The sequence below is a fragment of the Gadus chalcogrammus genome, chromosome 8 (assembly GCF_026213295.1).
Source record: "Gadus chalcogrammus isolate NIFS_2021 chromosome 8, NIFS_Gcha_1.0, whole genome shotgun sequence".
Classification (NCBI taxonomy): Eukaryota; Metazoa; Chordata; class Actinopteri; order Gadiformes; family Gadidae; genus Gadus; species Gadus chalcogrammus.
Window position 1 is genome coordinate 19,767,430 of NC_079419.1, and position 279,097 is coordinate 20,046,526.

The window sequence follows — 279,097 nt, forward strand, 5'->3', positions numbered from 1 at the left end:
TCTCAACCTGTGCTCTGACTGTGGCCTGTGCGTCAGACCATGGAGATTTGTGGGAAAGCGAGAAGAGAAGATTGTCCCTCTACAGTTTTGAGCCTAACCTGTTTGGGTGTAGGACATCTGCTCTGAAAAGAGCAGATGGCCCACAATTTTAGAGTTGTGGTGTGAAAGAGGGAGAGAACCGCTGAGAGCAAGAAGTTGAAACTCAGCGACCAAAGTTAATGTCCCGTCCCTCCCCACGTTCTCCCTCATTGAGTGTGGTTCCGTTTACGCCCCTGTGTTTGACACGCAAGATGGATCCCTTAGCCAATCCTGGTCGAGATGCCCTGATTGGTCTGAAATAGTGAAAGATATATATATATATACATATATACATATAGAGTGCTATAGCATGCCACAGTATTCATAGTGATCTTTTTTGCTTTAAGGTATTTGGGTTAACCTAAATAGTGCAAAGGTAAATGTGACCAGGCCTCCCATGTTAACATAATGACACTTGAACCTTTAGACTGAGGTGAACTTCACAGTTGACATATACTAATCAGCCTGTGGGCTGGACAAGAGGATGTCATAAAAACATCCTACCTAGTATATCATGCAATGGAACTAATTTAACCGATGGATTCGATCCAGGGTGGAAAATTTAATCACCGCACTTCTATCCAGCATTAAGGCCTATTCCTAATGGCCGTTGCACCATCCGGTGGAAACCCATGGAAATACTAGAAGTCTAGACAACATTGTTTCAACCGATAGCTTAATCATTAGAAATGGTTTGCTCTGAAGCTGCTTATTAACTCAGCCCTCTCTCTCTCTCTCTCACACACAATCTCTCTTTCACACTCTCCCTCTCACTCTCTCTTTCAGTCCAAGCTAGGGGAGCAGGCCAACCTCGCTAGCCTGGTCAGTCAAATCCTCTTTGTCGCCGATGGCAACAAGGACGGCAGGGTGTCCCTGCCCGAAGCCCGATCCACTTGGGCTCTCCTCCAGATGGACGAGGTATGAGAAGGCCTTCACCGAATACAAATCCGATTGACATGGAAATCCTTTGTACTTGTTGGCCCCAGGTAAATTATCCATTAAGACATTCACCATTTTATAATGGCCATTATAAAATCGACCCTAAAATGAAATCACATGTGGGAGTGTCCACGATAGGAAGGCTTATCAATCCATCATAATTCATAATTCACTCCCATATGTCACTATGGGGTAGGATAAACATCCTAATGGCTGATCAACATCGCACCCGGTGTTAAAATGGATGCCTTTTAAGCAGGCAACTATAAACTAAAGTGCTGTCTCATCCATCTCCTCTGCTGTGGTGTGTCTGGTGGACGTGGCAGGTGCTGCTGGGCCTGCTGCTCCAGGACCACGGCCACACCCCTCGGCTGCTGGGCTTCTGCGGGGACCTGTACATGACCGAGGTGGTCCCCTACGGGCCCCTGTACGGCCTGGCCCTCCCCTGGCCGCTGGTGTCCTGGGTGCCGGGCGGCGTGCAGAGGAGCATGGACCAGTGGTTCACGCCCTCCTGGCCCCGCAAGGCCAAGATCTCCATGGGGCTCCTGGAGCTGGTGGAGGACCTCTTCCACGGCACTTACGGCAGCTTCCTCATCTGCGACCTGGCCGCCGCCCACTTTGGCTACACCGAGCGCCACGAGCTGCGGCTCACCGACACGCGCGCCGTGGTCGCCGAGGATGAGTTCCGCCGCACCATGCGCTCGCGCCGCTGCGAGACGGACGCCGACTGCGTGTACGGCGTGGACTGCCGCACGTCCTGCGACGCGGCGCTGAGGCGCTGCCGCGAGGAGGCCGAGCGGCCCAACCTGGCCAAGGCGTGCGGCACGCTGAAGGACTACCTGTTGCGGGGGGCGCCGGCGGGGCTGGGCGAGGAGCTGGAGAGGCAGCTGTACGCCTGCATGGCGCTGGGGGGGGACCCGGCCGGCGGCCAGATGAACATGGAGCACTCGCTAATCCTCAACAACCTCAAGGCGCTGCTGTGGAGGCAGATCTCCCACACCAAGGACTCATGATCGGGGCCCGGCCGCGCCTCACGGCCCAGGGGTCCTGGGAGGGCCCCAGCCGGACACGTGTTGTTGGGGCCCTTTTCTCTACAGCGACGGTAAATCGACACGGCTGGAACAACCCTCAATTTAATTCACCCGAGATCTGCTATCAGAATGGCTCCTCATAAAGCGGATCCATGCTGGTGTGTGGGAGCCAATAGGGAGGATGCTGCTGTGACAGGAGCCAATAGGGAGGATGCTGCTGTGACAGAGGAGCCAATAGCGGATAGCCGACAAACTGTCCTATTTTATGTTCCACGACGTCGGATCACTACAATTGCACACATCATAAATGCTGATGGACATTATATATATACATATTTGACAAGAATGTTGTCGCGTAGGCTAGTTTAGCTCATCCGAGAGCAGTTAATGTTATAGGTTAAAAGGCGTCAACTACATGGGGCTTATGTGACTGGCCCTGTTCCATTAAGTGAAGAGGAGACACCCAATGAGCTTCAAAAGAGATCGATAGTGTTCTGTACAGCAGTCGAATACTGTGCAGACACTTCTAGTCCTACATTTTCGATGGCAATCTTTAAATGCCTTAATTTCACCCTAGGTTGAGTTCTACACTTGTGATTTGGGTTTCACTCAATTAGTGCCATAAAACAGAATTCTTAAAACGCTGAATGTTTACCTCGTCAAACTTAAGGAAATGGCAAACTTTGGGAATCTAGTCCATTATCTGAATGCTGACGTGAAAACAAATCCTCTGCTGAAAGAAGCTGTCATGAATTGAAATGTTATCATAAATGTATTGTCATATCACTTTGAGTGAAAGAATGCATTGTCTGTAGTCATTGATGTCGTTGCTGTATGGATATGCAAGTACTTTTTTGAAGTTGAAAACCAGCATGATTTTGCACAATAAAAACATACCACTAAATATATATTTTTCCCCAGATCTTTCTTGCCTTTATATTAGGTCGATTTTATACCCAGACAAGTCTATCCCGATGAAACAAACGGTTTCAAAATCTTTTAAACAGTTGGACGACAGGACCCAGCAGGAGTTTGTAATAAATTTATTTGTGTGCGAGTTAGAGGCCGTGGAGGCAGGGGGCCCAGGTCTAACCGTCCCCTGCCTCTTGTTCTTGCGCTCGAAGGAAGCTGGCCTTTTTCTGGGCGACGCGGTCCTTCCTCTGTGCCAGAGACAACTTGGCGCGGTTCCACCTGCGGGGGGCAAAGAGGCCATTAGCATTCTGCCCGTCAACAGGAGGACCACCGCCACAGTTATTCACTGGTTCAGTATAATATACCACTATGAGCCGGGCCTCAAATAGTGGGGATAAATATCATGGTGATATCAAAGGACACTGACCTCTTCTTCTTGACGTCTTTTTTGGGTTTCTTTACGTGAATTGGACTTGCTCTGATGCCGGCGTGTGCTTTTTTGTACATTTCTTCTACCTAGAAATTAAGAAAAAAATAAATAAAAGACTGGTTAGGCAGTGAAAGAAAACAGCAACCTGAGAAAAGACATCTCTCTCTCTCTCTGCTTCTCTCAGCCCCGTCTTGAAAGGACAGTAAGCATCAGCTAGTGCAAATGAAGGACCAACTACATTTTGCTCAGCATAACGTTAACATCATCAAGAAGCAGAGCGCTTAAAACAATTTACAAGATTATTACAATAGCCGTCAGGCAGATTTAAGATGCCATTTCGATCCAAAACCTAAGTGAAGCATCCATCATAAACGCGTCTTTCATGGCTTACTGTGTCTGGCGCGACTCCGTTCTTGATGAACCTGGAGAACTGCTTCTTGTAGGCGTCTTCGTCCTCCTCCATCAGGTAGGTCATGTAGTTGGACACGTTCATACCCATGATGTGTTTCCGGTGCAAATCTGCGTTGAACTCTTTGCTCTCCACATCATAACCAGGGAACCGTTTTAGACTGAAATACACAAACAAGACCCCCAAAAGTTTAGTTTGAGACACTAAAAATCGATACTCCATAACTAACCCCTTTCCACTAACAATAAAATGTATCCTTGTATTAATTTGTCTAGTATCATCTAATTTTAATTTAGTTTTGAATAATGTTTAGCCCCCTCATTAAATGAGCGAGATTAGTGATAATACATCAACGCTCCTACAGTACTGTTCTTTTAGTTCATCCTGCTTCTCTCAGCCCCGTCTTGAAAGGACAGTAAGCATCAGCTAGTGCAAATGAAGGACCAACTACATTTTGCTCAGCATAACGTTAACATCATCAAGAAGCAGAGAACGACCCGTGACGGGCTATGTTGCTATGTAACGCATGTACGGGCTTAGGAATGCTTTAGAGAACGTCCTAAAACAGGTTGCTTGAGGAGGCACTGCTACCGCACTGAATTGCCAACTTAAGTAACCAACAGATTCTCAGGATTGTTTATAGGAGCAGCATGCATCGGACGTGCAACACCATCCCTCAAATCCGACATGGGTCACTTTTGTGTACGGGTTTTTAGTCCCCCCCCTCCCAACCCTTTGAATTTCTCATTGACAGGCGATTCTGTATTGTGTGCCACATAGCTTGGCTCTTCCAATGTTCACATCGGACACGAGTAGTGAAACGGTGACGCTGGGGCCCTTCTCTTCACGTACCTGTGAGGAATAGCAAGCCCTCCGTCCACCGCCCCCTTCAGTGCTCCGAACACCTTGTTGCCCGTGGTGGTCCTGGCCAGGCCGGCATCCAGGTAGCAGGTGAAGGCCCCCGGCTGTCCGTCCACGCTCTCCACGTTGAACTCGTCGCCCGTCACCTCCACCTGCCCGTCGTACACTTGGTCCAGCCCAAACTTGCTGAGGAGCTAGTGAGGATCAGACAAAAAATAGTAAGGGGTTAAGCTGGCATATAACAAGACCCAACTTCAAACGATATGTCTATGAGTAACAAAATCCACGCCAATATTGGCAATAGCAGCCATTGAAAATACACATAACACTATAACCACTATTCAACCATTAAAAACTGCCTTGATCAGCAACAGTCGACCGATGAGGCATCGACCAGTTTAAATGCATATTGCTGGTGTCAGCACCAAAGCACTCTAAAGCAATTGTGTCTCTTACCCGGCGAGCCAGCAGCAGGCCAGTGCAGTAGGCCGCGGCATAGTTAGTCAGGCCGACGGTGATGCCATATTTGGGCAGCTCATGGGAGTAGGCTGCAGCCACTATGTGGTCTCCCTCGATCTTTGCATAAGCAATCTGCAACAGATGGGAGTGGAGAGAATGAAAGACTTATGAGAACATGTAGATCATACAAAACAGCAACTTGAGAGAAGTCTCTCTCTGCTTCTCTCAGCCCCGTCTTGAAAGGACAGTAAGCATCAGCTAGTGCAAATGAAGGACCAACTACATTTTGCTCAGCATAACGTTAACATCATCAAGAAGCAGAGAACCGTCCTGTGACGGGCCATGTTGTTAGGTATACGCATGGTAAACGTATGCATGTGCTTTGGACTGCGTTTGAGAATGTCCGGAAAAAATGGTTGCTAGAAAGGGCTTGCAATAACTACCGCATTGAATTGCCAAATAAAGTAACCAAATGTTTTTTTTTTTACAAATACGATCACATATTTCAAGCTGGTTATATCTCCAGGCAAAGACAACCAGTTCTACCCTCTCCCTGCTCAATGTTTAGCACAGGCTAGTAGGCCTGAGGGGCAGCTTACCTCTCCTCCTCCTGAATTTGACTTGGTACCTCTTGAAGTAGGCCTTGTTCTTTACCACTTTGACAAAACCCTGTAGTCGTAGAAACAGGACGGCTTAGCATGCATTCTGCACATGTTCTGTCTATAACTCACATTCATACAAGACAAGCATAGTGTGGTCAATTCTAAAATCGCGACAAGAATTACAATTCTATCTAGGATATCAACTGGTTATGAATAGCCCACCGTTATCTAGCCGTAACTAGTTATCACTGTCCTGCATTGTAGGTCACAACAGCTGGGAGAAGGCCACTAGTCGTGCCAGGAGCCGTAGCGCCACGCTGGAAGCTGGAGGACGGCATTTTGCCGAACCGGCTAAAAAATACCATCCCCACATCCAACACCATCTGACCATCTACTAAATATAAGCATTTGTCTAACAGCCATAACTATATTCGAAAATGGTAACAAGTGTTAATCTGGATCATATTTGAATAATAAACATACCATTTTGAGGGTATTTGTTCTCTCCTTCTTCGGGACTCGGTGATGTATACTCGGAAATACGATATGTGTCGTGACGTGTACAACCGCGACGGAAGTGGGTCAGGTAGCGGTACTTATCAACAGCGCCCTCTGTTGGACCGGGTGAGCATAGGACAGGATCACCAATAGGGGGCAGCAATGCATTTAAAACAAAGAACTTCAGAAGTATTTAAATTTGAACAAAAAATGAGTCAGAGGGGCTTATATTATTAATTATGTGCCAACCAATTTTGGGTAGGCAGTAAAACGACTGTAAGGTCTGGCAGTGTGGCGTATCTTATCCAAATTTCGAACATGCAGAAGAATTAAAAAGCATAGGTCACGTGACGCCTGCTCTCACAAAAATAAGTCTACCAGTGAAAGAGAGATTGTAAAAATATAACTAAATGTAGGCTACATAGACAGTTACAATTCAAAGTCATAAAAATATTATTTAATTGTACTTAGGGCAATCCAAATATTAAATTTAATAGCCATGTAACGCCATCAGCATATCGAACCAGTCTTGACATTGAGCACAGAAATGAGTAAGACGCTTAAACCCTTTACCGGAATCTTCTATTCTCATACAACACTGATGCGATAACACTCTAAGAAACACTTTCTACGGTCATTCCTAAATGACGATGACCGTAACTCACAGGGGGCACGGAGGTCAACAGGATGTGTTCAGATTTATTACAACTTGACAAACATCCCAGTCAACTTGTGTGTGTTTAAGTGGTTGGAATCACGGAACGGCCACTGTAGAAAGCAATAAACCACACACAAAATATCAACACATAGGTGGGTAGAGATTACAGTTTCACTTCAGAAGAAGCTGTCCTTATACATCAACGTCAATACATTTGTAACTACTTTATCACCGTGGAAGTGGAAATATTAAAGAAAATATCACTATTGTCTACCTTTGTATCTTGAAGGGAAGGCTTTTATCCCTTGCAACGGACGGTACAGTCCATTGGGAAACATGTGATTGAGGAGCAGGCAGGCGCTCAGCCCCGGGCTAAAGGACCCACAGGGAGACCTCAGACATCAGGGTTCAACCACCAACCCTTCAGCTGGACCTACCTGCTCAGGAGGATGGAGATTCCTTTCTTTTATTTGACCGCATTGATACAGTGCTTTTCTCCCGAGTAGCCACTCAAAGGTCCTTACAATATTGCCTAACATGCACCCACATTCATGCACACATTCACACACCGACGGCGGAGTCAACCAAGCAACGCGACAGCCAGCCCATCAGGACCAGTCAGGGTGCGGTGTCTTGCTCAGGGACAACTCGACACTCAGCTAGGAGGAGCCGGGGATCGAACTAGCAACCCTCCAGTTTCCAGCCAACCTGTTCTTCCTCCTGGCCACATGCCCTCCCAGTTGATCTTATAAACATGTCATGTTAATGAAGAGGCTAGTCGGTAGCACACATCTCTCTAAAGGTTTAATGAAAGTGGAATAGGATCAAATGTAAGTGCAATGAAGAAAGATTATGTTCAAATAGGCCTCAATAAATCCTCTAAAACAAGCAGTCCACTGCCTGTTAAGATATGGTGTGAAAATAACAAACAGATTCCTTGAAATGATAAACCACAGAAGTTGAGCAAATCTTCTCAGCGCACGCAGATCAGATTATATACAAGGGGAAGCAGTGTCTTCTGCTTTTCTGTTAAAAACTGTACAGACACCATTCTCAAGTCATACTATGTATGCGTTGTGGCATCAGATAGGAAATTCAAAGTCACTCGTCTGTACGAAAGCTCTATATGCAGCCTCTGGGTCATTGGGTAGAAGTGATTTCACAATGAGGAAAATCAAGATGTCTTGTCATCCCTCCACAGCCTTCGTTGTACGTTTAAAACCGTCGGACTGGATTCCAAAATTACATCAAACTTCAAATCCTGCTTTTCACACCCAAGAACATTGCCTCACTCAATCCTCTCCTCTGTTATTTTTCTTCGGAAAGACCTGGACATTGGCGGTGGAGTAATATTTTTTCACATATAGAGGACCTTTGGCATCAGGATGGAGAAGGGAGGTTTACTGTGTTTGACTCCGAGCTGTATGATTCAGGGTTGGACCCACAACGTTCGCAGCCCACCTGTGAGCTTCCTACAGCCGACCCTAGATCACATATATCCTGTGGATTCACAAGTTTCTCTGGATAAAGGGGACTCAAAAAGTCAAAGTCTAATAAGACTTCCATGCATTGATAAAGACAATCTGAGGCCCGTTCCGCCAGGGAGTGCATGACGACCATGGTCAAGGTCCGATCTGAGGATAAGAAGACCGCCGAGAAGCAGAAGTGCCAAAGAGGGTGATGAGATGCAGTGGCTTCTTTGTGAAAGCAACCATATATTATTTTCCCATGTGATCAGATGTTTCACACGCGTGTTGCCTTCTCAGACAGATAGAATAACACCACAGATTTCAGCACAAAGGGACTCTGTTTCATCAGGTTGAGGATAGCCTCCCCTTCAGCTGTTTCTTCACATCATTTTAAATGTTTTAGTGTCCAACTGAATTGAAACACATGTAAGTCATGATGTGTGATTTAGGCATGTTCTGCTTTTAATGCTGACAATAGCACACGCACATGCACACAAACACACAAGCGCACACACGCGCACACACACACGCACGCGCACACGCACGCACACACACACACACACACACACACACACACACACACACACACACACACACACACACACACACACACACTTTGCGCTGACTTTTAGATCACTTGTAGCATATACTGAGCAGCAAGTGGGAAAAACCTCATGGTCCTGACCTCTGACCTCTGTAACAGCACTCTCCACAATGACCAGGAAGCAGCGAGCAGGTTTCCCCTCTTCCGCAGACCTCCGTTTCTGGAGGTTCACTCTTAGTATTGGAGAGGGAATTTACAACCACCAATACGCGGATGGCTAAACACAGGGGGCCCCGTTGATCTCAGTGATGGATGAGGCCCTTCAGCTGAGTTGATTTGTGGACTGTTTACAACGCAGTGTTAAAGATCTGTTGCGTGTTGTGTTCACATCTTTGTTGCTGTTTTTTTGTTATGCTTTGTCTTATAACTGATGGTGTTGAAAACATGCTTGACAACGTATTTCTAAAGGGGTTGAGTTGAGTAGCCTACCAGTGAGCAGGCCTTCTAGTGACTCATTCTGGTATACAGCATGAATCAAAAGCAGCGAGCATATTACTTATTACATAACCAGTACACACATCTTTGTGTCGCGATCACATTTCTTATCGGCCGGTCATCAATCAGAAATGTGTCTCAAACGCGTGAAAACATGACGGTAAGGAGAAAAAAAGAAACAAAGAGAAAGAAACTGCCTTGTGGTCAAGAGTGGCAGTTAATCACTCTGTGTGTTCACACACTCAGTCACTATCTGGCGGCTGCAGTCCAGCCGAGGCGTGGAGACGGCTGCAAGCATACAGACGTAGAGGAAGCAGGACTGAATCTGTATGCAGATTCAGAAATATGAGGGAGGGGGCCAGGGGAGGAATCTGAGGAGGAGTCCGACTTTTAAAGTGTGGTCAGAGGACTGGCGGCAGAGGAAACTGTGAAGGAGTGAGATAGCACGATCTGTTGCCTTGTTGTTTTTATTCTGATGTCACAAGGGGTTCAACGGTAGAAGTAATGATGTGGCAAGTTTACCACTGGGCGACATGAACATTACATGACATAGAGGAGATTAAAATCAATATTATCAAACCAAATGTCAGGTTTCTGGAAAGAAAATGAATGCTTATTGTAAACATCAAACATGGTTCTTTGTCATTCCTATAGCTCGCTATTGGGTTAGTACATTATATTTTTGTGTACATTATTGCCAAAAACGTCAGCCTACTAATCTTTGTACAAAAAATGGGATCACAAATAGAGGCTACAGTCAGACCCTTTTGTAAGTGCACTGCAGAGAGGAATTTATAATACTTTGCTTACTTAGTATTTGAAGATCAAGAAAATATATTATGTCGAGTACTAGGTATAACTACCATAGCAACCCTCTTTAATAGCCCAACCATCTTTTTATCCCTGCTTCGAAAATATGGCATCCCAGCTGATAATATGAGGGAGAGTCTCAAAGCAACAAATATTCACAAATAGAATTGCTGTTCTACATCATTCTCAATCACATTAGACTGCTGTAAAGCGATTTACGATGAAGTACAGTCACAGCATTCATGTTGTATTTTCCACTCCGTTGGTTTCCTGTTCTGAGTTTGATTTTGACTTTAACAGTATTTACAGATACGTGTGCTTCTCATTTCTCTGTGGCCATTCTCACACTTCCCTCACAAAAAGCAAGAGACATGATGTGAACACACTTACAACAGAGTGGTGGAAAGGAAGAAAGAGGTACATTTGTTCTGCTTGAATACCTTTAAACACACACACACACACACACACACACACACACACACACACACACACACACACACACACACACACACACACACACACACACACAGACCCTAATTTTAAATTAAGCTGTAATATTACAGCAGGTTACCAAATCACAGATTAAAGCTATTTTTATGACAAACATAAAATAGCTTTATGGAAACATGACACGTTGTGGTGTCATTTAATTTCTTACTCAACAAGCTGCTGTCTGCTTTATTCATCAGGTGGAGGTGAGCCTAGGAGCAATGGAACAAATGAGAGAGAGAGAGAGAGAGAGAGAGAGAGAGAGAGAGAGAGAGAGAGAGAGAGAGAGAGAGAGAGAGAGAGAGAGAGAGAGAGAGAGAGAGAGAAAGAGAGAGAGAGAGAGAGAGAGAGAGAGAGAGAGAGAGAGAGAGAGAGAGAGAGAGAGAGAGGAAGAGGGAGAGAGAGGAGAGAGAGAGAGAGAGAGAGAGAGAGAGAGAGAGAGAGAGAGAGAGAGAGAAAGAAAGAAAGAGAGAGAGGGGGGAGAGAGAGACGAGAGAGAGAAAGAAAGAGAGAGAGGGGGCAGAGAGAGACGAGAGAGAGGTAAGTGTGAAAGAGAGAGAGTCAGTGTGAGAAAGTGAGTGTGTAAGCGAGGGAGAGAGAGAGAGAGAGAGAGAGAGAGAGAGAGAGAGAGAGAGAGAGAGAGAGAGAGAGAGAGAGAGAGAGAGAGAGAGAGAGAGAGAGAGAGAGAGAGAGAGAGTGAAAGAAAGAGAGAGACGGGAGGGATTTAAGTCTTAAAAACTGAATCTCAACCTTCTGCAAATGGGAAGTTAGAGAACTTCTAGTCGCGTGGACACCAGCTGCTGTGAGTATATGAGTATGGAAACCTGTGTCGCTATGTCAACTAACACAGGTTCTCTCGCTGCAGCTGCAATAAACAAATCCTTTCTCAGGCAAAGAAAAATCGATAACACGTCTTTGCTTTCCCAAGGATTTTAATCAATTTGTTCTTTTTTTCAAACTTTTGATTTTAGTGAGTCGTTAAAACAGTGGAGTAGGCCTACGGGTGATTTTAAAGATAATACCCTGCGGGGAATTAATGATGTGAGAGACAATAAGGCTTAAGTTATTGGATAAAGAGTGGCTGTGGTAAGGGATACCTCGGGTCCACGGTCGCAGGCTGTCGTGGAGACTGCTGCCCGGTGACCTGTAGACGCGTGTCATCAACGGGACACCTGCAGCACTCCTACAGGTGTCGCTTTACAGGAACAAACGGGTCATTATCTAAGAGCTGGGATCAGCGCATCCACTAACCATCCAAAAATGTTTTTGATGGACATATCTTGCCAAAGATTTTCAGTGTCGGGAGGTATCGTAAAATTATCAAGAAAAGTGTAGATTATTTAATTTTGAGAGGATGGGCTACAAATCGTGTTAATCTATCAAAATCGAATCAACAAATCAAATGTCGGTTGATTGCTAAATAGCTACAACAAAAACAAACAGTGGCTGTCTATATTTAGCAAGCGTATGAAGTTATTTGGAACAGAATAGCTTTGTTTCCGATCCCATCTTCATACAACCCCTCAGGGATCTCTGTTTTGGCCACCTGCCCGACAACACCTGGTAGACGAGGGGTTGCTTTGCGCATGCGTAATCGAAAGCCAAAAATCCTGATGCCGGATCACCTAACAACCAATGGTGTTTAAATCTCTCCAGTGACAGAGGCAGAGCGGTGTGCAAGTGAGAGCATTGCAAAAGGCCCCTGACCCAGGAGGAAGAGCCCCAGAGACCCCCCCAGAAAACACACAACCCACAACCATGCCTCGGTCCTTCCTTGTGAAGAGTAAGAAAGCCCACAGCTACCACCAGCAGCGGTACCTGGAGGACGACTTCATCCGGCTCGACACCGTGCTGGCCTACGCCTCTGCAGGTAGGTCCCATTAGAACCAGCCTCTAGACATATATCAGAATCTGGATCTGAATTACTTTTATTACATCTAATTGTACAAGTATACCGACACGAGTAAAAGGCTTGGCTCCTCAAAAGCCACATAGCAGCAATAAAACATGATACAGTTAATAAGTAAAATAAATGATGTAAAAATAAGTAGCAGTGGTCTTGGTAGCAGCCACTGTTGAGCTTGCATTGCACGTCATTGTATGATTTTGTATCCATGCAGGCCTCTAACAGTACCCTTTTTATCAGAGCACAAAGCTACGGTGGAGTTTGAGGGAAGTCTGGAGGCGCAGGAGGAGGCCCGCCGGCGCCAGGCCCTGCTGTCCCCGGAGTCCCGGGTGGGGCGCACGGCGCACCCCTCGTCCTGCTCCCCGCGGAGCTACGAGGGCAGCGTGTGTGACCGTTCATCCTCCGACTACGACCTCTGGCGTCCCCCGTCTCCGTCCTCCTCCCCAGGTATATATAGGAATCAGCTTTGTGGCAATAAATACACTTAATAAGGCCTTTTTTTAGTGTGAATTTCAATGAATAAATGATACATTTCTACTTTAAAATAAAGAAAAGGTAATTTAGGTAATTTATTTTCAAACCTTCACATCGAGCCGTCATTCATAAAACACTTTTTTTTTTATCTACTCTTAAGACTCAGAGAGCCGCTCCGTGAGGATCGTGGAGGACGGCCACCACTTCAACAGCCCGTTCGCTCCTTACGCCGCCTGGACGTCGTTCCCCGGCTCGGAGATGAGGCACCTGGTCGAGAGGACCTACCAGCATGTCCAGAGGCCCCGGGAGCCCGACTCACCGGTCAGCCTCTATGGGCCCGACGACCACGGCCCCGCCGACCCCCGTTACGCACCGCAGCAGGGCGCCCTGCACGGTGGATGTTATCCGGACTATGCTTCCACCGTCGCGCGCAAAAAATACCGGATTCAGGACGAGGAGGCTTATCTAAACCTTAAGCAGAAGCCGAAGGAAATTAAATCGGAACATGATCGGAGCTTTCCCAACACCGAGGCCGTGAACGGCTCCTACACATGTATGAAGTGCTGCAAGGTGAGACCCCCTCTTAAAACGTCAGGATTAAAACGTATACACTTTTTGTTGTTGCTGTAGTTGTTGTTGTTCATAATTTTTTGATATCGACCTGTGTCTCCCCCCTGTCCCACAGGTGTTCTCCACGCCGCACGGCCTGGAGGTCCACGTGCGCCGCTCGCACAGCGGGACGCGACCCTTCGAGTGCGAGATCTGCGGGAAGACCTTTGGCCACGCGGTGAGCCTGGATCAGCACCGGGCCGTCCACTCACAGGTGGGGACTGGGAGCCCTTACGAGCTCTGTAGACCGGGCTTTCCCCTGATGCTGGTGTCCACTAACGCGCCCTGTGATCCCCATAGGAGAGGAGCTTCAACTGTAAGATATGCGGGAAAAGCTTCAAGCGCTCTTCCACGCTGTCCACGCATCTGCTCATCCACTCGGACACGCGCCCGTACCCGTGCCAGTACTGCGGAAAGCGCTTCCATCAGAAGTCCGACATGAAGAAGCACACATTCATCCACACAGGTGAGAACCACTCGCCGTGATGTGGTCGATGGGACATCCAAACCGAGCAGGTCTATTTATAATTTTTTGCACAAGAATCAATCAACTACCAGAACAGATTATTTAAATACATATTTCTGTAATTTGCACTGCATTTTTGCACTACAATCAATCGTGGCAATCGTTTTACTCTTGTAGTAAGATGTGATAAAAGTAATTCTGATTGAGATAGTAGAGGCCATGGACTGACGGGTGGATGTTTTTATTTGTGGGTCCTTGCAGGGGAGAAGCCCCACAAGTGCCAGGTGTGCGGCAAGGCCTTCAGCCAGAGCTCCAACCTCATCACGCACAGCCGCAAACACACGGGGTTCAAGCCCTTCGGCTGCGACCAGTGCGGCAAAGGGTTCCAGCGGAAAGTGGATTTGCGGAGACACAAAGAGACGCAACACGGACTGAAGTAAGGATTGACGCACAGATTGCGCACCTGAACCCACGAAAGTCTATACGCGCGGGCCTCTGAGCCAGGGAGCCCGTGAGAGACCATAGGGCCCTCCAGGTCTAAAGTCTTTATTCAGGCCAGTTATTGAGGACCCGTTCTGCTCTGTGGCGAATGCAGGGCTGGAGACTTGCATATTAATTATGATTAATTGTCTATTTATGACTCTAGGCCTGTAGGCCCGGCACACCGACTCTTGGATTAAGAATTGTGTACTTAAAGAAAAGCACATATTTATAGCGGAGAGAATATTTAATTTGCCGTTTTAATTTATTTTATTTTTTCATGTAGGATCCATAGGGTTAGTCGTACTTGTTTATTTTGTAATGTAATGAATTAAACCTTGTTCTTAAATATGACCAAAACGCGTACCATTATTTCCAACAATCACGACCACAATTTACAGGTCAGCTCAAAAGGAAGCAGGATTTATGGACGTTAATGGACATATCCACACACAGGCCTCCTGAACAAATTACCTAATGACCCGAAACATTTCATGTGGAGAGGTTTTCTTAGCACGATATGGAGGAAGGCCTGATTACTATGGCAAGCCACACGCACCGTCAGCTCAAATTATCTTATCACTCCTCATATTACTAAATTCGTTTGCTCACTCCCCCTAAAAAGTAACAGGCTTTTACGGTTGTTTTTTAAATCCTGAATTGCCTGTGCTGTCTATCCCAGAAGGTTTGCTGTACCATGACAACATTTACAGCCTGTTTATATCACTGTAAGGCATATCATCTGCTATGTGAAAAAATTATTTGCACACAAATCAATTCCTAAACAAACAACGGAACTCAGCGACCGTAATGAACGACGTGACATTTATTGGATCACATCAGAGGACCAACATGTTGCCTACTCATTTTTTTATTTCATATTATTGTCAATTTCTCGTTGTCCCCGTCGTTGCAAACCAAAAGGTGTGCAGGTGCGTGTGTCAGTGCGCTAGGGTCCTGAAGAGTTGGAGTAAGGTCAGCAGATCTGGCCGCTGCAGACTCAGCTCCCGCAGCAGCTTGTTGACGTGCTGCACGGACCCTGGGGCCGCCAGGGCCCCTTGCACCGCGGCCGACACCTCCGCCAACCTAACCACACACACACACACACACACACACACACACACACACACACACACACACACACACACACACACACACACACACACACACACACACACACACACACACACACACACACACACACACACACAATTAAAAAGCGTGCAGACAGAGATGAATCCGCAGGTGTCAACGCAAAAAGAGGAAAGCATTGGCACGGCATTGATTTTATCTACATCCTTCCCAATCTCTCTACAGCTGAAAGTATACGTGTTTTAGTTTAGAATTCCTCTGTTAGACCTCACACCTTCACAATGCCTCAACACTTATTGGTTTTACTTGCGCATTACATATTTTAAGTTATTTTTTTATCGGGGCCTATCTGTTGGCGGAGCAGCTCTGGGCCAAAGCCCCGCCCCTTGCCTCTACCTGTCTACAGGTGACTGTTGTCCGTACCCTGCCTCACTCCCCGAGGTCTAGTGTTGCGCCATCCATTATTCAGCCGGCCGTGACAATAGCGGGCCGGAGCCGAGCACAGCTGCCCGGCAGCAGACACAGAGCGCCGGCCAACAAATTATTCATGACGGAGAGACGCGGTGGGAGCCTGATATGTGTGGGGACGTGTGCAGTAGAAGAGTTTGATGTGTGTGGGGAAGTGTGCAGTTTAAGAGTTTAATATGAGTGGGGATGTGTGCAGTATGAATAAATAAAGAGAGAGAGAGAGAGAGAGACAGGGTGCAGACACGGGGGTGACGATAGAAGAGTCGATAATCAATATAGTCCAATGAAGAATATTGACCAAATTGTCAACCTAATATAAAACGATGCCATTATCAATAGCAAAAAAACAAACTTTTCAAGTGCCCTTGCTAATTTTAGTTTCTGAAAGAAGAAAACCAGAGATGTATGTTTAAGAATAAAAAATAAAGTGGAAAGAAATGGGCATTAAATAAATGTAATTCAGGTCTAAAACAACATCGTGGAGCATTTTACCAGAGTCCAATCTGAAACGGGTTATAAATCAGAGTTCTGTTTGGCCCTTCAGTTCCTGCTGGCCGCTTCAGTTGGGCGTCAGGTGAGATTATTCCCATCCGCCTTTTACAAGTGGTGTTTATGGTGTGTGTGTGTGTACAGACTTGTGTTTGGACAGAAAGTGTACAGGATTGCAGTGAGTGTATCATATAGTCCACATCACGGATATAGATTGTGTGTGTGTGTGTGTGGGGGGGGGGTGTTGTTGGACTAGTACAAGATAAGGCACTGAGGCGTCTGTGTGTACACAGACAGGAGCAACAAGGAACTGCTCAGGGATACACGGTCCCAGTCAGACATATGCTACCATACCCACACACACACACACACACACACACACGAAAAGCTCACTTAGGTTGAGAATACAAAGTTAAACAAAACCTTTATTGTTCAACGCTTCCTGAGTCATTAGAGAGGGAATGGTGTGTGTGTGTGTGTGTGTGTGTGTGTGTGTGTGTGTGCGTGCATGGCGGTGTGTGCGTGCAGTGTTTTTATTGAATCAGATTGAATGACTTCATCGTTTTTCTGAACTTGATTTATGATCTGATTAGATGTTCAAATAAGGCGGAGGATCCCAGGAACCAGAGCGGAACTGTTATCCCGGGCATTATACTGGGAGGAACCTCGAGCACCCCACTGGCCCCCCCGTCAGCACCCTGCATACCCTAGTTCCTTTGACCCAGAGCCGTGGCTCTAACCCCCTGGGGGTTAAAGACCCACTGCTTGCGTGTATATGTATACACGCCTCACAATCAGATAGGAATCACCCCCCGAACGTCAACTTAAACCAGTATCATGCAACTGTATCACAACACACACAAACACATGAGGCGTCTTTGTTTAGCGTTGAGAAGAGGTTGATCCTGAAGGCTACCCCCCCCCCCCCTGCTGGAGAGCAGGCTGTCCAGCTGTTAAGGTGTGTCAACATAAGTCAACATTCTCACACACACACACACACACACACACACACACACACACACACACACACACACACACACACACACACACACACACACACACACACACACACACACACACACACACACACACACACACACACACAGCTGAGAAGACTTACAGGTGGAGTAGGACCACAGCTATCAGGGTCCACTCCGGGGGTCTGTGGATGATGTTGGTGTTGGTGAAACTGCAATGGAGAAAGAGAATGATTAACCCGCTTCAGCCAAAACCAAGACATTGATTTGTGAAAAGCAATCTGTTTATCACTTAAAAAACTGATTTTTTTTTTCTCACAGCAGAATGTAATGAGGAAAATGCTTTATGAAACGGGTCAATCATTTTGAATCATACACAATAGCTTTGGGTCTAAATTGAGAAAACTCTTCCACGCATTAAGCACTCCCTCTTGTTTTAGAATTCTGTCACAAATCCATCATATTAGATATTAGATTAATTCCCAGCTGCAAAAATATGAGTCTTTGGATAGTGTTACTCTGAAAGGGTGTAGTTTAAACATTATTCTAGCAAAGGACAGAACTTGAATTGGACCAGTTTCCTGCCATAGACTCCCAGTGGCTGACGGCTGATGCGGGGGTTGGGGGTCAACAGGAAGTGGTCATTGGCAGTGTTCCCGTGCCAGTGATTTAATGGCAGTTGATGCAGCAGTGTGTGAACACTGCCAACGATTTGCCTCCAGGAATTCATTCAACGCTAAAATAACCTTTTACTTCAAAGTAGAAATAGGTCATTTATTTATTGGAATTAACACTCAGAAAAGGCGTAATCAAGTGTATTTATTGCACAAAGCTGATTCCAAGAGGAGATCATATTAAATTGGACCTTAAAATGATCTATGGGCACTTAGGAGAAGCCAGAGCTGTAGTTTCAAATCAAGAGACTACATTTCCCAGAAAGCCAAGTCCCACAGTTTTATCATCAGGTGTCATGTGACTTGGTTGGGAAACGCGAGTGTGGATGCCCCAGAGGCCGTGTGTTTATGGAGTGTGTGTGACGGCCCAGAGACCATGTGTTTATGGAGTGTGTGTGCGGTGAGTGAGTGGGGCTGACCTGAAGGTGCGGACCAGGTCGTTGAGGTGTGTGGACACGTCGGTCATGGTCAGACCAAGAGGGCCCACGATGTTCCTCAGGCTGAACCACACACACACACACACACACACACACACACACACACACACACACACACACACACACACACACACACACACACACACACACACACACACACACACACACACACACACACACACGTTAATGAATTGAATGGACGAGCATGAAAGAGACATCACTGGATCTCATAAATGGCTTTAGACTTAATTCAGGAAGCATGAAGACAAAACGTTAAACTTCTATGACAAACAGTCATATTTGATGGTGTAGAAGCAACTTATTATGAAACCCAGATGTTAAATGGGTACAAAGTCAGAGTCAAAACTCTGTTTGCACCTCCACTTGGATGCGTGTTTCTTCTGATATTAGATTATTAGACAATAATATGAGAAAGTGACTGAGGAAATTCTGGAATCAGTGGTCATAATTAAAACTCTGCGCCTGCAAACATCAGCATAATGGTGGGGGACACACACACACACACACACACACACACACACACACACACACACACACACACACACACACACACACACACACACACACACACACACACACACACACACACACACACACACACACACACACACACACACACCTCCTGGTGAGCTGGTCCACAGTGATGCGTTTCTGGATGAGGGTCTGGGCCTGGGAGTCCACCAGGGGCAGGATGGGGTCCTTGGTGTCCCGGCCCTGGGCTGGAGCCTGCACCATCCAGGGACAGACAACAAGGCACAGGATAGTTAGACCTCATTAGGTAGCTGCAGCTTGTGCCTAGCATATTTCAACTCAATGTTTGGCAGTATAGTGCCCCCTTTTGGTCGTTGCCTCTCATAGCATGTGCCCTGATCTCCTGAATGGCTCAGTTCTATGTCCCCTTCTCCTCCTCTCTCCCCCTCCCCCTCTCTCTCTCTCCCCCTCTCCTGGCCTCTTTCCTCTCTCGGCCCCTCTCTCTCTCTCTCTCTCTCTCTCTCTCTCTCTCTCTCTCTCTCGCTCTCTCGCTCTCTCGCTCTCTCGCTCTCTCGCTCTCTCGCTCTCTCTCTCTCTCTCTCTCTCTCTCTCGCTCTCTCCTCTCTCCCCCTCTCGGCCTCTCTCTCTCCCCCTCTCCCCCTCTCTCCTCTCCCCCTCTCTGACCCCTCTCCCCCTCTCTCTCTCTCACCTGGGGGTGTCCGGCGGGCTGCTCCGCGTCCCCAGGCAGGACGCAGCTCCCCTGGTAGAACTCCTGCACGCGGAGCTCCTGCTCCCGGGTCTCCTGCTGCAGCGTGTCGTAGTCTGGGGCCGGGGCGCTGGGCCTGGCCCGCAGCCCTCGCCCTCCGTCCTCCATCCTGCCCGCCACCACCACCACCACATCCTCCTCAAGGTCATCCTCATCCAGCTCCTCCTCCCCCAGTCCTTCGTCTTTCTCCTCCTCTGAGCCCGTGACGGGGGCGGGGTCCGGGCCGTACAGGAACACACGCGTCCCGTCGGTGCGCCACTCGTTCAGAGTTCTCCTCAGGCTCTCCAGAAGGTTCTCCCGGAGAGAGTTGGGCTGGGCGGGGCCGTGGTGGAGGAGGAGGAGCTCCCGTAGGCCGGCCGCGCCCCTCTTGCTCATGCCCACCTGGGTGACGTCCAGGCCCGGTGTCGGGCAAGGCCGGGCCGGCGGAGACACGTCCCGAGCTGGGCGGGGGTCCAGAGTCTGGGAGGACTCTGTCAGAGGTTTGTTCTCTGTCCCGTCCCCGGGCGCACCCTGCAGCGGGCCGGTGCCGGTGTGTACTGGAGCGGTGTCCTCGACCTGCTGAGCAATACTACAGGCCTTGAGTAGAGCCACTGCCTCCTCCACCTCCACAGACTGTGCTGGCACAGAGCTCTCCTGCCCCGACTCCCCTGGTGTCTGCTGGACGCTGGGCAGGGGCGCATGCGCTGCATCGAGGTTCAATGTCCCTCCGAGGCCCGCTCCGTCCTCTGTTTTACATACGACTGACTCTCCTCCAACTTCTCCTCTCTCCTCCACAATGCTTTCACCTTCTTGATGCCGACCCTCCTCCTCCTCCTCCTCCTCCTCCTCCTCCTTCCCCTGCCTCTGTGTGTGGCCCGGGGGGTCCGTGCGCGGGGGCAGCTCGCCCCAGTGCACCCTGGGTCCGGGGCCCTCGCCGGTGACGATACTGGAAACAAAGCCCTGCTCGTCGTCACTGTCGTCGCTGTGGAGGGAGCCGGGGGCGTGGAGACCCCTGGGGCGCTGGGGGTCCGAGGGCGCGCTGAGGGCCACGGCGGGCCCCTCGATGTCTTCCTCCTGCAGACGCCTCACAGCTATCTTCACCTCCGCACCGGTGCTGCCGCTGAACGCAGAAAGACAGCATGAAAGAAGGCAAACATCAGAGGGTAGTCAGTAGTAGTCGGCTACCCGCCTTCTGTTGGTTGGTGGTTTGGAATTAGCACATGTATTGAACATAAACAAGAATATATTATGAACTATTTCAAATACTTAAGGATCTTCATAAGAAGGAAATTGGGGATGTTTTATTCACAACTCTAAATGATACATTTTACCCACAAAAAGGGTTCCACATACCCATCTCCCTTCCTCAGCAGTGTGATTTGTCGAGGGCTGGCAGCGAGCAGAGGAAGAATAAGAAGAGGAAAGGTAAGCAGGGGTTCAGGTATGATTCAGGACTTTGTTCCAAACGTGTTGAAGCTACTAACTTTACCTCTCATGGTGCCGGAGCCACAGAGGGGTGGTCGAGATCTTTAGCTCAAACTCCTTTGCGGCTTTGTAGCAGAAATTACTGCAAAAGTACTAGACACGGGCAGAGTGACAAGTCAAGAGTGAGTTAATTCACACCGGTTTAACACATAACCTTTCATATCAATAGAACTCACCTTGCGTTCAGTGATGTCGTAGACTTTGTTGTTCCTGGTTGAGATTTTAAACAGTTGAGTTGGAACCTACCGTGACAATAGAAAAATGTTTATCAAAATATATAAGCCTTCCTTATCAGCCTTTCTTTACATCCATAATATGTTACATTATATTTAACTCAATGTACAACCTAGTCTAAAACAATGTAAGGAAACAAGAAAGAAATTTAAATTGCCAATTGTCCTATTCATCATCCAATAGAAGATCCATACATGCCTCTTCAAAACATCTTACCTTGCCCAGTTTATTCTCACATATAGGATATCCACACATTTTAGCAATGAATCTCTCCTCATTGACGTCTTTGAAGTTGGCGGGGGTGATGAACTTAGCCTGTAACAGGAACAGAGATAGTGAGGAAGCTGGTACCACAGAAGAGTTCTGCAGCAATTAGTCGTCATTAGTCCTACATCTGGAGGCTGAGCCTTGGCATCGAATGGAAGACCTCACACACACACACACACACACACACACACACACATACATACACACACACACACACACAGTTGTGTTTCACACCATGGCTTTACATTTAAGACTTGTGTGTACATACACAGTCTATGAGGAAGTCTTCAGGCACACTGTCTTCCAACAGCCGCTCCACCACCTGCAGAGCCCTCTTCTCCAGGTCCAGCTTGTCTCTCAGAGCTTCCTTCAACACTTCTCTCCTAAGACATGCACATGGGTGTTTGTTTGTCAATCTTAGTAAGAACAAAAGTTTGGCTTTCACCACCAAGTTGACCACTTATTGTCACCCAGGTCTATGCGAAACAAGGTTTGCCAGTAACAGGTTTCACGACCATCACCATCACACTTGTTTAAAACCAAACCAATAGTGTTTTGCGGAGTTGAGAGACAGACGAACCTCCTCGCTTCCTCTTCGGCGTGTCTGGCTTTCACTGCCTTGCTACCTGATACTGCAAAATAGTGACATGTTATGGTCAGATGATCCCTTTCTAGGTGTTACTAAACTTTAGTATACACCAACAACGTGCATGGTTGCGAGGATTTATCGCTCCTGATGTTTTTATGAATTATAAGCTTGTATCAGCCATGTTTTCGGAAAGTTTTATAATGAAACTGTATATACCTTTTTTAGCAGACATTTTCGTTCTTGTCACATTTAGATTCTCCCTCCTGTGTTTCTGTTTTGCGAGGGATCAACTTTGACCCCTGACGTCAGTAATCTACGGCAGACCACGGCGGCCAAAACTCTTCTACTTTTCGCGATACCGTAGTAATGTAAGTGTACAGTACGATTTTGCCTATTGTTTACTGTTAACGGATTATACAACGGTGGCGATAATGTGTATACATATTTTAGTTTGATATATTACCTTATTATACGCAATGTCACTGTAAAAGGAAACAGGATTGAAACAGCGTAGCTCAGATATACACTGTCACTGTGTCTCCATGCGTTATGTATTCAGCAACATCTTCTACACTGGTAATAAAACTATAATTTTAAAGACTAAGCAGTGCACATCATTTATATTTTACATCTCCCCTCCCAGGAATACCCTGTAACAGCGGAGCAAAGACGAGAGACGTCTGAGTAGCAATGGCCCTCGAACAACTCAGTGATGTGGTTCAGAAATGTGTGAGTAAAAGATGCGTGATTGACGTGACCTGCTCTGTACAGCCCTTTGCTCCTTCACTCAGCTCATTACTTCATCTACCCGTCTCTTTACTGTACTATAATATCTCTAGCAATTCTAGTGTATCTTCAGTTATTTAGTAAATCAATCTCAGTATCATTTGTCATGGATAGTGTACTTCTATTAGTGCTTGGATTTTGCTATTGCAGGCATATTATTTAATACTATGTCCTTCCCCATATCTGTCCAACTCTCTTCTCTGTCACTCGCAGCAAGCAGTGCAAGACGACAAGTACAGCCCAGAGGACTACGATGTGTTCAACACCGCTGGGCGGACCTGCATCGAGGAGGGACACAGTGCACAGGTCCTCAGTATCCTGGTGGATGAAAAGAATCAGGTGTGTGTGGGGGGGGGGGGGGGGTCATCAATCACTGCCATTTGTATTAACAAATTACTTCCACTTACTAATACTGTATATAGCCTATTTATTTGTACAGTGTATGTTTTGTCAGAGGTGTGCACTCAAGTCCCACTATGGAGTCATTGAGCAGACAGTCATTCATCCTAGCCGCCGCGACACACTGTCCCGCCCCCTGTTATCTCTAGTATTCCTATGGACAGCTGCACTTGACTATCAGTGGTTTGTGAATTTGTTATGATTCAACCAGCGTGTTTTCAGAGTGACACCATAGGCTCATTCAATTCAATTTTATTCAATGTTATTTGTATAGCCCTTAATCACCGGTACAGTCACAAAGGGCTTAACAGGCCATATATTTATTGCACACCCCTGACCCTAATCCCCCAGAGGGCAACAGAAAATTAAGAAAACCTTAATTAGCAAGGAGGATAAGGAGGAGCGCAGTGTGGGGGATCCCTCCTTCCAGGGATGATCAGGAGTGCAATATTCACGAACATACATGCATACATATTTACAGGCAAAACATGGTGATGGGGTGCTGGCCGGTTAAACAATAAGGAGGGTCCAGGCATCCAGTCGCAGTCACCGCAAAAACAGACAGAAAAGACCTGAATGTGTTCCATTAGCATCCATTCTCACCCACGTACACCTGTCTGTCTGTGCCCAGGCCATGGTGAAGTGCATGGGCTGGAACCTGCTGGACCCGCTGGTCCAGGTCATGCTGAAGCAGGAGGTGAAGAACCGGCCTCACTGCCAAGCCATCCTCAAGCACCTGCTCAAGGTCTGCTCCTCTGCTTTACGATGCTCACGTTTGTAATGGTAACATTGAATGTACATGGCTGTTTTTTGCATTGACTGAATCTAAGTGCGGTGGTATGGTCCCTGATGGGTTAGGTGTGCAGCCCCAAGGAGCTGTTGGTGGGCCTGCTGGAGCAGGTGGAGGAGGCGCCCGTGGAGCTGCTAGTGAGCGCCTTCCTGCTCCTTCTCAAGCCTTTGAAAGAGGGTAAAGCATACCTCTCAAACACACGGTTGTATATAGCATGCTCTGACGTACAGCTCACTGATTTACTGAGTGATCGCGAACACTCAATGGACATGCACCTTCTTATATCTGCTGTTAAAGGTCGCAATTTGTCATTGTAATAACTGCTTGCTGTGCGTGTTGCTGCAGCCACAGGGAGAACACGGGGCTTTGGTGACTGTTGTGTTCCCGCCACTCTTCTCCACACCTCTCTTTACCTCTCTCTCCATCTGTTTACCTCTTGGCTGCATGTGGCTCAGGAGGTAGAGCGGGTTGGCTGGTAACCGGAAGGTCGCTAGTTCGATCCCCGGCTCCTCCTAGCTGGGTGTCGAGCTGCCCTTAGCAAGACGCCTCACCCTGACTGCTCCTGACAAGCTGGCTGTCGCCCTGCATGGTTGACGCCGCCGTCGGTGTGTGAATGTGTGCATGAATGGGTGAATGTTAGGCAATATTGTACAGCGCTTTGAGTGGCCATTATACTGGCCCTATATAAATGTAGCCTTGGTGTGTCGCAACGACGTCGTCATCGTCTTGCCGTCCCTCCCCGTTCTGTGATCGGTTCCCTATCAGGCGAAAATCGGATCAATGGAATCCGTGAAATGAAATCTTCTTGATTCCCTCCCCCTCCTTCTCCTCCCAGTGCTGATGCGTCTGGGGGAGCAGAAGGCCTCCTCCCTGGGCATGGTGCTCGCCACCCTGCTGGAGCAGGTGGCCAAGCTGCCCACGCCGCGCAGCAGGGAGCAGGAGGCGGACGACTTCCACCCGCTCTGCCACTGCTGCACCAGCCTCATGGCCTTCGTCAGGCCCTTCGTGGACGAGGCCAGGGCGAGCCTGGCCGGCCCCCGGGAGGAGACGCCCAGCCAGGCGGGGGGAGAGCGAGGGGGAGGGGGAGGGAGAGGGCGGCCCAACAAGGAGGATGAGCTCAGGGTGGAGCTGCTCAAGTTGTGAGTGGTCAGGTTCTCTTTCATGTAGGCGACACCTGTCTAGGCTTCGCCTTATGGGCTGGTCTTATGTCTAGTGTTACGGTTGTGTACTAGAGTTTGAATTACATAACTATCGTTAGCTTTGATGCATTTCTCATAGTCAGGGGGCATTCACTCTCTTTACCCTGATGTATTTACGTGGTTGAGCCAATCCAACCCTGGGTGGTAAAGCCCCGGGTTTGAGGGGCGTAACAGTTGGTTGCACTTCCATTTCGTCCTTCATTGTGAACTTTGTTTCTCCGTACTGTAGTTGTATGAAGAGTCTGAGCGAGCCTCTCCTTCAAGTGCAGCTCCAGGATTCAGACCCGCTGGCCGTCTCTCCGCTCCGGGAGTTCGCCCTGGATGTTTTGGTACGCCGTCTTGTTCCCCATCACCACTTCAACTGGGGAGAAGGGGAATCTAACACAGTTGGTTTAATCACGAGGGCATACATCTTCAACATTACCATTACTGTTTCCTATCGCTTCATTGGGAAAGAAAATGCTTTCCGCAACCTAAGTGACTCACAGTGAAATCAGAATCTGAATCTGAATTACTTAGACAACATCTTTACAAGTATACAAGAGTACAATTCTAAGGCTTGGTTCCTCAACAGTCGCATAGCGGAAACAATGCAAGATAGGGGAAATAAGATAAGTAAAAATATGTACGAATAAGTAGCAGCGTATATCACAATAATAAATAATAATAATAAAATAAAGTCATTAATAAAAACTAAAACAGTGGTCATAAGTAATGAATAATAATTAATGAGGTGGATTAAAGTGTAAAGTGTAGTGAAAAGTGTTCAAATACATGCCCTACATCGGCAGGTGGCGGTTAGGGTGTCTAACCGCTAGACTGTGTCAAAAGTCTCACACTGTGTGTTGTGTGTGTGTGTGTGTGTGTGTGTGTGTGTGTGTGTGTGTGTGTGTGTGTGTGTGTGTGTGTGTGTGTGTGTGTGTGTGTGTGTGTGTGTGTGTGTGTGTGTGTGTGTGTGTTAACAGAGCAGCCTCACCGCCATCGGGGAGAGCCTGCCCAGCCTGGTGAGCCACCCGGTGCTGAGGAAGAGGAGGGCGGAGGGCTTCCTGGAGGAGGAGGTGCGTTACCCCAAAGAGTCCCTGGCCAGCCTGGCCCACCTGCTGTTCGTCCACCACGTCGCCATCGACACCTTTCCCGCCGTCTACAGGTGATCACCCAAGGGTGCTCTGTGTACTTGACCCGTGCATTATGTTAGCATACAGGGAACTTTTAAAACAAGGTCAATACATTCTCTCTCTCTCTCTCTCTCTCTCTCTCTCTCTCTCTCTCTCCTCGTCCTCTCTCTCTCTCTCTCTCTCTCTCTCTCTCTCTCTCTCTCTCTCTCTCTCTCTCTCTCTCTCTCTCTCTCTCTCTCTCTCTCTCTCTCTCTCTCTCTCTCTCTCTCTCTCTCTCTCTCTCTCTCTCTCTCTCTCTCTCTCTCTCCAGTCCGATCTTCATGCTGAGGTGCAATATGGAGCACATCAACCTGCTGCTGTCAAGGTACCTGCTGGGCAGAGTGGATCGATTAGTTTATATTACATTATATATGTAATGTGTATAGGTATATGCAGTGGTCCTGTATACTGAGTCTGACCTCTGTTGATACATGTCAATGCATGAATCCTCCTGGGGAATAGGAGTGCTGTTGGTGTATCTTGACTTGACCATGATATGACACCAGGGAAAGAAACTAATGTAGAAATCCTGGCTTGTCTGACCACAATACTACAGCCAGTGCTCAGAGGGGTCTCAAGATGGAGGCCCCATGAGCTGGTTCATGATTTGCTCAACAATACACACAATGCAAACATTAACATTAGCTGATCAATTTATGATCAGCTAACTCGTCGCTTGTCATTGTTCCAATAAATGAATTATGCAAGTCTGAAAGTAGAACATAGCGCCCGGGATGTCATCCGCTGTTATTGGTTCAGATGAGAGGGGGACCCCTCTCTCCAATGAGTTGAGTTTGGATAGCGGTACCCCTTAAAAACACTGTGTGTCAGTGTTACATTCAACATATTGTTCTACTGTTTTTGTATAGAACTGAGGAGCATTGTATCCACAAAGGCCAGGTAAGTCGACCTTTGGCCTTCCATTGATGCAACACAAATCCCAGTCTTACATTGTACTTTGTGCCCTATTTTTGAGATTCTCTCCCATCACCAGGAGCTGTACGAGAAGAGTTTGGTGACGGTGGTCGATGGCAGCGTCTCTGTGAACGAGCTGGAGATCAAGACCTTCACCAGTGTTCCCCAGGTCAACACTTGATACCTGACACTCTGATCCATACCAGCTCATACTGACCTTTTATATGTAATATCTTGTGTCATCTGTAAAGTCATGATCTCATGGGTTTTTGAGTCACATTTGTCTTGCTCATGGTTTACTCTTCTTCTTGCACACTATTTTGTTTTGTAGAATTTAGTAAAGATCATGACCTTATGTCCAGCTCATCACTTGGTAAGTCACCATTTCCACTTATTATCAAGTGTGTTACCAATTCCTAACATTATCAACTCTGTATTAGATTTGGCGTCGTTTTGGTTATTGTGTGAGTGACCTTCTATAGATAACAATGACCTAGTTGTTTAAAGCCAGTGACGTGTTCTGTGGTGACAGCTGTTAGTACTCACTATTGCTGTTAACCCGATTCCTCCTGACGACAGAGAACTAAAGGCCTCAAACTGCTGCAGCTCAGCATCGATAAGTTTGATGTGGAAGCCAAGTACAAATTCTTTGAGTAAGTCCCTCCCTATGCCGACTCACTTTGACTCATTGCTCCCGTGAAGTGTTTGATCCACGAGGAGGCTAACGTCCCCCCCGCTGGCTGTGGTTTCAGGTGTATGCTGAAGGTAAGCAGCCACTCAGGGGTGGAGGGCTACATCATCAAGAACATCCGCAGCCAGATCGACTTCTCCCTCAAGGTACGGTGGACACACACACACACACACACACACACACACACACACACACACACACACACACACACACACACACACACACACACACACACACACACACACACACACACACACACACACACACACACACACACACACACAACACACACACACACACACACACACACACACACACGCCCTTAACACCTTTGGGGCTCAAGTCGAAAGCTCTGTCAGCTCAAGGTTAGAGTTCAACCCTCTCCAGTTGAACCAAGACAAGCCTTAGCTTGATAAGGCTTACGTTTAGCTTGATATCACTTTCTGGGGTTCCTCATGGCCGAGCTCTTCCACATAGCCCCTTCAGAGACCTCTGGGCGGGGTACCAGTTTCCTGGTCCGTGTCTTAACGCTGTGTGTCCTCAGCCAGGGAATGAGAACGACTGGTTCCTGGGAGCCCACCTCATGCCTCTGCTGCGCCAGGTGCTCGTCCTCCCAGACGGACCCGAGACGGACCTGCTGCAGAACCTGGACCGGTCAGGACCTCACACGCACCTCACCATGGACCTCATGCTCTCGGCGGGCTGTACCTCTTAGATGGACGCCCTGTTTGAGAGACTCATAATCAGAGGTTGTGCTGTGTGCTTCTCCTGCTAGGTTAATGGAGTCTCTGAACCTGCTGCGCTACCTGGTCCTCAGAGACAAGGTGACACAGAACCAGGTACCGGCCCTTTAAATCTGCTCTTCAGTCGTCCCATTCGTTGTTAGGGGTTGTTTCTTGATAGAAATAGTGATCCATAAGAGGGAGTTGAGTTCCAGCGGGGTGTGATTCTGATCCTTCCCCTTGCTCCCTCCCCGGTCCGGTCAGACGGGGGTCTGGACGGAGCTGACCCACCTGGAGGAGCGCTTCATGCGGCCCCTGCGCGTGGGCCTCAACATGTCCAGGGCCCACTACGAGATGGAGCTCCAGAGGACCATGGCCGGCCACAAGGGAAAGGTCAAAGGTGACTCCATGCTCTCTGTTGCCGTTGGAGACGAGCAGCTGCCACACATGACGTCAGAGTCTCAGATACAGGTACGCACGTGCAATCAAACACCAGCAAGTCCTCCTGTTGCATTCCTCGACGTGGTGGACATGATGTTTAACTGACTGTATTTGTGCACCAGGCTCTGCACTCTGCGCTGCACACGTTCGACATGATGGAGAGCGTGTTGGTGCGGGTGGAGGAGGTCGTCCAGGAGAGCTCTTAGAGAGGCCTGCCGTGGCCTCTTCCTGCCTGGGTTCGTCTGCCAACATGGAAGCCCTCCTCATCACTGGTGTCCACTGAGCCCTGGTTACAAGGAGCCACCAGGTTCTCCCCAGTAGTACAAACTGATCCGACAGGCCATTCATCAACATTGTTTAACAATAATCCATCTGTGTAGAATTACACAAAGAAAAAGTGAGAAGAGCTGGGGAACATATTATCTCTGGGCTCTAAGTTTTGGTCAACAGGTTACGATGTGCTTTAGCTCAATGAGCTCTTCTTCAGTATTTAAGTGACGATATATGATTTATGTTATTCAGCCAACCATGTATGAACACTGAAATAGTTAGTCATCTTTTTTTTTTCTCTTAAAAATAACCCTTTTATAAATGTATTTTTTGTCCATAAATTAAATCAGTGGCCTTCTTCTTTCAAACCGTGTGTTTCATATTGCACTGATATGTTTTCCCTCAGAGTCCACTGGAGATAATCCATCTGTCGTAGAATAAGTGAATGAAAACAGAAGACAAGATATAAGCCCATCAGCTCAACTTTTAGTTTAAATTTTTTATTTATAAGAATTATAAAATTAAAACATTTAAATAGTACTCGTTCATCCTTACACGCATAAAGCAAAGGCACCAGGAATTATTTACAACTGAAAACCAAACTCCTCGCCAGCCCGTCCAAACAAAAAACCAATCCAAACTGATCTGGTTTCAAACGCTTTGCTCCTTCTTCGATCACTGAAGTTAGACTGAGGGGCCCTCTAAATAAAAACCGCTCCACAAGAAGAGGCTCCTTCTCTTTAACTCGTCCATTGTGTCGGGTGGAGCAGGACCTTCACTGAGCCTCCGGGGGTCAGTGGAGGTCTGAACAGCGGGTGGAGCAGGGCCTCGGGGGGTCAGTGGAGGACTGTGAACAGCGGGTGGAGCAGGGCCTCGGGGGGTCAGTGGAGGTCCGTGAACAGCGGGTGGAGCAGGGCCTCGGCCGCTGTGATCCTGGTGGCCGGGTTCAGGTCCAGCAGTCTGTCCAAGAGCCCGTAGGCCTCGCCTGGAACTCTGTCCCAGCCCCGCTGCTCCTCCTCCTCCTCCTCCTCTGCCCGGACCCCCTCAGCGCCCTCCAGCCGGGGGGCCTTCGGAGCGGGGACCCCGGCGGTGCACTCGAGGCGGCGGTGCTGCTTCTTGATGGGGAGGTGATGGTCGTTGACGGGCGCCGGGGGCCGCGGCCCCTCGGCGGGCGGAGCTGCTGCCACGCCGCTGGGCCTGGGCCCCTCCTCCTGGTCCTCCTTCCCCTCCCCCAGGCGTGCCTCGTCCCCGTCGGGCGCGGGCCGGCGGCCCCGGAGCCGCTCACAGAGCAGCCGCAGGTCCTGGCGGGGGAGCTCGCGGCTGCAGACCACCGCCTTGCCTGAGAGCAGCGTTCACAACAACATGGTCTGTTAGAGGGACTCCCGATCGATCACAATATACAAATATTAATATCTGGGTTGGTAGGATCAAAATGATATTGATGCAGACGGTGAAACAAGCTGTGGGGCAGAGTGGTGTGGGGACATTAGGGCTCAGCCTTCCTGTCCACCAAAGCATCACATTCAGGCCATCTACAGGTAAAGCCCCACTGCAGATATACTACACTTGTGTATGGGTGCCTTGTTTTTGAGTAGGGCAGGAAAGTGTTGTGGGTGGCAAGGTAAGGGGTGGATGGGCCGCTTTAACTTAAATTCAATGATACCGTGCTCAATCCAGCTCCCTCCTTGTCCTGTAGGCATCCTGAGCATGAAGCCTCATAGCTCCCCCTACCTGCCACTCAGAGAGCCAGGACTCTCATCAGGGCTGTGGATGGAAGCGTGTTGTTGTCGGTTAAGTCTGAGCCCAGGGGGTTATCGCGCTCGCAGAGAACGCAGTAGTAGAGAAGTGCTACCCACAATGTTTACAACTTCTCGGGGGTGCGAATTTGCCGACACACGCACAAAGCCATTGACCAATGGCAACACAGTAGCCGTGCTGACCAATCACAGCAGACTGGGCTACGCGGGAGGGGGGCCTTAAAGCGACATGATACAAAACTACGTTTTTGAAAGACGCTGAAATGGATTTTGCAGAAATGAAGAGTGAGTATAATAAGGGGTGTTTTTAACATACAGGCATGCAACCCTATACTAGTGGTTCCCCAAAATGCAATTATTAACCCTAAAAAAGCATGATACGGTATATTTCCCATTACAAACTAACCCAAAGTGAACACATGCGTGCGTGAATACCCACCAAAGGTCTTGGCGGCCTGGACGGTCTCCCGGGAGCCACGTACGATCATGATCTGCGTGAGGCTCACCAGGTCCTCGCTGCCCTTGAAGAAGGGGTAGCGGTTGCTGAGCAGAGACAGCAGGATCACGCCCGCCGACCACACATCTATGGCTGGGGGGGGGGGGCGGACAGAGCACCGTGTTACAACAAGGGGACCAGAACCGACACAGGGAAAGTCCATCGTGTGATGTAATTCAGGGGTTCCCAACCTTATTTGTACCAAGGACCGAAATATTCATAGAAATATTTGGAGGACCGGTTGTCAATTCGAATGCCTTATTTCTAAGATGCATCACTTTTAAACAGGATGTGGCTGTTTTTCAAGATGGGTTATTTGTCGTTCTCACAACAATTACAGCAACAGCAATGAAATGCCTCAGGCTCCCTTGAACAATGCAATAATATAAAAACTACAATTTATAAGAGAAGCACAAGAAAAGTAACCTTAGACTTAAACACAAAAGTAGTGCAAACACTATTTATTTATTTATTTTGCCCGGTACTAACGGGTTCAATGGCTGATCTAATGGACTCATTCAGCGTGCGCTCATATCCAGTCACACTATGGCTGGGGCAGGGGAGACCCAACAACCATGTGAGAGCAGAGAAGGATGTTTGGGTGTTTCGACTGAACGGCCCAGCGCGGGTTAAAGCGCTGACGTGGATGATGCCATGCGTCTCACTTTACACTTTGAGCAGAGGTTGACCGCGATAGGGATTTACAGGGGAGAGCAATCTAAAGCAAACAACAGAATCCTGGAGTCACTACAAAAAGTTACTGCTGCACAACTCATTTTCTGAAAGAAATAACTGAGCAGTGTAGATCAGCTAAACTAGAAACCAGAAAGAAAAAGTTAGCCGACTTTTGTTATAATTTAAGTTCCTTCCACTGTGGGCAGGACTATGATGAATACCGAGCACATAAAGAATAGAAGGGAACTGAGTCTGGCAGAGGCAGACACAAACATGTCCTCGTTGTACTCACCGGTCCCCTGGGTGGGGCAGCAGGTCAGGACCTCTGGGGCCCTGAAGCCGGGAGTTCCCGCCCTGGGGGCCACCTGCTTCTTCCTGGAGGAACAGAGATGTGGAGCGGGGTTTAGAGCCACACGATACGGGACTGGGGGCTCGGCCCACTCACACCATACATTCTTAAAACCAGGCCTTTTTTACTACAGTCCAATCAAAACTATTATTTTAGTTTTCTTTCTAAAAGTGTTCCAGCAGGGAGCGGTGCAGCGTGGTCCCGAGTCCCACCCTGACCTCACTGCGGTCCTACCTGGACATGCAGATGTTGCAGACCCGCTCCGTCTGGAAGCAGTGGCAGGTGAGGGCGGGGCTGACGGTGGAGGTCCGGGGGAGGCTCCTGGCGGGGAGCGCCCGGCGGCTGGCCGGGGCCGGCTTCCGGGGGGCCGGGGCCACCCGCCTGGTGACCAGGTCCTCCGTCCTCCCCGGCTTCACCAGCTGACCAGAGACAGGGCGGGAGGTGAGGAAACCCTCCCATATGTACTGCCGATACCGTACCTACTATTGACTATTACCACTTGGTCAATTAGCAATCATCCAGCCTTAAATAGAAAAAAAAGGCTGTTGATAAGATTTAAGATAATTTACAATTACAATTAGGGCGTTTAGCAGACGCTTTTATCCAAAGCGACTTACATCAGTTAATACACACATTGACACACCGACGGCAGAGTCGACCATGCAAGGTGACAGCCAGCTCGTCAGGAGCAGTTAGGGTTGAGTGTCTTGCTCAGGGACACATCAACACTCAGCTAGGAGGAGCTGGGGATCGAACTAGCAACCTTTCGGTTACAAGAGAACTGCTCTACCTCCTGAGCTAAGCCGACTATGACCCAACTAATTTGAGTCTAATTATTTTAGAAATGGCAACGCCATCCCTCGTTCTTCCAGAGGGAAACCAGAGGACCAGACTGTAGTAGCTACAGGTGAACAGGTGTGCTGATGTGTTAGGAGGGGAGAGAGTGAGGGTCTCCACCTCTATCCTTGCGGCCGGGGGCTTGGTGGTGGTGGTGGTGGTGGTGATGGTGGTGGTGGCGGTGGGGGCCGAGGGGACGCTGTTGAGGTTCCTCTCTCCAAACACGGGCCGCGGGGTCCGGCTCAGACGCGACAACTCCTACAAACACAACCAAACACGAGGTTACAGCCCAGCAGCACACAGGCTTCACAGTTTCCACTGAATCTGGGGCGAAGAGAATTTGACATTTTTGTTGGGAAGTTGCAAATGTAAAGTGGAGTATTTAGACCAGTCATGAAGGTACCATACATCGGAATAAGTAGAAGGGAAAGCTATCTTTATCGTTGGAAAAATACAACCCTACCGACTCCACTAGTGTTCCCTGTGCCAGTTGAAAGCCTAGGCGGTTACACCCAAAATCAACACGGTGATCCTGTTATAATAAACCTTAAGTGGGTGCATCCATCTTGGGGAAAGAATAGACTGGCGACAGGTAACACTGTAAAGTAAAGCCTTGTGGACAGTGTGCTGGCATGCGCTCCCTCTCCTTCAAAACCGTTAGAAGTGCCTCTTTAGGTTTAAATGAGCCCCATGACACCTTGGTGTGTTTAGAAGTGGTGGTGGTGGTGGTGGTGGTGGTGGTGGCAGGACGAGCCACTTGTTTCCCAGTTGACGGAGATGAGGTAGCAGCAGTGGCAGTGGTGGGGGTGACGGTGGCGGTGGTGGAGGAAGAGGAGGAGGAAGGCGGGGCGGTGGACTGCTGTTGGGGCTGAGGGGGAGAGGGGGGGCCGGTGGTGGTGAGGGGCGTGGGAGTGTCTGGGGCTCTAGGGGCCTTCTTCCCCGGAACCCCAGTGTCTGTCTTCCCTGTGGCCCCCCCAGCCTTCTGAGTGGCCCTCTGCTTCACCACCTTCAGCAGCTCGATCTGGGTGTCGGCCGTGCCCTGCGCAAGGCCAAAGTCCACCAGGGAATACCTGCAGCCAGACAGAAGACCTCGGTCATAGGAGGTCCTTATATGGCCTCGTAGGATTCTGCGCGCGCTCATCCATGATAACTTTTTTCATTACAGTTCGAGTAACTTAAAATAATAACATTTCTAACAAGAATTTAAGCATTAATTAATTAAAGCATTCGTGCATTGTACAGTAACAAATATGCAAAAGCAGAAAAAGATCATATATAAATCACATGATCCCAATATATGTCCTCTCTCTGCTGCCCATTTCTTGGATCAATGAACATGTGTAGTGACAATAGAGATGAATAAACTACTGAGTAGATATAATGTGTAGAATGTATGCCAGTCCTACCACCATCACCCCTCCACCACCCCCATACACTCACATCTTGGCTCTCCGGTTGTAGAGGAAGTTGTTGAACTTAATGTCGCGATGGATGATCCCAAACTGGTGGATGTGTTTAAGGGCTTTCAGCAGGTTGTAGATATACAGACGGACCTCCTCAAAGCTCAGCATCCCGATGATCTCCTGAGAGACAAACGATGGGTCATTAGTATCATTATAACACGGGTTTGGTGGATATTAAGTTAGTGATGTCAGAAAACATTTGTTAAAAAGGGACTAAACAGTAAATCTTGGCATTTAAAAAATAAAGACCAAAGAACACAATGTAACTCAATGTCAAAATCGTGGACACAAAAACATCTCCCCATCCCTGAAACGCCTGACAGATGAAGAGAGCAGTCGGGTAATAGTTAACTCATTTCCAAAGGGACAGGAGTTGTCCGAGGAGGCAGGACGTGGTCCTTCTCACCCCAATGGGTTGGTGCTCCATGTAGGGCATGACGATCACCACCTCTCCCTCCCTCCTGAAGCAGTAGGTGGCGCCCATCACGTTCTCCCTGCCCCTGTGGGAAGGAAAAGGGACTTTCAGAGTATAGAACAGGGAACTGTACCACATGGCTGCACGATATTAGGACAGCATTGGTAGAACTATCTCCACAATATAACCGTTGATTTGATCCTAGTAAGAAAGTTGGTAACTTAAGTTAAAAATATCTATGCCAGCTTTCTAAGGGGCAAAAAGGGTGCATAAAGGACAAATAGATCACACACGTTATCTTATCCTAGCTATCTTTGTTGTATACAGGGAATGGGTTAACCTAGCGATTGTTAATGCTTTGCACTTGGTTCTATGAACACTCCTTAGTGCACTGACAGTTATATCTTTTTTCACGACAAAATGTACTTATTGTAAGTCGCTTTGGATAAAAGCGTCCGCTAAATGCCCTAAATGTAAATTTTAATTCATGGCCCGAACATAGAAACAAATTGAAAAATCTGACAAACATTCATGAATCATTTTAACAATATGAGTCCAACCACGCTAATAAGGACACATTCCTATCACTATAATAACACAAAATGATGCCAGAGTAATAACGCAGCACTCACCCGGCGATGGTGAGACACTGGAGTTCAGCAGCGATTCGAGCAGGGTGGCTGGTGGGAATGAGACGCTTGAGGGCAAACCTCTCCCGGCCCCCATCCAGCATCTTAGCCTCCCCAAGGTATACTGCACTGAAGGTGCCTGAGGACACACACACACACACACACACACACACACACACACACACACACACACACACACACACACACACACACACAGTTGAGTGGCTAGGTATATAACTTTGCTTTTAATGATTGAGCAATGGCATGATTAAGAAACGGAAATTAAAAAGGTATTGTGGGTACCTACCTTCTCCGATTTTGTCTATGACGTTGAAAACTTTGTGAAGCTGAGGGACTGCTTTGTAAAGGTTGTCAATCTCCATCTCCACATTCCCTGAACAAAATAAATAAAAGCGAGTTATGTTGGGGGGCAAATTCTTCGTCTTGTATATTTCTCTTCAACAAAAACAAAGCCGCACAACGCAACGTTAAGCGATGAACAATAGACCCACTTGATCTTTTGGCTCTTCTGTGGCTCCTCTCATCCTTGATGGGACACTCCTCGGTGTGGTTCAGTTCCTTTTCGATAGGAGACACCTCCATCTACACAAGCCATGATGTCAACAGACAAAACTTTACTTTCAAGACAGGAAACATAGTGCATAGATTGTTTCATTGTGTTCGATAGATAAAATTAACCAAGCTTAGTCGAGTATGATACAAATACACTAATGCAGAATGGTACATATACCCTATCGATAGATTCAATCAAGTTCCTCCTTCCGTTGTTGTGGCTAACAGGCAACATAAACTCACCTTTCTTGGATCCTTTTAATTCAATAAAATCTCATTTCAAACGAAAATATTGTTGACGAATGTTTTCGGGTTTCGACGGGGAAATCTTTAACACAACAAAGGATAAAGGAAGCCACTCTGAATCAGACTTGTTTCACAGATATTTTTTTCCGCCAACAAACTCCGCGCTCAAAGTGACGTCAGAAGCAGCTGGGTTGGCTGGGGGCGGGTCAAACGAAGTCTCTGGGCGGAAGCTGGGGGTGGGTCAAACGAAGTCTCTTGGCGGAAGAATGAACTCGGAAACCGGAATCAGGGAGAAGGGATGCACAAATTCAACCCCCAAACATCATTATAAATATAGTTTTAATAAAGAGAATATAATTATCGGTCAATCTGAACATACGAACAACAACGTAAAAAAGGCTACACATACAGTCAATAGGAATACAAATATCCAAATAAAAACAATGTATTCTTATATAAACAGGAACAGTGGGGGAAAATGAATGTAAATGTCAAGTCACTTTTGTTGGATTTCTATATGCATGTCAAAACATGCAGAAAGCACTTGTGACATAGCGTTCTAGTTTGAAAAATCAGGTCATGACTAGAAAATTCCATCAAATATGCCCACGAAAGCCTCTTCCTCCTTGGTATATCTGTTGGGAAAACAACACAGAGGGATAGGGATAAGTAGTGATATCATTTAAAGAGGAGACATGGAGATAACTGATAACCAATAATAGTGCCTGTCTGGACCTGTTGTTGCAGACAGTACTCTCTGGCTCGCTGTTCCTCTCTGAGAAGAAATCAAACTGTCCAGAGCGAGGTCCAACACAAGTCTTCTTCTGCTCCATGAAGACTTCTGGGTTCTGCACAGTCAACGTATCACACAATACATGCTCTCTCTGCAAGGACACAGAGTTTCCGAAAGTCACACAAAGACAAACAGATGAGTATGTTTAAATGATATATCAGCTAACCCAATCCCTCTCCCAACTACAGTCAAGAAAAAATGATCATCATGACGAAGCATAAAAAAATAGAAAATATTAACAATAATAACTTCTTCTCAACTTTAATAAAAACACCCACCTTTTCATTCCATGCAGTTGCACTTCTGTTGGAGGGTCCGGCCATAGCAGAGGAGCCTACTGCTCTGACCACAGGCATGGAGGAGACGGACCTACAGCCATCACAACCACCGTTACCGTCAAACTCGACCAGCCAAAGACACTGCTTCAAAGACCTTTGACGTGAGGTGGGCAATGCGTGGTAACCATACAATCATTCCAGCAGTAATACTACCACCGCCTTCCCTTGCGCGCGTCTTGCCTTAGAGGTGTGTTGGGCCTGGTGAAGACCGAGTCGGGCTGCGTCGGACCAGGGCCCCGGGGGGGGGCTGGTGTCGGGGCAGGTCCTGATCACATGACAAGTCTGGTTGTTATCTAAGGTTGACGTCACCGGGGTGACCCACCCAGAGACACTACAAATAATAACCTCAAACGGATTAGTATCTACCAATATTGTCCTAATTATATTTTAGCATTACTATTTGCTTGTTTTGTCTGGTGCTTTTTCTTTGTTGCATCTGAATGTAAATGACCTAAATAAAAGGACATCTCGATGACTAACTAACCAGAATGGAGTCCAACTCTCAGGGAGTTGTAGCCAATGGGGGGCCGGGGGCTAGCCTGGACCTCTTGTGGACGGCGGGTGGACTGGGAGCTCTCTGGGCCATGCACTAGCAAGTCTGCCTCGCCAACGTCATCCAACTCATCCCAGTCATCCCACTCGTTTCCAAGGTCAAAGTTGACGTTGGTCAGGGCCTGTGGAGCGGATGCGTAGCTGCTATCCGCAGCGGGACGCGGCGCCGGACATGAACCCGGTTCCACCGAGGTGGTGGAGGGAGACGGGTGTGCTGTCTCCGCATATGGCCCCGGGAGGAAACTGGCATCTGCATGGGAAGCTGATTGTCTTGTCACTGATGCACCTGGATTGGCACACACGCGCGCTGACACACAAGCACACACACACCACACGCACACACACACGCACACACACGCACACAAGTAGTCAATGTCTTAGCCAGGCTGTATAACGACTTGGAATACGTGAACGGTGTTCAACACGTAAGTCCTTGGCTGATGATTACTTGGTAGCTGATGACTAAATGGACCAGTGGTTTGGAGAGGAGGACTAGAGGGAGGCATCTCCTCTCCCATCATCTCATAGATGTCCTCCAGGTGGTCAAGGTACTCTTTGTGAGGGAGAGAGGGAGAGGGAATCAATGGATTCAAAGATTTAAGGAGTAAGAGGGGGAAAATTATATCAGAGGAGTATCACGACGTCACACATCTTAATAATTGAAATGTCATAATTAATTCATAATGTCTCGCTTCCGTTTTCCCAGCAGAAGCACCGTCCTGCCAGGCGGCTTCTCCTCTGAGCAGAGTTCTAGTGGAGTGGGTCTGGAGTGTGTAGGAGGGGCCTACCAGGAGATGGTGTTCGATATGGGTTTGGGATCATGCCACACTGCTTTACCATAGTCAGGCTCCTCTAGACCGGTGACATCGCCGTCTCTCGTCAGATCAACAACGTCAGACTGAGCTTCGTAGGGATCCGCCGAGTACCTTCAAATCAAATACAACTCAAATACATCACGTTCCCAATGCTATACGTCGTACATAAACAGGGAGTTAGTTACATCTTGTCATACGTCCAGGGTCTGAGAGGTTGAATAGTTGACGTAGGTAGAGCAGGCATCGTCTCTTTGGGTTTGTAGGAGAACTGCTGCATGCTCGCAGACATGGATTCCCCACTGATCTTCATCTATGGAGAGAAAACTCGTCATCAAAACTCAGCACTCAAAAATCTCAGCAGCATAACAATTTTCCTCAACACCACGAAGATTGAATAAAAACACTGCTTGGCTGACAAGGGTTACGACCATCTGAATCATCATTGATAATGTGTCTTCATGATTCATGTGAGATCTATCGGACGTTCCTGTGTTGGACCACTAGAAGCTGTGTAGGAGATCATGACGCATGGCGTTTTCAACCAAAACACTGAGTGTCTACTAAACATAAAGTACATAAATTAGGCCAACTAAGTTCAACCCTCCTAAAAGGTCTCTTATCTTAATTTATTGACATGGTGCGTGAGTCATCACCACGTTGCTCACATTGAATCGAACGCTTGATGGACTTTAAGGGTTTATGTCAACACATTTAAGGTAATGTGTGAGATTAGAAATTAATATTTACGATTACAGGTCTTAAGTCAGAATAACCAGATGTAATTTCAGATAAATGTCATTCATGAGCCATAAGGGGCAGCATCTCACTTGGAGCTCTGGGAGCAAGGTGGATCAAATCCTGTACCATCCGGCTGGGGGATAAGTGACATCCAGGTTATCAGGATAACAACCAGGTTATCATAATAACACCCAGGTTATCAGGATCACACCAAGTTTTTTAGGGTAGGATAACAGAATGGCTACCAGCCACTAAGTTGTCATATCCTTGATAACTTTTATGCAAAAAATATATATAAGGTTGTGGATGAAAGAGAGGAGTTTTGCGGTCATGAATGAGCCCAGAGAGCAGCCCTCACCCTGAGCCTCTTGACCGGGGTCTCTGTGAGCGTGTCACAGCGGCTCCTCAGGTCTCTGAGGTGGGAGGAGAAGGTAGGATCCTGGTTCGGCTGCCGCTTCTGTGCTACTGGAACGCCTACTTTACCTTCACCATGGAAGGACGCATGCACGCACACGCACACATGCATTCAGAGACACACATTTACACACCCACAAACACACACACATACACAAAATGAATAAATATAATAATACCGAGGAGCTTGAGTAAAACACTAGAGGCCAACTTGTGATGATGTTGGACTGTGGGTTTACTCACAGCATTCATGGCCACAAACGTCCTTGTTCTTACAGAAGTGGTTGCACTGTCTCTTAGGCGGATTTTGTGCAAGATCACATGCATCTGTTCAGAACAAAGGGAGAGAAGAGAATTAAATACGTGAGGTTCACTAGATTAAGACTAGGTTTTACACATTGACTAAATAATACATATGTTCATTTATGGTATTCTATACCCTTGCCCGTATTACATGCGGTATTGTATTGCACCACTGCCTGTGATGAGGATTGTTCTTTCACAGCAGAAGGCTTGCTCTTCTCTTTAATGTTGGGGTTGTAAGGCATCTTCTGGATCTCCCACTGGGTATGGTGAGCAGGGTTGACCGAACCCGCCTCAAACCTCCTGGGCCCAGAGTAGAAGGCATTGAACTTCTGCTGGATGTCCAGCCCCACTGTCGAAAGAAGTCACATATTTAACTTAAACATGTTGGGGATGATGGTTCTATGTGTGGCTCGATGAGACGTGTGTCTGTGGACTTAGGAGTTACGGTTTCACGTAAATAATACTTTTAAATCCAAAATGAGTTTTAATAGAATGACGGTGAATGCGCCACCCTTATGGTAATGACAAGGGTCACCGTGTTGGCAATGGTTTTCTGCCGTACCGTATTGAGAGCTTATCAGATTAACGCTGATCTCCTCTCCCTTGGAGCACCGCACCACCTCCACCTTCTTGGACCAGCTACCAGACTTCAGCAGCACAGAGTCCCTGCCCACACAAAGTACATGCCTGCTGAGACCCCTAGAGGGGGTTGAGTGCAGTCTCTGTTTTCTCTGAGTGCACATGCATTGTGTGTGCGTGTGGTTGTGTAGGTGTGTGTATACATGTGTGTGTGTGTGTATGTGGTGTGGGATATGAAGCGAGAGCAAAGAGAGAGAGAAAGAGAGAGAGGACGGAGTAGGAATAAAGAGTGAGGGGGGCACAAAGAGTCTCCCCATCAGAGGAGAGCCGTAGAGGCGTTGCTCTCACGTGAGTCTCTGCAGGAAGACCACTCTGTTGTCCGAGTCTCCCATGATCAGGGTGAAGTGGTGCTGGCGATCCGGGGCCGTCTTCCTGGACAGAAGCTGCTCCAGGTTCTTCATTTTCACCGTCACCACCATCTCCGCCGTGGCACAGCTGTACCTCGGGAGCTAAGGACATAAGGTTGGCCTTGAAAGAATGGTTGACGGTCCTAAGCAGTGCAATGGGTTTGGTGGGGTCGAGGCGAGTCCATGCTGTGGTACTTTTGCTGCAGTCTTCTCTGTGTCCTAATAAGCAGCCAGAACTTCAATGCTTATGCAATAGATGAATAGAGGTAATCGGATGGGTCGACGCTTTTGACCACACAAAAAGAAAAGGTATTTGTAATGCAATGTATGAAAATTCTGGTCTCATTGATGCGGATGAATCATAATTTACCTGCTCCAAGCTCACTTCATACTTGGGGAGGTTCACCACAGATTCTTTGATTTGGTTTCCGAATGGAGGATGTCTGTTCACAATCTGTGAAGACAAAATGAATCGGGGTGCTCATATTCACATTACAATCAGTCCTACTAGTGAAGTTTTGTAACATGGTAGTAATAATTTAGTGGTTGGATAAAAAGGCAGCCTTACATCCAAAAGTGAGCTCTTTTAAGCTGCACTCATCATTCAATAATTAATCAGTAAGAGATACTCAGTTCAAACAGCTGACGTCATGTAGCAGTGTGTAAGACCCTCTTCCCTGAATACCGGTTAGATTAGGCTTGGACTGTGGTGCAAAACACAAAACGTGTGCCTCTGGTCCAGCCGGGGTCGGCTTAGCTCAGGAGGTAGAGCAGCTGTCTTGTAACCGTAAAGGTTGCTAGTTCAATCCCCAGCTCCTCCTAGCTGAGTGTTGATGTGTCCCTGAGCAAGACACTTAACCCTAACTGCTCCTGACGAGCTGGCTGTCGCCTTGCATGGTTGACTCTGCCGTCGGTGTGTCAATGTGTGTATTAACCGATGTAAGTCGCTTTGGATAAAAGCGTCTGCTAAATGCCCTAATTAGGGGACTGACCAGCTCCAGCTCTCTGGGATGGGTGTGCTCTATTCTGCTGAAGGTGGTCAATCCAGCGTTCACCATGGCAGTGGACAGGGTGAGACCTGGAGGAGCACACTGGATATTAACCATACGTCCTCAATGGGCTGCGTATTCTATCACAACTGGTGTTGATGACAGTGACACAGACATGCACCCACCTATTTTCTCCAGCTGTTTGGAAACGTAGGGGGAGTCCTCCCACAGTTTGGCCCTGAAACACTTGGCCAGCATCAGGGAGCTCAGCTGAGCAGAGAGCCCTAGCTTCGAGCGCTGCATCAGGAACTCTGACAGGCCTGAAAGGGGCAACGCAGGTTGATACAGGGTGTCAAGCATAAAAACAAACCAATACATCTGTACTAGAAATGGTAAACTATCATTAATGGGCAATCCAGAGTCCACATGCGAAGGATTGTATCCCTGTGACCATACGTACATTTGCTGATGCGTGTTCCGTTTCTGAAGATCTTGGCTGTATCTTGTGAAAGTCCAAACTCTTGTATTGGGATTGAGCCCAGCTGGGCCTGAATCAAACTAGAAGAGTAAGTTGAATAAATAATCAATGTTTAGTGAACAGAGGGACCAGCTCCTTGGAATCTAGCTAGTAAGCCAAGGTCTTCATCCTTATTTTACCATCAACAGAAATAAACCCAAAAATAAATATAGAATTATATATTTGCAATTACCAATTCACTTTCATCTCATTGGTTCGTATTTTCCCGTCCAAAGGAAACCTATTGGAAAGATAAAAGTTGCGTCAAATAGTTGCCAGTGTGTTTCTAGTCCCAAATGATACTGCCTCTGAATTAGAAGAAGCCAAACACCAGAGAACCATATCGACCAAGCTGCTGTGTCTGAACACGTTCCCACATCGTGTTCGGTTGCTAGGTCGATCCCCGGCTCCTCCTAGTGTCGAGATGTCCCTGTTCGAGACACCTCAACCTGACTGCTCTTGACGAGCTGGTTGTTGCCTTGTATGGTTGACACCGCCGTGAATGTATGCATGAATGGCTGATGATCAGGCAATCTTGTAAAGCGCTTTGAGGGGCCACTCAAAGCGCTAAATAAATGCAGTCCATTTACCATTTATTCTGCAAGTCAGTTCTAAACCCATGTGGGGAGGGCTCTGACCTGATGGTGACACGGTTCTTATCCTTGTTCAGCGTGTTCAGGGTTCTCTTCTCGCTCACTCTCAGCTGGACGTCGCTGAACTCTCTGCTCTTTGACACCAGCTCCACCTGCAATCAGAGCACGGCGTTCCAGCTGGGGATCTACACAGCCTTCAGATCCTAGAAAATCATCTATTATTAACTGATTTGAATAATAGCCTTAAATATGAGTATTATGTAGATCAATATAATAGTGATTATTATAATCCAGACCCCTCCGCATCGTGTTGGGGTCCTGCATTACCCTGTCTGGGTTTAGTTCGTGATAATGACAATTTTCATGATCTCGGTTATTACACGGCAACTACACAAAAAATATAAGAAATATTTGGATTGATTTAAAAAAAGAAAATGTTGTGTCCTGTTTAATGCTGAGATAATAGGGTCGGAAATAGCATACAAAGCAATGGTCGATCATTCATAGCAGCGATCCACTATATATAAATAACAGAGGGCTGAATAGCGTATTTCAATCAGAATGGGGTAATTCAACATGTAATAATGAGTAACAAATTACCCATTTCCCATGCTCCCTACCATCTCAGCCAGCGTCTCGTGGCCATTCACGCCGTTAAACTGCTTCATGGTGTCAAACGCCAGGCAGTACTTGGCCATCAACCGGCCAGCCTCTGGGGGAAGGACAACCAGCAGTACAAACATCACAGACCATACAAAATACCCCTTCTTCAATACGCCTTTTTGCCTTTTCTAATAGGTGGGTTCAGTAGATCTGTTTGCTTTTTCTCCATATTTAGTGTCTTATGTGTCATGTGTGCACCTCAATCATGTATAATTCCCGTTTTTCATAAGAACAATCAAGAGTTCTGACTCTGATAATGACGTAGTCACAGTCAAAACATATCAGCAACCAGGGGACACTAGGGACCTCAGCTGTACGTTTAGGAACCCACCTGTGGGCTTGATGTTGACGTCCTCGTCCATGCTGATCAGACCAATGGAGGACAGGGACTGGAGGTTTTTCAGACACAGCTCTAAGGCAAGAGAGAAGGCGCATTGGAGCCACCTCACACTACATTGAAGGTACATTCTCATTCTCACATAGGTTTGAACCTCAATGGAGAAGATATTGTTCACAAAGGCCTTTGGCGTTGTGATCCATCATGGAAATCAGTTCTATATGATATAAGGAATAATTCTTTAAACCAATATTAAAGCAACCAACTTAAAGGGATGTATATTTTATTATTATTATTATTTCAAATTCTATGATAATATTTAGCTCACCTTGCAGTTTCGCTTCAATTCCATTCCGATCCAGGTCGGGTGAGAACCCTACAATATGAATTGATAGACTTTAAATCAAAATACAATATTAAAGGATAGAGTGGCTCATTTAGAAAAGTATGAATAAGGTGTATTTTATAGCTGTACTTAAGAGTCAAAAATCTGTAATAAAATACCAGCAATTGTCCTATATGTAATGTCAGATCCAAGCAGTATTAATGTTACAGCATAACTTCTTGGTGGGAGGGCAACGAGCCTGGACAGAAAACCAAGGCCTAGAGTTAACCCATGCAATTTTGTTGACAGTCTAAACAAAACCTTTACAGACAAAGATTTGAAGTTACACCTGCAGGCCCTTGTGTTTGCCAATTATGTGTTTACAGATCCCCTACTCCTGCTACATGATCTGTGAAAAGCATATGAAGCATAAGCAGGTGACCTCAGCTGGTCTGCCATCAGTTAAGATATAAACCTAAAGAGGTATTTGTGAGACTATGGTGTGGGACCCTGAACGTGGCCCCATTGGGTCCTGGGTTCTGGGGCCCGGTGTGGAGGGAGCCGGGCGGACCGTAGTGCTGGGGGTTCCTGAGGGCCCGGATGTACAGGAAGGTGGAGCGGATCCAGTCCAGGGCCATGCTGACGTCACTGATGGTCTGCAGGACGATCTCTGCATTCAGGTGTTCCACCAGGTGGCCGTGAAGGCTGGAGATATGAGAGGTAGGTGGTAAATGGTCTGCATTTATATAGCGCTTTCTAACTAGTGGCTACTCAAAGCGCTTCACAATGTTGCCCGACATTCACCCATTCATCCACATATACACACGCCGACGGCGTTGTCAACCATGCAAACCGACAGCCAGCTCGTTTGGAGCAGTTGGGGTGAGGTGTCTTGCTCAGGGACACCTCGGCTCGACACCCAGCTAGGAGGAGCAAGGGATCGAACTAGCAGGGATCGCACTAGTGTGTGTGTGTGTGTGTTAGAGCTGGGCGATTCATAGATTTTTAATCGAAATTCGAATTAATGGTTAAATATCAACATGGCAGCACGCACTAAAAAAGGTGAATGTGCATGTGAGTCTGTGGCAACCATAAGCAGCAGCACATCACATTTATACCAACATCTTAAACTGAGGCAAGCAGCAGAGTGGGAGATGTGTGTTATTTATTTTGCTTTTGTTAATCATTGTTATTCTTCAAATAAAATCCAAACTTAAAAATGATATATATTCTTTCACTTTAACACCGATAATCGGGTTTGGTCTGAAAAATGTGAGATTTTATTGTGTGTGAGTGTTTCTTTGAGACAGAGGAAAGGAGAAAACAGCAGCCTGAAATCAGGTTAGATTGTTTTGATTCTTATACCTGCTTTCAATGATCTCCACCCCGTTCATCAGCCTCATGTACTTGTCTTTGGTATGGCTCTTGGTCATGATCACTGCAGTCGCTGACGTGTCAAACTAGTCATAAATAAATGTATCCAATTATAACCGCAACAAAACAAATGGTGTAGGATATTTCAACGATAATTGATTTAATTACACAGGTTAATGCAATTGATTGATTGTTTCTAATTTGAGCCAAGTGACATCTCCACTGTTGGAACAAGGTTTGATCTAGCTGTTTGGTTAGAGTAAAGGGGCAGTTTAAGAGTAGCACAGAGATTTCTTGTTCTCGCAGCAGCACTTGGGAGTCAAAGGATATGCAACCCACCAAGACATTACATTGTAATTATTTTTTGTTTTATGTATAATAATACACAGTAGGATCCAGCGTTTTCTTTTAGAATGTTTCCTTTTGACCTTCATGAGTGGAATAATCGGTCGGTTGTTTAATGGTTTTATTAACCCTGAATCTTTGAGCTGCCAAAAGGTGAAATCTTTGGCCACAGGTTGGAAGCAGGTGTTATTTTGCCTCCATAGTCATAGAACTATGCATATCAATATCATAGATGATAGCTTGAAGCTCTTGTGAGGATCTCTGTCTTGTCTCTCTACCTGTGGCCTCCCAGCTCGTCCAATCATCTGCAGCATGTCAGCCTCACTGTACTCCTCACAGGAGCCTGACACATAGTGCATGGTGGACTTGACCACCACCAGGTGGGCCGGCAGGTTCACACCCATGGCCAGCGTGCTGGTTGTGACTGGGAGCCCGGAGAGTGAGGAACCACAGGGAGAATGGCACTTGGTCATTTACAGGACAATGGAGCTGGGAAAGTTATTGATACCAACTTTCTATTTGTCGGCATTTTTTGGTTATAAATTAAATGGGATATCTCTAAATGTAATAGATGCATTAACATTTTTACTTAACATTATCACAGCTTATACGGTTTACTATCAATCATTCTACATTGCTCAGTATTAACATTGTAACAAGAATTAAGTTAATTAGTCACTAGTACGTTTCACATCTAATGTCTGGTTTGAGAACAGGGCAGTGATCCTTCTCACAGAGAACAGGCAGGTCTCCCCGGGTGAAGGCCTCCTCCACCATCTTCCTGTCTGAAACATCCACTCCAGCGTGGTGGTACCCCACACCAAGCATCATCAGGTCTGCAGTAAAACACCCAAGATACGATCTGGATTTAGTAATACTATAGCATCCACTACTAATACGGATCTGGGGTTGTCCTTACGTTCTTGATCTTAGGTGGTTGAGTTTGTATTTGTTTATTTAAGATAACCTTTGTGCTTTTTATTACAGACAGAAAATCCTTGAAATGATTACGAAAGGATGGATTAAACACAAACTGGAGTTCATGTTGACATCATGGTCAAGAATAGCCTACCTCTCAGTTTGGAATCCAAGATGGAGTTTGCATGTTTCATCAGTCTGCCGAAATGTACACAGACACATAATTCATTATGCTGCTGTTTAACCGCAGTAATGACTTGTAAACCAAGTAGTTAAGTGTATACAACCTCTGCTTGTGTTCAATGCTCATTATGAATCTGGCATCCTTGGCTAGCACCGTTGCAGACTGCTGGACTCCTTTCCTGGTGGAGCAGAACTACCAGGAAACATTCAACAGAAAGTATCATTCAAAAAAGTTGAGATTTGAATATTGAATATGAAATATGCATACGTATGAATATTTGATCTCATCTATGCCCAAATAAAAACCGAAACAGAAAAGACCCCACCCACCACTAAAGCAGGCTTCTGGTCCGAGTAGGTCTGTATGATGTTGGCCATCTTGTAGTTGAGTGACAGGTCAAACTTGAAGTCGTTCTGGTTGGGGCTGCAGGGGAAGCCCAGCACCACCTTCCTGAGCTCCACCGGCCGGTAGCTCTCGTCCATGTCCAGGTAGGAGGCCGGGCCGCTCTCGTTACACAGCCACTCAGCCATCTGCACACAGGCACTCCCAACACGCACACACACACACACACACACACACACACACACACACACACACACAGACACAGACACAGACACAGACACAGACACAGACACAGACACAGACAGACAGACAGACAGACAGACAGACAGACAGACAGACAGACAGACAGACAGACAGACACACACACACACACACACACACACACACACACACACAAATGTAGAGGCACCCACACTCAGGACGTTATGTATGAACGAACTACTGCTGTATGATTTTACACTATACATGGATACAACTGCCACCTGATGTCATTCAAGTAAAACAGCAATCTTGTTAAGCTAAGCTATAGTTGATTTTGCATTAATTTGCACAATATTTTTATAACAGTGCATTTAGTCAAGAAACCTTTGTCTTTAAACCGAGGGGCGTCAATATTAAAGAAACGTTATAAGAAAAGGACATCAGGGATTCTTCATTGGCGATGGGGGTTTAAAATTGTTGTTACAATTTAAAACAAGGTTGATTAAATACAATGAAATATCTATCTAACTATTAACTAACTCTAATCTATCCCTGAAGTAATTGAACCGCTTCAATATCCCATCAGGCCTCCACTTACATCAGAGATGTTGGGTATGGTTGCTGACACGGCCACCAGCCTGACGGACAGGTCTGGCTGTGGGCGCCCTCCCGGCCGGTGAGCGTGCACCGCCTTCATCCTGCTCACCACCACCTCCAGCGTGGGCCCGCGGGTCACGTCCTTCACCACGTGCACCTGGGGGGGTCAGACGGAGACTGGCTGTGGGCCTCTGGGAGGCCATGGAGGAGCAGCTAGGGGTTAGGTTTCTAGCTCAAGCAGAGGTCAGGCAGAGGTCGTTGAGCTCCAGGAACCTTTCAAAAAATGAAACCACTTCAAGTTTGAGGTTTCGCAATGAAAATCATCCTAGCCTTCACTGGGCAGTAATTGCTTTCAAAATATGGAGCCTTATGTTGTTCAAAAGACTACAGCCTAATCAGATTGACGCATCTACTCGCTTCACTATTCCTGAGGCTGAATAGCTGTAAAGCAAAAATATATTAGCCTCTGAGAGAAGGCAATCAAGAATTCCGTTAATCTCTTAACACCGTTGGTCAGTACATTCTGGATCAAAAACATTTGGATTGCTCTGTAGATAACTAAAGTCTCCTCGGGAATCACAATCGGTTATTTTTATTCATCAATGGAGGCTGCAGTGTAGGAAGACTCTTCATGAACTGAAATTCCCTCCCCTTAGCGCTGATTGGTCGTATCATGTTTACATTTTGCCCACCAACGGGATTGAGGCCAGACTGATCTGCAGAGAGAAACCCAATGAGAACTTGGATGGTCTCACGAGGACTGGGTTATTATGCATTATAGACAAGAGGATGGTTTGTACTATGCTATTACAGTGAAGAACTTTTACTGTTTAAACATCTTAAGATATGACAATGCATTCAAAGACGTCTTTTATCCAAGGCCAAGGGTCAACGACCAGCGATACCATGTAGACCGACATCGATACAGATTGTCTAGTATGCACTTTGATCAGTAGGCCAAAATGCGGTATTAGATTACATGTAAAGTATTAACCCCTGCCTGACCTCGTCGATGAGGAAGAGTCTGATGAGCTGCAGAAGACAGTTGTCTCTCCATCTCCTGCTCATACTGTCCCACTTCTCCTGAGACACATAGAAACCACATAGAATCGCTCATTTCCAATGAATAAATCTGGCGTGATTCATGGTGGTCCTGGATAACGGACTCACAATCTGTGACATATACTCAGGATGTGAGTTTAATATTTCCCTTGGACTATTACAATACTGTGTATATGTATAAGTAGCTGTATATGCTTAATATTCAATGTAGTTATAGTATTTATTTTACCTTCCCCCTTGTACTGCAATGTCGTTTCTTTATATTTGTTTTTTATTGGTTCTAAGCCTGTTTAGGATTACTGCATTTCACAGGACTGTATGAACATGTAACCAATTAAGACCTTGAATGTCCAAGCTCTGTCACTCACAGGTGTCGTCATGATGATGTGGGCATCTTGGATCTCAAAGAAGTCATCAATCTCTGTGTCTCCGGTCAGCTCCATGCAGGTCAGCCCTAACGGGCCAAACTTCTGCTTCCAGTCCTCAAAGCGCTGGCTGCACAGAGCTTTGATTGGAGCCACTGGACCGGAACAAAGACAGAGCTTTAATACAGAAACAAAGGGTTTCTAGAGTTTGCAAAATTATTACAAATTAGTGTTAATGACATTAACTGATTATCTAGGCCATATATACGATTTAATATTGTATAAAATAAAACCAAAGCTGACTTTAGTGAGTCTGTACTGCTATATCAGTGCTTGTTTTTCTGAGAACAACGCATTTACCAGTAAGACTGAATAAAGAAAATCTTTCCCAGTCTGGGGGGGACCACTATCACAAAATCAGGTTCTCATCATTAATTTCTAAGTAAGAAACAAATGTGTTATTCGAATAATGCAAAAACCAAAACTACAACATCACTTAGGACTGCTGCTGATCCACCAATTGCAAATCATTTTTACCAAATTCATGAACAATAATTCACCACAACGTGTTTCATGCTTATATTAAATGTCCAATATGTGGCCCTTCCCTTACTTGATCTAAGTCAATAAATGCCAAAAGGATTTTTTTTTAAATGTGAAATTAAAAGATCTTTTCAACTTTTATTTATGTAATTTAATTTGGTGGTGTATATTTAAGTGTAATGTGCTAAATCAGTAGGTGTAACCAGTACCAGGAACCAAATGATAAATACAAAGATACAGTCGTTCTATCTCTAAGCATTGATCCAATTCAGAAACATACAATCCATAGTTACTCACTGTAGACAGCCTTGACATCCTTCCAAGGCTCAGAGCTCTCCATCAGAAGATGGATTATTGCGAGCTCAAACAGCACCGTTTTCCCAGATCCAGTAGGGGCACACGCCACAAAGTTCTTACCTGTGTAAAGAACCTGAGAAAAGACTGGTAATGATTAATGCAGCTCCACTTACTCCACTAACATAACTCATTTCTGATAGTATATTGATGAAGGCTTTTTGTAAATTACTTGACAGTGTGAGAGCAATTTGACCACTGTTTGTACTTACATCATCCATAGCTTTCGACTGAACATGGTTGAAATACGGGAACTCCTTGAAAACAGATCTAAACTTTGCTGCTGTTTTAGTACAATTCAGGATAGACCACCTCAAAATGTACAGTTGTTATATATTCACACATGATTCTAAGGTGCTTTTTATCCCCAGATTTCTAAACAAATACAAAAGAAAGGATACAAATTTCGGAGACAGGCCGCAATACACCCTTCGCAGCTGAGCCTGTAAAATCCACACAAAAAGATAAACATTAGTATTACAGACAAAACAACATCAATCCCAGTGGAGGTGGTTGAGTTTGACAAGGTCCACCGCCTAGTGGCCACTCAGAAAAACACAACAAAGCGGTCACTAGGTGGAGCTCACCTTGTTTCCCCTCATCAAAGCCTAACACAATGTGGCAGCTAGCTTGCTGTAGCACTAGTGTTATTAGCTGCACCAGTTCAAACTAGCCTGCTGTGTTTTCAAGGTATGTCATGGTCTGTGTACGTTAGGGAGGGCAGTGTGTGGCACCTTGTATGTAGAGGGGCTGGGGAGTCATGGGGGGGACGTGTGCTCTCTTTGTGCCCATGCTCTGCATCTCCCCCACCGCCGGCTGGGGGGGGGGTCGGCTTGCACGTGCTGCAGACAAGCCCAGACAGGGGCGGGAGAAGAAGGGGGGCTCTGAGCAGAAAGGGGGTGCCAACTGGAGAGCAGTCGCCGGGGGATGAGGCTGATGACAAGGAGGAGGCAGCTCGGTCTCCAAGGCAACCGAAGGGGGGAAAGTTTGAGGCCTAGATGTTGTCTGACTGCTGATGCGGCTGCTCGTACAGCTGCCGGGGTCATCAGTGTTGGAGGGGTCGATTTGGCCGTGCAACACCTGACCCCTGGAGGGTTTAAATAAACTGTTGGGGAGTGGAAGAAGGTGAAATGGAGGGGGAAAATAAGAAGAAAATAGGCTTGCAAGAAGCTTCTTAAAGGATAAATGTCTGACCTTAGTATGCATATAACACATCTACACAAAATGACCATGTTTGTTATAATAATAATATTTTTGTTACAGAGACATTACTAAATCTTGCCTTCTTCGTTGAGGTGTGCTTTCTCCAAATTCTTCATACAAAGCCCTTCGGTTAGCGGCTGCATGGCCATTGTCCAGAGGTGTTTCATCTCCACGTCCCTCAGAGTGGCTGAAGTAACCCTGGCCTCCCCAAAAACAGTCAGCCCCGCCCTTGTTCCCCTGATTATTCCCTGTATCTCCCTGATGGTTTTGTAGGCCGTGAGAACTGATGAATTTGGATGGGAAGGGCCCCAAGACATCTGAATGTTTAAGAAGAGACAAACATTTTTACATTTTTTGAGAAATCTGCAAGGAAACGGATTGGCAGGTGAAATGGCTGTTGCAATAGGGGTGGCAAGTCGTCGCCGTGAATGTAATCATTAAAATTGACAATGTTAATTCCACTGTCTCTTTGATTGTAAATATTATCCTTGGTATGCCAAATATCCATTTATTCACATTTGGTGTATGCAAGCCTATATTCAAGCAACCATAGTTAGCGTGTCACAAATGTAATTTCTTTTACTTTAATTGTACCAGAGCTGAGGTGTTTATTGAGCCTAAGGAAAAGGAAGGTAACAAGAAGTACACACTGCATAAGGACGAGAGAGTCTCTGCCTCTTTCTGGATGTCCTGGGTGCATGGGATCTGAGAGGTGGATGGAGGAGCATCCAACCTCCATGAACTGGCCCCTTGGCACATTGGCTTCCTGTCAGAAAGAACAAACCAATCAAATTAAGAGAGGGGAGAGTGTATCTTTCTGGCAGTGGGGGCTGGGCCGTATTCCCTCTACTCACACTTTGTGGACGACAGGCCCTTCAAAGAAGAGATTGTCCAAGGAAAAGAAGGTGTCATTGGAGTCCAACATTTTAATGGACTACGCAGGCGTAATCACATCTGAAAAAACACGGGACGTTTACATCTTTGTCAGCGCAGTGCTGCTGACAATGCGATTAGTGATTACTTTCTCTTTCCACAAGCGAACACCTGAGGACACTTCCTTATTTTTTGATAGCACTATGAAGAAGCTAGCTTAGTTGAACTGGCTTTTTATTAGCTACATTTATAAGCTGTACTAACAACTGTTGTTTATTTGTGTAAATACATGACGATTGCTGATTAACACCGCTAAGCCTAATTACAGGAATAAACACGTATAAACGCTGTGCATATGTATATTTTAAGTTAATGTATATTTGCCATGTTTGTTTTTACCGGTTTGAGTGTGATGGTCAGTGAGTGTGTGGATGAATACCCCCCGCCTGGAGCACCGCCTGCTGTGGCTGCGCGAGACTTACGCTTTCAGCGCGAAATTAAAAGGACTATAAAAGGTTTAACGGAAACTGAGTTATACTTTTTAATTGTCTACAGTGTGGTCCAACTATACACACAGTCCTAATTTATCCTTGGACAGGATTCCACACGTCGGTTTCAATAGGCTACGGTGGAAATCTAAATTAATGGAGATGTTTAATGCAGAGAACACACAAATTGAATGATCACCTGATATCCAGGCAACAAAGACCTGTAACAAAATGAAACCACAAAGGGGATATGGTAATGTGTCTAGAAGGGTTTTTCAAGGCTGTTTCAAGAGCCGGTTTGATTGACAATGGGAACTTTGTCATTTGGCCCTAATGTGTTCTGTGTGTATTATTAAATGTATGGAAACATGTAACGTCCTCAACCTAAAAAGCAATCTGCTGCCTCTAAAGAGGGGGTCATTAACTCAGGTTTTTTATGCCTCCCATCTGGAATATACCATCTTTTCATTCTGGGGAATTTTCTTTGACAGACAAACCGTTCCTCTTGCCAATTCTCGAAATTAGCAGCATAAAAGCAAACTTTAGCATGGTTGATAATAAACACAACCCATTTGGTTAAATATGCTGACGAATTTATTATTAGAATAAATACGTGTTGTACTGTGACAGCCGTATTTGCGTAAACCCTTTTATAGTAAATGGACTGGTCCACACTAGACCACCACGGAAAATGGCGACTGTGAAATGGATGGAAGACGAAAGTAAGAAATAATTCAATGCAGCGTATAAAGAGCGCCCCGATCAACGACGTCCGGAGGTAATATCCGTTTGTTTCTAAGTAATATAGGGATGTATGGATGGTAAGTGTTGAGGCACCATTCCCATTAGTTGTAGTTTAGTCTAAGGATTTGGCTTTGGTGTGGTACAGAGCCTAAATAGAATGGGCTGCAGATCCTGCAAGCTGCATCCAACAACACAGCATGATAATAACGGGAAGAACATGCAACGGGACACAGGTTGTCTGATTTCTAATTGATAATGTATTTGTTGTGATGTTGCTGCTAAAAAAGAATAGTGACTTTATATTGTGTTGGCATGCAAGTGAACTGTGCTCAAAGTTTTAGCTCGAGAATAAACCCCCTTTTGCTCATGCAAGCCTATTGTTGATGTAGTCTGCAGTTGTGTAGAAGATGGTTCTTTGCCATCATTTCCTCGAGTTAGTTTGACACTTTTATTTGCCCTCGAAGCTCCCTTTTCTTGCGACCTTGCAATCCATTGTTACAATCTACTTAACAGGTGATCTACATTATCTTGGTTTAGTAACACCCGTGCACTTTGAGATTATAACGTAAAATGAGGAAGAGAAATGTTGGCTAAGGTCACAACTCTATATACGTAAGATATATTTGATTGCAGGCTACTTAAAAAAGATGATGCACTAAATACTGCATTTTAGCAAACCGCCTCAAGATGTCGCTGTTCTATTTTGTACGTACCGAAGTACTTGCGTACGTATACATTCATAGACAAATAATTAAATATGATATGAAATCGGATTTTCCAGTGATCGTAAAAGGTTGGCATACCAAATAGGTTCCCCAGCTAAAAATGTAACATTAAAATGTATGTTACCGAATATCAATTGTTGAAATAGCATAATATGCTAGAAATTGTGTTCATTGATAGAATATAATATATATTGATTTTTTTTAAAGTGTAAGTGAACCACCTGTTGCAGCTCAAACCTCGAACACCAACACTATATTAAAGGAAAACTGTTTTAGGCTGAAGTTCTAGGAAAAAGGTGGGGGTGTTTATCCCCCATGGGTGAAGACATTTGGAGAATAGAATAGAATTTAGAATTTCAACAAATTTGACAGAAAAGGCCTTAGACCCTAGGGATTTCAAATTCTGGTCGGTTGGCTGATTGTTTGGTCGATATGCACTTGTCTGACCAAGTTAACATTGGTCGGACAATGGCTGGTGGTAATTTCATCAGGGGAAAAAGCACTTCTCAATCCACTATTTTCGGGGGATTTGAGGATGCAGATTAATGTATTGAGTGAGAGGCTATTTTGCGTTACAAGTAACATTAATAATCAATAACAATTATATTTAAGGCTCCGTAGTTTGTTTTAATAATCATATAGATTAAGAGACTAATAATACTTAATACTTATTATACTTTAAGACAGGAGGTCAAAACACCCCGGTATACACAACTTTGAAATCGCTCAACTTAAGGAAGGCTGCTAGTTTTAACTTACTGAACATTTTCACAGTCGTCTGTGTGGCATTTTATTAAAAAGGCCAAAAACGTATTCAGGCATATCCTCTAAAAGCAAATAAATCAGTTTTTTACATGTTATCTGCGATGCTCCAACTTCAACTGTCAACTTTCATGTTTAATGCTCGATAGGCTTTGAATGTGAACCTATTAAACCTTGGCCCGCATCACAGCATCATCTGCTGGGATCCATTATATTAAACACAGAACAAAATACAGAATCTGAATTCCCGACGTGGTTTGTCTATATACTATGCAATGCTTCCTGAAGTGGCTCTCCGTGGCTATTCCAGAGGGCAATCCGCTTTGTATTGTGGCTCTGCCGTAACTGAGTTGGACTCAGACCAAGAGTGGATCTAAAACCCACTGACGTTCTCAAAACCGAACGTTCATGATATCTAGGCTAGCATAGAGTTCTGCGAAATCCGTATTTTTTCCCTCCAAATTCAATTCGTTAATTTTATTCGGAATTCTGTGATTTACGATTCGTGCTAATTTTATCATGAGAAAGAGGGCCTACTTATGTGAATTAATATAATGTCAACAATTGAATAATATATAACACAACATTGCACTATTTGTAACTACTGAATGCAGTGTTTCCCCCAGAAAATGTCTTAGTCAAGGTGGTCAAGGAGCGGGGGGGGGTCTCCGTTTCAATTCCATTCAAAAAGCTTTATGGCACGACCATTGCTGTGAACAGTATTACTGATGCATTATTGATCTTTATTTTTTACACCTGATGGAAGTATGTTTTCTTTCCCTACGAGAGTTTTCTACTTTGTTAATGCATAATAATTAAAAAATATTTTTTACTATACATTGGTAGTTAAGGCGGGGCCCTATTGTTGTTAAGGCGGCCGCCTTAACAACACAGTACTGGGAGAAACACTGGAATGATAGCATTGCGTTATTTCACCTCGATATCTCGTTGTTTGGAATATCACAATTTGCATGCGGACAGCAAACAAATTACGGACCACAGCCACAAAATCGTGAATAAGAGCTCGGGCTGACACGGTGCTTTTCCTTGTTTTCCACATGGGCTTTAGACTTTAAGACATATTTTTCATACACATATTTTTACGGGTCGGATCAATAGTATGATGTCGACAGAATTTGCAAAACAGTTCATCCCTGGACTCATAATAGTCCCAATATTGCTCTGTTCTGAATTTAGGAGTTGGGGTCGAAATCTTTAGTTTAAGAGGACTTGTGCCGCTTTTCCACCGCACATGTAGCTCGACTCGACACGACTCGACACGACACGACTCGACACGGTAGCAGCACGGGTCCTTTTCCATCGCAAATAGTACCTCCTGGACGTGGGCGGGGTCGGCTGCGCGAAAGGGCCGTGACGTATTTTTGTACGCGACGCAAACAACACCTACGCAACCCACACATGGACAGAACCCACATAACAGCAATGGAGGACAACGATAACATTACTATTATTAGCTGGCATGTTGAAGAAGTTGAAGAAGTGGAATATGTTGGCTGCGGCGCTGCTATGGCTGTTACCAGCATGGTTGCCATGTCGCTCTCGTGACTTCGTCACACTCTCTGGCCAATCAGTGGCCGGCCGTCAGCCGACGTCACCTTTTAGCATCGGCTCAGCCGCTTGGAACCTAGAGTGAGGCGGTACTAGAAAAAGCAACCACTTCAGGTACCAGATACCATGTTTTCGCGGTGGAAACGCAAAAAAGGCGAGCTGAGTCGAGTCGAGTCGTGTCGAGCTGGTACCATGCAGTGGAAAAGCGGCATTGGACATCTTAGTTGGCCTCGTTCTCAAAGACGTGAGGTCATGATGCGACCAAAATCCTCTCCCTCTCTGAAAAGGGGAGGGAATTTAATTCTGAATTATGCATTTATGCTTTATCGTCTGTAGATTAGATTAGATTAAGAAATTGTATCCATTTCAGTCAAATATGGAGAATTTGGCAAATTCTGCAATATTCCACGTTTTACAGATGATTAAATTTTTAGTACCAAATTCCGCGATTACGGCCAAGATTTACCCATTATGGAAATCATATGGCCCTAGATAAAGGATAGGACTATACAACCCTACACAAATTGGTATAATTTTTCATAATGGAATAAGAACATCCAATTTTCTCTTGCAGGTCAAGGTCACAGAAATGTCATGCCTGGCAGCTTGTGATGAAGATGACAAAGATACAGATCCCGAGATGAATGCCCTCACACTCCTTCAAGAACCAGTGAGAATGACACAAGCGGCCTTATCTTACATAGACTCTTTTGGCAAGCCTGCTCTTGCCAAACAAAACGGCGTTCTTGATGTTTTGTCAAACGCTGAAATGTTGTCCCCAGTTGGCTTGGGAAACGGACCATCCTCGCATAGGGCTACACAGGCACATGATCTCAACAGCTTGTGCACAGAGGAGGAGGAGAAAAGCATCACACCCTTGAAAACAGTGCAGGAAATTGATACTGCAGGAATATGGGGATTCGACGTTGATTCACCTGAGGACTCATTGGATGACTTCAGCAGTGCCCGTGATCTTCAGTGGGACCCTCACAAAGAGTTCATGCAGTTCTTGTGGGATGACCATGACGAATCCCCAGGGGAGGAGATGCAAAAGGAAGTTATGGTTTCTAGAACTCAAAAGAGGAGGAAACGTAAGATGGATATGGTAGTTATGGTAGATCCCTCAGAAGATCTTTACCCTAATCTAGGCCATAAATCATCTGAAGACTCGCATGATGGAGAAGACCAAGCACACTCTGTCCCCATGAGCAAGGTACAAAACCTGAGGATGCATTCCAAATCTTCATCAACTGAGAACAAAGAGTATCCAAATGGAACTGTTAAGGCCATCAAGCAAATTTTATACAATGCGCCAACATTAAACTCTTTTGATAATAATATAGGTCACAGGCTTTCACCCTTAAAGGGAAGACTTCCAGTCAATTCTCCCTCGGAGCCTAAGCCATCATCCTACCCATGTTCGAAATGTCACCTCGTGTTCAGAAAAGAGATCAGTTTGCAACAGCACTTGGAATTGCATTCAGATCTTTCCTTTATGTCGCCTAGTCCTTTTATATGCCAAGAATGTGGACATATTTTCAGAGAGAGCAGCTCCCTTTTAGAGCATATGGCTGTTCACACGAAGAGAAGGAAACGACAAGTTGATGAAATCAACGTTATGTCTGATACAAATAAGGCTGGAAACAATGCACTTTGTTGCCCTCAATGCCCATTTCAAACAAACTGCCAGAATACTTTTGTTAAACATGCCCTGACACACAGTAAGAGCAAGCGTTGTTTTAAATGTGAAAAATGTAAATTCCACGCAGTGTCTGAGAGAGGGCTTCGGAGACATAATACTTCGCAGCACAAGGATAGCGGCAGGGATGAGGCCGGTGTTTTCTCTTGCACAATTTGTTCATACCGAGTTTTCAGTAAAAATGTTTTTAGAAATCATCTTCAGTGTCGTCATAAACTGACGATCGAGAAATACGAATCAATACACAGCTTACATGAGATTGAGACAAATGCACAGCTACCTGTTGAGAAGCAAGACTCTTGTAAAATGGAACATTCTGCAACAAAATCTAAAATATTCGTCCCCTCAAAAAAAGCGAATTCGATAAGTAACGTTTCCAATTTATTCAAGCATGAAAAGATGACAAGGAGATTTCTCAAGTCTCAAGAAACCCAGTCCAAGCTGGACAAATCGATCGACGTTCTCCTTTCTCGACAAAGACATGACAAAGAGACTGAAGCAAAACGGAAAAAAGAAAGTGACAATGTCATTACATCTAAACACTCGTCTAACAACGATGATAATGATTTGCAAGATCATTTGCAAGGAATGCATGCAACTAAGCTTCCAGAAACCAGGTCATCCTCAAATGGTGAAAAGCAAACTTGTGTTTCTAAGCCTGATGCAAATCCTTGTGAGTACAGTGTCACAGAGGAAGGCATTGAAAGCAACAGAATACCTAAGTCAACTTCAGATCAGGCCATTAAAAAGACGCCTTCGAAAAGAAAAATGTCAACACCTTTTCGAAACACCACAGAACAGGATTCATGCTTTATTTTACCCAAACATTTGCCAAGTCCAAAGATGTTAAACCGTTCAGAAGAGATCACAAACTGTGAAGAGAAGGACATTTTTAAATTCAAAGAAACTCTTGCCAACACTAACCTTTTCGATGACGATGATGTCAAGCAGGAAGAAAAGCACATTTATACATATAGTAGGAGGATGTCAATGAGAGGGGTTCTGCAGGCATCTAAGAAGTTGTTTGATAAGATAACGACTGACGGGAATGATGATGAAGTAAAGACTGATATCAAGGAAGAGTGCATAGAAACAGAGGTCTTTGGAGACAGCCTTGAGTCCCACTCGATGACAATGGAAGGATCCTACACGGACGATTCGTCAGATTTGGAGCCAAAATCCTGTCCGTACTGCCCTGAAGTCTTTGAGTCTGGTGTTGGGTTATCCAATCATGTGAGAGGCCACCTTCATCGGGTTGGATTGAATTACAACGAGAGGCATGTAGTTCCTGCTGAACATGTGGCTTCTCGAGACAAGAAGCCACGCATGAGACGCAGGATTTCTCCCATTCCACAATTGGAAGAAGGTATTGAGATAGTTTTGTGTATATTTGAGTCTGCACCAATAATACTGTGACTGTTTGACGGTTCTGATCTTGGCTTTCTCTTTTTGCAGCAGTACTGTTGGAACCCCCTGCAGACCCTCTAGAAAACTCTGATGACCTGGAGATGATCCATTCCTGTCCACTTTGTGGGGACAAGTTTGATAACCGGACTGGACAGTCCAACCACATCCGAGGCCACTTGAAACAGCTTGGTAGACCAATCAAATCAAAGAACAAGACCCCATTATGCTTACTTCGAGAACTGATGCGGGACAAGAAAGAGGTCAATAGGGCTATTCAAATACTCAATAAGAAACGAAATAAATTCTCGTTTCGTAAGTCGTCAAAGCTAGCCAGGTCTCATTCTCTAACTGGACTCTTTAAAAATAATTATATTCCAACCATCTCCAATGATGCCGAATCACACGTCTCCAAACCCCAGTTTTCTTTGTTGGGAGTTGCATCTGAAAAGAAGCAGCTTGAGACCAAGTTGGAGGTTAAAGGATCTCTTTCGAGTGCGAGTGCCTTGATAGGGATTCTGAAGAAGAGAAAGTGCCAAGAAGATCCAAGAATAAAGGCTTCTTCTCAAATTTCAAAATCCACGTTATCAGTTTGTTCAGATACTGAACATGGTGCTGGATCAAGACTTGACGCTTCATTACTAAACTCGATAGCAGGTAAGTAATATTTTTTTTTTAAATTGTGAGTCCTCGATGGGATGGGATACAGGCTAGATTGGTATCTCTTAAAAAGATGGCTTCAATTTACGCCATGATGTGCCGTTTGTGAAGATCGCAGACAGTCAAAAAACGTGGCATTTATACTCGCTGTTTCGCACGGAAGCTCTGGAGGGGCTGTTGCACTCTGCTTGCCGAGCTGCTAAAACCCAGGCAAAACCTATTAAAGGTTTTGCCTGCAGGATACATCTCTAGTAGAATGGTTTATCTTGCCTGACTAGCTGAGGAATGGAGACTAAATACTCCCTGTTGACATTTTTGTTTGTTCTAACTTATTTTTCTTGTGTTTCTGTCTAATCAGAGAAAGGCGAGTTCAACCGAAAGGTTTGTATGCACTGCAATGCATCTTTCCACAGTGGAGTTAGCTTGTCTAATCATTTGCGGGCGTATGCAAAGCGAAAAAGGAATGCCTCACTTGATGGAGCAAGTAAGTACATGAAGAGCATTGGCTTCAAACTGGTATAGTGGATGATTGTGTGACTTTTTTCAGCAATACGCTTAGCATGTACCTGTCATCTAACCCTTTAAAGGATTTGGCATATTTGCAAAGACCCCAGGTCAATTGTTGATATTCGCTATGTCTCGATGTAAATCTGCCAGTTGGCCAGCCAACTGGCCCATTTATTGGCCGGCCAACATAGCTTTGTCTTGGTTTTGTAAGACCCAAGTGAATACAAACTAACATGGCTAGGCAGGGTACTCCAATAGTACCCACAAAAAAGTAATCCACTAGTTTGGATTCTTTGTTTTTCGCGCCACTCTGCATGGTCCGAGAGACTGGGCTCCAATAAGTTTAACACTGAACATTTCTAGTGCACAAAATCAAAACTTGTTTTATGAACATGTTTGAGGAAAACTACATAGCCAAGGCAGTTTGTATGCACTTTTGTGAGAGACAGCTATGGGAGCTGCTTAGTCGGAATATAATGGACAACAATCGCTTTCCAGCTTCCCAATTTCAGAATGCATTTACACCGTAAGAAGTGATGAGTTGAACAAAAATCAAGGCTGATTTCCATGCCGACATAGACAATGTCAACAAATACCTTGGGTCTTGGCCAACCAGCCATATCATTAAAAGATGTTGAAGGTAAATAAAGTATATATATATATATATATATATAAAGTATATAAATCCTGGCTGTTATGGCCACTTGAGACGTGAAACACTGGCCTACTGCGATTCTAAAATTGTATTACAAATTTGGGTTAATTTCGCCTCATAAAAGTATTACATTTTGTAAGTATGTTTAGGGCCACTGTGATGGAATGCATTTTAAAATGTAAAAAGTAATTGTGGATGTTGTCGCTCGTATGACTTAACTGATAAGAATTTACCATATTTGCTTTAGTGATTGACTGCAAAGGAAGAAGACCTCGGTCAAGGCCTGGCTCAAAGAAGAAGACACTGCCCTTACCACAGACTCCAGAAGAAATGTACCGACTCACATGCCGGTAAAGAAGTCCAGCTCTTCTTGTCAAATTTGTGTTCTTTCAGGTTGCAGTTTCCCCTCAACTGGACCTCGGTACACCATTATACAATGGCAGAAATATTTGTTTGGATAAGAGATGGTTAAAGGGGCTGTTGGTAAGATATGTGTCTAATTTGGTTTCCAATTATTGGAAATGCCATAGCCATCTGTCAGCAAGTGAAATGCTCTGTGAGAATATCTCTTTTGGTTGATTCGGCCTCTGTATTAGACAATTTTGATTTTAGAACAGTGGGTTAAGGTCTGATGTCTGATTTATCCGGAAAACTCTTAATATATCCTGCCCGTCTCGTGTTATCATAGCTCCACCTCAGGTGTGTGAATGCCACACTCCACAATGGTGCAGGTGAGGAGGAAAGGAGGGAGGGAGGGAGCAGGCGGCCCTCAAATCTTGCCTTGTAGTAAAGTCGGTGAGGTACTAAAGGGGTGATATAATGGCGCGTTTCCACTGCAGGGTGCGGAACGGATCGGATCGCAAAGGTGCGGATCGGGTCGTGTTTCCACCACCAAAAGAAAGAGAGAGAAGAGAGAAAATAAGGGTTGTTAAAACAAATAATACATATACAGTAAAAGAGAAATTAGCAAAAGGCTTTTTTAAAAAGACAAGTCTTAAGGTTTAGTTTAAAAATAGCTGTAGTCTGTGGGGCCTTCAGGTGGTCAGGGAAGGCGTTCCATAGTCTTAGGGCAGCAGTGGAGAATGCCCGATCGCCCATGGTGCGGAGCTTGGTCTTAGGGTGTGTGCTGATGCAGAGCGAAGGGTGCGTGAGGTGGTCTGGGGGGTGAGGAGCTCCTGGAGGTAGGGGGGGCATGTCCGTGGATGCACTGGTGGGTGAGGAGGGAGACCTTGAATTCAGTGAAGGGATTTGAGGATGGGGGTGATGTGTTCATATTTGCGCACCCTCATCAGGATCCTGGCAGCGCTGTTTTGTATGTACTGGAGCTTCTGGAAGCTCTTGTCAGAGATCCCGATGAGGAGTGCATTGCAGTAATCCAACCTGGAGGAGACAAAGGCGTGGACGAGCCTCTCTGCATCTGCCTGGGTGAGTGTAGGCCGGAGTGTGGCAATGTTTTGAGGTGGTACAATGCGGTCTTGCGGAGGTGATTGATGTGGGTGTCATAGTAACACCCAGGTTGGTGACAGATGTGGAAGGGGGAATGTTTTGGCAAGAGAAAGTGACATTGGTGATGTCGGAGGAGCGGAGCTGATGTGGTGTGCCGATGAGGATGGCTTCTGTTTTAGAGCTGTTTAATTTAATGAAGTTGAGCTTCATCCTCGCCTTTATCTCCTCCAGGCTGGTGGTCAGTGGGGATGATGGCAGGGGGCAAGAAGAAGTGGGGGTGGTTCTGAGGTACAGCTGTGCGTCATCAGCATAGCATAAGATAACCCATGCCTGCTGATGACGCTGCCCAGGTGGAGCATGTGGATGGAGAAAAGGGTTGGGCCCAACATCAAGCCCTGGGGGACACCAGGGGTATCCCCCAGGGCTTGGGGTTGGGCCCCACAAACTGGGTGTGTGATTTTGCTTTGCCCAGGGCGACGTGCTCGGTTCTGCCGGTGAGGTAAGAGGTGAACCAGTTGTGTGTATTTCCTGTAAGTCCAATGGTGTATTGCATGCGGTGGAGGAAGATATTGTGGTCGACAGTGTTAAAAGCAGCTGTTAAATCCAAGAGGATGAGGAGTGATGGGGAACCGGTGTCTGCCGCCATCAGGAGGTCGTCATCGTGACCCTGACCAAAGCATTTTCTGTACTATGGCCAGGGCGGAAACCAGACTGAAATTTCTCAAACATATTATTTTATGAGGTGATCCTGAAGTTGTGCTGCAACTGTTTTCTCTAGAGCCTTTGACAGGAGCGGAAGATTGAAGATGGGCCTGTAGTTGGAGAGAACTTCTCGATCCAGGGTGGGTTTTTTCAATAGTGGTCTGATGACAGCAGTTTTTAATGCAGGTGGGATATGGCCAGCCAGGAGGGAGTGGTTTATGATCTTGGTGATGAGTGGAGAGACGGCGGAGATGTTGGTCTCCAGCAGGGCTGAAGGGAAGGGGTCCAGTGCACAGGTGGACGGCTTCAATTTTCTGATGACGGCCTCCACCTCTTCCTGTGTGATGTTGGAGAAGGAGCTGAGGGGCTGGACAGTCTCAGACAGTGGGTCAACAGTTTAGTGGGGTGAGACAGCAGTGATGGAGAGGTGTGAGCGGATGTTATTAACCTTTTGTTTAAAAAAGGTAATGTGCATGTTGCACCTCTCCTCGGTGGCCTCAGAGTGGCAGGGTGAAGGGGGTTTGAGAAGGTGGTTAATTGTTGAAGATCGTTGTTTGGAGTTACCGGGGCTGTTATTTATGATGGTGGAATAGAACCTGGCCCGTGTATCCCTCAGAGCTTCTACATATGCCCTCTTGTGCTCTCTGTATGCCTGTTTGTGAATAGTTTATATCTACAGGGAGCGTGTCCTCTTCCACAGAGCCTGCCATGTTTCTACACTGACTAAATAACTAAATACTAATTATAAATCCATCAAGAAACCAACTCCCCTGACTACTCAATGCTGTCAGTCATTTTGGAATACCTACTGACACGTACAGTAGAGTCCGACCGGTAAAGGTTTTTTAAGGCCGATACGATACAAATATTTGGTGATTTAAAAATCCAATATTCCGATATATATTTAAAAAAGAAATTCCAGAAACGCGTAACAAAACAAACAGATTTCCCTAACATTGGTTATTTGTAGTTAGTTCGATAAATAAGTTCGATAAATAAAATACAAAAAAAAAAATACAAACTTAAGATATGAAACCCAGTCCTTTGAACAAAAACAAAAAAAAATATATTTTTAAATATTAATTAATTGGCCATTATAAATGCCGATACCGATGGTTTGGAAAATGCCTAGTATCAGCCTGCCGATAAATCGGTCGGGCTCTACCGTGTAGGCTACCGTAGGTTCACATACTGGTAGGAAAGGGAAAAGGTATTCAGTTGGTTGTCATCTGCAACCTCACTGCTAGATGCCACTAAATCCTACATACTGCACCCTTAAGTATACCACCTTCCTGTAAAAAGATACACTAAAAGGAAAATGCAGGTTGCTCACCGGGTAGAGCGCGTACCATTAAGGCTCAGTCCTGATCGCAGTGGCCTGGGTTTGATACCCATGGTCCTGTGCTGCATGTCCTCCCCTCTCACTCCCATACCTTCACTCATATCTCTCCATCATAAAAGTATAAAATTAAATGCAACGCTGTATCATTTCCTGTGATTAAGTACCACAAAAAACCCATACGATTCCTTTTTAATGGTGTAATGAACAAAGTAATGCTGAAATGGAGGATCCTTTGCGGTTGTCGTTGCAGGTTTTGTGACCTCGTCTTCCAGGGTCCCTTGTCGGTGCAGGAGGACTGGATCAAACACTTACAGAGACACATTATGAACACTGGTGTTCCCAACACCGGACTGGGCATGGTGGAGGTGTCCATGCAGCCCCGGGACCCCTCCAGCCCCAGGCCGGACCAGGACGGCCCCTCCACAGGCCCCCATCATGCTGCTTCGTGAAGCCCGTGAGGAGTACTTCATGGGAAGTCCATAGAGTATGTGTTTTGTACATGGATGTTCTTTCACTTTTACTTTCATCAAGTCATCTGTATGGCCAAAATGTACAACATTGCTTAAAGGGGACCTATTATGCTTTTTTGACTTTTATGACCTATAAACGTTGTTATAATGATTGATAGTCACGTTTAACCATAATAAATTGTCAAATAATGACGTACATGCATTTCGACGTATTCCCTGCTGACAGTCTGGGGTGGCTGTGCAGAGCGCTAAACACTCGGGACAACGTTTGCGATTCACTTGTTCACATTTCCGGGAAATCATCTACGTAGAGGCACTCCTGCCGCGCCCCCATATGCCTGGTCAAATCTGAGGGGGCGGAGAAGGACGAAACCGAGCGTTGACAGAGAATGCTGAAAGCACCCAGATGAGAGGAAGAGTTTCCCGAAAATCTACATCGTTTTTTGTGTATGGTTAAACATGACTATCAATCATTATAACAACGTTTATAGGTCATAAAAGTCAAAAAAGCATAATAGGTCCCCTTTAACAGATTTTACACGTTGAATATATTATCATGGACTTTCATTTTAGAAATTATTTCCAATAATAGACCTAACAGAAAATTGGAACACAATTCCAAAAAAAAAGTTTTTATGCAGTAATGTAGTGTGGAACCCATTTCTAATGAAGACAACTTTTACCTCAAAGATTTCTAATGATTTAAACATCACTTATGTCCAGTTTGGGAACACCTTTATCATTATTCACATTTAAATATACACAGGTCCATGTAACGGACAGTCTCTTTTGTATTGTGTCATATTTCCAAACATTCAGCCAGTGCTAACGGGCAGTTATTGATTGAAATACTTAAAAGCAATTGCACATTTAAAAAATATCACTGTTTTCAAAACTAAAATGTGAGGAAATGTTTGGAAAAGCAGCAAGGGTGTATGGCAACTCCTGTTATAGAATAGGGTTTATAGTATTACAATCACTGCATTGATTTCTAAAACAAAAAAAATTATGAAGATATGAACAGACAACCAGAGAGCAGATATTTGCTGCCCTTCGTAACTGTCTGTCAACCTATATTTAATGTTTTAGACAACTGTTGGAAAATAAATGCTGTTTTTAAATAATTTAATTTTAAATGTACTATATATATCACAGATACAATGCTTTCAACTTTTTGTGATGTTATAAATAAAAAGTTGAGCAATTAGGTTCATGTAATTTATTTAAAAGAAGATTTATTTTTGCAAAACACCTAGGATACGGATTGGGAAAATAATATAAACACATACAGGAAAGTAAGGTATTGACGTGGAACAGCCTCTGACGCATTCAACTGTTTCCAAATTCACAGTTGAATTTGACACTCCAGGCAAGTTTGAAAAGACGGAATCCGTCAAACCCAAGTCATGAGTATCACCTTGTCTCAAAGCGTCCTTTTTGGCAGTGGACATATCTGGTATCAATGCCATAGATTGTATTCTGAGTTTAAAAGAAAAGCGCTACATATGTATTGTCCTTAGCTGTATGTAGCAAACAGCATTAAGGCTTGAGCTTCCTCCAGGCCATAGGATGATCCAGTCATTCAAACGGATTGCCACCCTAAGAAAGGGATAAATGTGTTATTACAGCACATGCTTCGTCTCTAGATAAATATATGAAAGGATTTGCTTACTATCTGATGTTCAAGTATTCTTTAGATCTAACTAGAGCTAACATTGGGCCTATAGCGTTGGTGGGTGCACTTTCTGAATGTTTTTAGACTTGTTACTGTGGATATTTACCTGACGGTACTGTTCAAACTGGGGTTTTAATAGGGTGATCATAACTGCAGCCTTGTCAAGACATTCCTGTTTCTGCCGGTAGGAAAATGACTGCATCAACAGGAAAAATATGAAATGTTAGTTTCAGATCCGGCAACACAATATTTTGTAGTCCATTAGTAATGCTTGATAAAAACTAAATTAACAATGACAAGTGTATTACATATTCAACCACATTTTAGGTGAAGCTGCTCATTAGAACCGTTGAGCGTACTGAATTCCAGCTGGTCTCTTACATACCTTTTTGTTATGGAGGTGTTCCATAGAGGCGACATGGTTCTTCACGGAGGTCGCCAAGGTGGAGATGTAGACACTACACACAGCACAGTGGAGCACATCCACCCTGCTCATGTGATCAGTCTCCTTCAACGCTGAGCAAACAAAAACGGTTGGCCATCAAGCCATTATCACATATATGCGATAATATGTCAATTTTGGGCGCTCTCCACTTGCCCTACCTTCGATGTCCTGATCCACCATAGCACTGCAACACCGTCTCACTTTGAACATCATGACCTCCTAGGAGTTGTAAAGAGTACCACTGTAAATCACCATGGCCCAATCAAAACCACTTTGCATACTTTTCATTTCTTTCTGAATGTCTGACTTAATGATGTAAAAGGTTTAGGTACGATTCCAGAGCTAAAGGTTGAGTAACTTTCTCAAGAGCTACAGGTTGAGTCCTTTTTTTTTAACAACTGCCATAGCCATCCACCAGCTTTTTAGCTGATTAAAGCAGACCGCAAGTCAACTGCGATCCCGCATTAATTTAACTGTAGATGGAAGCCAGCCTGTGGGTTGGGACGCCCTCTCCCCTCACCGTGCGTCCCCACTCGGTGCTCAGTACCTGTAGGAAGGCCATGGTCAGGTCGTCGTAGTGGTTCAGCTGCTGAATGTGCTCCATGGTGTTCCAGTGGCCCCTGCTCTCCAGGTGCTCTTGCAGCCCCTCCAGTCCGGCACATTCCTCTTCACACAGCTCACAGGTGAAGGCGCTTCTAGGAGATAAACCACACAGAACGATGGAAACGTTGACACCCTACCAGCCAGTGCGCAAAAACAAAGCTAACCTTTAAAAAAGGGTTAGGGTGAGGATCATCTTTGGATCATGTAGCAAACACCAACCTGAATACTTTTCATTAGTGGATCCAATTACTTTTGAGATCAATTAGATTGCAATCAAATCACTCCTAGCTCAACGTTTGCAATACATTTGATGTTTATTATCTTTAAAACCTTTTAAATGAAGTTCAACACCAAGTAAAAATGCCAATTTGTGCCACAAATGCCACATATAAATATGTCAGCAAGTAGCTGTAATAATTTACTTTTCAGAGAAGCCCAGTGTAATGAGGCCTTCTAAGTGGTATGGCTGAAGAAACCCTACCAGCCGAATAAGAGCTTGAAGATGCCCAACTCAGGCCAAGGTAAACAGCCGAAAAATGTCAGACCCGTTTGGATGAGAGTAACTCAACCAAAGAAGTTTGATCCAAATACTATTGCCTTCAAGAAACGAATGGATTGGCAACGTGTATGCTCGTCAGAGTGCAGCACTGAAAGGGAACCGGTCAGCAGTGGAGCGGAGCGAGACACACACCTGGCCACCACAACTTCCTCAAGCGACTTTTTGCAAAACACCCCAACAAAAAACTTTCACTTAATCTCTCAAAACAGATTGCTCATGGCAACCGGCGGGCTGATCATCCCAGTGAATATTGTCTTGGCATGGCAGAAAACAGACCTATATATTCTTCATTACAGCTGGACATTTTTCTTTTTGAAAATGGAGGTGGAAATAATGGCCAGCAGCAGCAACCTATGACGACTAGGTTATAATATTTTTAGTCCAAGGGACCTCCATCTAACCACTATAAAGGACCAAGTGGGCCAAGGAAGTAATGAATAAAGTTAAATGGGTCTGGATTCTATTCTCCATCCACTGAGGCACTATTGTAAGGCTAAACACAAGTTGTCTTGTTCAAATTTCTCTTTAGGTCCCGGCACAGAAGTAGCATTACAAAAACGTGTCCAGCTGTATGGGAGTGGTCTGAAAAAATGTCAACATGAATAACATAAAGATTTGTTACATACTTTAGCCAAATTAAACTAAGCCATGTCATCTACTTTTTAATAATAATGAATTGATCAAATTTATATAGCGCTTTTCTAGACACTCCAAGGTGAAGGGGGGGACCCCACTCACCACTACCAGTGTGTAGCAACCACTTGGGTGATGCACGGCAGCCAATCTGCGCCAGAATACCAGCTCTCACCACACACCAGCTTGAGGTGGAGAGTGAGGGAATTAATGAGTCAGCCAATTATACAGGAGGATGATTAGGGGGCCAGATTGAATGAGATTGACTGGGCTACTCTTTGTGATAAGTGCCCTGGGATCTTTAATGACATCAGTGAGTCAGGACCTCGTTTTTACGTCTCCTCCGACGTTTTTTGTATAAATAAGTCCTGCCTCCTTCAATGCATGCTGCAATTGTTTTTATGATGAACTTGAAAAATGCAAAGAATGTTACATTTTACAGAATTTGCCAGTGAAACCCTGGTTATGCCTCCTTCCCCGCACTTTGAATTACAGAGAATACAGGCGGGAATGTGTCATTTCAATGCTTTTTGTATCTTTTCGGATTTTCTGTTAATGTGCAGCAACAAAGTCATTTGTTAATGTTTTCACCTTGTCATGGTGTCAACACAAACATGGATTCTCAGGACTAACTGTCAAAGGTTCATGTAGAGTTGATGGCACTTCTAAGTGATTAACTAATGAAGTGCATCTGATAAGCTGGCTCAAATGTCTTTCCCTTTGCTTGTCATATGGTAGCAGCAGCAGCAGCAGCAAGGGTATGCATACGTTTCCCCCAACCAAGGACGATGTGCACGTTAGCAACAGTTATATTTGTTCAATAAATGAATGTTACTTGGGAGATAGTTATTAAGTTAGTATTAGGTGTCCTACTGTTGTTCCACGTCCTTCACTGTGATTGCTCTGCTGCTCATGGCAATCTCTCGGGGAGATGCCATGTTCACCGATGACCCTCCTGTAGAGCAACAAATGGTAGGATTAGCAGAAGCAAAGTACCCCAAGCCACGTATGAAAAAACCAACACATAGATCATAAATCCATGAATTAAAACGAATAAATATGACCACAAACTAAGCTACAAGTAACTGCCATTATCCAATGTACCCTAAATGCAGGCGGTGGATGATGGATAATTAGGATATAGGAATACTGTCCCTTAACATGAAGTCAAGGCAGACATGAGAGAATGTCAGGAAATGGACCCAGAATCTGCGTTGTCTGGTGCTTACCGGTTTCACAGTATCCTTTCTGAAGCTGATCGTCTGCGGGGAAGTTTGGCGTGGATAACCCAACATTTGTGGCAAACTGCAGGAGACGAAAAAGTGTTTAATTATTGCCAAATAACAACATTTGACTTTGCTTAGTGTTAACAGCTTTACTATTTGTCCCCTTTACTACATTGAACGCTTAATCTTGAAGTTCACTGAAAGATGCAGATGATTGCATCAACATGATCCATGTTCTAACCAGAGCATGCAGTGGATAGCGAAACACATACTTCTGGGACTCGCTCTTCCCTGAGACTGTGTTCCTCAGGACTGGATCTCTCACAGGGCCTAACAGGGTCGTAACAGATCTGGTCATAGGTCCTGGGAACACCAGTGCTAGAAGCCCGGCGATGTTGGCTACCACTTGGACTGAGACTGCCATGATTTGGCAGTCTGGCATCTGGGTCTCTGTCCCGCCTCTCTGCGCTTCGGTCCCGCCTCTCTGCGCTTCGGTCCCGCCTTTCTGCACCGCACTCCTGCCTCTCTGCACCTCGGTCCCACCTCTGGGCGCCCGTCTCCTTTGGTTGGGCCATCTCCCAGTGACTCCGATGGTCGACGTCTCTCTTGGGACTGTTGCGGTCGCACCGCTTCCTCTGCGCCAACTCAGACTCGGACTCTGACGAGAGCGGGTCGTAAGGGTCGTAGAGGTCCACCCTTGAGGGATGGGGAAGCCTTTCTTAGTATTCCATTAAACCCTGACTTTTTAAAGATGTCAAGAATGTCAATTAAAATTGTCCACTAAATACATATAAAATACCATCTACAATTAATAACTACAAAGACTTACTCCTCTGCATTGCTTGTGCTGTGATCCTGAGACGTGTTCTCCTGAGGACTGGATCCATCGGTGGGTTTGAACGTAGAGGCCCAGGGAGACCTCCACTGTCCTCCAGAAGAGGCTGAGGTTTGAAGATGTAATTCAAGGAGTTGGCATTTTGTGTATTCATGCAGCCTCTACCAAGACAACTTTAATTCCCAACGTTATGTATCATTATTGAGGCATGCCTCAACAATTATTGAGGCATGCCTCAATAAACAACTTTTTTCCTAGAAGGCCACCAAAATACCATTCCCTTGGGGATCATTTTGACTGTAAGCCATCTCTAACAGGTGAACTTGAGTGTGGCCCGATGATTGATCTATATGACTATTACAAGGCGTATTCTGTTGATCTCCCCAAAAAGGTGACAAGCATCGACCCATACCCGGTGAATCTCAACTGTATGTTTAGGGGCTGGCTGTGTTGTAGAAGGCATGTGAATATTACCTGTATGTTTAGGAGCTGGCTGTGTTGTAGATGATATGTGAATATTACTGTATGTTTATGGGATGGCTGCATTGTAGATGGTTTGTGAACATTACCTGTATGTTTAGGGGCTGGCTGTGTTGTAGATGGTATTTTAGGTGCGCTGGTTGGTACACTGATCACGCTTGTTGCAGCAGACCTAAAGCATAGTCTATGGAGATCGAAAGATTTGATTCGATGACAACAAACGAGCATCAGTCAATTGCTAAATAAAACTAAGTTTGTAAGTTATTCAACGCCATCTAGTAGGCTACTTCTATTCACACTTCTCTTCAGTGCAGCATTTATCCACAAAAACAAACCATGTTCATGTTAGCGACTATTTAATATAATAATCGTTGTTCAGAAGCATAATAAAAAAACATACACATTCAGACATAACGTTAGAACCCATACGAAGTCAAACATCAATGTAAAACTCTTCAAATCAAAGATCTTGGTAGCTTTACCCTCCCTGTCGTGGTGGATGTCGTGGGACAGCTCCTCTGGGTGGCTTCACTTCGAAGTATTTAGGATTGCGCCTGTGGTTCATTGTAACGTTAACTTGTATCAATATATATATATGTTTAAATATAGATAATATATTATCCTAACTAAACTACAATTCCTCAAAGACAGCTAACCAGTTAGCGAAGGCGACCGACTAGTACCAAAACCTATCAACAGATGGGAGCATCCCCTTACGTTCAACGTATTGACGTATGCGAGTCTAGGCACACGTCGTGACGTTGAACGTTAGCGAATAGGCGTTAGGGCTAGAGACTGTAGAGACCTAAGAAATTATCTGCGCATATAAGATCACTGCATGTGCTTTGTTCTGATGTGCTCAGTATGGCTTTGTGGTGCAATCATATGTCATTGTATGCTCATTTAAGTATTTCGTGCAATCTCACTATTCATTACATTACATTAATAAAGCTGTCGCTTTTGTCCAAAGTTAATTAGACAATAAAGCTGTAACCCAAATAGTGCAAGAATCATTAAAGTACATCGAATTGATCAAATAAGCAAACTGCTTTACCTGCTACACTATATAAAGAGGAGATAAATAATTACTTTATTTCTTGTGCCCAGATGCAGTCTGAACAGATACGGTGGAGGGTAGGATTTCAGCTTCCAGCTCTCCAAATTACATATGGCCTATCTGAAGCGTAGCATTTATTTTTAAAAAGAATTGCAAGCCAGCTATTTATTCATTTAGATACTACTAAACTATCCTTGACTGCAGACATTGGGGATCGAACCCATGGATCTTTAGGCTAGGTTAATACCCACCAATCTCTCGTTCTAATCTCTGTTCTCTTCCTGACCTAGAACAGGTCATTATGTCAATGAAGCATCATAAGGTTTTCTCAAATGCATTTAAGTTTCCAAAACTACCATTCTCAACAATACTGTAGCAGCTTTAATACTAGTAATATAACCGGATTAAAAGAGCCACCTATGGCAGAACAAACTGGTTGGGAATGACAAAATCCCAATTACATGTTTACATTACATGTAAACATGTGATGCATACACTTTTCCGCAATCATGAAATCAACAAGAAACAATCAACTTTTTGGTTTTATTGTGCCATAACAGACTGACCTTTGAGCATGTGATCATTCAGGAAGTACAGAAGCTGTCAAGATGAGTAAAACAGCTTTGAACATTATACACAAATACATCGGAAGCAAACAAAAAAACAAGTTCTCATTACAATGTTCTGAAATGCACACTTAAGCCATGGACAATCGCAATATTAGTGGGATAAATTAACATGTGTAAAATAATTAACATGTTTTCAAAAACATGAAAAGGTTAGGGAAAATATATCTCCCTTCTGATGACTGTGTTCTTCTGGGTAAAGTCACAAGTGGACAAGATAAAGGTAGGGATGTCCTTTGTAGCTGTAATAGCAAAAGCATTCACTAAACAATCAAATACATATCTCAAGGTACAGATGAATTCCTGTACTTTAGGCCTTAATCAATATACAATCTTTGCCCTGACGAGGCAGAAGTCCAATAGTGGCTCGTACCGGTCACATAAGTTAGACTACTCAAGCTACAGTTCTGACTGTGCCCCCAAAAAGTGCACACTTTTTGGGGGCCTACAAGTCCTGGGGAAATAAATACAAACATGTTATATTTAATAATCTGCATATAAAAACTATTGTACCATTTAGTTTTATTGTTTACACTACATATTTATAGAAAATGCCCAAATGAACAGTGTACAATAGATTAATATAAATCTTGGTAACCTAAAATGCATTTTTTTTGGGCTGTTTGTTTTGACGTCTGACCCCACTGTAAAAGATTTTTTAGCAGCAATTAAGGCAAAAGGCTGTTCCCCACGGTTACAATTATACCTGAGTACCTAGGACAATAAATTAATGTAACATGTACATGAACTTTGGTGTATGGAATATTATAACATGAACATAACATATTTTGCTGTTTTAAAACACAAGCAATGCTAAAAATTAAAAGCTAAGCTGCATTAAGTCACAAGTCATTAAGTCATTTTCTTTGTCTCTGTCCTGTTCCTCTTACCTATTACCAATTGAACAATATCTAATGTGTCTATTGTGCTATAATTATGATCATTGAAATAATCAGAAAATATATATATATTATTAAAGGGTATCATTTTTCGGACCACCTGACGGCGCCGCTAACTTTCAAAGTTGCCAGCCTATCCGTGTGTCCGCTTTTCCTTTTATCGGCTATAAGCCATTCGTGAAGGAAACATTTGTCTCTCGGCTGATACCTTCTTTCACTTCAACTGGCAGTGCATCAAAGAGGTGGTCCTCAACAATTAGGCAGTTCTTGCGCAGCAAACGGCAGTTACCCAACTGGGCAGGAAGTCGGTCGAGACAGTTCCCTCGCAGCTCGAGCTGCGTCAGCTGGACAAGTTGTCCTACTGTCTCTGGCAGAACGGTGAGCCCATTGTTTCCAAGACAGAGTGCCTTGAGTTTGGTGCATCTGAACAGTTGTTTGGGAAGCACCTCCAATTTGTTCGAGTTAATCGCCAGGTGTTGAAGATTGTGTAGGAGTCCTACGTCAGTTGGGAGCACTGTAATGGAATTGTGGCCCACATCTAGATGTCGGAGTTTGGGCAATGAGAACAAGGCTGGAGGCAGGGTCTCCAGTTTGTTGTGTGACAGGTGGAGGGCCTCTAAAGTTTTCACTTGGCCGATGGAAGCTGGAATGGTAATAATTTTGTTGTGCCACAGTTTAAGGCAAGTCAACCTCTTGAGGTGTTGAAAGCTGATGACCTCCTCTATGGTTCGGATGTTGTTGGATTTTAGGTCAAGTTCCTGTAGGTTGGTGAGGCTGAAAATAGCATGGGGAATTCGCTCCAACTCACAGCTATGTAACTCAAGTTCAGCAAGGTTAGTCATCTTTTTAAGACTATTGAGTACCAATAATTTGGTGTCCTCGTTGTGCACCACTAATTTTACAAGATGTGGTGAGAGGTCAGCGATATTGGTTGGCATTTTTGTGAGATTGCTCTTCAGATATAATGTTTTTAGGTGTTTCAAATCGCGCATGGACTCTAGACCTATCATTTTGTTATTTTCCGAGCTCAAATTCCCAACTAGATTCAGCTCCCTCAGGCTTCTCAGCAGATACACCCAATTAGGAATTTCTGCAACATCAGTGAACTTGACATGAAGGCAGCGGAGATGGTCACGAAGGAATGCAAAGGCAGTCTGCTCCACTTTGGCTGGGCAGTGGCAAAGATGCAGCTCCTGCAGGCTTGTCATCTGAGAAACCTTTGCTGAGAACCTCACCTCGGGAATCAGTTCCAGCTTAAGCACGTCTAGGTCAGTGAGATCAAACACTGCATTGGGAAGGCCAGAGAGCATGAAGAGATGCAGCTCCTGCTGATCCTGTGGGTTTCGCGTGACAAGCTGCCTCAATTTTTCAAAAGTCCACTCGTGATTAAGACTGATCTCTCTCAGCTTGTTTTCGCTGACCTCAGACAAGAATACACCGAAACGCTTTGAGTATAGCTGGTCATACTGGTCAACCATGTGTAACAGGAACGCAAAGTCGTTTTTGACATCTGGAATGTCACTGAAGCTGCTCTCCTCTCGGACCTTCTCAAAGGAGTACTCTTTAAGGGACCGCCGGAATAGCCAAAAAAGAGAATAAATGCACACCATTCCGTAGATCATAATCAAAGCCATGTAGCTCAGAAGAAGCTTTCGCAGCATGTAAGCCATATTGTGGGTGCAGTAGAACCGGCTGTACCCGGTCAGATGTTTGATTTCGGGCACACATTCGTGCACAAATTCGATAGAAGCCATAAAAGTGGACGTGTATGACAAAATCACAATGAACTTGACAGTTTTGACAATGGTCTGAGCCACATACAGCTTGTAGATGAAGTCACTGTCCTCCACGTGGGCCCGGAACTTTCTCACCTTCTCAAAAAGGGCTTTGGCCTGCTCGCCGTCTTTCTTGTCCAGGATCGTCATACTACTTGGGACCTCAACGATGGGCTTATCGGCGGAGAACTTGACCCCCGTGTTTCCAAGCATGGGTGTGGACAAGCTTGCATCCGTGCCATCTTCTTTGCCCTCTGATGATGCGTGTTTTGGAGTCGTAGTCTTCCCCGTCAGCCGCTGCTTGTTCTCCTCAGAGTCCTCACATGCGGTCTCAGAGAGAGCCTTGGTGGTCCAGGGAGACTCGAAACATCTACCCAGGATGGAGACAAAGTGCTCAATCTTTGAGCTCGTTTTGGGGTACTTAAACCAGAAATTGCTGCTGACCATCAGTATGAGGGTGTGGATAAGGGTGAGGTATGGAAAGTACTTGGAATACCAAGGCAAGGCAACGTGGTAGCACATTTGGTTGACAAAGATATATTGTTGATAGTCCAGGTTGGTGCTGATCCCGGCTGGCTGAGAATACATTTTTGCCATTGAGGCAGTGTGTGCATGTGAAACGTGGCTCCTGTGGACCTCACTGTCAGGTAAGTCCTTGGGTATGATCAGAGGGGTGGGGGACAGCGTTGCCCCATTGACCCCTTGCGTGGTTGCCTCCTTTGGACTTTGTGTGGAGAAAGGTTTAGGCCCCGCCCCTGACGTCTGCTCCGGCTCCTCTATAAAGGGAAGGCACGCCACCTGGTCCTTGGTGATCTGCATCGTCATGGCAAATATAGCCAGCATGAGCATGATCACACCTAGGTAGTCCATGAAGACGTCCCACCATGGCTTCAGGATGCGGTACGTTGGTTGGATGTCGTTCAGGGATGCAACCTCTGTGAGAGTGAACATCACTGCAATGAAGAAGATAGAAAATTAGGTTATGGAATCAAAAGTGTTCTGTTAAACATACACTTTATGTTTTTTTTACTTTCAAATCGTCAACATGTCTCAGTTTGCCATCCGACTGGTGATGAACTCAAGGAGGTTCTTATTATTGTATGGTATCAGATTTCCTTCAACGTGAAAGTACAAGACTGCAACAACAAGCAACTCGCAGGGGCTTTCAGTTTGGCAATAGTAAAAGGGCAAGGTAAAGAATTGATTCATACACGTTTATCTGGTTCAATACAATTCGGAATCAATGGAAAGATTATTAATGAAACATTTAGGTACTCAAAGAAATTAATTTGTCTTGCATTTTTTTTAATCTGCAGACAATGGGCCTAACATAGATATAAAGAAAGGATAAATAACAGCTACTGTACTGTCTATCATATCCCCACACCAATTCCGCATTTGCAGCCACTCCATATAGCCCTGGATGTGACTCAGACCAGACGTGCATTTTTATTTTCCTAAGAAAAGCCATGTGTGGTTTTATGCCCTCTAGTTATGTGGTGCTTCCTGTGTTTGGGTTAGGTTGGGCAGTTGCTCTAACCTTCACCTGTAAATAAGCTGTAACCTTATAACTTAAGGCCAGGTTGCTTTTCAGTCTGAACATAGTGAACTTGTTCACCATTAATTTTCCCTTCACATATAAAGATCAACTTATCTAAATTATTAACTGTATTCGCCGGCTCCTATGGAACATTAGCTCAACAGTCTCGACCCAAACATCCATAGTGGCCCGTTTGGAGGGAGTTAAAATAGCAGTTAGAGATGTAGAGGTTAACGTTACACTAATACACTACTCGATAATTATTCACCGATTTTTGCTGATCTTTTTTAAAACGGGCTACCGGCTTCCATGCTTTAGGTGGGCGATATCAAGTCAACCGAGTGACGAAATAGAATCAATATCGCATGCAACCGAGATATTTTAAAACAAGATATTATTCCATGTGATCGTATTCGGTGGACATCAGGTGACGGAAAACGGGAACACTGGGAACACTAGGAGCCGAGCCTACTTGGGCTAGCACCCTCACGCTATGATGTACCACACGTTAACTTAACCAGCGTAGCTCGTCTACTACTATTGGATAAATACGTATAAACGGCGATCAACTTACTGTTGGTCGGCTGTGATCAAAAAACTATTCTCTCTTCGATCGACGATCCATGTCTACTCTTAAAAAATAAAAATATCCTACTTCATTGTACTTTTAAGATACCGATGTCACTACACGCATGTACCTAGTCCGTCTCAGCCTTGTACCGTGATGTCGCAAACGTTACACAGGGTTCCTAATGCTGAGGCGAGAGCCATCTCGTCTTCAAGTTGGAGAGTCTGCGCAGATCCTCTCCTGGCCCCCCCGGCTGCGACGGACCGAGCGGTCCCGTGTTGTGATCCGCGGTGCTCATTGGACGGCCGGCTAAGCTCACACAGCCGGGCTCGCTTATCTACACTTCAAATGGGCGGCAGAAGCTCAGGAGGTAGAGGGGTAGAGGGGTAGAGCAGGTTGGTTGGTAACCGGAATGTTGCTAGTTCGATCCCCGGTTCCTCTTAGCTGGCTGTCGAGGGTTCCCTGGGGAAGAAGACGCCTAACCCGGACTGTGCCTGACTCTTGGGGTAAAAACGTCATGGTAAATGTAAACTGTTCAAGGTCCTAATACCACGGACCACCTGCCCGCCACAGGCGTAACTTGCAGAAAAGAAAAGAGAATTCACATAGGCTACTCACCTATGCACCATGCCCACACTTGCCACACCACTGGTTTGTTATAATTAACCGGTCTGTCTGTCTGTCTGGAAGCTGTCTGGCTGTGTGTTTGGAAAGCCACCAAATAAATATAATCCAAGACAGTGTATTTAACTGATTTGTATTCTGTCACGTTATTGTGTAACTGAAGACGCATCCATGGCAGCTATTTTCAGGATAGAGCGGGATATGGTAGATGATACACAGCATAGAGGTGTTGTCTGCTGAGTTTCACCATGATACAGGTTTCAACCGGTCCTGGGCTGCTGGCTGCTGCTGGTACTCTGCTGCGCTCACTCCTCCCATGTGCACTTTGAGAGGAAGTAAAGAGGGAGACATGCTTGGAGCGAACTGTGTGGTGGCTGTACTGTGTTCTCTGCAATTACAGCCCATTGTAGCCCAGCCTCACTGATTTTAGGTACAACATGTTGCTTAAAGGGCGTTACGGAAATTAGGATTAGAGCTCAAAGACATTTGCTTTACTTTTTGGTGGTTATTTTATTACAAATGGTAGCCCAAACGGTACCTCTATTACCATCCCTAAAAATGTAATTTCCATGCTCACTCCATTAATGCCTATAAACAATAATTATTATTTTATTATTATCATACAGTATATATTAGTATTAAATATAATTATATCAGTATTATCATCAATAGTAAATAATAATAAAAAAATCTAACCATAGTGGCCAATGGTAAAAAGTCGGTGGCCATCACAAATAACTAATAACTATATAGTCTATATAAAGTCATGATACAGTAGGGATACTTATATCAAAATCAGGGTGTAAAGATCATGACTGTATTTATCTATTATTGCTATAACTATTATTTGTTGTGTGTTCAGTTCTAGACAATGAACGTTTTCGGTTTTGTGTGTGTGTGTGTGTGTGTGTGTGTGTGTGTGTGTGTGTGTGTGTGTGTGTGTGTGTGTGTGTGTGTGTGTGTGTGTGTGTGTGTGTGTGTGTGTGTGTGTGTGTGTGTGTGTGTGTGTACATTCATGTGTTGGTTTCTTTGTAGGTGTAATTTGGGATATAGGCCTATTTACCAGCTGTAGATCATGTGTTGATGATGATTGTAGACTGCCCTGGCACGAGGGTTACCAATATCATCATCTCAACTTCCCAGAGCTGAAGTTGCTGTGAGAGACATTATAACTTAGCTTGTGCAAGGATATTATACTAAAACAAATTAAACGATGACTTATAAAATGGACACGTAATTTGCTTCTTAACTTTTTATTATGTTCGATGAAGGAACAGTTCATTTGTAATAGGTCAAGTTTGAGGCATGTACTCTTCATTTTGTATCAGTCAACTATTTATTTTATTCAGTGATGTGAATATATTTGTTTATAAAAAGTCCCCAAGAAATATACAAGTATCCCTTATTTAATTATTGACTATCAGCACAAAACTTTGGTCCTGAATCGGTTCCAAAACAAAAATCTGAAAAGTGATTTGCATGCTTACAAAATGTCATGCTTTCTGTTTAATTGTATGGATTAACACCGTAAGCAAATGCAAGTTTATCAGCCCTATGGGTATGCATTTAGACCGTCATACAAAAGTATGCTTTCATGCGTTGTCTGTATTTTGAACCTTCTCTCTGCCCGTTGTTTTGCAGACACGTGGTCATGCAAATCTATAAATAGAGGTAGTAGAATCCATTGTTCGCCTGTGTTGTCTGAAAGCTACTCGGTAACATGGCGTCGACAAGCCGGTGCGTATACGTTGTTTAAAATTGTATATCATTGGTTCATGTGTGATGCTTGAATTATGTGTTGATAAAAAACAGTCGAGTGGTTAAAAATCCACTACTGCCACGACATCGTCGGTTCTAAAACTTGTTCGCTATTTCGTTATCTTTGAGGTCCACCACCGTTGTTATGCTACAACGTTGACCATCCAAAACTTAATCTCTTGGCGGAAGGCATTTATAATTATTTTAACAACACTATTGTGTCTTTGCCCTTTGTGTAAGTGACTTGTGACCTGCCTTTCTGCCCGCTTTTTATTGTATGAATTTGAACCATGTTTGTAGACTGCTAACCGATGTGTCAGCCGTCAACCTCAACAGTCAGACACCACTCACTTTCATCATCATTTTATAATACAAAAAACGCCTTACAATGATTGACATCTGCCGAGTGTGTGTCCTACGCGTCAGATATCCGTGACGTTTGACTCGGGCAGAAGTTTTACATGTTTGTCTCGCAACACCAGCAGCAGCTGCAGTAGTTGGTGGGGTGATGCGTCGTGACCTCGGCGGCGGCCCTCGTGACTTTGGCTGTACATTGTGTGTGTCTGCGTGTATGTTGGTCCTACGTTGTAGGATTGGGAATACTGAGCTCTCTCCTAGAGAATATTGTTCCTAATTGCCCGGAGTTCAAATTCAACAAAATCTCACCACTTGGCAGACTAGAAAGTGGGTTTCCTCTTCGTTCTTTGGGTTTATCCCAGGTTTTTTCTAACGAGGAAGACTATTCATCCGATGTCCGTCTAATAAAAATATGAATTGAATTGGCACTCATTTTGAACTTATGTTTGTAACTTTTGTCATCTGCTTTAAAGGGAAACATCACTTTATAATACCATGAAGGAAACATTACCAATCAAACAGTGTAGATGTTGTGTGTGTATAACTCACTCACTCTGTCACCCCCACACCAACTCACATTCTGTCTATCTGGTACTTTTCTCTGTAGCGGAGAGGCCCTGGCATTACCCAGAGTGACGTGCCCAAACCACCCTGATGCCCTGCTAGTGGAGGACTACAGAGCCGGGGACATGATCTGCCCCGAGTGCGGACTTGTTGTCGGTGAGTATTACAGTACTGCCCGTGAAGCAAGAAAGAAGTGTTACTTCAGTGCTGTCCAGATGTTGCCATCTGTGGTTCGGGCTTAGTGAGCACATGTATCAGCAGGTTGCCTTTTCTTTCACCTGTCCATAAAAAAGTTAGAATATGTTGGAATCAATAGAACCCAAGGAAGAGGAACACAAAGAGGAACACAATTTGTCAGAAAGGAAATTGGTTGTTTATTGAATGGAGACCGAATATTTGATATTATGATATTCCTTCCCTTGGTAGCTATTCGAATTTCAATTGAGATGAATGCTTTTTATTTTATTTTATTGAGCAAATTATCATTCATTAGTTTTGTAGTTAGATTATTCACTTTGACATGATTCGAATATTGTGGTAGAACTTGGACAGCTTCGGTCCAGTGTGAGGAGACACAAGCCATCAACTCCCAGCTATCAGGGCTTTGATCGTTCTAGGAGGGCTTTAATAATGAACGTATTAAGCAGCCATTTCAATGTTCAAACGAGTCCAAAAGACACCAAAAATCCCTACCCATTAATGATAACATGTTGGTTATTCAGTGACCATGAACAGAACAGGTGCCAATGTTTTTCCATTCATGGCGATCCGTTGACCAAAGCGCCTGTGGGATATAGCCCGGGGTAAATAGCACCAGTCCTGCTGGGAAATGTTTTCAAAACGTTGCACAATGTTCAAACCACCTATTTGCTCTGTGATAATTGGTAGTAGGCTGAGTCTCTTACTTTGGAGACCTTGTTCAGAAACCTTAAGGCTGCATTGTAGCTCTGCGGGTCCAACCTCGGACTGAGGTGGGGATCCCAAAGCCACTGATGGGATTTTGTTGTTTTGCGTATAAACAATATAATAATGACAACAAGGTTAAATTAAAAAAGTGCTAAACTATCTTTATGTAGAAGTCCTTGGAAAGGAATGAAAGGGTTGTACCTAAAGAAAAATACCAAAATGTTGTTGTTGCTTTGAATTACATTTATTTATGGTCACGCTGTATCTCTTAGTTGGTTGGCTTGCAGCCAGACTCAAAACTTTTTAAGGATTTTCTGAAAGGTCAGAGTGAAGGAATGGGAAATGTCTGAAATGGAGCCCTTTAAATGGGGGTTGGTCACTGTTCTACTCTATTAACATTAACTACTCCGCCGATGGTGTTCCAAACAGCCTCACAAACTACACACTCAAATGCAAACATTTTATTCCATCTATTTGTTTGGACAACCTTTAAGCACCATTGAAGCTGCTTGCCTTTAAATCAAACAGTGTGAAGTTATATGGTGTATAAAAACAATAAAAGTAAAACACACAATCTCGCCTTCCTGGTGGTTTTGAGGCATTTAGCAACGCTTTGGCAATGCCAAATGCAGTGCTTTTTCATTTGACAATGCAGTGCTTGTAAAATTGATGTTTGAAATACTCATAATGGATTTGTATTGTCTGTAAAGAAGAGAGTTAAAACGATTATTTTATAACACTCTAACCCTGGAGCTCACAATTTGCTGATGCCCTGTTGAAAATATATATCAAAATAATTCCAATAAAATCCAGACAATAGTCCACTATCTGCTTGAAATAAGACAGACTAAGAGAATCTTTTTGAAATGTGCATTGGACATTAAGGCATGATTAGATGATGGTAGGGGTTTCTAAGAATCAGAAGCAAAGGGAAGGGAAAGGGAGTCTTCCAATGGAGATTGTGTCTGGAACGAGAGAGCAGCCATTATCTACACTGGCAGCAATCCAAGCACATATCCATCTCCACAGGCATACAGGGGATACCTGATGGTTCAGATGTAAGGAGGCGTTTACGACTCTGTTTCCCGTTTAGAAAAAATGATGGCTTTGTCTGGTAAACAAAGAATGCTCACATCATGTTGATGAATTAGTTTGCAAGGCTCACCTCCTAGCAGAAATATCCCACTAACAGTGGGTCCTGATTCCTATAGCTACTCTGCACTCTGTCCAGCAGTTTATTAGAAACTAGGTTGTGCAGCACGTGGATTTGTTTCTTTATAACGACTCCTTTCCGTGTATGCTCGCTTAGTCCTCCGCCTCATAAATTGCTGTCTATAAACGCGTCTGCTCGGTGGAACTGTACATTCACCCTGTGCCAGCCTTACTTTCCTATTGGAGCAGTCGGAACAGCTCTCGAGCTTCCGATAAGAAAGCTCCCAGTAAAACGTCAGTCGCCGTGGAACAAAAACATGGCCAACGCCTAATGGCCCCTCTGGGGTCGGGCCCCTGGGGTCATGAAGGACATCTCTCTGATGCAACCTCCTGCTCGCTCTGTTCAGCCCGCCCACCCCCAGCCCGCCGGAGGAGGATGAGAGGCTGGGTGTCGGTGTCGGGAGGGTTCATGGGTCTGAAGGGAGCTAAATGGATTATATTATCACAGATCTCATCCTTCTTGCTTAATGCATATTTCAAGGAATAGAGCAGTCGAAGGATGGGGGTGTGGTTGGTGGAGACGGTCATGTTGTACTGCACTTGGTTTCTCTTTGTACATACTGTGGTGTTGTAATCCTTCCATCAGTGGTTCAACACAGATGGTGTACCTGTGAGGCTGGTGGAAGAGGCAGGAAACGGAGATTGGGGCCTTTATGGCTTTCAGGCTACCTTCTTTATTAGAGCAGGTTTACAGGTGTAATCCGTGACTAAACTTAATGGAGTCCAATCAAATAAAGCTAACCAACCAATTAGTAATAAGTTAAGTAGTTAGTATGCCCCCTGCTAAAGGGAGTACGTTTCAGCTTGTTGAGTACTTGTACTACTAGGTACTTGTAGCATGTCTTCCTGAGAAGGCTTTCCTAGTCTTTTATTTGTCATGCAGATTTTGAACTAGATAGTGTGGTTCCCACCAAAGAAGGACCATTCCCCTGCAGCTCCACCAGAGCAGACGGCCGGGTGGTGTGTGTGTGTGTGTGTGTGTGTGTGTGTGTGTGTGTGTGTGTGTGTGTGAGATCCAGCGTACAGCAGAGCTCTGGGTGCCACGTGGAATACCGTAGCTAGCTACTGGTTTACATCAGTGCGTCGACCCCTCTCCCCTTCCCCCAGGCGACCGTGTGATCGACGTGGGCTCAGAATGGAGGACCTTCACCAATGAGAAAGCCACCAAAGACCCGTCCAGAGTGGGAGACGCCCAGAACCCCCTGCTGAACGGAGGAGACCTCACCACCATGATCAGCAAGGTGAGGGACGCCACGGCCACCACCGGGGGTCCACTGTTCTAGTGTAGACGACTTAGACCCCACCACCATGATCAGCAAGGGGAGGGACGGCACGGCCACCACCGGGGGTCCACTGTTCTAGCGTAGAAGTCTTGGGGAAGAACACCCAAGTTGAGTTATTCTTAGGAATCTGGTGTAAAATGGATCTGGGATATGTTTAGTAGGTTGACGAGTTGGAATGTTTGTTTGGGAGCAAAGAAGCGCATGTAGACGCATTCTTAAGTTCGCTGTTTTTAGCAGATTCTACCAAAACGCTTTAAACTTGGAACGTTGGGGGCATGTCTCATGGTATAAACTAAATCGCTACTTTAAACCACTTACAAGGCTAGAAGTTGCCTGACCCTTCTTTAGTTTTGTTTTGTTTTTAAGACTTGATAAGTAGATTGGCGAACACAGAGCTTGCGTTGTTGAGTTGTAAAAGTTGAAGAGAGATGGAATACCACCGACTTGTAGGACCCCCTGTTTCCCTGTAATGTTTTTGGGCTGAGCGGGTGTGTTGTCCCTGAGGTGACGACCCACAGGGACCGTTGATACCGGTTGCAGTGCAGTCGTTGCGTTTGAGCGCTGTAATGAGCGATGTTATACATGAAAAGCTTCAAGCACCACAGCTTTATTAAAGTGTCTCGGAAGCCAAACTCTGGGTTGAGATGACACTGGGCCGTCTCGACTAACACCCACCACCGCCCCGACGGAGCTCCACACCTCCTCACAGACCCTGCCGTCAGTGGAGCAGAGTGGAACCCTCACAAAGTGTCCCTACCACCGTCACAAGCACAGGCTCGGACTCCTGTTATCCCTTAATGACAGCCTTTCTCAGTAACCCTGATAAAATGGCATAGATTACTAGGTTGGAGATCCTATTAGACATATTTAGACACGTTTAAAACAAACAGAAAACTAAACACTTAAAGGAAAACTTTAGATGGGGTTAGGCAAGGGTTCAAAGTCAAACGATGCAAATCTAGAAGGAAGCGAGAAAACAAATCAAAACGGTTGTCAAGTGTTTTGTTTAAAGCGTGAGGACACCCCAAGTTAATGGAATATTTACCGGTCAAGTCTGGGGGAAGAGGGAGGAACAATAGAACCCATGGAGCAGCGTGCAGACGGCCACGCCAGACCCCAGCCGCCAGGAAGAGACGAAGGGACGTCATTGAACGCCACACAGGAAACGGCAGAAGGATTTCTAGTAGTTTGAGGCCCATCCGAGGCGGAGTTATGAAAGTCCAGCCAGAGATCAGAGCGGGCCTAAGCCGCTCCACAGCGGGCTAGAGAGACGCAGTGAGACAATCATTCCTGACACTAAGAGACAGCCGCGGTAGCATTAGTCCGGGAGCGTCACATTTAAACTCTATCAAAGGAAGGGTTTTCTTTCATGTTATCCCACTCTTTACTATAATCAGGCTACTAATTAGGAAGTGGCGTTACGGAGATGCTGAGGGCGTCACCAGGGCCGCGGGTCACTGAAGGGACTATGAGGGGGGGAGCTGTGACACTGTGTTGCCATGGAAATTGTTCCCATGGTTGCGGCCAGGTGATGGGGCCCTGTGGGGAGAAGATGCCTGAGATGGGGCATTGACCCAGTTAGCTGACTGGTAGCAGCTCAGCCTTAGACAGGCTCTTTATAGTGGTACCAGACACTGAAACACACTGATCACACAGACGAGGCTGTGTCTAATGTTCCTCTAAACCTTTCTCTCATTACAATTAATTCAATTAAGAAAAGTAGAATGGAGTGGAGACCCGTTTGCACTGTAAGAATACTTATTGCTGAACGCTGACGTCTTAAACGATCCGGCTCTGTTGGACAAGCAGCAAAGAAAAATGTAAAAGTATACATTTGTTTAAATATTTGTGATCTATACGTCTACGAGCAGTGTCCCTTCATGATGAATGGACAATAGGATCCAAACAGTGGATCAGATGAAGGGTCCCGGGGCTCTCTGGTACCTGGAGCCTCCTCACAGTACCGCTGCTCCGCCTGTGGTCTCCCCAGGGCACCGGCGCCGCCAGCTTCGACGAGTTTGGCAACTCCAAGTACCAGAACCGCCGCACCATGAGCAGCTCGGACCGCGCCATGCTGAACGCCTTCAAGGAGATCACCACCATGGCGGACCGCATCAACCTGCCCAGGAACATCATCGTAGGTCCCCCTCTCGCACCGCCGCCGCGGGGCCCCTCCTCCACCCGGTACTCTGCCCCTCAGGGGACCGTCCTGAATCCATCTAGAGCTGAGAAAAGTAGTGAAATAGAATAATGAATAAGGGTGATTAATAACATGGAGAAATCAAGTTCTAGATTTAGACTTTGGCATTTCTTCCCGTGTGCCTTATAAAGGACCTTGAGGACATTGTTGGCTGAAAAACCTTCAAGGCTGTCGGCCTGTGTGGGAGGGTTGAATGGGACCGTTCCGGGAACAATACCCATTGTGTCTTGTTTTTTCGCCCCCCAAGGACCGAACAAATAACTTATTCAAGCAAGTTTACGAACAGAAGAGCCTGAAAGGTCGTGCCAATGACGCCATCGCCTCAGCCTGCCTCTACATCGCCTGTAGACAGGAAGGAGTCCCCAGGACATTTAAAGGTCAGTCCGGGTTTACCCCCAGAAGCCTCCCAGCCTGGGGTACTCTGTGATGGTGGTTTAATAATAGACTGAACATCAGGCCCCTGTCCCTGTGTTTACCGGCGGTGGGATTCAGCCTGCTGTCTTCTGAATGGGTTATTCAGCTCCTGGGGGTTAGCTTCAGAGAGCCAGTGAGCCCATTGTTTCAAATGGAATTCAAACTCTATGGGATTTAAGAAATATATGTTTTGGGATGAGAGCTTTGGGAAAGAGGGCGGCCTGTTATCCTCATGGTAACGACCCACCCCCACCTTTTGATACTTCCCTAGTATCGTCGTTGTGCGTTGTCATGAGTGTTGTAATAAGCAATGAATTTGAAATCCGCCACACACCGTAGTCATACTATAGGTGTCTAGGAAGCTTAACCCTCACTCAGACGAGGGTATTAAATAAATCACTGCTCAGACGGAGCTCCACCGTCCACACACACCGTGGCGTTATGCAGTAACATTGCAAAATGTGTCCAAAAACGCCAACTTTCTCCCCGACTCCGCAGTCAGCCGCTGCCGAGACGGAGCTCCACACGTCCACACACACAAAAATAAATGATAAAGGATCCATAAAGAAGGCTTTTAAATAACGTTTTTTAGCAGAAACGTTTTTAAATCAATCATGAACACTAGAGTGGTCTAATGATTACCCTGCCTTAACAATAACTATACAATGAGACAGTGAGCAATCATGCGAGAGATGACAGAGAAGTGCGATAATTATAGCGAAAGAAGTCAGCCTAGCTCTTTAGAGGCCCATCTTCCCCTTCATGAATCTGTGGGGCCTGTTCCATCTAAATCCCAACCCGTCCCTCCTCCTCCCCCAGAGATCTGCGCCGTGTCCCGCATCTCCAAGAAGGAGATCGGCCGCTGCTTCAAGCTGATCCTGAAGGCCCTGGAGACCAGCGTGGACCTCATCACCACCGGGGACTTCATGTCCCGCTTCTGCTCCAACCTGGGCCTGCCCAAGCACGTGCAGATGGCCGCCACCTTCATCGCCCGCAAGGCGGTGGAGCTGGACCTGGTGCCCGGCCGCAGCCCCATCTCCGTGGCCGCCGCCGCCATCTACATGGCCTCCCAGGCCTCGGCCGAAAAGAAGACCCAGAAGGGTGAGCGACGGAGGGGAGGAGCGTCCTGGTTGCTATCCAGACTGGTGACTGCGCTCTGGTCCGACACACCGCTCGCTCACTCAGCGGCGCTCGGCTGATCGTCTCTCTCCTTAAGAGCTTGATCACATGGGTTTATTTGTTTTGGGTGCGACGGCCATTTGAACTTGTATCTTTTCCCTCAGACTGTGCTTTTCAGTCTTATCTCACTACTGCACGTTGATTGCAAATGGGACCTCTTCTGCTCTTCCGCTTTACACCCTGAGCTCGCATATGTTTATAAAGATAAGATATGATGAACCTGTGAACTCAAGGAGATTGTGAGCAATGCGGTGACACTTGGTTTATGTATCGAGCTAACATGAGCCCTGAGGTCCATTTAGCTCCAAGCCAAAGCTAGCGTTGGCCTGTGTGTCCACGTAGAGCTAATGTTTACAAAGGTATCGATCCAGAGCTAAGAGGGTATCTGCCACGATAGAGCCCACATGCGAGCCCTGAGGTCCACATAGAGAGCTAACAATAAAGGCAGTGCAGGGCTAACAGGTTGGCATTGTTTTTGTTTGGCAGAACTAATGATGGCCTTGTGTGCGTGGCAATGACACGTCGGAGGTGGCTAGCGTTCATGCAGGGCTAACCGGGTCTCTGTGTCTCCCCCTGTGTGCTCAGAGATCGGAGACATCGCCGGCGTGGCAGACGTGACGATCCGGCAGTCCTACCGGCTGATCTACCCCCGCGCCCCGGACCTCTTCCCCCCCGACTTCAAGTTCGACACACCCGTGGACAAGCTGCCTCAACTGTGAAGACCGCCGCGCGACACACTCATTGAAGACACTTTCTGCTGTAATCCTAGGGTTATATTATCTCTTTTTTATCATACTTTGTTGGATTTGGAAAGATTATTTCCCTCCTCACTTAAGACTCCAAGCCTTTGTTTAGGCACTCTCGCAGGAATACAAAGGACACACATTCCAGTGCTTAAACATACAGATAGCAGACTGTGCAGACAGTGTTTCATTTGAGTGTATATAGCTTGTATATATGTCCAAGTCAAAACGTGTAATAAGTGCTTTCACAATTTTAGGCTGGTTTCATACTATATACGATTTTCTTTTTTTTGTAGAAAAAATAATCTGGTTCTATTTTGTTAGCTTGCATTGTCCTCAGTAAATTAAGAAATGAAAGTTTTTCCGTAAAGCATAGTTCACCTCATGGTTTGAAAAAAAAGATTAAACTCTGTTTACCAAAAGCACTTGCCTCTGTTTGACGGACAGATGACCCTGGGCTGGTATCTTGCCACGAGGGCTTCTCGTGGGTTATGTTTATGTTTACTCTGCTGTCTAATGACTTGGTGAAGAGCAGCCTGTATAACTTAGGCCATCATCGGTCATGGTCAGGGGAATGGGACCACCTGTGTTCCCAAAGCCTGACCAGTTCATTACCAGTATTTCCCACTTGACAATCCAATCGATATCCTCTTTAAAGTTGAAATGTGGAATCACTGTAGTTCTAAGGGCATACAAAAAATCAACTAAATTGAAAGGTAAAACAAAATATATTTTGGATTCCTAATCAGGTGAGGCAATCTGTTGACCTTCATTAAGACTATTTAAATGGACAATTATTTTACCACCATGATAAAGACCCTGCATTAACGCCTGGTATTAAAATTGGCTTTGATTGGCACCCAAAGGTGTTCTGTTGCAATCACCCCAAATATAACTACAATGAATACTGATACAACTACATTTGAACACTTGAGTCGGGGCTAACAAATAGTTTAATCTACATTCACTGTTTTCAAACAATGACTGAAAAGATATTTAAAGCATCAATGGAGGCGGTTGCCTCCGGAGCCAGCATGTGCAGGCGCGGCTGTACGACAATGCGGAAGGAAAGAAGCAAACCCCATTACTAAATATAGGCCTTCATCCTGAAACCAAGACTGCTTTCATATAATTTCAAATGCAAATCATACACGGTGACAATGACATCTCATTGGCTGGTTTTATCTCTTTCGGCAGAAACTAGTCACAATTCGAACCTTAACATTTATAGGCCCAGTGCGCCCCGCTGTTAAAACGACCATCTAAGGAAACCCAACATTGAATCTATAGTAAAAGGCATTACTATTACAGGTTGATCTCAATAAATTAGAATATTGTGGAAAAGTTCATTCATTCCCATTATTCAATTTAAAAAGTGAAACTCGTAATATAGATCCATGACACCAGAAGTTAAATATTTCAAGCCTTTATTTGTATTAATCTTGATTTTGGCTTACAGCTCATGAAAACCCAGAATACTGTATTTCAGAAAATGAATATTGTGAAAAAATTCAACATTGTAGACTCAAGGTGTCAAACTCTAATGAATTACCTGAAAACCCCTGATTTTTTTTATTTTTAACGGTCTCTCCGTCTGGTTCAGTAGGCGTCACAATCATGGGGAAGACTGCTGACCTGACAGTTGTCAGACAGTCATTGACAGGCTCCACAAGGAAGTTGGCTGTCCAAAGAGAGCTGTATTTTGAGGTAATTAGCTGATTAGAGTGACACCATGAGTCTACAACGATGAACTGTTTCACAATTTTGTGGTTTTCATGAGCTGCAAGCCATAATCAAGATTAATACAAATAAAGGCTTGAATTAATTCACCTTTGGTGGAGTCCATTTATATAATATAAATTGAATAACTGAAATGAAATAGCTTTTCCACAATATTCTAATTAATTGAGATTCACCTGTATATAAGAGGAGGTATATTGGAGAACTGGGTCAGTGCCACCACTGTTTGGGTTATTTCAGAGGGCCCTGTAGGGGGCATGAAGGAATCAACTGCTAAAAAATATTAAGTGTTTCACCTTCCCTCATCTTGTTTTATTAGCATCTTGTTCTTTTCCGTTCTTCCATCTGAAACAATAGGACAACATTTCTTGACAACTTAATGTTTAAGACGACAAAGAGTAGTGTTTTTCTTTTATACGTAACCTAGCTTGTAACACTGGTTGGGCAGACTTAAGTGTTTGGATCAGAATTCAGATCAACTGTAAACAGAATATGAAAAAACGAAAATGCAAAACGTTATTTCAACGAAAACTTAAAATGGGCGCCTAGGGCAGGCTGTTGACAAGGCCGGGACCGGATACAACGTACTTTAGTGTGTGTATCTACTGTGTGTATGCTCCATCTTGGGGTTTCAAGTGAATACGAACAGTAGTAGTCATCATCAGGATGTCCGTTACAGTTGACTGTCAGTTAGTTCAGTGAAGACGATGGCTTAAGCACTTCCAAAAACAAAATCATATTTCACTAATACAACTTTTCAAAAATGTTCATCATAAGTGAGTCAAAGGTGGAGACAACAAAAATATATGGAGGAATATAATCTGTACAGCTCAAAATCAAATAAAAAACACATTAAAAAATAAAAACAAACAGGACAGTGACATGGAATAACATGATGTGATGTCATCCGCCCGGAGTTCATATGAAAACATTCTCAGTGGTCAGACCGTGGGCACCATGGCAACGACAACAGGAGAACGCAACATCCCTCCTGATCGTCCTTCACTCCTGTTATCTGTTTTAATCAGTTTTTCTGTTAAAAAAAGTTCTTCATGTTGATTAAAAAAATAGAGAGAGGTGTGGCGGGGCGGGGGAGGGGGAGGGGCTGACCTGTCTGTTCCCCGGCCGCACTGAGCGCGCCCAGAGGCCCGCCGAGCAATGGTCCCTCTCGGCGCGGTCGTCGGGCGGACCACCTGACGGTCCTATAAAACCGGTCACCACAATAAGAGCGCGAGCTACAGTCTTTGCTCTGCGGGTTGGTTCACAGTGTGTGTGTGTGTGTGTGTGTGTGTGTGGTGTGTGTGCTGAGGGTGGGGGGTCCGGGGGGGGAGCTAGCACCAGTCGGCGATATAGTCAAAGTCGTGGAACATGTTCTGCTCGTCGGCCCCCAGCGGCCGCGGCTCGCGGGGCGGGGTCAGGATGGGCGCCTCCGACGTGAACTCGTTGTCGAAGTTGCTGACGTCGCTGTTGCCCTGGATGGTGGGCACGAACGGGGGCTTCACCTTCTTGGCCAGCAGCCCGTTCCAGTCCAGGTTCTGACGGAAACAAGCAGAGGCAGAGTTACTTAATTGAGGTCGTCTTATTGAGAGTGAAATGGTTAGGCTTTATTCCTCGACCGCCACATAGCGGCAAGAATACAAGAGAAAGAAACTAAGATAGTAAAAAGAAATAATGAAATAAGTCGTAGTGGTACCAGCCACAGTCGGATCTAGAAAAATATGTATTTAAATAATCTGTTTTTGAAAGTTGATTCTTGTGCAAAAATTCTGTGCAAACTACAAAAATATGTTCCATTATCAAAAAGGATCAATTAGGCTTCTGTAAATAGTTCCCCCGGCTGGGAGGCAACAGGCCCTGGTCCACCAGAACCAGGACTCACGAGGATGTGAAACGCGTCCTTACCCTGAAGAACAGGTGCTTCTTCACCTCCTCGGCGTCCTTCTCTCCGGCGCCCAGCCGTCTCTCCGGACTCCGTCTCAGCAGCTGTGGACCGCACACACCAGAGCGTCAGGCCCCTACAGGCTCACCCACCCAGCCCTCAGACAGCACTCTGAGCCGGGCTCCAGTTCACCTCATGATTCAGAAAATATAACAGCCAAACGAGTGTGGACAGTGCACGACAGATATTAAATCATCCCTCCTTTACTCAATCCATGTACCGAGACAAATACCCAAGAGATACAAGAATCACCTCCCTGAAGGGAAGATAAGATAAATGTTGTTTATTCAAGGATTTATTTTTGCATTATGAGATAAGACAGGAAAGAGATAGAGGGGAGGAAAGGCAGAAAATAACCACAGGCGGGAATCAAACACGGTTCGGGTTCGCTGCGTTCAGGACTGAGCCTTAATGGTTCACGCTCTACCAGGTGAGCCGAGACATACGTTATTGATCCCAGAACGGAAGCATGGGCTGGTGGTCAGCTTTCAACCGGAGTCATCCATGTTTTACCCCCCGGGTTCCAGCATGTCATGGCAAGAAACCCCAGAAAAGCATCGCTATGGAAACTGGACTTTTCCATGGAGCTACTTGTTAGAGGCGGGCGCTCAGTGAAACGTTATTAATGGAGAGTGTTTATCAGAGGGCCGGTTCTGTGTGGCTGCGAGTGAGGAGTACTCACCCTCCTCATGATGGAGATGGCCTCGGTGGAGAGGAAGCGCGGGTAGCGCACCTCGTCGTTGACGATGCTGTCGAACACCTCCTCCTCATCGTCACCAGGGAACGGGGACTGGGAGGGAGAGACACACGGATTCAGAACACAACGCCTCACAGAGCGGCAGAGAGAAGGCTCCCGGGTTGGTCCGCTAATGTGTGAACAACGCTGCACGTGTGTGGTTTCCTCTGATGTGTGAGCGACCCTCTGGAGAACGGGTGTGTTCGTACCCCCCACATCTAGTCCACACAAATGACATTCGTTCATCAGTCCTTTGGCTGATGCTACTACCACAGCTAAACCAACGCAGAGCCCACGGTCACGCAGAGGAGTCAGACGCACTGAGTGGGGCTCAGAGGACGTTGAACCCAGGACCGTACAGCAGCTGGGGTTCAGACCCCCGACCCCTCAGGGAAGAGAGGCCCTGGCTGATCGTAGACGGGCCTCGGATGGGCGATAGGCACCGTCCACTCCGTCTGATGAGGGGCGGTCTCGGCGGCTCACCTCCCCGACCAGCATCTCGAAGATGAGGACCCCCAGGCCCCACCAGTCCACGGCCCGCGTGTACGACGTCTCCGTCAGGACCTCGGGCGCCAGGAACTCGGGCGTGCCGCAGAACGTACTGGTGCGGTCCCGGAAACCCATCCCTGGAGGGAGGGGGACAGCGTGAGGGGGGCGGCTCACAGCTCAATGTTATACTGGAGGGGGAGGAGGATTCAGCCCCTCCCAGCAGGCAGAGGGCGACCCTTAAATCATGACACGGACTGTGTTTATCTTCAAGTGGCAACAGTTTTGTTGCCAAATAAAGGTCAGAGGAAATACTTCTCACTGTAACATTTTATAATTCAACAACAATCCAATATCATACTTTAATATTGCTTTATTCTATCCGTATTGTATGCAACAGGATGTGGGGCCTCTTGACAACAGGGGCCTCACCTTCAGACCAATACAGACGGATTACCTTCTTTGCAAAGCCCAAAGTCCGCAATCTTCACATAACCCTCCGTGTCCAGCAGCAGATTATCCAGCTTTAGATCTCTGAATGCACCATAAAGATAAAGAGAGGTATTAGTACAATGGTATCTTATCCCACAACCACAGAGGAAGAAACACCAAGCGCCATCAACAACCAATGAGACTAGCTTCGGCTCTTTGGAATATTTGACGTTTAAGCCATAGTATTTTAGATTGACTTCCAGCCAATCGTAATCAAGGAACAGAAGCATCCGTTTTATAAAAGTAAATCCTCACCTGTACACAATCTTGTGGTCGTGTAAGAACTGTAATCCTAATACAACACATGCGGCGTAGAATCTGAAACACAAAACGTCAACGGATCAAAACCAAGACAGACGGAGCCGGAAACCATGATTGTGTTGTCGTCTTCAGGACGACAACACAACACAACACACCAGACAGACAGAGAGCATCTTTACACAGTTAGACAATACAAACCAACTGTTCCCTAACAGAGTGGAACCATTCTCAATCTGATCTAAAGTGAGGGCACAGCAGTGTTGAGATTGCATTGGCTCGAACACTGACTCTCAGTCAGCAGCCACCGAGTGTTCAGTGCTCAGCCCAACGGAACGACAACAGGTTCCTTTGACAGACAGAAAACAGTCACGCTGCTGTCGCCATAACAACCAAAACAGAGGCGACAAGCGACCAAACAGACTCATGCGTCTCAGGGCCGAGGCGTGTCCGTTTGGCAGTGGTCCAGCGCCGCCGTGTGTGTGTGTGTGTGTGTGGGGGGGCTCCCGGGGGGCTCCGGGCCGCCTCAGAGACTCACATGGCGCGGGGCTCGGAGAAGACGTCGGCGTGGATGTGCATCATCAGGTCTCCCCCGGCCGCGTACTCCATGACGAAGCACACGTGCTCCTGGGTCTGGAAGCACGCGAACAGGTTGACCAGGAAGGGGTGGCGCACGCTGTTCACCGTCTCGAAGATACGCTTCTCACACATCAGGCTGGAGGGGGGGGAGAGAGACGTCACACACTCAGACCTGGTTCTACACCCTGTACGTCAGGTAGGTGGAACGTGGGGATAGTGATAATAATGCGGGACGGTGGTTGCAGACGCGTTGGGGTTATTTCACAATACCGGAGGAAAAAAGGAGAAGGAAATGATTTGTATGCGTGTGCTAAAAATAGCCAGTTATGGTTGGAACAGCTTCCATAGCGGATGGGATGTTGTTCATGGCAGGCCTGACGTACAGAAGTAACACTGCTTGACCACTCAGAAACAAGTATTTAACAAAGCTGTGTAATACAAACGCATATATTTAAAGCTTCACAGAATCTGTGGAGTTTAATCTCCTAAAATGACATTTAGAAATGAATACATGAATAAAATCTAACTTATCGCCATTTTTCCGATGTCAAACGCGACGCACTTTGGGCCTTGCCTCACAGACCCAGTGCAGAACCAGGTTGTACTAGTAGTTTGTACCATCCTCCTCCTGATGCTCAGTACCTGTCCACCTCGTCCCGGGCCACGATGTCTCCCTTCTTCAGGGCCTTGATGGCGAACATCTCCCCGGTGCTCTTGTACTCCGCCAGCAGCACCTGGTGGGGGAACAGACAGCTCAGAGAGGGCCGCTTTGAGGCCCCCGGCAGGGCCCCCGGCCCCCCACTCTACGGTCCCCATGCGTACCTTTCCAAAGTGACCTCGACCAAGCACCGCCACGCACTTGAAGTCCTTCAGGCTGAAGTGGAAATGCTCTTCTTCCCTGAATGCACAAGTGGTGGAAGAGGAGCGGTTTATTCTACATGTGAAACTCTTAACCCTGCTCATTAATCATTTGGGGTCTCTCTTTAAATAATCAGGCAACCCTTCTTTTTTTACAGCATCAGTCTAAAACACACGTTGCATAACGACAAACAAAGATAAACAACATATCTTTCTATTGAAGGTATCTTGAGGATTTGTTTCTCTTCGATATCTTACTGCATCCCCCAATTCATTAATAGACCCTACAGTTCTCTTCTTCTCTAAACATCTTTGGAACTTCGTAATCTAATGGTCAAAGCATTTCATCTTTATTAACCTAAGAGCTTTATTGGTTTATAAATCTAAAGCTTTACATCTGTGTAAATATTAAAAACTTTACATCATTTTGAATGATTCAGCTTTACATCTTTGAAGTCCGAAGTCTGTGATAATGGTACAGCTTTACCTCTGTGATAATGTTACAGCTTTACCTCTGTGATAATGGTACAGCTTTACCTCTGTGATAATGTTACAGCTTTACCTCTGTGATAATGGTACAGCTTTACCTCTGTGATAATGGTACAGCCTTACCTCTGTGATAATGGTACAGCTTTACCTCTGTGATAATGTGACAGCTTTACCTCTGTGATAATGTTACAGCTTTACCTCTGTGATAATGTGACAGCTTTACCTCTGTGATAATGTGACAGCTTTACCTCTTTGATAATGTGACAGCTTTACCTCTGTGATAATGTGACAGCTTTACCTCTTTGATAATGTGACAGCTTTACCTCTTTGATAATGTGACAGCTTTACCTCTGTGATAATGTGACAGCTTTACCTCTTTGATAATGTGACAGCTTTACCTCTGTGATAATGTGACAGCTTTACCTCTTTGATAATGTGACAGCGTTACCTCTGTGATAACATAAAGCCTTAGATGGACATAATGGCCCGGCTGTCCGGGGAGGAGTAGCCCTACCGTAGCTGGTTGTCCTGCTGCAGGGCGCTGAGCTCCAGCTCCGGCTGCTGGAGCTCCTGGTCCACCAGGTGGTCCAGCTCCGTCTTCACCGCCATGCTGTTCCTCCTGTTCAGGAAGTCAAACGACGCCAGGGCGTCCTGGACAAAGGACAGACACTCAACCATCAGCCATACTTTCAGGTCATGCGTCCAACTCAGTTCCTTAAAGAGGTTAGGGTTAGCGAGCCAAAACATCCCGTCGGACATGTACAGGAAGTGAGTGAAGTCTCTCCATCCTTATTCCACCGCCGTCGCCACCGTACCTGTACCTCTTCCTTGTCGGCCATCTTGTCCTGTGTCAGGGGTTCGCTGATGTCATCTGGCTCAGGGTAGTGCTTGGGTACTGGGATTGGTTCCTTGTCAAAGTCCAGCTTGGTCACCAGCGTGTCACTGGGGGGGAACATTACACACTTATTATCCCCATTCATCATCAAGTAATCCGTCCCTCAAAAACTTGAGGCAGCTCAGCTCTCCTGATCCGGGCTGTGTGTAGCGCAGCAGAGTCAGCAGCCAGCCAGTATCCAGCGGGCCTAGTGGCCCCGAGGAAGGGCCCTGAACTCCTCCTGGGTTCAGTGGGCCCCAGAGGGCCTCACTGCCTCTAGGACCTAAGAAGTCCCCACTCACTGTTCACAGGCTGCTCAGTCATTTAGCAATTCACACACTTTGATCCAAGCGACCGAATGAAGAATGGAGGATGTAATGAAAGCTAGGATAGGCAATTAATTACAAGCCTTTTTTTTTCTTTCATATATGTAATATATGAAATAATATGATATACAAATTTTTGGCCTGTTAAGCCCTTTGAGACTGTAATGGTGATTAAGGGCTATACAAATAAAATTGAATTGAATTGAATGTAGAAGTTCTCTTTGGGCCTTAATTTATTGACAGCAATCAATAAATAAAATGCTTTGATAAAAAAAAAAAACTGAAAATGAAGTGGTATCTGTGGCTGTCTAGGGCTTTAATTAGCCCGGCCAATCGTTTGGACATCTTGGAGGCCGTGGCCCTTGGACATCGTTTAGTGCCCAGTGAGTGTGTACTGGACCCCGTGTGGGTCTGGGCGTGTTGCCGACCCCTCCTGACGACCTGCTGGCGGGGACATGAGAGGGACTGGGTAGTGACCGGTGGTGCCGTGGGTACCTGGAGGGTGTGGGGGAGCCCGGCTGACTGCTGGGCCCAGAGTCCGCGGCCTGGGGGCTGAAGGAGTTGGTGCTGACCGTGGGGATGGCCCGCCTCACCAGCCGGCCCCACGTGGCGATGTTGATGTTCATCTGAGGGGCCCGCAGGAAGGTCTTCCCTGGGGGAGGAGAGAGAGGGGGGTTATGATGGGCTCAAACCATGGAGCGGAACAGCAGGAACCAGAGAAATAGAGTCGTTTTTATTTGTAACCAGAGAAAAAGAGACCGGGACAATACAAATATATGACCGCCAACATCCAGACGGAATGTTTCATTCCTCTGTGTGTTCAAATTGGATGATTATTCTTGTAGCAGTAGACGTTGTGAAACAGGACGTCGTAAAACAAACACAGGATGGTAAAACCCACGATCTGAAGATATCCTCATCTTCTAATACACAGTCTGAACACTAGAGGGGGACGGACTTGCATCCAAGTTTTCCATCAGAACTCAAACATGAAAACTAACGTGTTAAGGGTTAGGTTCAGGTCTTCCCTTCTCAAAAGTAGCCTTTTGTATTGGTGCCCCTGAATGACCAGACTAACAGTTCCTGAGGGTGAAGTGGAACAAGACTTCCAGCATCCCGGTGCCCATGAGGCCAGCAGAAGGAGACGCTGCGAGGGGGCACGGCTCACCTTGCTGCTTGGAGAAGATCTTCTTCTGTCTCTGGAGCCTGGGCCGCCTCTCGATGACGGGGTTGAAGAAGGTCACCTGAACAAGAGCAGGTTCATCAGCCATGCAGGCACAAGCACACGCTCAGAGGCACCACCGAGACACAGCTCATGGCTTTTTACAAGGCATTGATTATGGAACCGTCTGCAAAACAGGCCAAGACACAGACCAATAGATTTATACATTTCCATTTTCGTTTTCAAAGAAATGTCAACCCTCTCAGATTAACCCGTGGCATTTTCAAATCTGGTTTGTGTTTAACCCTGGTAAACGGTCAGCCCTTTATATAGCTCTTTTCTAAGCAGTGGCCACTCAGTGCTCTGCACTAGCGGCTTACATTCACCCATCCATCCGCACATTCACCCGTCCATCTGCACATTCATCCGTCCATCCGCACATTCAACCATCCATCCGCACATTCAACCATCCATCCGCACATTCACCCGTCCATCCGCACATTCACCCAACAGTCCTCCCTGGAGCAGTTGGGTTGGGGAGCTTGCTAAAGAACACATTGACACCTAGCTAGGGGGAGCCAGGAATGGCTCTAGCAACCTGTCGGATGGCTGACAACCTACTTCACCTCCTGAGCGACTGCTGCCCAAGGTGATGTAAGGTCCTTCTCCGTTCCAATACACCTTTTTGTGTGACGGCTTTCTGAGTATTACATCATTTAAATTTGTTTGAAATAAATGGGATGGCTTCAGGAAAAAGGTAAAAAGAAAAGAGGAAGGAAATGAAATTCTGATTAAACTGAGAACTGCGCCCCATTGAGTCCACAGCAGACACTGGTGTGTGTGGGTTATATTTCATTTTGAATTGTACCCTTTTTTAATACCAGGCTACTCAGGAGAGACCTGTGGTCTTTTTCCATTTGCACTGTAGGCCGAGTCAAACCATGCCGCCGCAGCGATGTGCGCTTTCATCCCCAGTTACAGTGATGGGTTTCACCGAGTGGCGCCCGAGGCGGAGCGTCTCCGAGGGGGGGGGGGGCCGCGACGCCCCGCCCCCCAGCGGGCGTCCCCCCAGCGGGCGTCCCCCCCTCGGCCCTGGCTGCTGTTCAGAGCGCCACGGCCTCTCTCAGATTGTAAAACTACCATCGCTGGTAACGACTCGCGCCATGCTAGCCGAGAACGGCGCGAGGTTGGGAGCAGCTTGGTCGTTAGTATTCATTTGTTCCTATATCCATAAAGCCTGATTAAAAAGGGTCCGGCAGGTTGGATAGAAGTGCAATGCAGTGATGTTAGTTTGACGATATTCGCTTTCAAAAGCAAATAGTCTGTTGGAGGACAGATTTGGACTGGACGTTGGACAGTATTACCTACTATGAGATGACAATATTCAACATGTTGTTGTTTTTCCTAATGTCACGGGCGTCGGGTGGCACTCGGGGGAAATATGTGTGATGCATCGTCTGTAGTGTCAACAGGACTTGGCTCTCATTGAGCTGTTGAGATGAGGAGGCTAAAGGGGACTATTGAGCCTCAGACTGAAGCCCTCATCACCATATTATCGCGTGTGGTCCGTCCTTCTGAAACAACCATGATATATTAAATGGGTCTTCGACGAGTCGATCAGATTTAGCGGGAGGCTATAATATAAAACTAAATAGGCTTCAGTAAGTGCGTGTGTTGTTGAGTCATTGACTCAAGATATCAGTTAAAGACACACCTTCAGGCAACCCTGTTGTAAAGGAGATGCAAATCCCAGCTGTGCTGGGCTGCCAAGCCGAGTCCCACCAAGCCAGTCCAGTATAGTATAATGGAAAACTGCCACTGGCCAAAACAGGCTGCAGCACATTATGTAACAACATGGTGTGTCTGGTGTGCACCTCAGGGAACAACATGTCCTCACACAGAGAGAGAGTGAGTGTGAGTGTGAGTTTGTACGTGTGTACGTACGAGTGTGCGTACGCGTGTGTGTACGTGTGTGTGTGTGTGTGTGTGTGTGTGTGTGTACCTCAGCAAACAGCATGCCCTGGGGCTCCAGGTAGAGACACATGCCGTGGCGCTGGTTGTCCAGGAAGTCCTCCAGACGCAGGAACTTGACGGCGCACAGCGAGCGCCAGTCCCTCCAGTACACCGAGATCTCCAGCTCACGGGACTGGTGGGTACACACAGTAGACGGGTCAGGGTTCACTGCCCCACACACACACACACACACACACACACACACACACACACACACACACACACACACACACACACACACACACACACACACACACACACACACACACACACACACACACACACACACACACACACACACACACACGGGTATTCACAACGGCTGCCTTTCAGAGGTCATACTCCCCAAAAAGGGGTCCACTACTGGACTACTAAAGGAGTCCACTACTCAGTAGTGGACTCCTTAAGTACTGCTAGTGAATGATCGAGTAGTGACAACTCGATCAATCACTAGTATACTAATCACGACATAATCCGTCTCACCCACTCCTCACCCATCTGTAACGTCTTTCTGGTCCGACACCTCGAGTACATTGCTCATATAACTAGACTTCCAAACTCAAATTCTGCAAAGAAAGACTCATCCCACATACTAAAAGGCAAATGCAAAACAAGTCACGGTTCGTGACTCTGATGAGGCGGATCCTCGGCACGCAACCCGCTGAAGCAGTGAAAGGGGAAAATTTATGATATATCATATAAATTTAATGATCCATCCTCGTCAAAAAAGGTCTCAAACACAACCAGTGTTGGTGCGCTCCCCTGGGCCATGTTAAGAGGGGAGCCGCCTCCAAGTTGAAAGTATTTAGACTCCGAGACAGTGCGCCGCATTGATGCATCGTGCCAAGTTGCCAACCAATATATCAGCAGTGCCGTCCAAAACTGAATGATTAGAGCTGTGGCTGATTGTGCATGCATCTCCTAAACTCGCCACACACACGGTTTCTTCACACAGCAGAGCCCTCCATTGGCTTTGGTTGGGTTTGGCCACAGGCCTTTTACATAGGAGCCCCGGTATGATTGGACTAAACCCCCAGCATGCTTGTCATAGCCTGAGATACCGTTTGACTGAATTAACAAGGAGACTGCTGCGTAGGTTGGTCATTTGAAGGCAGGTTGTTTATGCAGTGCCACTGCTTTATCACTGCACCCTGTATCCGCAGAGCTGAAGCATTGGTCTACCACATGCTCCACTAGTGGTTCCGATGGTCAACTCGTCCCCCATCCCGTTAACCCCCTCACAGACAAAAACAGAAAGTGCGTGTTACCCGGTCGAGCTCCAATGTAAACTTCTGGTCCCAGGACTGGTTGCTGCCGGGCCTCCAGCCGGTCTGCCCCACCACCGTGTTGTCCAGCTTCAGCACCGCGCTGATCTCATCTGGGGGGAACAGGACTCCGTAAATCAATCGACAGGGCTGATGAATAGAGTGATACAGTTACAGAGTTTATTAAAGAATCGGGGTGATGGCTAGAGAGTAATACGTTTACAGAGTTTGTGAAGGAATAGGGGTGATGGCTAGAGTGATACATTAGATGGGGCGATTGGATAGAGCTCAAAAAGGATTGAGAGTGGACAGAGAGACATAAATAGACGGCGAGACAGTGGATGGAGTGCGTGGCGTACTGGAGAGGTCTTCGCTCTTGGTGAGGTTGCGTGCGCTGGCGCCCCGGTTGCGGTTGGCCCTGCTGATGAAGGAGGAGCGCGTCTCGCTGGGGCTCCAGCCCGGCAGCGCCACCGACGCCGCCTTGGAGCGGCCCGGCACACTCTCCAGCAGGTCCTGGCAGCCCATCAGCCTGACGTCCAGCGTGCCTGGAAGGGGGGGCGCCACACCGGTCAGGACAGGCCCCCCCGGGGTCCCCCAAGGAAACACTCAATACGCAAACGCTAAGACTAATGTTTACTACTGGTGGCACACGTGGCCCTTTCCTGTTTGGTGGCACCCCTACTTGAGCCGCTTTGCCATGGTACTGGCCCATCCTGTCCCGTATCATCCAGCTGTGTACGTACGTATTTGAAAAGACTCGCTTGTACATTGCAGGTACATTGTAAAATGATTTCCTTGCCTCATCGTCCCTTACCTCATGAGCCAACTCTTCATGCTCCTCCTCCTCCTATGTCAACGTCCTATGACTAAAAATAATAACAGGGAATACCCTCCAGTTACAATTACATTTGCACTCTCGTGGTGATCCATCATCCAGAATCGTGCGCGTGGGCTGTTTGTTCGCAGGCTCTTATCTCGACAAGCACTAGTGCTGCCGTGGAACTCCTTTGAGACTTTGCAGTGCACATAACATTTTTTTTAGCAGTGTGTCTTAACTGGAACCAAAGTGGTTTGTGTTTCCAATGAGAGACCTCACACCAGCGCTGCATACAGCTACTCTGTAAACCCCAGCACTGCTTCAACCTTCAATACCAGCCCTTATTTTTCAGACAGAACGAGACCTAAGAGGGAGACTTCAACGTTGTCTAACTACTGCCCCGCGCTGCCTGGTTTCCCGCACGCTTCCCAGTGGAGCTCTGCCCGATGGGTAAGGCGCCTTGTATGATCGACCCAAAGGGGATGCCAATGCCACTTGGTCCACACAGCACTCAGTCATGATATTGTAGTTTATTTCATAAATCCAATACAACATGTGTTCCAACCTGTTGAATCATTTCAGAATTCAAATCAGCTTACAAGGAGTTGGAAGAAGCAACGCGGCATCATCAATTGTTTTGGGAGAACAAGGATACACAACCATTTATTTCTTACTGGCGTGGATGTCACCCAGTCGACATGCCCTTCACCCACATTATAAATACTTGCCATGTTGAGTCCTTGTTGCAGTGAACCAACAGAAAATACTAAACTTTTCTATACCAGGTCAGGTCATACCAGGTCAGGTCATACCAGGTCACATACCGTCACCGATGTTAGCATGGGGCTAGTGGATCAATACCGAACACATTTTGAATAAAAAATGCCAAAGAATTTATATGCATGCATAGATGCCTCCTCCATTTATTTGATCAGTATCATGTTTGAACACTGTAAAGCCCCAAAGACACAGAGCGCAGCAAAATAGGATTCATATTGCTACTCCATAACAATATAATCCTATTGATGCAAGAGAGCAAGCCGACAGAGACGCATGAAGCGGGCTGCATCTCTCTGCTCGTTCTTATAGTATCAGGTCTCTATATGATCTCTGCTTGTTCTTATTGAACCAGGTCTCTATATGATCTCTGCTTGTTCTTATAGTACCAGGTCTCTATATGATCTCTGCTTGTTCTTATAGAACCAGGTCTCTATATGATCTCTGCTTGTTCTTATAGTACCAGGTCTCTATATGATCTCTGCTTGTTCTTATAGTACCAGGTCTCTATATGATCTCTGCTTGTTCTTATAGTACCAGGTCTCTATAGGATCTCTGCTTGTTCTTATAGGACCAAGTCTCTATACAATCTGTTTTTTTTGGGATGCGATAACTTAAAACACTACTTTGCATCCTTCCTGAAACCGTCCTGTGCATTGCAGGACATGTAACAACAAATGTTACATGTCTGCTTTTTGACACGTTATGGAACGTTATCTCACTGAACACACTATTTTGATGAGTCCTTGTGCCAAAAGATGCTCCACAGATTGAAATTAAAGCATCAGGGAATTCTTTCAATACTGGCAGTGGACAGATAATGCTGTAGAACCAGAGCCCTCCCCACAGCCCGGTACCTGTGAGGGCGGCGGGCTTGGCCACGGTGCTGTACTGGTTCTGGGTGGACAGCATGCTGGCCCTGGGGCTGAGGGCCGGGGACGACAGCAGCGCCAGCTCCTCCACGATGCTGCTGCTGCGCGGGTGGTTCTTGGGCAGCTCGCTGAGCCGCTGCTCCAGGGAGTAGCGCAGCAGGTCGAGCTTCTGGTTGGACTCGTTGAACCGCGCCTGGGCCTGGGGGAGCAGAGAGACGAGGGGGACGAGGGTCGAGTGGGAGGAAGATAGAGGGTGGGAGGGGGAATGATACGTTGGTGAGACAGATGGAGAGGGAGCCATACAGAGAGATGAGAGGGAGGGAGGGAGAGGGAGAGGGAGATTACACAGTCCATTTAATTTAATGGTACAAGCTGTAATGGCGGTCTCATTTTTTAATCCCATAAAATTCGGCTTCAGCCTACTGGCACTACGCTGTTCCTCATGAAGTAGAGGCTCTTTGTTTGTAGAAGAATCTCAGTCTGCCACAGTGCACTGGGCTCTACCTGCTAGCCCTTATACCCCGTTCGTGCCCTTTGGAGGTCAGTGGGGTTCAGATGCCCTCTTGGTATCAACGGAGATTCAATGTAACGCGGCTCAGGCCAGGCGGGCCACGGAATGCCGCGCCGTGCCGGGCAGCGCAGCAGAAAGACCACTCATCGCAACTGGATGCTAGGTTTGGTTCTGTGTTTAGAGGGGTGGTATCATGCTTTTTCGACTTTTCCCTTTGCTTTGGACTGTTGTACTATTTAGGCTGTTAGTTACATAATATGACAACTATGTTGTCAAACTATGACATACTTATACATGTTTTACATCCGCTAAGCTAGAAAAATCTAAGTCTGAGCCAGGGGGGGGATTCACACCCACCAAGAACGACCCAGAATTAGGTGTGTGAAACAGCTTGTTTGCCCTCAAACATTACTTCTGTAACAGTGTGACGTCAGACGTGTAGTGGGCGGTGCTACGGTGCAAAAGTCCCGGCTGGCCGCAATGTTTACAACTTCTCAGGGGTGTAAATTGGCCGACTTGCTGCCACACCAACAACTTATTTGACATGGTGTCAATAAGGTTGTAGCCGAGCAAATTAAAGTAGGTCAAGGCTAGAAGCCTTACTTAAGTTGGGCGAGTTCAAAGGTGTGAAAAACTGTTTTCTGATCTCCCGTCTTACAAGCCCTAGTCTATTAAACCACACTATTATTAGAACAGAAACGTAGGCTTGAATTTGAATAGTATTCATAATTAATGTTATTCTTAACACAATATGATGTGTTACCGATGTGTTAAAAGATTTAACACATCGGTCTGCATATATCCCTCCTGCCTGTAAATAATGGATCAAGATGCGTTCTTCCCCCTGTGAAAGAATACCAGCCATTGTCCGTCCAATGAGAATTTGGTCGAGCAAGTGCATATCGACAATCAAATCTGCTGACCGACCAAAACCTGACCGCCACACACACACACAAACACACAAAAACGTATAAACACACACAGTACCTCCGAGTGCGCCCTCTTCTCTGTGACCTTCCCGGTTCCTAGGAGCTTCATGACGTTCTTGGCGCCCTCTGCGACGGCGGACTCTATCCTGGCGTGGTGACACAGCTCCTCCACCCGCAGGTCCAGGGGGCTGATGATGGGCTTGGCTGCAGAACAACCCATCAAACCCAGAGAGAGAGGCGGGTTAGAGGGAGGGAGCTACACAGGACCTCATCAGGGAGAGAGCCGAGTGCCCAAGCAACAGCTGTGCTGTTTGCTTGGGGATGACAGCAGGAAAGCCTATCAATCCCAGAGAGAGAGAGAAGAGGTGAGCTCTGAGCTGTAAGCAACTTAGCGTCCTGCAGGTAACAGTGTCAGTGGTAAGCAATGCATGTGCATGTTGCTGGTGAACCACAGCGGGAAAACAATCAAAGCCAGCAGTGAGGGAGTGAGCGTTGAGCAACGTTGTGCTCCCGCGGAGACGCCATAATTCAAAAGCAACAGGTAAGCATGTTGTGAATTATGCGTTCCCTTCAACAGGACCACCACTGAATACTAGTGAGAGAGAGCAACAGAGAGGGATTTGAGCTGCACACATGTCAACGCAGGCAGAGTGGAGAAATGCGTCTCTACTTTGCATGCTCACCCATAACGTCGTTGTTATCGAAGCTCAACTCGTTGGCCTGGCTGGCCTTCAGGATCTGCATGCGGATGAACTCGATCTTCATCTTGCTGTCCTGGAGCATCTGTTGAGCGGCCGCGAGCAACTTGCGATCCTGCCAGAGAAACACGAGGAAACGAAGAGACACTTTGACATTGCGTCGGCAGAAACATTTCACTCACATCGGTGGTATCCCATGGCAACGGTATCCGGCGGCCTATAACGTATCTAAGCTGTCAAAATAGCTTTGCTGGACGCGAGCAGGAATAAGTAAGTATTTGGTAAACATGTCCCACCTCCACTTCTATTTAACGTACAGCACGTTACAGTAGCCCAGACGCGAGTATAGGTTGACCTCCGATACAAAACACGGGGCCAAGACACAAAGCGTTGCTGGGAGACTGCTGCACAAACAGCCAAGGGCCATTCATTCATGCCCTTAATGGGAGCCAAGTAAGTCAATGACCACATGGAAACTCTTATTCCCCACAAATACCCCTGGAATGTCATGGTGTGCTGCCCGGGGTCTGAGAGTACACACACACACACACACACACACACACACACACTGGAGTAAGCAAACTCCACCCAGAATTCTTTGGATGTTTCAGTCATGGCGGTGACGGCGGAGTCCACAGGAAAGACCTCCGTCTGCAGGCATTTCCTCTATGACATCATGGGGACGCCGCTCTCAGGCCCCCCTCCCCCCCTCCCCAGCGCCGCTGCCAGGTCCCGCCTCCCCTCTCTACACTGCTCAGCCTCACACTGCCCTCTGTCCAGCGGGCGGGGGCTGGTGGTCCACGAGGGGAGCCCCACTTGACTCATCCAAGCTGCTTTTACATGTTATGTTTGTATTTTTTTACTACCACCATTTAGTAGACGCTTCTATCCAAGGTGACCGGCGGTGATTTGAATAGCAGACACACCATCTCACTAGCCGCCATAGAGCACTTGAGCAGTTACAGTGTTAAGGTAAAGGTTCCCTTAAGGTTCTGTGGACCAGAGTTGCAGGTGCCTCTTCCTCAGTTACTTTCCCACGAACGACAAGCTCTCTGAATGTTAGGAACACCGAATTAAAGCAGATGTCCACTCCTGGTCTAATGTCCTCCAACATCACCCTACCACGGCGCGACGATGTGATTTAACGCTGACGTCGAGGCCAGACCTCGGAGCTCTCTAGGGCCCTCCATAGCCGTTATTACTGCAGGTGACTTACAGGACACCTCAGGGCCAAAGTATAGCTGTGGTGCTCTGTCATCAGAGGCACCAGACGACAGATTAGCATACAGCTGTATGTGTCCGTACTTTGTGCTTTCTACTTCCATACAGTCAAGCTGTGGGAAAATAAAAAGGGAGAAATGTATCTGTGAATAATCACACAACATCGGCGATCACACACGACAGACAAGGGTAAACAACAGTTTGCACGCGGAGAGTTGGGACCGAGACAAGGAGAAGGAGAAAGTGGCTCTGTTGCTACTCTTGACTACTGAGCCATCCAGCAGACATTCATCTAGACTAAAGAATACTCAAGAGCATTGAGGGCTGCGACCCGGAGCCTCTTGAGCTGGAATTCCCCCCCCTAACCACTCGAAGGTCCCCGCTCTGCTGCTGGATCCTCTTGTCCCAGTAGCACGAGGACCCAGTCCTAGTACAGTAGTAGTACAACCAGTATGACGCGCACCATCTCCCAGGGCTACTGATCCATTTCTGAAGACCTCTGGTACAAGATGCTCCCGCTTTGGGACACTTTGATGCGTGGACAAAGCCCTTGTTGTTGCGTTTCTACTTTTAATTGGCTCTCCACGCTGCGTTAGTCAGGGCTGGAGTCCCGGGCGATAAGACAGGGCTTTACTCCAGCTGGTTATGACCGGGCGTGCCGATACAAGCTTCTTCTATCATCTCCATTACCATGGATCACTTTGTACGGGAACACAAGGCGATGGAGGAGTTGGTAGTAGTTGTTGTTCAATTCAAATGATCCAATAAGGAGATGCTAACAGTGAAGGCTAGCAGCAGGCTCAAAGCAGGGTAGGCCATACTACCAAACAATTCTATTAATTTTCTACAAAGGAGTAGCCATGAAACAAGCTTGAATCTGTGTGCTAACTGCAGGAGCCAGGATGACTAACCCTTTTTTCATGATAGGGTTAAGATAAGATAAGATATAACTTTATTAATCCCCCGTAGGAGAAATTTGTTTGTTGCAGCAGCAGTGGAAGGACACAGGACAAAATAACAATGTAATAAATACAATAAATAAATACAAAGTGCTAATGCATAAGTAGACGCTTATAGTTAATAGGGACAAAAACAAGACAAACAGAACCAACATCAAGATGGGTGATGCATATATACGCATACCTAAACACACACACATGCATATGCAAACACATAGACATACACAAACACAATCATCATCAGGCACTGTTGAACAGCCTAATGGCCTTAAACTTGGCCTCCTACTTTCCTGAACTCTCCGTAAAGTGAATTGCATTGACCGAGGAGCCCATGAGAGCCGACCCCGTGGTGTCAGAGACCTCATTACACATCCAGTCCCCGCAGCCATATAGCGTCCAGAACCGAGACGGGACAGAGGCCACCGCTAGGTCAATATGGCCCGCTGTACAAAGCAGGGCTGCAGAGCTGCCTCTACTCATATGTTTCATTTAAAATTCAAGTGAAACTCCTACTTTGATTAGACTGTGTTTAACGTTGGCTAGTCCCTGGTGGCCTCGCGGCCCGTTACCTTGGAGGAGACGTTGGAGTACATCTGGATCATGTTCTCCGCCCCCTGTTTGACCTTCAGCTCGATGTCGTTCTGCTTCTTCAGGGCAGCGAGGCGACTGCTGCTAGTGAACATCCGGGCCTCGCTGTTGGGCGTGTCCGGCGTCAGGGGGCATTCTGGGGGAAAAAACGCGACCCAGATTAGATGAGTTAAAAACAAGAAACCGGTTCACTCAGAATATATTTTTGTGTTTTAGGTTCATGGTCCATGTTGTTGTTGTATGTTGAAGTTAACTAGAAAAGTATAAACGAATATAGCAAACATAAATGTACTATTATATGCATTAAAAAATAAAGAACAAATCACAGGACAGTGAACTTTCTATTTAATGTTGAAAACCAACAGCACCAAGACGACAACACCGTGGCGGCCATTGCTCATAGAATAGTAGAGCTCTACTCAACATCAGATCTCAGGGAGACACAGAGGTAAATGGCTCATTGACAGAGGTTTATGGATGCTGTAAATGCTGCCCGGTGCTCCTCAGAGCAGCAGAGATAAATCTATAAAGACTATAGATCAGAAGGAGAACACAGAGGAGTCTTCTCTGACAGAGACAAGTGTAAACTTGCCGGCGTGCAGCGATGACATTATTGACGTTCATGCAAACGAGGCTGAACTATTGTTGTTATGGCTGTTATCGATCAACACCCCCCCCCCCCCCCCGCCCTCCTCCACCCCACGCGCTCTCTTCCCGAAAGGGTTTCCATTGGATCAATTGATGCAGGGCTCCACTCCATCTGTCTGATCTAATAGAGGCCACACACACACACACACACACACACACACACACACACACACACACACACACACACACACACACACACACACACACACACACACACACACACACACACACACACACACACACACACACACACACACTATCTTGTAAGAGCTCAGCTGGACTACGGCACTCTCTGAGGTGAGCTCATCGCTGTTTTCTTTTTTCATGCCTGGACTCGAAAGATTCCCAGCAAACATCTCTTCCCCTCTAGCTTACTGTAGGAGGGTGGGTGCAAGCAGAGATTTCACACACACACACACACACACACACGGTGGGCTAAGGGAAAACCTGACCGACTTCTCCAGACCTGTAGTGCAAGTTTCGTTTTTAACCGCCTTTGAGAGTCCTCTCTGTGATGAGATCCCACACAAACCAGAACGCTCTGGATTCAAACTCTGCATTCCCCCACAGGTTCTGTGAGCCACGCATCTCATTAAACAACCGCAACAGGTAAATGGGCTGATTTCTATAACGCCTATAACCTGACATTCCCCCATTCAAAAACCCATTGACACACCAACGGCGGTGTGAACCATGCAAGGCGTCAGCCAGCTCTTCAGGAGCAGTTAGGGGTGTTCAGGGACACCTCCACACCCAGCTAGGAGGCGCCGCGGATCCAACTCGCAACCTTCCGGTATCCAAACAAACTGCTCTGCCTCCTGAGCCACATGCACCCCCCCCCCCCCCCCCCCCCCCCCCCGGCAAGGTGGAACCTGACCCACAGAACCGGACCAACAGAACCGGCCTCAGGCGTACCATCGCTGTGCTACAGCTTCTGAGTGGCTCCGTGGGAGGTTTTCCTACGATTCTATCACAAGGTTGAACCTGCACATTATGTAGCTTTGTCTTTGCCCTACATCCCCCGGTTTCTGCTCAAACCCATTTGTAGCTGTTCTCTCACTGTGGCTCATCACCTTTGTGGTATGAAATTATGAGGGATTCAGCGATGAGATCCTAGCCCTCCCACGGCTCGTTCCATAGAGATTGGTTTCACCTCAAAGTCAAATCCATTGGGTCAAAACAAAAGCACATTTCATGCAAAAAGACATGTCTCCTGCGCAAGTAACCGACATCCACGTATATTAGCCCACAAGTCCTATTAATATTGATCCACGCTTAAATAAATCAAAAACAAAAAGGAAAGAAATCAAATGAGGAACCTTCCAAGCAGTAGTTCTTTGAAGATGAGGGACCGGCTCGTTGAGAAACCACAAACACCACAGCCTGCGACAGGGTGCCTGTGTCATAATAATGTCAGCAGGAAATAGAGGGAAAAAAATAAATAACAAGAGTGATTCAGGGCCAGTGATTCATCTAACCTAAGTCGCAATAAGAAGAGAGGGAGCATGAAACAAAGAGAGTCAGACAATCCAGGTTGTAGTTTCTGTTGATGGACACACACACACACACACACACACACACACACACACACACACACACACACACACACACACACACACACACACACACACACACACACACACACACACACACACACACACACACACACGCGCGCATAACTAGAAAAACCCGCTAGGATGTTCGACTGTTGCATGATTGACTCACATGAAAGCCACCAGAGCTTCTGTAGGAGAAACCTTGTGTCAAAGTGTCAGGTATACCCTCAGTCTCATCCTTGTCCAGTTGTAAGCATATTTCATTTAATTGCATATTTGGTGATTTGGCTGCAGTCAACCGTCCCCGACAGTCCAAGTTAGTTTGTTCAGGAAAGAAAAAAACGTTTAGCACACAAACTGGGGTTAGACCGAGACAGCAGTGTGTCTGTTGTGCTGTACCATTAAAGAGAACGGGTGACATGAGTGGCACCTACATTTCTGGCACCGATTTTAAATTAACCGAACCACCCACCACCAGCTTACGGAAAGCAGGCAAACAGTTCCCCTCAGAAGCTGGCATAACTGACATACATAATACATCACGTCAAAAGAGAAAGTTGGGACTGACAGAATGCAAGACACGGCTGCAAAGTGTTACACCAGGCATTCAGTGCCACTGCCCTTTCAGGGACAGAGGCCGGTGTTCAAACGGCGCCCTATCAGACAAATTAATTAACAGGCTCAATTATGCAAAGGTTGGAATGTTTTCTGATCTACTTCTGCTCCCCCTCTTTGGTTGTCTACCCGTACACACTACAGTCTGTAGCAGGCAATATGTGTGAATGACAGGTGTGTTGATGGCACACTGCACACACATGTATGCAGTGCACATAACCAGACGGCAAGCCAGCCAGGACACACTCCCCCGACTAGGTAGCAGGCGGGTGATGTGGTTGGTGGATGCAATGGAGGAGTCATCCCCTCCTCTCAGAGCTCTTTGTATACATTAGCACCCATAGCGTATCTCCAGACTGAACAGCTCATAGACAGCCGACAAAGTATACTCTCCCCCTCGCCCCCCACACCTCATTCCTTCCTTCAGCCAATCTAAACTGAATCCAATGGTGGGCCGCTGGAAAGAAGGAAAAAAACCTGCTGACAATGACCGCCATATAACAATGGCCGACCAAGGGAAAAAGATTTGTTGTCATTACAAATCACTTAGAACGTGTTTATGATGACCGCAGGAAAGCAGGGCTGAAATCGGACAGAGGGCGGCGATGACTTCAGCGCCAGGGTCCCAAGCATCTGCTGTTGTGGATGAGGTCACGGCAGAGGGAAGCGGGGAAACCTGATGGGTGAGCACACACTCCCAGGGCTTCCACGACCAGACGCAGCATCTGAACACAGCTCAGACCATGTGTGGCGTGGGGATAGGAGGGCTGACAGAAAGCAGAACACAACACCTGGACCTGGGCTCCACAAGCAGAATAAAAATAGACTCTTAAACACTGCATGTGGGGCTCAACAAGAGGGGAACGCCAAGATCCATACAAACAATGAATATGTTGTCCTTTGAGTCAAAGTCTTTCAGCCAAAGTGACTCAGTGCTTCCTCCCAGGTGACTCACATGTCGTTAGAGAGCAGGTAGGGGTTACACGTCTTGCTCAATGAGGAGTACAGGTAGACCGCAGACATGGGGGTTCAAACCAGGAGCCATTTAATTAACTAACAGAGAACCTACCAAACCACTATCCCACTAACTTATCCTAGAGGCAAGAACCTGTGTTTCTAGTATGAACGCGCCAGGTTTAAAACAGAAGTAATGTGTTGACTTAGATAAGGTCTATCGCTGTAGTCTCCAAAGCTCCAGTGCATTCTCCTGACAACCAGTCACTGAACAAAAGCACTTACTCCCTCCAAGAGGTCACGTAGTCATGTTAAACTTGGTTGTGCTCAACCCTGCTGTTGACCATAGATGAACATGACCTTCACAACAGGCACAACACACACAAACAAACAACCTTGTTGAATAACTTCTTAAACCGCTACAATATCAGCACATTCTATCAGTGTGTGTGCGTTTGTTACCACCTGTGAAACGTGGAATGCAACTATGTCGGCTACAAGGCTTGAGTGTGTCACTTTCAAAGATTGGAGGACCGTGTGTGTGTGTGTGTGTGTGTGTGTGTGTGTGTGTGTGTGTGTGTGTGTGTGTGTGTGTGTGTGTGTGTGTGTGTGTGTGTGTGTGTGTGTGTGTGTGTGTGTGTGTGTGTGTGTGTGTGCGTGCGCGTGTGTGTCTTATGGTGGCAACACATGCTCATTATTCTTTTGTCCTCGGTTCGACTGAAGTTATGACATGCCTCCTATATAATAAGAGCTAAAACAACTGTAGCATTAGTGTGCTCTGGAAGAAACACACCCACAATTAATAAAAGCACTACCTAGCTGTGGCCCGCTCACACAGAAACAGATTGTCAGCAGCACTGTGTAAGTGATTAAGCATTACCATAGCTTATCTGACCCTAAGCTTATCTCACTATTAATAGTTTACCGATTACTCAAATGCAACCGTGACCAAGTGTTTCATGTGCATAGTCACCGAGCAGCTCCTCCGGGTCTTTGACCACGAGGTGGGCGTTGAGCTCCTGCAGCTCCAGATGCAGCTCCTCCACCTTCTTGCTGGACTTCTTCAGCATGTTGTCCACGTAGGCCAGGCTCTTCTTGTCCGTGGTCACCTTGAAGCACGCCAGGAGAGAGGCGTTAATGTGTCATGAGAACAGAGCCAGAGGAGCCTTGTAGCAGTGCAGGGTGATGCAATGCATGATCATGAACATTGTTATTTAACACAATAATCCTTCACCACGAGGTAAGGATATGGGCCTCATTCACTTAGCGGCTAACTTGGATCCATCTTGGTTCTAGACGCAAGCTTGATGGTGGAAATTCATTTGTGATTCTACATTTCCAAGTTGATGTACAATTTAAACATGGTGAAGTTGGGAAGAACAATGGTATGCATTTCAAATTATAACGATTTCAACCTCACGTTGAAATCATTTAGGTAAGTATCTTTAAAAATGTTTACAAAACATAAGGATCCCATGATGACTGGTGAGAATCTATAGAGTCTACATCTCGTTACATGTTACCTTGGGTCCACTAGACTGAGTCCAAGTCTCGTTACATGGGTCCAATAGACTGAATCTACTTCTCATTACATGGGTCCACTAGACGGAGTCTAAGTTTCGTTACATGGGTCCACTAGACTGAGTCTACGTCTCGTTACATGGGTCCACTAGACTGAGTCTACTTCTCGTTACATGGGTCCACTAGACTGAGTCTACGTCTCGTTACATGGGTCCACTAGACTGAGGCTACATCTTGTTGGGTACCTTGCGCAGGTTCTCTGCTCCCTCCTTGATCTTGAGCTCTTTGCGGATCTCGCGGCGGATCTGGTCCTTGATCTCGTCCAGTTTCTGCTGGACCATGGTGTCCGACAGATCCAGGTTCTGGCCAAGTCCCAGCTGTTCCGACACCAGCTGGCCCCTGGCATCCCCCTGGACACCCAGGTGAAGAGGAGGAGAAGCAGGATGAGGAAGAAGAATAGAGGAGGAGGAGGAGGAGGAGGAGGAGGAGGAAGGGGAGGGCAGAAGGGGAGGATGGCATGAAAAAAAAGGAGGAGAGAAAAGAGAGGCAAGTAATTAAAAACAAACATGGCTCTTGCCGACGCCGTTTTAGAAGGACCTCTTCAGTCCGAGTGGATTTCAGTATGAGAGAATACACCTCAGTAATTACTGGGGCTATTTTTTGTACAACTTTCTAGCACACTTCTGTCCGCTTCCCGTTGCCATGAGGGCGATCTCATGATAATCTTGTCATACAATAATAAACAACTGTAATTTCCTTCTTTCTATAACCCCATTTTAAACATGAAACTTTACCAAGAGAATATTTTATTCAGCGAGTATTGCCCTGGTAACTGTGTTTTTAAATTGTTTTCTGATGATCTTCATCTTTTAGTCACCTAAATCTCAGACATACAGCCTCTTTGCAGGAAATTGAAATCAAATTCTAAACAAATACCATTGTGACACAGAACCACTTTCATCACCACAGATGTTCCCACTTTCTGGTCTGGAAAGAAGAAAATGAACTGAACGTTTGCTTTTCTGAAGGAATACACCGCAAATCTGTGACATTTAAAGTATGGATTCTCCCAATTATAGTGTTTCTTTTTCTGTATACCGTATTTTCCGGACTATACGTCGCTCCCGAGTATTAGTCGCATCAGTCAAAAAATGCTCCATGACGAGGAAAAAAACATATATACGTCGCATCGGTGTATAAGTCGCATTTATTTTTAAACATTTAAACAAGAACGTTTAGTCTGGAGAGACTGAATAAAATTGCAATAGCAATATAGGTGTGTCGGTCCCACTCGTAGTTGAGAGTATACCGAATTCAGTGACACCGGGATTCCACCGGACGGGTATGCGCCGCGGTCCTAAACCTGAGCGCACGATCGGGAGGTGGAAGTTGCGCTCACAAGTCCAGCGGAGGGCTCCAGTTTTCGCCGGCCAAGTCATGCGCTGTGATATGTGTGACAGCTATGTTGTACAACATTGCAGCTAAGGCTGGGGTAGCTTTGGTTGAACCGGAGGACATTGAGGACGATGACGACGAGAATATAATTTATTCGGTGGTGCAGTAGGCTTGCAGCGTTCAGTTGTAGGCCTAATGAATGACGGTGCCATCTTGCGGCCGAAGATTATGTACGCACAATTTTGGCATATAAGTCGCTTCGAAATATAAGTCGCAGGGCAAGCCAAACTACAAAAAAACCGCGACTTATAGTCCGGAAAATACGGTAGGTGCTGTATCATTTCAGCACTAGATCATACCAAATCAAGGTGCTCGATTTAACACCATCCTAAACAATATGCTCTGTTGAGGATGCCGTATTTCTTGATTACTAAGGCCATGTCCACCAATTTCTCCGTATTGGTGGACTGATTGCAAAGACGCATCTAGTTGTAGTAACACTGTAGTACATAATACAGGCCTATATGTGGCGCTGTTTCTGCTACAGAACTCTACCATAAGAAGAAGAGGAGGGCTGAGCATTTGCATCAAGCCTGCTAGCTGTATACAAACAGAGTCAAAGAAGAAGAAACCAAGAAACCTTGTAGATTGAGCAGAAAATATATAAGTACAGTTAGTAATTATATTTATCCAACGTTGCCCACCAGGTGGGTGGAGTGATGACGTCATCGATTGCGTATCTGGGGTTCTCAAGAATCCTAAAAACCCGGGAGCTGGTTTCAAAAGGGTGCGCAGGCACAGAAAACTGGGTCCTTCTGGACGCTCGGCCCAAACATGCAAGACTTCCGTGTTTTTACACAAAACTCGTAGCCGTGTGGACAGGGCCTGAGACACATCATTTTGGTCAGCCATAAAAGCAGCAGCTGGAACTACAGTTTTATTTATTATTTCATTTAGCAAAGGGACTGATAGTGAATGCCTCCAGGCAGGCTGTGGAAATTGGGGTTTGAACCAGGAACCTTTTCGGCTGGGACTCGGCCTTCCTACCTACCACGCTATCCTGCCTCAACAACAACTCCTAGACATCCACCGAAAACCAACTTTGAGGTTTCCGCAATAACGAGTCAATCATTACCAATGACGACACCTATGCTGATCAGGTCGTTATACCGATAGAGATCACATCAAAGTGGAAGTGGTGGATAGGTTTGATGAATGGAGGATCCTAGGCTGGACTTCAAAAAGCCTACGCCCCTATACCCTGTATCTGGGAATCTGAACTAACAAGGGATTAGGAGGTTACATCATAAACAGGTCTGGGTTTAAAAGGTGACAGGTGAGGTGCTGCAGGCAAGATGTGAGATTAAACGTCGCCGGCCCAGACGCAACAATGCTAATGAGGACTGCAAAGAATTGATCAGCAAGTTGGTGTTCCAAGATCTTGGCAATAAGTCAAACTTTGACAAACTCAATAACCGACCACCGGCAAATCAATGAAAACACTATCCCTCCGTGTGTGGAAACAGATACAAAAATGCTCAGGCTTTTTGTATCTGTATATTGAAAATGATAACCTTTTCCATGGATTTTAATATGTCAATCAACTTGACTTAAATCTAACAATTTGTTCCGTTTAATGTTTTAGAGATTCACTTTGCAGGCTAAAATTCTGACTGTAAAACACTTTTATATATACAAAGTAATATTTATAATAAAATGATGAATCGTACCAGTAATTAAATGTCTCCATTTTACATAGACAATTCTCCCATTCGAATGACACTATTCAAAAGCTCTCCTCGCAGTGGCCGTGTGCACGCTGTACTGTACACATTTACCCTTCACATTCCCATACACATTAACAGCTCCAGCACAGGGAACCTTTCACAAGGCTACGCTCCGCCAGACGGTGGTCCTGATAAGAGCTACACTGAAACCACACAGCGCGTCCATGTAGATCTATGGCTCGGGTGGCTGTAGAAAACCTCACATTCTGAACCCTTAACCTCCTTTAAAGAAGTCCAGATGGGAACCCTCCATCAACTCAGAAAGTGGATGTACCTCGTTTGCTAAATCATCTCAAATCAATTATTTCAATTAATGCGAATGGCTTGCCTGGCAGGCAAAACCCAAGACAAACACTGGTGCCATACTGTAGCTCCATATTTTTAATTAATACACAGGTGACATAAGCCTCCAGAGGCCATAAAAAAACATCCTGAGTCATTGGTTTCTCTCCGTCTCCCTCTCTCCTGCTTTTAATCAATACAGCGTTAAGGGGCGACACGGCACCTTACCAGGACATCCTCCCCGTCCGACGGCTCCGGCTCGGCCATGGTGTCGTCTGAGCGGACCAGCTCACGCATGCTCCACAGACAGACTAGGGTCCCTTATGGGCCATCTAACAACACAGGCCGCGGTCCTGGCGTGTCCACCGAGGGTTCCTCCTGTTTACTGCTGCAGTGGCATCCTTAAAGCCCAACACTAGTCAAGGCCCCACGGCTGGCACGCGCCCCAGCCAAAGAGACACAGACCAGAGCCATACATTCAAAGTCACTGTGTTACCCTGTGTATGTGTCTCTCTCTCTTTCTCTTTCGCTCACACTGGCCCTTTCTTTCTCTCTCACAGACATACACACACACATACACACACCGGGAGTGTGAGCTAGACAGTGAAAGCTAAAAATGCACACACACGCACACACACACACACACACACACACACACACACACACACACACATAAACCGTCTGAGGGACAGCCAAATCCCTCTTAGCTGGTCGCTGTGTGAGGTCACAACAGCCTAGAATGGCACCTAATCTCACTCTGGGCAGCGAACTGCATGTAAATGAACCACTGTTTGAAATCATCATGCCACCAGGCCATGGAGAGGGCCGTTCCTGGGAAAGCAGTGGGTATATGGTGTGGCGGTTCAGAGACCAGTGACAGCTGCCTGGTATAAAAAGTAGAGGTGGGCTGGCCTACACTGAAATATAGTTCAAGAACACCACCAGACATGTGTTGATGAACTCTTTGTTTGAAGCCTGGGGACCGTTAGTTTGATTTATTAAACCCGCAACATAGCTGAGTTTTACTCGTGATGTTGCTAAATATGCCAGAGCAGGTTATGGATGCGTGTATCCTTGTAACGCATTAAGGATGAGTGGCAACCAACGCATGGCTTCTGTACACATTGCACAGATCATGATGACCATCTTTGTCCTCAAACCTTAACTGCAGACTCAAGAACACCACCAGGCCAGAGGACTAGCAAGTGGAAATAAACAACACTGTTCATGGTTTCGCACAGACTTTACAGCTTAGGCGGCCACCTAAGAAACACGCCTGTCGCCTTTCCTAAGATGTCTAAAAAAAATAAAATATAATAATAATGTTATATATTTTTTTGGGATTGCAAAATTACACAAAAGTATAAAATAATCTAAACTTCATACACTCTCTGTGTATAGATCAGCCTGCAGGGCAACAGTCTGACAGCCTGCATGAAAATAAGCTTAAAGGGTCCACCGGTAAAAGAGTTCACCCCCACGGTCTCATGGCAAACCCCGCCACCTTAAAGTGGGTCCCCCCTCACTGAAAGCGTCTTCGAGTGTCTAGAAAAGCGCTATATAAATTCAATCCATTATTTTTATTAACTAACAAATGCTCTTGTGAAACCCTGCTGTTTCTGGATGGACTGCTGTTTAATGGAGCTAGCTTTAGGGGCGTCCTTCAGGTATAATTGTAACTTGTGCAGCCAAGTATGACCCCAGTCGTCATACAGAATAAATTCTCAAATAGATGGAGTGGGCAGTGTTTAAAGCACACTGCCCATACACCCCCAGACCCACGCACTGTGGGGTGCCGTGCCGCATCTGTGCAGCGTTTCATAGTACAGCTCAAATAGATCTAGTGTTGCGACACATGCGAGTAAGAGTCCAAAACAATAAGGCGAGCGTCAGTTGGGCAATGGAACAGGTACGCGTGGTTCCTTGAGTTGCATTAACCCCACCTCTCTACCTACCTACCCTGCCTCATAGAGGGTACACCTTGTCTCGTGCACACAGCTCCGGCCTCGGCAGGCTATACCTTCCACATGAGTCATGGGTAAGATGGAGGTCAGAACTCCTGGAAGTACGTAGGCTTCAAAGGGTAATGCGCTGGTGAGTGGGGAGAGGGAATTAGGGGGGAGGGGTAGTCAAGAAGACCACCAGAAAAAAGGGACCTATTTTACAAGAAACAATGCAAGGAAATCCCCAATAGGCCAATCTGATAAGGTGGAAAGAAAAAGAAAAGAAAATAACAAGAACGCCATATTGCCTCGAGACGTCTGCTGGTCTTATTTGAGATAAAACAAAGGGAGAGTTAGAATGACAGCCCACAGCAGGGGAGTTGGCTAATAAGAAACATGGGCTTTTTCCATACAGGGATGTTTCGTTTTTCTCCTGTAACAATTTTTGTTGCTGTGGTTACCATTGCTGATGGGTTGGAGTTGCAGGCATTGCACAATATATTTTACCTCACGAGGCCGATGCTTCATCTAATCTATAGGAACTGGCCTACTCTCGATGGAAGGTGGAGACAGATTAGAGTGAGGCCTCTGCACAATGTCCAGTTGTTGTGGAAAACTTGCTCATGTAGCACTTACTTAAAAGGTGTAAAACTTGCTTTGATTGTTCTGAACCTAGGCTCCAAGTAGCTTTTGTTTAAACCGTCTGCAGAGTGTAAACGTAACCTTTATAAGCGACGGACAGTCTTAGGCATACACCTTATCTTAACTTGCTCTGTTTGTTCTTCTGTTCAGCCTGCAGAGACAACAGTGGCCTACAAAACTCACAATCCCGATACTGACAGAACCGATTGTCATGGGGGGGCTTAGACGCACCAAACAACAAAATAACTTTGTCTTTCAGAAACTGCAAGGGTAAAGCCTTTCCTTAACATATTGCAAGCTCTCCAAAAAATAATGTTGGTACAAACCTGAAACTTATCAAAGATCTACAAAAATATGAAACAAAACACCAGCCTCTGAACCCCAAGCATAAGCAGGTTAACTCAGCTCTTTAAGCCCTGGAAGCTCCAACAAACAAGCACTCCATTCAGACAATTGTCCACCACAAGAGGCTAAGGCCACCACTCTATATCCAGGCTCTATGCGTGAAGGCCAAGTCTGTGCCATTTCAACACAGGGCCTACTAGGCCATGCCTGACAACCTGACACCCTGCCCTCTTACCCCCACAGCTGGTCCCATACTTCTGGACCACGCTTGCCCGCTTGACCCAGGAATAGAAACACTAGGGCCAAACTTGAGTCCCAGCCTGGACAAACGCAGGCTGTACCCAGGCTCCCACTGTAGTCCATGGTCGTCTGAGATCCAGGCAGTAGACGCTTTTGAGTGTGTTTTACTGATGTTATGCATGTTTTTACAGACACACAGAGGGCCAGGAGGTAGTTTTCTTAGAAGATCAAGTGTAGTCACAATACCAATGTGGCTGACTAACAACTATTCATTGCACACCAAAATCCTTTAATCAACTACTTTAAGTGTGTTGTATTTATTCTTCTCAGTGTAGCAATTTGGGAGGTACAGTGTTGTGTAAAGAACTTGGCTACATTCTTGATGCACTATAAAAGACCAGTAAACTACCTCAATAAATCCCTAATTGGAACAGGGTTAATCATAGGTTATTAAAAATACTTGGACCAGGGTGACCAGCATCACTGACTAAAGGACCAGGATTGGTTTAATTGTATGTAACATTAAAGAAGAGTCGAGAATAGTCTACGGTTACAAAAAGTATTTCAAAACAACAACTATTGCTGGATTTACGTTTTCATTTCAATGCATGTGACGGTTCGGTGTAAATAACAATAAAAAAACAACGTGGTCTTCCTAGATGCTGCGGAGGTAGAGACCCGATACTGAATCCCCGTGCAACGGATTGGTCTCTAAGTTGCGGATGACCAACGCTGATACTTTGATAGATGTCAGAAAGTCATATTTGAGCAGTGACGTCATTACAGTGAAACCACACGATTGTCTGAGTCATGACGTTTAAAGAGAATAATAAAAGAAACTTTATCGGATTATGTTTTCGTTTACTGAATCCCAGAATGTATTTTCCACATACAGCTTTGGGGTATGCTTCTGTAAAACGTGTTGTTTGATGGGAATGCGTCTATTGACTATTGACCGATCAGTCCATAATATCTGACGAATTAAAACGCGTAACTCAAAATGAATCTCTCCATCTCAAAATCAATGAGCTCTGTTTACAAAAGATTAAGTTGGAGAAACTCACTATATTCAAATTCACCACAACGTTACCCAGGAGAGAAGACGATCTCCAGGAGTAACATTGAGAATTCTGTAGCGATGAAGTACATCTATTTCACTTTCACTACAGAATAGAAGCCCGTTAAACGTGTATCATAAGCACGCTTTGAGTCCACATGGTTTCCGATCACGTTTTGCAACAGATTACAATGTGCAAACTGGGATAATTGTCTCCCAGGCCTCGATCCATAGTTAATTCCCAGACAACCCCTTTAGGATAAGGCAGAGTTAACCTGAAAAGTGTACAACAGTCACCTTCCTCCTGGCGATATGGCTTTGAACAAATTATACGTTACAAAGTCACTTACTGGCTTGATAATTTACTCTTTTTTAAACAAGTTTGCGCACTTTTCGGAAGAGTTGTCAACTTTTCCTACCTGCACGGAATCGGCGGCCATCTTGGTTTTCAACTTTGAATCAAGTCCTCCGGAGAGAGGGGAGGTGGTGCTCAACTTTCCCTCTCTTGTGACCAAAATAAGTTATTCTTTGACCAAACCATCGGTCATCTCTGCAAAACCGGAAATTCCATGTCGTCTTTACACTTCGTTTACGTTCTTACAGTGTCCAAACACTCCCCCCCACCCCCAAGAGGAGCCTATTCATAAATACACAGGAGGAATACGTCTGTCCCAGCAGTCCTGGTGGAGCGCGAGGCGGCGGTGAGTGGGACCGCCCGCCGGAGCCGCGCGCTGTGTGCACCCGCTCGACCCAGCGGCATAACCGGCGCTCACTCTCGCGACCAGACTCTATTCACACATCCCCACGTGATCAGAAACTTTATAACCATATCTATTCTCACTGTCAACACGCCGACATTATCTTGGTGGAAGAATACTATCAAGGTACTATTAGGCTCTTTCTTTTCTACTGGGTTACTACTAGGCTATAAATAAATACATATATAGGCCTATATAGATATATATATATAGATATATAGATATCTATATAGGCCTATATATACACACACACACACAGTATATAGGCCTACATAGATATCTATAAAGATATATTATAGGTCTTTATATATATGTGTGTGTCTGTGTGTGTGTGGTGTGTGTGTGTGTGTGTGTGTGTGTGTGTGTGTGTGTGTGTGTGTGTGTGTGTGTGTGTGTGTGTGTGTGTGTGTGTGTGTGTGTGTGTGTGTGTTTGTGTATGTGTATGTGTCCTTACTAATAGTTTTGCTCACTGTATGAATTCAATTCACATCTTGATTGAAATAAGAATGTCAATATAATTGTGTGTCCAATATGAACTTATACACCAAAAAATCTATATTAAACAAAACACCATGGCCATTGAGTTATTATTCAACAGTGCACACCGTACTGTAGCAACCTAAACCACAGCGCCCATGCGCAGACATTCATGTATCAGCATAAACGTCCTAGTTTTCCATTAAGGCCTATGCATGACATGCCACACCTAGGTGCGGGGAGCTGGATGTACACACACCGCAGGGAGGTGGCCGTAAGCAAGCGGAGCTCTCTGTGATTTGGCAATTTTACATAAAAAGACCACAAGACAACGAGACACGACCACAAGCCACGAGACAATCTCCCGGACCCATTACTGATTCATACATTCATACATAACGCTTTTTTCCCGAACGAGAAAGATTGCCTTCAAGTACAAGCGTCTCTTCTGAACCCCGCAGCGGTTCCTCCGTTGCCATGGTGACGCAGGGGCGCGCCGTCTGTTAACAGGTGCGCCTGACAAGCAAGTGTTGCCAGATTGGGCCAGATTCCCGGCCCAATCTGGCAACACTGCTGACAAGAGGTTCCCAACGTCGTTTTGATAACACTGGAAACCATACTTCACTTTCTATAATCTTGTACCGTATTTTTTAATGATGGTTGATATAAACGCCTATTGCGCAAACTTCCGGTCCTGTCTCCATGCACAAGGTAGTATGATTACCTGAGGCAGAGCCCCGGTTCTCCTGGAGTCCAGAGACGGGTCCCCGGTTCTCCTCCAAGGACAGAGGCCGTGTTGAATGTTAGCTACTGAAGCCATGCGTAAAACACTATCATGGTGTGCAGCATCCATCCCCACCTTGGAATAGAAGCCTACTTACTGTAGACCGAGAAATAAGGCAGACTTTTGAGACACTATCCATCACAGTTGCCTTTTATATATTTTTTAAATGGTGTAAAATTAACGACAAATCAATATCCCAAAGACTTATTTGTATATATTCATAGTAGCCTACTGACCGATTTCAAACTACACAAACATAACATACAACTGATTAAAATATATTGGTTGGCACAAAATACACAAGATGAATGGGAAACCTGTTTTGAAGACTAATTTAAACCGTTCTAAATTTACATTTTAGATTTTAGCCTAACCTTTAGGTATCCCCAGAATAAGAATTTCAACTCATTATCTCCCTCTGTAGGAGACCATGGTCTAACATGTTGCAGCTCTCTTTCCCCACACTAGCCACTCCAAATAATTTCCTTTACTTCCCAAGAGGTTCAAACAATTATTGAAACACAAACAACCAGTTGGACTGACACAAAACACTGAAATTGTGTTCACTGAATTGATATATATTTTTGGCAATCAAAACAATGACTTTTTTTATTAACAAATCTGCAACAGAAATAACAGTTGGGCAAAGAGAAGGCACATTCAGCCTAACTAGTAAACCCTTATATAATTTTATTTTTCTTATTTTGATTTCATTCAGTAAGATGATCCTCTGTACTATCTCTGGACAGATCCGATGTATCTCAGTCTTGTTAAATGGACCTTTGTGGATTATGCCTAGGATTGGATTAGTTTTGTGGGACATTTATTGTCGAAAGGCTCTCAAAGGAGCACTGTGAATAGGGTTCTAGTATTACGGCTGTCATATAAGCTGTCAGCAAAGATTACACGGGGTGGATTTTTCCTTTACATTTTGCAAATTTTCTTCTTCTGTGGAAGGCTTAGCTTCCCGGCCAATCAGAATACATCTGATCCGTTATCGAAAGCGAGTGATTTAATTCAAGGACCTATGGTCAGGGCTCACAGCCTTGACAGAATACTCTATCCTGATTGGTTGGACATCTATCCCTATTCAATGTATTTATTTATCATTCCAACTCAGAATACAGAACATTTGTCTGTTGAAGGCCTAAAAAACAATAACAATTTCGAAACAAGCCAACAGTTTGTGTACATTTAGTGTTATAACCATCTTTCACAGCTCCCCATTAAGAGAGATTATGTTAGGAATTTAACAGGGCAGAAATCTACAATCTTTACCTAGCCGTAAATGAGCAAAACCACCTAAAACATACTACATAAAAGCAAATCTTACAGAGAAAAGTTTTTTCATGTTATGTATACAAATGTAAGAAAAAGGGCTACAATCTTAGCAGCAGAGAATAAGCATGTTTCTGGGCATCCATTTTTTACAATGACTAATCAAAAATAAATCTTAAAAACAAACATGGTCAAGCAAGACCCACAAACAATGAATTGAACAGACAGTTAATTTGTTTGTAGGTGTTAGCACAATGTAAATAAGTTAATCATAAAAAAAATCATCGGAAATTAATCCATTGGAAATAATATGTACAACAGCAGTATTGTTCAACTAGTTGAATTACTTAATGTACTCAACCTTTCAGTATCCATACAAACCCCCCCCCCCCCCCCCAACAAGGATGCACATTTACAAGAATCATAAAACAAATACATTTATAAAACACAAAGATTTGTCCCAGGAAATAGTCTATAGACACAGGATTCTGACTTGGAAAAAAGCTGAGCTGTTTCTTATTCAAGTCCAATGCAGTAGTTTTACATTTTTCACGGTTTCCTTTCTTTAGCTGTGGTCTCTAAGCACGTCAACGTCTTTTCACCCAGGAGGGGAAAAGATAGAATCCTGGTCTCTTTGCGTGAGAAAAAAAGACCATGATAGTTGTAGAAATAAAAAATACATCACAGCACAATCAGAAAATAACACAGGCTCCAGTGTTTGGGCTGAGGGTGGGAGGAGAGAACCAAGGAGATCCGGTGACCAATCCATAGTGACGGTCCTAACAGCTGCCGGCCACGCCGTGTCCCAGACGCGTGCGAGTAAAAGAGCGACCAATGGCCTTCTTCCTCACTTGGAAGAGAGGAGTTTCTCAGCAAGGAATACGATCGGCAAATAGCGGCTGCCACGCTGGTCTCCGCCATTTGGCCAGCTGGTGGGGAAGAGGGGTCATCAAGCACACAGCGACACAAATCTCTCCGACCAGAACCCATCCACCACCTCCGCTAGATGGTTTGGTAGCACCTCCTTTGTTGTTGTTTACAAGTACGACGGTTGGTCCACCATTGAGCCTTCTCTCTCAGCCCATCGCCCCCTCAGGATCAGTTCATCTCCCCAGTGCGAGGGCAGGCGGGTATGGACCAGCAGGTGCCCTAGTTCTTGGGGTAGATCTTCTCGTAGAAGAAGTTCTGGGCCAGCAGGTAGAGCTCGCCGTCCTTCTCGCGGACAGCGTGAGCGCGGACGAACTGGAACTGCTCCAGGGCGAACTCGTAGAACTCGTTCTCCATCTTCCAGATGGCCGACTGCTGCAGCTTTGCCGTGGACTCCCTGGTGGGCGGCTTCTTCTCCGTTGTCCTCCTCAGATGGGACTTCTTGCCTGAAGAAGAGAAGAAGAGAACGAGTTGAGAGATGACACGCTGCCTTACGTATTCACCGAATATTTGAAACATCTAGTGATCTAGTGCTTCTTGGAAACATTACAGATGAAATTTAATCAAGTCCAAGTATAAATAGTGAGGTGGCCTGGCTTGATTCCATGAAGGTTTTAGGCTTGCAAGTGCTGATGCTACTAGCTGAGCTCAGAAATAGGCAGACAAGTTTGTTTCTAAGTGTGCTACCACACATCATGTATAGTAAATATGGCATTAATGCTGAGTAAATGCTGTTTTTATTGGCTAATCTAAAAGACAAAGCAAAGTTATTTGAGACACTTTATCAACCTTGATGGGCTTTTCTAAACTACTCTAGTTGCAGCCCTTGTGAAGTGACTGATCTGATACTGGATATAACACTGTGTGAAGCATGCCGTTAGCACCAGCTTTGTGGTCTTTATAATAGCCTCCTATTCCTACTTCCTTTATGTATTGGTACTAAAAGCTCAGCTTGCATATATCAATTCTACTTCTCTTAAAAAGGTCATCAGGAAAGGGTCTATTTGGTTAAAAGAAATGTGAAATGAAAGTGATGAGCATACCCGAGCATACAAAATACCGGTTCAGCTTGTAAATATTGCCAAGTTAATCTTTATGCAAATATAGTGTTGCTTGAAAAGGTCACTGGAATGTCTCCCCAACAAAAAAATATGAAGTCAAACAGATTGTTCTGGATGGCAGAGAATTGCAGTGACAATGATGTTGACGCACACCGGGTTCAATCCCCACGTCAGGATGCCTCCTTACTCCACTTACGTCATGAGACTATATGTTATAAGGTCTGTATGTTATAAGACACCCATATTATAAGACGCCTATGTTATAAGACGCCCATGTTTTAAGACGCCTATGTTATAAGACGCCCATGTTTTAAGACGCCTATGTTATAAGGTCTTTATGTTATAAGACGCCTATGTTATTAGATCTGTATGTTATAAGATGTGTATGTTATAAGATCTTTATGTTATAAGATCTGTATGTTATAAGATGCGTATGTTATAAGACTCCTATGTTATAAGATGCGTATGTTATAAGACTCCTATGTTATAAAACTCCTATGTTATAAGACGCCTATGTTATAAGACGCCTATGTTATAAGACGCCTATGCTATAAGACGCCTATGCTATTAGACGCCTATGTTATAAGACGCCTATGTTCCAAGATGTGCATGTTATAAGATGTGTATGTTATAAGTCAAACTAGACACGGACGCTGTTGTGTTCCTTGTCACACCTTCTGGACCTACACCCGCCTTGCGTGGTTCTGTGATAAAAAAGATTAGCCGGCATAAGGACAGATCTTCTTTATGGCAATATTGGAGGATCTCGGTATGGAAGGGGCTCATGATCCCTGAACCAGCCGGGCCCGTGTCAGAAGGGGCGGAGGGCCGAGCGAGGCGGTGGTGGAGCGGGATGGAGGTGGAGGTCGGGGGCGGGCGGGGTACCTGTCTTGTAGAGGTCGGTAGCCCCCCTGAAGAAGCGAGGCAGCGCGGCCTCCAGCATCATCACAAAGTCCTCCAGCTCCTCCGTCACCCCCACCAGCAGGTACTCGTTCACCAGGTTGTACTTGGCCTGCTCCAGGGCCCAGGGGCTGCCCACGTTCCTGAGAGGTCACAGGGAGGAGCGAGCGGATGTAGTCTGTTAGTACTGCAGTTGGTTTGGTCCGCAGGGCTGTGGTCTGGAGTTCTGCCTTCATGTCTGGATCATTATGAGGAGATTGGGCATGTTGTTGTTGTGCTGAATGTTTTGGGGGCCGTGAGAACAGGGTAAGTAGACTGGACGGGGACCGAAGGATCTCAGGAGAGGATGGGACATATGAGAGAGAGAGGGAGAAAGAAGCAGAGAGAGATGGGGGGGGGGGGAGCTGATGGAAAGGGAAGGTTATGATTAAAGAAAGAAGAGGGAGCTGGAACATCAGGTGAGAGAGAACGAGGGGGGAGAGAGAGAGGACAAGCAACAAGCCAGAGGGAGACACCAGATGGAACTGTGGGGAAAATAAAACCTGAGGATAAGGAGGAGGGAAAAAAATATGAATGTGGGTGGCAGGAAATGTGTCATGCTCAGGAAATTAAATGTTATGGAAGTCAGAGATAAGCATGTGGAATTCACATAATGGCAGTTGAAAGAGTGAGATAGTGCTAACTGGAAACTCGCTGACTCATCTTCCAATAATCTATCTAATGAACAGACAATGTTGTTGAGACTGGAGGATTGGCATAACAATAACAACAATGTGTTTACTATGGGGGATGTGTATACATCACCCATGGCAACCAATAGGTTCCCAAAAACAAAGGAAACATAAATTAGAAATTGGGAGATTAGGAGACCAGAGACAGAGGGACAGCAGAGAGCCGGAGAGACAGGGAGACAGAGAGACAGGGAGACAGAGAGACAGGGAGACAGAGAGACAGAGAGACAGAGAGACAGGGAGACAGAGAGACAGGGAGACAGAGACAGGGAGACAGAGAGACAGAGAGACAGAGAGCCATAGAGACAGGGAGACAGAGAGCCAGAGAGCCAGAGAGCCAGACAGAGACAGACAGAGACAGACAGAGACAGACAGAGACAGACAGAGACAGCAGAGGGCCAGGGAGACAGCAGAGACAGGATGGGGCCAGATAGACAGGAGGGGGGCAGAGAGACAGGAGGGGGCCAGAGAGACGGGAGGGAGCAAGAGAGAGAGCAGAGGGAAGGAGACAGCAAGAGGGAGACTGGGACAGCCCAGACAAACAGACCACCATTGCGACAGGGAAGACATCAAGGCTAAGGCGCTACGATGGGAGACGGTGCGAGACCTCCGGGAGATGACTAGGGAACAGGGGACAGCTGAGCCCTATTAAAGCCACCGTGGCGTGTCATGGAGCAGTCTGGGGCCGCATGGCTTCACGGCCATCACCTGGCCCTTGCCTGGCGCCGTCTCCCCAACCCGGTTCACTTTAACATTAAATGAAGCCACCTACCGCAGACACTCACTGTTCAGACACAGGATGCTAATCATGCCCTTGTGCAACGATTCTTATGCAGGAAGCAGAACAAAGCTGTAGTTGTGTCAAACAACGGAAACTCAATTTCACATAGACGAGTGTGCCGGCAAGGAGATTACAGTGCATGTGAGAACCCATACCCACCTGCAGGGCAGCGACATACAGCCACATAAACTCATCAACCCATAGGGTAACACATGGCGTATAGATATGGTATACAGCAGGTACATAACAGCGGTGTGCGTCTGGAACACGTACCAGCACTCGGAGTAATGGCCGCAGAAGAACGGGATCTGCAGCCACAGCTTCTCAGGGGCGCAGTCTGAGCCCCCCGCAGACACACACTCGTCAAATGTCTGGAGCACACACACACACACACACACACACACACACACACACACACACACACACACACACACACACACACACACACACACACACACACACACACACACACACACACACACACACACACACACACACACACACACACAGACACAGTATAACAATACAATTTAGCAGCTGTTTGTTGCATTATTGTAATACCACAGGACGTACAAGATGTATTTAACATTTAAAATGATCTCATGCAAGAGTGATTATCAATATTGCAAATCAACACCACCACAAAGAACACGATGGAGGCAGTTAAGAGTCAGAGAACCCAAACCCTTTTATTTTTTTGCAATATGCATTATGGTCGTCAAGTTGGTCAACATTGCCATTTTAATACTGTTGCTGAACTAAGACCCCAATTAAAAAAATAAAGGGGTAAAATCCTATGTTGGTCCATTCTCCCTGAAACACTATGTCTATGTTCTAATCTGCTCGGAACAGGCGGCGTTCGGTTCCTGACGTCTGAGGTCTGTCTGGACGGTGTGTGTGGAGCGCTGTACGGGTGGTGTGTGTGGACGTGTGGAGCGCTTTTCGGAACACCAGTGTGTGAGTGGATGGTGCAGCTCTACCAGAGCAGTGGTTTATTTAATATCCCACAACCACGTAGTTAAAGAGTATCCATTGGGATGAAGTCTCCCTCTACCGTAAAAGTCTCAACCCAAAACTCGTTTTTTTAAAACTCAGTGTTGGAATTCCAGCTTCCATTTCTTGTCACCAATAATAATACCAACACTACTACCTTCTTGTCACCAATAATAATTACACAACTACCTTCTTGTCACCAATAATAATAACACAACTACCTTCTTGTCACCAATAATAATAACACAACTACCCTCTTGTCACCAATAATAATAATAACCCAACTACCTTCTTGTCACCAATAATAATAACACAACTACCTTCTGGTCACCAATAATAACAACACAACTACCTTCTTGTCACCAATAATAATAATAACACATCTACCTTCTTGTCCCGATAATAACAACACAACTACCTTCTGGTCCCCAATAATAACAACACAACTACCTTCTTGTCACGAATAATAACAACACAACTACCTTCTTGTCACGAATAATAACAACACAACTACCTTCTTGTCACGAATAATAATAAAAACACATCTACCTTCTTGTCCCCTTGTTTCCTGCGCCTGAGTCCGGGTCTGTAGTCGTCCCCAAAGCGCAGGAAGTAGTAGTAGGACACCAGCCTCTCGATGGGGTCCCGGACCACGTTGATGTAGATGGGCTTCTTCTTCACACCAAACCTGGAGACCACAGTCAAAATGAAATACATGAGGGAGGAAGACAGCAACTTACAACAAAGACCAAGATATTGAGATGACTCTTTCTGGGTAAAAAAGAGAGAAACACGTATTACATACATAAATAATCTTCCATAAATAATGACACTATTGAACAAGAAGCTTTCATTATGGCTGTAATAAGTTACATTATGACATACATTATGCATTCAACATAAACACATTCATATTTGTGTTAGGAGATTGTGAATGGTGAAAGGAAACCTAAAACGCGATCCACTGCTTTGTGCAACTTCTACACATGACCACAAGGTGGCGACAACATCACAGCAACAGCAACGAGTATCTTGGTGTTTTCTTACTTGGTGAAGTCGAGGAAGGAGACGTGCCCATGGTAGAAGGCCGGCTTCATTTCCCGCCATTCTGTCACGTTCTTAACAAACCTCACCTGAATAAAAAAAAAACATCATGACCATGATCAACTGTGTGTTAAAGATCCAACATGCAAAACAGCAGTACTTTGGTTATGAATGTGTAATGAAATCCGATTCAGGATTTCCGTTACAACTTTGGATGAATGATTATCGATATGACTTCCAAGAAGGCCCCTCTGAAGACATCCACGGGGGCTCTTATATCTAGTCTCACACCTTTCTTTATGTCAAAGTAACCACTGTCTTTGAAACCATTCATGCTAAACAACGATGCACCAAGACTTGACTCAACGTCAGCGCGTGTGTCTGTTTTCTTACTAAATATCACACTTTGTTGCGATTCACCTAATCAGACTAATGGATGTGAATAATGCTTTCTCAAGGTAGTGATGTGGTGTGGTGCTGCCATCAAGCCCCCCCCCCCCCCCCCCTCCCCACCAACCTGGTCCTGTATGGACATGACTGGGTTGTTCTTGGTGGTGTTGATGTGGAGCACGTGGTAGTGGTTCTTGCCGCACAGGTCGTAGGCGATGTTGGTGAAGGAGGTGCTGGCCGTCTTGGGCACTCGGTTGTAGATGATGACCACATCTTCTGCGTCCGGCAGCCCCGCCCCCAGCACAGGCCCCGCCCCCACAAGCCCCTCCCCCCGCTCACGCTGCCCGTCCTGCGTGTGGCGCTGCTCGATCTCCCGCACCTCGTGCCTGGCGATGGCTCGCTCTGCACGGAGACACACACACACACACACACACACACACACACACACACACACACACACACACACACACACACACACACACACACACACACACACACACACACACACACACACACACACAGTTTGTTAATTGTTGAATGAATGCATTACAATGTTCAAATGCTTTTACGAGACATATTGAAGGTACATGTAGTGCGAATGAAGCCTATTGAACTGAGAGCGATGGTGAGAGGGGGGGATAACAAAGAAACCATGGAAATTCTTTAGTCTTGTCAATAACTCCTTCGACGACCCCCCCCCCCAAAAAAAACCTAACCATAATTTTCAGACATAACTTTATTTTAAAAGGGACACATATCCCATCATCCAATCACAACCGAAGCATATTTGTGAACTGCCACGCCATTATTTTCCCTTCGTGCTGGAAACACAATAAAGATCTATTAATGAACACAATGTAAGACACACGAAGGGTCAAAGCTTGCTTTAGAACCCAGTGAATCAGGGTTTACAGAGAGATCCTCTCTAAAGAACCAGCAGTATTGAACATGGTGTCTGAGTGACGGAGGCGGTGGGGTCCCTCGTCTCCACCCCCCTGACGTTGCGGACCGCTGACACACTTCAGAGGGGCTGGAGTGACGGCGACCCCTGACCCCGGTTTTGCAAAAGCTAGCGTTTCAACGACCAATGGAGAGCACTCGAACCTCGCTTGTGTCAAACGCCACACAACAGACGCAGGAGGCGGGCCTCCTGTCCTCGTCTCAGCCCCACCCCAGGCAGACGGCCAGGCAGTGTTAGCCACCATAAAGTCGGAAAGCCCACCATAAAAAGCAACGGCATTGGTTTACGCTTTGGGATCAGAACATGGTGAAGCTCACTTTAGTGCAGTAGAAAGTCATGAATATCCCTCCTGCTGAACATAGATGATTTACTAAATCCAGGTTTATTTTAGGAAGCATTTTCCAGATGCTTTGAACAAATTAAGTCTCAAATCTATAAATGATTGAGTCTCGTAAGTATGATTGAGTTCACCGTATTAATGATGCGCGAGTATCATAAATTATATCCAGTATAAACGATTGCCTTTTGCACAACAAACACATTCATTTTAGGGAAAACCGATCACAGATACAGTACTCCCTTAATAAACCAATAACCAAAAGGTTTGAGCAAAATGTGACCCCCTCGCGGGGTGAAAGGTCAACGCCCAAGTGTATGAGCTGACAGGGCACGGGGTCGGTGGTAAGGGGTCAATTGAGTCAAGAGTTGAGTGGGGGTCATTCGCAGCAAGTGAGACGTCACATGGATGCTTGGCTGTGACCGGTCAACACAACAGGTGTATCCGTCGGTCTCTAGCTCCTCTTAATACACACATACACGACTACGCTATACACAAAACATAAAGCAATCACCCAACAACTCAAAACACAGGACACCAATAGCCTCGCTCTTCTCTCCTTCCTCAAACTGCCGTTTGACAGTTCTTCCCGATAAGCCCTGAAAGCGATTGGGATCGACTGCTGTTAAGGATGACGTCTGGGCCCCTCCCACAGAGAGAGAGAGAGAACCAAAGAGATACAAACAGAGACAGATGGAAGAGACACAGAGAGACAGACAACAGAGGGACAGACACAAAGAGAGACAGCCACAAGGAGAGACCGACGACAGAGAGGGAGAGACACACAGAGGGACAGCTGACCAAGACAGTGAGCGAGAGAGAGGCAGACTGGGGGAGACAGTGGCCCCTGGAGCCCCTAACACTTGTGGGAGGTGCCAGGAGCTGCGGGGCCGTAGTCAGCTGCCCGGCCTGCAGGCGGATGTCTGGGCTGCCGCTCTGTCCAGGTAGCATCTGGCAGCTGGTGCTGAGCGGCAATTAAGATATCATCTGTGATGTCCTGCAGCCCACTCTCCCAGCCGTGCGCCCACTCTCCCAGCCGCACGCACGCACGCCTAGAATGAATGTGCATGAACACAGACAAGACACAGACAAGAATACACACACAATCATACCCGTGGACACATATGTGCATCAAGTTCACACACATCCACACACAAATTCTCAAAACCTTTTATCACACACCAAACCACAAACACTCCAGTGCCCCCGGCGCTCTCCCCTCAGCCCCCCTGCAGCTGTTAATGTTCCACTGATCAAAGTGATGTAGTGACAGACATGGCCAGGGTGGAGAATGACTCCTGGTTCCTGCTGGCAACTGATACCTCACTGTGCTCTGACGGCATGTCCAAGAGGAGGGACCTGGGGTGGTGGTTATGGTGGCGGTGGTAGGGCTGGTGTTTACGGGCCTGACGGGCACAGCCACGCCGGGCACAGCCACGCGGGGCACGGCTGCTTGGAGGCACGCGGCGCACATGCTTGCAAGAGAGACATGGTGAAGCCCACGACTCTCATGTTGGAGACAATTCTAATCAGGACTTCAAAATGAAAAATGAAAAAGGGATGGAGAGAGAGAGGGGAGAGGAGAGGAGAGGAGAGGAGAGGAGAGAGAGAGAGACAGAAAGAAAGAGGCGTTGAGACGAGAGGAGGGGAGAGGGGATTCTGACACTGATAATGTAAATCTGTATTCCCTGCGTGTGTGTGGGGGAGGGCCAGCCATCTGCATCCTCATGATCACAGCCATCGGTGGGTCTGAGGAGACCTTGTGGTTAAAATGCGAAGAAGCTCTTCTCCACCGTCCTTCATCCACTGCCGAGCGCCCAGCGAGCACATCCCCTCTCTCTCGCTCTCTCTCTCTCTCTCCCACTGATTTGCCTTCAGCCCGATACCCTCTCCAGCTCTCTAACTCTGAGACCCGGTCCTGGTCCACGCCCGGGTCTGTCCGTGGGGTCGCGGGCCAGTCCCTCCCTGGACAGGATGGGGGCAGAACCCAGGGCCCCGCTCTGGTCCCCCGGGGGTCCCGATGAGGAACAATGAGCCGTGCTATGTGAAGGGCCCCCAGAGGACACTTGTTTAAAAAAGGAATCGCAGCCCCAGTGCCAAGTCCCCAACAGGGAGGGGGAGAGGGAGACAGAGGAGTTGGTGGTGGGTGGAGTTATAATGGCGCTATTCAACGACATGGCTGAACACGACTTGGCTCAAAACCGACAGGGCGCCACACACACACACACACACACACACACACACACACACACACACACACACACACACACACACACACACACACACACACACACACACACACACACACACACACACACACACACACACACACTTTAATCCAGGCTGGCCCCTCTGAGGTCATTTAATTAGAGAACAAAAGCCTGAATTACTGTGGCCACACAGCAAGACCTCCTTTCATTCATTTCCACCCAAAGATACCCCCCCCCCCCCCAACGACCACCAATGACTGCACCTCATCACCCCCCCCCCCCCAACCGCAACGTCTAGCCCCCGCCCTCCCTCTGGTAGTTTCCATGCATTAAAAGCTAATTATGAAGCGTGAAGGCTAACACAGGTCTCGAACACAGGGACATCTACAAGCCTATTAGTCAGAGTCTTTCAAAGTAAGAGCGCGAGGAGGGCGGAGAGGGAGAGGGAGAGGGAGAGGGAGAGCGGAGCTGTAGCAGCAGAAGGGACTTGATGCTTCCTGGGATCTATTTACTGAAGCAATTTAGTGGCTGATTAGGCCCGACCGCTGCTTATAGTCGCCCATATCCACCTCAGCGCACACTGCCCGACGGCTGGGACAGGCCGCCCAGTATTGTGCGTTCTCGTCAGATCGGATAATACAAGTTAGGGGGAGGGGGGTGTGTGGGATGATCCCTTCCTCCATGACGCTCGTAAATCCATCTCTATAGACGACTCAGCACTTCAGGAGCTCACACACACACACTTTTTTTTATCACCATCTCTCCCTCTCTACCAACATCCTTATCTCTCTCCCCCCCCCCCCCCAACACAGACACACACCTATTCCCTCCCCATCACCCCTTCCCCAGCCCCCCAGCCCTCCTCTCCCTCCCCGGCGGGGCCTGTGCCCGGGGGGGGTAATTGAGATTGTCTATCAGCGGCGGGCGACCCCGGGGGTGCGGGGGTGCAGTGGTGCTGGGAGCGGCGTGGCGGGGCCCCAGTGGGGGCCCGGTGGGGCCCTGCTCCGCGCTGATGCCTGGAGGTGCGAGGCTTGGCCGGTTCCGCTCGGATGAGCCGGATTGCAGAAATCGATGAAGGGTGACAGCAGGGGAGAGACGGGGGGAGGGGGGGGGGAGCTAGCCTCCGTAGAGGTGCTGGTTTGGATATACACACACTGACACACACACACACACACAGATAAACACACTTACACCGACAGACACACACCCTTACACAGACACACAATCCTGCACACACACAAAAAGGTATACAAAGTCTTGAACATAGATGCTTTTTGCACACAGACACAGACACATACACACACTTTATATTTCAGAATCTCTGTTGTTCAGTTTCTGCGGGTTTGGTTTTTGATCATGTCAGATATCTGGATCCTCTTTACAACCCACAACGTTGGCATGAAGCCAATCGTTGCATACAGTGCAATGCAGGCAAAAATACCCCATGCTTATCACGATGTACAAATGCATCATCTTCTGCATCAACATTCCTCTCCAAATACCATGCACCGCTAACCTTGCGTTTGCTCGGCGTTTCTGCATTGTGCCTCAAAATATACACGGGCTGTAATTGCAGATAGCCATCACACGTCATATATCATGTATCGCCTTGACGACCTGCTGCCAGACTGCAGTGAAATAGGCCCGCGTTGCGCACCACTCCATCGCAGTCACGCTCTCGATCCATAATCGCTCTCATTTCAGCGCTTGATGGATGAGGGCTTTTAAGGCCTGCCATCAGCTCGCAGTTAGGTTCTCTCCGAATCAACTTCTGCGATCTGGTTTCTGTGGCTTATGGGACGAAAAGTATATTTGCACGGGTTCTCTTTTTTGCTTCAACGCCCAGACACACTACGCTCGGAGGCCTATTTGTGCGGCGTTGGGGTATTTGAAGGGCACGGCGAGAGGAATGCATTGTGCCAACGCTCAATGGGACCAGCGGAGGAAACTTCAAATGGAGCCCGATAAACCAGAGCACTTTCTATCGTTTAAGACGCTCTGCAACCCCCAAAGAGCGGAGTCCTTTCTCAGTCGGACAATAGGTACACACAAAAGATGTGTGGATGTACTGGCACACACAAACACACACAATCATATCCTCAGTAACGCACACACACAATCATATCCTCAGAAACACACACACAATCAGCAAATACTGGTCTGAGAGCTTTTTCCTCAACTGCCTCTGGTCTCTTACACTAGTTCTCTTATTCAATCTGCTGGAAGACATGACCACATCTCTCTCGGCCGAGACAAGATCAAATGCAATCGCTCAAGTGATCTTCTTATAGAATGCCTGACGAAATACAAGTGTTACATTGACGCCAGATGAAGGATCTCATTCACTGGCTCGGCTGACGCAGAAGAGTGAAACACAAAGAGGAGTGCTGGGCTGCACACAGCTGTTCGTCATAATCGGAACAATAATGGCAACCTCTTAGAGGCTTTTTTTACCCGACATTGCTTTGTGTCACACACTGCTGTGGAAATCGACCCATCTCTTACCACAGTCCTGCCTAACTCGACCGAGGAGAATGGAAAGGCTCAGCGCCCACGAGAAGGTGGGCGGTGAACCTTCCTCCGACTCATGTTTGTCAGGAAACGGCAACGACCACGCAGACGACAGCTGCCCCTCCTCAAGAGACGGCTTGGTGGGTGTCAGCACAAACACGGACACTACAAACGGTCACCTTCCTTTAAAAGATAAAAAAGACGGCGCCACTGTTGTTGATTCCTCACGAGTCAGACAAGTGTGCTTTGTCAGTGGTTCAGGGCAGGCTGGGGATCGTCTGCTACGTGTGGGCCAGACAAAACATGGCCTTGTACGACACAGCCGGCTCTAAGTGGTTCCACGGCATGTCTCTGGTGACCTTAATTATCTGGCTGTCCTAGATGGTCCTACCAGTGGAGTGTGTGTGTGTGTGTGTGTGTGTGTGTGTGTGTGTGTGTGTGTGTGTGTGTGTGTGTGTGTGTTCCAAACCAACCCTATAATTAGAAAAGGGGAATTAGTGTTTTTCTTTTTAATTAACAATGAATTCCATTCCAAACTCTTCAGCTTTAAATTAGAAACTGAGGAGGGAGACCGGTGGTCCTAATCATGCATGGCCTCTGCACCGGCGATGGGAGACTTGGATAGATGATGGACTGTGCGCTGTGGTCCAACCGGTCGTTTCCCGGCTGATATCTCCCCCGGGATCGACCCGAGTGTATACTGTGTCTGACAGGTCAGCCTATAGCGTCTGAAGCCGTGCTATCAGCCATTGGCTATTGGCTATTATGTATCATGTGCATGTGTCCGTGCCAAGGAGGAACTCTCATCAATTTCAAACGACGTGGGGTTCGTCGGAAAAGTCGACAAGGGACAGAGATGGGGTTTGTTTATTTTGTCGCAGATAGAACTCTCATCATTGAGTCCTCTGGTCTAAAGGTTGATCTTGGGGGCAGCGTGGTTAATAATTGAGTGTCCGCTGGATAGAATTGGCCCCAGGGCCGTCACCGGCCTGGCCCAGGGCGTTCAGTCCCCAACGGTTATTAAGAAATGGAAGGGGTTGAACTTTTAAAGGCCAATGTGTGTAGAAGGAGTCTCTAGCGGGAAGGCCCAAAAGTGGGTGTGACCCGGAGAGAGCCGTATTGAACCGTACTCGTCTCACAGTACTCCTCCGTTGGGGTACTGAGACGCCTGAAAGGGTGCCGGCAAGTTCGAGCTACACACGCCGACCGTTGATGATATATTGCAGTCTTTGCGAATAAAACATTGCTCGAAATACTTCTAGTTGGTCTAAACATTTATTTAACCATGGGCGAACAAACTAGCATAGCATACACTGATTTAAAAAAAAGATAGAAAATATAGAAACAGCAGGGGAGATTGAGGCAATTACATCCTTAATTACATCTGTCGCAGCCGTTCAAATGAGGCTATTGATTTTCTGTTTACAAAAGGCGGCTGCCTTGTTGATTATTTATGAATTTGACACTTTGAAATGAAAGCAAAATTTTGAATAGATTATTTATCTTATTATATAATACTGTGTATTCTGAGACTACCTGTAGGGGTCTGTGTGTGGGCTTTGCACACCTCCCGTCCAGTGTGTCAGGTGAAAACTAAATGTCAAAGGAAAGAGGATGTGGTTGAAAAAAGTCTTTCGACCACTTATTACATTCACTCGTTGCTTATAATGAACCATCACTATGTTAGAGCTAAGAAGGTTCTACGAGCGCTTCAGTCAAACCTTACCAATGAACGACTTACGAAAGAGATTCATAGCAAAGAACGTTTCGGGAAACATGCAAAATGTTAAGGTAGAACTTAAAGTAGAGGTTAAGAATGACGTAGCGTTAAGAAGGCTTTAATAAGGCTTCGGGAAACCGGGCCCTGGGCAATACCGGACCATCACTACTGGGCTGAGACGTGCTGGGTCCGAAACGTACCCGCCGGTGGGTACGCTTCGGACCACTTGTAAATTATGACCCCTAGTTTTACAGCCTAATTACTAAACATAATTTATGAATCTATTCAGGAACCATCACTTGACACCCGTCTACTCGATGCAGCTGTAGACGATGACTTTGACCGACATCATTTTGGAGATAACTCCTGGCACACAAGTACACCTAGTAGTACACAAAGCTTATCCTACACCAAAGCATAGGAGGGATGAGAGGAGGTGAGGGGTTTTTATTCAGTTGGTTGCAAGCTGCAACCTCACCCCTAGGTGGCATTAAATCTTACACACTGCACCTTTAAAGCTTTTTAGGCAACAATAAAATGTGGAAAATAGTATTGAACACAGGGGTGTCAGTCCGTTTCCAAGTTCCATCTAGGTGTGATTATCATCCAACCGAACACCCTTGTTGGTTGAATGTACCACAATGTCTCCAATGTCTCCGCGAACTGGAAATAATATTTTTTGGCAAAGTTTACATGAATTTATCCTTGATTCATAGAGTCTCGGTCAGAGGCGGTGCATCAGAAGGTGAGAGCACTCATCAAATATGGTTGGACAACTAGATAAAGCAACGCTTGTGTTCACTCACAACAACACTAGGACACTGGGATTATCTCTCCAATAAAAGCAGCGTCACACTCGACCCTGAGGCTTCGGCTTACATTGTTCTATTCTCCTATCAAAGTCCAGTTCGACGCTAACCGAGCCAAATTAAACTGCAACAAGATATCAATTCCACGCATTAAATCGGACCGAGTCCGAGGCGTAGCACCCTGCCTAACGAGGGAGTAGCACCCTGCCACACGAGGGCGTAGCACCCTGCCACACGAGGGCGGAGCACCCTTCCAAACGAGCGCGTATCACCCTTCTTAACGAGAGTGTATCACCCTGCCTAACGAGCGAGTATCACCCTTCTTAAGGAGTGCGTATCACCCTGCCTAACAAGCGCGTACCACCCTTCTTAACGAGAGTGTATCACCCTGCCTAACGAGCGAGTATCACCCTTCTTAAGGAGTGCGTATCACCCTGCCTAACAAGCGCGTACCACCCTTCTTAACGAGAGTGTATCACCCTGCCTAACGAGCGAGTATCACCCTTCTTAAGGAGTGCGTATCACCCTGCCTAACAAGCGCGTACCACCCTTCTTAACGAGAGTGTATCACCCTGCCTAACGAGCGAGTATCACCCTTCTTAAGGAGTGCGTATCACCCTGCCTAACAAGCGCGTACCACCCTTCTTAACGAGAGTGTATCACCCTGCCTAACGAGCGTGTATCACCTTTCTTAAGGAGTGCGTATCACCCTGCCTGACGAGCACGTATCACCCTTCTTTACGAGCGTGTATCACCCTTCTTAAGGAGTGCGTATCACCCTGCCTGACAAGCACGTATCACCCTTCTTTACGAGCGTGTACCACCCTTCTTAAGGAGTGCGTATCACCCTGCCTGACGAGCACGTATCACCCTTCTTTACGAGCGTGTATCACCCTTCTTAAGGAGTGCGTATCACCCTGCCTGACAAGCACGTATCACCCTTCTTTACGAGCGTGTACCACCCTTCTTAAGGAGTGCGTATCACCCTGCCCGACGAGCACGTATCACCCTTCTTTACGAGCTTGTACCACCCGGCTACAGACGTGCAACACGTGTTATTGCACATGACAAGGTTCAATTCAACATTTGACAAGAGAATTTACATTTTGTTGGCCGGCCAAAGAAATGGTTCGCGGAAACCCTGCTGAATAGATGACACAACGAGATGCCAATACACGCTAGAGCCTTGGTCAGCTTGTTGGGCTTTGTGCGAATCGATCTGAAAAACAACAGTATTGGCATTTCATTTATGAACGCTTGTCTTAAAGTCTGCGTTATCTCCAGTTCCCATTTCGCCCCACTGGATTGTATTTCAACCTCGTGTGACTTTGTTTTTGAAGCACCATCGTAGTAGCGTTTGATCTCTGCCTGCAAGTCGGTATTAATAGTCTTGGTGTTCCACTGTGATTGGTGACCTCTGCATGCCCATATCCTGGATGGCATCACCAGATCCCTGCCAAAACAAAGCCCCCCCCCCCCTTCTAAATGTCAGATTGCTTGTAACCCATGTGTAAAAACGGGGTCGCGGGAGCCAGGGTTGTTTGTGTTGCCATTAAACCAAGTGGCGTTTGGTTCAAAGCAGAACAGAGAGGAACACGAGTGGCAGCAACACATGTCCACAGCCTCGCAAGGCAACAGAGACCAAAACAAACAGTTCAGACGATTCAGTGTGAGACGTGCATCTCTAAACCAACACCCCGGTCTGCTGTAGACATGTTCTGCTCCATGAGAGTCTCTTAATACAACAACAAACATTATTTACATGATAAATGAAGAAACGGTGGCGAGAGCACAGCTTTCAGCTCAGATCTCTCCAGCTCCTTGCTCCCCCTCTCGCTCTCCTAATGCGTTCATCTCTATCTCCCCCCCCCCCCCCCCCCACACGCACACTCTATGATAATTAATAATGCATATATAGGAGCCGGGGGACAGCTCTACAGTCTATTAAGCCCAGCGCATGACAGCTATTCATAGGTTTAATGATGAGGAGGCGGGACAGGTTAGCACTGCAGAGATCCGAGCAGAGTTGTCTCCCACATTGTAACGGGCTACTGCACCGCACCTCTATAGTCACACCGGAGAGACCGGCAAGGACTGGCCTAACAAGAAGGCCATCAGCCCATGGCTTTGGTGAGATCCCCTTCTGTCTAAGGATTCAGTCCTTCTCTCGCTCTCGCGGCTGTCTGTTGATTCTATGGTTCTTCCTGCAGTTAGTAAAACAATCGTCTGGTAAGATTTTGGTCGGAAGTAAGAATCCAAAGAAGGAATGGAGGAAATAGACTTAACGACTTAACTTGCCAACTTGTATTTATTATCACTTCTGTGTGTTGCTGTATTACTAATTAGTACTCTGTACTTCACTCTCTCCGACAATTGAGCGTTCATTATTTGAACAAATCTATTATTTGAGGGGAAACACAAAAGAACATCCTTTAAGGTTTAGGAGTCATGTACAAAAGGCCAGCCCAGGTGGCAAACTTGTGGGGGATTATATTATATTATATTTAAAGCCTGAAGAAGAGAGGGCGAGAGAGAGGGGGCATACTGACAACAGCTCCTCACAGGTGAATGTGACCGAAATACAAATTCTAGAAGCCATACAGTCCTCATTACCTGCTACATGTATACAACGCCATTCTCCAAAATAATGTTTGGGTATTCCGTACCAATCCTTTTTCCATTTTGATTTGGCTCACTTTGCTTTGCGGTTGTAAAATTCCATACATATTTGATAGAAAACCCAGCGAGTCTCCGAGCTCGGGTTTGAATTAATGCACTGAGGCTCCATCACTGCCCACTGAACACATCTCGGTACTCGCACACACACATGCACACACGCAAGCTTTGCCCAATTTCATCATCTGTTACTGTATGAAAACTGAATTAATATGACTGAAATGAAAGACAGGATTAAGGTTAAACCTTGAATGAAGCTAGAGAGACCTGCAGCCAAACGGCTTCTCCTTCTTTCATCATTCCTCCACCCATATATCCACCCATTCCTTCCATTCATCTGCATCCTGAAGGACTGACCCTCTGCTCAGTCTTAGGTCCCATATTGTGTTGAGACACAAAGAAACTCATTTTGACAGCGCTGCTGCTTTGACACCGCAGGTGATTGCTGAGATGGAGTTCAAGTTCTGTGTGAACTGTGAGAACTTAAACCAGGGAAAGTGTCCCCCTGGTTTACCTTTCCCTTCACAACGTATGCCGGCGGATGGCAGAGGCACAGGGATTAGCCTCAATGTATTTCTGTCCAACGAAAATTGAATAATCCTCTTTTTGTTTATTTCCCTCTCGTACGCCACTGCCTTTGTGCTCTGGAAGCAGGGAGGGTATTTATGTCTGGGGTCCGGGGAGATTACAGTAAAAGAAAGGTTCCTCATCCAAATAATAAGAAGGCTATTTACAGCTGCTTCTTGATAAGGTGTTGGGACATCCACATTCAGGCCCTCGTTCACTCGACTAAACTCTGCTGCTTGACAAATGACACCTGCCCTCATATATTTTGAATCATCCTACAATGGAGGGGCCACTAGGAGCCGGCCAGAAACATTTTAGTCAATGGCCCGCAGCCAAGCGCATGGAGAATGGAACAGATTTGATTTTAATGCTCCAATTTGAATATCTTATCGTTGAGTTATAAAGCAATTATGGCCAGCGTTGTCATATTGATTATGTCTCGTAAGGATCGATTCCCCTCGCCATATCTTTTCACCGCATAGTTTTCCCCCATAACATGAACAGTTATTTAATATTGCAGTAGTGACAGCAACAGCCAAACAGTATTCTTTACAAAACTATGCACACAAAATGTTCCTCTCAAGAGGCGAAAGCGGGGGGCCTTCAGAAGACGCCCCTGTGGTCCTTTGACCCCCGCTCCCAGCAGCTGTCCCACCGGGCTGCCTGTCCTCTGTGAGCCACAGGGGAAGTTGGGAAGAAAACATGGCGTTTGACAGGAAGTGACAGGGTTTGGAATACTAGCGGGCTGCAGCAGTGGAATGGGGGGGGGGCTTCCAATTACACCCAGGGTGTCAAACGGTGTGTGATACCCCCTGATTACGTCGTCTTGTGTCATATATTTGCTGCCTCGTATGCGCGTGCGACACTTGCTGCTCGGTGTCACTTTGCTCAGGAAGTCTTTCGTTAGGCTTGTGAGTGGGAAGGGAGGAGGGGAAGGTGGGCCTACACAAACCACGTGGGCCGATCGGCTCTCCGCGTGGTCTTGGTATAACCCAAGACATCCCCCCCCCAGAGAGAGGATTCCAGTCATTACACCCGTCTCCATTCCATTTGCTGCTCCACTTAAGGGTGGTTAACTACAGTCAGTCAGTCAGTCAGTCAGTCAGACGTTCAGTCAGTCAGTCAGTCAGACGTACAGTCAGTCAGTGGGACCAAAAGAGACTAGTGACTGGAAGGCAGTCAGGGGACGAGTGACTTATATTCACCCTCGAGAAAAATCGTAAAACCTTAAACTGGGAAGAGTAAGCCAAAGCTCAGAGTGAATCCAAGAACTGTGACCAGAAAGTCTGAAAAAATGCTGTCGGGGCGTTTTAGGACAAAGAGAACGAGAAAGGCGCGAGAGAGCGAGGGCTAAACTATAGATAGGTATACTTCATCATGCCGAGAAGATGGGTGGCAGAGCAAGCAGTCGTAAGCCATAGTTGTCACACTCCTAATAAGCTTTACAGAAAGACTTTACACGAACCATCCTCCATACTACCCTAAATACTATCATAAAGTCATCGATTCTTCGCGGATATACTTTCATTAAAGATTAACCAGAAACGAAAGCACTTGTGAGTGACGCGTGTTCTTATTCCAGTCACCCGACTCTTCCAGCGTCACAATATCAGATGGCTCCACTGTGAGGGAGCCCTGAAGGTCGATAAAAGACAACACACAAAACCGAGCGCGAAAGATACGACGGCCAAAACCTCAGATGACACTCAGTGAAACCAAATCAATATCATATTGATATAACATCGCCGGTCCTACCCAGTCTCCCCCATTTCCAGCCCTCTTAAAGCCGAGCCCGTCCTGGGTCTCAGGGGAGAGCCGGGGCGGCTGGGCCGCTAGTAGCAAGTGCCCAGCATGACAATTGAAGTCAAATTCACAACACAAGCTCAGGAAGCGGTGGTCCGCGGCAGTCAATGAATGCTAAGCTGTGCGCTCTTGTGTCGCCTGGGTGGGCCGGCAATGTGACCCGGTAGTCCCTACGCGGGAGAGCGATGATGTGCCACGGTTTGGTCCACACACACGGACAGAGCTGGACTGTTTTATGCTACAATGAACCTGGCCTGATAGCATGCACAGCATACCAAATACCAAGAGATACGTCCAGATAACTGTTGTTCTGTGCATTTTCAAGATGTTCATTCCGTTCAAAAAGGGACTATTTTTCATGATTAAGTTTTAGCCTATTATCCCCGATGAACTTGAACCTATCCTAAAAGGAACTAAGACTGGTGTTTACATTTCAGCTCTCAATCTAGGAGTGTTTACAGTAAGACCACCTCCTGAAGTAACGTGGTATGAGATGGGTCCTAGGTGACGAGATGTTTGGCAAGTGATGGACGCCTCGTCTGAGATACAAACGGGGCTGTCCTCCGTAGGACGCGCCGGCCTGACTCACACCCGACTGAGAACAAGACCTTTAGCTCGGTGTGTCTCCACGTGCTCCACTGTGGATCCGTGTAGTGGTGATGAGCAGTTGAGGACCAGTGATGCCATCACCCCTTTTAATACCTTAAGGAGTCATTATAAAATGAGACTATCGCTTCCTAAATGGTTTCTAAATGGCCCTGGATGGATCTCAGACCCAGCCTTACTGGGGAGGCTGTGTTCTGCAATGTGTCCTTCGAGCATTTTTGTGCGATAGCCATTCAGCTCCCCTCCAAGAGCCACCAGGCTGGGAAAAAAGGTTTAGTTCATATCTGTTGACAGGACAAACCGCTGCAACATGGGCATGGAGGGAGACGGAGGAGTCTGTAAAGCTTCAGGGAGAGAGGAGCTCTGGAGCCCAGCGCAGCATGGCTGGACAACCACCCTTCCCGGGGGAGGTTCTCTCTGTCCAGGAACACTGAAATCCCCCTAAAATATTCCAAAGAAATATCGCTGCGTCTCTAGATTTGAAATCATCCCAAACACAGCATGCTGGGAGTTAAAAATAGAAATAGACAATGGAACGGCACAACACTAGCAGCGGGAGTCACCTCTAGCCTCCTAAACCAACAGTGTGTATTACAGTTGACGACGTCGAGCCGTTGTCGCCGCAGCAGCTGAGGGAGACGGCAGCACCTGGTCACCTGATCAACTCGACGGCCGTCCATCACCAACACCAGTCCAGCGGAAGCCCGAAACCTCACTCACAGATATGTGGCCATGCAGCACATAATTCAAGGCTCCGGTGTACCGGTGTTGACCCCCCCCCCCCCCCCCCCCCGTCATCTATCAGAGAGCTTTTGCCCACTCAACAGAATCTAGGAGTGGCAGGCCGGCCAGGGACTGCTAGCTCCTGTTTCAGCATTGTGTGTGTGTGCGTGCGTGCGTGCGTGCGTGCGTGCGTGCGTGCGTCCTGAGAGAGCATAGATTTCACTCCCTGTAATATTTGATCCCGCATCCATCAGCAAACCAAATGGACAAGCCAGGGTTTAAAGCAGCAGTAATGCAATCTTTCTAGTCCGAATATTAAGACACTGCTTCTATATCAACAAGCCATAGTCCTCTCATTACGGTTCATTGACAGAATTTAACAATATTTTGGCTTCAATTTAATCTAGTGGGACCAATTGCACTGGTGGGCCGCCACAGCCCAGACTATTATTAGAAACTACTGCTCGCCTTGTGAAACTGTTGACGAAGTGATGGACGAAACCAATCCAGCAGACCGACAGGTCGCAGCTGGATTCAAGAATATTCCTACTACCCAAAATACTTAACATCTGTGTGCAGGGCCGGCGCTGGCCGTTTCGGAGCCCTAGGCGACTCGAAATCAACTTGCGCCCTGGACAGGTCTTGCGAGCGGGGGGGGGGGGGGGGGGGGGGTGCTACGCTGACGGTTTCGGGCCGCCCTGACAATGGCTCCCGCGCCCCCTCGCTTCTCCGTTCGCGTCGTATATTTTAATTGATATATTTTTTAATTAAGGGCGCCACCAGAGGGCGCCCCCAACGCATTTGTCGCCCTAGGCGGTCGCCTAGCTCGCCTATGCCGATCGCCGGCCCTGTCTGTGTGCATCATTTTCAATGAGGAACCATTGCAAACCCAGTTCCTTGATTGATGGATGGGTGAGAGATCAATTATAGAACACATTAAAGACCAAAAAGAGGTAGTGTTTAGTGAGCGCCGAACATCGAGAATGTGTGGTAATTAGACTTGCAAGAGAGCTCCGGACAACAAAGCCACCAGTCGGCTCAGGCGGACCACGGTTGTAAACCCTGCTGGCACATGGACTGCAGAATTGCAGAGAATGAACTTATGAGAGCGCGCTATATGGCCAGGGGGGGTCCTTCACAATCATTCCAATCCTCATTCACTGACAGGTCAATTCCAGGTCATTTGAATTTCACCATATTCCTTTATTTTACAAACCTACATGAAGGTTTGTAAACCTTCATGAACCCAAGAAACTCTCTAATATATATTTCAATGAAACAACATGATTACAAACTCTTTAAAATATGCGAATTAGTAGCAACATATCCATTGTGCATGTCGACTAACGCACTTTGCCGACCATACGTAGAGCAAAATAATCCGACTTTTTTCAAGGTTATCGGTGAGTGTGATTGTGTTGGCATGTCAGGGAGAAAGCCTTCTCGTTTTTGGTTCAGGGGACAGGGGGTCACAGCGCCAGCCCCCCAGACCCATACACAACACCGATGCTGCTGGTATGAAACCAGTCTCCCGTTTGATCGTGATTTAACCCATTCCGATGTACAACTAATATCCCAAACATTACCACGGCATGGCAATCTGTTGGACATGCATACGGACTCGCATAACGTCTTGTGGTCGCAGCTATAACAGATCGACCAGGGGGGGGGGCCTCACCAAGCTTTCCACGGGACTCCTCCAGCTTCTGGATCTGGTTCTCCAGGAAGAACATGGCCACTGCGAAGGCGAGGAGCGTCAGGAGCTGGAACTTGGGCGGCATCATGACTCTTAGCAACCCCATCAAATAATCCAGCGTGGATTTATTACTCCATGTCCGGAAAACCCGAGCGACGCAGTGCACCTTCCGCGGTTACAGAGCCAGCAGGACCCGGCTGTGCATGGCCTCAGCGCTCTGGCTATCCCTCCACTCTTACAATCTAAGATATTCTTCTTCCTCCGAGTGCACACTTATAACGGGATCGTTCACGTTAAATGTGTGCAATTCCCTTACAGGTGTAGTAGATAAAACAAAAACGAATTCTCTTTGAGTGTAATGTGTCCCTCCATGGGTGAGACTACCAGCCGATGTTGTGTGTGTCCGCCGCACAGCGCTGTCCCGTCCAGTGTGTTCACCGCACGGTGGAAAACTGATTAAAACCGCCCGGCCATTGGACCAGCAGCCGACTGACGTGGTGAGGCACTTCATTCGTCCAGAGCTACTGTAAGTATGCTGAGATCGGATTGGACGGTTTGAACCACATGGTCTCAGACCTGACAGCAGAGGGCGCTGTTTCTCGACGTTTCATGAAAAGGTTCGCAATGGATTATGGGATGAGTAGTTCCTTCACTCGTTTAAAATAAATAATGTACACAGTATACTACCTTTGTTTTTATTCAATTTCCAAGTTTATTTAAGCTCCGAAACAAAATAATATGGATACAACAACCTTGACGAATATTTGCCTTGGTTCCAGGATTAAAACTCTTTATATAGTGATTTAAGAAAAGTAAATGGAGAAAATGAATAGGATATTTACTTCCAGAACCAGGGCTGGTCCGAAAGGGGTGGTCCCTGTGACGCTCTGCAAGGACGGCGCTCTGACAAAGAAGAAATGGAAAGGCTCACTGAACGGAAGCCAGAAAACGAATATATATAATAACTTTAGTATGACTTGGAAAACTTTTTTATAAACATTTTTAATATTTTAGGTAATGATTAAAATTATTATTAAGCTTAAATAGGACATTTAAAATAGAAGATATGATGTAATGTTTTAAAACAAGCGGCAGGCGCGAATCAGCCTCCCCGTTTTTATTATTTGGGTCCTGGACGTCGTTTCCTTCTATAGCGGTTTCCAAAATGTCGGGGGAAGTGTATCTCCTGTGGCTCCTTTCGCTCCTACAAACGGTAAGAACACAAATTAAGATTAGAATTAGGAGTATTTCATGAGTGCATCGTTTTATAATATAAGATAATTAATCGCACACAGTGACATGTCTTTTTATTCCTCAAGATTTGCATTCAAGCTACCCCGCATTTCCCGAGGAACCAGAATGACGTGGCCTATAATGTTTCACCCTAAAGCAAAAACATCGGATTACTTTAAAACGCAAATTGGCACAAAGCAGGGATTCGCCACGACTATCTCTTTCTTCGCTAAGCGGATGTGTCGTATCTTCTACATTAGTTTAAATCATGGAGCTTGTGCTCCTCTGTGTGGTCACAGCGATCTGGTGGACAGGTGAGGGCACCAAACTGTTTAGACATCATAACACTGAGTGGGGGGGGGGGGGGGGGGGGGTTGTCTCTTGGCTTTAAGGTTTGTTGGAATAATACACAAGGGAAAGGCTAGTTGAAGCCCGTTCCAAGTCAACCTGATATAATCTGCAGCAGCCACGCAATGCATTGCACCCAACCACACCTTTGAATGTGGAGAGACAATTTACCAATAATTTCTGTAATTTATATTTATGTGTGCTGAACGAGGGGTTTTGTGCACACCCACTTATAATGGCGATTGAACAAACTATTTTTACTACTCTCCGCACTTTATATGACTATAAAATGCAACACTATTGGCAAAGCTCTGACAGCTCACCGCACATTACCTCAGCCAAGTAAGCATCAAGACAGGCACCAATTTATCCAAGAGTGCCTACTAGAACAGGGACACGAATTGACCTCCACCACAACGACCAACAATAAACTGCCACGCTGCCCCGATCCAGAGCAAGTGCTACACAACGGCCTCCTCGACACCTGCACTGAAAGCAGCAACACTCGTGTCTTCTTCCCCCTCACCTTCCTCCTCATCTTCATCCTCTTCAGCTGTCGGCGTTCGGCGCTGACCTGACGTCGGAGGCCTGCCGGGAGATGGGCTTCTCCAGCAACCTGCTGTGCAGCTCCTGCGACCTGCTGGGCGAGTTCAGCCTCAGCCAGATCCAGCCCGTCTGCCGGCAGTGCTGCCAGCAGGAGGCCCAGCTGGAGGCACGCAAGGTGAGACAGACGACACCGACACTCTTTGATTTATTTATTCATTTTTAATCAGGCGATTTCAGGATAGCACAAGGAGGCTATAGACGTACTGAGGGATAGAACTATGTGTGCAAGTGAAGACCTATCTTGACGGTTTTATTTTATTTAACAAACATAGGATCTTGGTCAACTTTCCCATACTGAGAGAGAATAAAGTACAAGGAGAAACGAGGAGGGCCGACTCGGATGAATTCTTTCATTATTAAAGAGTAAAGACGTCCAATAGGGTTTATAAGGCTACACAAAGGGATTTATGAAACTTTAAGCCTTGGATATACTCCAAACATCGTTTAATTTGCTTTCAATCACAGTGATTACGACGGGCACTATGAAGTCACTGCAATTTATGGGCTGTTAGTCAAATGAAGTATGTTGCGGCGAGACCTAATGCACTTATTTACATGGTATGGCTAATCAATGGCAGGTTTCATTGTATTAGGGGAGTGTGCGAAAGGTTTGACTATTAGGGCCGAGTACCCTGCACACGCTGGGCCAGTGCAGGGATAAGGTTTGACTATTAAGGCAGAGTACCCTGCACACGCTGGGCCAATGCAGGGATTAGGCCTGCGTGTCCGCAGCGATGACGCGTTGATTCAGGTTATTAGGAAGAGGACTCTCTGGTCGTCTCCTTTGATGGCCCCCGTGGAGCAGGATCCTTTTATCTTTTAGAAATCTGTGACAAATGAGGCCAACGTTGGTGCACTGAGCGTATATCTATCTCTCCGATGAAAACAGACTCTGGTTCAGGGCGATAGAGGTAAACTGATGAAGAAGGCTGGATTTCAGGTGGTTAATCGAAATAGAGTGGTCAATGGTGGCCAACACAGTTGCATAAGGTCGTTTAGACACTGCAGTTATTAAAAGGAAGTTACTATTAGAAGTGAGTAACTAGTCGCATTAAGATTGTTTTGACAATGTACTTATTAAAAGGAAGTTACTAATAAAAATGAGTAATTAGTCGCATTAAGATTGTTTTGCCACTGCGGCTATTAAAAGGATGTTACTAGTAAAAGTGAGTAACTAGTCGCATTAAGATTGTTTTGACAATGTACTTATTAAAAGGAAGTTACTAATAAAAATGAGTAATTAGTCGCATTAAGATTGTTTTGACAATGTACTTATTAAAAGGAAGTTACTAATAAAAATGAGTAATTAGTCGCATTAAGATTGTTTTGACACTGCGGATATTAAAAGGATGTTACTAGTAAAAGTGAGTAACTAGTCGCATTAAGATTGTTTGGACAATGTACTTATTATTAAAAGGAAGTTACTAATAGAAATGAGTAACTGGTCGTGTTAAGATTGTTTAGACATAACGGTGAGATCGCTGGGAAGGGAGTGGATGAGGAACAGATTTCTTGTGAGCAGTAAAAGCCGCCTGCTGATGCAGCCTTTTCCCCACAGCACCTGGTAGTACCGAGACCACAGCCTGGCAAGAGACGTTCCTGTTAGATAAATTCTCTTAATCCCAGCACTTGGCCGAGCACCAAAAGCACACAGACGTGTACAGAAGAATAGGATAAATGTTCTATAATTCATCCGGTGGCGCAGAGCTGCCTAACCAACTAATCTTGTCTTGTTGCACACTGTTGTCTATTCTACCTCCGGCCTCTTCCGGCCCTCTCTCTTGGTTTACATAACCTGATGAACAGTGTGTTAACATTGCTATCCTGCGTGTGTTCGTGCGTGTGCGTTAGGTACACTAAAGCCTAGATTCCCACCTACTGCCTTCTTTCAAAAAAATATGAATTTGTCTGGAAGGATGCTTGGTAGGATGAAGGAGAAGGTGTCATTTTATCTTGATTAAACAAAGTGCCCTAGAGCTTGTCGCGTAACCAAGCAACTGCAGAAAGTACAGAGCACACCTTGTTTCACTTCCTCATTCAATCTCTCTCTCTCTCTCTCTCTCTCTCTCTCTCTCTCTCTCTCTCTCTCTCTCTCTCTCTCTCTCTCTCTCTCTCTCTCTCTCTCTCTCTCTCTCTCTCTCTCTCTCTCTCTCTCTCTCTCTCTCTCTCTCTCTCTCTCTCTCTCTCGCTCTCGCTCGCTCGCGGGCGCGCGCTTTTTTTCTCTCTGTCTCTTCCTATCTGTGTCTCTGCGTTTAACCCTCGAGTGTCGGTTAAATATGTCCCCGTTGAAGACGATGTGGCCCTTCTGTCTCTGCACTCCGTTTCCAATACAAAAGACAGCTTATCGACCGCGCCGGTGACCGCACTCTTTCAAGACGACGGCGACTATCTTCCCTGAAAGATCTTTTTTCTTTTCACTCCTCTACAACGGACACGAACCTCGGCCTCGTGGAGCACTGAGGAGTCCTCGCACGGCCTGCTCTCCTACATGGAGATTCAGGGGTGCAGACGCGGCCAGGGAATACAGTTATATCCCTGCAGAGCGAGATCCATCACCATGGAAACTCTGATGCTACTATGGCGAGGACACTTTAGAGCAGACCTTTTTAAATATATTTTACAAAGCACCAGCTACTAATGTAGTGGGCATGATTAACACAGGTGATGAACCGAGTAGTTTATGCAAAGGGAGATCGAGAGAGAGACACTTGGCCTGTTCCATTGGAATATGTTGTGTGTAAGCCAACCCCCCCCCCCCCCCCCCCCCCCCCATGGCCCCACGGAGCCGTGAGGCTTTGAGATACGGCCGTGTCGCTCCCGTCTCCTCGGCCGCGCCCTGCGCCGCTGGGAGCGGCGCAGGTCGATGACAAGCGGCCCTCGGCCCACGCGGCCATCAGTCAGCCCCAGCTCCATATGCACATCCTCGCCATTTAATGACCCCCAAGGAGGAGGACACCTTTATGAATCACAGCGCCTGCCAGAATCAAATTACCTACCTACCCCCCCCCCCCCCCATTAAGTTGCAGGCTGCCCTTCCCCCACCGCCCCCACCCACTACCATGTCTATGATAATTGCTGTGGAAGTCCCAGCAGGGAGTCGACAGGTTCTTCGTTTTGGTCACATGTCAGTTGAACTCTGATAATAGCCAAAGTGAACAAACTTTGGTCTTGTTTTGGTTTCCCCGCCTCTCCTGAGATAGATTGTCGTGCTTCCCACTTCCATGTTCTGTTTTGAGGTCGGTTCAGCGGGTTTTCAACTGGATTAGTTCTGTTTTTAGGTCTGTAAAGGGTTCTTTTAATTAGGTCAAGGGTTATTGAGTTGCCTCTGTTTTTAGGTGGGTTACGGGCCTCTTAGCTGGGTCAGGGCGTGTGAGTGGAGGGTTTAAAGCAATACAAAGCCTACTAGAGTAGCAGTTGGACACTTGAGTCCCAGAAATGTGAGCAAATCAGTGTGCGTGAGTGAGTAGTTAGTGTGTGAGAGTTGAAGTTTTGATGAGAACCATCCCAGCCCTGACACATGTCCTTGCTACCGCTAAGATAAGCAACACACCTTTGCCAAAAGTTGATCCATGTGTTTCCATATTAGCCGGGATGGTAGGGGCTCTGCTCAGACTCTTGTCACAGGACAGGACAGTGCGGAGGCGGACGCTGTGTTAATCCTCTCCTTCCCCTCTCTCCACAGCTCTACCCAGGGGCCATCCTGGAAGTCTGTGGATGAAAATTGGGGAGGTTCCCCCAAGTCCAAGGTGAGCAGCTGTCATCTTGCAGCCACGTTCAACTGTCAATCCACTATGATGGCTCCTCTGTGTACCTCTTCTGGGAGAGAACCGTGTCTTAATTATTCACCCAGCGTCTGTTGTGATTCATCGTACCTTGTCTTTCCCGGCGATAAATGCTTTGTAGTTGGGGTTAGCAAGTTACAACAGCTAAATGTTTCAAATGTGAGTTCTGAGGAGTTGGGAAGAAAGGTTTGTTTCCATTGGCGTCAGTGGCAAAGCTACTGTTGTGCTACCAGAGTCTGACCCTGTAATGCCTTAGTTGGGACCACCCGGCTGTTATAACCGGGCATGGTGACTTGAATCCATGCCATATGGCTTGTTGTGTTTCAGCTGTGGCTCCTGCCCCCCCCTCCCCACAGACGCTGTGTACTCAGGGGAGCTAGCAGTTGTTGCTAATTACATGGGGGGGCTTTAAGAGACCTTGTTGTGTTTGATGTGTTGCTATGTCGTGTCACTACGCCTCTTAACCTCTGCAACATTTGTTTGTCGTCTCTGTCGCTCCGTCTCCCCAACACACGCTCTCCAGCCTTCGTCCGGAGTGACAAGCCAAAGATGTTTCGAGGTCTTCAGATCAAGGTGAGATAATGTTGACCTGTTTCTGAAGTGCATGCACAACATCTTTTTTTGAGAGAATTCCCTGCAACGTTTCCCTGAATGGGTCTCAAGGGTGCGATTGTGGTTTGACTGGACTATCACCTGTTCTCAATAATGAATAAGTCAAATAAATTAATATAATTAATACAGAAATTTTTTTTTTTTAACAAGAACAATATTAAAGCAACCACAACTAGTCCTGTGTCTATAATTAAAGTGTCGTGGCTAGGACGTTAAACTCCCAGACTAAAGGCACTGGGTTCGATCCCCAATGTCACAATCGACCTGTACGCATCCTTGTGCAAGTCGACCCTGCTCCTCACTGAGGTGTATCTGACCTCACTGTGATCCACCCTGGATAAGAGACCCTGACCCCCGAGTGACCCCATGCTCTGCTGTCCCCCCGCCCTGCAGTACGTCAGAGGCTCGGACCCCGTGCTGAAGCTGCTGGACGAGGCAGGGAACATGGAGGAGGAGCTCAGCATCCTCAAGTGGAACACGGACAGCGTGGAGGAGTTCCTCAGCGAGAAGCTGGAGCGCATCTAGATCATGACGGCGTCCCTTTAATGCTCTCTTATCAATTCCCTTTTCATTAATTTTGTAGCCTGCCCGATGAGTAACTGATTGACTAGACTGTCTTTTGTACCAAGGTAAAATCAATTATACAAGCAAACAAAGATTAATTTCTTCTTTTTGAGAGTTTAGGCCAAATGATATTTTCCAGAGGAGTCGTTAGTAGAACATCATCACTGAACAAAGGGACCTTAAAGTGTTGATTTAATCATGTGCTGAATTTTCCAAACTAATCAGTTTTTTGCGGAATTACCATCCTTTTTTATTTTCCTTTTTTACCTTTAAAGTCCTTGTGCTTATTTTCTTTGTTTTGTTCCATTGCTCGCCCCTTCATCACCACCAGGTGTGTGATTAGGGGCCCCTCCATGATTGGGCCTCAGTGGCCCTCCGATCGGGCGCGCTGTTGCCAGGAGACAGACTCTAGTGACGAGCTCACAGTAAACCAGTTTGTCCTGGCGTGTGAGGTCTGATGTGTGTGTGTTCCCCCGGTGAGCGTTCCTCTTGGCAGAGACACTGAGGCTCTTCAATGCACTTTTGTTTTTGAGTGGTTGAGTCGTGTGGTTGCTATGGAACAATAAAAACAATCTTTCACCGATTTCGTTGCGTTGTGATGTTTTGTGGGTACAAATGGTTGGGGGCGCTTTAAAATCGTATTAATTCTTGTTTTGACTTTAGAACCTGCGTGTCACACGCCTGGCCTCTAGTGGTATAGCTCGGTATTGCATGTATACCGAGCTATACGTCGTTTAGAAGAGATAGAAGTTCACTCCATTAGTCTTCCGTCCTTACAGTTAAGGTGATGGCTATTAAAAAACAAAACAAAAAAACATTGGCAAATTGTTTATTTTGGATTTACAAGTTAAAACTTTAATGAAAAAAAAAAACGGCAATGATATCAGGAGGCCCTGAATTATTGCTAAATTTTCAATTTAAGATAGAAAAACATTTCTTATTTTGAAAAAATTAATCTTGTGCAGAAACGGGTGATGAAAGAAAGGGGTCCAGTAATAAAGTGGCTAAACAGAGTATAAAAACATAGAGGATGCATCATCTTTCAGTGACCTAAAGCTCAACAGTGGCCTTGTTTTACACATATTTATGCATCTCCCTCTTCGGTTCTGGATCGTCGTGTTCCGCTTTGCTCTGTGGCTTGGGTTTGTAGGCCACTCCGGGGTAACTGCCAACGCAAAGGCACCGACATAGGAGACAAACATGCTTTAGGAGGATATTCTGATTTAAACAATGCAAACAAATACACTGTCTTAAACATGGAATACATTCCATCTTAAAGTATTATTATTATATATTATTTTATTAAGTGCAGGATGGTCTAGGCCAGGGGTTAGCGTGTTTGACCCCCCAGCCGAGGGGTTCCGGGTTCCCACCCAAAAGTCCCCAGGCCACCTGGAGACCTCCTGGAGCGAGACGCCCCTAACCCCTAGCGGCTCCTTAAGGTGTACACAGGTCCCTGGAGGTTGTTTGGTATTCCAGCCTCACCTTGACTTGTTCTCGTCCATGATCCCCTTGAAGGCCAGGCTCTTCAGCACCCCGGCCACCAGCAGCACCCCGCTGGAGATCCAGGCCACGAACAGCCCCGGGCCGAAGGTGTACCTGCGGCGGGACGAAGAGCAGCGCTCAGCACCAGCAGAACCGCCACAAGCTAGACGCTTCCAGGAGCTCTCGCTATGTGGCTTTATCTCAATATACACACAGAGATCTACTTTCATATATTTGTGACGGGAAATATAAATATAAACTAGACATAGAAAGAACATTGAGCGAGAGAGACAGAGACAGACAGAGACGTAGAAGGAGACAGAGCAGGAGGAATAGACAGAAACAGAGTGTGAGGAAGATAACGAGAGTCAGAGACAGAGAGAAGGTCGAGCTCCAATAGACCGTTGATGTACCTTGGTATTCCGCCCATTCCTCCTCCCATTCCTCCTCCCATGCCCCCCTGGTATCCCCCACCGTAGTTAGGGTTGTAGTTGGCCTGCCTGAAGCTGGCCACGATCTGGTTGGCATAGATGGACGCCCCCGCAATGCCACACACACCTGAGGGGAGGGAGAGAAGGCGGGAGAGAGAGAGAGAGACAGAGGTTTGTATTGTGTAGTGGTCATTTCGTTGTTCACCACAAATGTTTACGATTCTAAGTAATAGAACAAACAAAAATAAATTGTACTCTTATTCGTCACACATTTGTCACTTATGTGACACTTATTTTGTGTATAGGTATACAGGGTGGCCAATAGGGCTTGACGTCGTCCTACCAGCGATGATGAACATGACGCCGGCGGTGAGGCTCATCTTGGCCTTGGAGGAGTCGGCCATGCTGTTCATGGTGAGACACTTCAGAGAAAAAACGGAGATCAGCGCCCCGAGCACGCTCAGGACCACACCCACGATCATGAGCGCCCGCACTGCCTGGAACATGCCTGCAGGGGGACCCAGAGACACGGAGGATTACAACCAGTAATCCACGTTGTGGTTCAGGCTGTTCTGGGGTTCACGCCGTGACCCCACCTGGCGGCTACCTGTGTCCCCATTACGCACCACCGATGCTTAGTGCAGTAACATGTCTCAATAACATGTCAAACATTCTGGGATTGTTATTATGTGTATTCCGTTGTTATTAAGCAATATCTCTGTTGTCAGTTCTCAAACCTTGAGGCTAGGCATGTAGGCATATGTATTTGCATTATCCCGCGACCCAATTGGTGTCCTACTGGGACTTCTTCATGATTTATGACCCACAATCTGTACCCAGCGCTCTAGTGTACACTAACAGGGTAGAGAAATATAGGGGTCGGATTCTTAATAGGTTTCACCCTACCTGCTCCTTAACGACCTGTCTCTGTACTGTCTAACCCCTACCTGCTCCTTAATGACCTGTCTCTGTACTGTCTAACCCCTACCTGCTCCTTAACGACCTGTCTCTGTACTGTCTGACCCCTACCTGCTCCTTAATGACCTGTCTCTGTACTGTCTAACCCTACCTGCTCCTTAACGACCTGTCTCTGTACTGTCTGACCCCTACCTGCTCCTTAATGACCTGTCTCTGTACTGTCTAACCCCTACCTGCTCCTTAATGACCTGTCTCTGTACTGTCTAACCCCTACCTGCTCCTTAACGACCTGTCTCTGTACTGTCTGACCCCTACCTGCTCCTTAACGACCTGTCTCTGTACTGTCTGACCCCTACCTGCTCCTTAATGACCTGTCTCTGTACTGTCTAACCCCTGCCTGCTCCTTAATGACCTGTCTCTGTACTGTACTCTGTACTTAATGACCTGAATTCACTGTATGTTGCTTTGATTAATGTCTCGATATATCATATGAATATAACTCATCTCATTGTAAACATCAAATCAGGTAGCTGTCAATCAATACTGCAAAAGTAACTATCTGAACCAGTTCCTTGAGCTATTGAGGAATGATCCAATCAAAACACATTGTTTTTAAATGAATTAATCTCCTGGTTCTGCTTCTTGCGCCCTGACATTTGTGCGTTGTTGGTTTTTGATTCTGATAAGTGTGTTGACTAAAGCGAAGGCCCGGGTATAGAGGCCCATGATGCATCAGGGCTTAAGTCAACACTGATACCAGGAGGCCAGAGACGCCCGAGATTGAATTATGTTGGGAAATGTAAGGCCTACGAGTTACAGGAGAACCCATTTCCTTATTCATGAAAGACCATGTGCCTTAACCTTTGAGAGAATAATCCAGTTTTTTCTGTAATATAGGAAATCTAACAAAACTATTCCTCCCCATCCATCCAAACCAAGGTAAATTTCAAGCAAGGCGCAATGAACCAAAAGCAAAATATTGCTTTGTCCCACTCAAATAAGATTTCTTATCCCCGACAGCTTTTTTAACAATTCCAAGACAAACCTTCACATTGTCCATAGTTCACATTACTTACTAAAAGATAATAATAATAATAATTCTAACAGATTTTTTTTTTACTAAACTCAACCAATGCTTATTAAGCATTTACATCCTCTGTTCACTAGAGCTTCCTGTTCCTTCACTTCAAACTCAAACCCCTCCACCACAAGCATCACCATCATCACCACAACCACCCCTACCATCTCTACCACGACCACTAACAACACCACGGCCACCACCACCACCACCACCCCCACCATCTCTACCCTCGCCCCGCTCCCACCCCGTGTACCTGAGAAGCCCAGCAGGCCGTAGAGGGGCCGGCACTCGGTGAGGCCGGAGGAGGTGGTCTCGCAGTCCCGCCACAGGCCCTTGTAGGTGTACACCGAGGTCACCACGTCGCCCTGCCGGTCCTTCACGCTCCAGTTGTTCATGGCGGTGGCGGCGATGAGAGCGGCCGCGCCGACCACGCCCAGTATGAAGCCGCCCGTCTGCAGAACCGTGGGCGCCATGCTCCTTCCTCTCCCTCCTCTTCCTCGGACCGAGGCGGTGGTTGTGGTCGGGGGCCCCCGGGGGTCGAGGGGGCGCGGTGTGTACCGGTGGGTCGTGTGTGTGAGTAGAAGTTTAAACCCGACTCGGAGGTCTACGCTTACAGGGTGTGAGTGAGAGAGAGAGAGAGAGAGAGCAGTAGAGGGGCGAGAGAGTGGTGGAGGAGGTGTCGAGGTGCGCGGCGACTCAGGGAGGAAATGAAGGGTTGAGCGGGACACGTAGGGGTGATGCTGTGGCCCGCCTGCGGGGGCTGGGTCGCCACCCAGTTGGTCATGTGGTCACACGGTAAGCAGCCAGGGGAGGGGCTGGCCAGCACAGGAGCTTACACACACACACACACACACACACACACACACACACACACACACACACACACACACACACACACACACACACACACACACACACACACACACACACACACACACACTGACATACACACACATACAAACACGCTGGAACTGCACACATACTCCCCCTGGGAACCTGCTTGTGGGCGGGTTGTGTCGATAGGTGTGGCTGCCATGGCGACGGGCGTATCTCACAGTTTTAAATGTAAATAATAGTCGTATCCAATCAGGGACTGCGTGACACAGCGCTGGGGGAACCATCAGGGAGCTCACGGCTCGGTCCGCAGCGGGACGCCGCCTCGTCTGATGGCAGCAGTTGAAACTGGCCCCAGAAACTGCCGTTCAAAAAGCATAAGTCATGAATAAGGACATGCAGGTGTAGCGTCATACCCCAAGGGGTTGATATTAAACATACATGCAGGGCCCCACATGTACTCCAGTCTGTGGTCGGTCCATTTGAGTATTCAGATTCATTTTTTTGGCAGCCAAACAATCTGGTTAACATTTTAAACAATTACTTGGCCGTAACAACTTCAACTCCGACAGGTCAAAAAAACAAAGCAAAAAAAAGAAGGACCAAAGTGTTGAAGTAGATTTTGGATTGTATATGTTAAACTCTGTATGCTGAAGGTATAGGTGTAGCAGTCGTCTTATACAAACTGAGATTGATCTGTCAGACAATAGATGCTATTTGAGAATACTGGGTAGCAGAGAGAAGGACCCACATGACTAGTGACCAGGGTCTCAGCGGCTGGAGCTCAGGCCTTAAGTATTGGAAGACAATCACTGTTTTATTACAAAACTGATATTTTGGCAGCTTCCTCTCAAAAAAGCCCAAATCCTGCATCCCATCAGCAACAAAGAAACACATCTTCCTCCTTCCATAGGTTTGACAGAGCTCACTCTCATGACACTATGTAGGAAGCACATGCTGAGGTCACAGGAAAGCAAGAAAAGGCTTGAGCGGTACTTCAACATGCCACACTGACCTCAGTGTTCACCGTTTGATAGCATTAGGCAGGCCTGTTAGTTTCAGTAGAGGCACTCATTACTCATTTACACACTGTGGAATCAAAACGTGTCTGATTTCATTTCTATGATTCATGCGGAGCTTATCACTCGGTCAACAGTTTGGGAGGGGAAGTTTGTTTCTTATCATAGTTATGCCTCTCTCTCTCTATGACAGAACGAATAGTATTTGGAAACATGTAACCAATAAAATCCAGAAATAATGTACTCAAAAAATCCTTGAGAATTATATAGCTACTCTCTTTATTGTTGGTGTAGTTTGGAGGCAGACTCTATTTTTGGATGGCTAGTGGTATTTCAATGTTTTCCTTGTTTTGTTTCTTTTGATGAGAATTTGTAATCCGAGAATAATCATCAGTTACTTTTCGGATTGCTTGGACTTTAAATAATAAGAGGTGGTTTTGTTTTGGCGAGATGTGACCTGGAAATGATCTCAGGAGTCTCACGGGATTTTTCAATACTTTAATAAATTCACAATGCATGTTTTGGAGGGAGAGAAAAACATTTTCAAAACAGACCTTCATTAACTGATGTTTTCTTTCTCAAACCAAGATATTTGCAGGTTGGTTATAAAGTGAAACGATTTTGACAAACTATTTGAAACTTAAAATGGCAACAAGGCAACAAAACCGACGGGGAATCATCATCTTGTGCAATCCTGTATTCAAATTATATATCATATTTTCAACTGTTCCTCTCAAAGAGTTTCTCTAAAGCAACACCAAAGGACACACATACAACATTAAATAGACTGCCAAGTGTCTTAATGCATTACAGTGGTTACCCTCGTGTATGTCGTTGGTTCATGTGTGCATTACGTCCCCTGGTGCACCGCGTCCCAGGCCTGACCCTGCGGAGGTGTAGGGGTCCAGCAGCCCCTTCTTGGCATGCAGTCCTCCGGGGAACAGGATGTAGGCGACCTGCGGCTGCAGCCCGGCGGCGGTTGACCACGCGCTGCTGCAGCCGCACGGAACCACATACCCGGGACTGTACCCTGGACTGCTCGGGGACAGGTGCGTGTGGCTGTGCTGCCCCGGGCAACTCAAACTCCCCATCGGTCCGGTCTGGTGGTATCCAAAAGTGTTCGCGTAGGGTAGGCACCCGAGCGGCAGAGTGTGTGGCAGGTCGTTGAGCCGCTGGACAGCTCCGGTGCTGAAGTGCGCTGAGATGGGGTCCAGGAAGGAGAAGGACGGGGCGGCGGGGGACAGCAGAGCCCGGGCTTTATCTGCGCTGAGGAAAGAAGTGTCCGCTGGAAATCCCTTCAAATGCTCCGCGGTGTCCCCAAGGAAAGGCAGGGGAAACACGAAGCGGTCTCTCCTCAGCAGGCTCTTGGGTTTCCTCCGGGGACGGTACTTGTAGTCCGGGTGCTCCTGCAAGTGCTGGGCGCGCAGCCGCTTGGCCTCGTCGATGAACGGCCGCTTGGTGGGGTCGGAGAGCAGCTTCCACTCGGCGCCCAGCCGCTTGCTGATCTCCGAGTTGTGCATCTTGGGGTTCTCCAGGGCCATCTTCCGCCTCTGGCCCCTGGACCACACCATGAACGCGTTCATGGGTCTCTTGATGTGACCTAGAGGTTTAGACATTTCCCAAAGTCAACAGAACAAAAACCTAAATAACTCTATTCGCCTCTCCAGAGGCTGGTTCGCCACGTACGAAGTTAGAGTTAAAACAGCAACAGGATAGGTGGTCAATGTTAGATAAATATAAACTATTACAAATAATAATTTGACTTAAGCTTTAAATTGCAGAGGCGCGGGATGAGAAAAAGTGACCAAGAAAACGAGACATGCCCTACAGGGAAGGAATGTCACACAGGATCTAGTTAGAAGCTTGTTGTGGAGAGTGCAGGTGGCATGACCGCCCGCAGCACCACAACGCACCGCAACACTGGGGCTGTCACGGCCCCCGGGCCAATGGGGAGAGGGCCCCCTATCCCTCCACTAAACAATGCATCAATACCTAACCAGGCACACACACACACACACACACACACACACACACACACACACACACACACACACACACACACACACACACACACACACACACACACACACACACGCACACACACACGCACACACGCACGCACGCACGCACGCACGCACGCACGCAAGCAAGCAAGCACACACGCACACACTCGCGCACGCGCGCGCACACGATTTAAAGGTTCTTTTGTCAAACCATATGTACATAACAGAAATGATTGAAATAGAAGCAAGAAAACAAACCTTATGTGTCAGTATCATACGTTTTTGAAGGGCTGTTTTAAAACTTTGCATAGTTTCTGCCGTGTACATTATTGACACTTATTACATAGGCCTACTTATTATGTATACGATTGTCTCGCCTAACCTATGAGTCCATCACTTCCTAGTTTAGAAAATCAATACTAATCATAAGCATAATTCACTTGCCCTACAGGACTGCATCGATTGCTACAGTTTTCATAATCACTTTCCCTTATCTGATCAAATGTATTCCTATTCCCCCTTACCTGTTATTGAAATGACATTGTTAGAAATACTCGTCTGGGGAGTTAAAGTAAAGCTGCAAACTTAAGGCTCACATAATTCATCAGCACATTTCAGTTGAAACAACAGGATTACTTTGACGGAAATATAGCCTACTTAAAGACCAGTTATCTAAGAAAGAAAGTTAGGCTATTATTTATTCGCCGTGTTCTTCCAGTATTCTGTTTTGGAGACATGATCACATAAGATCATTAAAGACCAATTTGGTATTTTACATTAATAACACAACATCATGATAGGAAAATATGTCGAAACAACCATCCAAGTTTATGTGTGACTCCCTGAAGCTGTGCGTCGTGCGACACGTGTGGACAGTGAGCAGCACACTAAATGCTTACAGTGTGAGCAGCAGCCTGTCAGAAGCATGACGTCGTCCAGCACTTTGGGGCCAGCGGCAACTAATTGGAGCGGGATGGGGCCGCCGGAGATAGGGGTGAGTCTACTACAGATACCAGGCCACCACGGGCCACCACTGGCCGCTGGTGAGGAGGAGCGGGAGGAGGGCTTTATATCTCCTCACTCACATAATCCACTGCACTGCACGCCTCTTCAAAGGCACAAATAAATGGACATCGAAGATCCAGCGGCGCGCTCCACATCAGCGGCGTGCAGACGATAAAGACGTTTTTTCTTTTCGGAAAGCGGTTGGCCCTTTAGCCGTGCAGGGAGCTGCCAGATGATTGGCGGGTGGGTGATCTCTCTCCTCGTGGCTGTGCTGTTATCAGCGCGCCGTAGGTGTAGGCCTTCACACACAGAGGGGGGACGCACCGCCACGCAGAGACACTGATTACCTTCCACAGAGAAACAGAAGATCTGCCCACAGCTTCTGGCGCTGGAGGAAGAGTTGGCCTCGCAAGCTAAATAAATGATGCTTTTTTTGTTGTTTTTTGCGTGAAATAGGCGTGCTGCAGAGTCTTTGAGGGCAAAGTGATCTTGTATTGTTTGTCACAAAGCGACTATCAGCTACTACAGTCGTACTATATACAGTATACTAGGCAGTGTGTGGTGATACAGTGTCGTATACTAGACAGTGCTGTATATTAGACAGTGTGTAGGCCTACTTGAGTGTATGAAACTGTAGTTTACTGTAGTGTGTAGAACTAAACACCGTTGTTACAGACAGTGTTTGGTGGGAGTTCTCATAACTCCTCTGAAGAAAAGGAAAGCACGATGGAAGGTAGAGAAGAAAAAAAGAAATAAAAAGGGCCAGCAGTGCAAACTGTCTGTAATCCGGTTATCCCTCCTGGGGTACGGAGATAGCGACCCACCCCCGGGACTCTATCTCCTCTTCTTATGTCTAAAGTGTCCTCCACGCATTCTGGGGGATTAGGGAGTCAGCCAGGAGAAAGGAGGGACAGGTAGAGGGAGACCTGGAGGGGAGGGAAGGAGAAAGGTGGCCCCGGGGGCCGCAGCACTGAGGGTCCGTCTGTCTTCTGTTCGGACCTTTGAGATCTGAGGCCTGGATCTCCCGCCAGCCTCCCAGAGACACATCGCTCTCAATGTTTGGTATCTGTTCAGATTCAGAGGACAACACGGAGGTCTGCGTCCATGTGAGTTTCTATCTCCATTATCCTGGAAGTGGGGAACTTGAAACCAGTGTCTTTTTTAGGCCCATTTCCTCTGGCTGCAGGTCAAGGCCGTTTCTGTGCCCTTCCAAGATGGGTAGAGATGCCATGCGGATTAGAGTAAGGGTTATGAACGTGGCCCCCTTTTTGCAAAGGCTCAAGAGTAATCCCACTGCGTCCCCTGGTTGATAGGTCTAAAGGCCTGGTTTCTGTCTCTTTCCAATGAATTTAGATGAATTTATTGCAATGCCTTTTATTTACAGTGTTTTTCAATGGCACAGTAGATGATGCCTTGTGAATCACATCCTTTAGGGCTAGATCCCCCAGATGTAATATTGTATATCCTTGAGGCCCTCTTTCATATTATAGAGACGCAGGGGTCCTTGACCCCTAGGTCACCTAACTACATCACTTCCTGTAGCGCTAGGTGTACAGTATATTATCTACTCATTTTAGTGAACCTTAATGCCCTGATTCATAAAAGAGACAAGACGTCAATCTATATCCTTCTCTGCACACACACACACACAACAAATGTATTCATAAAAGGCACCATCGGAATGGATTTATTTTGGCGTCGCAGAGGGAACATAGACTTTGCTGTGCGCCACAAAAGCCCATCGTCTGTATTAAAGAACAATGAATGGATCTCTGGTGGGTCAGGTGAAAATCTACCTTTTAATTGAAAGAATATCTTCTAACAGCGGTATTAATGTGACATGGTTATCTTGTTGACCAAAATGTACTTTTTCCCAAAAAGTACTGTTTGATGCATTTCTCAACCAATCGACATAGATTCAGCTCGCAACATGCGAGCGGGTTTCAGGGATTCAACGTCCTGGATCACCCACAATACGACAGAACAAGTTAGATTAACTAACTAAACTAAACATCATATACATTCACTGGCGGAAGAGTTCGAAAATAAAACTCATGTCTATGGCTATACATTTTATTATAGGCTACATCATTTTAATGCTGAAACCATTTTAGAATAGAGGATTACGAATGTCATCCATTCATTTTGGCAAGACAGACCTTTGACATACGTGAGGTTTTGTGCGACTTAATACATCGACCTGTTCTGTCGTTTAGGTGCGAGGACAGGGTGTAATGATCAATCTGTATTGGATACCTCTTTGATTCAGTTACTGATGATAATTAGTGTCTACTTGATAACTCTCACCATATAATGGTGAAATGGTAAGTACCGGGTATATATTATTACTATGGTATTATACTATTACTGACTTGATCCCAAGGTGAAGGAGGGGTCAGAGGAAAAGGGAATAAAATGAATTATTGACAAGCAAAGACCAGAGCCCAGACTGCTTACAGAAAGAGATAAGACCGTGATGCATGGCTGTATATTATAGGAGCACTTCTGAGGAAATCGAATGCCCTCATGTGTTCACTGGCCTGTTGTTATCTAAATCCACTGCCCCCAGATTAGTTCACCTATCTGTCCCTCTTTTAATCGGAGGCGCCTTATGGTCGTCCGCTATGATGCACTTGGAGTGAGCATTCTTTTCTTCATATGGTCAAATTTACTTTTTGTGTTCTGTGCTACAAAGACATTCTTGTGTGTGTGTGTGTGTGTGTGTGCGCGCGTGTGTGTGTGTGCGTTTGTTAAACAGGGTTGGTAGGAGGATTGTCACTTTAATTCTATTAAATACTAAAGTCCTATTATTGCAAACCACTGAATAGACAAGCAGTTCTTTGCATGTACACTAAAGTTCTGCAGAAAAGTTCAACAGCTTTCTATAAACACATCGAAAAACCCGTCTGTATGTGTGGTGGGCCTCTTATAAAAAAATAAACTGACTTGGCCGGGTGGCACATCTGAGCGGTCCATTAGGAAACATTTCAGGAGGAAAATCCCCAAGATTCTCAGGCTCTCTGAAGGGGATTTCACTAAATCTCGTGCTTATTTGCCCCATACTTAGGAAAAGTTAATCGCTTTTAATAGCTTTTCCCCTGACACATTGGTGATGAAATATGCTTTGGGTCTGCTACTATCCTGATGTGGTTGGGGGATAGAGAACCAAAGAGATAAAGAGAGAGTTAGAGAGGAGTAGGGGAGGGAGGAAGTGGAAGAGAGTGAGGAAGAGAGAGAGAGAGAGGGGGGGGGGGGGGGGAGGGTATGAGATGTGTGAGAGATTGAGAGCCAAAGAGAGAGGGAGAGACGGAAGGACAAAGAGAGGGAGAGAGAAGAAGCATAACAGAGAGGGAGAGAGAGGCAGGAAGCTTGAGAGAGAGGAAGAGGGAAAGGGAGAGGTAGAGATGGAGAGGGATATAGATGGAGAGAAGAGAGGGTCAGGGAGAGGGACGGGGCGAGAGAGACAGAGGGAGTGGGAGGACGCATGAGAAAGAGAGAGCAGGTTAGAGAGAGGGACGAAGATTGAGAGCGAGAGAGAGTGAGAGAGAGAGAGAGAGAGAGCGAGAGAGAGAGAGAGAGAGAGAGAGAGAGAGAGAGAGAGAGAGAGAGAGAGAGAGAGAGAGAGTGAGAGAGAGAGAGAGAGAGAGATGGGGGGGGGAATCACACAAGAGAGGGCTAGGAAGCTTTAGAGAGAGAGACAGACAGTGAGAGAGGGAATGAGAAACGGTGAGGGAGAGAGAGGAAGGGAGATAGAGAGAAAGCATGAGAGAGGGGAAGAGAGAGAGAGCCAGAGAGATCTCTCCCCTGCTTTGCTGGTGCACTCTGCCACGGCCCAAACTAGGTTAAATTAATACACGCCTTCACACTATCTTGGGATAAACCTGAGGGCTACTTTAGCGTCAGGCGGCTTGCAGTACAACCATGTCAGCAGTCAACAAGACACATTTACAGCCCGGAATTAGTCAGGGGCTGAGTGGCGTTCATGCAGGAGATTTAAAATGTCCTTGGCTAAATTAAAGTTGGGCTTGAGGAAGTGAGAGGTGCCAGCTAAGCAGGCCGGCGCTTATTTTAAATGGCGGAGTATTTAAGAGGAGGTGATGATGGTGAGAGGCTATGGTACAGATTGGCGAGAGGGGGTTAGGTTGGGGGCGGAGGAGCTGTTGTGTGTGTTGTGGTTTAAGGGCTGATGCATTTTAGTTTATTTGACACTGATAGGATATTTGATTTAAGCAAGCAGGTCAAAAGAGGAAAGGTGTGATCGGGAAATTGACCCATCTACGACCCAAGGGGCCCATCTAAATGTACATGAGCTACTCTCAGCTCGGGTTCAAGGATGATGAGTATACAAGCGATGGCTGTCATTTTAAATATATAATATTATGGGTATATGAGATGCTTTACAGTTTCTCTCATCTGATATGCAAAAAAATCCTGAAGCACAACAACAGTATGTTAGATAAAACAAAATCAATACGGACATTGATACCTCATTACAATTGACTACAGTGATGCTTGGTTCAAAAGAGGAGTTTTCACTCTGGGACGGTGCAAAAGTGTGTGCAAGAGACATAGTTGGGAGACTTATCATCATCCAGTCTCAAATATGAGGATGGCCAAGTCTGCTTGTGTGATGTCAATGAGTTACAAGAGATGTGTGTCAAAATCAGAAATAATACCTAACCCAACCCTCTCTCTCTCTCTCTCTCTCTCTCTCTCTCTCTCTCTCTCTCTCTCTCTCTCTCTCTCTCTCTCTCCTTCTCTCCCTCAGCCGCTCTCCTATCCCCTCTGTCCATCTGTATTATCACCCTCCGCTCTCGCCCATGACAGAATGGGCCAAGGAAAGAGCATTTTAACAAACAGTAAAGTAAATTAACCATAGGTTTGAATTATAGCAGTCCATAACACCGCCCGTCCCTCACTCCACACACGGCAGTGTGAGTGTGTGTGTTGCCGCCAAGGGGCTTAAGGTATAATGACAAACATTGTACCCCCTGTGGTGGGAGGGGGCTCCGTGACTGGGGAGGTCGGGGGATTGCTATTCAGCGGACATATGCCTGGACCCGGGTTAAGTCCAGCTGTATGACTGGAGCTGACACCTGGAGGAGGAGGAGAATGGGGAGGAGGATGAAGAGGAGGGGGGAAGAGGGGAAGGAGGAGAAGAGGTGGTTAAGATGGAGTAGGAGGAGGGGAAGAGGTGGAGGGGAAGAGGAGGAGGAGAAGGGGTTTGGGAGTGGGGAAGGGGAGGTGAAGAGGAGGAGAATGTGGAGGAGGAGGAAGAGGAGGAGGGCGAGGAGAAGGAGGGAAAGGGCAGGGTGGGGAGAGGATAAGGAGAAGAGGAGGAGGTGAAGAAGAGGAGGAGAAGGAGAAGAGGAAAATGAGGGGGAGTGGCAGAAGGAGAAAGAGTTGGAGGAAGTGGTGGAGGATGAGTAGTGGAAGAGGAGGAGGAGGAAGAGGAGGAGGAGGGGAGGAGGGGAGGAGGGGCTGGGGCCACAGTATTCGATAAGCCCCTACTGGGTAAGGACAGACAAGCATGAAATTGAGCATCTTTTTTTTTTTAAGCTTCCACATTTGCTCCCCCCTTTGAGCTGCTGCAGTGAGATTATGTTTGGCAATGAGTGTAGGCAGGTGGCCTAGGAAAATGATCATTGTGTTTATCTATAAGCAACCTTTAACGTTTACCTCCTAAGGCCCTCTGCAATTGTATGATAACTTCCACCGGTGGTTGAGAAAATTTTTTGAAAAAACGCTTTAGGCTACTGGGAGAAGAACTGTGTGTACAGACCTATGACCGCACCAACGGAATATTATAATCACTTCTTCTACATCATTCAATCAGGTATTATTAGGCCTATTATGTTGATATATATAATAGGTGGACTCACAGACACAGACTCACTATGTAAAGCGCTTTTGGTACCTTGAAAAGCGCTATATAAATGCAATTAATTATTACTATTGTAAAAAATGTTGATTGTTGAGAATAGGAGACGCAACTAGATAGCTATAGCTATATAACTACCCAGCATCTCCCAGGAAGGGTCAATCTTCACACAATCTGTTCTCCATGGCTGGTTTATGACTTGTGTGTTCTGGAAGCATCTTGATAAAGATTTCATTCTCCCTCCGTGGGAGCTGACGTCTTGATGATTAGTCTGCAAACATATTTCGAAATAGGCCTCTACACGCAAGTCTACTGGTGGAAAGCACAGGACATGACAACATGGTGTTGGGCTGGTGAGGGGTATAAATGTCAATGTTTGAGAACCTTGATTATGTTATGGAACGGATGTAGACCACAAGATGGCAGCAGATCTTTGGCTGTTCTACCACATGGTGTAACACCGCATTTGTATTTCAGTCGATGGAAAGTGTTGACTCTTTTCCCAGCAGAATTGACGATCAATTGATCTTCACAAAGGAATTCACATACACAGGTGAAAATTGGTGACACAAAAAGATTGGGCTCGTCCGGGATTTGAACCCGGGACCTCTCGCACCCAAAGCGAGAATCATACCCCTAGACCAACGAGCCACATGATGGAGGGCCGAGATCACAGGTATTTGAACATTATATACTCACGATACTTCCAACGCTGCAGAAATTCTGTGAAAGTCAATTACAACGAATGTTCCCGATGCACGACTTTCGTAGTATCGTACCTCAGTGAGGCATATTTGTTGCAAATAAGCTAGTATACATTTTAAGATATTATTGTCTTCACTTATTGACTGGTCAATGATTCTAATCAGCTAAAAAGTAAAACAATTAATGTATTTGTGTAATCAGTGGAAAATCAAAACCCGTCCGGTTCATCGCGCGGTGCATTGTGGTCCAGACTGAGGAGCTGCTGACCGGAATGTGAAGAATCCGAGGTGTCCGCCAGGCTTCTCTTTATCACTGCGAATATTTCTCCACAGAAATATACAAGTATTGGACTACCTATAAGGTAACACTACGCATATATTGGAGTATCGTTCGCTTTTTAAGTTAATCCATCCGTTATTTTTGACTTAAACTCAACCCCTCGCCATGGTTGAGGCAACATCCTGTGGTACAAGTCACAGGTAGCTAGTCGTTAGAGCTAGTTAGTGTTGAAAACCTCTTTCAATCAGATATTATACTGCCATTTATTTTGGGTATTTGGGTATATGAATCGGACTGGTGTTTGAATTAAACCTCTGTGCCATGGTTAAGTTATTGTTGCATGGAATCGACGATAATTAAGCACTTTCTCTCGTAGCCTGTGTTGTGGCTAACTTAATGCTGGTAGCAAGTTTCAATCAGACCGACTTGACCAGATCGGCTCGATTGAAACGTGTTACCAGCAGTAGAACTGTTGTCGTTTATTGGAGATATCAGAGAATGATGATTACTGGGCTGGACGAAGCCCAGTGATCCCATCTCTCTAATATCTCCTATAAACGATAACATTTGGTTAACGTCCACACCTCAGGTTGCTGTAGGTCATCAAACACAAGTCAACATCCGTGTTCCTCTAACACGACAATACCACACACGACTACTGACATGTCCTGCAAATGATTCACTTCTAAAAATTGGATTATACTAAGAAATACCACGGACAGACCCATCAGTGACAAAAGCTACACGCGGCTACTTACAAGTAAACTACACATGGATACATCTAATCTGTCATCCAAAGCTATCTGTTATTTCTTTGTCCACGTTGTGATTAAGATGATGTTTATTGGCCGCCAATCGAACCAGTTGAATGAGTGAAACTGAGTGTTTGTGGTTAAACACAGCTCGGCAACCATTCACAGCACAACCCTGACTTCCTGTCTCTCACAAACACACACAGACGCACACACACGTAGGCTTCCATCCCCACACAGAGAGACTCCATTTCACAAAGACAGCCTTCAACGACAGTTTGCTTGGATGCTTCTGTAACAGTTTGGATATTTTTCGTATTGGATTTGATGTGTTTTGAACCTCTTTTCCATGGCAGATCCAACGAATGCCGATATGTCTCAGGCAGATAAAATGAAGGTGAGTTGCAGTGAGAAGCTAAGTCATTATATTCATCTAGCAACTGACAAGCTCATGCAGTGCAGCAGTAACTGCTTGATGATGTTCAGATCAATCGCTTCCTTCTAACGCAATGACTCTACGAGAAACACTCCTGTCACTGTAGTCTTGCATTGTTTTAATAACAACTCTTATGGCTATTCGTATGATTGCTCGTAGAACAGTTTTGCAATGGAATGTAAATGTAAGTCGATCCTCAGAAAGCTAGGTTTCCCACATGCCCAATATGGGCGGGTCTGTAGAAAGCGTGAGAACACATGGTTTTCTCATACACGTACGTAATGTTATATGTTAATCCCCTCTTGCTGAAGCTGAACATTCGACTGTTCCAACGGTCAGCTGCCTTGCCAGTCTGTAGTCTCGCTCTCTATCCCCCCCCTCTCTCTCTCTCTCCATAAAGAGCCGCAAACATTGGAATGCTGGGCTAAAGAGTGCTTCTTGCAAATACGCACAAGATGCTGCTGCCCCGCTTAAATGTACTTCCTCATTGTGGACTCACTTCGTAAAACAGATGTGTTCTCCACAGGCTTCTAATAACAGCCTGTCACATAGTTAGTCATAAAGCAAAATGTGGTTCTTCAACTTCAAGCAAAAACACTTAATCATACACTGGATGCTGAGTCGAAGAGTAGTATCCCTTTGGTTTATTGAGGGAAAAAAAAAGAAGTTTATTTTTCCCCCAAATACGATTAATTTGACAGCTGTATACCTTGCCTGTACTTGTGTATCCACAGCAAGGGCAGTTCACCAATCCAGAGACACCGGGGTACGTGGGGTTTGCCAACCTACCCAATCAGGTTCACCGAAAATCGGTGAAGAAGGGCTTTGAATTCACCCTCATGGTGGTCGGTGAGTACATGGTTGCTGCCTCTTCAGACTCGTGGACACTGTCTGTATGTGGTATGTTCGTCTGCACTAGATGAGACCAGTGTGGAAAGGAAAACAGTTGTGGCCTGACAGGAAGTGCTAACATTTGTGGAATGCATTTTTTGTGTGTCGCCGTCTTTTGGCATTTGGCAGACTCACATTTTGCTGCAGAACAGGAAATTATGAGTTTTTAATCTGCATTTTCGGAATACTTCACTGTAAATGAGATCCCATCTTTAACATGGACACGTCCAATATTGACATTCAGAACCGCCATGGCTTGTTGATGTGGTAGACCTTGAGTCTTCAAGTTGTGATCTATTTCGGTCTCTTGTGAATTAATGGTGGATATATATATATAGTACATTATGTTTAACTACATGTTGTAACTGCTCAAGCTAATATTGAGGCCTCTTATCATGTTTGACCCTCATTATTCATCCAGTTGGTGTCAGCAGCCAAGTATATTTTAAACATTATCCCGTCTTCCGTGTGCCTCTCTAACCGGGGGAGGCGGACACAGAGACCCTTTTGTACGCCGCCTATCTAGTCATCCTAAAATACACTGGAGAGGAATTCAGCTCCAGGCCAATGGGGACTGATTCACATTGGACACAGCCTGCCTCTTTATTGATAAGCTGCACATTACAATGCATTAGCAGGGCTTGTTAAATTGGCAGAGATTTAAATCGGTATGCAATGGAAGAATGTAATGCATGCAGCTAGATATCAAGCCCATCAGAAAATCATTGTCTAGCACTTTAAAATGTTCTAATCAAAACCCTTAAGTGTAAACCTTTGTGGTGAACGTATTATAAATGTAAAAAGACTCATCAGTTCACCTCCGGAAGCATTCCTCCTCCTAGTTGGTGTTGATCAGCCTGGCAAACCCTGAGTTAATATAAATGTTTAGTACAAAAACACGAGAACATTGTGAAAGAATGTCTCTTCGTTCTTTCTTAGTCTTCAAAGGGGACCGTAGTGATCTAAAGCAGTGTAATAGGGTCTAATAGGCCCAGTCCATATCAAAGTGTGGTATGATATCGGACCGATTGGGTCCCTCAATACCCCATCTAATGGATGATCTCTTCTGTGTTCTTCAGGGGAGTCTGGCCTTGGGAAGTCCACTCTGATCAACAGCCTGTTCCTCACGGACCTCTACCCTGAGAGAATCATCCCTGGGGCTGCAGGTAGGTCCACAAAACCCCATTCAACTGTGATGGGTGTTCAACTCCCAGCTGAAGGGTACTAGATGTGTCTCCCAATGTCCACAGTTATATTCCAGCTTGACCCCTTGAGACATTGTTCATAACGCCATACCATTTGGGGCCGGGAGTAATAATAATAATAATAATAATAGCAGTAGCTCAGGAGGTAGAGAGGGTTGACTGGTAACTGGAAGGTTGCTCGTTGTCCCTGAGCAAGACACTTCACCCTGACTGCTCCTGTCGTCGTCCGTGGTTGACTCCGCCGTCGGTGTGTGAATGAATGGTTGTAAGTCACTTTGGATAAAAGTGTCAGCAAAAATCTCCTAAATTGGGTAGGGTAGACGTCGCAGCTGAATGAGTAGATGTAGATGGCACGGTGTTCTGGTGACGTGTCACAAACATAGAGAGCCGGTCACGTGTCTCTCTGACTTCCTCTCCCTCCACTTCCTCCTTCATCAGAGAAAATCGAGCGCACCGTTCAGATCGAGGCCTCCACCGTGGAGATCGAGGAGCGGGGGGTTAAGCTCCGCCTCACCGTGGTCGACACTCCCGGATACGGGGACGCCATCAACAGCCAGGACTGGTATAAACCCCCCTCTATACACTTAAAGTGAAGCATCCTCCATTTAACGGTTGTCATTTCTGTCATTGTAAGTACACAACAATGATTGCATACAAATATGGCCCTTTTATCCCGCTGTAGCTTCAGCACCATCATTAGCTACATCGATGACCAGTTTGAGCGTTACCTGCATGACGAGAGTGGCCTGAACCGAAGGCACATCGTGGACAACAGAGTCCACTGCTGTTTCTACTTCATCTCCCCGCTGGGCCACGGGTGGGTTCTCCATTCACTCCTGTATCCGTTAACCTACAGTTAGACGATACAACCCGACAGCAGGATGCTTCCCAACTGGTTGGATTGTAGCCTCCGTCACTTTCACTTTCATTTCACTGTTATGGGACCAATCACTCATTTAGTTTGAAAAAATGTTGGGGTCTAGGTAAAAGAAATTCAAGACTTATCTTCTAAGCGTTAAGTTTAGGGTTAGAGATAGTGGAGCACTGTCTGAATAATGCTGCAATTCAACAGAGTATTCACTTGTTATTTAACGTGGTCATGCAGCACATTTTGAATGCATGCTTTGCTTGTTCTCAGCCTCACCTTTTTAGTTGATTTGGATAAAAGTGTCTGAAAAACGAAATGCAAGTGTAACCCTTTTGGAGTTCCTCCTGTTTTAATGTGTAAACATGTTGCTCAACATGTTTTCCCCTCCTGCGCAACATGTTTCCCCTCCTGCTCAACATGTTTCCCCTCCTGCTCCCCCAGGCTGAAGCCCCTTGACGTCCAGTTCATGAAGGCGATCCACAACAAGGTCAACGTGGTCCCAGTCATCGCTAAGGCGGACACGCTCACGCTGAGGGAGAGGGAGAGGCTGAAGCGCAGGGTAAACCAGTCTCAACCAGTCCCCCACATATCTGGGCAGAAATTATGTAGAATAACATAAAAAAATATCTTGATGGCAAAGTATTAGTTTTAATTTAATGATTTGAAGAGGATTAGCTAGGTTCAAGGAGAATCTATACACATTGATGTATCAATTTTTTAACCCTTTATATAAACAAGGTATATACAATTTGATATAAACATCATGATTATTATTTCCATAACAATTGGTCAATAGTAAATGGTTATAGGAAACATCAGGTAACAACATAACTTGTCTTTAGAAGAAACCAGATGCTTGTCTGTTTAGATTTAGTCATAATCTGTATGCAGTTAGTCTCACAAATCAGATGTTGGATTCATAATCTAAATTCTAATAGACTATCACATCTGGGTGAATGGGGCGCTTCACTCACATCATGTTGAAGGAGGCTAAACCTTAAAGGTTTCACATCATAACAGTGTGGACAGAAATAAACCTATTACAGTCCCCTCCTGGAAGCTTGATCCACTCGCCCAGATGAGTTCCTCTTGGGTAGAACCTCTCTGTGAGGAACGGCGTCCGTCTCTGGTGAGGTCCCGCTCTGTAGCGGCTGGGTCTGAGACTAACTGGAGGGGCTTCCTCACCGGTGTAGATTCTGGATGAGATTGACGAACACGGGATCAAGATCTACCACCTTCCTGATGCTGAGTCCGACGAGGACGAGGACTTCAAGGAGCAGACCCGGATCCTGAAGGTAACGCCGCGGCTTAACACACTAGGCACAGTCCCGTCAGTCTGACGCCAAGGACGGGACAACTAGTCGAGTTCAAAATGTTTAGGGAATACGTTTACGCACCGTTGAAGACGTTGTCGTCAAAAAGAAAAAAAAGTATGATTTGAATGTATGACTATATAGGTGATGTAGTGAAGAAAGTATGATTCATAGATTCATAGATTGGCCCACCAGTTGGTACAGTCCACCGGTAATGCCGGCTGGGTGGATCCATGCATTCGGATGGACCCTCCCACGTGTGCATTAAATAGAGGGTGGATTTAGACCTGGCCAATGCTCGCCACACCCGCTGCTGAAACGGGGGGCCTTTAACGTCTCCCCCTGGACCCACACGCTCCTCCCTCCAGGCCAGCATCCCGTTCGCGGTGGTGGGGTCCAACCAGCAGATCGAGGCCAAGGGGAAGAAGGTGAGGGGTCGGCTGTACCCCTGGGGCGTGGTGGAGGTGGAGAACCCCGAGCACAACGACTTCCTCAAGCTGCGCACCATGCTCATGTGAGTGGTCGCCCGTGGAGACGCCCGGCTTTAACGGCTGACGTTGGGATTCATTTGGCAAAACGTGTGCAAGTGTTTTATCACCATCATCAGCTAAAGCTCATCTCCAACGGAAGGCCCACAATGAGGGCACGTTTTACTCCAATCAAACCACGGGACCGGTTCCATTCTCTGCCGCTGATTGGCTGACCCGTTGCCCCTCCCCCCCCCTCCTCCTCCACAGCACCCACATGCAGGACCTGCAGGAGGTGACCCAGGACCTGCACTACGAGAACTTCCGCTCGGAGCGCCTGAAGCGCGGTGGCAGGTTGTCATCACACGGTTATGTTCTGCCTCTCTCTCCTGCGTACGTACCCCTCTGTCTGCCTGCTTTTCTTCCATAACTCCCCTTCCCCTCTCGGACCACCCACATCATCAGGGGTCACTTTAGACGTAGGCAGTGGAGGCCGTGTTTGCAAGGGCAATTTGTCCTTGCTTTTGTTCAGTTCCTTTGATCACAATCATGAAGTAAAGCCACAACCGTTTCTCCAGCTCCTCAAATAGTGTTGTACTACAGGATGTCGCACAGAGTGATGGATTACAGCGGAGTATCAATCTGTCCACTTCAGCCCTGCTAATCTTGAGCCACATCTGGTTTGAATAGTTATATGGACAACATGACATTATTATCTCCCTTTAACTTAGGTTTGGTTCACTTTTCTTTATTCATTTGAATGGAGCTAGAGGTGAGACTCTGTTAAAGCCAGTCCAGGATACAGGAAATGGTTTTACTCACTTCCTGTTAGTGGGCTCGCCATCTTTCCAACGATGGCTGCCTTGGTTTGTCTGTTCCTCCTGAGTGGGACCGTGACCGAGGTACAGTCTGATTCATTTATTCTGGCGGAGGGGGGGTATCGCCGTGCTCCCCTGACCCTGACCGTTCATCGTAGCTCCCCCCCCGTTTTAATCTCTTGCTTCTTCCACCTGTTAGCTCCCTCTTCACACCTGCTCTCCCTCCTCTCGTAGAGTAACACCACCCAGACCGCGTTGACACCACTCTCTCTCGTGCTTCATATGCTGCCGCTCCCCTTCTCTGCCTAATGCTTCTAGAAACAAAGGCTCATCTAATACGCTTGTCACACTCACGTGCACGAACCACACGCACACCAGACATCCTCTGCATGGGGGAGGCTCTCACTGTTCCTGCTCTGAAGTTCCACTTCCAAGTTAAATGCTTTGACACCTTTTGTCACTGATTTGAAATGAAAACACTCAAACTCGAATGGTTTTAAAATTGTGTCTGTGATATTGATAATCGAGTAATCTAAATTTGAATGAAAACCAACACATGATTGAATTTCTACATTTCCTCAAAAATAATCCTTAATCCTAAATCTTAGGCTAAGTGTTAGCATGTGGCGCGGCGTTAACTAGTGTGTGTGTGGTTCAGTAACAGGAAGGGGCCGGAGCCGGAGGAAACGGACAAGGACATGATCCTGCAGGAGAAGGAAGCCGAGGTGAGCTCCTCCCCTACGCTCCACATCTCACTTCCTGTCTGTTTAAGGAGGCTTTGTTAGTTTCCCTGTTTTATTTTTTTTGTTGTTAATGTGTCTTAAAAATGATAAGGCAAAGACTTATGCTTTATTTCCATCCAATCAGAAGGTTAAGTCTGGTTTGTGTTTACAGTCAAATGACAGTTATGAATGACTTATGCATTAACTGACGGAAATGGAGAGTCCTTACAAACCATGGCTATGGATGGTTTGGTAAAGTGTTGCCTTGTGTACAGCTGAGGAGGATGCAGGAGATGATAGCCAAAATGCAGCTACAGATGCAGAAACAAGGAGATGGCGAAGGAGACGGCCATCATGTGTGAACCCCAAGGTGAGGGCAAACACTCTCACAGACACACCAACACAGTGGGACACGTTTGTGCTTGGTCATCAAATCAATCAAATCTGAAGGTTCAGTATTTTCACAGTAAAAGTCCTTGGATGACGTTGGTGATAATCCAATGCTTTCGGTCCCATCCCAGGTCTGTGAGCCATGGCCTCGTGGGCTGAATACGACTGACTGCTTGGGAGACCTTGAGGTCCTTGACTGTACAAGTTGCCACTATGTTATTTTATTTCACTAGAACTTGGGATTTTTCTTTTATACCAAACGATATATATCTATTCACACTATTATGTTTATGTCTACTTATTATTGACCTTGCCAGTTTGCAGATATCAGCCTTTTGCCAGTTGATCCGATGAAGTAATTTGAGCGGTTTAGTGGAAGCACCTTTTTCTTTTTTATGCCAACACACAGGTTACCGTTACTTTATTTTATTTTTTCTCATTGGAAATGTTATGTACTATAGTCCTGCAGGCCATAAACCCCTATCATATGGTAGGTTTTAGCATTTCCCCCCCTTTTCTTTTGACAGAAGTCCACAACTGTGAAAAGAAGCTTCTTCTTTTGTGCAAACTAGCGTTACAGCAAACGGTCCCATTTCCAACATCGTCAAAGACAAAGCGTGCTCTGAAGTCGTTTCGTGCCGACGAGTCGCTGTATTTGAAGGTGCTAAACGGCCTTCCCTTTAATGTTTATCCCGGCATGACGCCCCTGGGTCGCGTGTTTGTGTGAATATCTGATACTTTGAGTGAAGAACTGTTTTCAGATCAGCCTATCGACTCCCATCTTAACGTTTGACGACCCAGCCCCTAATCTTGATTATTAACACCAGGATTGCTGTTAGTGTGTGGGGGAAGTGTCCTCCCAGTACCGCTCTCCTTGTGACTTGAATACCCGGACCTGGTCCTTTCTGACGGGGGGAGTAGCTGGCGTTGTGACTGTGATGTGCCTGTAAGGTGTGTGGACCCCCTCGGACGCCACGTCCGCAGTGTAAGGTCACGTGTTTTTAAATGTCAATGAGTGGTGCATGCTACCAAACAGAGTTAAACTGCCCAGCTGTTTTAATGTGATGCTTTTATGACTGAATAATGAGGTGTGAGGAGTTACGGGGAGCAGTTTATGAAGATTGTGTCATCGGGCCCATACTATACAAACCTTTTTTTGTTTTGTTCTCTGTAGCTGGATATGTAGGGGCGATGACACACTGGCATTTAACTGAAGGAGGGTTCTGAGGTCTGCTTCTGCAGCAAAGTTGCTAGGCAATGTCGCATTTACCAACATAAAGAAAACATTGTTGAAGTCCTATTTCAGTGACATGAAGTACTATGTTCAAAAGAGGTGAAAGGTTACATTTTTTGGATTTTCCAAATAGATTATAGATCCGTTTTTATTGGGCCTTTACGACTCTGTAGGATGATATGGGATATTTGATCAGTGTAGCCAATATATCTTCCACAAGCTAAGGCTAGTGTTTATAAGAACATTCCACCTTACTGCCATTTTAGCCAAAATTTTACAAAATATTGTTATTAATGCATATGTTGTAATAAATCATTTTAGCAAACTTGCAGTATACTTGTTATTTTTTCTGTGGTTATATTTTGTCAACCAACAGCCAAACTCCTCCTTCTACACATTAATTTGACCAACTCTTTCACTACATACCTCACCCTACCTTTTGTATACAACTGCTTTTAATCGCACCGTAATGCCAGGAAGAGATTACGGGGTCATGTCCATATTGGTCCTGCGCGGCAGGGGACGCCTTGTCCCGCTGACCTCTGGAACGCCAGGGGGATTAGTGTACGGCCGGGGTCAAGCACTGGTAAGCCTCGTTGAGTAGGACCCAAAAGATACCAACCTGTCTTGAGGTGGTAACTGGCTGCTGTGGGATGATGTATATGCATATCTAAATGGGAAGGAAATGCATTGCATGGAGGAACAACATGTAAAGAGGAGTAAATTAACACATGGTTATGGATCTTGTCAATCCAAAAACCTAGCCAGCTTCTGACCAAATGCTGTATAATGAATTAGTGAATGCCATTCTAGACAGCATGTGTAATACAGCCTTCAGAACAGCAGTGGCTGCCTCTGGTGACCCCCTCCCCTCTAGGGTTCGCCAGGAATCAAGATCATTCACCTCGAGGAAAAACAACTGTTTGACATTTTCCATAGACTTTATTATAGGACTTCTTCTCAACCTTGCAGGTATACACAATGCTCTGAATGTCATGGCTTTGTCATCTTAAATACTCTCCATTCTTTAAAGAAAATTGTAAAAATATTTAATTATAACTAATTTAAAGATCTTGTTGGGGTGGGGGGGGGTGTGGGAGGAGAAAAACTATATTTTCTCTCTGGTCCTGGTTTGAAGGGAGTGGGGGGGGGGGGGGTCCTGGAGACAAAAAAGGACCGGGTTTGGAAGGGTGGGGGGGGGGGGGGGGGGGGGGGGGGGGGGTTACATCCAGCTGGTCGTTCACCGTGAAGATGGGGTGGTGTTACCGTTTAAGGAAAACCTGGGAAAAGAGAACAAAATAAATCAAAAGGCCAAACCATTACAGAACTATCCAGAAGAGCACCTGGTCCTCCTTTATCCGTTACTAAACAAGCAGGACGTTCTGTGTGATAGGAACCCCCCCATGTCTATCCTATACTGTAAATACTACCACGCAACGGACAAGGAGATACCAGTGATGATAAGAATATGTAAACTGCCCTGTAACAGTAGGCGAGTCAAGGCAGGGTGTCTAAAGAAAAACCTGCTTCCATATGATCTCTCTCTCTCTCTCTCTCTCTCTCTCTCTCTCTCTCTCTCTCTCTCTCTCTCTCTCTCTCTCTCTCTCTCTCTCTCTCTCTCTCTCTCTCTCTCTCTCTCTCTCTCTCTCTCTCTCTCTCTCTCTCTCTCTCTCTCTCTCTCTCTCTCTCTCTCTCTCTCTCTCTCTCTCTCTCTCTCTCTCTCTCTCTCTCTCGAGCCTCACCTGCACACCCTCTCCATCATGTGCGTGACGAGGCGGTCCGAGATGCCGGGGCATGACTCCTCGGCCAGGTTGAAGGCGTTCTCCAGCTCCTCGATGGCGCCCACGCCCCCGCCGGCCGCCCGCCTCTTCTCTTTCAGCTGGGCGACATAGAGCCGGACGCGCGTGTGGAGAGAGAGATGGGACGACACGGGGCCGGATGAGTGGTGAGAGATACGGGTGGAGTCAAGAGTGCAGTAGTGCTCGTCTCCCAGCTGAAATGCACTGGGATCGACCCCCCCCCCCCCCCCCCCCCCCCTGTCCGCTACACACTACCTGGTGGCGTGGCTGAGCCAGAGGCCCTGTCCCCTCCCTGTAGTGCTCGTTAGTAACGCTCCTGAATTCAACGGGAATCACTTTGAAATGAGAACCTGTTGCAATCATTTCCCCGAGGACTTGATCTTGTGTATTCATACCACTGGAGCATGTAAACATTTTAAATCACGTAAGAGATTACAGATTTTACAATGTAAGACATTTGGCAAGTACTGTTATCAATAGCCTGATTCTATGGATACACGGGATTGGGGAGCAGTACCAGGTGAGGCATCCTGCTCAGGGGGGGTCTACAGGTGGACATTGAGGTTCGAACCCAGAAGCTTTTGCTGGAAACACATGAACCATTAACGGAGCTGACGGAGCATAGAAGCAGTTTTAAAGGACTATCAGAGCGGACCTACCTCTCTAAAGATGGGCGTGACCAGAGCTGACAGACACTGTGACTTGTGTTGCCTTTTCACCGAATCTGCTGACTGGACAGAAACACCGAACACATTATAAACAAAGGACTCATGGTGTGTACTTCTGTTCTCAATGTGTTTCTGTGTGTGTCTTTCTGTGTTTCTGTTTGTGTGTGTGTTTATGTGCATGCGTACTTTGGTTGTGTGTGTGTGTGTTCCCCTGAGGCTGTGTGTTTGTACCTCTGGCTCCCACACATGCAGGGGCTTAAACGTGCAAAGGTGCGACTATGGCCATAGTCCATCAGGGCTTTGATCCCACACGCGCCTGATGGGGGGGGGGGGGGGGGGGGGGGGGGTGCTTAAAGCATACCAATGGTTTTTATTTTGTTTTGTTGAATTGAGGGAACCCACACAATTATATCCGCCATGATGCATGAATGACGTTTAATAATCTATTTGAGCGACTCATTGGTTTGAGAGACATTACCTGTATTTGGTATAAGCCTCCTTCATATACGTGTGGGCTATATAATACACACAGACTGAACACACAGTTGATATTCACATTGGTGCTTTCCTCACTGATCTTCTATCTGGCGAGGCTGGGTTTGGATGGTGGAGTGTGGACATCAGGCTGCGCTGAGGCCTACGTGGGGCACTTCATCTGGCCTCTTTTTTATCTCTGGAGGATGTGGGCTCGTCTCTTTATCTAGCACGGATGGGAGCTCGGTGCCCTCCTTCCTGCCAGTGGGTGTAGCTCAATCTGTGTCTGCACACCCCAGGCTGTCTGTGTGTGTGTGTACCTATTGTTCTGTGCATGTGTGCGTGCGTGCGTGTCTACCTTTTGATTGATTGAATTGTGTGTGTGTGTGTGTGTGCCTCTTGGTGTGTGTGTGTGTGTGTGTGTGTGTGTGTGTGTGTGTGTGTGTGTGTGTGTGTGTGTGTGTGTGTGTGTGTGTGTGTGTGTGTGTGTGTGTGTGTGTGTGTGTGTGTGTGTGTGTGTGCCTCTTGGTGTCTGTGTGTGTGTGTGTGTGTGTGTGTGTGCGTGCCTCTTGGTCTGTGTGTGTGTAGCCCTTCTGCAGCTTGTTCATGGAGCTGGGTCTGACGGTGGGGAAGGTCCACATGGGGGACTGGCTGTCGTCTCCGTCGGCGTCCCTGAGAACCCACACGGAGGAGAGAGCAGTGAGAAACCCTCTAGGTCCTAGTACACCCAGAAGGCTGTTTCCACACCCCCTCACCTGAACATGAGCATCAACCTAAACCCTTCTCTGTACTGCAGCCTGAAGGTATTGTTGACAGGTCAGGGCGTTGTATTGGCCCCGCCCTTGCTCTGATGGATCTTTTGTATGATCCTTTCTAAAAGATCCTGTAGTGTTTCAATTTATTTTATGGGAATAGCATGTCTCTCTGCTTGTCTGTCTGTATGCTTGTCTGTCTGTCTGTCTGCTTGCTTGTCTGTCTTTAAGATCTTTATCTGTCTGTCTGCTTGCCTGTCTTCAAGTTTGCCCATCAGCCTTGTTTGTCTGTCAGCTTTCTCCGTCTGTATTTTTGTTTGTCTGTTTGTCGTTATGTCTGTCTGCTTGTCCTTCTGTCTGTCCATCGGCCTGTCTGTCTGTGTGTGACCTGTCTCACATGTCAGAGTCGTCGGAGCTGGACTCCTCCCCGTGGCCCTCTGCCTTCCAGCGGCGGTAGCGGTCGATGAGCTCTGTCAGGTAGGGCGTCTTCTTCGTGTAGCGCGTGATGAACTTGTGCTTCAGGAGCTCCTTGGCTGTTGGCCTCTGGAGGGAGGGAGAGGGGGGGGGAGAGAGGGAGGGAGGGAGAGAGAGGGAGGGAGGCACAAAGCTCATCATTCAGTGTGAAGACCATCAGGAAGGAGTGCTTCCAGCCTTAACCCATCATACAAACAATCTAAAGTCAATCCTTTCACAATTTATTTTCATTGTAATATTTGCCTGCTAGGCAAAACATTAAATCACTAGTCATTTCTGTCTTAATGTTATTAGTGGTTATCCTGTGACAGGTACTGAACAACAGTTTAAAATCAAATTCCAGCCTTTCAGGACTGAAGCTTCCGTCAAGGGTCAGGGTCGGTGCATTCATTCTTCCTGTTAGGACATTGTGACTGTTAGGACTCCAAGTGACTCAAAGTGATTGGTATGTAGAGGGAGACGCCGGCCACCCTAATATCTTAGGCACTGGCACACTGCCCCAACATCCATTGGGCCAGTGTGCCATACCGGCTGGTGGTGACGGGCGGTTGGGTCAAGTTTCGCGCGCGCGCACACACACACACACACACACACACACACACACACACACACACACACACACACACACACACACACACACACACACACACACACACACACACACACACACACACACACACACACACACACACAGCTTCACTCACAAAGCGTGGGTCTTTGTTGAGGCAAGCCTCCACAAACTCCTTGAAGGGCTTGCTGTAGGGGCCCTCCAGGGTGGGAGGGGTGTTCTTGGGGATGAGGAAGAGGACCCTCATGGGGTGCAGGTCAGAGTTGGGGGGCTCCCCCTTGGCCAACTCAATAGCGGTGATGCCCAGCGACCAGATATCCGCCTTAGGGAAGAGGAACAGGGGTGGTGTGAGGACATTCTGCAGACACTTTGAATATTCATTCAATAAATGTGTTAAATATGTCAGATTTAAGACTCGTGAATATGGACCATTTTTTTTAATCTCAAAGTTCAGAAAAAAGGCCTTTCTCGATTAAAAAAATACCAAAAATCTGGCTTGCAAAATGCCAGACAAACGTTGATTTAGGAAGACCTGGGGGAAGACCTGGGTCTAGTAAACGCATGCATTTACCTACTTACTACTGACCCACAAAGATCCTGAAAAACACCAATACATCTCAACTCACCTTGAAGTCGTAGGCCGACTGTTTGATGACCTCCGGCGCCATCCAGAAAGGCGTGCCCACGAAGGTGTTCCTCTTGATCTGCGTGTCCGTTAGCTGGCCCGCCACCCCGAAGTCTGCCAGCTTCACGTCCCCCTGCTCCGACAGCAGCACGTTGGCGGCTGAGGCACAAAGAGATGGTCTGATGTTCCATCGGTCCACCACCTCACAGCCTCTGGGGCTGGGGGAGGGCTTTACATTTAGAGCATTAAGCAGACACCTTTATCCAAAGCAGAAGTCAGGAGAAGGTGAAACAATATATCGCTGTCGGTGCAGTAAGGATGTTCATTAAACCAACAAAGAAAGATAGGATAAGATGCTACACAACTAAGTACTATAACTTAGTACGACATACAATAAGTGCGTACTAAGTGCCAGGACGTACAACATACATGAGTAGGAGGGGTGGGAGGGGGTAGCTATACAGAGCCTGGGTGAACTCTGAACAGGTGAGCCCTGAACTCACCAGTGTGGTTGGGCAATGACACCAGGAATCTAATGTGCAAATCATGATCTTCTATTTTAATATGCTTTTATGAAGTTTCCAATGAAAAAAAAAATGCAGATTTAAATTAAGTGCTCAGAACTAAAACTGGACACTATTCTCAACCACTCAAGCCATACACTGTATACAAGATCCAGTATTCTACCGGACATTATTATTATGTCTTTATTTTCAGTACAGCTTATCAAGACGTTATAATTTAGTCCGTCCATTGGGACAATGTCTGTGATGAAAACAAGGCAGAGACACCGGTGACTAAACACAGCCAGGTCAGATAAAGGTACCACTCTCTAGTTAGCCCAGAAACCAATAGCAGTCATTCACGTCGACTCCTGTGATCTGGAATTTGCAGTTGACTTCTTACCTTTGATATCTCTGTGGATCTTGCGTTCAAAGTGCAAGTACTCCAGTCCTTTAAGGATTTCCCTGAGAATCGTAGCGATGTAAGTCTCTTCAAGAGGGCCTGGGCGGAGCTAGCAGACCACACAAGGAGGAAGAGATGAGAGACATTAAGGCATGAGTATCTGTGATGTTACAAGATAACAGATGACATCATTAAATGTAGTTTATTATAGTTTATTTGAGCATTAGAGGTGGACGGTACAAGTGTCTTCTCACCAGATCTAGAGCTGAACCACCACCTAAATACTCCATGATAATCCACAGTTTGGTCCCCTGGGCAAAAAACAAACACGACATCAATGTACTGAAAGAGAGTCAAGACCGTCCACAGTTACTATCGCCATTGTTGGTTGGCTGTTGTGTTTTGGGTGCACTGCAGCCAACACACACATAATCATGCGTTGGTAAATTAATGTTTGCAGATAGATAAGCACTTTTAAACATTGTTTTGTTTTGTGCTATGACCCATTTGGCATCTATTGCACTCCAGACCTAACCCCAAAGGAGTGCCCCTTCTTTATGTTTTCATTCTTAGTTGTATTGTGTTGTATAACGTGGGACTGGGAAGCCCTTTGAGGCTGTGACTGATTAAGAGCTACACAGGTAAACTGGGACTTGATTAGGCCTGCTCACCTTCAGGTAGGAGCCATAATACTTGGTGACAAAGGGGCTGTCACACTGGCTCAGCACCGTGATCTCCTGCTGGATGTCTTCTATTTCATCCTCTGCCTCCTCCAGGTCTATGATTTTGATGGCCACCACCTCTTTCGTGCGGTTCTTGATGCCCTTGTAGACCTCGCCGAAGGAGCCTTTGCCGATGCGCTCCTGCTTTGTGAAATACTCCTCCGGGTCCAACCGAGAATTCTGGTTACACAAATAAAAACTTTAAAATAATTATTATCCAAAAAGTGTGTTCAAGCTGAAATGTATAAGTCATACTTGATGGCCAAACAGTTTTTTATATTTGATAAATGTTTAAATTATATATTATAGAAGTTTTAGATGACCTGCTGCTAACCTTACTATTATAGTTTCCACAATTATAGCCAGTATAGAAGCCTGTGCACTTGAACTTAGTGCTTTTAATGGGGTACTTAAGAGGCACTGCACGTCTTTATGGTTAAACTGTAGTCGCTTTAAACAATTATGAAGGGATTGTAACAGAAGATACAAAGTTGTCATGTGTCGTTTTTGGGTGGCAGAGACAACATCTAAACATCTTAGCACCTTATATTACCAATGTACATATTGGCATCACCGTTATTCTACCATTCGTTAAAGATGTGAATATCTTTCATACAGCGTTATTACGCCATATCATGTGCAACATCGACGTTTGCTATTATGGTTTCCACGCTTCCCACCCATACGTCAATGAACAGCATGCTCAGAGACACCCAGGGGTTCGCCTCTGTGTCTGGGTGGCAGAAGGGAGGTGACACTAGTCTGGATCCCAGACTCCTCTTACCTGGTTCTGCATGTCTCGGAGGTGTGCCATCATCCCCCTGACAGGCTACACAGGAAAGGGACAACCGCGACCCTTTCTCTGTCAACGTGCAGTTGTCAAAGTCTTATTCCTTCTCGTTGTTCTTGCCCAATTCCTCTGGTTCTTAAGAAGCTAGGCGGCTAGCCAGCTAGCCCGCCTGCTGCTGGATCAACACCCAGTCTGCTGGCTCCGGCGGGGTTGTCACTCCGGGCAGCTGACTCAGAAGTCGGGCCACAAAGCGCTCTATATGTGTTCGGTATCCATGTATATGAATCGTGGTGATAAGAGGATTAAAAAAGCCCCTTTCCGATATGAATTTTTAAATTATTTTGACCAGAGTCTACAGCCCAGTTCTTCAATTGAAGCTTCAAAAGACAAAAATAATGGCATGTGCCGAGTGCGCATGCGCGGCATATTGAGGACCTAGGTTTGTGGGAGTTGTATTTCTACGAAGATTACCATGGCGACGGAACAGGGCTCATCATCCTAGGACTGTGTGTGGTCATCTCTTCCAGGAATATATATATATATATATATATATATATATATATATATATATATAAAGTATAGGGAATTTTACTTAAACAACAAAGACAGCGGTAAATGTTTGCATTAAAGTGGCCATCTCAATATGGATTATGCAATTGATGCAGAACCTTGAGAACAAATCTCTTCTCTGTTTTCTTGCTCAAGGTATCTGAGAACACAGTGACAGTTATGTGTTCAATATGCACGCAGCACTTGCTTAATAAATATTTAAAATAAATCATTGAAGGTGATTATATCTATACACATATGATAAAAGCTACCCTTAATAATTGATATAAGTGGTTACACACACACACACACACACACACACACACACACACACACACACACACACACACACACACACACACACACACACACACACACACACACACACACACACACACACACACACACGCACACAAATAATATTTAATTTAACTTTTGGGTTTAATTTGTGATGGACGATTAATAAGCACACTGTGTGCGCATTAGTCGACGTTTGTCTATTTGACAGATACCGCTAGTAGGGGGGATTGTAGGCACTTTTTCTCAAGTACCCTCCCGCGTTCTCTCCATCCAACCTAGTTGGTCATCAGAACACTTAAGCTCCGCTCTGGCGAACGCACCACGTCAAACAAAACGAGCGAATAATTACACACATTCTCCCCGTAGTAGTGTTGCCAGATTGGGCCAGATATCTAGCCCAATCTGGCAACACTGCCCTGTAGCCGCCTTCTGCCTCGCTCGTCGTGGCTCTGTTTATCTCATATGCCCTCCAGTCCCTGTCTGTAAATCGTATGAACTGAACATTGCAGACTCCCGAACGGTAAGTTTGGCAGCACAACAGGCCGAATGAAGCCGTTTTATGCGGATATGCCCGCACTAGCCAGCTAGCCTCAAGCGGTATCTCCAACGCAGGTCGCGTCCGTGAAGCTCCTCACGGCCGAGAATGGACACTAGAGTTGGCATCGTTTAGCCTTTTAACACAATTGTCTATCTTCTGTGATAGAATGACAACCCAATTAAACATTGTCAATGAGTCTTTATAACTAAATTATCAGACTTTGTCTCAAATCACATAGATATTGGGTTGTTATTTATGGGCTGCGGTTCCCTCGGTGTCCTTTTTTTTTTTTTCTAATCCTCAACAAAACGAAATTAGGTCCAATATATTATTATTAATTTCAGACCACCGACAATTTGTGAAATGCAATAAAGGGTGAAAGATCATACACTGTAAAAAAATGTATGTAATGTAACGTAAAAATGGCTCTCATTACACACTATTGGCCCATGTTGTATTAGCTTCCTTTTCCTTGACGTCTGTAGACTGTATGAGTGGGCAAACCTATACCTCACCCTCTGCGGAGGAGACCGAGATGAACCGCATCCACTATGATCTGGAGTACACAGAGGGCATCAACCAGCGCATGAGAATCCCAGAGACCCTCAAGGTGGCCCCGGACGCTCACTCCGGGGGGCTGCCTGTCCATCACCTCTTCCCCTTCCCCACCACGCTCATGCAAGTACCCGAGAGGATCATCATAGCGGGTAGGCATGGCGACTTGATTCTTTTTATTTCTGTCTATCTTGGTCTTTGCTGTGATGTGTATCATATCAATACAACAACAAGACAATGAATCATTGGTAGCGATGGAAAGGAATTGGAGACGGAAAAACTGAACCAGACAAATGAGTGAGTGAATTGTTCGATGAGGTACAGTGTAGTGAATCTTAATAGTTTTGTTGGCTTATGGGTTACTTCAGCAATCAGCTCATCTGTTTTCAAATAATGGTATGGATTTCATATTTTGCAAATCATCTAAAACTTGTTTAAAGGAAGATCATTTCATCTGACATGCGGCAGAAGGGGATTTGTCTTTGGAAGTGTTTCTGTTGGATCAAATGGCCATCACCATCATCTCTTCAACTCTTCAGGAGATGAAGATGATCCTCGGTTTTCCCGGCCCCACGACCTGGACCTGATCCAAACCACTGGACCTCCCATGGACCTGCTGGACATGAAGGCCCCCCCACGTACCCTAACCCTCTCTGAGCAGCCCCTGGATTCCCTGGAGACGGAGCAGACCCCGTCGCCCCAGTCCCACGTCAGCCAGGGGGTAGGCACACACCCATCAGGATTCATCCTAATTTGGTCCCTTGTGTTGTATTTCATCTGCTCTTATTCATACGATGAGTCATTGCTTACATTTCTATGATAAATGAATGCTAATGGGTGGTTGTGTGATCAGAACGCATCCCTAAGTATTGTTGCGTCGCGTATGATTTATTTTATTCCACACCAGTTAAACCCACAATGTTTCTTGGACTCGACCAGCTTCAACCTAAACGACGTAGTAATCCGTGGTGGTTCTGAATCCCCAGGTGCGCTCTCATTCACGGTCTCGACGGGAACGGAGCGTGAGCGAGAACCTGGCCCCTCGGCATGTCAGCCACACCGGCCGAGCGGACATGAGGTGGGTGCTGCTGGCTCACTAGCACGGAAACCACAGGACATGAGTCGCTCAATCGATGGTTGAATCGACAGAAAGCTAATACGGGTTTATCTTGATAATCGTTGACTTGTTCTTTTGTAATTTGTGAAGCTATTTTTGGTGGCTTTTCACTCTTTTTCTTTGAGCTGTGGTAACTCATTTATGGATTTATCTGAAAGACATTCCCGACACTCATTCAGTCTTTCACTCTCACATCGTTCACATCTCTTTCCTCTCCATCCCCCTTCCCTTCCTACCCCCACCAGTGTGTCCCCGTCCCCCTCGGCCGCCCCCCCGCCGTTCCGGGCGTGCCCCCCTCTCTGTTCCCCGGAGGACGCCAACTACAGCCTGTACACAGCGGGGGGCGTGCTCTGCTACATCCAGTCCACCACGCGCCGGGCCTACCAGCAGGTCCTGGAGCTCCTGGAGGACGGCCCGCGCAGGTGACGCCTCTCCCTCTCCTCTGGGGATGTGTAGCGGGGGGACCCCCGTCTGGGTTAGGGTCCACATTGTTTGTCGTCTTAAGGCAGTAGCTCAGGTGGTTGAGCGGGGTGGACTGGTAACCGGAAGGTTGCTAGTTTGATCCCCGGCTCCTCCTAGCTGATAACAAGGTGTCCCTGAGCGAGACGCCTAACCCTGACTGGCTGTCGCCCTGCCTGGTTGTCTTCGCCGTCGGTGTGGGAAAATGTGAATGACGGTTTTAAGTCCCTTTTATCTAAAATGACCAACAGAGGATTCAGACTTGTTTATTAAGGAGAAGGCTGTGGATTAGGGTATCTTGCTCGAGGATGCCTACATTTAGGCTTTGGGGGACATTGGGATTGAACCCCAACCCTCCTGGCTTGGAGTCAGAACACCCTGCCAACTACAATTCCCTGTCCCCGATACTTAATTCATTAGTATCTTATCATATATTTGGCTTTATTACAGTTCTGTTGTGACACCCTATTATGATGTCATCACTTAATTGAAATGGCAATAATTCTCAGCACAAAAGGATGAGAGAGATAACCTCCAACCGGAACTGGAGTTAATGAGTTTATCCCTATACTATATGGTAGTCATTGTTATGTGCACAACCAACACTCCATAGTTGTTGAACCTGGCTCTGACAATCGGTACCAGTCAAACCCTTAAGATTCTACTAATATATAATCAAGTGATATTTGTATGTTTATTTCTCGTGAAGCTGCATAACTTTCGCACCATTCTGGACATTTTCTTGTGGTTACCTTAGTTTGTTTTATTCTATAAATACGTCTCAACTCATCAGAAGCAAGTCAATGTACTTGCAGAGAAAACACTTGAAATATAATCTGCTGTGCTTCCTATGGAAACCTGTATAAATCATTAGGAAACCCGTACCAGTTGGTCACCTTATCATAATGTCGTAACGTTCAACGTCTGGACTGACTGGTTTTCTTAGCTTTAAAGGGGTCGGCAAACCAAGAGTAAAGTCACATACGCCAACATGCTCATACAACTGTATTAAGCTGTGCTCATATACATGTATATTATACCCGTTTCCATTCCTTCTGATAATATTAACTACAAATCCACAAGGTGGCAGCAAAAACAAATATGATATATGATTGACCGCTTAATATTTAAAAGGCCCCTTTTTCTAACAATGGATTTGATTGTTATTAGCCATTGCAAGCCATCGGAAAATCTGCCATGCGACTTGTTGACATCACAAGCGGGAATGTCCCCCTAGATGTATGAAGGATAGATCAGTAAACCAGCCTACCCAGTGGAGTGTAGCAACTGGTGGGCTTATCTAGCCATCACATGTCTAGGTGGACCCTAATCAGACTTAAACCTGATGGTAAAATAGGGGCCCTTTTTAAAAATGGCTGGGGTTAATATCTAGCTTAATAATGCCCAACAAACTGTTGTCCACAGGACCCAGATGGAAATGACCCTTGATTTAGCAGCTGAGGAGTCCAGTTTGGTGGACGCGTCCTCCCTGCGACGTCAGGTAACTAACCGACACTACATTACCACTAGGTGGTAAACCAACTCAAAAATAAGCCGGAACGTACAGATGGATACGAGCGGTGTAAGAATGCCTCTTGGAGTGCTGATAGTATTTGATCTATCTAGTGAGGGGTCAGCAACCTGCGGCTCTGGAGCCGAATGTGGCCCCTCTATCCCCCCGCTCCATGTAGCTCTGATTATTATTTTTTCTTTTAATAATAAAAACTTTTTATCTTTTATCTCAAAGGGAACACCTCTTATTTTGGAGATCAAGGTGATACTGTGACACTGAAATAGCAAAATAAAATGTTTTAATATTTTGTTCTACAACAATACATTTCATAAATGCAACCAACTATAGGCTATTGGTTATTATATATCTAGTATAACTAGGTACAAAAGTTAGATGCTGTGTTATCTTCATTTTAGGGGTCGAATAGGTTTTGTGGCTCAAGATATATTTATTTGGTGGGAGGGACCAGATATGGCTCTTCTGAGAGTGAAGGTTAACGATCCCTGATCTAGCGAACGGTTCTTTCAGATTGTGAAGCTGAACCGCCGTCTGCAGCTGCTGGAGGAGGAGAACAAGGAGCGCTCCAGGAGAGAGATGATTCTGTACTCTGCCACCGTGGCCTTCTGGCTGGTCAACACCTGGACCTGGTTCCGTCGCTAACAACCACCCACAACGGACCACTGGCCATTGACTTTCCCAAACGGCGGTGGTCGGATCAAATTCTTCCTTCCATTTTCTAGTCCTCTCCCTTGCATGGTCACAATGTGAACCAAGAAACAACCGCCATGTTAGTCCTCTCAATGGTTATAATCTTACAAACACTGCCCATGGGTGATAGTTTACAAATGGGTGGGGTGACTTATAAAAGGATAAGCAATAGAGTGAGACAATTGGTTTGGGAAAGTAATGCTAGACTGGCAGTTGGAATCAGGTTATCTTGTTATGGGTTGTGGTTCAGTAGTTTGATTGAATGTTGTTTTGCTCTTAAGTGTCATAACATGACAAAATCTAGAGAGGCCATAATAATTTCCCTAAATAATCATTGCGTCTTACCCAAAATAATGTACAACTGTGTGTATACTATTTATTTACAATATTAGTATTGTTGCAACACTTGAGTTTTATAGTGTTAATGGAGCATTGGAGCAATTGCAAATACACAGTAGTTTAGTTCAACATTTTGATACCATTTATTATCTTGAGTCAAATGATGAAGGATAATGGTCATGTATTTTAATTTAGTTGGCAATGGTTTCTGGCAATGGATGTTGATGACCAAAAAGAGTAAATGCATGAAAGTTTTTTCCATTGATTCCACATTGTATGCTGGAAATAACTAGATTGCTATAAATATGTGTACTTGATGTCTGTGTATATAAAGTAATTATGTGTATATAAGAAAATATATTTCATTCTGGATGAAAGATCAATGTGAACCATGTCCATGGGCATTTAGTGAGAAATCCCAACGGGCTTTCACAACAAAAATGCTATTTGCTGAATGAATATTGCGTCTGTGATGATGTACCTATACTGTGATGTTAGACATTCATTCTTTGTCTTAATGCAAATATGTATTATTTCTTAATACTTCAGTGTAAATGATAAATGAAAGATGATGATGATGTGTCTTTGATTGTACACCACTGACCAATACTGCCCCTATTGGTCCATCCGTGTTACAGCCAAAACACAAGTCCTACTGTTGAGGTAGCGCCAGCTAAAGGAAACTATTCCCATGTCATAACAATGGGGATCACAAAACTGGCCGATCTGATTCGCATCGCAGCACCTGATGCGATCTCTTATAAAGATATAAGTGACTACACAGGTAATACATTATAACTCGGTTTAGGGTTAGTCGTAGTAACTCGTAGTATTCTATTGGTGGCTAATCCTAGTTAGCATACCCCTTTGTTATTCTGAAAGTAACTTCGCTAATGCTCAATTACAAGATGCACAAAAACAAGGAGATCACACCATGAGTATTTTGTGTATCTGTGTGTCTTCTCTCATTCATCAGGGAAGGTGATTGCGCTGGATACTTCTATTATTATGAACCAGTTTCGGACTGCTGTACCTAAACTCAACTTTCTAAGGTGAAGGTATTGGATAAATTATCAATTTTGGGCGCTCCTGGTTTTACCATATTAATTGGGCAGGTATCTGATACCTGTTTTATTCGGTGTCTTCAGTCCTATGACAGGTATCTTCTTCCGAACGCTCACCTTCCTAGAACATGACATCAAGCCCGTGTTTGTGTTTGACGGCAAGCCCCCTGGGGAGAAGCTGGCTGTGGTAAGTGTGGACAGCGGTTTGCATCAAGATGTGCGTTTCATAGATGTCTCTCCTCTGAATAAATAAGAATACGTGATATGCCAACGTGAAATTATGTTGCTATTGTTATTTGTGAGTCTGTTTAGAATATAAGTACCAATGACGTCTTGAAGACCAACAGCCCCCTGTGACCCCTTACAGCTGGAGAGGAGAGCAGAGACCGCTGGATGGGGCTCCCCAAACCGCTCTGGTGCTGGTAGGACCAAACCGTTAACATGCATTTTAGTATTGCACTGTCCATTCACTACTCAGCTTCACTTCACAACTTGTTTCCCCTTAGTATTAAATAGTCCTGAAAGTATCAGTGACGCATTTTATTGTCTATTTTTTTTTAGCATCATCACAGACCAAGGAATGCCTTCAGCTCTTGAAGCTTCTAGGTGTACCAATCCTTCAGGTAGGCTATCAGCAACAAGATGTCCTATTGCTAAATGCTTTAACTCGAGCCAATTCCCCAGAACAGACCTATTCTACCAGAGGCAGGACAATATTTGGATGCATCTCATTGTGCTCCAGGCCCCGGGGGATGGGGAGGCTCTGTGTGCGCGCCTCGTGAGTGAAGGTACTGCGGACGCGGTGGCGTCAGAAGACATGGACACCCTGCCCTTTGGAGCAGGCCTCCTCATTCGTCAACTGAACGCAAAGAAGGACAGGTTAGAGCTGTGCTCTTTACAGTGCTGTTTCTGGATTCTTGGATTCTTTAGTCAAATGTTGATGAAAGTAGAAACCTTGTTTTTTTTTATTGATTTCCACTTTTCAAAATGGTTCTTCAGAAATTAATGAGGGAAGAAGACGATGACTGAAATGTAAAAGAACTTTTCTAAATTTGATAAAAGATTGCTAATAGATGGTCTATAAAATTCGAAAATCTACTTTTTTCCAGTGAGGTTATTGAATATTCCTTACCCAAGATCCTTGAAAAGCTGAAATTAAGCCAGGAGGAGGTAAGGTCACTTTTAATAACATTAATTCACACATCGCTTCCAGCACACACATTTAGAAAACCTCCCTTGGCCTTCCTCTCTACCAGTTTGTGGACCTGTGTATTCTGCTGGGCTGTGACTATTGCGACAAGATAGTGGGTTTAGGCCCCAAGAGAGCCCTGAAGCTGATCCAGGAACATCACACCATAGAGCAAGTGGTTCTGAATATCAACAGAAAGGTGCGGGATAGGACACCTTATGAACCCTGTGGTTCATAAGGTGGACATCTTGTATTATTCACTAACTTCAGCATTGTAATGAAATCAGAGAATGTGTGAAACCAACCAACCTTTTTCTTCTTATTGCCACACTGCAGACACATCCTGTTCCTCATTTCTGGCAGTACCAAGAAGCCCGGAAGTTGTTCCTGGAGGGGGCCCGCACCGTAGCCCAGGAGCTGGTGTGGACGGAGCCGGATGAGGAGGGCCTGGTGCAGCTCCTCTGCACCACACATCATGTCAAGTGGGTAGGCTCATGTGTAGGTGGGCTTCAGTCTCACCTTATATAGAGCTAGTATATATATATATATATATTTATATTTATATATATAGACCTTGTAAGTGACGACCCATACTCTGCTCATACATTCAACATAGTTACCCTTACATTTTCCTCTAGTCATTTAGCAGACGCTTTTCTCTCAAGCGGTTAACAGTGAGGCTAGGATTAATTCAGGCATACAATCAACATTGAAATAGCAATAGAAAAAAGCTGCGCAATCTTGTTTTTTTTTTAATTTAAAATTGTAGTTGATCGTTCAAATGGATCCATTATTACAACTAAGTAGAAACTTTAAAGAAGAAGTAAACATTTTTTGCTACTAAACTAAACAACTAAAATGTAAAGCTTCTACTGAAACACAAACTGCAGGCCAATTTAAATGAGAAATACACACACAGGCCAAATTATTATTTTCTTTCTTTTTGTGTGTGTGTGTGTGTGTGTGTGTGTGTGTGTGTGTGTGTGTGTGTGTGTGTGTGTGTGTGTGTGTGTGTGTGTGTGTGTGTGTGTGTGTGTGTGTGTGTGTGTGTGTGTGTGTGTGTGTGTGTGGCCTCAGAGAGCCCAGGATCCGCGGGCGAATGGTTAAATTCCGTGAGGCGCGGGAGAAAAAGAGAAAAGAAAGGGAGGAGAGGAAGAGCGGCCCCAGCAGACAGATGCGCATGGAGGACTTCTTCAGAGTCACCAGGAAGAGGAAACAGGTGACGCCCAATGAATCATCACGGTCAACCGGGCCAGAGAGTACTAAACACTACTCTCAAATGATTTAAGCCATTATCTATCATTCTTATTAAATGAACTAACTAAACAAAAGTTAGTTAGTATTAGTGGTGGCTTGGGACCTCCAGATGGACAGAAACAGCCCTGCTAATAGAAACTTAAACTTGCTGAAACTTGAATAAATAAAAGGTAATGATTGAGTGTCTTTCTTCATCTCTTCTCCTAGCAGATGGATGGTGCCGAAGCTGTTCCCAGCAAAGCAAGTAAAAAAACCTAACAAGTCCTAGCAGAAAGCATTCCGTTGCGCCTCGGCCGGGGTTGGATGAGAACCCCAAGACCTTGCCATATTTTCTTTAAATCTACTGATTCATGTTTACCAGTCCTCCCACAAGAGACAGCACACTGGTCCTCCCAGCAGTGGTCTCCGAGGCTGCGTCCACCGCGACAGGGAAGTCACTCCAACACACGCCTGTCAATGAAGCACATAAAAGATGTTCTCGGGGTTCGCTAGACCCACAGACCACCGTCACCCAGCGCTAGGGAGGGCTATGAAAGAGACCAGTGTGTGATCCCTGCTATTGATGCCTCTGGAGACAGGGTATGTTTCATCACAAGGATATTCAGCAGACACCTGCTGGGTGACGGGAGCCAAGGCGGGGACCAAAGCCTTGAATGTTAAGTACGTCAGGGTGTCAAGGCGGGAGATGGAGAACTAGTTAGCTACCATCATACATTTTTTTATTTATTATGTTTCCATTTTGAGTCGACGATCATGTGCAGTTGTCAAGATTTTTGCAAATAAACAAAATAATATTTGGTTGAATTTCTTGTGTGTATTTTCTGTTTAGATTTTATGATTAAGTATGCATCATTTACTGTTTTTTGTAGTTCGACATCAACTTTATATACAGTATATACCTAAGTTATCATGTAATTACAAGACATAAGATTAACATTCTTACACTTGCAGCATTCCAATCCAATAGGTGGCGACTGTGTGCATGAAGTTATGTATTCCTCCTCTTTCCCACTCGGAAGAAGTCATTCATCAGTCAGCCAACAGTCTCCCCCAAACTAGACCTCTCGGCAAGGTGTCTGGCCGCCGCCGTCGCGGTACGTCTCCCCGGTAGACAGTCCCTCCATCCCCTCACCCACGTGACCTCACCTTGATACCTCCAGCTGACAGTAGCAGTGAAGCAGTAGTAGTAGTGGGTCATGGCGACGAGTGCGAAACGAAAACAGGAGGACACACATCTGAAGATGCTCCGGGAGATGACCAGCCTTCCCCCGAATCGGAGATGCTTCGACTGCGACCAACGTGGCCCGACCTACGCCAACATGACCGTGGGCTCGTTCGTCTGTACCACTTGCTCTGGGGTCTTGTAAGTGCGGTTGTCTCGTGTTGTTGTTGTTGTTGTTGTTAACGATGCAGTGTGTGACTGTTTTGATGTTGAAGGCGTTAGTTGTGTAGGGTGGGACCCCCTTGCGGTACCGTTAGCCTGCCTGCTAGGACCAGAACCGAGCAACACTTGTCTTAACCTGGGACTATCCGTCTTCAGGAGAAGGGTTCCCATGGTTTCGACCTGGATAGGTCGCATCATTGTTTGTGTTTGATTGACAGATGTTGTTTTTCTGACCGCTCGGTGGGTGGTCGATGTTGAGGTGAGAATAGGGGATATCGTAAGTTATTGTTGGTCCTCATCTTGGCTGCCCACCATCATGTCAGCAGTGCAGTTTAAAATATGTTTGCTGCTTACTCAAATATGTGACTAGCATTATAAAACATAAAGTCGGAGGCAGAAGTGCCTCGGACGTCCGAACACACCTTTAGTATACAATAAAACATGGGGCGGGTGTTTTCTGCATCGCTGTTAGTCTCGGAAACCACTTCTCGACCCTTCGAAACTCGCTTTGGAAACAATTCTCAACTTTGGTTTGGATTTTTACCGTATCGGTGGTCAATTGCCCACATGGAATAAATTTGTCTCTTCAGACTCTATACACTATAGCCTTCTCAAACCCAGGCCACACTTGGGTGAATCCATTTAATCTGTTTTTATTATTGACAGATGATAAAAACAAGCGTAATGTGGTGATTCATACCCTGCGCTACATTCATTTTTAGCTTTGGTTGTTGTTTTGGTGTATTTTGGTGTGTTTTTTGTTGCATCTTGCTCTCTGCTGCGAACCTCTCCCCTTTCTGCCTCCTCACACACAGGCGAGGGCTGAATCCCCCACACAGAGTAAAGTCCATCTCTATGACCACATTCACACAGCATGAGATCGAGTTCCTACAGAAACACACCAATGAGGTATGTGTTTCCTTATCGGTATCCACGCAGCACACACATTTAGAAAAAGGCTCTGTGTGTTCCGCATGCATTATCCTCTCAGATGTCTATCCGTTATGGGCTAGAACGAGTACTTTATTGGCAAATCACTGGGCTTCGCTCAGACAACTTTATTTGCATTCCTCTCCACCCTGCCCCCCACACACACACACACACACACACACACACACACACACACACACACACACACACACACACACACACACACACACACACACACACACACACACACACACACAAATTTACGCACGCCTTGTCACCCCCTCCCCCTCCCTCATGTCGAACCTCTCTCTCCCCCTACTCTCTCCGACTCCCTTAACATTCCTCTTCCCTGCACCCCCACCCCATCCCGCCGACCTCCCCCGCCAGGTCTGTAAACACATCTGGTTGGGTCTCTATGACGACAGGACCTCAGTTGTTCCTGACTTCCGGGAACCGCAGAAAGTGAAAGAATTCCTTCAGGAGAAATATGAGAAGAAAAGATGGTAATCTGATTTCACTCTTGTTTCGGGACAGTCACAGACGTTCTTGTTGTTACTTGTCTTCGTGTTTAGTCGATGACAAACATGTTGCTCAAAGATGGCACAAAAAGCCGGATCTTTGCCAGGAACCAACTGTTAATTGACTGCTTAATTGTATTGGAAACAAAATACATATACATATCTATAATAATGTATGTATAAAACATGTGATAACAATAACAACCAACAGCCATCCGTTCTAATGTTAACATGAGACGGTTCCTCCTTCCCTGGGGGTCCAGGTATGTCCCCCCGGAGCAGGCCCGGCCAGTGTCCACCGTCCAGGCCGGCGTGTCGGGCTCCTCGGCCAGCAGCACCGGCAGCACCCCGGAGGTCCAGCCCCTCAAGACCCTGCAGCTCACCAAGACCCCCCCACGCAAGGTACCGGCTGGGTTTGATCCCCATGGACGCCGCCTTCCCTGTGGGCGTCCTTGAACAGGATTTCCTAGCAAGAGAGCTAGGAAATGACCTCCATAATGACCTGTATCTGAATTCACTGCAAACTAATAAATCCTGTTCTAAATGATAGAATAGTGACTAAATGGTAAATCACAGGACATCCCTGATAAAAAAATCCTGCTTAATGATCACTGCCAGCATCCGACTGCAATGCATTAAACCAGCCGCTCCCACCAACACCCTCTGTTCCTCTGTCTGCCTCCCCCCCCCCCCCCCCCCACCCCAGTCTCCTGGACTGGGTCGCACCAAGGTGCACCTCGGTGGGCAGGAGAAGAAGTTTGACCTGCTGTCTGCCCTGGGAGGGGACATCTTTGCCGGTCCGCCCGCGCAAGCCGCCGGCTCGGCCAACTTTGCCAACTTTGCACATTTTCCGACGCAATCAGGTAACCGCTTTCACAGTCCACCCGTCACGTTTGTCACGTGGTGTGGCGGTGTGCCTCGCGGGGATTTGTGTATTTCTCCGTGTATAGATGAACGTCTAATATGTATCCATTTACACTGCCGTCACCCCATGCTTTTGCAGCCGTGATCAGCGTTTTGTATCCCTTATCTGTTGGTGGCAGCTGCCTCTCAGGGTCATTCAAATGCCAACTTTGCCAACTTCGAGGCTTTTGGAAACTCTGGAATCCCATCCCATCTGAGCACGTCACCCTCCACCTCATTTTCGTCAGGTACCCCTACCGACCCATCTATCTCCCAACCCCCCCCCCCCCCCCCATTCTCCACTCATACTGAGCAACTATGCTTCCACTTTACATTTCAGTCGTCATTATTTACGATGAATACTTGTGTTAGTTGTGTGCAACAGAAAAATAAAGAATTGGCGTATCTGCCAAAAGATTATTCTAAATGACATATTATACTTACAGTGTCAAAATCTCCCACCGTATAACTGAATTAACGGTCATGCTTTCGTTCATTTCCTGGTCCCCTTTGCGTTGCTGCTGTTTTGATTTTATTTAAGCATACACACTTACTGCCTGTCTTCCTCGACAAGATTCGGAAGGTTTGACCGTCTCTATCTCTCCCTCCCTCCCTCCCTCCCTCCCTCCCTCCCTCCCTCCCTCCCTGGCCTCAGGGGGTGGAATTCCCATCCCCTCCATCTCCAGTGTGGTTCCCTCCCAGTGCCAGATGGGCAGCTCCTCCGAGGACCGCTACGCTGCCCTGGCTGAGCTGGACAACCAACTCAGCTCCTCAGCCCCCACCGGCAGCAATGTGCAAGGGTGAGGAGGGAGGGAGGGAGGGAGGGAGGGAGAGCGAGAGCAGCCATGAGCGGTAACTTCCATTGAAACAGAAGTGTAGACAGTGATGCACACTGAATGTTGTTACTCTGGCTGGGTTTTTTAAAACAAAAGATTTTGAGATAAGGTCGATCCCTGTTTAGTGTCCGAATCTTCCTGGCAACAGAGAATTAGCTTTCTTCAAGTATGCAATTTGGTTTGCAGGAAAAACTTAAAGACAGCTGAGAACGACAATCACATAATATAGTCTAAACACTTGCCGAAATATGTGGGAGCAGAATTAAAAGACGTTTTATACTGTGTTTGGAGTTTAGGTCAGACGGTTTCTTCCAACCAAACAATGTCTCTCAAAGGAAAGGTTTCAACATGCTTGATGACTGTGTTTGTAGGAATGTCTTTGGACCGGCGTTGGGGAGCTCGCCCGCACAAACTCAATCCGTCTTAACCAGCATGCAACATGGCTTCGGAGGTAAACAGAATTATTCTTATTAATGCTCTGAACACTCTGCATGCTTTTCTCCTTCATATTTCAATGCGTAACGTGTTCATGCTGTTGGGGTTCTTCCAGCGGTACCTTCCACAAACCCCTTTGTTCCCTCAGCCGTCGCCCCAGAGATGGCCAACAATCCTTTCCAGAGCAACGGCAGACCTCCTCCTCCAGGTCTGTGTCTAACACTTTGTCTTCCATTGGCGTATATTTGATTATAATTTGGCCAAACCGTAAGAGAAACGGTAAGACAAATCAGTGTCTAAATCTCCACCACAACCCCCACCCCTGTGTGTGTGTCTGTGTGTGTGTTCCTTTGTGGTTGTCCCGGTGTGTCTGTCCCTGTGCGTTAGCTCCCATCTGTGTCGGGTGTCCCCATACGTGTGTGCGTGTGCATTCTTGCGCGATTGAAAACCGACCCTTTCTGTATGGCCCGTGTGTGTTGTAGCCTCTTTCGCGACTGGCTCTATGAGCATGCCTGCTGGCTTTGGGAATGCCCCCTCCTACTGCCTCCCGACCAGTTTCAGCGGAAGCTTCGGGCAGCCCTTCCCTGGCCAGGCCCCAGGCCCCTACCCCCAGCCTGGGGCCTACCACCCACAACCCAATGGTTAGTGCCCCATCCCTGCTCCTAACTACCCCAGTGTCCCCTGCCCCCCCCCCCCCTACCTGTGCACTACCTTTCCCTGGTTGGTTTACATTTACATCCACAGTTGCTTATGAACACATGAAAAAGACCAGCGGGCAAATCATTTGGAATGATGTTTTATTCTTCTTCTTGCCTCGTACTTGTCACATGTGGTGCTCCCTTCTGAGTTCAACTCTTGCGCAGCGAAAGTAATATTCATTGGTAGTTGCTGCACTGTGTGCATTGGTTGGAATAGCTGCTAAACTTCAATCCCTCCTTTTGCTTGTGGGTGTGGAGTCACATATTTTTGTCATTTCACTATTTGACAACGGTACAAAAGAGTTTTCCTGGAGATTTGTTTTGAATATACAAACGCATGATAACATGAAGAGACTGGATTATTTGTGTTAATTGTGCAGCCCTCCGGTCTCTCTCTCTCCCCGCCCCACTCCAGGCCCTGTTTACCCCATGTACGGTCACACCAAGCCCACCATGGCCCCCTTTGGCCAGGCTGGGGCCGGCCATGGCCTGTCTAACAACCCCTTCATGGTGAGCAATGAGCATGCTGGGAAACTACTCTACATGTTTCCCAGAAGAAGAACTACATTATCCAGTGTGTTGGGGTGGGTGGGAGGAAGCTTCTCACAGGAATGTTGATTAACGGGATGAAAGGATCCGATTCAAAACACATCTGGCTAGAAAGTAATACACTTTCTACCGCATCAAAATGAAATGCTTTTATTAGCACTGTGAAAAATAGTGTTTACTGTCTGTAGCTGAATAACTTTCATACCACTGACCTCACCCCACCCCCCTCTCATGTTGTCTCCTTCAGGCCTCTACTGGAGCGTTCTCTGCTGGAGGATCCTCCAGCAACCCCTTCCTGTAGCACACCTTCCAGTCCCCGCCACCGGGGGGCAGCATGCAGCACATACTCTACACTCCCACACACTGTCTCGTACAGCTAGTGACAGTACATTTTCTCAAACAAAAAGACTAATAATCAAAGATTTTTTATTTTATTTCTTAGAGAAGAAGAAAAAACGTTTACATGAACACGATGAAGGAATTATAAAGGACTATTACTCAAGACTTAAGGGTGGGGAGGGGAGGGAGGGTAATTATATACCCTATGGACTATATACAGAACTCTATACTCTTTATTTCTTTGTCTATGCGCGTAAGGTCGTAGTGCATATCCTAATTTGTAATCGCTATTATGTACATGTTATGTGTCTGGAACAGCTTGGACTGGGTTAACCAAGGTGTGTTGAGCTCCATGCCTTGGGGAGATGGCCACTACAATGTATATTTTAAATTACTAAGGCTGTATACCTTAAGCTTTTTATTTTCCTCGAGGAGGGTTCCTGCCAAATCTGCCATCACTCTGGACCTTTATAGAGATGTTTGTTGTTTTGAAAGTACGTTTTGTCCCCCAGTGTGGAGACAAACCGGGGATGATGATGGTGAACAAGTGTCCTACATCGTATTCTCTTTAACAAAAAAAACGTGCCCTCATTTTATTTTAGAAGAACGTAGCTCTATACAACGTGCCTGGAAGGCCTATATATAATGCCTGCCGGCTCTATCTAACTATAGAACTGTCCTATATATATATATATATATATATATATATATATATACGGCCTGTGGAGATTTTAAAAAGGGAAAATCTGAATTTGAAGATCATCCCTGGTACGAGGGTCTTGCGTACGTTTTGTTTCAGCACAAAAGCCCAGGTCAGAGGAGACTTATTGAGGCCAAGTGAAAGAGAAGGGCGTCTTTTATGAACTTACCTGCATGGAGTTATGAACACCAATCAAACTTCATCATGATTTCTTTACCCCCTGACGTGCGTGTGTGTGTGTGTGTGTGTGTGTGTGTGTGTGTGTGTGTGTGTGTGTGTGTGTGTGTGTGTGTGTGTGTGTGTGTGTGTGTGTGTGTGTGTGTGTGTGTGTGTGTGTGTGTTTGTGTTTTAACGTGCAGCACTTCAGGAGGTTCACCAATTACACTGAGGTGAGGGTAAGACTGTCTTGTAACGGTCTCAGGGTCGTTGGGGGTAACCTAGGTAATCTTTTTGCCAGAATAGGTCACCACGTACAAGTTGTGGAAATTGCTAAAGGCAAAAATGGCAGAGAATGAGGGGTTAAGCAGTCGAGGATTGGAAAATGACCATATACAGAATTTCCGTCCAGTTATTTTTTGGCATCATGAATTGTGATGGATAATAATTGACCAAGCTGTTTCTCTGCTCTTCTCTGACAGAAAAAAACGTTTATTCCTTTTCTTCAACTTTCAGACAATGAGCTTGAAAGTTAGGCGAGCGGAGAGGACCCTGTTAGAAGCTAGTGCCTGAGTCTCTGGGAATATGCCAGTGATGACTAACATTGGATTTGACAAAATGTTACTTGTTTTTACACGAATGGTTAAGTCGTTGTGTACATATATAAATATATGTATAAATAAATTAAAGATTTTTAACTACAGATTGTGCTATAGAGGATTTATTTTGGTTGGTCAACAGTTGCTTTGTTAATTATATCTAATAATACATTTTTTTATATATTTACACAAAAATAATGTTTTGGGTCAAGAAATGATTTAACAATGTGTCCACATGCTCAATACAATGTGATTTAAGGGATGTAATTCAAAATGTTCCCTAAACGAATACGTTGATACAATAAATGTACAACTCTTTAGGTCAAAATGACATTACATACAAGTATATTCAGAATATATGAGGCACACTGCTCAGTGGCACCCCTGGTGTTCCTGTGCGGTACCGCTGTTGGCATGACAACCACAACCTCGTTGACATGGCCTCTCTTCTGAAAGAACCTTTATTTGAAATAAGTGCACAAGGCCCTGCGCCTAATAAGGATTTTTATCAATTGAGCATCACTAAATCAGACGTAAGTTATTTATGGTCTTGTTCAACTTAAATGTCTGTTTGCTTCTGTTAAAGTAAATGTTTCGCCATAGCAACACCATGTCGCAACCAGTCTCCCGACAAGACGACACGGGGGCATGCGTCCAGCTCCTCAGTGCTTCAATGTGGGTTTGATTCCTCAGCTGTGTTCAAACGTTGGCAAATCCTCTTCCAGGTAATATGGAGGTATTGGAAGATTTCCCTCAGAAATGCCTCCAGGAACGCAAAGCCCGGGGAGCAGAGAGAGTCCCACCAAGACTACCTGGAGGACACCCGCCTACAGAGTAAACCCTGCTCCGTATCCCTCCGCATCCCAGCACACACAGCATGGACCGATCACCTACTGATATTAACCAGTAATCTGGGGGTTGTGGTGCAGGTGTGAACGTTGGATGTAGAAATACAACAAAAACCCCACAGATCAAATCATTCCTCATGCCTCATAATGAGCAAAAGAAGCGGCTTTGAGTCCAATAGGATAGTGAATCGATTTAAGATTTTCCCCGAGTGTATATCGTTGGATTGAGCTGCTCGAGAAAGTGTTATTTACAGGTTAAAGTTTGAACTCGGTCTATGTGCTGATGAATGACAGTATGATGAAGACTAAAGGGTTCTCTGCTGCCCCCGTGCGGTTAGATGCGGTAATGGTAGCAGTGGACCCCGCATCCCAGGCTCACTGTTGGCCCAGTATATCCGTATCCATACAATACATCAGTAGCCATACAGTACATCAGTAGCCCTACAGTACATCAGTAACCATACAGTACATCAGTGGCCATACAGTATATCAGTAGCCCTACAGTACATCAGTATCCATACAGTACATCAGTAGCCCTACAGTACATCAGTATCCATACAGTACATCAGTAGCCATACAGTACATCAGTAGCCATACAGTACATCAGTAGCCCTACAGTACATCAGTAACCATACAGTACATCAGTATCCATACAGAATAGCAGTATCCAATACATCAGTTGGCCTTTTGATTTGTTGGCATGTAAGCATTATTAAAGCAGGCTGCTTCTTGACGCAAGCCACTGTCGGCCTACCAAGGCTATTAATGCTCAAATGTAAAAGTAAATTCCCCTTATTTCTAAAACACATTGTCATTATTGAGTTTTGATGTGTGCAGGTTTTTCGGATAATCATATATTTTTAAATGATAATATTTCAGTTCATAATAACCCTTTTGGAAAAAAGGGGTTCTGCAAAATTATACATTATTAGTATTTTATAATCACACAACAAACTCCCAGGTTTAAACACCAGCCCCCCCCCTCCCCCCAGGCCAGGTGGGCCTGGTGTTCGGCCAGGGGGTCCAGGCCTACACGCTGGCCCTGGGCCGAGGCTGCTACGACTACCTGGAGCGCCTGCCTGACGCCCTGCTGCTCCGCATACTGGCCCACCTGCAGCTGGAGGAGGTGGGCGCGCTGGGCCAGACCTCCCACCGCTTCAGGAAGGTCAGCGCTCACAACACACACACCCCCACACACCTGCGTTGTTAAAGGAACGGCAAACTAGTGTTGTCTGTTGTGTGGAGGTCCTGGGGGCAGGGGAGAGTAGCTGGGACCTTTTGGTCAGTCCGGGTCCTGGGTTTGATCCCCGATGTCCACATAGTCTAACCCCTACCGGTCAGTCTGTAGATAGAAGCCGTGCTATCAGTCCTATAACGATACTCTACCGTGTCCATGTGTTGCTGGCCGCTGATCCACCTCCTGACTGCTCTGGCGTTCTGTCCCCGGGGTCCCAAGCTGTGCAGCTCAGAGGCCTTCTGGGAGCAGGCGGTGCGGGGCCACTGGGAGACGGTCCCGGCCGAGGTGGGGTCCCTCGGGCTTGAGCTGGGCTGGCGCCGGGTCTTCTTCACCAGCAAGCTGCAGCTCCAAAAGCTGATCAGCCGCCAGCGGCAGCAGCTCAGAGAGGAGGAGGAGGAGGAGGGGGAGGAGGGGGAGGGGGGATTAATAACAGAGGCCTCAGGAACCCCAGAGGCATTCTGGGATTCCGCTGGCAGCAGTGGCACAGTTCTCAGTTCTGGCACGGGAGATTCTGCTTACACAGAAAGCCTCTCCGATAGTGACACCGTCTCCGACCCTCACTCCCCGAGGGAGTCCGGATCCGGCTCAGGTGTTGTTGACACCTGGCCGAAGGAGGGCGGCGTGGATATGTAGTGAGGAGGAGGAGGAGGAGGAGGAGGAGGAGGAGGAGGAGCAGGACAGGGGAAACTTTAGAGCAGAGGCTATTAGAGCAGAGGACTCCTCTGCTATTAGAGCAGAGAAGAATGTGGGTCACTAAAGCATTTGAGGCCATCAAAGATTTTGTTTTTTAACATTAGTTATGCAATGTTTATCGTTTATGCCGATGCATTTGAAGTGTCAATTTTATTGTATTACTTGTGTTGATTTGAATGTAATCTTCTCAGTTCAGAATTTCAAGTTCTTCATACTGCCATTTCATATGCTATCCTGATCCAAGAATGTGTTGTTAATTTTCATTGTGTTATACCTTCTTAGTTAGTTACACTTTCAGTTTCATTTTGGTACCCTTACCCAAAAGGGAAATATGTTGAAGGATATCATTTTGTCAACAGTCTTGTGCCTATAAGACAGCATAGCTCAATAAAGCCAATTAGAGATGCAATACATTGCGATATTATTAATGATATAGTTTGTAATAGGTGCCACACTGCAGGGGATCTTAAAAAAGTCAAATGGGAAGCAGGGTTTAATTAATCTTGAATACACTTTATAAAAAGTGTGGGCCCGAAAGAGCAACAGAAAGCATAAACTCTTTCCACCCACAACTCTCTTTGCCACATTGATGCATCTTGCTTAGTTTTTAGATCTTGCATGCAAGTGCAAGATCAATTAATAATTAATTAATAATTAATAATTATTTGATCTTGTAATAATTCCTTTCAAATGGTCATTATACCAAACGTATTCCTTCAATTGTCCCTTTGATCACCCTTTTTTCCCTCCATCTTATATTATTACTTAATGAAATGCATCAGGAGCCAAAAGGAGACCGACCTATTAAAAACATCTCAGGGCACCGGCCTCCAGTATTGAATGGTTCTGCAGTGGAATGAGGTGAGGGGACTCCATATGAGTTCCTCCACGGTGTGTCACCCGGAAACCAGGAGCCGCCCGGGGCTGGGGCTGCCTTTACCCATGTACCAGGGGGCAACAGTAGCTCAGGAGGTAGAGCGGGTGCTTCACCAAAAGGTTCTTCGTTCGATCCCCGGCTCGTCCTAGCTAGAGTGTCGAGATGTCCCTGAGCAAGACACCTCGCCCTGACTGCTCCTGACGAGACGTCACCCTGCTGGGTGGTCTCTGTCATCGGCGTGTGAATGTGTGAATAAACTGTTGTAAGTGGCTTTAGGGCAGGACCCCTCTCCCAGGGCGGCAGAGGGCCCGGCCCCTCCTCTCCGGTCATGCTTGCCTGGTTGCGCTCGCACGCGGCCAGCGACCTAGGCGACACCGGGCGGGTTCTGCATGACGCTCTCCCGTCAGCTCCAACGCCTGCGCCCCCTACTGCCGCCCAACTGGGGGCCGGCCTGCTGCGCTGCCTCTGCCAGGGAGGAGGCATGGGCTGGGGCACCCAGGGATCAGTGGACGTCGCCCAGTGTTGAAACAGCCTCCAGCCCCCTGCTTGCTCTACCTCAGCCTTGACTGCAGCGTGGAGCACCCACCCTCAGCAGGGAGGCTACTTTCAGCTCCGATATGTGAGGATATGTGAGTTGCCGGACCCTGATTGAATAGGCAGGGGAGAGATGAGGGGATCCACGAGTAGAGTGTGGCAATAACACAATGTCAGGGTCGGGTTTGAATCCTACTGGGGGCCATCCCTATCCATGATATTAACTAGAGTTTATAGAGAAACACAAAACATTTGTATTTACTTTGAGACCATGTAAGACACTAGGGTGAATGGATCTGTGTATTACCTACTTGTTGCATTTTTTAAGGGTCATGCCTTGTGTTTTGGCCTGCTGTCTTCTCCGTATACTCTACATCCATGTTATTCACCATAGCTAGCAGCCATGATTATTGTTGCCATTGATTGTTGTTGATGGTCCATCGCAAAATATTTATATCATACAATAAGGGTCACGTAAATATGAGATTTATTTAACAACCGACCAATTGTACCATAACATAACATACAACATTGCTTGTTGAGGAAAAATGTTGGGGAAGTTTTTATTGTTTTTGTTTTGTTGATTGTTAACAACTCTTTACAAACAATTTCCAACATTATTATTATTATTGTTCTAATTGATGTATGAAGTATGGATTTATGTTTTTTATATGAGCAGTAAATAAGGAATGCATGGTAAATGATAACATCATTGGTCTACCTAGGCATTAAGTAAACATGGCTGTCTTTATATCAATGCTTTGTGACAGTAGGGAAGGGGACCTCCTGTACGTCCTACGGGGTCAGGGTCCAGGGGATTAGCATAGACAGGCGCACGTTATGAGACCTCTTCTGTGTGTCCACACTCTGGTCTTCTGCTCCTCCCTCGGCTCCCTACTTGGTCTTTGGTCTGGACATGGATTCAAGGGCAGCTCCCCAGCCGGAATGAGTTGGGATTTAGTCAATCAAGGCCTTACAAATTCAAACAATACTATTTACTTATTTTTGGAATATGCTCATCTTTGCAACTGTTTTTCCAAGCATGTGTCTTTATATATGAATGGAAATCATCACATAAAGGTAACTTGGAGAGTTGAGTGTTATTGCATGGATTGAGGTGGAGGTTGAAGTTGTTGCCAATCTTTGAGCTATGATTGGGTGTGTGTTTGGCCCCAGGGTTGCTCTTGCTCCTCCTCGGGTAGAGGGTTAGCGCTTGATGTGGGCAGTAACGGGATGGACTCACACTAAGCACAGGCCAGATGGATGGATGGCCTACTAACCTAGGCTCCAGTCCCTCCCCAAGTCTGGATTATCCTCTATAGGTGAAGGGAGCAGAGATAATAAATCAGCAGGCTCAGCCAAGATCAATTTTCTAAAACTAAGGCAAAGTAGGAGTTTGACTTGGTGATGCTTGTAGAAAATAAATATTTGAAGCTCTTATCGTGTATGATGGCATTAATTGGATGCCCAAACACAAGACTAAATTAAACAATGGCGTATGCACTTATATGTTGGGCCTTTACACAAATATAAATACAAACATTTCTAATGATGAGATTAGGTGGTTACACTTTAGAACAACTCACAAGTCATTTGCAAGCCTTTAGTTATTGCTGGACCTATCATGAACAAAACATAAACATGCATTTGCAGATGATTAATAAGTGCTACATTAAAGGGTTGTGATGCTACCACCTGGTCTGATGTTGATCAGCCATTACATGTAATGCAAAATCAACCCTCTGTTGACATCACAAGTGGGAATGTCCACTGAGGTGTGTGATAGATGAATCAGCCTGCCAGCCGGTGGACTGTACCAACTGGTAGGCTGATCTATGTATCCACACGTCACTGGAGGCTCGATTTGACCAGGGCATGTAATGGCTTATCCACATCACACCTGGTGGTAATATAGGTTCCCTTTAACATAGCACTGTTGTATTTTACCCCTCTGGCTTGATACAACTATACTTATGATTATGGTTACAGATGTTTTATGAAATAGCCTTACCACACTTCAAATAGATACAAGATATTGCTTTGAAATGCCATTGCAAAATAAATGCAAATAAACATGATACATTGCAGTGTTGAAGGCATTATAACACATATTCATCCTGTAATGCATGCATTCTTTCTACCTTGAACAAAGCAGAACAGGATATAATATAATATAAAATAATCGAACCATTTTAGGTGCTGCAAGAAACTTGCTGTTCATTTTCCAATGCAGGATCTTTACTTGCACCGACAAGGGGATTCCCTTGAACTCTGAGCTCCTAATTCCAGGTGACCCAGTAGAAGATGGAAGCACAAAGCCCTTCAATATCACCAAGTCAAGAGCTCTCTGTTCTTTAAACATTGTAACAATATACAAGCAATAGCCGAATGGCTTAATTTTAACCGGGCATACTGGCAGATTTTGCGAAAATCCATTTCAAGTTATAATCAAAGCATTTCAGCATTCCATTCTATCTCTACATGGATCATGATATGAGGTGTCCAATAGATGTAATGCAGGTGGACAGGCTGGATAGACTGGGGACTTGAGGGCCAAAGGCAGGGGTTTACAGGTAGCATTGCCAAGGGTGTTGAAGGGTTGAAGTTGAAGTGTAATTGTGTCAGAGGGTCACAGATAATGTCACCGTAAGCCAACCAATCATGCTGTAATAAAGACCTGGAAAGACCCTTCTTCCTGAAATTTAAATGATGGCAATCTTTTTGAACAATCATGTGGCAGTGAATTAATCTAATCCCATTTTGTCTTTCTATGTTTATAAAGTAATTATTATTAGTTCAATATTATTCAACTTTTACTATTTTCTCCCGTTCCAGTCTCAGTCCACATCCATGCTTAATGATAGTTTGGGATTATGTATCTAATTATCATTTTTGATTATCCCTTCCTTTCATCTTAAGAATCTATATCGACTCCACTTTGAATCTCATTGTGCCTCGTCATAGTATGCTAGTGTAGGCATTCATTCTTGAATGTATCAGTTTTTGCTATAGGTCAGTGCTCAGGGTTCTTCTCTGCTGGCATCTCTTGATCATGGTCTTAGCTTAAGTGTTTAGCCGACATTACCCAGCGGACCACTGCTCTCTGCTACTGAGCTCACCCATGCCCAAATATAGAGGGTAGAAAGCTCCTTAAGACAGAGCCCGCTTACGATTCCCTTTCCGTGTACAGCATCCTTGAATAGACCACACAAAGAATCTTAAGACAAAATCCCTCGCTGGTATTTAATTCTAAATGAGTAATTACTGGGTGTGTCGGTGTGTATTAGGTTTCGCAGGTAAGTTAGCTCAAGCCTCTCACTCCACTGCTGGCTTTGGGGCAGGTTGCATATCGCTCTCTCTCTGTCAGAAGAGCAGATCAGCTAGGACAGTGCACTGGCTGTGCAAGGGAGCTCCTAGGAAGTCTGCGAAGAACCCAGTCACTTGGGGGGGGAAACCAAAAGAGCCGCCAAGATGTGTGACATGGGGGGATTGGATAACCTGGTGGCCAACACGGCCTACCTGAAGGCCCAAGGTGGGGATGACAAGGAGATGAAAAAGCGCAGACGCAGCTTGTCTCTGCCCAAGACCGATCAATGTGTGGTGGTACGGACCGCCATTGAAAAGGACTTCTCTCAACTGTGCGAGAGGCAGCCTATCGGCAAGAAGCTCTTCAGACAGTACCTGTCGAGCAACCCCGAGTATACCAATGCCGCCAGCTTCTTCGATGACATGTATGACTGGGACCTGGCCGAGGGGGCAGCCAAAGACAAGGCCCGTCAGAACATCATTAAGAAGTACTGCAAGGCGGACTCCAAGAACTTCCTCACCTTCCTGCCCCCCGAATCACAAACCAAGTGCAAGGCTGTGACGGACAAGGACTTCGATGATGTGATGAAAGGCAGCATCCAAGACGCAGCAAGAGAGTTTCTAAAGGGGAAGCCTTTCACGGATTACCAGACCACTCCGTTCTTTGACAAATTCCTCCAATGGAAAGAGTACGAGAAGCAGCCCATCAGTGACAAATACTTCTACGAGTTCAGAACCTTGGGAAAAGGAGGATTCGGCGAGGTAAGGGTGCAAAGAATATTCTGAAAGGTCAAACGGTTTCAGATGAGAGGCTCAATCCTGAACCAAAATTCTATTAGAATCAGTGATTTTCAGGCTACTTATGTTCTAAGGGGCATCGGGCCCCAGAAAGCCTGTATATATTCATGTTTTAAAATGTAATGTCATGTTTAAGTTTGATAATTGGATTAGTGTACAATACAAATTGAATGTGGTAGAATACAGAACCATGGCCGACTCCTGAATGGAGAACTTTGCTCTTTCCAACCAAAAGCTCAAATGATTCAACTATCTGTGGCCTCCCTACAGGTGTGTGCCGTACAGGTGAAGAACACAGGCCAGATGTATGCCTGCAAGAAATTGTGCAAAAAACGTCTGAAGAAGAAAGGCGGTGAGAAGATGGCCCTTTTGGAGAAGCAGATTTTGGAGAAGGTTAACAGCCTGTTTCTAGTCAACTTGTCCTATGCCTACGACAGCAAGACTCATCTGTGCCTGGTCATGACATTGATGAATGGAGGAGATCTCAAGTACCACATTTACAACATTGGCTACGATGGCAATGGTGTGGACAAGGGCATCGAAATGAAGCGCATCATCCACTACACGGCGCAGATCACCACCGGCATCCTCCATCTGCACGAGATGAACATCGTGTATCGAGACATGAAGCCAGAGAATGTGCTGCTTGACAGCTTTGGCCAGTGCCGACTCTCAGATCTGGGTCTTGCCGTTGAGCTCCGCGAAGGAAAGACCATCACCCAGATGGTAAGTCGATTACACTGCTCAGTTCACGCAAGCTGCCATGCCAGGGAGGGTGGAGACGTTGTAGTTGTTTGAGATGAACTTTGAGCATGAGCAAAGACATCTGGATTGACCACGCCTTTAATATGAGTTGACGTGTTGTGGACCCTATTGTCAAGTTGTAGCGTCAACTAGGTCAGAAGTCAGGGCAAGATCAACTCAACTTTTGCCATATCTGAGCTTAAAGGCAATTTTCCCTGGTTCTGAGGTCTTCCCTTAGCAGAATGAGTTGGGAACACTAAAGATCTGTCCAATGAGATTCTTTGAATCCATTACATAATTCAAAAGATCAATGGAATATAGCCAAGCCACTTGGAGGTCTCTTTGCGGAATGTGGAGACCCTTAGTTGTTTGAGATGACGGAGTGCAAGTAGCGCATTTGTTGCGGTTACAGGAGATAAGCTAGGTCACTGGTTGCCCTAGCTGTCGCTCTTTGGCTTGACCTTCAAACTCAGAGTCACGTTTGAATCTTTCTGCTGGATTGTACTTCTAGTGAGCCAGTGAAGTGATGAAAACAGGCATTGTGCAGGTGTCCTTATATCGGCAGAGCTGTCTCTGAGACTACTCACAATAAAGTCCCACAGAAATGATAAGGTACTGAAGAAAAATGAAACGATCTAGTTTGAAGAAAAGAACAGAAAAAACAATAACTAACGTGATTTCCCAACAAGAATTTCACATGTTGACACACTTTCCAGTTATCCATCCGGTCTTACTGTTCAATACTCATCTCTAAAAAGCATTCATGTCCCACCAGCGCCCTCCAACCCCCTCACAAATGAGTGTGTGAGTTTAGCATGGTGATTGGACTGGACTGTGTTGCAAAGAGTAAGCTATCTTGCCTATGAATGTCCAGTAAGCTCATTACCCCTCACTATGATGCTCCTCTGCTAGTCTGACTAACTTGGCTAACCCAAGGCTTGCTCTGACCCTGTAAACCTCTTAGCAGGACTTACTCAAGTCAGTCACTCCCCGATCAGGTTGAACGGGTAAAAAATACAATGGATAGACTTTCTACGGCTCTCTTGGCAGTGTGTAGTTAAACAAAAACAAAAACGCACGGAGACATTCTGGCGGGAACGCAAATTTGTATGTTTCACTGCCAGCTGTATCTAACATGGGAGAGAGAGAGAGAGAGAGAGAGAGAGAGAGAGAGAGAGAGAGAGAGAGAGAGAGAGAGAGAGAGAGAGAGAGCGAGAGAGAGAGAGAGAGAGAGAGAGAGAGAGAGAGAGGGAGAAGGCAAACTCATTAGCTATGCCAGCTCTTATTACTGCATTTCCTCTTAGGGGCTTTTTGATGGCGATACATTGGAAGTGATATCTGCTACATATCGTAATGCCGGCTATTTATCAAAGTCTTTAAATAAAGATCACATTCTTAATTACAGAAAGCAGATGGATGCACGGATCGGATTTCTCCATATTCCCATTTTAATTGAACCTTTAGAACATATACCAAGTTGTGTTATCGTCATGTCACAGCCTCTATCAGGTGAAACCAAAAACTTCCAATAACCTTTAAATACATATAAAGTATAAGATGACAGCTGCCCTGATAGTGACCTGCACGTACTGACCATTAGAGTGCCTCTGTTATTCCTGTCACTGTAGTATAGTAAGGGATGGGCTACCTTGTTGTAAGCGGCTAACGTGATCCATCAGCCTGCATACACACATGACTCTTGACAGGTAGAAGGATTAGTATAAGGTATAATCCACTTGTCTTAGTTTGCTGAAGAGGTCAACCAGAGAGAGATAGAGAGAGGGCGAGAGATGAAGAGAGAACGTGGAAGAGAGAGCAAGAGAGAGAGGGAGAGAGAGAGAGAGAGAGGTAGAGAGACTTATTCTGTCCCTGACTGTGGCCAGGGGTAATACCTACCCAGGTTTTACTGCGGCCTGAGAAATGTACAAAATACACCTTTATATGATGTGCCTGCAAGGCAAATTGCATAGAGGGTAAGCCAGTCCTCTAGTCTATCTTGTCTTTGTGTCCATATGTTTCTGCTCAAATCCAGAATTTATGCGACCAATATGATAATGTATGTATGTATATAGAGATTGCAAGTGCCATGGTCTTAGACTGGTTGCAATGGTCCTCCTAACTGCACCTCTCCTTCCATACATTTTCGCCCTGAATCACCAATACATACACACCTGAGTCTCCTAACCAATCCGTCCAGTGCACTCCTCACTACATCTCCTTGTTCCCAGGCTGGAACCGGAGCCTACATGGCCCCTGAGCTCCTGACCAAGACCCACTACAGGACCTCTGTGGACTGGTGGGCCCTGGGCTGCAGTATCTACGAGATGGTGGCCGGGTACACGCCGTTCAAAGGTCCCGAGAGCAAAAAGGAGAAGGTGGAGAAAGAGGAGGTGCAGCGCCGCATTCAGAACGACGAGCCGCCGTGGGAGCACAAGTGCTTCGACGCGGTCACCAAGGACATCATCCAGCAGTTCCTCAAGAAGAAGATCGAGGAGCGCCTGGGCGTCAAGTAAGGAGATACTCAGGTTTCGAGGCTATGCAGAGCTCCAACAGATAGAGGTCCAACATGCTCGAGATGAAGCTCCACATGATTGAAGATAGAGTTACAAAAGGCTGTAGATAGTGCCCCATAGGTTAAAGATAGCGCTCCGAAAGTAGCTCCTAATGTGGAAATAGAGCTCTATATAGCTGGAGATAGAGCTCCAAAGGCCTCAGATAGAGCTCCAAACAACTGTAGATAGAGCTCCAAAAGGCTTCAGATAGAGTTCCAAAAAGACTGCAGTAACAGCTCACAAGTACTTTAAGCAGACCTGCAAAAGACTGTAGATATGGTTTGTCAAGGCTTAAAACAGCTATGGATACATCCCAAAAGGGTTGTAGAGTCCTAAAGGATTTAGTTAGAGCTCTATATGGTTGCAGTGGAGAGGTCTCCCAGGGCTTTATATCTATCAATCATCAATAACAACATTTACATCACTATAAAATTCAGCCTCAGACGTTATGTTTGCGTTCTAATGGGAACCGTCCTCTCTCCTACCCAGGAACAACCTGGAGGACCCCAGGAAGCATGAATGGTTTAAGCTGATCAACTTCCCCCGTCTGGAGGCGGGGCTGGTGGAACCCCCATGGGTCCCCAAGCCCAACGTGGTCTACGCCAAGGACACCGGCGACATCGCCGAGTTCTCTGAGATCAAGGGCATTGAGTTTGACGGAAACGATAACAAGTTCTTCAATGAGTTTGGCACAGGGGCGGTTTCCATCCCCTGGCAACAGGAAATGATTGAGACCGGACTGTTTGACGAGCTCAGCGACCCCAACAGGAAAGAGTCATCGGCAGGTGGTGGCGGTGGCGAGGGCAAGTCCGGCACCTGCATCATGCTGTGAGGAGCCGACAAGTACCCGATATCGTCCATCACAAATAACACTTGAAACTAGTTTTGATTTGTTGATTTGTCCGGTGACTTAAACCCTTTGTCCATCAGATGGATTGCGCATACAAACAAAGAGAGGAGAAACAGCGCCACAGGGAAAGGTGTAGCAGCCTGTTCTAGTCGGTTGCACGGGGTTTAGAAATCTACGGCACTTAATGGAAGGTTTACTGAGATTTACATTTAAAACAGGGAGATGGATAGAGCAGGTTATTGTTGAAGTGTGTGTGTGGGTGTGTGTGTGTCGTCACTGGCCTTCAGCTACACTGCAGATATTTCTTGTGATGTAGACCAGTTGGCCCTAAAGCAGAGAACCGGTGATTGATATGTGCTGCTCATTGGGAGTACTTGAGTTAGAGGAGTACTCGCAGATGAGAAGCCTACCTTGTAGATGACTACTTGACTTGAATATTCAGTTACAAAATGTACCATATCCCATCACTATTTTTTTGTTCTTCAGTGTTTTATAAAAGTTGCCCTCTTGCATCTCTTATAAAATGAGGCATCATAGAGACCATGTCTTTACAATCGGAAAAGCATAGGCAAATATGTTCACCGTAACCTGCTGACATCAAACGCAGTGAGTTCCAATGCTAGATATTAAAATTAGTTTTATAAAAATAACAAGAAAAAAGTTTAATTATTTCAAAAGGATGTATATGTGTGCATAAAATGTATGCACCGACAGAGAAACTGTTGAGATGTTTGTTTAAATGCTAGTTGTGAGTGAAGGCTGTAAAAGGGTTAGCGGCTGCATGGTTGGTTTGGCTGCGGCTGCTCAGTTCAACTCAGGAGGCTTTTTGGACCTCCAGCCCCGGAGGCTTTTGGACAAACCCAGTCAAGGAACGGCAGTCATATGCTGCTCATGGAGGGAGAGGAGTGTCAGAGGAATTGGGCAAAACTGTTAATATATTCCTGTACCAGGATTTTGGGACCCAGGAATCTGGGGGTGGTGTACCTGGGAAGATTCAGGCTGTCCATTCCAATGAACATGAGGATAGTTTCTTTTTTGTTTTTGTCATTATGCTGTGCTTGGATATGACTCAAACAAAACCGGAGTATAGTTCAGGTTCTTAACTGTGTTTGAGTTCATAGAGGAATGGGTTAGCTTGAACAAAGTATGCTATGTATAAAAAGAAAATTGTCTCAGGGTTAATATTTGATCCGATTTGGGAACTTGCAGTTCTTTTCCCGAGTTTTAACAGTAACTTTTGCTGTTATATATATATATATTTATACCTACATATTAATATTATCTAATTAATACTTGTAAATATGACGACAAAGAAGATATCCCCATTAGAAATGTCAGATTAAAAAAATTAGAGATTTTATTGAATCCTGCATAATTCGAATAATTACAGAAATATTTAAAAATATAAAAAAATATATATTACAAATATAAAGTCTGTCTTTAAATTATTTTTCCAAAAAAATATGTATTTGTATGTAACTCATGTATATAGAACAATAAATACTCATATGTGGGCATTTCTTTCTTGAATCTACGGTCAGAGTTATGGAAAGGAAGGGAGAATTGTGTGCCAGGTCTATAGGTCCTCCAGAACACAGGAGAAAGCACTGTACAATAATCACACACTCTAATCTTGTTAGCGAAGCTCACTAGAGCCAAGATGCCCTCCAGGCTCAGGTAAGTTGCAGAGTCCTGCTCTAAGTCGATAAGCTGATAACCCGCCTTATCCTTGGGGTTGGCCTTCTTAACACAACCACAAATACCCCACATGGTCCCTGATACATCTTGACGTAAACGTTCATATATGAGCCACAAAAAAAGTCTTGCTGCTTGTGAAATGTTCCGTTGGGCTTTTTCCGTTTTTGTCAGAAAGAACTTTAAAGATGCGAGGCGAAAGTAAGTGATATGAACATTGATTATACAAGTGCATTGCAAACATTACAAATCTAGTAGCATTGTGAAGCAAACAATTGAGGGAAAGTGTATATGTTTCCCCTTGTCTCTTCAGTAAGCATGTATGAAGAGACGAGAGAGGTCAGAGTCCTACTCCTATACGGTAGGCCCCCCGAGCCTCGCTCTCCTTGTTTACAGTGATGGGCGCTGCGTCTCAAGGACAGCCGGGCAGCTTAGGTGTGGTTGAGCGAGTGACGGAAGTGGGTTCTTACTCTGGATAAACCCCCGGGAGATTATCTAAAACGGCGGCAGCAGTACTCAGCTCAAGAAAGCTACTGATAGTGCAAGGCAAGGCTCTCTGTCTCTCTCTCTCTCTCTCTGTCTCTCTATCTCTCTCTCTCTCTCTCTCTCTCTCTCTCTCCCTCTCTCCCTCTCTCTCCCTCTCTCTCTCTCTCTCTCTCTCTCTCTCTCTCTCTCTCTCCCCTCTCTCTCTCTCCCCTCTCTCTCTCTCTCTCTCTCTCTCTCTCTCTCTCTCTCTCTCTCACTCTCTCTCTCTCTCTCTCTCTCTCTCTCTCTCTCAGAAGCTACTCAAAGCTGGCCTCTAGCAAGGCCGTGGGCAGGGGGAAGAAGGGCTGGTGTTGAAGACAGAGGCTTTGATCTGCTACGTCCACAACCAACAATGACCTCACCAACTGATAGTAAACATGTCAAAGACAGAAACCTCTACGGGAATTGTGGATGATTTTAAATGAGGTCAGAATTAAAAAAATAAAGTGCCAGAGATGGGAGAAAGGTTTTTGACATTTTGGTATATGAGTGTCAATTCCCATACCAAAACCGAAAACAAATGAAGGAAATGATAGGCCTCACTAAACGCTTGTAGCCAGACCACACCTACATGGTCCTTGTCACTGGTCCCCTGAAGGTGCTCTTACTGGTGGGCCCCTGTGGTCATGACTGTGTACTGCAGGGACACACCACATTTGAGGGATTGGGCTCCTTCCTGAAATGTAGCCTCAGATGTTTATTCATAAAACCCCAATGGCTAGATTTTCTATTAGGTTTATAGATATTCAAAATTAAATGTTATTTTTTTTTGTTTTTCACTACACTTTTTTTAGATCCTGTGTTAAATTAACTCTGATTTAATTGTCCAATACTTAAAAACTACAAAAAGAGCGAACCTAAGATGATTCAGTCACTGATGATGAGCCATTGACTCTAAGAGTATGGAGTGACCATAAAATGATGACACATAACCGCTTTTCTCCAAAATCAGCTTTATTCCATGAATTATTTTGCCAAGTCTTAAGGCCTCCTCAAGAGATGTTCCAACGCGTTCTTCTCAAACGTGGGTTCCTGTTAAGACTGTGTAAACATAGCTTTGAAGAAGATAATTTCTTGTAAATCTTTGCTTAAATTATTTCTTTACAGTGCACAGATATCTTTGTTGTGTGACAAAAAATACAGTGTGACTCAAGTAAATATGGTAAATAGTGTATAGATATATACATTGAAGAGAAAAACACAGACTTGTTGAGTATTTAGAGCTGATGAAAGTGAAGAGAATGACCCAACCGGCGCTCTCTGGGACCCAGAAGGTTATACAGGACATTTAGGAATATACAGTACACGCTTACGCCCAACCACTGCGTTCATCCCCTCACACCTCACTTTGTGTTGTGTAAATGTATGTGTTTGTGTTTGTGTGTGTGTGTGTGTGTGTGTGTGTGTGTGCGTGTGCTTGTGAGAGATATTTGTATTTGTGTATGTGTTTGTGCATGTGTGTGTGCATGTAAACAGATATTTGTATGTGTGTATGTGTGTCTCACAATGTGTATGAGCGTGTTTATGTGTGTTTGTTAGGCAATGTGTGTGTGTGTGTGTGTGTGTGTGTGTGTGTGTGTGTGTGTGTGTGTGTGTGTGTGGTGTGTGGTGAAGAGGGAGATGTGTAGACAGACAAGTACACATGCACACAGACAGACAGAGAGCACAACACTGGTTTGTGGTTCATCATACCACACGATTAAGATCTACAATTGTCTAAATATTACAAAGGGTCAAAACATATTCTTATGTGAACAGGAGTATCAGAATTGGCCTTTTTGTGTGTAGGTATGTATACATCTATATATATAGATATCTAAAAATATATATAGATGTATATGGATATAGTGGCTATATTTGATTATCAAGATAAGTTCCAATGAAAACGTTTTTTGAATATGTTGAAAATATTGTGTGAAGTTTGACAGTGAAACACCAAAACGTAAATGTAACAAGAAATTTCGTAAATAATATTTTACAGAAAGATAAAAACCTTTTCAGGCAATCGTTAGAAATTCTACCTATTTCATAAGAATTTAAAAGATTTTCCCGGGTTCGCGATATGACAAAAGACATAATTCAGATTGTTTTGTTTCTTTCCCCCATTAGCAGAAACATGGAGACCCCATGTCTTCCCTGCAGTCACCTACAGCTTATCAAATACGTACTCCAAAACCGAACCAAAACTAGAAAAGTACAACAATGAGGTAAACAAGGGACAGTGCAACGTGTATATGGATGGATTGGTCAGGGCAGGAACCAGAGTACCCCAAGTCCCTGTTCTCTTGGAATCTCACAGAAGGTGGAAGATAATAAGGTCAGCCCTGCTAGCTCCTCCCATCAACCCCCTCCCTCCCCAACCTTCCTAGCCCGCCCAACCCCCAGAGAGAAGGTAAGGAGTTGGAAACGGTAACAAATCACACTTTCTACATCACAACTAACATTCTAGCCTAACCTGGGGGCCAAACTAACCAACTAATGTCACACAAGAAACATTCCCCCTTAAAGTTACCCGTTCTTCTCCCTCCTCTCTTGTGATGTATTCAAACCCCTCCTTCCTTTCTTCCTTTCTTTCCTCCAGTGAATCCCTAGCGATGTTGGAGGCTTTAGGCTCAGTTTTTACCCACTTCTCCCCTCACCCCTACCCAACCTTCCTCCCACCCCCCACCTTCCTCTCTTCCTCCCTTCCTCCCTCCCTCTCTTCCTCCCTTACTCGAACACCTTGACCCGGAAGGTGACGCGCCCCAGGAACTTGTCCCTGGTGTCGGTGTTGCGCATGTTGCAGCCCTCCACCCGGCACTCGATGCTCAGCTCGGTGTTGTAGTCCTCCTTGGTCAGCAGCAGCTTCACGGCAACCAGCGGCTGGGCGTAGCTCTCCTACGTCAGGGGCGGAGGGCAGATGGGTGAGGGGCCAGGACTCTTTTGTTTCTCCATAGCGGTGGCTCCGGACCTTCTGGTTGGTGCCTGTGACCACGGTTGCCAGATTGGGCCAGATTTCCCGCCCAATCTGGCAACCCTGGCTGTGACCCCCGCTTTTATGCAATATCAATTTCTTACAATTTCTTTGTGCCTCTGCACAAAAACTCCCGTGGTCACGCCCGCCCGTGTTTCACTGTCCCAGTGCAGGGGCCACACTACGGGGCTCACATCAGTCTGCCCCTGGGTACAGGTCATGAGGCCTTCCTAGTGCATGCATATATGGGCCTTTTCCAACATCAAATATTTCTTATTTATTGTTTTTAAATTAATCTTTTTATGATTTGTTATACTATTCTATTTAGAAATGAAGTCATTTTGATTATTTATTTTGGCACATCTGTTCTCGATTTTTCATTTCCTGATATGTTTTGTTATTGTCGGTACACAGGGCCTCAGAACCTTGGTTCAGAGAACCACGGTTCAAATGTGGTTGATATGTTTGTACAGTATTGTTATGTATCTGTTGTATCTCTATAGATGTACTTACATGGGCCTTCTTCCCGTAGTAGGGGAAGTACATCTTATCGATCCGAGCCTCGCGGGGGAAATACTGCATCTGGACTGGAGTATCAGTCTGCCAACGTCGTGTCAAAACAAAACACGTGTAAGAGAAGTAGCCAATCAGGACGCACATTCTACCACTATGCGGTTGGCTTATGAGCGTTCTATTACGGTAAATGAGACCGCACACATGGGAACAATGACGACAACAACAACAAACAAAAAGAGGAGAAAGGATTATCACTAGGGTTTTCTTTGCAAGGTAAAGTGCGGCGGTTTTACGTTGCCTGGCGGTGCGATGTGTTAATATGAATAAGCAGCTTTTCGGTTGAAATCCATTTTTGACAATATGTTTGACGATATTGTCAAAGCCTTATGAAAGATGAAGTTCGATACGCCATAACAGTGATTTCGATTGCATAAAAAGCTATACTTTGAACGACAGAGACAATGATGCCTGCTGTCCTACTCCTTATCCAGGCCGACTCCTCTTACCCTACTGCCGTCAGTGACAGCATGCAGAAAGAGGTCACGAAACAAAAAGACAAAGACAGAAAGGAAATAATGAAAAAACAAGATTGACACAACAAAAAAAACGAAACAATTGACACTGCAATAGTCATTGGTATTTGTCCATCACATAAACAAACCAGTAACAGAAAACACATAACAAAGAGATAGATGGACGATTGTGATTACGGGGAAAAGTGTCACCTTGGCTGTGCAGTTGATGTACGGGTTTCCCAAAGGTTTCAGGCCAATGATCTAAGACACAAGATATAAAGAGTAGATTTGATTTACAGACGGCGTCACTGGCATTGTGCCTAGAGAGATAGAGAGATGGAGAGAGAGAGAGAGAGAGAGAGAGAGAGAGAGTGAGAGTTGTGGACATCTGGGATTGGAAAGAGTGGAGGAAGAGGACAGAGAGCAGACAAAATAAGAAAATGTACGAAAGTATGCTGGAGGGAATGCTGGCAAGAAGGGAGGAACGTGAGCAATGAGGAAAGGAAGGAAGGGGAAAAGGAAGGAACGATGGTCAGAAGGAAACACGGAAGGAAGGAAGGAAGGAAGGATAGAATGACTGGAGGCCGCACAAAGGAAGAAAGGGAACGAAGGGAGAAAAAATGGAATAATGGCAAGAGGGAGGATAGGATGTAGAGAGGTGAGGAGGTGGGAAGAAAGGAAGGACAAAAGAAGGAAGGAAGGGTAGAAGGTGGAAGGAAGTTTGGGAGGACAGCATTATGGAGGATGCCCAAAAGAAGGAAGTGAGGAAAGGTATATAGGTAGGTAGGAAGGAAATAGAGGGAGGAAGGAAAGACAGATAGAAGGTATGGAGAATGTAAGGAAGAAGGAACGGAAGAAAGGTGAGATGGAAAGGAAGGAATGAAGGAAGGAATACAGAATGGTGAATGCTCCAAGGAAGGAAGTGAAGAAGGCAAGAGAGGAGGAAAGATCCGGAGAAGGGGGAGTGGGGGCTGTACCCTGTTGAGCTTCAGCAGGATGCAGGGCTCGCCCTCGCTGTAGCCGAAGGTGGTGTCAGACAGGCCGGAGCAGCGGCTCAAGAAGCTCCTCTTGAACTGGCAGGCCTTCTTCTCCATGCTGCCGCCCTCCTGGTCGTAGAACTCCCCGGGGGGGCACAGCTCGTTCTTCTCCTGCTCGGTGTCATTGTACCCTGGGGAGCAGAGCGGGGGAGCGGGCCGGGGACAGGCCAGGGGAGACAGAGACAGGCAGAAAGAGAGACAGGCAGAAAGAGAGACAGGGAGAAAGAGAGACAGACAGAGACAGACAGAGAGAAAGAGAGACAGAGACAGACAGACAGAGAGAAAGAGAGACAGATAGACAGAGAGAGAGAGACAGAGAGTGAGAGAGACAGAGTGAGAGAGAGAGAGACAGAAAGAGAGAACGAGAGACAGACAGACAGAGAGACAGACAGAGGGAGAGAGAGAGAGGGTTGGAAACAGGGCAGAGTTTAACAGAAAGCCAGGAGGAGCTGAAGTAGTCAGAGTTTAAGATGATGGTAAACTACCAGGCAAGGAAAGAAATACAAAAAAGGAAAGAGCTGGAAGCATAGAGAGGTATTTGTTTTATTACATTAGTAAATACGTTTTTCTGCATTGACGTCTTATGTGTACTTGACCAAAGCGAGGATTTACTTTGCAAGAAGGTCTCCAGGTGTTGGATATAATGGCCGTACTGTTTGGGGTCCGATTTGTTGACATGGATGTCCAGCGAGTGGGGAATGATCACCAAACCTGGAGAAAAGATATGAACCATTGGGTTAACCACTCATCCTAAAGCCTGCATTAAAGATATTAACATTTGTTTACCAAAAACTGCATCTCTGCTTCCAAGAAAATGTATGTTTGTGACAAATAACATACCCTGTGATGAAGATATGAAATATTTAAGTATGTTATAGTTTTTACGACATATGATATCATCAGATCAGCAGAACAAGTGGCAGAGTGCAGGATCAGATTCTCTGTTTGACAGCAAACATTCAGGCTTCTGCTAAACAAGCCCTACTCCTGATATTACAGAGGGCAGGACTTCAGAAAAACAGATCAATACATTCACGTGATGAGTAAGCACATATGATGGGAATCCCTAGTCAATCGTTTCATATGAATAATGGACATTGCCAGGAGAGAGAAAACGAGAGCGAGAGAGCGAGAGAGAGAGAGCGAGAGAGAGAGAGAGAGAGAGCGAGACAGAGATAGCGAGAGAGAGAGAGAGAGAGAGAGAGAGAGAGAGAGAGAGAGAGAGAGAGAGAGAGAGAGAGAGAGAGAGAGAGAGAGAGAGAGAGAGAAAGAGCTGATGAGAGGCAGATCCTGCTATTTTAGTAAACTATTCCCTCACTCAGTGGCTTGCACAAACACACCTGTCAGTGTGTGTGTGTGTGTGTGTGTGTGTGTGTGTGTGTGTGTGTGTGTGTGTGTGTGTGTGTGTGTGTGTGTGTGTGTGTGTGTGTGTGTGTGTGTGTGTGAGTGTGTGTGTGTGTGGATGAGCAGTGACCTGGGTGAGGCACGCGGTCTTGGTACGTGGGCACATAGTCGTCCAGGGTCATCAGCATCACCCACATGGTCAGGGCAAACATGCCCGCCAGGAAGATGTAGAAGACCAGGTAGAAGAGCAGGATGAGACCTAAAGGAGAACCAGAGAACCAGAGACACAACGTATGGTGAGAGGGATTGAGAGAGAGAGAGAGAGAGAGAGAGAGAGAGAGAGAGAGAGAGAGAGAGAGAGAGAGAGAGAGAGAGAGAGAGAGAGAGAGAGAGAGGGGTGGGGGGGGGGCTCGTTTATAATTAATCATCTGATCAGTTCGGCCTCAATGTGATTCTACACATTTCTTCTCCCTGTTCTCTTCAGCAGGCCCATCTGGTCGGCCAAACTGTCCAAGTGGAAGCAGTGTTGGAAGCCTCTGGCCTCCCTTTGACGAGGAACTGTCCCTCTCGATGCTGGTGACTGCCACTGAACCCATTTGGTGCGTCTATAAAGGCAGATAGATGTATTGCTGACGCAGGGAACCTGTTTTTTTTTTTAACCCCCATGATTTATGTTCCAACTCATCAGTCCATCCAGGGGATTTATGGGTTTATCCATCAAATACACTGCGCTGACAACATATTGGCCACAAAATGGTTCATCTGGTTCAGAATGGCAGCTTGTATCACCCAGGCATTTTCACATGAAAGGGTAAGCAGACCCCCTCAGTATTTCCTGCAGTGTACCCCCTCTACCCCTTGTCCCTCCCTAACGGTATCCCACAATGCACCTGCCCAGTGCCTTGTAAGGGATGAGAAGGGGGGAGAGAGAGAGAGTGAGGAAGGAAGGAAGGAAGAGAGGGAATCCCATTTGACCTTGACAGCTAATGCTAATTTTGGCGGCCATGCAACTGCAATGGAGCATCCCACTGCAACCGCAGCACAGGGGCCGGCCTGCCAGCCTAGCCCATTCTGAGAGCCCCAGAAAGACTATGGGTGAGGGGCCTCTGCGGGGAATAAGCATTGAATCGTTACATAAATCCATAGATGTATCCGCCATGGGCACCGAGAAGCCGTGCCAACCGCGACTGCTCGAGTTATGCAACCCAGAAAGACGAAGCCGTTGATCGTGCCCCCATGTTGGTTACGCGTTGGTTTCTGGTGTTTTAACGCTCTGGCGCTGTTGGGGAATCGGCGCAGGGTCTGATCTTCCATCGCTGCATGGACGATCACAATGCAGTTGCACCACAATGCAGCTCACTATGGTGGGCCATCCATTAAGGAATTTGGCTTAAAATAAACGCCGATATGTTTTTTCTGAATTAGAAATATCAGCCGTGCGGGTTTATTGTAAAAATATATATATATTCAAACGCACGCAGGGATACAATTGCGATGATGTAAAAATATTATTGATTCATGATTTTTTTTAGGAAAACAGAGGATTACTAACGACGACTCGTCGTTGTCCCAATCGAAACAGAGCCGGCGTCTCATACGGTGATACCGAGCGGCCCCCCTCCCCTCCCCGGGTGGGTCCCAGGATCTTACCCCAGCTGCTCGCCGTGCGCCCCAGCAGCTCGCCGGTCCGCGGGTTGTAGATGGAGTCCTTCCAGCTGGACTTCTTCTCCTTGTCCGCGGCGACCACTGCGGCGGTGGTGAGGGCGACGGCGGCGGGTTTCTCTTCGTTGCTTGCCATGGTGGAAAGACTGGTGGAGGATGGCTCCGTCTTATTGCCTTCTCTTTTAAAATATCCTTCCTTAAAATAAAGAAAAGCGCAGCGGGCAATGTGGTGATGAGACGATGTGCCGATGAGTGGCTGGGTCTGTGGTGAGGACAGAGTGGGCGGTAGAGAATCAAGGAGCGGGGCTCTGGTGTGAGGAGGAGGAGGAGGAAGAAGAAGGAAAAAAGAGGAGAGGAAAAAAAGGGTGACGTATACAGCAGCGCCGCGTGGCAGCAGATGCGACCCGGGCAGATGAGAGCGTTATTGCACCTTATATATAAAGCTCGCGCAGTGTCGGGGCAATAACGGTGGTTATTAACGATAGAAGGGGATCTTAATGTGTCCACGGTGGTGTGTGAGGTGTGGAGGCTTGCACCCATTCGGGGTGTTTCATATTGCACTTAATTTCACTCAAACTCTCTATCAATCCGTTCCAAACCCGATGCATTCACACGAGGCATGTGTGTTCTCACATTTTAGCATGGATGCATCTCAGTTTAGTGACAAAAGGTGAAATGCAAAGCCGCGAACATGTTCCCGTACATTAATTGATTCCCATGGAGGTGCGCAGTGGGTGGATTCCAAACCCTCGAGAGATCCACTTATCGCGAGTTGTGGCCTCTCGCGAGCACCGCTACACCTTTGCAGCAAGAACCGGGATTTATTCTTTTTTTTTTCTGCCCTCACCGCGTTGCCATGGCAACGCAGCATCACTAAAATAAGAATGTAAGCCAAGTGTAGCGAGCGAGCGAGAGCCTACCGTGAATATATACGTGTTGTCAGAGTGAGAGACCACACAAAAAATATGTCCCAAAACGAATGGCAAAGGGCCACTACAGCCACAGCCACTACTCACTAACAAAGACGATGCCATTGACAGATAAAGGACGTTACATAACCACCGTTTGTCTAGAGGGAGGAGGAAGGGTGCTGCTATAGGTCTGATAGCAGTGCTATCGTGATGTGGGGAAGACGGTTGCAAAGCAGGCCATGTCGGAACTCAATATTGCCCCTGTTACAAACACACACTAACACACCACACTGCAGGCACTGACGTTAAGGCTAGTCTATTTTAAGACCATGGGTAAAATTAAACACACGTAAGAGAGAGAGAGAGCGAGAGAGAGAGCGAGAGAGAGCGAGAGCGAGAGCGAGAGCGAGAGCGAGAGCGAGAGAGAGAGAGAGAGAGAGAGAGGGAGGGAGGGAGGGAGGGAGGGAGAGAGAGAGAGAGAGAGAGAGAGAGAGAGAGAGAGAGAGAGAGAGAGAGAGAGAGAGAGAGAGAGAGAGAGAGAGAGAGAGAGAGTTGTGGACATCTGGGATTGGAAAGAGTGGAGGAAGAGGACAGAGAGCAGACAAAATAAGACAATGTACGAAAGTATGCTGGAGGGAATGCTGGCAAGAAGGGAGGAACGTGAGCAATGAGGAAAGGAAGGAAGGGAGAGAAGGTTAAAATTCAGGAACAAGCAAGAGAGGGGAAGGGAGAACGATAGAGACTCAGCAAGAACATGCGAGCGGGGGAGAGGTAGAGAAGAGAGCTTTGACAACCAAACCAAGTGCCTGTGTGTACTGTGTAGAGGGGGAGGGGGACTTTGAAAGATCTTGAGGCTGAAAATCCTGTATCTCTCTCTCTTCTGCAACTGACTCTCACACACATGCATAATTATACCATTGTTTGTCCCAAAAACTAAAATCAGAAAATGAATCCCGTTACTGTGGACTCAATTAGCGTGAGCGCCGCCGCGGCCACACAATGAGGGAGAACAGATCTCACTTGTGCTCAATCAATCCATTCATGGGTCCCCATGGCAACCATCGCAGTGGAAATCAAATACATTAATGGGAACATCCCCAAAACTGTCCGACCCAGGGTCTGCCCCCCCAAACTAGAGAAGACTGCATTAACCAGTGGGCTTTGCGTGGAAAATGATCTTCTGTACATCGACGTATTCTGTAGCAACAATCATCAGCAGCACAATATGGATGGGTGGCGTTTTTTTTTATTTGTCCAGTTTATTTTAAGAATTTAGTACAGATAATTACACAGACCAAACTTTAAACTACAAGTCAGTGATTACTTTTCTCCAATCATTTTAGAGAAATTGCCATCTTTAAGAACAATTAATAGAATTACACTTTGACATTAGAACAACGTTAAATGCACTAGCCCTTTAGTCCCACAAGAAGCAATAAAAAAGTTACTCCTCAACAAAATAAAAAAATACATTTGATATCACTTTCTAGTATGAATGCTTCTTTGACTCATGTTAGATTCACCTGGTAGAACTGGGCCAATGCTCTATAGTATTCAATAACCTCATGTAACAGGCAACTTCATCCTGAGTTCAACTAGACTGCACTCTCACTCTGTAATCTGCAGTGTGCTCAGGGGCACATGGACAAAACACTGTCAACAACATCAGATAGCACATTTACAGAAATGTCCCATTTCATTTAACAGAAGGAAGATAGGTGACACAACGCTCAGGTTAAAGATCAGGATGGAGATCTTTAGATGAACCTTAGTGGGTTCGTCTGTCTTATCTTCTCAGGCCAGACGGGGGGGCCTGGGCATGGACTCCAGACCCTCATGTCCATTCTGACACCAAGTGAACATTTTGGAAAATGGCAACAGAATAGAGTTTAACCTGAAAACGACTTATATTTGACATGAAGCAGGGATATTATACAAACAATTCTGCAATATTAGTTCATGCTAATCCAAGGATTTAAGATGGCACATATTATTACAGTATCACTTAACTTGATTAGATATTGTATTATCCAGGAGGAGGGGCTGCTTCGGCACTAGAAATGATTTCCAATTGCCTGCCTCCAAATAGTTTTGCACCAATTTCAATAATACTAATACTTCAATAATACAGCCTGTGTGTTTATGTCCTCATAGGAGTACACAGGGTAGCTTTTGGAAACAGTATTCACCCCATATATACCATCTGGCCGTTTTTAGGGTATTGTATGGTATGCTGATACTTGGCTCTTGTGGTACTACTGAGCCCCCGGATAATATTAAATTTAAAATACTATTCAATCAGCTCAAGTATACAAAAAAACATGTATTTAACAACAAGGAAAAAGCCATTTTGAAACTTAAGAGATGAATTGAATGCCAATGGCATCACCTAGTGGACTGTATGGAAATGACGATACAAAGTAAACCAATCTCAATTTGGTATTGTAATTTGGAGCTTTTAAAATACAGTATGATGCATAACTATGGAAAATACAGAAAATACTGCCGTCAAGGGCTTCTGTATAATCTACCTACACTTTATTGAGGTAACTATTTACATTTAATTTGAGGTATGAAATACATGATGTAAATACAACGCAATAGATGAAGGTATTCCTAGTGTGAGATGCACTAGTGTGAGATGCACAAGTGTGAGATGCACTAGTGTGAGATGCACTAGTGTGAGATGCACTAGTGTGAGATGCACTAGTGTGGACAGGACATGTGACATCATAGCAGCCCAAACACGGTCATTGACTTCAAGTCAGGTTTGTAGTTTACACAATGTGTCAAACAAATAATTCAGTTCACATTTGGAAGGCCATATAGTTATATTGCATATTTGTTTTTTCTCTTTCAAACACGCACACAGGCAAATTACAATCCTGAAGGAGCAACCTAGAAACTGACACAGTGGTTGGATCTTTCAGAGTTCAGTTTACACCCGCACATTGTGTATCACAGAAAACATGTTTTTAATGGACACTGGGGAGGGTTAGGGTAACCTAACCCTAGATAGGGTGGACCCAGAATTTACTGAGCTGGGTGTCAACCCCCCCCCCCCCCTCTCAGAATACATTAGCAAGAACGGATTACGCCAATAACAACTATGATTCATACTATTCAGTTTTAGGCAGTACTCCTGCTAAAATGATACAATTTGGGTGATACAATTATTAAGTTGTACGATACATAAAGAATTCTGTGCAGTCCTGCCGTCGACTACATCGCTCAATGTTCCTTTGTCCTTTTATAAAAATAAAAAAAAAGATGTGATAGCTTTGCACATTATCTTATAAGGAAGTATTAAAGGGACCATGTATAGGATTAGTCAGGCATTAAACCCTTTAAATTGCTAATAAATGAACAAAAAAAGAAAAGACTGCGTTGGCAAGTGCTGAAAAAACCTGCCCACAAACCAATCATTGAAAAGAAGTCGGCATAATGGTCTCTGAAGAGCGAGCGAGCGAGCGAGCGAGCGGGAGAGAGAGTGGTAAACCACTCCAAGGCCTCAACAGAAATGTAGTTGCCACCAGAGACAAGCTAATTTATATGAAATGGGGGTATGATCATGGAAACCTTTACGAAAGCTTCCACAAACATGTCCAGTGTGGTTGTCGGTGTGAGTGGCTCCTAGAACGGCTCTTTGAGCTTCATGCTCCCGTGCAGCGAGTATGAAGAGCACTGCAGCGTGGCCCTGATGGTCATGCCCTGCTGCTGTACCAGCCCATTGAGCGCTGCAGGGCCTTCTCCCAGCTCCGAAGGACCGCCTCGTACTCCGCACTCACCACCCCCAGCTCGGTGCCGCTCTGGGCCGCCTGTCGGGGCACGAACATCTGGTCAGCGGTGTGGAGCCGCTTCAGCTCCTCCTTGTCCTTCCAGAATCCTGCCGGGACAGAGGACGCCATTAGAGAGGGCGACTTTAAGGCAGTCTGCCATCTGTGTGGGCAAAGCCAATGCAAATTTCAGAGTCATTGTGCAGGCAGCGCTAATGTGTGTGTGTGTGTGTGCGTGTGTGTGTGTGTGCGTGTGCATTTGCGCGTGCTCATGTGGCTCATCTCGGTGAGTGCTACTCCGGTGCTGGATGGAATGCCGTGTGTGCACCCGCTACTTGGGCTGAGCTGGCTGTCGCTCTGCATGGTTGACGTCGTTGTGTGAATGAATGTGTTTATGAATGGGTGAATGTGAGGCAATATTGCACAATATTGAACGCTTTGAGTGGCCGCTGGTTGGAAAAGCACTGTATAAATATAGTCCATTTAACATTCACAAACATCGCTTCCGCCAGAGCCAACGGACCGGACTCTGATCATTAAGTATAAATTAGTAGGCATTACTTTGAAAGCTGTTTAGCCATGGACAAAGCCAGGCTACGCCAAGTGGCGGACCAACTCAACCGAGTCTCTCCGTCCGGTGTCTCCCGCCCCACTCCCTGCATGCATCACAGGCCGCGGCAGATCCTTGTGTGACTGGACACGTTGAGACGTGACATATAAGTCGACATATAAACAGGAGACTCCACCGGTTTTTCTACCTCTACCTCACCGTTACTATTGTGGTGAAAGCCAACACTGTGCTGATGCTTTGACTGTGGAGAGTCATGTGGTGGTGAGGCGAAAGGTTCCAGCCGAAAGGATCTGGTTTCCTACCCAAATGTCTGCAACCCAGGTTGTATTCACCGTTGTGCTCAGATGCCTCTTACTGTTCATTAATTACGTGATGTAAGTCGCTTTTCCCGAGTGACAAAATCAGGCATAGTCGGACAGAAATCCCAGCAGCAAGCTGAACTTGCCTTCATCAGACTGAGGTCACAAGTGTGACCTCATTGTTCTCCTGTTACACAAACTGATATCCACGGGTCCAAGAATGCCGGATTGGAAGAGTGTGGAAAGTAGTTATTTTAACCCTTTCTACAGTGCTTTTCTGCGTGTCTTTGGTACTCATGACATGGTTGTGCTCTATCGGATAAGGGCTAAAAATTAGGAAACGTAGGACGTTGGTGCGAAACATGAATCAAGTATTCATGTATTAACATGTGTGCGTCTGAAGTTGACACATACCCACTCCCAGTCCGGCCACAAAGGCTGCCCCGCGGCAGGAGATCTCGTGGTGGACGGGTCTGGCCAGCTTCTGACCAATCAGATCGGTGGTCAGCTGCATGACAAAGTCATTAGTGCACACGCCCCCGTCCACACTAAACACATGCACACACACACACACACACACACACACACACACACACACACGAGAAGAAAGAGAAAATACAGAGCGTTAAGGAGTCTTAATGTAGTGCATGTAACAGTATCAACGTATAGAGTCTGACCCATAATGTATCGTCTGTCTGCCTGTAACATCATCGCTCTGTGGATTTGTATGATGCACGTAATGTATTGACAATAAAACTGAAATTGCATTAGCAGAGGAAGCAGACATTCCTCACAGGGAAACTACTTAGTGATTCCCCGTGGTGAGCTGCTATAAATGGACGCCCGGCAACCGCTCGGAGAAGGGCTGCACACAAGCTTTGCTCCATACCCACGATTGGAAAAGGGCGATATCATGAAAATTTGTAGTTTAACAGCCTTTTGTGTATTTGTGATTCGTTTTCTAGTGGTGCAGGGGTGGGTTGGACGTGTGGCTGTGTTGGTCATGGAAACCAGGGCCTCTTTAAAGCGCGTTTGAACCAAAAGGTCCACCGTACCGGATCTTAGTGACGGGAATGCAGGTCTCTCTCAGCATGGTCTGGTAGAGCTGACGGACACTGAAACACAACAAAGTAAATGGTGAATGGACTGCATTTATACAGCGCCTTTCTAACCAGTGGCCACTCAAAGCACTTTACAATGTTACCTAACATTCACCCATTCATTCACACATTCACACACCGACGCCGGAGTCAACCATGCAAGGCGACAGCCAGCTCGTTGGGAGCAGTCAGGGTGAGGCGTCTTGCCCAGGGACACCTCGCTCACTCAGTCGGGGATTGAACTAGCAGCCTTTCTGTTTCCAGCCAACCCGCTCCACCTCCTGAGCCCCATGCCGCCCCCCAGTACCATCGACCAAGACCGGAACAACCTGAGCAGTCTAGGTACAGGCTACAACTCACAGCCTTACAAAGAGCACATGGCCACGACCATTCACCTGAAGGCTACGGACTCCAGGATGGCTCGGACCAGGTGGCACTTGTTGGTGGATGGTGTGAGACCCATGAAGGAAGCACAGGCTGTGGGGTCATTGAGTGGAGCCTGTAGCAATCAAGAGGATGGAATGTTATTTAAAAAAAAAAAAAAAGATGTATACAAAAAAAAACACAAGTCAATCGCCTGTAGATAAATGTAACCTCCTCTATACAGGGAGCCCTTTTACTTTATTTATTTTTTTTGATGTGAAGCGCATTGGGTCCTACGAATGCTCTATACAAGACGGTTTTACTATTATTACATCAACATGTGCACACATCAGTGCATGCTAGGATTAGGTATTGTACATGATCGACAGAAAACAGACTTACACAGGCGACCACACAACACGGAGCAGAAAGGGAAGAGACAACAAGACCATGTTAAAGAAACTAAAATAAGAGACAACATGAAAAACTCAGACGAATACAAGGGCACTAATGGACATCATATTTTCACAGTTAAATTGATGAAAAGGACTTAAGACAGTTCTGTTTCTGATAAATTATATTTGCACTCGATATATAGTTATCAGTGTGATGTTGTTAGATGAAACTGAAAACAAAAACCCGCAAGATAACCCTGATCAGAGTCTGACACACACACACACACACACACACACACACACACACACACACACACACACACACACACACACACACACACACACACACACACACACACACACACACACACACACACACACACACACACACACCTGTAAGCCGCTGAAGGACGGTACGAAGCACACCCCGTCAGAGTCGGCCACGCTGTAAGCCATGGCGCTGGTCTCCTGGACATCAGAGAACAGCTCTGGAACCACATCACCGAGCTGTCAGCCTCTCACACTCCGCCTATTAAATCTCCTTTCTGTCACCTTACCGCCACCTTACCGTCAGGTCATTGAGTGGACTGTTACCCAAAGAGATTAACAATGGAGAAAAGGTTTGGAGCTTCCAGACAGCCTTCTTAAACCACCCTACATTCTAGTCCTTTAGTGGACTGCTATCCAAAGAGACAAACACTGGAGATAGTGTTAGGGGCGTCTTGCCCAAGAAGGCCTCCCAGGTAGTCTGTGCTGACATGTGGGGCCCCATCCCTTTAATCTGTATACAAATAACAAGATTGGACCCTTTCAAACCACGTGCAATGCTGCCCGAAAGTCCAAACCTGCGTGCAGTTGATAAACCGATCCTTCCATATGACTTCTGTGGAGAGCAGAATCGTCCGAATACCAGGTATCGATTGAACAGAAATGTGCAAATTGTTGTCATAATCTTCGTTCTGTGATGTTTATAACGTTTCGCTTGTCAGTTATTAAAGGCCCACTATGCAACTTTTTTAGCCAAAATTACATTAAGTATGCAGGTTGAGAGTTATGCTGATGGTTCTGCATCCATTTCTGGGTCGATTGGTGGGTGTTTCATTTTCCCATGTGGCCTCTACAGTGAAAAAGCGCACATGCAACTTGATGTGTTCCGACCGAGGGCTTCCGGATGTGACGCGACGGAAGTATCCTCGAAAATGTAGTCTGATTGTAGTTTCGAAAATGCTTTACGGCACAGACACACACCCAAAGCTGGCACCGGCTAGATATAAACAGCCAGTTGCGAGGCAATTTGGCTTGATTTACCTTAATATAACAGGCTAGGAGTCATTGCGATGGTTCCATTATACATTTTTGTTCGATTGTTCGTTGTTTCAACTCCCCCTTGCGCATCATGGCGAAGAAAATGAATATGTTTCTGCCGGGTCTCGCGAAGTAACGAATTGCTTTGCGGCACAGACCCCCAAACACGGAACCGGCTCGATATAAACACAAGTAACTAAGGGATTGTTACATTCATCATAGATCAGCCGACTAAAAGAGACAGAGAAACCCAATGTCGGAGGAACAGAAGAAGAGAAAGGGGAGACTGACCGACAGAGAGGCCAGACACGAGTAAACGTTGGGCAAGCTTTTCAGGAATAGCGTGAACTGAAAGCAAAAGAAGACTTCAAATCAGACTCCGACTTGGCCGTGTTGCTTTTGAAATTGAAAGTACCCTTGGGTGAACTTTGTCCTCGTGGTATTCTTGATGTTGATAGTCTCTGTACAAATGTGTTTGCTCAACCATTTTGTTGTGAGCCCTGTAAAAATTGTTTTCTCGACCGTTTTCTTGTGAGCCCTGTATGTTTCTAGCTTGCTTGTGTGGTGAGACGCAGGGGCAGAGCCCTTTGTAATGATCAGGGCCGTCACAGCCAATGGCTTGCGTCTCCACCTTATTTATTCTGAGGTAGCTTTTTGTGTCGGGAGGTGCCACAATTTGTCTCCTCGTTATTTCCTGCTACGCCCCTCCAGGCCACTTGCTACCGGTATGTACGCGTGCTTTCCCTATGGACGCTCTGGCTGATTTGTTTGGCATGGTGATTTACTTTTTCACACTGGTCGCTTTGCAGCGCTTGTGCCTGTTGCTTGCTGGTGCCTGCTGGTGCCCTGCCTTGGTTGGTGATGCGTGCAGGTTGTTGATCGCGTAACAGTCTCGGTGTGGATTCCAACCGAATGCTAACATTCAGCGGTGCGCTGTGAGCCGCTGGCTTAAGTAGGAAGTTCCCAACTTCCTGGTAGGTATCCCTTATTTTATATCGCTATTGTTTTTAGAATTATGTTTAGCACTAACGGGGTGACCTGTATGGCTTCTAGGTACTGCCGATTGTGTCGTTGCCGACTGCTGTTTTTGCCACCCGTTGTTTACCACCAAAGCTGCCCAACTGTCCTGGGCTAGCCTGGAGGATAGCGACGAAGACGCCAACGACCACTATCTGAACGTGATCTGTCTGTTGACTTGTCCTTGTGTGTTTCCACCTGTCCGTGTCGCAACTAGTGTGTGTCGGTGTGTGTGTTTGTAGAGTGTTGGCGAGTGCGTGCGTGTTTGTCCTGGGCTAGCCTGGAGGATAGCGACGAAGACGCTAACGACCACTCTTTGAACGTGATCTGTCTGTTGACTTGTCCTTGTGTGTTTCCATCTGTCCGTGTCGCAACTAGTGTGTGTCGGTGTGCGTGTGTGTGTGTGTGTGTGTAGAGTGTTGGCGAGTGCGTGCGTGTTTGTCCTGGGGAAGTGTTTGGTTTAATTTGGGGGATTCTGTTTATGGTTTGTTTTGAGCCCTGCTTCTGTTAAGCCACTGGCAGGAGGCCTTTTTTTATAGCTGCGGATAACCAGTGGGCTATCACGCATGTTTAAGATCCTTTTTGGCCTGGTTTGTGTGTTTGTGTTATATTTTGTTTTCTTACTCATTTCCTTTTTGTGAATTACATTTTGTGTAGTTGTGTTTATTGTTTTGTTTGGTCGTTTGTATCTGCCCTCATCTCTCTTTTGTTCCTTCGTTTCCAGGCGCTGAGTGCCCACCGCAGGGAGGCAACTAGATCCTTTAGGTGGTGGTGCCCCCTTCCCGAGTGTGGTTTCACGTGTGTCCTCTTGGAATTTCTCTTTTATCATTTTGATCCTGTGTGTATGTGCGAGCACGAGTGACTGGTTGGTGTTTGTGTCTCCCCCCTCCGTCTCCTGGTATCTTGCCCCCTGCTGGTAAGCCTCAGCCCTAACCATCCTGTCTATCCCCTACATACCAATTGATTTCATTTATCCTGTTTTTTTACATGTGGAACACGCATGTTTTAGTTAATAAAAACAACCTATTTTTGGAACTTCGTCTCTGGTGCCGTCAGTCAAACGAACGTGTGTGCTATATAATTGTTTGGATTTAATTGATTAGTATATCCCTGGGTGCAATCCCTAGGGTGGCGTTGTCGGTTAGCTTGTTTTTTTCCCCTAATGCCACATTTGGCGTTGTCGGCAGGATCGACTTTCTAAAAACACCAGAGGCGTATGTTCCGATATTTATAGGTTGTACTTTACTTATTTATTTTTTTTCTCCCTTCACTTCAGGCATTTAAATTGACCTTTCTCTCTGTCTGCGTGAGTGTATGTTGGCAAAAACAGCAGTTGTCTTGACCGTCGTAGCAGTTGGCTGCTGTGCTCCTTTTACAGTGGACCAGGCACAGGTAAATCATAGTTTAGCCATGAATATAGAAGAGCTACAAGAGCTGAGGGAATTGGTGGCACAGCTTAAAGCAGATAATGAGAGATTGAACCTAAGACCGAATCCAGCACCTTCGGGCGATGCCTTACTTGCTGAGCCTGGGGCCTCTGTGGCAGAGAGATTGGTGTTCGTCCCCCGTGATAGAAAGTGTCCCATGTTTAAAGGAAAGTCAGGGATTAAGGTAAATGAATGGATTGAAGAGGCAGAGGCATGCATGCGGGTACGTCACCTTTCTGTGAATGATCAAGCTTTCTTTCTGTTTGATCAGTTAGAAGGGGAGGCCAGAGAGGAGATAAAGTATCGCCCGAGCACCGATAGAAATGATCCCAAAAAGATCAAAAGTATTCTCCGGGAATTGTACGGATGCTCTCAGTCTTATGTAGCCCTGCAAGAGGCTTTCTTTTCGAGGAAGCAGCAGGATGGTGAAACCTTGTTGGAGTTCTCTTTGGCTTTGATGAGTATTATGAATAGAGTAAAGCATCGTGCACCCGATGGTTTGGTGAATGCTGAGGTTTTGTTACGCGATCAATTCTCTGAGCATGTTATCGATGGTGCTTTGCGGAGGGAACTTAAGCAGCTTATAAGACGCCAGCCAACCATGACCATGCTAGAGCTCAGAGCAGAGGCTATTAGGTGGGAGCACGAGGGCATGCCGGGTGGCGCGAGGGGTCGCAGTCAGTCTGTTCCATCCATACATGGTGTCCAGTATGCAGTGCATGGTGGTCATATGCCCGTTTCTAGCAGCTCCACAGAGGGGTCTGAACTATCAGAGCTAAAGGACATGTTGAGACGTCAACAAGAGCAGCTTAATCAACTGTCCCAGAGTGTTGCCACGTTACAGCGCCCTTATCAAAGGCCTCGTGGCAACCCCATTATATGCAGGCGGTGCCAACAGCCTGGCCATTTTGCCCAAGATTGTGACGGGCCAAGGGTTCCTCCTCATGCCCAGGCCTTCTCGGCAAACCACCCTAGGAGCAATGGACAGTTTTCACCTCGTCCGTCGGTGGGAAACTAGCACCCACCGAACTGCAGAGCCAAAGTTCTGGTGGGGGGTTGCCTGGCTCGAGTAACGTGTCCGTCGGATCTAGCTTAATCTCATCATGTCCCCATTTAGATGTACTCATTGGTGGGGTCCCGGTACCATGCCTAATAGACACCGGGTCAATGGTGTCTACCGTCACCGAGACCTTCTTTTTGAATCACTTTGAACCCTGGGGCTCTGACCGTCTGCGCTCTTGTCAATGGCTACAGCTCCGGGCAGCCAATGGGCTGAGCATACCCTACGTCGGCTATTTAGAACTGGATGTTGAGCTTTGTGGAAAGTCCATAGCACAGTGCGGTGTTCTGGTTGTGAGAGACCCACCTGGGGGGATTGGCCTCCAGGCACCTGGTGTGCTCGGCATGAACATTTTGAATAAATGCTACCATGAGCTTTTTGGGCAGCATGGTCTGGCCCTCTTCGGACTGCCCTCTGTCTCTCAGGCTCATGGTGCTGTTGCTGAGGCTCTACAGCGGTGTCATTTTGCAGAAACTCATCCCATAAGGCCAGGGAGGGTCAAAGTCCGTGGAGGCCGAGCCCATCGTATCCCGGGTGGCACTATGGTTATGGTAGCTGCTACATGTTCAGCACAGTTTTCCGACACCTCGGTATTGTTTGAGCCCACGGACAGAGGACTTCCTGCGGGCTTGTTGGCCTCGCCATCTCTGATCCGGGTGAGCCGTAGTACTAGCTACATACCGATAGTTAATGTGGGCACGGAAGATGTGTTACTGTATCCTCGCACCGATTTGGGAAGTTTGTGTTGTGTGCAAGTGGTGAGTTTGCCCGCAAGTGTCACCGAGGTCAACACTGTGATGGCCACTGTTGCCTCCCAGATGGTTACATCATCAGTACCATCCCAGATTGAGGAAATTGACCTCTGTCTTGGAGGCTTCAGACCAGGAAAGGGTCCGGAATTTGCTACAGCGGTTCAGCGGAATCTTTGCCTCCCATGATGGGGACCTGGGTTGTACTAACCTCCTCTCTCATCAGATTCCACTAGTCGATGAGGCGCCAGTTCGACAACGATACAGGCGTATCCCCCCATCGGAATATGAGATGGCTAAGGCTCATATCAATTTATTGATGGAGGCACAAGTTATCACTGAGAGTTGTAGCCCATATGCGTCCCCTATAGTGTTGGCCCGAAAGAAGGATGGTAGTCTCCGCATGTGTGTTGACTACCGCCAACTAAACGCGAAGACACGCAAAGACGCTTTCCCTCTTCCTCGCATCGAGGAGTCCCTCGATGCATTGACAGGAGCCCACTGGTTCTCTACTATGGACCTAGCCAGCGGGTATCACCAGGTCCCTGTTGCGGTGGGTGATCGTGCCAAGACGGCCTTCTGTACACCTTTCGGCCTTTTCGAATGGCAGCGAATGCCATTCGGCCTTTGTAACGCGCCAGCAACCTTTCAAAGGTTGATGGAAAGGATTTTTGGGGACCAGCAATGTCAAACCTTGTTGTTGTACTTGGATGACATTGTGGTCTTTTCTACTTCTGTTTCCCAACACCTGGAACGTTTGGAACTTGTTCTGGGGCGTTTGCAGCATTAGGGCCTTAAGGCCAAGTTGAGCAAATGTGCATTTTTCAAACAGGAGGTTGGCTACCTCGGTCACGTCATTTCGAGTCAGGGGGTGGCGACAGACCCTAAAAAGATTGAGGCAGTGGCTAGTTGGCGTTGCCCTAGCACCGTCTCGGAGGTGCGTTCTTTCTTGGGGTTCGCCAGCTACTACCGCCGGTTTGTGGAGGGTTTTGCCAAGGCGGCGGCCCCCCTCCACAAGCTGGTGGCGGCGCTGGGTGGCACTAAATCAAAGCGAGGCCCGGGCCAAAGTTTGCTGTCCCATTGGTCTGAAGAGTGCCAGCAAAGCTTTGATGCCCTAAAGAGAAAGCTGACCACGGCCCCTGTCCTTGCCTACGCCGATTTCAGCTTGCCATTTATCTTAGAAGTGGATGCGAGTTACAGCGGATTAGGGGCTGTTCTATCTCAGGAACAGGGGGGGAAGGTGCGCCCTATAGCTTATGCCAGCCGTGGTCTTAGGCCCACTGAGCGCAACTACAGTTCTATGAAGTTGGAGTTTGTCGCGCTCAAGTGGGCCCTCACCGAAAAGTTTAGGGAGTACCTGTTGGGGCAGCGCTGTATTATCTTTACGGACAACAATCCCCTAAGTCACCTGTCTACTGCAAAACTAGGAGCATTAGAGCAGCGCTGGGTTGCCCAGATGGCTCCATTCGACTACGAGATCAAATATCGCTCCGGCAGACAGAACCGCAATGCGGATGCTCTGTCGAGGCAGAACCCCTCGGACCATCCTGTTTTGGCGGATTTGGCCCTGGGCACGACCCTTCCAACTGCCTTACAGCAAGTTGAGCAGGCACAGCCAGTAACGCAGGTGGTTCAAGCGGTGGTTACGGCGTTCCCTGATAACAAAACCTCCCATTTGCACTCTAGTCAGGAACAAGATCCTGTCTTCCAGGAGGTTGTGCCACATTGGAGGCGAGGTGTTAAACCTGGGCCTGCTGAGAGACAGCGAATGTCCAAGTCGGCATTGGTTCTCTTACGCCAGTGGGACCGACTAGTGGAAAGGGAAGGTGCCATATACCGTAGGGTGTTTCGTTCAGACGGAGCAGAGGAATATTTCCAACTGTTGCTTCCTGCTAAGTTGAAGTCTGATGTTCTGACCCAGCTACATCAGGAGCATGGCCACCAGGGGGTGGAGCGCACCTTGGACTTGGCCCGCAAACGGTGCTATTGGCCCGGGATGTCCTCCGATGTGGCTCGTTGGTGCCTTGAGTGCGAGCGATGTCAAACTGGGTGCAATCCCTAGGGTGGCGTTGTCGGTTAGCTTGTTTTTTTCCCCTAATGCCACACTTGGTTACAGCCATATAAACACCTTTGTTTCCATTGGTGTTTTGCTGTTCGTCTGTCTCGTCCCCCAGATACAGACTGAATCCCCGAATCCAGGTTCTTGTTTATTTAGATTATTATGTTGGCCAACACTCTCACACTGATTGTTCTGTTCAACCTAAGATAAAACAATTATAATCTAGGATATAAATTCTCCCCGTCAACTATAAAAAGGATGGCTTTATGTTTATTGCAATACAAATACACCATTTTAAAAATGTATAACCTTGCCTACACTTTATGAACATTTACTTCGGACATGGCTCCAAGCATTCGCCGGCTTCTTTGAAAACAAATGCACATGGCTCGCGTAGAAGTGCATGGGGAAGGGTCGTCAACGAGTTGTTACGAGCGACAGAGTTGTAAAATATCTACTACGAAGCTGTAGGGGTGCTGTGTAGAGAAATGTGCGTGCCAAAACCAAGAAAACAGCGAAGAAATTCCCGAAGTTGCATAGTGGGCCTTTAAGAACGGTTATTCCTTCAGGTCCAGAAAAATTCTTGAATTACATTTTTTTATCGTTGATATGGACGCTGCTTTTGCTGAAAAACAAACATGGCTGAGATTCATTTTATTCTCAGTTCAAATTGCAATATTATGATTTTTCCCGTATTGAAATGCGAGAAATTAGCCCTTCATAGTCATAATCAGTGGTTGCATATTATGTGTATCTGTTGGTTAACTGCTTGTTTTACATGCAGATGTAGTGTTTTGAGGGGTTTTAAATAGGGGTAGGCGATATTCCATTTAGGAAATATCCAAAATGATTATTACACAACAAGAATTCCAACATGGGAAAACAATGAGCTACATTTTTGTTCGGAATACACGATGACCACCCCCAGTTATTGTATAAATCCATAAGTGCTTGTTTACGACCTATGGCCATGATTTAATTTCTTCAAGCATATATCCTGTATTTAATACATGAACAAGTAATATGCACACAATGTTCTGAACAACCCCAAAATAATCATCCTTGGTTCCTGTGATAGGAGCGGGACGCTGTGATGAGGAACATTAACGTTACACAATGTAAGAACAGGTCAGAACGTTAGGTCAGAACCTAGTGGATCAGAACCTAGTTGATCACTACCTAGTTGGTCAACCAATTAACCGAGAGACTCAAGATGTCACAGAGTGATTCCGAGGTCCCCCCCGGTTGAAACGGCCAAGTGTCCATCTCGTGGTTACGAATTTAGATTAATTTCTAGCAGCGGCTTGTGGTTCAATGGAGCATTTGATGACGCTTGCCTGCTGGTGACATAATGACCGTTCTAGGTGATCTGTGGTACTTGGACACATCTGCTCTCTGCAGAGGTCAATGGGAAGGATTGGCGTATGAACTGCATGCAAAATTGGACTGCACGCAGTTTGAAGGGTCAAATTGTGTTGTTTGTACGCACACTGATGAGATCGTGTAGAGTGGAACCCAGGGCCTTTAGGCCAAGGGGTTGAGACAAAACCCTGGCAGCTCCTGGCCATCCTGCCCGTGTTGTCAGTCACCCCCAACACACCAGTGATGGTACTCACCCAGGCCCTGAGCCCATTTGATGGCGGTGCCCGTGTCGGCCGCGTTGCCCTCCGCCAAGTACACAACCTCCTCTCCTATCTTCCACCCCACCAACGGATACAGCCCTAGCAGAGTTGCGCGCACACACACACACACACACACACACACACACACACACACACACACACACACACACACACACACACACACACACACACACACACACACACACACACACACACACACACACACACCTTGAGATAACTATATTTATACATTATTTCTGTTTCGTTTCCATCTTATGTGAGGTTACCTGCTACCGATGTATGTGGTTTGCTGCCGGTGTTGATGTCGACGAAGGCGCCCGTTCCCATGGTGATGTTGACATTGCCCACATCAAAGCAACACTCACCATACATGGCCGCCTGCTGGTCGGCAATCTAACACAATAGGAATGCGTGATAATTTTTTTGAATCCATGCAATTTATTATCCAGGCCCTAATTGTATACAAGTAGAAACAACAATACACATACAAATACATAGTTCTTTCATTTGCAGTATTCATTTCAAACTGAGAAAGTAGTAAAAGTTCTGGTACCAAAAAGTATATTCTTCACTTTTGGTCGCCTTTGCAAAGTTGAGAGGTAATAATTAACAGGAGGAGTTCAGCTAACAGGACGGCTTATTATTAACAGGACGTGCCAAACAGCAGCAATCTGGGTCAGGGGTTTATCAGTACTTGTTTGGTTTTTTCCACAAAAGGCTAAATATTTCAACAAATTCCAGACATAACAGACAAACTTTCAATTAGCATATCTGAGGTATTTAAACATGTATTTTTGCCAGGAAGTGGCCTGATTTAACTCACAACATTGGATTTACACGTTCAGGTCCAAAATATGACTCACCAGAGCCATTATGGGTATGGAGACACCGAATATAGAGGAGTGTGTGGATCCAAAGCTATGGCTGTATGGATAGAAGGGACACACACAATTGTATCTGCTGATCGACTTTCACTTTTTATCTTCAATCTTCAAAAATTGTGTTAAAATAATGTACTGCCCACAAGAAGGGCTATGCCGGTCTAGCTAGAAGCAACCTGTGTTCTTGATTTCTACGGTGATGCTTCAGTAGGACATAGACCACGCCACCTAGACTCTTCGTAGCCCCGCCCTCCCACTCCTCCTACTAATTGTATGTTGTACGTCCTGGTACTTAATGTAAACCCTCATATTTAGATTTGTAGCATCTTATCCTAGCTATCTTTGTTGTATATGGGGAAAGGGTTAACTTAGCGATTGTTATTGCTTGACACTTTGTTCTATGAACATCCTTACTGCACCGACATCCTTCTGACAAATGTACTTATTCTAAGTCGCTTTGGACAAAAGCATCTGCTAAATGCCCTTAATGTAAATGTATGCCCGCACTATATCAGCTTAATATAAAAACACTCAAGAAATACAAGTCTTGTCTCATGACAGACGAGCTTTACAACAGTGCTGTAACAAACTATTGTTATAAGATATGATTAAATACAAACTGCTTACTCACATTGTATCTTCCACTTTGGGGAGAATGGAAAATGGTAGTGACAACATAGAGAAGAGTGGGCCACTCCAGCACATCTACAAACACAGGAATTATAGTCACACAGTAAAGTCATATACATCCTGTTACTCTGTAAACAACACACACACACACACACACACACACACACACACACACACACACACACACACACACTAGACCTGGTAGGGGTCAAACATCCCAGTGGAACTAGCATTAGAGTAGTCTGTGGCATGGACTTCACCTGAGGAGTCAAAAACAAAAGACAGTGTAAAACACAAGCCACAGTGTCGAAATACAAGACACAGACATGGTGTAAAATCACAGGTACAGTATGAAAACAAAGACGCATAGAAAAGGAGCAGTTCAGAGAGCAAAAACATTTGAGTCTTACCTGCATACCCTTCAAACACATGCACACACAGACACAGACATAAAGTACCATGAAATCCAAACTACTATAAGCCATGCGGTGGACTTACAAAGAAAAACGAAAAAAGTCTCATTTGGTAAGCACAGCACATGGTTCTCCCAAATGACTTTCAATGAACAGAACATAACACACAACATCTGCATGAAATGAGAAGAGCAACACCCTTGCTTCCTAGCAACTCAAAAATAATTGTAGACATATGAACAGCTTAGTTTGTATGCTTTGTGCACTCACACTCACTTTCGATAAGAAAGGGTTGGGTAAGTACTGAGAGTAAAGGCGAATGTACCCTTGGTGAGCTTGAAAAGAAGCCACGTGTCAATGGTCCCGAAGCAGCAGGTGTCCTCGGCCACGGCCTGGCGGAGCTGGAAGCAGAAGGTCATGAGACACGGCATGAGACACGGCATGAGACACGCCTTGAGACGCGGCATGAGACACGCCATGAGACACGCCATGAGGTACGCCATGAGACACGCCATGAGACACAGCATGAGGTACGCCATGAGACACAGCATGAGGTACGCCATGAGACACGCCATGAGGTACGCCATGAGACACACCATGAGGTATGCCATGAGACACGCCATGAGACACGCCATGAGGCACGCCATGAGACACGCCATGAGACACGCCATGAGACACGCCATGAGACACGCCATGAGACACACCATGAGGCATGCCATGAGACACGCCATGAGACGCACCATGAGACACGCCATGAGGTACGCCACGAGGTACGCCATGAGACACGTTACGAGACACGTTACGAGACACGCCATGAGGTACGCCATGAGACACTCCATGAGGTACGCCATGAGACACTCCATGAGGTACGCCATGAGACACTCCATGAGGTACGCCATGAGACACTCCATGAGGTACGCCATGAGACACTCCATGAGGTACGCCATTAGACACGTTACGAGACACTCCATGAGACACGCCTTGAGACACGCCATGAGACACGTTACAAGACACGCCTTGAGACACACCATGAGGCACATCATGGACACGTCTTGTGGGAGGGATTCTGAAGAAGCTGACAAGCTAATGATACCAAATCGTACTCTTTCGCTGTAGCCTCTTTCGCTGTAGCCTCGTAACAGTTGTGAAATGACACTCTGCGGTGGGCGGGGCTGAAGTGCAGAAGTCGGGGGAACTCCATCTTTGGGATCACCGTTGGATTCTTTATTCCCCATCATCTGATCTTTGTGACAGTGTAAAACTTCCCCCTCAAAGTCATGTGCTTTCATTGCGTCATTGGAGACGCTTGGTAAATGCGGCCAGTGTGCCATGATCATGCTCCGTTTATTAAATTAAATGTATGCAATGGTAAAAAAATAATGTTTTATTTTGATCTCATATGATATAGATAACGTTGTATTACTATTAGTAGATTGTAATGGTAGTAGCACTCCTAACCATGATGATTCATTCGCTGATTCACAAACGGCTGCTATGTTGCGTATCAACCACTGCTAACTTAAGGGACTGGTTGACCAACAGAGTGGCACGGCGTTATGGGTGGGCCTGACGGACCCAGGCCCACCCACTGTTCAACAGGCCCACCCAAAACTTTTATTAAAAAAATCAAAAATAAATAATATATATATATATTTAATTTACTGCACGGCTCTTTTCAATGCTGTGGAACGAAAGCGTCAAGGGAAGACGTCATGAATACAGACATTCCAAATCAGCACACTTGAGCCTCCGTTTTTTCAAAGGCGAGCAGAACAGCTAGTGCTCGTTTTACACCAAATGCAAGTTTTAGCCATTGGGGGACCATAGGCAGGCTAGGGGAACTCATATTTGTGTAAATTAAAAACGTTATCAAATCCCTGTTTACCTAATAAAAATGACTGACTAATATACTGTTATATTTTCTGTGCATAGTAGAGATTTTAATAACTTGATGCTCTTTAATATTTTGTTGCATTGTAAAAAGTTTTGTTGCATAGACGATCGCTCTCCTTGGCTCTGAACAAAGAAGAGCGCTTTTGGAATCTCAATTACGCATCATGCTTTAGCGCGTCACTTTATAGACATAAGGCCTATAGATAGACTGTAAAAGTTGTCAGGAATCGAATATTTCCCTCGTGGTTTAGATCTGCTCGTATAACATGAGACCGACTATTTCATAATTCTGTTGAATTGTGTCGCAAAAGACTGACTGAGATTCCAAAAGCGCTCTTCTTTGTTCAGAGCCAAGGAGAGCGATCGTCTATGCAACGAAACTTTTTACAATGCAACAAAATATTAAAGAGCATCAAGTTATTAAAATCTCTACTATGCACAGAAAATATAACAGTATATGAGTCAGTCATTTTTATTAGGTAAACAGGGATTTGATAACGTTTTTAATTTAAGGACCACCCACAATATGTCCTGACGCCGTGCCTGCAACAGACTACTGGCTCACGTCTCCAGGTCCACAAAACAAAGTTCACAGCCCGAGTCCGGAGTTGCAGCCAGCAGACGCGTGCCACAGACCTGTGTGCAGTGTGTGAGGGCCCAGAGCAGGCGGAAGGTGACTTGTTGGGGGGAGAACACCAGAACGCTGGCGGCCAGGAACCGCTTCTGTCTGGACACCAGGTAGAGCAGCGTCATCGCCCCCTGGACCGCCTGCGGAGAGACGGCGGGAGAACCGCCAGACGCTGCAATAACCAAATGACCACCACTTACCAACATGAGTCCTTCAACAGCAGATTTAGAGTGACATAAATTCAACCGATATTATCCCATATGCCATTTGGAGTGGACATTTTAATCCAAAGCCTCTTACCATGAGTGCATACCTACATACTCATGACGGATAGCCCAAGTGGGAATTGAATCCATAACCCTGGCAATGTTGATAGAATGCTTTACCAGTTCCTACTATAAATTGAAGGCCAATAAAGAAAATCATGAAACTTGCGCGCTCACCTTCATGGTGTAGGAGCCGTTCCAAGAAGTCACACTGTCAATGGCCCTGAGGTCCTGATAACTGATGAAGTTATGAAAAGGACGTCCAGTGGTTCTGGAGTAGTGAACGCACACAAGTGGTCAGGAAAGACACAAGACATGGAGGAAAATACACAATAGTGTTGTCTTAAAGTGGCATGGAATTATGGTGCAGTATATGTTGACATAATGCATAATATAGAATTATGGTTTAACTACACATGTATTAGCAAGTTGTGTAACATGGTCATTGCTGACACATAATCATCATCAATGTAGGCCAATTAATTGATTTTCTTACCTATCCCATGTCGTGAATGTCCCTCTTTGAGTGGCTATGCCCAGTGACACGATCTGGCTCATCTTCACACCTGCATCTGTTTGTGTACGTTTGTTTGTGTGTATATTTGTGTGTGTGTGAGTGTGTGTGTGTGTGTGTGTGTGTGTCATATCCACAGAGGCAAAACGAGTATAACAAGCAACTTAGATTCGGTGTATTGAATTACATGTGGAACAAAGCTGTACAAGTCGATAGCCAGTGTTACCTTGTACAGCCCCCTTGACGACCGCTATAAATCCATTAAATAGTTCCTCTGGATCCAATTCCACCAAGCCTGGTTCTGGATACAACAAGACAACCTGGAAAACACAAATTAGTCTCGGTTTTTCTGCAAGGCGATTTAGTTGCATGGATAAATAGCATGGAAGAAGGGAAATAATTCACTTTGCTGCTGCACGTCCCGCGGATCTTGGCACCCTTGTCAAATACATTACATCTTATTGTGGTTGTTCCTACGTCCACTGATAAGATGAAACTTTCTTTTTTAAATCCATTCCTTTGAGTAGCCATCTTCTGCAGCGACTACACTACACAAATCCACAAGTCCATGTGTGTTTACCCCCTGCCTGCAGTTCAGACGTTGCGTTGGACTTAGGACCTTGTATCACTTTATGCATTAAGCGGGTCTTCTGCTGGTCAACTGAGGTGACCCCGACATTAACTGAGGCTGTGGTCTGGAGGTGGAGTTGGTGGACTTCCGTGTCGAGAGTATTTAATCTACAGCACATATTTTGCTCGTAATTCCCGTTTGACAAGACTACGGTATTTAGTATGGAAGCATTTTTAGGACAATTGTCAAAAGAAAATGCAATTAAAAAAATGGATATTCAACTAATGCACTTATTTTTCTTATTTATCACTCTATGAACGAAGTTTGGATTCACAATAGAATGTAAAGAAAATACAATCATCATATTCACATATTCATTTTCCAAAATTTGGCCTCGCAATAAGGTGGTCAACATCGATATGCATTTTAAACGGTAATTTTTTTTATATTTGTCATTACATGAAAAGGTGTTTTTGAATCATGATTAAAATTATAAAGAAAACTTCCAATAAGCATTTGCGTTCGCTTTCATAGACCCTTCTCGACTTCCGTAGGAGTTTCCGTTATCTGAAAATATTTGAAGATCCCAAAGGGCAATGTCGTATTTGTATATAATTATTCCATAATTTGAAAAACGATATGGATATAGAGTGAGTGACTTTTTATCAGTAGACTCAATAGAGACTCAATAGAGATGCGCTCTTAGATGGGTGGTAGATACTAAACCTCTTAGATCAGTTATATGTAGGCCTACTGATTCTATGGCAGGTCTACAAAGTTTACAACAGATAATTCAATAGCCTACGTGAAGATTTGGTAATAGAGGCAAAGCAGCTTCTTTTAAATAATATAAGCCTTGGATTAGTTATTCAGTTCTGTTGGATTCCAGCCCACTATAGAATTTATGACAATGAAATTGCTGATAAATTAGCTAAAAAAGCACTGGAATTAGACCAAACAAATATTCAGGTTCCATTGGGGAAAGGAGATACTATATCATTAATTAAATCAGAGGTTATGTTAAGGTGGCAAGATGAATGGGAGTCAGAGAACTCAGCCAGATACTACCATAGGAACCAGAGCAGTGTTGGAGGGAAGATAATCACCTGAAAGGGGCTAAACAGGCATGAAGAAATTGTAATAACAAGGTTGAGATTAGGTCATACTGGACTTAATTCCACTCTAGCAATAATTGGTAAAAGTAACGGTGTATGCTCTGAGTGCAAAGTTTTAGAGGATGTTAATCATGTTTTTTCTAAATGTAAGAAATTTGACCAGCACAGGCAGAAATGGAAAGAACTGGATGAAGAAAATGACATTCACAATATTTTACAGGTGCAAGGAATTGAGGGACAAAGAAGCAGGTATTTTGTTATGTATCTTAATGATACTGAACTAATTAGAATAATTTAACCTTAAATAAGTATGTATATATATATTTTTTTTATTTTATTTTTTATTAATTCATTAATTTTGTTAGTTTGTTATTATTTTATTTTTTTTGTTAGGATGTTTTTTCGCTGAATTAATTTTTATGATTTAAAGTATCATTATCATGCAGATCATTCAGAACTCAGCCGCCCGGATCATCACCCGCACCAAATCATCTGACCACATCACCCCTGTCCTCATTCAACTTCACTGGCTCCCAGTACACTACCGCATCCAATACAAAACCCTACTCCTCACCTACAAAGCTCTCCACAACCTAGCCCCCAGTTATCTCTGCGACCTCCTCCAAGAATACACTCCCTCCCGCTCCCTCCGCTCAACCTCTGCTGGACTACTATGTATCCCCACATCACGACTCACTTCAATGGGTGCCCGGTCATTCAGCTGTTCAGCACCCAGGCTCTGGAACTCCCTCCCCCCACACATAAAACAGTCAGACACCATTACAACCTTCAAGTCACAACTCAAAACTCACCTGTTCAAACTCGCACACAACGTCTAACTGATCACTGTTTTGATTGTTTTTTTTGTTTTGTTTTGTCTTGTTTTTGTTTTATTTATTTCTTATTGCTTATGTTTATTTATTTATTTATTTATTTATTTATTTATTTTTTCCACAATGTCTTGTTTTTTTTTTAAATATGTATGATGACTATATGCTCTGTAAGGTGACCTTGGGTGTTTTGAAAGGCGCCTCTAAATTAAATGTATTATTATTTATTATTATTTGCCAAATTCCTTGTTACACACTCCTGTGTAGTGGTCCAGTAGGTGGCGGTATACAGTGAAAAACTATGATCCGCCATTAAACAGAAGAAGAAGAAGGAGTTTCGCATCCGTGAACCGTGGTGCCATGTGTTGGTGAGGTGTGTAAGCTCTCGGACTTGACGACTACACATGTTAAGTCGGCGACTGAATAACTGCAAATTACACACAACAGTCGATTATCAATGGTTGTCACAATGATGGCATCAGCAGAGGTAAGATTTCATTCCTACCATTACAACGATCGTATGTTGTTTCAGACACTTTATGAACTTTCTCAGATATCTAGTAGCATAAATGCTATTCGGTAGCTATACAGCATACACGTGTACTAGCAAAATTGTGTTTTTCTCTCATCTGATCTTCCGCCTAAGATAATGGTCTGCAAAGTTCAACATTTCTCCTAATTCACTACCTGTATTTAGATCGTGGTCCCCGAAGAAGAGAAACCGAAGGCGGAAGAAGCTGGAGTTACTGGTAAATCAGCCACTGTTTGTTTGCAGATTGTGCGTGTGTATTTATTATTGTTTATAAAACGACAATGATTGTGTTTTGCTACAGTGGACGGGAAAAGGAAAGCGGAGTCAGAAGACACTATTTGCCCTACAAAAAAACAGAAAACCGTAAATGAAGGTAATGTAAAAACTAACGTACGAAGTGTCTATTCAGAATTGTGCTAAATAACGTTCGGGTTTCTTAAGCTGTGCCCGTCATTTCATTTCCCTTTTTTTTTTCTTGAATTTTCTTTAAAGGTTTCCGTGTTTTTATTGGCAATTTGAACAAGACCAAGAAATATGAAGAAATAAAAACGTCGATTATAAGTTACTTACTGAAAGAGAGTCTGTTGGTCCAGGATATTAGACTACACGCTGACAGGTGAGAGTAAAATTGTATTTGGTGTGTTGTGTCATTCAATTAATATTCTGTTAACAATAACAATGTTGTTTTGAATTCATACAGGACGTTTGCATATGTAGACCTGGCAACCGAGATAGACATGGCCAAAGCCTTGACTCTGAATGGTAAAAAGGTCCTTGATTTGCCCCTGAGGATTTCCAAAGCTAAAGTCAAGGTCAAAGACGACAAGAAGCGGAAGAGAGCGAAACCTTCTGCCGAGCAGAAAGCAGGTAAATTTAACAAATAAGCAAAACGTCAGAATGAATGAGCTGTTGTCGGGTTTATAAAATGGTTGTAGTGTAATGATCAGTTGTCTCTGCAGATGGGACCAGAGACATTCTTATAAAGTAGCTTAAGTAAAAGTGTTTTCGCTGTGACTTTTTTTTTCTCTCAGACAAGTTTGCCAAGTGGTTGTCGGTGACAAACCTTCCCCACAATGCAACGAAGGCTGAAGTTATGGGCATCTTTAAAACTGCAGTTGATGTAACATTTCCCGGAGGAACCTCGGGCACAAACAGAGGGTGAGCCACGAGTTGGAACCTCTATTTAGCAGTATAACAGAGGCTTTTATCCAAAAGAGGCTGTGAATTCAGATGCATAGTTTGCGTCTTGCTCAACAGATGCATCTCAGAGTGCCTAGCTAGTTTTCACTTTATTGTACTTCCCTAACTAATGCTGAACCTACCTTTTGTTGCAATAATCTTATGATGTATTTTGGCCGGCATGCGGTGAAAGAATCCCTACAGGACCGATAAGCCATGGCCTAGTTAGTTGTCTGGATCATGGATTCTATTCCCTACATTTTAAAAACTCAATGAAAATTAACATTTTCAACAGCATCGCAGTTCTGCACTTTGAAACCAAGGAGCTTGCTGAAAAAGCCATGAAGAAGAAAAAAGGGAAGAAGCTCAGAGAGAGAGTGATAAAGATCAACGCTTACAGATGTAAAAATATTGGCAGTGTTGATGACGAAAACACTGAAGGTAAGCGTTTAGCACCGGTACCTATTTTTGCCTGAAACCTACTAAGAAACTGATATTTTTTTGAACAATGCCATTTACAGAAATCTATCTTCCCTATTCAATTAAGCCATTGCGCAGGGAGGTGCTCCCACTAACACATTGGTTATTAAAAACCTGCCTCGTCTGGAAAGTGAAACGAAGCTAAAGAAGATATTCAAGAATGCTGTCGGTATCAACGTACCCATGGACGGTAGCAACGCAAGAGGGTAAGACTGTATTACAGTAGAACCTCAAGGGTTACTTGTCGTGGTGTGACCCACCAGATTTTTAGAGCAGTAAAAATAAGCAAAATATCAAAATATCCACAACGTTGGATACATTTTTTACATCTTCTTTGCTTGCCATGGTAGACTGCGATCTACTGCCGGGTTGTGACCCAGTTTGCAAACCATGGCCCTAGACCCTAATGTTTTTAGGAGGAAAACATTGACCTAACTGTTTTCCACAGATTTGCGTTTGTTGAGTTTAAAACTGACAAGGAAGCCAAGGACGCCATGGAAATGGCACGAGGCGTGAAGATATTGAAAAAGGCAATCGACGTTGAGTACAGCAGATCTAAGTTACGGCCAGAAGCTAACGAAGGTATTGGTGATTTTCTTTCATGTTATCAAAAGCCACCTTTATTCACGAAGCGCAGCGCAAGTAATCCAATGGATACAAACAATTGCGGTAGTCAGTTGGTGGCAACCTCACTACTAGTGGCCTCCTCGATTATATACACTGGACCTGTTATTCTGTGTGTGCCCAACACATTAGGTTTATTCAGTACATTTGCAGAAAACATTGAATTTGCTAAGTCTTCCTGATGTCCACGTATAACGCATAAGAAATCATGCAGAGATTTAAGAGAAAATTGCATTGAATATGATTAAAACACTAGACACCGTTCAACCAAAACAGTTGAGCATTATGATAAGGAAGTATTATCTCTTATCCACTAATGGGAGGACTTGTTTTGATAACTTTCAATGAATCAACGCAGACACACTAGTCAGACATGCTCTTTTAAACACGCATCTCATGCATCTTCTTTTGTAGTTCTCTTGACAACCTTGAAGGTAACTGGACTGGATGAGAAAACCAGTGAGGAGACTCTTGCAACTATGTTCGAAGGATGCACGACTACCAGGATCATTCGAGACAAAAAAACGTCAACATCGAAAGGGTATTTATCCTTCAACGCATTGGATCTTATGTTCTGTTCAATATTTGGACACTATTGCAGTCTGCACTATAATATATTTCCAATTGAAATGACTAACAAGGGACATTATATAGGAGGAAGGTGATTGGATCGAGCCATTGTAGACTACCTATGGGGGGGGCGCCACTAAAGAATCACATTGTTTCCATTGTAGAGATGGAGAAAGATGGATGGATTAGATCACAATATAATTTGAATCTGATCTGGCTTTATTTCAAGGTACACTTAACACATGTAATAAGTCGTATATAAAACTAATATCTCCGCAATTAATATATTGAAGGAATAAAAGGTATGATGTAAAATAACATTCTGTTGCATATGTAAATAATAGCATATAAATAGTAACATTGGGGTAACAAGAAGTGAAAATCTCCTCAAAAATCCCTAAACAGTTATTACCTTCCTCAGGTTCGGCTTTGTTGATTTTGCCAAGAAAGAAGACTGCCAGGCTGCCAAAGAGTCCTTGGAGGACTGTGAGATAGATGGCAAGAAGTTGACACTGGCCTACGCCAAGCCCCAGTTCGCCCAGTCTACACAAAAGCCTAAAACACAGCCCAGTGTCCAGTCTGCAGAGAAGGCTAAAGTCCAGCCTAAACAGAAGCCCGGATCACAACCTGAAAAACCTGTCTCTGAAGATCAACCTTCTGCTGGCAAAACGAAGCTGTCAAAACGTAGAAGGAACAAGAAGAAAGGTAATGTTGAGATGAACTTAGGCTTTTTTCAGATTTATTTGACCACAAAAAGCTTTGAGTCTAAATGTTGTGATAATCCGAACAGTTAAGGTCCCTATAGTTAGACTCGCTGTGTGCACGGCTGTTCTTTGATTTTCTCCACAACCCCTCACCCTATCATCCTCATACACGCGCTCATGTAATGATCAGGAGACGAGGAAGACCAGTGTTGAGGGTGAAGTGGTTTAGATGAGTGTCTCGAGATAGCCAGGAGCCCAAAAAGCACGTTTTGAACTGGCACTGCCCCAGTCAAGGAAATAAGACAAACATCTGAATACCAGCCATTTTGACACGCTCTTGCGATATTACACATTTTGGCTGATGCATCTCATATTGAAAACGTTTTATTTTTTATGTTAACTACTAGCCCCAATTTACAAGTACTTTCTTTGACTTTAAGCTGCAGCAAAAAATGCCGCAAAAGATGGAGCAGAGGAAGCAGCAGAGGAAGCAGCAGAGGAAGCAGCAGAGGAAGCAGCAGAGGAAGCAGCAGAGGAAGCAGCAGAGGAAGCAGCAGAGGAAGCAGCAGAGGAAGCAGCAGAGGAAGGAGCAGTGGAAGGAGCAGGAGATGCAGCAGCTGACGGAGCAGGAGATGCAGCAGCTGACGGAGCAGGAGACAAAGTAGAGGCAGCAGTGGACGGTGCAGGAGATACAGCAGTGGATGGAGCAACGGCAGAGGAGGCTGAAGTCAAAGAATAATTTGTTCCCCAATGTCGGAAGATTCTCCATCACAATGTTTCATTCACCTTTTGCCGTGAGATTAAAATGTAAACATACATTCTCTGGGGAAAAGATTTTCTATTGATTGTGTTCTCCTATTTCATATTATTGTATTGGTTATAATGTTTGAAATGAAATAATCTGTTAATGTAGTCCTTCAGTGTGAATATTTGAATAACATTGATCAATTGTTAATCATTCAATTGTTTTAACGTCTCTACCATTGGGCTATGTCATTGTGTATATTGTTGATCAAATTTTGCGAGTTGAAATTTTCCCAAGCAAATTCACTGAAATAATCATTTCTGTCAATACCACTGTTGCGTCTTCTTTTTTTTGCATGTCAAAAGTGCAAATATTTGTAAGTATTTTTCGGAACTCATCCCAGTTAAATGTGGTATAAGTTGAGTGGGCTGTACACCGTGTTCTCGTCGTTCTTGGCAAGTTATCAGGAATGCGCCAAAGGGTGTCCCCCAAGGGGCACCAGCGCGTACCATTAAGTCAAAGTCCTGATAGCATCGACCCCGGTTCGATTCCTGTCCTTCGTCCTTTGCTGCATGTCTTCTCTCTCCCATACTTTCCAGTCTTACTCAACAAAAGGATAAAACCTTTCATATCTTAAAATTAGAAAAAGCGTGTCCCCCAATGACCTCACATCCTGTAGTCCACTTCCTCGTCACTGGTTGTGAATGGTGAGTGGTTGGAGCGGAGCGGGTCTCGCATGGTCTGCAAGCCGCGTGGAATATCATACTGCACATCAATATTGGGCCCGTGTTGGATCATGTTGATAGATATCTGACGGGCGCGGGAAACCATCATTCTTGCAATGCACTGTTTTGCATGTTCAAGGAAATAATTGGTAAGTTGAATAGCCCTGTTGGAGCGGCTCATGCATGATGTGCTCTACACACAGGTGAACTCGCCAGAGGTAAATATATAAGCGGGTGAACTCAAAAGGACTCGAGTTGGACTCGATGGTCTACTCTAATGCATCCAGAAGACTTGCACCGATTTGAGGTTTCGATCGTTGTGCAAACGGGCTGAACACGCTTTTCCTTTGCACGTTACATCTGCTTTTTCATTTAAACTCTTTGACAAAGTTGTTTTATACCAACATATCGTATAAACTTGTTTAGTCAAGCAGTGATACCGAATATTGCGACCATAGCCTAAACGCATAGCCTTAACCATTTCAATTCAAGTCATTAAAGGTTCGTTTTTAAAAAGTAAATGACATTTAAATATGAGACAACCTGAGGTGCATCTCAGTTTATAGTACGGGATGCAGCTTCACGATCAACAGAGACATGCTGGGGACTCGAACCCAGAACCTCAGCGAGTCTTTCCCCTTGTCCTATGTTCTCCTGACCTATATCACAACACACAAACAATGATCTCCTTTTAATGATTAACACTGTTTACAACATTGTCCGAATCCTATCGTTAAATAACCAAATCCCATGTTATGATAGGCCTACTGGTACAATGCAATATGTAACAAGTAATAACTCTTGAATAACTTTCTTCTCGTGTTTTTATAGAAAATGTTATTCATAAATGCAATGAGTGTCACAGTGTCCGACCTGTCGATATATTAAGTGTCTCGGTTTGAGCCTCTTTTATAAGCACCTCATGCTGCATTCCCAAGCAACAAGTTATCATGCAGATGGCGACGGGGGTTCGGACTTTGGCTCCAGCCTGCTCAGCTGCACTCAGGGTTTATGACTTTGCTTACGGATTTGTTGACCACCGTTGAAAGGGAATCCATCAGTAATGATTTAAGCTGCAGAAAGCTGACCAGATCGTGCACCCACTTTCTGATGGTCACACGATTTACCTTATCAAATGTGTTATTTAATCAGCAACTAAATAACACAGCGTTTATTGCTCTCCTAAGTAGTAAAGTTGGCCTATCGACACCTGGTCAAGAACCTCCTTGTCTGATCAGGAGTGATATATTCACCATGACTTGATCAAACGAAGATGCGATCATTCAACACTGCTCTTGTTCTGTGTGTAGCCGTGGTTTCTCTGTTGGAATGGTGACGTCGGAGATGAAGCTCATCAACCAGGGCCAGGAGGATGAGATGGTGACATTTTCTTTGAATCCTTTAACACCTATTTAGTCTGGCCTACTATAGACTAATCATTTAGTTTACAACTTGTTACATTTATATATTTGATCATTTATACAGCATGGTTCGGAAAATGAACATACACATAAGTAAGCGATTCATAATTCAGTTATAGTTATAAAATAACAATAGGTATCCACGGATACACTGTGAATTTCTACCTGGTTAAATAAAGGATTGATTGATTGATAATCTATGAATTCAGTCTTTGCCAGTACATGATTCATGACTCAGAGTCACGGCGATCGAAGGCCTCATCATAACCCTGTAGCACTGTGACACTGGGTTGGCAGGAGGTGTGGGCGTACCGGCCGTGTGTGTGGAAGAGGGTCCTGGTGGGGTTCGGGGCGGCGGCTTCGGGGGGGCTCCTCCTGCTGCTGCTGTACTGGCTGCCTGAGTGGAGGGTGAAGGCCACCTGCAACGCCTCCCCCCTCAGAGACGCCCGCACCCTGCTGCTGCGGGCCACGGTGGGTCACAGCACATTACCCCTCATCACCGTGCCAATGTAGGCCTCTGAGAGCCCTCAGCCACACCGGGGTGTAAGGTAGAAAGTAGAACGTGTTGTAGCAAGTAGAATCCTTGTAGAAAGTAGAACATGTTGTAGGAAGTAGAATCCTTGTAGAAAGTAGAACGTGTTGTAGCACGTAGAATCCTTGTAGAAAGTAGAACGTGTTGTAGCAAGTAGAATCCTTGTAGAAAGTAGAACATGTTGTAGGAAGTAGAATACTTGTAGAAAGTAGAACATGTTGTAGCAAGTAGAATCCTTGTAGAAAGTAGAACATGTTGTAGGAAGTAGAATCCTTGTAGAAAGTAGAACATGTTGTAGGAGGTAGAATCCTTGTAGAAAGTAGAACGTGTTGTAGAAAGTAGAATCTTTGTAGAAAGTAGAACGTGTTGTAGAAAGTAGAAACCTTGTACAAAGTAGAACATGTTGTAGGAAGTAGAATCCTTGTAGAAAGTAGAACATGTTGTAGCAAGTAGAATCCTTGTAGAAAGTAGAACATGTTGTAGGAAGTAGAATCCTTGTAGAAAGTAGAACATGTTGTAGGAGGTAGAATCCTTGTAGAAAGTAGAACGTGTTGTAGAAAGTAGAATCTTTGTAGAAAGTAGAACGTGTTGTAGGAAGTAGAATCCTTGTAGAAAGTAGAACATGTTGTAGCAAGTAGAATCCTTGTAGAAAGTAGAACATGTTGTAGGAAGTAGAATCCTTGTAGAAAGTAGAACGTGTTGTAGCAAGTAGAATCCTTGTAGAAAGTAGAACATGTTGTAGGAAGTAGAATCCTTGTAGAAAGTAGAACATGTTGTAGGAGGTAGAATCCTTGTAGAAAGTAGAACGTGTTGTAGAAAGTAGAATCCTTGTAGAAAGTAGAACGTGTTGTAGAAAGTAGAAACCTTGTACAAAGTAGAACATGTTGTAGGAAGTAGAATCCTTGTAGAAAGTAGAACATGTTGTAGGGAGTTGAATGAGTTGTACAAAGTAGAACATGTAGGAAGTAGAATGAGATATACAAAGTTAAATAAGTTCTCCTTAGAGCGCAACTTTGTTGCTGAACAACTTTATTACTAATACAATAATGAGACCTTGCGTCCCGGATGCCGATAGCACTCATGCTTTGGAGGAACCTGCTCATGTAACACATGAATGTTCGTCACTCTAACTCGTTAGTATGATTTTAGTGTTTCCAACGTAAATTTTCGACTTGGATAAAATCGTATGTTAAAAGTAGGATCGAGTAAATATGATAAAACAATTGACAATATCGTCACATAAATTCGCTTAACTTCACCCACAACTCTGTTCATGGTTAATTTAAGACCAAAAACAATTGTGAATGCCCGTCAGATGATGGTTCTGTGTCGTCACCACAGGATGAGTTCAGGCAGTGGTTCCGGGTCACAGTGCACGTGATGCTGGCCCCGGGAAAGAGGCCCTTTGACGCGGTGCCTCCGTGCGCCGGGGACGGGCTCTCTAACGGAGAAGGGGCCCCCAGCCTGTCCACTGAGCAGGGGGACTGCTGCGGGATGTTCCCCCACAACCAGCTTGTACCGGTACCTGCTCAACACGGCTAGCCGTTCCTGGTGCAATCCTGTTACTATGTTGAGGTCAAAATACTGTTATTATAATGGTATAGATATCATATAAACCTATTAATTCATGACATTCTACAAAAGGCATTTTATAAACATATGCAAAAAAATGTAGCTGCATTTGAAGGTATTTTAAGTTTAATATAATTTCAGTATGTACCTTTTATAGTTTTTATCAAGGATTTCAGTGAACCCTAACTGTGTCCAATACTATTTATATCGCCATCACAACAGATTTACTGACATTTTGATCATTCATCAATAAGGATGTTGGACAAAGACATCCATTATGGCTTCTCTGTAAATGTCCAACAGTTCATCTCTGCTCTCCTCTGGTTCTGCTCAGGTCCATTTCTTCAGTCACCACAGTATCAAGTATTACTGGAGTGATGACATACAGAACTTTGAAACGTACAAGTAAGCGTGCCGCTGAACAACCTCAATATATACACTGAATGTGCTTTGTTTATTCATGAATTCAATAGGGGGGACCACACAGTGGAGTGGCTTATCACTGGCTGTATTCATAAGGGCTCAATAGTGACCCTCATGCATGCGACTGCCATAAAGATGAATTCAAATATTGAATGAATGAATACTGAATACTTTGTGTGTGTGTGTGTGTGTGTGTGTGTGTGTGTGTGTGTGTGTGTGTGTGTGTGTGTGTGTGTGTGTGTGTGTGTGTGTGTGTGTGTGTGTGTGTGGATTTTACAGAGGTTTGGAGGATATGAAAGTGAGCTGTGCTGGTATTCACTCTGAACTCAGCTCAGGTCCCAGTAAGCACTTGCAGGCCTATAGGTATGTATGGATGTACATCTACAAATTAGCATGGAAGCACACACACACACACACACACACACACACACACACACACACACACACACACACACACACACACACACACACACACACACACACACACACACACACACACACACACACACACACACACACACACACACAGTCACAAACACACACCCCATAGGACAGACGAAGACTCCAATCTTCCCGCTCTTTTGTGTGTTGCTTTCCATTTGACCCCCATCCCTTCATTCCATCTCAGCCTACAGAAACCCATAAACACACACGTGCACACATTCATCAACCCACTCCTCCAACACACATACTCATACTCTGGCTTCATGTATTTGTTTTTCTGTCCACTGTTGTTGGGCAGACTACTTCAGCAACAATGCTACCATATGCTATTCCAAATATTGCTGCTCATTCCAACATACACCTCTCTATGAAAACACCCATTCAATTGATTATTTACAGATTTATCTTGAATAATTGGTTCATCTTAATTTTTTTTAACTTTTGACAGGAGGTTGTTTTTTGAGGAGAATGAAATTGCCGTCAGAGTTCCGTCTTTATTTGAACTTCTCATCAAGGAGGTGCGTTGAGAATTAAAGCTGTACTTCTCTTCTCTAATATAAATACTCACTGAAAACTTAATCTCTCTCTCTCTCGCTCTCGCTCTCGCTCTCTCGCTCTCTCTCTCTCTCGCTTTCTCTCGCTCTCTCTAGGTGTTGAATCCGTTCTACATCTTCCAGCTCTTCAGTGTGATTCTGTGGAGCTTTGATTCTTATTACTACTACGCTTCGGCCATAGTCTTCATGTCTGTGATATCCATAGCCACCTCACTGTATACTATCAAGAAGGTCAGTTTGGTATTTACTAATTTTACATGAAACACAAGCTTTTGTCCAATGGGAATTATTATTTGTAGTGTAACATTGGTATTGATATATACTTCAAACCAGTTGATCTCAACTCCTCTGGCCTTGGGACCCACCTTTTCCCATGGTATTAAGTTGCGACCCACTTTTATACAGTTCAAACCAGGTACATTTATTTCCTCGAAAATGGGCTAAACACACAATGTCATCATGACCTTTTTTAAACAAGGATATATATATTTTTATCAAATACATTGAACACTTTTGCACCCCGGAAACTGTTACATTTTTCTAAATGGAGTACGGTGTGCAGCCATTAGAAAACCACCACTCAAGACAAGCTTTAAGCCAAGTGGCCGACGTCTGTTGTTTGACTGAGAATGTATTGAACACATGGCTTTCTCCGCTTTCCCAGCAATACGTCATGCTTCACAACATGGTGGCGGCCCACAGTGTGGTCCGTGTGACCGTCTGCAGAGGAGATAAAGGTATGCTATACATCCCAGCTCCTCTGATGAGAAGCTTTTTAATAATTCAAGGTACAATATTTGCCAAAAGCAACATAATGAAATAAAAAATATTATAGAAAAATAGATAAATAAATAAAACTGATAGGGCAGTTGGTTGAAAGAGAAACTTCATCAATTTTATTAAAATAATGGATGACAGCAGACTGTCCCAAACTTTTCCAGCGTGTGACCCCACTTTGACCCTTACAGAGTTCCAGTGACCCTAGTCAATAACAACACAGAAAACTCTGCTATAATGAAAAAAACACGTTTAGGGTATTCATTTATGGAATGTATATTATTGGGAACAACGAGTTGCAGCAGTATAGTCCAGATGATCCACAGATTAGTGCACAATGGGCAGATATTATCGTCCCAGACCAAACTATGTACAGGGGAATATGTATATTTTACACTCTGAATATAACATCAGGAGCTATGAAAGAACCCTGCTGCTCCTTGAGCGTGTCTACACCCTCTCAGCTTGACTACCGACCCCCCGACAAAGTCTGGGGTCCACAAATACGCCTTCAAAAGAATCTAACCGTTTTAAAAGCAGATAAAACATTTTTTAATCAACCCTATTTGGGCTGAAATGAACACTGGAGTGAAAGTTTTATCGACTCAAGAGTCCGGGACCTTTTTGTGGTTTTCGTCCCAGAATTGGAGGAGGCCATGTCCACAGAGCTGGTCCCTGGTGATGTCATCGTCATCCCAGCCAATGGGATGATCATGCCTTGCGATGCTGTGCTAGTGTCAGGAACCAGCATAGTCAACGAGAGCATGCTGACAGGTCAGTATACCTATTATATTATCTATCTTATTACATAAAAAAAAAATAATAATAAAGTAACAATTTATATATGTGTGTATGTTCACTACCGTTCGAAAGTTTGGGGTCACTTTGAAATGTCCCTGTTTTTGAAAGAAAAGCACAGTTTTTTTCAATGAATATAACATGATATGAATCAGAAATACATTCCAGACACTGTTAATTTGGTAAATGACTATTGTAGGGTTTTTAATGGAATATCTACATAGGTGTACTGAGGCCCATTTCCAGTGACCATCAACCATCTACTGTGTTCTAATGGTACATTGTTTAGCTAATTGTGTGTAAACGATAATTGATGATAAGAAAACCCTTGTGCAATTATGTTAGCACAGCAGAAAACTGTTAAAAGTATGAGTGTTCATGGAAAACATGAAAAAAGAAAGAAAAAGGAAATCAACCATTTTAAAGCAGTTATTATAACTTCACATCCTATCTCGTTGCTGCTTTCCTCCACCAGGTGAGAGTGTGCCCGTCACCAAGACGGCCCTTCCCAGCTCCGGGTCGGAGGGGGCCTCCACCTACAGCACAGAGGAGCACAAGAGATACACCCTGTTCTGTGGCACCCAGGTCATACAGAGCCGCTTCTACACCGGCCAGCTGGTCAAGGCTGTGGTGGTCACCACCGGTGAGGAACCCTGGCTGGCTGCACCCACTAGGGCCAGGAGTCATGTCGCTCCCTCTTTCTTCCACCTACTAGATGGGTAGATAACAGGAGATATGGTTTCCACTATCTGTGGAGGAAGTTATACTGCAATCAGGAAAAGATTCTGCTGACATAAGTTGTTTGAATTGTTTGTTTTGGCTTGGTGACAAGTCATTAATATTTAGCTAAAATGTATCCATGGTCAACCTAGCCAAAGTCCTGTAGGATTGTCAAGGCTATCCAAAATATAGTCTTTAAAACAGAACAAAAACGATTATAAATAAAAAAAGGGTGTGAAAAGACGGCCAACAGGACGAGTAACAATGCTAGCTGTTCTATTTCTTTACTTTGTGGCTACAAAAGCACTGGGCTCTGAATACTAAAAACATAATTGACTGGCTGGCCCTCCACCTCCCTCAGGCTTCAACACAGAGAAGGGCCAGCTGGTGCGCTCCATCCTGTACCCCAAGCCCACGGACTTCAAGCTGTACCGCGACGCCTACCTCTTCCTGCTGTGCCTGGTGGGCGTGGCCATGATCGGGTTCATCTACACCATCGTGCTCAGCATCATCAACCAGGTAGTTAGAGCCACGTATAGCTTTGGCCATCAGAAAGATATTGCTTTTGATGTCCTTCTCTGTATGCCTTGAAGATGATGATTGCTATTGCTTTATCACTCCGCTTTAACGTATCATAAACTGTAGTGTGTATCGGCCAGGGTGTTGGAGGCAGGGTCCGATCTGCCAAGTCCACAGTCTACTCAGTAGTAGTAGCAGTCTACTCAGTAGTAGTAGCAGTCGACTCGCAGGCCTCCATGAGCAAGATGTCCGAGCCCCAACCTGCTCAGTCATGGATCCAAGCCCCTGCTGAATGAGGAAGTCGTACCAAATAACAGCGTTAGGGATCCATCTCCAGAACGTCGCGTGTCTTTTCACTCTGCTCTTCTTCTCTCCAGGTTCCCGCCAAAACCATCATCATCGAGTCCCTGGACATCATCACCATCACGGTCCCCCCCGCCCTGCCCGCCGCCATGACGGCGGGCGTGGTCTACGCCCAGCGGCGCCTGAAGCGCCTCGGCATCTTCTGCATCAGCCCCCAGAGGATCAACATGTGTGGACAGCTCAACCTGGTCTGCTTCGACAAGGTCAGCTCGTTGTCATGGCTACGGCTGCACTGGTTTGGAGGTTCGAATTGGAAGTCAGGTCGAGGGATTTAAAGTAGGGTCTTTTATTCGGATAGCCTTAAATCCCAGTGAAAAAAAAACAACTCTTCACTGGGCCATACTATAGGACGCGCCCTCAAACACTAAGCCTGCTAAAGGGCTAGGAGACCCCCCCCCCAACCCTTGGCTCCTTCCTCCAGGGGGCCAAGGCTTATAGAATAGGGAATAGTTCCGTATGAGGATCTTCAAATATTATAAAATACTTTTGATGGTGTTCATAGACAACTCCCACTACTCCGTGGAGCACGTATGCCAAAATCCATCTGGCCAAACTAAAACATGGTGTTCTCCAGTGGGTTTCGACACCCCGAACACAGCTTTTCCCGACGTGGGGTCTGCAGACCGGTTGACTCAGCTGTAGCTGTTGTCTATTGAACGGCGACCGTAGCTGGCTGTTACGACCCTTAATTCATAGACGTGGTAGGGAGGTAACCCATCAGACAATGGATTGAAATGACACTTCACAACCGGGCACCATTCAAGGAAAGGGTTTATTTGATCCCAAATTTGATCCCCTCTTACTTCCAAACCAAACCCCACAGCCTATAGGCTCTAACCTGACGGCTGTGGCCCCGTGTCTCCACAGACGGGGACGCTGACGGAGGACGGCCTGGACCTGTGGGGCGTTCAGAGAGCGGAGCACGGCAGGTCAGCGCCTCCCTCCGAGAGCGCATGTGTGTACAGACTCTCACTCCCTTACTGGTCAGCAGTCCAGTGACACCTGCATACACCGGCAGGTGTATGCAGGTGTCACTGGACTGCTGACCAGTAAGGGAGAGAGAGTCTGTAAACACAATCTTCCGCTTCCACTGCTGTCACTGAATGACTCCGTCCTCTGCTGTTGCCGGTCCGACCCTGACCGAAATCAAGCGCACCTCCTCGCCCCTCCCGCGCCCTCCATGCATCTCCCTGTGCTCGCAGAGATGTGTCTCCCATGGCGACGGCGTTTCTCTCGAGCAGCTTCATAAGAAAATCCTTTTTCTTGTTGACCGCATGCCTTTCCTCCGTCACCCGCCCGCAGGTTTTCCCCGGCCGAGTTCGACCCGTCGAAGGAGAGCTTGGTGTTCACGCCCTTCGTGGTGTGCATGGCGTCCTGCCACTCGCTGACCAACATCAACGGAGAGCTGTCCGGAGACCCCCTGGACCTCAAGATGTTCAGCGTCACCGGATGGGTGGGTCATGTGACGCTAGAACAGCCTTTTAGACGACAGGCTGATTCATGAGACTCTAATGAATAGAGATTCATTAGAGACATCAAGACAGACATATTCTTGTTACATTATTAATATTATCTGATCATCTTTTTGGCGTGACATGTTCTATTCTCGTGAAGGTTTCATAACTCTTATCCTTGTCTGTTTAACGTTAGTGGCAACTCACATTTATTCAGTTTTACATTTATTCAGTCAATCCAGTTGTCGGTACGAAATATTGGGCAGCAGAGAGACGGTAACATTTAACATCCCCGCTACGTTCTAGATCGGTTTGCTATCCTAGTGCTAGGACACAGATAACGTATAGTAGTCCATAATGATTGACACCAACGGTCGTTCCTCTTAGACCCTAGAGGAGCCCACCGAGGAGGAGACGGCGCTCCATAACCCCATCATGCCCACGGTGGTCCGACCCCCCAAGCACCTGGTGTCTGAGGCCCAGCAGAACTTCACCCTCTCTGAAACCATGGTACCAGGGGCTTCAGCCTCCCACCGACCCGCCTGCCCACTCTGGGCAGGGTATTACAGACAAACGTCTACTCTATCTACATGAGTGACAAATATTAATAAAAGACAACCAGTGAATATTATTTTGAGTACAGAATGATTCATTAATGAATCCTTCTGCCCTTCGTTCCAGGAGCTGTCTGAGCTTTCGGTGAGTTAAATCCTTTTCTACTTTTTGTTTACCGCTGAGTGCCCGTGTGACCGGTCCAAATTGAGGGGCCCCGTGCTCTGATGGGCCCCGCCTTGAGGGGTCCGCCCTGTGTCCCCCAGCGCTACGAGGTGGGCATCGTGCGTCAGTTCCCCTTCTCGTCGGCGCTGCAGAGGATGAGCGTGGTGGTGCGGCGGCTGGGCGAGAAACACATGGACTCCTACCTGAAGGGGGCGCCAGAGGTGGTGGCCAAGCTCTGCACGGAGGACTCAGGTGGGCTACCGACAGGGGGCCGCCCACCAGGGCCCATCTAGGACTGGACCGGAGGCTTCTAGGCTGGACACACTTCACATTCCTCATCCATATCGATGTTCATAAGCTACTTTAGGCCTCTACAGGTGGCGATAAATTCTTATCTTATCAATTGATCGGCTGATGTTGAGGCAACGTTTTTCTGTTCTCATATAAGGTTGCTACATGGGATGACATGTCTTTTTTTTGTATTACTAAATTGAGCAAAAGACGCGGTTGTTTATATCTTGGGGTTACTTCACGCCATCGTTGGATACTGATATCCCTCAGTCATCTGTCACTTAAAATCCAGATTAAACCTCCTTCTGTCTCTTTGCCTTTGAAGCAGATGTCTGGATCAAAGGCCTCTAAAATGAGCACATTGTTTGGCGTTGTTGTGGTTTGGTTGTTAATCTCTTGTGTTCCCCGTGGCGTGCAGTTCCGGAGAGCTTCGGGGAGACTCTGGAGGCCTACACCAGGAAGGGCTTCAGGGTCATCGCCCTGGCCCACCGCCAGCTGGAGCCCAAGCTCTCCTGGCACAGGGTGCAGAACCTCAACAGGTCAGACAAACCAGCACAGCCCAGGAATACCAACTAACACATCACTAACAACTAACCAACACATGAATACCAACTAACCAACACATGAATACCAACTAACCAACACATGAATACCAACTAATCAACACATGAATACCAACTAACCAATGTCATGCTTTTTTAGGGTTAATAATTGCATTTGTGGGTACTTCTAGAATAAGGTAACATGCCTGTATGTAAACAATACCCCTTATTATTCTCACACAGTTTATTTCTGCAAAACCAATTTCAGCATCTTTAAAAAACGTTGTGTTTTGTATCATGTCGCTTTAAGGCCCCCCTCCCGAGGTGCCCAGTCTGCCGTGATTGGTCAGAACTCCCACTCTGTTGTGATTGGTCGAACGCTTTGCTCGTGTGTCGCAAATTCGGGGGTCATTTTATGCACGACTTCTGCACTTCAGCACCGCCCACTGCACTGTCTGACGTCACACTGGTACAGAAGTAAAGTTTGAGCGCCAACTAGGGATGGGAATCGAGAACCGGTTCTTGTTCAGAACCGGTTCCGAGTCAACCGATTCCTTGGAATCGTTAGCAAGCCTGCTTAACGATTCCGCTTATCGGTTCCGGTCGCGGTAAATGCGTCGTGACGTCACACACACGCTGCTTTGATTTGGTTCAGAAGGCAGCAAACATGTCGCATTGTGCGTTCACACCAAACGCGACGGGGCGACAAGATCCCATACAAAGTGAACGTAGAGACGCGTATAAGGGCGAGTTTTTCGCGGGAGAAAACCGATGACAAGCTTTTGTCGTGATGACAGCCAATCAGCGTTCAACAGCGTGATAACTGAGTGACATGTGTAACGTAACAGCCAATCCGCGTTCAGCCGTCAAACTCAGTGCAGCAGTCCGGGTGAACCGCGGAATGGAGGAGAAAGTGATTGTTGCAGTTTGCGACTCCCGGAGCTCTATATATAATAGTATATAATATATTATATACTATATTATAATTGTATATATAATATCACGGCCAACAGCTCTGTCGCCTCCGGATGGCCGTAGCGTGGGGTGCTCTCATAGGGATTGGGCTTCTCGGGGTTTGTTTACCGGCATTGCTATGGTTTCCGGTCTTATGTGTTCCAACGGTTTATTAGGTAGGCCCATCTAATACATCTCTGTCTAATCAATGCTTCATTTTGTTTATGTCAGTTTAATTTTGTTACAAGTTGAATGCAAATGAGCACTTTTAGAATTCCAAAAGGCACAAGCTCTTACTTGGCTGTTTTCAGTCTGTGTTTTTAGTTGTATGGCACATAATGATGGCATTTGGGCTTAAAAAGCGAAACATATATTTTTTCTTCTAGACCAATTGATTTGAAAATGTAAAATTTCCTAATACTAGAAGCACTTCTGATCAGATATAAAAGAGATGTAATGCAAACAAACACATTTATACTTATTTTCTCACCCAATGAGAATCGATAAGAGAATCGATAAGGAATCGGATCGATAAGCAGAATCGGAATCGGAATCGTGAAATTCTTATCAATTCCCATCCCTAGCGCCAACAAGCTATTTGACGCACTGAGGGGCGTTCTCTGTGGGCCGACTACTCCCCCTGGCTCAGACTTTCTCCTTTAGCAGACGTCAAACATGTATACATACGTCATATACAGTCTAAAGCAAAGGGAAAAGTCGAAAAAGCATGATATAACCCCTTTAGCGACATGGATCTGAGTTCAAGTCCCTTTGAAAAGAGGAAGCTGTTCAGACAAATCATAAGTAAATATAATTATACAAAATCGGGAGCATTACAAATGAACCGTATGCGTATGTAATATGTAACCATGTATGTGACCCATCATGTGACAGGGGGGTGATTGTGTGTCCTGTGTGGCTCCCAGGGACCAGATAGAGACCAACATGGACTTCCTGGGGCTGATCATCATGCAGAACAAGCTGAAGTCTGAGTCTGCTGGAGTCCTGCAGGACTTACAGAGAGCTGATATCCGCACGTTGATGGTCACAGGTCAGATAAACCTCATATGTATTTAAGAATTCAAACTTTTTTTTTGTGTAGTTCACAGTGGTACTGTTCAAAAGATATGCACCATGTATTGTACCATAAGAGATTGATCCTCAATGCCTCAGGATGCATTCTTTCATGAACCCTGGCCGATTTGGCCCTCCCCTCTTGAGATTTAATCACACATTTCCAACATCAATTACAGAACTGTATCTTGACATTACAGCTATTACACCTAGTCTATACAGCTCTGTATAAAACTGTTGTTATCAAACACAGAGTGGGTACAGCCTATTCAGTAGTGGTTAGCCAACATTGATTCCGTTGGTTGTAAGGCATATTTGCAAAATGTAACACCCTACATGTCTGATAGTGTTTGGATACAGAGCTAACATCAAATGGAGAGGCCCTTTGTGAATCTCATGTTCTTGACCCTCTCTTTGTATATGTGTGTGATGTTGTCTGACTCTGTTCAGTGTTGAATTCAACTCAAACTCTACCCACCCTGTGGTTCAGGGGACAACATGCTGACGGCTATATCTGTGGCCCGGGACTGTGGGATGATCCGTCCTCGGGACAGGGTCATCATCGCCGAGGCAACGCCCCCTAAAGATGTCCAACCAGCCAGCATCATGTGGTGCTACACAGAGAACCCAGACCCCGGCACTAGCAAGGACCACCAGCTAGGACCAAGCAAGACCAAGGTATAGCAACATGAGCCGGTAGATTTGGCAGATCATTTAGGAATTGAATGAATTGCTACTTCATACTTCATACTTTGATGAACCCTAGCTTATGAACACAGTTTTGGACCAAGGAAGATCACAGAGATCAATGACAGATTTGTGTATTTGACTCACAGGGTTTGAAACCCTGATCTGCAGCCTACTGTCAGGCATTCTTGAGCGAGATACCTGCTCCTTAACAACATGTATCTAACATTCAGTGATACCTTGGATAAAAGCATCTGATTGATTACACAAAACATAGATATAAGTCACTTTCCAACTGGTCCAGTCTCCTAGCGGCGGTCTTGGACCCATCTGGGTTAATGCTTAAACTTTGAACCCTGAAAAAAACAGCCTCCAACTTGTTAAAAATGTATAATAAAAACGATAATTAATTAATTAAACGATTTCCAGGTTGGAAACTCTGGTATAATTGAGAGCTTGTCCGTCTTGACGTCATTCACAACATCAAACATGGCCGCCTTCGTTGTTATTAGGAATTGCAAAATGTTTGTTTTTTGTAGTTTCTCGTACGGTCAGCCTTACTGAACTCGGTATACTCTAAGAATCCTGTGTGGGACCGACCGAAAGGGGGCGTTCCTCCGTGAAATGCCGCAAGAAAGCTGGAAGATTTCCCCACTTGCAACTCGTAATGCTGGTGTACCATACAAATGATGGAGCCAAGATGGCTTCTAGGTGAATAAGGTGTTTTGATATGGTGTGGAGACGGAGCCAAGATGGCCGCTGGGTGAATCAGGCCCGTGTTTCGATGTGGTGTGGTGGGCTGCAGCTGCCTCCCATGAAGTTGACCGTGGGCAGTGTTGTCTGCTTCGCCAGCTCCCTCCACAGGACTCCAGGCTAGAGGAGGGGCTGGGCGGTGGGCTGCTGGACGGAGACGCCCAGGACTTCCACTTTGCCGTGAGCGGCAGAGCCTTCGCCATCATCACCGAACACTTCCCCGAGATAGTGCCCAAGGTGAGCGCTGATCAATCGGTTCATTGATTCAGTCTTTCATGTCAGTCATTCAGCATCATTTATGTGTTAGTTTACTTACCAATCAATGTTTGATTGCTATTATTATTAGCACAACAATGTTTAATTGATGTTTGGTTGATTAAATAATTCCCCTGATTTATACTTCCTTGTTTATATAGCATGACATTTTTTTAGCTGCTTAAGTATACTTTGTGGTGTGTGCATAAAAACAGACCCCAAAGAAACCCACCTTCTGCTGCGTCCCAGCGCTGTGATTGTGTGTTGTAACTCATGGTTCTGTCCACACGGGGGCGCTGTTCCAGCTTGTGCTGAGAGCGACAGTGTTCGCCCGCATGGCTCCCGACCAGAAGACCCACCTGGTGGAGGTCCTTCAGAGTGTGGAGTGAGTCCCTGTCTCTCCTTCTGATGCCATGTTCAGTACATCTGTGTATTGATACCCATGCAGTAGTCTTCTGTCATGCTAGTGTAATGTTTGAAAATGTGTCATTCAAATGGGTTCACTAGAAAGTGGTGTCTTGTTTTCTGGTTCTTCAGCTACATCGTTGGAATGTGTGGCGATGGGGCTAATGACTGTGGGGTGAGTATGGATTACTTTCATTGGTAACCGAATGCTCATGGAACAGCCAGTTTATTGGCATGTTCACATCATTCCTTAAACATACAACAAATATAATGTCTCTCTCTCTCTCTCTCTCTCTCTCTCTCTCTCTCTCTCTCTCTCTCTCTCTCTCTCTCTCTCTCTCTCTCTCTCTCTCTCTCTCTCTCTCTCTCTCTCTCTCTCTCTCTCTCGTGCTATCTGGTGCTATCTCAGGCGTTGAAGAGGGCTCACAGTGGGATCTCTCTGTCTGAGTTGGAGGCTTCAGTGGCCTCTCCCTTCACCTCCACCACCCCCAACATCTCCTGTGTCCCAAACCTCATCAGGTGGCTTCATCACACCTCATCACACCCCGTCACACCAAATCACACCCCATCACATCCCATCACACCCGTCACACCCCGTCACATCCCTTCTCTAGAAGAGGCCGGCCAATACAAGGAGATGTGTTATTATTTAATGCATAAAGATATAGATATAGATATGCGTCATCAGAAGGGAAAGCTAGCCTCACAAATGTCTGACCCACCTCACGTTGCCATAATGTAGCCATGTATATTTATTGCAAATGTTGCAATTAGATAATGAAGGCTGGGCAAGAAGAAATGGAAAAATTATTCAAAAACACGAAACGCTAAAACTGCTCCCAATAGGGGATCCTAATTTGAAGAATATGGTGCCTATTTACAGGAGGCAAAAATGATCACGTCAAGTGACATCATTGTAGACATGACAACACTTCCTGGTCTAAACGGCAGCCTTCTGATTGGTTCCCAGGGAGGGCCGTGCTGCTCTCATCACGTCCTTCTGCGTCTTCAAGTTCATGGCCCTGTACAGCATCATCCAGTACGTCAGCGTCACCCTGCTGTACTCGGTACGTAGTACACAGTACCACGTAGTGCTACACACAGTACCACGTAGTGCTACACACACACTACCATCTATTACTACACACACAGTACCACGTAGTACTACACACACTCTACCACATAGTGCTACACATACTACCACGTAGTGCTACGCACACTGTACCACTTAGTACTACACACACAGTACCACGTGGTGCTACACACACAGTACCACATAGTACTACACACACACAGTACCATGTAGTACTACACACACAGTACCATCTATTACTACACATACAGCACCATGTAGTAATACATAAACAGTACCCTGTAGTACTACAGTTTTCCCCTGTTATACTCTTATTGTAAGTATACCATGTGCTTGGCTTCCATCTAGAGCGACCTACAGTGACTGGTGGCCTACAGGTGGGGGTCCCACAGCCTAGCCAGTAGCCACCACACTATCCCCCCGCCTGGAATAATGCCCTTTGTGGTCTGCTAATGATCCTCTTTGAATGATTTAGCACAGGGGTTTAAAACATATCTGTACCCATCTACAGTGCACTTGACTACCAATAATAAAACATATTGATACAAATGAATAAATAAATAGTTTTACTTTGGTTTATGATTCATATAGCTCTTCGGCTCTGACCAGTGGTTGCTTTTCTTAACTTGCCTGTGCATATTTAGAACTTCGAAGAGTGTCCGATATCGATGCTATGCTGGGAACGTCGCCTCTGTGAATCTCAGAGGATTAGAGCATCAGATGCCAAACGACTAGATGTAAATGATTGATTTCTCCCTGGGAGGTAGCCGCATTAATCTCCCTCCCCGCAGCCGACCGGGGGTTAATCAGCCTGGGTGTGAGAACCAAGCGAGGGGAGGGGGCGAAGGAACTTTGCGAAACAATAGCGTTTGTGTAACTCGTTCTTAAGCCTTCTTCCAAGAATGTGTACATCTTGTTTGAACGCTAAACAGTTTAACCGATATTCTGTGTTTTTTTTAAATGTCCTGATATTTAACATGACTTTTTTTTTTGCATGTTCACTTTATCGTCAAATTTGTCACAGCGTCAAACCAATTTCA

At 45.8% G+C, this 279,097-nt stretch overlaps 27 protein-coding genes and 1 non-coding gene across 38 annotated transcripts in view; 14 read left to right on the top strand and 14 right to left on the bottom strand.

Moving 5' to 3' along the window:
* dipk1aa (divergent protein kinase domain 1Aa) overlaps nt 1–3,230 on the top strand; it is an 11,882-nt gene extending 8,652 nt beyond the window's left edge. Inside the window, exons 5-6 of the mRNA XM_056596591.1 lie at nt 865–996; nt 1,344–3,230. Coding sequence (XP_056452566.1) covers nt 865–996; nt 1,344–2,030 — 819 coding nt within the window. The 3' untranslated portion in view covers nt 2,031–3,230. The remainder of the gene's footprint in view (nt 1–864; nt 997–1,343) is intronic.
* On the bottom strand, nt 2,234–11,845 carry rpl5a (ribosomal protein L5a). The gene is made up of 6 exons (XM_056597217.1): nt 11,782–11,845; nt 5,117–5,283; nt 4,652–4,854; nt 3,782–3,959; nt 3,388–3,476; nt 2,234–3,239 (listed from the first exon to the last, which is right to left on the bottom strand). The coding sequence occupies exons 1-6, from the start codon at nt 11,843–11,845 to the stop codon at nt 3,137–3,139; spliced, it is 804 nt and encodes a 267-aa protein (XP_056453192.1). The 3' UTR covers nt 2,234–3,136.
* On the top strand, nt 11,465–15,699 carry gfi1aa (growth factor independent 1A transcription repressor a). The gene is made up of 6 exons (XM_056596442.1): nt 11,465–12,554; nt 12,831–13,037; nt 13,225–13,634; nt 13,750–13,887; nt 13,974–14,139; nt 14,401–15,699. The coding sequence occupies exons 1-6, from the start codon at nt 12,443–12,445 to the stop codon at nt 14,577–14,579; spliced, it is 1,212 nt and encodes a 403-aa protein (XP_056452417.1). The 5' UTR covers nt 11,465–12,442; the 3' UTR covers nt 14,580–15,699.
* Nucleotides 14,863–22,940, bottom strand: rpap2 (RNA polymerase II associated protein 2). The gene is made up of 12 exons (XM_056596437.1): nt 22,785–22,940; nt 22,560–22,611; nt 22,248–22,362; nt 21,929–22,027; nt 21,655–21,720; nt 21,483–21,571; nt 21,347–21,382; nt 19,958–21,113; nt 19,397–19,503; nt 18,739–18,819; nt 17,789–17,857; nt 14,863–15,705 (listed from the first exon to the last, which is right to left on the bottom strand). The coding sequence occupies exons 1-12, from the start codon at nt 22,798–22,800 to the stop codon at nt 15,561–15,563; spliced, it is 2,031 nt and encodes a 676-aa protein (XP_056452412.1). The 5' UTR covers nt 22,801–22,940; the 3' UTR covers nt 14,863–15,560.
* glmna (glomulin, FKBP associated protein a) lies at nt 22,847–30,322 on the top strand. Its single transcript, XM_056596441.1, has 18 exons — nt 22,847–22,936; nt 23,212–23,297; nt 23,568–23,693; nt 24,385–24,498; nt 24,612–24,720; nt 25,379–25,682; nt 25,972–26,071; nt 26,708–26,889; nt 27,168–27,221; nt 27,766–27,796; nt 27,891–27,980; nt 28,143–28,184; nt 28,391–28,464; nt 28,564–28,648; nt 29,047–29,156; nt 29,278–29,341; nt 29,489–29,695; nt 29,788–30,322. Exons 2-18 carry the CDS (start codon nt 23,259–23,261, stop codon nt 29,869–29,871), a joined length of 1,815 nt encoding a protein of 604 aa, XP_056452416.1. The 5' UTR covers nt 22,847–22,936; nt 23,212–23,258; the 3' UTR covers nt 29,872–30,322.
* A 39-nt stretch (nt 30,323–30,361) lies between these two features.
* On the bottom strand, nt 30,362–37,550 carry cdc7 (cell division cycle 7 homolog (S. cerevisiae)). 2 transcript variants are annotated; one of them, XM_056596438.1, is made up of 12 exons: nt 37,373–37,550; nt 37,069–37,159; nt 36,864–36,950; nt 36,560–36,695; nt 35,919–36,012; nt 35,490–35,632; nt 34,747–35,119; nt 34,170–34,307; nt 33,447–33,631; nt 33,156–33,238; nt 32,132–32,281; nt 30,362–31,274 (listed from the first exon to the last, which is right to left on the bottom strand). In XM_056596438.1, the coding sequence occupies exons 2-12, from the start codon at nt 37,157–37,159 to the stop codon at nt 30,817–30,819; spliced, it is 1,938 nt and encodes a 645-aa protein (XP_056452413.1). In that variant the 5' UTR covers nt 37,373–37,550; the 3' UTR covers nt 30,362–30,816. The 2 variants fall into 2 exon arrangements, with proteins under 2 accessions (XP_056452413.1, XP_056452414.1); XM_056596439.1 differs by having other exon boundaries at nt 30,365–31,274; nt 35,056–35,119.
* A 71-nt stretch (nt 37,551–37,621) lies between these two features.
* On the bottom strand, nt 37,622–54,962 carry hfm1 (helicase for meiosis 1). The gene is made up of 40 exons (XM_056597218.1): nt 54,790–54,962; nt 54,084–54,183; nt 53,880–53,995; nt 53,309–53,546; nt 52,761–53,131; nt 52,428–52,469; nt 52,239–52,309; nt 51,970–52,102; nt 51,133–51,284; nt 50,708–50,785; nt 49,704–49,859; nt 48,892–49,092; nt 48,666–48,754; nt 48,533–48,576; nt 48,195–48,296; nt 47,739–47,884; nt 47,107–47,201; nt 46,313–46,446; nt 45,745–45,792; nt 45,411–45,491; nt 45,037–45,128; nt 44,462–44,568; nt 44,017–44,064; nt 43,767–43,864; nt 43,492–43,626; nt 43,310–43,395; nt 42,688–42,771; nt 42,259–42,419; nt 41,894–41,997; nt 41,465–41,680; nt 41,269–41,352; nt 40,970–41,094; nt 40,071–40,183; nt 39,896–39,984; nt 39,507–39,611; nt 38,991–39,365; nt 38,687–38,771; nt 38,447–38,630; nt 38,111–38,259; nt 37,622–38,010 (listed from the first exon to the last, which is right to left on the bottom strand). Exons 2-40 carry the CDS (start codon nt 54,152–54,154, stop codon nt 37,959–37,961), a joined length of 4,860 nt encoding a protein of 1,619 aa, XP_056453193.1. The 5' UTR covers nt 54,155–54,183; nt 54,790–54,962; the 3' UTR covers nt 37,622–37,958.
* Nucleotides 54,963–55,268: 306 nt separating this feature from the next.
* On the top strand, nt 55,269–71,259 carry znf644a (zinc finger protein 644a). Its single transcript, XM_056596366.1, has 6 exons — nt 55,269–55,368; nt 58,965–61,455; nt 61,545–62,150; nt 62,512–62,637; nt 63,563–63,665; nt 67,056–71,259. Exons 2-6 carry the CDS (start codon nt 58,980–58,982, stop codon nt 67,252–67,254), a joined length of 3,510 nt encoding a protein of 1,169 aa, XP_056452341.1. The 5' UTR covers nt 55,269–55,368; nt 58,965–58,979; the 3' UTR covers nt 67,255–71,259.
* On the bottom strand, nt 66,484–73,732 carry LOC130387339 (uncharacterized). Its single transcript, XM_056596367.1, has 10 exons — nt 73,726–73,732; nt 73,246–73,357; nt 72,689–73,112; nt 72,420–72,495; nt 72,064–72,145; nt 69,943–70,090; nt 69,554–69,614; nt 69,336–69,466; nt 69,057–69,146; nt 66,484–68,874 (listed from the first exon to the last, which is right to left on the bottom strand). The coding sequence occupies exons 3-10, from the start codon at nt 72,989–72,991 to the stop codon at nt 68,854–68,856; spliced, it is 912 nt and encodes a 303-aa protein (XP_056452342.1). The 5' UTR covers nt 72,992–73,112; nt 73,246–73,357; nt 73,726–73,732; the 3' UTR covers nt 66,484–68,853.
* Nucleotides 73,733–74,907: 1,175 nt separating this feature from the next.
* On the bottom strand, nt 74,908–81,143 carry lrrc8da (leucine rich repeat containing 8 VRAC subunit Da). Of its 3 annotated transcripts, none has more exons than XM_056597758.1 (2): nt 80,815–81,143; nt 74,908–79,041 (listed from the first exon to the last, which is right to left on the bottom strand). In XM_056597758.1, the coding sequence occupies exons 1-2, from the start codon at nt 80,987–80,989 to the stop codon at nt 76,478–76,480; spliced, it is 2,739 nt and encodes a 912-aa protein (XP_056453733.1). In that variant the 5' UTR covers nt 80,990–81,143; the 3' UTR covers nt 74,908–76,477. The 3 variants fall into 3 exon arrangements, with proteins under 3 accessions (XP_056453733.1, XP_056453735.1, XP_056453734.1); XM_056597760.1 differs by lacking the exon at nt 80,815–81,143 and adding an exon at nt 80,327–80,777; XM_056597759.1 differs by lacking the exon at nt 80,815–81,143 and adding an exon at nt 80,203–80,777.
* A 1,318-nt stretch (nt 81,144–82,461) lies between these two features.
* gtf2b (general transcription factor IIB) lies at nt 82,462–92,727 on the top strand. Its single transcript, XM_056597761.1, has 7 exons — nt 82,462–82,557; nt 83,543–83,655; nt 86,725–86,858; nt 88,891–89,037; nt 89,348–89,477; nt 90,334–90,615; nt 91,279–92,727. The coding sequence occupies exons 1-7, from the start codon at nt 82,541–82,543 to the stop codon at nt 91,410–91,412; spliced, it is 957 nt and encodes a 318-aa protein (XP_056453736.1). The 5' UTR covers nt 82,462–82,540; the 3' UTR covers nt 91,413–92,727.
* On the bottom strand, nt 91,848–125,775 carry pkn2a (protein kinase N2a). Of its 2 annotated transcripts, none has more exons than XM_056597757.1 (23): nt 125,430–125,775; nt 117,565–117,729; nt 116,772–116,907; nt 112,007–112,161; nt 109,243–109,372; nt 108,618–108,763; nt 107,105–107,318; nt 105,013–105,198; nt 104,657–104,766; nt 103,378–103,521; nt 101,382–101,457; nt 100,709–100,865; nt 99,835–99,955; nt 99,528–99,664; nt 98,489–98,564; nt 98,309–98,400; nt 97,626–97,802; nt 97,085–97,147; nt 96,795–96,871; nt 96,335–96,477; nt 95,798–95,905; nt 95,079–95,159; nt 91,848–94,711 (listed from the first exon to the last, which is right to left on the bottom strand). In XM_056597757.1, the coding sequence occupies exons 1-23, from the start codon at nt 125,448–125,450 to the stop codon at nt 94,508–94,510; spliced, it is 2,919 nt and encodes a 972-aa protein (XP_056453732.1). In that variant the 5' UTR covers nt 125,451–125,775; the 3' UTR covers nt 91,848–94,507. The 2 variants fall into 2 exon arrangements, with proteins under 2 accessions (XP_056453732.1, XP_056453731.1); XM_056597756.1 differs by having other exon boundaries at nt 99,829–99,955.
* Nucleotides 125,776–127,104: 1,329 nt separating this feature from the next.
* hs2st1a (heparan sulfate 2-O-sulfotransferase 1a) lies at nt 127,105–152,267 on the bottom strand. Its single transcript, XM_056596884.1, has 7 exons — nt 151,736–152,267; nt 135,262–135,536; nt 134,748–134,833; nt 134,250–134,388; nt 132,981–133,078; nt 131,181–131,338; nt 127,105–129,680 (listed from the first exon to the last, which is right to left on the bottom strand). The coding sequence occupies exons 1-7, from the start codon at nt 151,857–151,859 to the stop codon at nt 129,457–129,459; spliced, it is 1,104 nt and encodes a 367-aa protein (XP_056452859.1). The 5' UTR covers nt 151,860–152,267; the 3' UTR covers nt 127,105–129,456.
* A 387-nt stretch (nt 152,268–152,654) lies between these two features.
* selenof (selenoprotein F) lies at nt 152,655–159,481 on the top strand. Its single transcript, XM_056597412.1, has 5 exons — nt 152,655–152,966; nt 153,888–154,055; nt 157,623–157,686; nt 158,246–158,295; nt 158,728–159,481. Exons 1-5 carry the CDS (start codon nt 152,919–152,921, stop codon nt 158,857–158,859), a joined length of 462 nt encoding a protein of 153 aa, XP_056453387.1. The 5' UTR covers nt 152,655–152,918; the 3' UTR covers nt 158,860–159,481.
* Nucleotides 159,482–159,711: 230 nt separating this feature from the next.
* On the bottom strand, nt 159,712–163,532 carry cldn18 (claudin 18). Its single transcript, XM_056597411.1, has 5 exons — nt 163,067–163,532; nt 161,158–161,322; nt 160,797–160,941; nt 160,384–160,497; nt 159,712–160,063 (listed from the first exon to the last, which is right to left on the bottom strand). The coding sequence occupies exons 1-5, from the start codon at nt 163,284–163,286 to the stop codon at nt 159,973–159,975; spliced, it is 735 nt and encodes a 244-aa protein (XP_056453386.1). The 5' UTR covers nt 163,287–163,532; the 3' UTR covers nt 159,712–159,972.
* Nucleotides 163,533–165,404: 1,872 nt separating this feature from the next.
* LOC130388056 (transcription factor Sox-14) lies at nt 165,405–166,282 on the bottom strand. The gene has a single exon (XM_056597379.1). It carries the CDS (start codon nt 166,280–166,282, stop codon nt 165,506–165,508), a length of 777 nt encoding a protein of 258 aa, XP_056453354.1. The 3' UTR covers nt 165,405–165,505.
* Nucleotides 166,283–174,134: 7,852 nt separating this feature from the next.
* Nucleotides 174,135–174,206, bottom strand: trnap-ugg (transfer RNA proline (anticodon UGG)). Its single transcript has one exon. It is a non-coding gene; the product is annotated as a tRNA-Pro (tRNA).
* A 277-nt stretch (nt 174,207–174,483) lies between these two features.
* On the top strand, nt 174,484–183,978 carry septin2 (septin 2). 3 transcript variants are annotated; one of them, XM_056596230.1, is made up of 13 exons: nt 174,484–174,621; nt 175,648–175,688; nt 176,462–176,576; nt 177,698–177,784; nt 178,262–178,385; nt 178,506–178,640; nt 179,133–179,250; nt 179,885–179,986; nt 180,373–180,518; nt 180,742–180,864; nt 181,948–182,014; nt 182,287–182,381; nt 182,533–183,978. In XM_056596230.1, exons 2-12 carry the CDS (start codon nt 175,665–175,667, stop codon nt 182,371–182,373), a joined length of 1,128 nt encoding a protein of 375 aa, XP_056452205.1. In that variant the 5' UTR covers nt 174,484–174,621; nt 175,648–175,664; the 3' UTR covers nt 182,374–182,381; nt 182,533–183,978. The 3 variants fall into 3 exon arrangements, with proteins under 3 accessions (XP_056452205.1, XP_056452204.1, XP_056452208.1); XM_056596229.1 differs by lacking the exon at nt 174,484–174,621 and having other exon boundaries at nt 174,670–175,688; XM_056596233.1 differs by lacking the exon at nt 174,484–174,621 and having other exon boundaries at nt 174,675–175,688; nt 180,742–180,825.
* An 862-nt stretch (nt 183,979–184,840) lies between these two features.
* Nucleotides 184,841–191,801, bottom strand: stk25b (serine/threonine kinase 25b). Its single transcript, XM_056596228.1, has 11 exons — nt 191,408–191,801; nt 190,573–190,803; nt 190,156–190,212; nt 189,902–190,010; nt 188,997–189,154; nt 188,507–188,692; nt 187,726–187,871; nt 187,143–187,248; nt 186,094–186,165; nt 185,378–185,514; nt 184,841–184,915 (listed from the first exon to the last, which is right to left on the bottom strand). Exons 1-11 carry the CDS (start codon nt 191,438–191,440, stop codon nt 184,876–184,878), a joined length of 1,275 nt encoding a protein of 424 aa, XP_056452203.1. The 5' UTR covers nt 191,441–191,801; the 3' UTR covers nt 184,841–184,875.
* Nucleotides 191,802–192,660: 859 nt separating this feature from the next.
* LOC130387579 (mitochondrial fission factor homolog A-like) lies at nt 192,661–197,115 on the top strand. Its single transcript, XM_056596751.1, has 7 exons — nt 192,661–192,782; nt 193,286–193,507; nt 193,895–194,076; nt 194,342–194,433; nt 194,718–194,894; nt 196,357–196,432; nt 196,973–197,115. Exons 2-7 carry the CDS (start codon nt 193,291–193,293, stop codon nt 197,102–197,104), a joined length of 876 nt encoding a protein of 291 aa, XP_056452726.1. The 5' UTR covers nt 192,661–192,782; nt 193,286–193,290; the 3' UTR covers nt 197,105–197,115.
* Nucleotides 197,116–198,098: 983 nt separating this feature from the next.
* zgc:110269 (probable flap endonuclease 1 homolog) lies at nt 198,099–201,799 on the top strand. Of its 4 annotated transcripts, none has more exons than XM_056596747.1 (11): nt 198,099–198,275; nt 198,468–198,543; nt 198,640–198,742; nt 198,923–198,977; nt 199,117–199,178; nt 199,298–199,434; nt 199,665–199,725; nt 199,812–199,943; nt 200,081–200,226; nt 200,822–200,963; nt 201,209–201,799. In XM_056596747.1, exons 1-11 carry the CDS (start codon nt 198,194–198,196, stop codon nt 201,257–201,259), a joined length of 1,047 nt encoding a protein of 348 aa, XP_056452722.1. In that variant the 5' UTR covers nt 198,099–198,193; the 3' UTR covers nt 201,260–201,799. The 4 variants fall into 4 exon arrangements, with proteins under 4 accessions (XP_056452722.1, XP_056452723.1, XP_056452724.1 ...); XM_056596748.1 differs by having other exon boundaries at nt 201,212–201,782; XM_056596749.1 differs by lacking the exon at nt 199,812–199,943 and having other exon boundaries at nt 201,209–201,783.
* A 77-nt stretch (nt 201,800–201,876) lies between these two features.
* Nucleotides 201,877–207,758, top strand: agfg1b (ArfGAP with FG repeats 1b). The gene is made up of 12 exons (XM_056596746.1): nt 201,877–202,364; nt 203,201–203,294; nt 203,703–203,818; nt 204,097–204,235; nt 204,540–204,696; nt 204,877–204,984; nt 205,392–205,536; nt 205,944–206,023; nt 206,123–206,215; nt 206,490–206,648; nt 207,121–207,215; nt 207,502–207,758. The coding sequence occupies exons 1-12, from the start codon at nt 202,198–202,200 to the stop codon at nt 207,553–207,555; spliced, it is 1,407 nt and encodes a 468-aa protein (XP_056452721.1). The 5' UTR covers nt 201,877–202,197; the 3' UTR covers nt 207,556–207,758.
* A 27-nt stretch (nt 207,759–207,785) lies between these two features.
* fbxo36b (F-box protein 36b) lies at nt 207,786–213,229 on the top strand. The gene is made up of 5 exons (XM_056597219.1): nt 207,786–209,581; nt 209,774–209,882; nt 210,889–211,061; nt 211,353–211,533; nt 212,985–213,229. Exons 1-5 carry the CDS (start codon nt 209,486–209,488, stop codon nt 213,227–213,229), a joined length of 804 nt encoding a protein of 267 aa, XP_056453194.1. The 5' UTR covers nt 207,786–209,485.
* A 3,479-nt stretch (nt 213,230–216,708) lies between these two features.
* Nucleotides 216,709–221,469, top strand: grk7a (G protein-coupled receptor kinase 7a). The gene is made up of 4 exons (XM_056597077.1): nt 216,709–217,305; nt 217,612–218,067; nt 220,314–220,594; nt 221,127–221,469. Exons 1-4 carry the CDS (start codon nt 216,709–216,711, stop codon nt 221,467–221,469), a joined length of 1,677 nt encoding a protein of 558 aa, XP_056453052.1.
* Nucleotides 221,470–226,416: 4,947 nt separating this feature from the next.
* atp1b3a (ATPase Na+/K+ transporting subunit beta 3a) lies at nt 226,417–232,875 on the bottom strand. Its single transcript, XM_056597092.1, has 8 exons — nt 232,797–232,875; nt 231,723–232,042; nt 230,203–230,331; nt 229,341–229,439; nt 228,669–228,859; nt 227,902–227,952; nt 227,174–227,260; nt 226,417–226,584 (listed from the first exon to the last, which is right to left on the bottom strand). The coding sequence occupies exons 2-8, from the start codon at nt 231,868–231,870 to the stop codon at nt 226,417–226,419; spliced, it is 873 nt and encodes a 290-aa protein (XP_056453067.1). The 5' UTR covers nt 231,871–232,042; nt 232,797–232,875.
* A 972-nt stretch (nt 232,876–233,847) lies between these two features.
* gk5 (glycerol kinase 5) lies at nt 233,848–254,436 on the bottom strand. The gene is made up of 16 exons (XM_056596410.1): nt 254,040–254,436; nt 253,861–253,954; nt 253,617–253,692; nt 253,298–253,391; nt 252,863–252,994; nt 250,659–250,734; nt 250,119–250,180; nt 249,922–249,995; nt 249,273–249,333; nt 248,676–248,802; nt 248,383–248,487; nt 239,543–239,637; nt 238,787–238,890; nt 238,347–238,406; nt 237,706–237,839; nt 233,848–236,531 (listed from the first exon to the last, which is right to left on the bottom strand). The coding sequence occupies exons 1-16, from the start codon at nt 254,163–254,165 to the stop codon at nt 236,350–236,352; spliced, it is 1,602 nt and encodes a 533-aa protein (XP_056452385.1). The 5' UTR covers nt 254,166–254,436; the 3' UTR covers nt 233,848–236,349.
* A 1,981-nt stretch (nt 254,437–256,417) lies between these two features.
* LOC130387344 (nucleolin-like) lies at nt 256,418–261,408 on the top strand. Its single transcript, XM_056596374.1, has 12 exons — nt 256,418–256,637; nt 256,848–256,899; nt 256,984–257,055; nt 257,175–257,298; nt 257,383–257,549; nt 257,714–257,840; nt 258,157–258,302; nt 258,409–258,547; nt 258,790–258,923; nt 259,380–259,506; nt 259,957–260,240; nt 260,680–261,408. The coding sequence occupies exons 1-12, from the start codon at nt 256,608–256,610 to the stop codon at nt 260,976–260,978; spliced, it is 1,701 nt and encodes a 566-aa protein (XP_056452349.1). The 5' UTR covers nt 256,418–256,607; the 3' UTR covers nt 260,979–261,408.
* Nucleotides 261,409–261,533: 125 nt separating this feature from the next.
* Nucleotides 261,534–279,097, top strand: part of LOC130387343 (polyamine-transporting ATPase 13A3-like) — a 24,361-nt gene continuing 6,797 nt past the window's right edge. For both annotated transcript variants that reach the window (XM_056596372.1, XM_056596373.1), the window contains exons 1-26: nt 261,534–261,858; nt 263,020–263,089; nt 263,428–263,601; nt 265,004–265,183; nt 265,569–265,639; nt 265,937–266,020; nt 266,550–266,619; nt 266,752–266,886; nt 267,320–267,392; nt 268,075–268,206; nt 268,706–268,873; nt 269,312–269,469; nt 269,847–270,035; nt 270,700–270,761; nt 271,135–271,285; nt 271,674–271,796; nt 271,968–271,985; nt 272,105–272,255; nt 272,713–272,833; nt 274,717–274,841; nt 275,355–275,542; nt 276,404–276,541; nt 276,865–276,944; nt 277,097–277,139; nt 277,374–277,483; nt 277,935–278,031. In XM_056596372.1, coding sequence (XP_056452347.1) covers nt 263,039–263,089; nt 263,428–263,601; nt 265,004–265,183; nt 265,569–265,639; nt 265,937–266,020; nt 266,550–266,619; nt 266,752–266,886; nt 267,320–267,392; nt 268,075–268,206; nt 268,706–268,873; nt 269,312–269,469; nt 269,847–270,035; nt 270,700–270,761; nt 271,135–271,285; nt 271,674–271,796; nt 271,968–271,985; nt 272,105–272,255; nt 272,713–272,833; nt 274,717–274,841; nt 275,355–275,542; nt 276,404–276,541; nt 276,865–276,944; nt 277,097–277,139; nt 277,374–277,483; nt 277,935–278,031 — 2,892 coding nt within the window. In that variant the 5' untranslated portion in view covers nt 261,534–261,858; nt 263,020–263,038. The remainder of the gene's footprint in view (nt 261,859–263,019; nt 263,090–263,427; nt 263,602–265,003; nt 265,184–265,568; nt 265,640–265,936; nt 266,021–266,549; nt 266,620–266,751; nt 266,887–267,319; nt 267,393–268,074; nt 268,207–268,705; nt 268,874–269,311; nt 269,470–269,846; nt 270,036–270,699; nt 270,762–271,134; nt 271,286–271,673; nt 271,797–271,967; nt 271,986–272,104; nt 272,256–272,712; nt 272,834–274,716; nt 274,842–275,354; nt 275,543–276,403; nt 276,542–276,864; nt 276,945–277,096; nt 277,140–277,373; nt 277,484–277,934; nt 278,032–279,097) is intronic.

Bases quoted from the DNA above. Each gene is read 5' to 3' on its own strand.
- rpl5a (XM_056597217.1), bottom strand. From the start codon at position 11,845: ATGACACGCGTCTACAGGTCACCGGGCAGCAGTCTCCACGACAGCCTG. The intron at 5,284-11,781 runs GTATCCCTTACC...TGTTCTCATAAG, and splicing joins CCTGCGACCGTGGACCCGAG to TCTTTCATTCTCTCCACTCC. The intron at 3,477-3,781 runs GTAAGCCATGAA...CTTAATTTCTAG, and splicing joins ACGGAGTCGCGCCAGACACA to GTAGAAGAAATGTACAAAAA.
- gfi1aa (XM_056596442.1), top strand. From the start codon at position 12,443: ATGCCTCGGTCCTTCCTTGTGAAGAGTAAGAAAGCCCACAGCTACCAC. The intron at 13,888-13,973 runs GTGGGGACTGGG...TGATCCCCATAG, and splicing joins ACCGGGCCGTCCACTCACAG to GAGAGGAGCTTCAACTGTAA. The intron at 14,140-14,400 runs GTGAGAACCACT...GGGTCCTTGCAG, and splicing joins GCACACATTCATCCACACAG to GGGAGAAGCCCCACAAGTGC.
- rpap2 (XM_056596437.1), bottom strand. The intron at 22,028-22,247 runs GTATGTACACAC...TTCCTGTTACAG, and splicing joins AAGACTTCCTCATAGACTGT to GCTAAGTTCATCACCCCCGC. The intron at 21,383-21,482 runs GTAAAGTTAGTA...GCTCGCTGCCAG, and splicing joins TGGCTCCGGCACCATGAGAG to CCCTCGACAAATCACACTGC.
- glmna (XM_056596441.1), top strand. From the start codon at position 23,259: ATGGCCCTCGAACAACTCAGTGATGTGGTTCAGAAATGT. The intron at 28,465-28,563 runs GTAAGTCCCTCC...CTGTGGTTTCAG, and splicing joins GCCAAGTACAAATTCTTTGA to GTGTATGCTGAAGGTAAGCA. The intron at 29,696-29,787 runs GTACGCACGTGC...TTTGTGCACCAG, and splicing joins CGTCAGAGTCTCAGATACAG to GCTCTGCACTCTGCGCTGCA.
- cdc7 (XM_056596438.1), bottom strand. From the start codon at position 37,159: ATGGAGGTGTCTCCTATCGAAAAGGAACTGAACCACACCGAGGAGTGT. The intron at 32,282-33,155 runs GTGAGTACAACG...CCCCCCCCCCAG, and splicing joins CTGCCCCACCCAGGGGACCG to CCATAGATGTGTGGTCGGCG. The intron at 31,275-32,131 runs GTGGGTATTCAC...CGCTGCTCTCAG, and splicing joins CCAGGCCGCCAAGACCTTTG to GCAAGGCGGTGGTCTGCAGC.
- hfm1 (XM_056597218.1), bottom strand. From the start codon at position 54,154: ATGTTGGACTCCAATGACACCTTCTTTTCCTTGGACAATCTCTTCTTT. The intron at 52,470-52,760 runs GTGCCACACACT...TGGATTTTACAG, and splicing joins CCAGCCCCTCTACATACAAG to GCTCAGCTGCGAAGGGTGTA. The intron at 45,129-45,410 runs GTGGGTTCCTAA...TCCTTCCCCCAG, and splicing joins CGTCAACATCAAGCCCACAG to AGGCTGGCCGGTTGATGGCC.
- znf644a (XM_056596366.1), top strand. From the start codon at position 58,980: ATGTCATGCCTGGCAGCTTGTGATGAAGATGACAAAGATACAGATCCC. The intron at 62,151-62,511 runs GTAAGTAATATT...CTGTCTAATCAG, and splicing joins ATTACTAAACTCGATAGCAG to AGAAAGGCGAGTTCAACCGA. The intron at 63,666-67,055 runs GTAAAGAAGTCC...TTGTCGTTGCAG, and splicing joins ATGTACCGACTCACATGCCG to GTTTTGTGACCTCGTCTTCC.
- LOC130387339 (XM_056596367.1), bottom strand. From the start codon at position 72,991: ATGGCCCAACCAAAGGAGACGGGCGCCCAGAGGTGGGACCGAGGTGCA. The intron at 69,615-69,942 runs GTACTGAGCACC...TACAACTCCTAG, and splicing joins TGACCATGGCCTTCCTACAG to GAGGTCATGATGTTCAAAGT. The intron at 69,147-69,335 runs GTATGTAAGAGA...CTGTTGATGCAG, and splicing joins AACACCTCCATAACAAAAAG to TCATTTTCCTACCGGCAGAA.
- lrrc8da (XM_056597758.1), bottom strand. From the start codon at position 80,989: ATGCGTCTTCAGTTACACAATAACGTGACAGAATACAAATCAGTTAAA. The intron at 79,042-80,814 runs GTGAGTAGCCTA...TCTTCATTGCAG, and splicing joins AGTGTGGGCATGGTGCATAG to TGATGTTCACTCTCACAGAG.
- gtf2b (XM_056597761.1), top strand. The intron at 86,859-88,890 runs GTGAGGGACGCC...TGGTCTCCCCAG, and splicing joins TCACCACCATGATCAGCAAG to GGCACCGGCGCCGCCAGCTT. The intron at 89,478-90,333 runs GTCAGTCCGGGT...CTCCTCCCCCAG, and splicing joins AGTCCCCAGGACATTTAAAG to AGATCTGCGCCGTGTCCCGC.
- pkn2a (XM_056597756.1), bottom strand. From the start codon at position 125,450: ATGGCCGCCGATTCCGTGCAG. The intron at 98,565-99,527 runs GTAGGGCTACTC...TTGTGCATTCAG, and splicing joins CAGCAGGACAACCAGCTACG to GGAAGAAGAGCATTTCCACT. The intron at 96,478-96,794 runs GTAATCCGTCTG...CCCTCCCTCCAG, and splicing joins CTTTGGGCTTTGCAAAGAAG to GGATGGGTTTCCGGGACCGC.
- hs2st1a (XM_056596884.1), bottom strand. From the start codon at position 151,859: ATGGGGTTGCTAAGAGTCATGATGCCGCCCAAGTTCCAGCTCCTGACG. The intron at 135,537-151,735 runs GTGAGGCCCCCC...GTCTCCGTGCAG, and splicing joins GGAGTCCCGTGGAAAGCTTG to AGCGAGCCATCGCCAGGCAC. The intron at 133,079-134,249 runs GTAGATGTGTTT...TGTGTGCTCCAG, and splicing joins GGAAACAAGGGGACAAGAAG to ACATTTGACGAGTGTGTGTC.
- cldn18 (XM_056597411.1), bottom strand. From the start codon at position 163,286: ATGGCGCCCACGGTTCTGCAGACGGGCGGCTTCATACTGGGCGTGGTC. The intron at 161,323-163,066 runs GTACACGGGGTG...GTCCCCCTGCAG, and splicing joins CGGCCTGCTGGGCTTCTCAG to GCATGTTCCAGGCAGTGCGG. The intron at 160,498-160,796 runs GTACATCAACGG...GTCCCGCCGCAG, and splicing joins GGAATGGGCGGAATACCAAG to GTACACCTTCGGCCCGGGGC.
- LOC130388056 (XM_056597379.1), bottom strand. From the start codon at position 166,282: ATGTCTAAACCTCTAGGTCACATCAAGAGACCCATGAACGCGTTCATG.
- septin2 (XM_056596229.1), top strand. From the start codon at position 175,641: ATGGCAGATCCAACGAATGCCGATATGTCTCAGGCAGATAAAATGAAG. The intron at 177,785-178,261 runs GTAGGTCCACAA...CTCCTTCATCAG, and splicing joins AATCATCCCTGGGGCTGCAG to AGAAAATCGAGCGCACCGTT. The intron at 179,251-179,884 runs GTAAACCAGTCT...TCACCGGTGTAG, and splicing joins GGGAGAGGCTGAAGCGCAGG to ATTCTGGATGAGATTGACGA.
- stk25b (XM_056596228.1), bottom strand. From the start codon at position 191,440: ATGATGGCACACCTCCGAGACATGCAGAACCAG. The intron at 187,249-187,725 runs GTGAGACAGGTC...GTGGGTTCTCAG, and splicing joins AGCTCCGACGACTCTGACAT to GGACGCCGACGGAGACGACA. The intron at 184,916-185,377 runs GTGAGGCTCGAG...CTCTTTTCCCAG, and splicing joins ATGATGGAGAGGGTGTGCAG to GTTTTCCTTAAACGGTAACA.
- LOC130387579 (XM_056596751.1), top strand. From the start codon at position 193,291: ATGAGTGGGCAAACCTATACCTCACCCTCTGCGGAGGAGACCGAGATG. The intron at 194,077-194,341 runs GTAGGCACACAC...CTGAATCCCCAG, and splicing joins AGTCCCACGTCAGCCAGGGG to GTGCGCTCTCATTCACGGTC. The intron at 194,434-194,717 runs GTGGGTGCTGCT...TACCCCCACCAG, and splicing joins ACCGGCCGAGCGGACATGAG to TGTGTCCCCGTCCCCCTCGG.
- zgc:110269 (XM_056596747.1), top strand. From the start codon at position 198,194: ATGGGGATCACAAAACTGGCCGATCTGATTCGCATCGCAGCACCTGAT. The intron at 198,544-198,639 runs GTGAAGGTATTG...CGGTGTCTTCAG, and splicing joins CCTAAACTCAACTTTCTAAG to TCCTATGACAGGTATCTTCT. The intron at 198,978-199,116 runs GTAGGACCAAAC...ATTTTTTTTTAG, and splicing joins CCCAAACCGCTCTGGTGCTG to CATCATCACAGACCAAGGAA.
- agfg1b (XM_056596746.1), top strand. From the start codon at position 202,198: ATGGCGACGAGTGCGAAACGAAAACAGGAGGACACACATCTGAAGATG. The intron at 203,819-204,096 runs GTAATCTGATTT...CTGGGGGTCCAG, and splicing joins AAATATGAGAAGAAAAGATG to GTATGTCCCCCCGGAGCAGG. The intron at 204,697-204,876 runs GTAACCGCTTTC...TGTTGGTGGCAG, and splicing joins ACATTTTCCGACGCAATCAG to CTGCCTCTCAGGGTCATTCA.
- fbxo36b (XM_056597219.1), top strand. From the start codon at position 209,486: ATGGCCTCTCTTCTGAAAGAACCTTTATTTGAAATAAGTGCACAAGGC. The intron at 209,582-209,773 runs GTAAGTTATTTA...ATCCTCTTCCAG, and splicing joins TGAGCATCACTAAATCAGAC to GTAATATGGAGGTATTGGAA. The intron at 211,062-211,352 runs GTCAGCGCTCAC...CGGGGTCCCAAG, and splicing joins CCTCCCACCGCTTCAGGAAG to CTGTGCAGCTCAGAGGCCTT.
- grk7a (XM_056597077.1), top strand. From the start codon at position 216,709: ATGTGTGACATGGGGGGATTGGATAACCTGGTGGCCAACACGGCCTAC. The intron at 218,068-220,313 runs GTAAGTCGATTA...CCTTGTTCCCAG, and splicing joins GAAAGACCATCACCCAGATG to GCTGGAACCGGAGCCTACAT. The intron at 220,595-221,126 runs GTAAGGAGATAC...TCTCCTACCCAG, and splicing joins GAGGAGCGCCTGGGCGTCAA to GAACAACCTGGAGGACCCCA.
- atp1b3a (XM_056597092.1), bottom strand. From the start codon at position 231,870: ATGGCAAGCAACGAAGAGAAACCCGCCGCCGTCGCCCTCACCACCGCC. The intron at 230,332-231,722 runs GTAAGATCCTGG...GTTCTCCTTTAG, and splicing joins GCGCACGGCGAGCAGCTGGG to GTCTCATCCTGCTCTTCTAC. The intron at 227,261-227,901 runs GTGACACTTTTC...CGACGTTGGCAG, and splicing joins ACATCAACTGCACAGCCAAG to ACTGATACTCCAGTCCAGAT.
- gk5 (XM_056596410.1), bottom strand. From the start codon at position 254,165: ATGGCTACTCAAAGGAATGGATTTAAAAAAGAAAGTTTCATCTTATCA. The intron at 249,996-250,118 runs GTCTAGTGTGTG...CTGTGTTTGTAG, and splicing joins GGATGTTTGACCCCTACCAG to ATGTGCTGGAGTGGCCCACT. The intron at 238,407-238,786 runs GTGAATGGTCGT...GTTGTGTTTCAG, and splicing joins CTGGAGTCCGTAGCCTTCAG to TGTCCGTCAGCTCTACCAGA.
- LOC130387344 (XM_056596374.1), top strand. From the start codon at position 256,608: ATGGTTGTCACAATGATGGCATCAGCAGAG. The intron at 256,900-256,983 runs GTAAATCAGCCA...GTTTTGCTACAG, and splicing joins GGAAGAAGCTGGAGTTACTG to TGGACGGGAAAAGGAAAGCG. The intron at 258,303-258,408 runs GTAAGCGTTTAG...TATTCAATTAAG, and splicing joins TGATGACGAAAACACTGAAG to CCATTGCGCAGGGAGGTGCT.